Raw genomic sequence first — 288,358 nt, 5'->3', positions numbered from 1 at the left:
AAAGTGATCACACGCATGCCATACCCGGGGTTGACTAGCCTAGTGAAGTTTTTCGCTTCAAGATCGCCAGGTGGTTGAGCTTATATGCCAATAACTTAGCATCTCTCACAGCCTGAAAACCTTTGGGACGTTAAAAAAGTATAAACCAAATACTGTGGGGAAGATCGAAGCAGAAATACTCCGAAATGGTCCCATTTTAATGGTGCGAAGCGGAATAGATAGAGCCCTCTCACAAACATTGTATTCGCTTGTGGGAATTCTTGACCATACTAATCACAACGGGCACTTGTGGTGTGCGTACTATAGGCGCAATGTATAAATGTAAGAACACTGTTGCCGAAACACAAGAAAAACATTCCTCATTCTGTGTGCCGCTTTTGCTGTGTGTACAGACGCGCACAATTCAGATCACTAGCTTAAAAAATACCTTAACAGTAATGGCATTTGACGTACGGGTGCTGCCAATCCCGCCTTAACGGCCAATAAAAAGACGCTCTCGCTGTGCTCTAAGACCTCAAAGATGAGAAAAAAAAATAATTTTACGAAAATAGCTGATGCTAGACAAAAGCGGCCTGAAAATTAGCGGCAGTCTTTGGAAACTATATTTTGACAAGCCTCGCGAACTTGAAACCAGATGATCCCTTTTCGTCGTCGTGTTTAGCGGTCATTCGCCTGGCGCTCTAAGAGTTGGGCACGAAAACATTGAAACAGTGTGCCATGTTCACACAAATGCGACTGCTTGAGCTTGAATACCATGCTGTTTGCACATGCACTTAGCGGAGTGCGCGTTTTTTCTTTTCTTTTAGTTTTTCTTTACGAAATACGTTTTGTTGTGTCTTCGCGCTCAACACTAAAATGTGCACCTTAAAGTACTCGGGCACATGCTGTTGACGTAAGGAGCTGTGACAGATGAGTACAGTAATAATTCAGTGATATAAGCGAATTGGATGCAGCCTTATACCTCCCGGAATATCCGTCTTGAATCCCGCGGCGGTGGCTCAACGGTCAGGGCGCTCGGCGGTTGAACACAAAAACGCGGGTTCAACCCTGATCACGGCGACCGCTATTTAATGTAGGCGAAACGGACGGCCCCAATGCAGTTTGTAAAGTCAATGAACGGTATAAAATCTTCAGTTCGTCGACATTTTCGGCGCCCATCAATGTGGCATCTCTCATAGCATTATAGTTTAGGGACGTTAAATCCTACAGACAAGGCCAGAGGAACTATCCGCCCGTAGTCATGACTGACAAGAAAGAAGTCACATGCTAGAACTTTAAGAAAAGAAAGAGCTACCTGCAATGCGAAATTAAACTCGCTGATATTTTTGTATATGTGATAAGATTAACACGAAAATGAAATTTATATCAAAGCTCGTTTATTGCTGCGGATGAATAGCGGATGAAGATAAGGCATTGTTCAATCGCTTTTTTCTCCCCAATATAGGTTTACAAGTACAATGATGCATACTTAACAAATAACATCAAATATTTGCAGTATCGCGAAGTTTGTTTTATCTTCTTTGATTATTCTTGTCATACCAGCATCCCAGCCTTGCATAAACGCGCCGATCTTCAGGATCTATGTCTCCATCGTAAACTTGCAAGTTTATAACTTTTTTCGTAAACTGTATCATCCCTCAACGCTTCATAATGACTTCTTTTCTTTGCCTTCTTCCATTTCTGACCGCCGCGACTATCCATTTAATGTTAAGCGCTTGTCATGTCGTACATCTAACTATGCCCATTCATCATGACACGTACTATAACTGACTGGAACGCTCTGCTTTAACATGTTGCTACCGTCACTGATGCCGGTACTTTTTATAATCTATTAGCTGCCACCACCTCTCCTTAAATTTTTGGGTACATTTCTAACTTACTAGTGCATTAGGTTTCTGTGTTGTATTTCCGTTATTGATGATTCTTGTTTCATTTTCATGTCGTCTTTGTGAGACATTGTAAATTCTCGTTTTATTTTCATGCCGTCGTTTGTAAGAAATTGTAAAACTTGCATCAACGTTACTATCTGCTGTTCGGTTGATGTTTCTGTTTTTCCCCTTTACTTTTCAATGTATAACCTTCTGTTTTGTATTTTTGCAAATACATATGCTTTTATCTGTTTTGTTGTAGTTTCTTGAAATCGTGGCTTATTTACTTTTCTTTACATGTGTGTATTCCCCCCCCCCTTCCCCACCCCCATGTAATACCCTCGAACTGAGTTCCTTTAGGGGTATGTTGTATAAATAAAAAAAAAAAATAAAAAAATAATGTGCCCGGCAGTATTAAAACACGCCAACTCGGAGTTTTATTGTGGCTGTATTTTGTGTGAAGCGACCTTCTCGGATGCTTTCCACGTGGCCTGAGCCTGCCTTTCCAGTTCCTACCCTTCCCAATCCATCTCCCACTATTCTAGGGAGGCCTGGGAGGCGCCGCTGCACACCTTTCATGGCCTACAGTTCTAACGGAGAGTGGTAGCCAGGGCGCGAGTGGCGTTAGACGCCATTTGTGCTTTGGAATAGGAGCTAAACCTAGATTTGAAAGGACATGGGCCAATAGAGAATAGACCCAAGCATCGCCTTGTACGCAATAGTAAATAAATGTTAACCACCACTACCACCATAATTGTTGATTTTTAACTCACTGGAAGCCCTTAAAGTACAAGCACAACTTCGGTCTTAGCTTCGGTAGATCCTGCTATCTTTAAACTCAGTTTTATTTCTTGATTTCATCCTCTGTGTCTGCATCCTCAATGTAGGCAATTCAACTGTTCTTTTTTCTTCCTGTTCTCTTGAATGTTAACGCGGCCACTGCCGATCTCGGGCCACTATTCTCATACTGGCTCGTCGCAGAAAGTGCCACCTTTTTTGCCAACAGTGGTGAAGGCGTAATTAGCAAAAACAGACATTAAAGCGTAAGCAAGTAGACGAAACTTACCACCTATTGGCAGTGTGGTGTCTACAAAAGAAGGAAAAGCAGCGAAGCATGAATTTTCTGCCGCATAAGGCTGAATAGGTAACAGATTTAAAAATGAAACTCTCTTCCTCTTACAATCTGCGGCCTCGGCGTTATGTTTCGAGGACCTGATACAGCAAGGATCTAATTGAGCTGATACAGCTCAATTAGATCCTTGACGTCCTTCGTAACGACATTCTCGGGCGCCATGTATATGTTGAAACAAAAATATTTCCCGACTTAAATAGCACATGCAAGCCGCAGTTACGAAAGGCAATGCATTAGTTTCACGACGGTAAATCTCAGCGGTTAATTTCTAAATGCGTACACAAAATGTCTAGCAAACTTTCAAAGTAGGTAGAAGGTGTGGTAGTAAAGAATTGTGCGGCCGCCTAAGTTTGCCCTAAGAACGAAACGCGACAGCGTTATATAGTGCTAGGCTCCCTGCGCAAGAGATACTTGCTGGGCCCCCTGCGCGAGGGACATGTGCTCGTTCCCAGGAGTTCACCAATCAATTGTTCCTTCAAACAAAATTGTTTGGCTGTGGTGTGACACCCCTATCTACGAATCAGGACCTTCTCAACACGATGACGATGCTGGCTTGTTCACCGAAAGGAACTGTTCCTCAAAAATCATGGATTTATGACGAGCACTCCATGGACCGCTTAAAGATTTGGTGCTTCGAACCCGCACATGATACTAGAAATAGAGACGCAAATTAAACATCGCTTGGTGGAACAATCTGACTGCAAAAACATAACGTCCCATATTACCAGGTTCACTATTCAAGGACTATTTCTTTCTATGCCACGTACCCAACAAAAAGCGCGCCCTTTGGTAGGATGAAGAATGCCATAGTCGACAAAACGAAAATAATGGTACCAGTTAAACATCACACAGAGAAAAAGCTCAGAGTTCTCAATGAGCGCCTTAAAATTAAGTTTAACTGCTTCTAAGATTCTCCCTCACTTAATAATTGGTAATGCACATCAAGCAAGGAAGCGGTGCGCAATTTGACTGTGTGCCGGAAATACCGGCAGTGAGTGAGAGGACCACAAATATTTTAGTTAAGGAGAGAGCAAAAAGGAGATCATTACAACTTATCTTCTGAAGGGGTAATCGCATACTGTCGCAGCACCTGACATGCGCCGAAAAGATTTGCTCAGAGGTATCAACGCAAATGCATTGAAGATATATTTAGATTGCATTTTACTAGTTTACCGGACTGCCGCAGTGATTGTATGCATGCGCAGTGACAGGGGTGGGGAAATGTGTGGTCACTGCGCCGACATAGGTGGCTTCCAGTAAATCGGAATACATATACGCTGGAACGTCTCCGATATGCTAAATCGCTATAATGATATGCACGTACGTGCTATGGCGTGCGTAGCTATAGGGTACGACCAGATAAATGAAGATGGCTGCAAACTCATGGACCCTTGGTCGTATTTTTACATAACTGCAAGCAATTTGAGCTATTTTATTGTCATCCATACATAGCATATAAAGCAGCTAGAATTATCCTTGTGATACTATTGCACAACACTCTCATTAAACGTAGTCATGCATCTGACCTTTACTACATGCTCAATTTCATTTAGGTGAACGAATCACTTTCAAGACTTCAGTTAAGACTGTAGCTTTCAATGCATATAATCGTAGCCTTGGCCGGGCTTTACTGGATCAAGTTTTTAGCCTAGGAATCCCACAGATGGGTAGAGATACAACTTTAAAATGCGATACTTACTGATTAAGTCCAGGTCTAAGTTGTCAGTGGTAGTAACTGCAAAAAATAAATAACAAAAATCACGACTTGGCCTCACCTTTATTCTTCTCTTTCTGCTCTGCTGTTACTGATGTGGTCTGAATATTTCGTGCTGTCTCAACTTCCCTTCAATATTGGGAAAAGTTATGTGGAAATAAGTTATATTTTGGCAAAAGGACAGTTAGGCAGGTGGGCCAGTCATGGATATGAGTTTTGTACGAAATACACTAATATACTTTGGCATATGACCACAAAATTGAATTCCTTTCACACTGGTTCAGCCTACGCTTCAGGCTGCAGCTGCCCTGAAAATACGTCGTAAGGTTTACTCAATTTGCCAGTAGAGAACCCACTAGAATTGAATTACGCATGCTGAAATAGACCGGTGGTCTAATTAGAACATATACATTTGAAAGTGTAGCCGCTCTGAGCAGTGAGGTTTTGAGGAGTAGACTTAAGCTCCGCATGTTTGTGTTAGTCTCCGCAAGAAAGCTGCACGCACTCAGGTATGAGATCTTGAGTGTCTCAGACTAGCTGCACGCACTCACGGTCTCATAATTACTGAAGGTGTCGCGCAATTAAGACGTGGTTGCCGTGCTTTGACCAACACAAAGCGCTGCTACAATAAGCATCGATTCAAGTCCTAGCATTCAAGTTTTGAAGCAGCACCATGTGCCAAAATAGGCGTGACGACGTGTCGCGCATAAATACATAACTCTTGCCGGGAGGACGCCCTCTTTGGGATGCCAATGTGCTCTGTTAATGACGGCGGCGGCTTTACCACCTCAGTGCTCTGCATAGTACCGTACCGTAGCGTAGTATAGACTGAAAGGGTTAATTTCATTTATCTACATTTTATCACCGTAAGAGGGCAGCTTTGGCGCTATCATGAAACGTCGCATCATACATGAGGTATAGTGTAAATAAAAGCGACGGTTCTGTTAGAATGTTTCAAGAGAAGGAAATCGTAGCACAGGGTGGCAGAAAGTTAGTTGGGCGGATGAGATTAGGAGGTTATCAGGGATCAAATGGATGCAGCTGGCATAGGGCTAATTGGAGGGGTATTTAAGAGCCTTATGTCCTGCAGTGAAGGTAGTTTGGTTGATGATGATGATCAATGGGCAAATTGCTTCCAGCGGTCTATTTCGTTGCATACCCAAATGTCATTTATCCTACGCTGGCTGCCAAAGATTAGACGAAAGGTCAAGCCGAAGACACCGCTTGTTTCGAAGCGGCGACTTTCAGACCTACCGCCATCGACGACGCCCTCTTCTTCAGAATCAGAGAAGTAGGAGACTGCAAGGAATGAAAAGGAAAAAGCGCGCTGTATAGTGCGTGGTCAAATTCAACAACGGAATGTTTCAGTGTTGTACACAATCGAATAACGGTGCTGCAGACAGATATGCCAGTAGTCAAATTTTCACAATACGTTCAGAAAATGACACACTTTTCAATTACAGCTTAACTGCACTCTGTATCATTACGCTTGTGACAGTTGATATCCTGCATGCGCACACATTCAATTTCGCACCCGCGATCCCCATTTTAAAAGTACTACGATCATTAGGAGCGAACCTGCACAGCCTGATATATTAGGTGGAGCTTATGAAATACTTAACAAACTTTAACAAATGAACTTCATTGTAATCACGCCCACGATGAAAAATTCAAAACTACTTGCGACACAGGGGTGGTTCGTCCAGCTGCCTGCTCTGTGTTTAGAGCACGGATGGATGGATGGAAGTTGGGAGCAAAGCCATCGAAATGGGGCGGTGACAATCACCACAATGCTACAAACGCGTATATTGATTTGTGAGGTGCGCTTCCCTCAATTCCCTGAAGGTGTTCACCATTCCCAGCGCCATGAGGCGCTGGTTTGAGGTATTCACCGGAATATCGAGGGCCCGCTTAATGATTTTGCGGAGAATGACCTCGAGGGCATCCTCATCTTGCTTCTGCAGGTGGAGATATGGAGTCGAATAAAGGATTCGACTGGTTACGAAGGCGTTTGCCAGCCGCAAGGCATCCTTGCTTCGTAACCCCCCGCGTTTATTGGAAACCCGGCGGACCATGCGACCCACCTGGTCCCCCACCTTGCGGAGTTTAGCCAATGTGGTGTCTGGCTTGCGGTGTTGGTGAATGAAGAGTCCCAGTACTCGGACTTCTTGTGTTTCTGGAATTGGACCTGATTGAAGAGTAAGTTGAATTTTAGTAGTGCATTTTGGATAGGGGCGGATGTGCACAAATTCCGATTTCTGTGGGGAGCATTGAAGGCCGCAGCGGCTAGCATAGCGGTCTACTATAGTCGCCGCCTGCTGCAGGCTGGCCTCAATGTCTCCAAGTGAGCCCTGTGTAGCCCACAGGGTGATGTCGTCGGCGTACAGAGCATGCTGCACGCCCTCGACAGCACCCAGCTGGGCCGGCAGGCGCATCATAGCCAAATTGAATAGCAGGGGAGAAAGCACTGCGCCTTGCGGCGTTCCCCTGGTACCTAGGGGGAAGGGGCCGTGTTCGTTATCCTGAATGCGGATGTAAGATTGGCGGTCTGTGAGGAATTGGCGGATATATTGGAAGGCACGGTGGCCACAGTTGGTTTGACCTAAATGAGTGAGAATAATATCATGCGTTACATTGTCGAAAGCCCCCTTAAGATCCAGGGCGAGTACGACCCTGTCGTTATGAGGGCACTCGAGGGGGTCAAGGACTTCCCGATGTAGTTGAAGCAAGACATCCTGTGCGGATCTATGTGGGCGAAATCCGTACATGGTGTCCGCGAAGACATGTTGTGTCTCAAGGTACTCAGACAACCGGTCCCGCACCATTGTCTCCATAAGTTTGCCCACACAAGAGGTAAGAGAGATGGGGCGAAGGTTGTCCGTGTTTATTGCTTTGCCGGCCTTTGGTATCAATGTGACCACAGCGGTTTTCCAATCAATGGGGAGTGGCGTATCTCCTCGCCATATTGCATTGATGTATTCTAATAAAGTGGTATAAGCTGAGTCGGGAAGGTTAGCTAGTAATTTAACAATGATTTTGTCCCGGCCAGGTGCAGTACCACGTTTCATTTTGCCCAGGGCTGCCCGTAAGTCGTGGAGCTTAAACGGTAATCAAGCTCAGCGTTCTCAGAGCCTGCATAAGAGTACGCCTGCCCACGGGTGTCCTGTATGTTGCACAAATATCGGTCCCTGAGTTTGTGCGCGAGTTGTGTAGTATTACCAGAGAAGGTGTGGATTACACGCTGAAGATGTTATTGTGTTTCTCTACGGGTCTGAGTTGGATCAATGAGGGCGCGAAAGAGGCGCCATGTGTTTCGGCTGGACATTTGACGCGCTGCCGTGTTGCACTTATCCACCCAGTTAGAGTCGGCGAGCTGGGCCGCATACTCAGCCGCTCGCTGGGTGAGCTCCGCAATTCGAGCTTTAAGGTTTCTGTTATGTTTCTGCCGGCGCCATCGGCGGACGAGGGAGTGCCGAGCTTCCCAGAGGTGGAGTAGGTGGTTGTCCACATCCGATACCACCTCTGAAAGCTGAATGTGAGTTTCGATGGAGCGAAGGTGTGAAACCAAATGCTGGGACCATGAGGTGTACCCTTGCTCTGTAATGGATGTTGTGTTGTCGAAATTTTGTTTGAATTTCGTCCAATCTGGGAGACGGGCTTGTGTTGTGGGTTTAGAGAGTGGACGAGTTCTGATTGTGGTATTGATAATGCAGTGGTCGCTGCCGAGGGTTTCCTCGGTGTTGACCCAGTCTGCATGTTGGATGTTATAAGTAAAGGTGAGGTCCGGACAGGTGTCCCTTGTCATGGAGTTACCAAGTCGGGTTGGGTGGACGGGGTCAGTGTGAAGAGTGAGGCCCAGCGTGGACGCAAGCTCCACCAACCTGCGCCCTCGCTTTTCTTCACGGTGGTAGCCCCAAAGCCGACTGGGGGTGTTAAAGTCGCCTACAATCAGGAGGGGGTCTCGACCCGCGACTCTCAGCGCTCGGCTGAAGAGGTCTGCAAAAGAAATGTGTTGCAGTTTAGGAGGACAGTATACATTGAGAATGTGAAGTGGTGGGTCCTGCTTGCGGAGAGGGAGGAGAGTCACCATCACGTAGGAATATACAATTTGGAGGTCGATGTCGACAAGATTAGCTGTATAATTTTTGTGGACACAAAGACAAGTCGAGGGGTCTTGTTGGAATGTCGTATAGCTTGTGAGTGCGGCGCCCATCCCTGGCTCTTGGAGGGCTACCACGGCTAGTAAGCATTCAAAAGTTGCGAGGTAAAGACGGAAGTTGGCCCGCTTACAGCGAGCCCGGAAACCTCTGCAGTTCCACTGTGTTATTGTAAATAGGGAAACCGAGTTTGAAGGTGGAAAGCACCTACTTTTAGGGGGCCCCGCCATCATTAGGATTAAATATAAATTTGGAGGGAGCGACTACCTCAGAGCCAGCACCCAAAGGCTGGGCATGGAGCTCAGTCCCCGGGTGAGGGCAGCTTCCTCGGAGTCCGAGTCTATGACTCGACGGCTTGTTTTGGGAAATCGAGAGGACACAACCCGAAGGGGTCCCGATCGTCGGAGAAGGCGGGCATTTTCACTGACATGATTTGAAATCATAGCCGGAACAGTCTCCATGACCTTGGTCAGGACCTGCTCCATTGCTGCACTGATCATTGAGGTCAGTTTCATAGTCAGGCGGGCCTCCATCTCAGCAAGGACCGCCGGGAAGGCTGGTGATGATGCCACAGGCTCGCTCTCCATGTTCTCTGGGCTAGGAGGGCAGGGAGGATTAGAAGCCAATCTGCTTTCTAAAGCTTGAATTTTGGTAAGCAGCATCTCATTTTGGGCCCGGATGGCTGCCATCTGTTTTTGGAGCTCGATATCAACGTGAGAATGGGAGACGCAGTCGGGCCGCCGCCTTCTTGCCCGGCTCCACATCAAACATACGACACTTATGGAAGAACGGGCACGCATTCCAGCGCCGTGGAGATGCGCCCTCCGCGTACGCCCTCTTCCCGCCAAAATGGCACGCGAAGACCATGATGGCAGACGCCTGGCGCGGGCGGAAGCCCTGGCACGCCATTATGGTTCTAAACCCGGCGTTTTTTATGTGGACGCCTCTGGCCCGCACCATGGGGGGTGGTACACGGCCGCAGTCGTCCACGAGGCGAAAACAGTCAACGGTCTTAGCTTCAGGGCCCGCAACATAACTCATGCGGAGGAGGTCGCCATAGCATTGGCTGCTTCCCACTCTGACTCGAAATATATAATTTCCGACTCGCGAGGGGCCTGTCGGAATGTCAACAGGGCTGGACCCCTTATCTAGCCTACCGAATACTTCAACATAGCTCCTACATTGGGGACCCTGCTACCCGATATATTATTTGGGCTCCTGCTCATCAGGGGCTGGCTGGAAACGAGGCTGCCGACGCCGCCGCCCGCGCGCTCTCTCTCCGGGAAGTTTCCTCCTCCTCCCCCTCCGACCAGGACGCTGATCCTAATCCGGCTTATACATTGAAAGATATCGTAAATTACTACCAATCTAGCCACAGCCTTTACCCCCGCCCATGTAAAGGCCTTTCAAAGGCGGATGAGCGGCTCTTACTCCGCCTCTATACCAACACACTGCTGTGCCCGGCAGCTCTATAACACTTCGACCCTGCTTTCTCTGGCAGCTGCCCGCACTGTGGGGTGGTGTCTTCGGACATCTACCACATGGTGTGGGCCTGCCCCTCAAATCCGGCTATCCCCCCTCACCCCAACCCAACCCGGGAGGACTGGGAGGCGACCCTGCTCGGCTGCTCCGACCTGAAGGCCCAACGGGCCTTAGTCGGGCGAGCCCGAGCGGCGGCAGACGCCACTGGGGTCCCGAACTAGGGACCTCCACCTAGTGTTTGTGAGGGTTGGCCCCTTCAGGGTCAGCTCACGCATAACCTCCTGTATTTGTCCTATATAAATGTTTTCTACCACCACCACCACCACAATGCTAAGACTGTCTTTTTGTGTTTCTAATATTTCTTCATTAAGGTACATTTTAAATGTCAGTCAGTAAATTTGGGTGCCCGCCCTGCTGCTTAATCATCAGTACTCCAAACACTCCTTGTTAACCTCTACTGGTAGTTAACATACGTTTCCTTTGATATTTCCAAACCCTAATACCTCAAGGAGAGTGACTGTGCCCGCACTGATTGACGTGGGGTACTGCCGCATTCCGTATAACATGTTCAATTGTTTTTAGACGTCTGTAACATATGAACAGACTTCATAACCTTGGTTAAACTTTTTTTCATACATTCGTGTTGAAAGAAACTCTTACCTAGCTTCAATGAGAAGGCCGTTGCCTCTTGAGCCGCCATAGAATTCCTTAATTTGAATTTTTCGCTTTTTATATAGGTCTACAGTAGGCTTTAGCCTCTGTGGTTTCACCAGTTGTTTAATGTTCTTTATTACTCCACCCTGTCTTAAATTCCTACATACTTACTGGTTAGTTTTCTTGTCCTCCTCCGCCCCTGTGAGTACACGCCATTTCGGTACAAGAATTAAAATACCTTAGCTATGCATCTATTATGGTACAAATTGCTGAGGCGTTCTTCACGCAGTGTTTTTCTCTCAGTTTCCCGTGCTTTGAAAGATGCCCAGCCCGTATGACCTTGTACTGCCCCGCGCGTAGATTTTCCCGGAGCCTGAGGAGCTCATCTTCCCACAGCTTTCTGCTTTCTCTATAACCAAGACTGAACTTCTGCTCTTAAACATAAAACCGCTTTCCCGTGCAAATGCAAGCCCTGACACCATCATTGCTTTCGCAATACCTCTCAGTACTGCTTATCTTTTATGCTCCCAATTCCTGAGCTTTCAGCGTCGGAACAACCCGCTTGCCACCAGCAGATGGCACGCTTTCGGTATTTAAGTGCTCTATTCAAGTAGTCTTGAGGTGTCACGTAGTTACTTAGCATCAGTTCCTCCTGAAATTTCCTACGTACCTGCTCCGATGAGGCCGAGGATGAGGAGGAAGGAGAACAGCACGGCAGCCAGGTGTGCGCGCCACCACGGAGACTGCGTCGATTCACCGCTACACAGAGGAAGGTGTGCATTCCATTAAAAGGGTAGTATATCTATTCCATTAAAGGGGTAGTATATCTACACTCGTCAATAACATGGCATAACAACACCTCTCCATTTCTGGTTCAGTATGCGGGTTCACGTGTCTTTCGTTGCCCTTTGTTAGCTGCGCACATCAACAAAATTTTGGAATAGAAGCCGATAACTGTTTATGGTTTTGGTTTATTGTGTTTAACGGATTTGGCTTGTGGGTTCTAACGGCTCTGGAAATTACAACCTCCTGTGTGTGTGTGTGTGTTTTTTTAACGTGCACTCACATTTCATAGCCCATGAACGCCTCTCTGCTTCGCTTCCATTGAGAAGGGGTCGCAGCGACCGGGATTCGGCCCCACGTCATTGGGCGCTGATAACTTCAGCTGTCGTTGTTTATAATATTTTTTGCCGAAAAACCAAAATGGCGTGCCATACTGGATGATAATTTCAAAATCATTTTTACATAAAATGCCCCTCTGATATCAGATTCTGGAGATTGGAAAGAGAAACATAAGCGGGTGACCCTTCCATCAATCATTCTACAACAGCTCTTACAGGTCCGAAGTAAAAATGAGCAGTAATGTCTCATCACGTGCATGAAAGCGTTCCAGAGTATTCCAGACTAACTTTCAGAAAACAGAAATGCATACGTCTTGTAATACCGGAGTAATTACTCATGAAACCAACCAAAGCGCAGCCATTCGGCACAAAAGAAGGGTATACAGCTTCGTCCAGCTTTCTTTGCCTCTTTCCGGGGATCTAACCCTGCACCACCATATTTCCGGGGCAGTCGCTCTATCAAGCGAGCTAACCAGGACTGTCAGCTGATGAGGTGGTAGAGCGAGAGCGAATTGATATACAATTCAAAACGGAAGCGGTGTCGGTTTTGATGTCCCAATTGAAACTACTTTCTCCCAAAAAGAGAAACACTTTTTTGTTCCACCTCAACAATAGAATAAAATACAATTATTTCTAAATGACTTTAAATATGATTTTTATTTGCTTCACCGAAACATTGTGAACCTGTGGTGAAAAAAAAAAGCATGGTGTTCTCTTTTTAAGAGTTATGACTGGACATGCCAAATCCAGTATGTTGCCCGTTCAAGCTTGGTGGTGGTACTGCGATGTATATTTAATCAGATGTTGAGATCTGTAATGTAAGAGGCTCTGCTAACCTTGCTGTGCTCCTTCGAGGGCTTAAAGTTTCGAACAAACTAATGACCTGCAAAGGTCGGGTTTACAGCTCTGGTTTCCAGCATGGCTGGTAGGGCTAAAAAAAAAAAAAAGGCTACGCACATAACGGACTTTTGCCGCGCGAGGCGGACTTATTCTTGTCCGATGGAGGAACGAATCACTGCCACATCGGCGGGACTATTTGGGCCGTGACACCTTTTCCCACGCATTTCACCCCAGAAGAGCCGAGCACCAGGCCAGGGGAAAGCTTGAACCCATTGAAAAACCCGTGGGTAACCGGCGGCACCAGGGATCGAACCCGGTATCTCCCGAATGCGAGGCGGATGCTCTACCACAAGGCCACAAGCACTTTTTTTTCTTTATAGCCGGTCATCAGCAACACAAAACAAAACCAACAAAAACGCGCTACAAACAGAATGCTCACAGCAGAGCGGTTACCACAAGCATGACACTTAATACAGAAGCCGGCAGGCTCATACGAGTTGCCTTTGTCAAGTTAAAATTCCTTCAGCTCGCATAGTAGTTCGACTCTTGAAATCCAGTCTGGCACAGTGGTCTTCAATTTGTGCATTTCAACCAACGCGTGTATACTCTCGCGAAAGTAGAGCCTTGCAGGGCGGGCGTCAGGGTCACAGTGAAAACCCGCCATTCTGGACCGCAAGCTTTCAAAAAACGTTTGTACCGATAATGTTCCTGTATGTAACTTAAAAAAAAAACGTCTTTACCCCAGGAGAAACTGGCATTCTTTTGACACGCTTCGGTACGTCTTGACCTAGACGGCCGCTATACAAGGCTCTGTACACAGGAACAGAGAAGAAGTCGTCACAAACAGCTTTATACAGGTTCTTCTTTTTCACTGAACTTAAGTATTCTGTCGAGAAGCGAGCTGACAGAATTCGAACACTGCTGACAACCTCTTTGAAAAAACTAGAAAGACGCCCTGGCATGCTTTCCGTAGCAACAACGAAATTGGGCAACGCCCAAGCGAGCCTCACTTGGCACACAGTGCGCAAAAAGGGGTCGGTAACGTCGCGAAAGAAAATAAATCTGTTTACAAGCTGGCGCACAAATAAGTGAGCAAGCCCGAGACCTCCGTCTTTAATTGGCCGGAACAGGTTATCCCGACTACATCTTTCCCAGCTTGATGCCCATACAAACACAGCAAAGATTCGCTGTAGCTTTTGAACACTCAACCTAGAACAATGAAGTGCTTGCATGACGTACCACACCTTGGTAACAAAAAATAGATTACACACAGTGGCTCGTGCAAAGATAGACAGCGGCACTCCGTTCCACTTGTCAGCCTTCTCCCGTACCTCCTGAACTTGGGTGCGCCAAAATGGCTTGCTGTCTTCATAGAATTCTAGAGGTACGCCCAAATACTTCACGGGTGTTGTAACCCATGTAACGTTGGCAGAAAAGTCAGGCGTTGATGTCCACGCCCCGTGCCATAAGCCAAGACACTTTCCCCAGTTTACTGGACTTCCTGTGGTCGCACTAAAATCTTTCACAACTTCAACTGCGGCGCAAATACTTTCTTTGTTCGCACAAAACACTGCCACACCATCAACGAAGTTCACCTCTCAGAGATCACTGCAGTCCCATGGCAAGTCCGGATTTCCGGCCGTCTGACTTTGCGATGCTTGTGGCCTTGTGCCAAAAGTTTGGCACAAGGCCACAAGCATCGCAAATTCAGACGGCCGGAAATCCGGACTTGCCATGGGACTACAGTGATCTCTGGGAGGTGAACTTCATCAGTGACAGTGAACCTTTACTTCTTTCGACACGCTGGCTTAGAGCGTTTCGCACTTGAAACAAGGCTTTTCTGAGGATTCGCGTGTGCAGGACACGACTCGTTTTCAGTTTTGAACCCCGTGAAACACGCTAACTCGAATCACCTTTGCAGGCTGAAGATTTGAAACTATTTTGCCCCAGAAGGAGCGCAGCGGGGTTTGCGGAGCCTCTTCCAAGCGCACACCCCTGTGAGAGCCGGGCGCCAGGCCGGGGGACGCTTGTACCCATTTTTACCGGTGGGTGTCCGGCGGCGGGTTTCGAACGAACCACCTCCCGCCGCATATGAGAGTGAAACACTAATTATCAATAACAGCTAGGTGTGTTTTACCGCCCACCATCTGCATCCTTAAATGATTTTTGGTACCGCACGGAAAAGATGTTTGAACTAAGCTTCGAGTTAAAGCTACAGTATGTTTTAATCTCAATGCTACGTTAAATAGCTAAGCATATCTGCACTTACATACTTTTGCTGCAGTTGTATAGAAATGCCAACGAGAATTACTCCTACCTCTCAAAACACCTTAGACCTTTGCATCACAAGCTTTCTTCCTGACGCCGTCGAATCATATACATCGATTTGCAACCTACTTAGTTCGGCCTTAATACAAATAAAGATGAAATTTTTATCCGCTACTACTCAGATAAAAATACAAAAAGCTAAAAGCTCTGCTCTCAAATCTAAGCACGGTCTTAACGTAAAGAGATGCTAAGTCATACAAGAATTTTATTTCTTGCTTTATTTACGCGTACGAAACGTGGTTTCTACTCTAACGATGGGTAAAACAAACCAAGGAAGCCTTGGTTCACTCGTGAGCTGCATATAAGAACGAAAAAAAAAAAATCAGCTGCATGAAAATTTTCTAAATACCAAGTATGAAATTGACTTTTCTCTGTACAATAGTTCGAAACAAGTTGAACGCAAATATTAGAAGATCAAGATTTGAATATTTAATTGTCAAGATTATAGACATTACAGACAATTCACGTCCAATGTGGAAAGTATCAGGAAGATACTGTCGAAAAACTTGATAAAAGAAGGTCCTGTACAAACTGACGTTTTGGCTGATACGGAAGGTGGAAATTTATTTAATGATCACTTCATTGCAGTCAGGTCGTGTGGTGAGGAATCAGCTGATATACCAAATGAGCAGTTGATCCTATCACATTCTGTAAACACCATGATTCAGCACCAATCGTACGTGAAACACATTACTCAGGAATCACTTCAGCACTCAAAAATGATTGTGTACCAGGACCAGACGAAATTAAATCTAAACCGCTAAAGGCAATGCCAGAAATAATCAGTTCCCTTTCTCCAATATTTACGAACAAGATTACAGGAATGTTTCGTAATAAAATGAAACTGGACAAAGTAGCTGTTGCACACAAGGGTGGCCCCCGGAATGAATAAACAAATTATAGGCCCATATCAGTACTACCGGTATTTGTGAATGTAGCTATACAGATGAACAACAATAGACACCCTCAATTTCTAGGTGCGCAAAATACTACAGTCGATAAGCGGTTTGGATTTAGGAAAGACTGATCAGTTGAAACCGCACTCACTGGGAGAAAGGAAACTTTATAAACAACAAGCAGTAAAAGCCTACACCCTGAAAATGAACTTTGTGAAAGCATTTCACAGTGTTCAGCATGATCTACTTAGAAAACACTTACACTCTATGGCATCCGTGGCATGTCTTTGACTTTAATTGAAAAGTTTAACTTCAAGACAAGAATTTACCGACGTAAGTGAAGCATCGTCACATGTAAAAACAACAAAATATGGGGGACCCAAGGACCGGCGATGTGATTTTCATCTTATACCTGAATGATATTGTTGCACTTCTGTCACGTTCGCTTCTCCAAGAAATTAATAAGAGGGAGCAATTCCTGATTCTCTCACTGCTGTTGGGAAAGCATTGAGTCATCTCTGACTCCTAAAAACGCGTTGTCTTCATTGGTTATAGTGGAAGGTTCGACCGACGCTCGCTAAAGGTAATCAGCATCCGTGTGCTTCTTTCCAGATTTGTAAATAACTGCCATGTCGAATACTTGTAATCGAAGGCTCCAGAGCGCGGGTATCCCTGAAGGGTCCTTTAAGTTCGTCAGCCAACAGAGAGAGTGATGGTTGCTAACGACTTGAAAGGGGTGAGCGTAAACAAGTAAGGGCGGAACTTCATAACCGCCCATAGCACTGCAAGGCATTCTTTTTCGGTTGCCGAGTAGTTTGCTTCTTCTTTAGATAGGGTCCTACTGGCATAAGCAAACACTTTTTCCACACCATCATGGCGCTGCACCAACACAGCTCCTAAACCCACGTTTCTGGAATTCGTTGTCCCGTGTCAGTGAAGTTAATGGCCAGGCAATTCGTGAGAAGCCGGCAATAAACCGGCGGTAATAGGCGCAAAGACCCAGGAAGCGCCGCGACGTCTTTTCGTCCGTAGGTGTTGGGAACTTGGCGACTGCGGAGAGCACTTCAGGATCAGGCCGGACATCTTGGCTAACGACGTGATCTAACAATTGCAGCTCCTTATAAACGAAGTGTCATTTCTCGGGTTATAGTGTAAGGCCCGCAGATCGTACGGCCTGAAACACAGCTAGCAAACGGCGTAGATGCTCTTTAAATGTGACCGAAAACACGATCACGTCGTCAAGATAAACAAGGCATGTTTGCCACTTAAGTCCCGAAAGCACAGTGTCCATCAGCCTCTGAAATGTTGCTGGTGCCAAGCATAAACCTAACAGAAGGACCTTAAACTCAAACAATCCGTGGGAGTGACGAATGCCGTTTTCTCCCGCTGCCTCTCATCTACTTACATCTGAAAATATCCACTTTTCAAGTCAGTTGATGAGACGCAACGTGCATTTTGTAGGAGATCAAGGAAATCGTCGATAGAGGAAGAGGTTACACGTCTTCCTTGGTCACTTGGTTGAGCTTTCGATAGTCTATGCAAAATCGGAAGCTGCCGTCCTTCTTTTTAACGAATACCACAGGGGAAGCCCAAGGACTCTGTGACGGCTGGATAACGTCGTCTCTAAGCATTTCGGCCACCTAGGGCTGAATGGCTTAACGTTCTTGCGGAACCATACGGCAAGGATTTTGTCGAATCGGGCGAATCGAGTCATTCGTGATAATTAGACGTTTTGTCAAAGGTGTTTGGCCCATCCGCGATTCAGAAACAAAACAAAACAGTCTCGAAATTGGTCTATGAGATCCAAAAGGCGGTCCCGTTCTAAAGACAAATTTGGGCTCACATCGACGATGGCTACGGGCATATTGTACACTGATCCTTCCTGTTGCAGTAAGAAGCAGTGCTGCGCATTTGGGAGGCTGTCGAAAAAGGCCACAGTTTTGCCTTTCGGAATTTGCTGACGCTCGTTGCCGAAGTTTGTCAGCAGCACTTCGGTCTGTCCATCGGTCAAGTTGACTAGCTCCTGAGCTATAGAAACACCTCGGCTTAGTACCAGGGTGACTGCCCTTTCGGCGATTCCATCGCCGGTATGCACTACGTCGCACTTCACTTGAACAGGAGAGCATGATCGCGGAGGTAATGACACCGTCTCCTTGGCGACGCGTAAGGGCATCAGTGGTACTTCCGCATAACCAAGGTCTCCATGATTCTTGGTGAAGGCAACGACGCTATCTCGAATGCTGATTACAGCCCCATGAAGGCGCAGAAAGTCCATGCCCAAGATGAGGTCTTTGCAACGGTCAGGGAGAATAACGAAACTGCCAACAAACACTGCGTTTCCTATTCCTATCCGGGCAGTGCACTTCCCTGTCGGTGCCAGTAGCTGACCCCCAGCGCTTCTAATTACTGGCCCAGACCATTCAGTTTTTACTTTGCGCAGCGTGTCAGGGCTAATAATTGAAAAATACGCTCCAGTATCCACCAGAGCATGTACCTCAAGCCCGTCAATGGAAACGGCGAGGTCAGCACTAGCAACGTTATCTGGGTTGCTCGTCTCTTTAGGCATTTGCGGCGGAAGTGCGGCAAGGTCGGCGCTGTCAGCTTCGCCGTCACGGCTACTCATCTGGTGCGGCATTTTCGGCGGTAATGTAGGCAACATTTTCGGCAGTAGTGCTGCAATATTAATGTTAATAGCGGCGTCAGAAGCACGGGTTATTGTCGGCAAAAGCGGCGGTGGTGAAGGTTTTGACACTTTTCGACTGGTCGCAACCTCCCCTCGCGAGGTTGCGACTGCGAGCTTCCCCGACGAGGGCTAGGGGACCGCCGTACGCTAGCGTCAGCAATGCTACGACGCATGAACGCTGTGGCGATGGGGAGGAGCGGCGGTGAAGATTCGGTTTCCCTGCTGACCGGAGGGTCGTCCCCGATTTGGGCAGAGTAAGCATTGCAGTGGTGGCGAGCAGAAGCTGGTGGAAAGGCCTGCCCCTCTTCGCGGTAGCGGCAGTACCGATACACATGGCCAGGTTGTCCGCAGTAGAAACAGAGTGGTCGGCTGTCATAACTGCGCCACCTGTCAGTTCGGTGAGTTTGAGCGCCTGGAAGGCACCCACTGAGGCCTCTGGAAGAATCGCGTCTCTTGACGGCTCGCTGAACTCGGTGAGGCGTGGTCTGGAAGCGGGCGACGAAGGACTGCGGCACAGCTCTCGGGTTGCGGCTCGTGGTAAGGTGCAGAAATGTCGGCCGTGTAGCTGACCGGTTGTTGAGCGTGGTATGGTTGGGAAATAGCTGCCGCGTTGTCGACGGGGCTATGGAACGAAAAATGGTAGGGGTAATATTAAGAGATAGGAAGCGTGCAGAGTGGATCAGAGAAATAACTCAAGTTACCGACACTCTAGTGGAAATTAAGAAGAGGAAATGGGCATGGGCAGGAGATGTAGTGCGAAGAGAGGATAACCGATGGTCGCTTAGAGTAACAAACTGGATTCCAAGGGAAGGAAAGCGTAGCAGGGGGTGGCAGAAAGTTAGGTGGGCGGATAAGGTTAAGACGTTCGCAGGGGTCAAGTGGATGCAGCTAGCACAGAGCCGGGTTAAGTAGAGAAATATGGGAGAGGCCTTCGCCCTGCAGTGGGTATAGTCAGGCTGATGATGATGATAATGATGTAGACCCGTTGCATGACGCAGACGGTGGTAGGGAGCACCGAATTTCATTCCTCACAGCTTCTATGAGGGCCTCTGATGACCGAGGCTCATCATCATCATCATCAGCCTGACTATACCCACTGCAGGGCGAAGGCCTCTCCCATATTTCTTCAATTAACCCAGTTCTGTGCTAGCTGCATCCACTTAACCCCTGCGAACTTCTTAACCTAATCCGCCCCCCTAACTTTTAGCCGCCCTTTGCTACGCTTTCCTTCCCTGGAATCCAGTTTGTTACCCTAACCGACCATCGGTTATCCTCTCTTCGCACTACATGTCCTGCCCATGCCCATTTCTTCTTAATTTCCACTAGAATGTCAGTAACTTGAGTTATTTCTCTGACCCACTCTGCACGCTTCCTATCTCTTAACGTTACATCTACCATTTTTGAATCCATAGCCCTCTGCATTGTCCTCAACTTAAGTAGCACCCTCTTCGTTAGCCTCCACGTTTCAGCCCCATAGGTGAGTGCAGGTAATATGCAACTGTTGTACACTTTCCTCTTGAGCGATACCGGTAAGCTGCCACTCAATCTGCGAGTGCTTGCCAAATGCACTCCATCATTATCTCATTCTCCTTGTTATTTCTTTTTCATGGTCCGGATCTGCGGTTACTACCTGTCCTGAGTAGATATATTCGCCTACTACTTCCAGTATCCTGAGGCTTCGTAGCCATAATTCGCTGCAGCTACCCAAGGACAATTTCTCTAATGAGGTCTCGAAGAGTGGTCCTATCGGTTGCAGTCAGCACCGCCGCAGTCGTCAGAGCACAGTTGACGGGTCGGTTGTACTGGCGGCACCGGTCTTGGAGGGCTCGCTCTATAGCCGTAGCGTCCTTCGAACTCACTCACGGTTTTGGGTGGGTTGCGTAGCAAGCCGGCAAACACCTGCTCTTTGACACCGTGCATGAGATGCCATAGCTTCCTTGGCTCACTCATATCAGGATTGGCACGGCAAAAAAGGCGAGCCATGTCTTCCGCAAACATTGCCACGCTCTCATTCGGCTTTTGGACGCGCATTTCAAGCAGGCGCAGCGCATTCTCTCGTCGATCAGTTCTCGCAAAAGTGTCTACCAGCTGGCGGCGGATGTCATTCCATGTGGAAGCTGGCCTCTAGGTTTTTAAACCACGTTCTATCATTATTCTGAAGGGCAAAATAAACATGGCAATGCTTCTGGTCTGCACTCCACTGATTGATCTTAGCCACTCACTCAAACTGGTAGAAACAGTCCTCTACATCTTCAAACGCTTCGCCGCGAAAGCACTCAGGCACCTTGGTGTTCTGAAGAGCCACCGGCGTAGGGTTGGGATGTGCCATGGCTTGGGAGCCCTGACTATCTTGGGCGTTTGAAGAGTCGCTCGGTAGATGGCTGTACTCCGGAGCTAGGCCTAGAAGGCGGCGGCTAGCGTGATAGACAAGCGAATCGATGTCTGGGATGCGGTGTGGACTGCCGGAAGTAGTCTTATGCACACTCAGCACCTCCACTAGTCTCACGTCTCGATAGAACGCCAAGGAGGGCTTAAAGATAGGACGGTTTTAATTGTCGACCAGTACGAGTCTTGCGTTCAAGCTTTCTTCTCTTCCAGGTTCGCGCTTGTGCACCTAGTCGTCATCTTTGGCGTCGTCTTCTATGCGGCAATACTGTAATTATACGGAGCAGCGAAAGCTTACTGTTGTTCTACTGTGAAACAAATGCCTTTTTTATCCGGTATTGACTCCTGTATGCCTCAAAGAAAGGCTAACTATTGGTTGAAATGGTGGAATACGTGGTCGAAATTAAACACGCAGCAATTAGGTACAGGCACTACAATATACATTCTCTCTAGGATAAATGGTGCAAAAAGCTGCTGATAAACTAAACTTAAACATATAAATCCCTCGGCTAAAGCAGTGTTCACGAATTCGTTCTCTCAGTGTTCTGCATCAAGAAAGTATATTGGAGCTCACATGCAGATCAGCTTCGTATAGTCATCATTGTCGGGCTGTTGGCACTTTAAACAGATTGAGGTATTATATCCCGGTATCCATAAAGCGATAAATATAATATTCTTTAATACATCGCAGTACCTATTCCTTTCTTAAGCAAATGTTAACTTCTATGGTAAACAATGACATAAACAATATGGTAAACAACGACATAAGCAATTTCCAATTCTCGCCTTACTATACTAAAGCGAGGATTCCGGGCTATCGGGAACTTACCATTATCACACAGCTGGCGGCCATTACGTAGGTCTTGCGGTAAATTAGAATTGCGTACACTGCACATATACGAACTATTTCAAGATACTGCGCCAGTAAAAGATAAATCGCCCTCGAAACCATGTAACCTGCTAAAATTGGCACATACAAACTTTGCAAAGAGGAAACACCTCGTTTAGGGAAAACTGATCTTCAGAGGTTAGGGTGGCATTTCCTAAACAGTTCATCATTACCTGGCACCGTTCTTATCCCGACATACCAACTAGTTCCTCTTATACAGCTCCGATAAGGTCATGTCCACGCGAAAACCGCCTACAAAGCTATACAATACTTACGCATTAATGCCAATATTTTTTTTCTGTAAGACGTTCCCGTCACATAAACGCCATAATCGCGCGTTTTACGCGATGGCGTAGGAGTCTGTGTCGCAAAAAGTAGGCGTAGACTTTGGCGTGATTAGAACACGAAAATACACGCATGTTTTCATATCAAAATTATGATGCAACTTTACTTTGCACAGCATTCAGGATAGTATCATGCCGTTTGGCCAGCCATTTAGCATCTATTTGCTAGTCAAATTGGAGGCTAGTTAGCGATAGGCATTCGAACCCACGTACTTCAGGTTATATGACGTTAATTGTAAGTGTAATGTCCATCGAGAAGTGAGACACTTAGTGCGCCTTCAAAAAACAAACTTGAACAAAAATATACGAATCGCGGAAGGAAAGGTGGCGCTAAAGGCGCTATCGCGTTTGATTAAAAATAAGTTTGAGCGTCCTCCTAATTCTTGAAGTTGGCTTAGCCCAAAACAGCAAAGTAATGCAGGCAAAGCACGCTTTACAGGTTGCATCTCTGCCACGGGTTGTGGCTGCAGAGGTAGCGTGTGCTCTCGACCACCTCTCTCATCTTGTCCCAATGCCGCTCATTCTAGGCCAATATTTTCGCTAACTATTGCAATATTTATTTGCTACTGCCAATAGCCGCCGACATGTGGCCTTATCATCTTGCTTGTAACGCACAGGGAAGCTAGATAACGCCGCGATCATTTCGTTCTGTTCGTGGACACACTAAGCTGACGGAGGCACCTTTATCACTTTCTTTCGCAGCGCAAGATGCGCCAAGATTTACCTCGAATGATTGCAGCCAATCGCGCCTTCTTCCACATTGTTCCAAACTGTTCTAGTTGCTCTTGTTGGCTTTGTGTCGATTTTTTCTAGTGGACGTGCTTTACACCTAGCAGCGGACATTCATAGTTCAATGATCGCCGAGAACGCTTGATGCTTTTACCACCTCCGAGTTGCTTAGTTCTTTTGTAGGCAGAGCTAAGCCCCCCCCCCCCCCCCCTTATAAAGAAAGCTTCCGAGAGCACCGTAGAATCTACACTGGAAAAATGTAAATGCCTGAGCGTTGCTGCTACACGTGGTGAATTGCGCGCCCCCTGTATAGTTTTTGCTAGCAAGTCCAGGGCTCCTGCCGCACAGTGTTAATTTCTTTTCCTTGGCGCCCATCAGTTGTAGGGCTCCTGCAAGCGCAGGATTGGACGATAAACTGCCGCTCCTGTCGTGTGGCGTTCCTTGCCGCTCGTTTGTTGCTGTGCTTCCGTAAGTGTAAGATTGGCGCTACGGCTCCGCTCCTGTCGCGTGGCGTTCTCATAGGCACGTTACATTCTCATGCAACTTGCCTGCCACACCTTAGTCACGCCATATTTTCATGCAACTTGACTGTCACGTAATAATTTCATAGTAACGTGACATTTTATATTTTTATTAGGCTTGACTGTCACATGACTTTGTCACTTGATGCTCTCATAGTCTCGAGACATGCTCAATGATTGTTAACTAGTGTCATTTTTCAATGGCACAACCGATATGATTTATGGCCCAGGACCATGACTCTGTATTGTATAATAACTATCCTTATATCAATCACCCCACTGCTCTTCGGGTCATCACTGGTGACGTCGCGTCCGGCGACACATTTTTCGGACACATTTTAGTATCTATGTATAAGGGAATTCGTGTTATATCATATGAAGTTTTTCTTCAGATTTTTTGTAGCATGCGATTCTACCTTGCCACCTCAAATGTTTCCTCGAAGGTGTCCAGAGACAGTGACACGGGCGCAATGAAACTACATAGAAACCTTCAGTTGCCTCTTCCGGTGGGGTGAAGTCAGTTACAGCAATACAAATTACCGATTAACGTCGCATTTGTGAAGCGAGTTTCACTGCGACATGTAAAGTCACGGTCGCTATACGTGGCACAAGCCATAACTGCGCATGCGCCGTAACCATGGCAACCAGCTGCACCGCTCTACAGGTGTTCCGTCACTACGCTCGCTCGCTACATAGAGGAGGAGGAGGAGGAGGAGGAGGAGGAGGAGGAGGAGGAGGAGGAGGAGGAGAGTAACGCATTCCCTGCAGATGCGCACCGGCGAGGAGAGGAGAAGGGTAGTGTCCATACTGCGCATGCGCGCACAGCCGCGAAGAGCTGTCCGAAGGGAGCAGGAAAGCATCTGCTGACATCGCATGCGCAGGGCCTAAAAGTGGATTCTACAATTTTTTTTTTATATAAATTGTGGTGTTAGAGGGGTTATCAGTGCTAGACTCGCAGCTTTGGCTCTGCCACTAGGTTCAAGCCAAGATCAAACCCCAACAATATTTTTTGTCTCAATAGGGCGTCTGACGCTACCGGATTACAAATAGGGTAGGAAAAATTTGGCGTGCCTGCTCTCGTAACTACTACGAGCATAAGAAGCAATGAAACTAGCTAGCGACTTCGAGTTGCGGGAACGCTTTAAGGAGCCCCGTAAAACCTTTGTGTCAGTGTCGGGAAACATGTTGGAAATCTGGACATGACAGCTAGAGCAGAAACACACCGAGAGAAGAGAAACGACAAGTCACATGAGAGATAACTAGCGTGTGACCTGCCGTTTCTCTCCTGCCTGTGAGCTTCTAAGCTATTCGCACTGGCAGTTGCAGATCGTATGCGCCATAGCTAGTATCGCTCTTCACGACTGTACTTCATAATTTTGAAGCAAGAACGAAGAAAATGCCGGGAAGACAAGTTACCAGACGCTTACCCTTGAGGTGTTGTATATTTTTGAAAGTTTCAGTGCACAAAACACCCGAGGCGGTACAAGCGTTTTAAGGCGAAAGTCTTTCTAGGGGCATGAGGCGAAACTGCGCGCGGGAACTGCGCGTCGCATCTGTGCACTGATGTGTCACTCACAAATAGCGGACGCGTGAGGAGGGAGATTAAGGATGAAAACGATTGATGATGACAGGTAATGAATAAAAGTTATAGAGATAGAATTATTGACCAATGCTAATGACTAATAATGATTAATAATTACTAAAATGTCTTGTAATGACCAATGTGTCAAACTACAACTTGTAATTATCGCAACTGATTGGAAACGAGTAGGAAGGCTTAGCGATAAGTGGTAATGATTACAAAGAGCATGACCATCATGACTGCTAATGACTACGAAACGATGAATATGTAAAACGACGACTTGTAATGACCGCAACTGATTAGAAATGCGTAAAAATGGCTAGATATGAGTGGTAATGACAACAATGACTAGACATGGCTCATCATGACTACGAAAAGATCAATATGTCAACTATGACTTAAAATACCCTCAGCTGGTTGGAAATTAGTAAGTGAATAGGCATGAGTCAGCATGATTACGAAATGATCTAGATGTCAAGCGACTACTTGAAATGACTGCAACTTATTGGAAATGAGTAAAATGTTTAGGTATGAGTGGTAATGACTACAATGACAAGGCATTACTCATCATGACTGGGAAACTAGGGTTTCGATGACTAGGTTTTCGCCGTTCTCCTCTGAAAGACATCTAAGAGACACTAATTTTTTAAACTCCGAGTTCGGGCTATGTTGTGGCTTTCGCGTTCATATCACTGCAGTAGGGTTAGGGTTCTGGGTAGGCTACAGCGCGGACCTGCTTTTGAAAATGTTAAGAAACGTTACAATGTCGGTTGTAGTAAAAATTTAACAGTAGACGTCATCACATTTATCTTGGGCGCTGCAACAACATTCTGTTTGCATAATTATTCCGTGGTTCTGTTTCCAGTCCTCTACACGTCTGTCTGCCTGCAATCAGGCATCTATTTCAGCTACAATTATTCCGCACCAGCCGCCAGTGCCACCGAGATTGAATGGCTCACTGGGCGAGGACAGCGAAGAGTGCCTCAACTACTTTGAACGTATGACCATTGGGTGGAGAGGACAAAGGGGTGATCTGGTCTTAACCAATTCGTCATTTGTCATCCGTGTGCTGACGGTCATTTCAGTTCATTTTGCAACTCTTACAAAAGGACTAACTGCGTACCAACACCATCAGTTATTCTTTATTCAAAATGTGGAAAACAGTCGCCTCAGGACTGTGCGCCTTGTCACTGGCAATCACAAAGCATGCATTCACGTCAAAAGGAAACAGAACGCCGGTCAAATGATGTTGAAATGGTTAAACATTACCGAGAACCGAGGTACATCTGCTAGCCAAGAGAGTTGCGATGGGTATATGAACTGACGAAATGTGTACAGTCTTTGTCAAAAGTTTAGAGCCCATGAGGTCTACTTTTGAGCCACACCGCCTGGCTCAACACGTTCCCAGAGTTTCAAATTTCCTGAAGGTAAGAATTTTGCCTTACCCTCTCTAGTTGGAAGGACTTCCATGAATTTCATAAAAGCGCCACTGCGTGACCTAGATATAGATTTTCTGATTTAACAATGAGTGTACTTCCAATCGTAAGCCGTTAGATGTAAGTCTAGGTGTGCACCGTGAAGTGAGACATACTGCACCTTTCGTTTCCCCCAAAACCAAACCAATTGAACAATTTTAACACTTTGCCAAACTCTGTGATAGTTTTTTAACGTTTGAAGCCCCAAGCAAAACTATGCCAAGCAGTGCTTTCATATATATTGAACGACTTAAGTGGAATAAAACCCCGATTAATATTATAGTGCTTTTTAGAGCGCAGCTCCTATACGCCCGTTCCTGAATTTCGCGTCATCGTTGGCGTCAGCCGCGTCGGTCTCGTAACTAGCTTCGCCCCCTTTCATCCCCCCAGTTCGAGCCGGCGCTTCGTCAATCGAAGGCTCGCAGGAAGAGGGGGGGGGGGGGTGCACTCAGCGGCAAGCGATGGGGGCACGAGCGCGCACAGCAACCGGAGAACACGAGGAAAGGAAAGAGGGGGGGGGGGGGGGAGCTGCCGCTAGCGAGTCAAGACAACGTGACTGCGTAGAAGACTGTCGCCGCCATGCAGAAAGAGGAGGAGAGGGTCCCCCCCCCCCGCCTCTTCCTGCGTAGCGGCGAGGGTGCTCTCCGGTTGCCGAAATGGCGGCTCACTATCAGCGGATCACGGAGCGTTCATCCCGTTCTCACTCGCTTCACTCGCTAGCAGCGCCAGCGGCATCAGTCAGTCGCTGCTAGCTATTCGTCGCGCAACGTTCCTATGGGCCCACGCGCTGCTTCCCGCAACCTCCCGATAACTTAATTACTCTCTTCATTTCTCCGACCACAAAGCTTCTTTCATGACAGCCAAGAACTGTTAGTGGAGTGTTTCTTGAAGAAATACGTGTAAAAAACTTAAAAAGTTGTCTAATTGTACATACGTGTCTTCCTCGAAATCGTTGACTCAATCTATCTAAAAGGTGAAACAGGTGATAAGCTGCGCTCAAATTTCGCATTAGGAAGTAATGTGATCGTGGGTAAATTTTTCTAGCAGAAAGCCAGTAAAATTAACTGTTTTATGAGTTTCGATCAGGACCAAGAGCAGGAGGCCGTAGCGTCAGAGATTCTAAAATATGCAAAAAAGAAAAAAAGATCTTTACGAGCTGCAAAAGGACTTGTCTGTGGACCCCATTCACCGTCTGAACAGAAAACACGTCTGTCTGAAAAATGGCGCAAATCCCAGAGCGGCAAGAGGCGTCTTCATGTGACCAAGTTACCGCTATCTTAGAAAATATGAAAGAAATCGCACTCTCACGTCACAGCATTTGCAGCCGCAGGCCCCGCAATTACCTTCATGAAGAACGTTTATAGCTGGTTTGTACTTCATTAATAAGTAACACAACCCTGTACATACACTGAAATATTCTCCAAAGTACGAGTTAACTTCGTCAGAGTGTCAAAGCTGCGGATTTCAACATTGATATTGCAAATAATTTTGATTCCAATCTTGCTGCCCTGCACGAATTTTACATCATCATAAGGAATGCGAGAATTGTACTTTTATATGTACAAAGCCCACGAGCAACTAGCCGCTCATACACTTCCTTCGTAATGAAAACCAAGGTGGATTACTATACCCGTCGTAATAACGCGTTTTCGATCGGTCCCTTTCGATCTTGGCGCGATCTTGCAGAAGCCATTGAGACAGCAGTATATAGAGCACGACATTCGAGTTCTTCGTGAAATTGCAGGATCAGTGAGAGCGACGTGCCCAGGCTGACGCCGCTGAACGTCGTACAAGTACACTTCACGAGGTCACTGCACTGCAGATATTCGTTCATGCAACGCGAAGTTAAAGTTTTAGTTAAAAAATCGTTTTAATGAATGTACGCGAAGTCTTCAGGATGTCATATACTTCTCTGGCATATGGAAAGTGATCTCCGAAATAAATTATTTTAATTCGGCAATTAAAATACTGATTAAGCTGTAAGTCACAACACACTACGTGCACCAATATTCGGGAGTGAAGTGATGCCTGCAAGCAGGTTGAGCAGCAGCTTATACGCAGCGCATATGTCATTAGCGTCGCCTCACCAATACTGCTACTTGATCTCAATAACGGCGTCTGTTAGCGCATCATGTGTCAGTGCTGCAAGGAGTGAGATGAGTTCGATGTGTCTGTTCCCTCACAATGTGTGATATTTTAGGTCTAAAATGATGAAACCAGACGGCATGGCTCATTCTCTGTGGCTGCCTATGCTTTCCGTTTCTACTGAACCAAATATAACTGCCGAAAACTTTACGAAGAGAATGCGGAATCGCGCGCTGTTCTGGGCAACGGGTGCAGTTTAATGGCTTTACATGTTACAAAGCGCATGCACTCGACCAATATGACCAATCTAGGGCGTCGTCTGCTGCATAAGTAGCTGGACAGGCTCTCCAGAAATGAAAGGCACGTCTTTAGGCACGGTTTTATTCAACCGTATTGCACAGGTGATAACAGCTTTCCACTTGCGACTCTTAGGTAAGCAGGCAAAAAAGGTTATAGAATAATTTTCCATGCCTCGAATGCCTCTAGCACGCACACGCCCTCCAAACTGGCGCAGCAGATGACGCGCGAAGCATCGAACGGCAACAGTTGCAAACTGTACAGCGAGAATCAATATGAAAAGGAACACGGGAGCACGTGGCCTTTGCGCTTTGCAAAGCGCTGCCACTAGCAAAAGACGAGAATGAGTGGCACCAAGGGTATGCTCAGAAAGAGCAGCCGTCCAAGCTTACTTTGGATGCGTCTTCACCACTGATTCTTATCACCTGTCGTCGACAGCGCATTTGAAAGCACGGAGGCCACGCGCTCCCGTGTTCCCTTTCATTTTGCTTCTAGCTGTACATGTCTCTAGCATGAGAGCTGGTTATTAGAGCGACATTGGCTTCAGGGTTCCCTTTCATAAACTTTTCATTGTTCTTGAAACATGATTCAAGCAAACATGGCCACTGCCTGCGTTTCCTTGAGCGACAGTTCCAGCCCTTGGCGTAGAAAGGTTGTACCAGTGTGGAGATCCGATGTCCTTTGTTCTCTTCTCCTATTCTCATGACAGAGAAAACATAGACGATGATACTTTGTTGGGCGAGTTGGTACTTATTCATTATTGATATAAACAGCGCGAACACGAAAACATGTACTGCATGTTTTCGCATGCAGTACTGTGGCTTTCGTGTTTCTTGTCCCTTGTTTTCGTGTTCGCGCTGTTTATATCAATAATGAACATAGACGATGCACTTCCCCACTTCACCTCTTAACTGGTATAAAGAGGTCCCGACAACGCTCGATGCAATGCTGCCCGACGTCACTGACGAGGTCAATCTAAACTTCACTGCCTGTCTGAAGTGCGTAGGAGCCCGAATACTTATTCGGCTACGCCTTACATATAGGTGCCTTTTTGCCCTCCATTTCCTGCTTCTGAAGCGGTGCCCTAGCTTTCGGCAGCCATATCCTGCAGCCTTTACCGGTAAAGAACTTTGCTCTCTTTGTAAGCACTGACGTTGCAGACAGTAGAAGCTGACGCGACAAGCTCTATTCACAATGCCAGCAAAAGAGCTGAAGCATCGAGCCCTATCTACAACTATGGTAAGCTTGCTTTTCCCTCCAATTTCATTGGTTGCTCACTATATAGGAGCGCTACTCGGTCCAGCTATTGTAGTTTTGCGTATTTCACAAACTGAAGCTGTTACCGTATTAAACCAAAGTGATGGTTGGACCTTTAAAGTGAGTGATAAGCGAGCGCAGTGCAAACAAGCGTTTCAATCTTCTGGCCATTGTTTCCACATCTCCGCAATATAGTAAAACATAAGGAATACCCAGCCGCTATGATGCCGCCGACATTTCTATCAATCAATTTCTCCATTAGGGCGTTTTGACTTTTTTCTCGTTCGGAGCGCCTGGTGTTTTGAAACACCATGCAACACCTACAGGCGCACAAAATACCAGTACGCTGTTGCATATGAAGTCAACGGTAATCGAAATAAAGAAAGAACAGGAAAATGTTTTTGTTTTAATTTGTGACGTTGGAATATGAAGATTTAATGAAGTAATGCGACAGAGGCATGATCCACTACACAGTGGACGAAACACTGCGAGTTATATGCAAGACGCTTCTTCTTGCACCTGTACTTGGTCACGTGCTGGACGTGCTCCACTAAATTGGAGACAAAGCTGTAGAGCGAGCCCCCTATTTGTGCCCAAGAAACATTAAGTGACTGGAGCACTACAGTTGCGTGGAGGACAGGCAAAATGCTTCAGCGTTTGAAACATGCGCCAAGATAGGCCTGCGCGCTCATTCGCATTACGCATCAGGTTTTTTCTCTAAAGTAGCTCCTCAGAGCGATTATTTAGCGGCGCAGTATGTTCTCTCCCGACGCTCCTCTTTCTACATAATATTGCAGAATCCCTAAAGCAGCTGGAGATAAATTTACGCAAACTACACTCAATTTTCTTTCCTGTTTTTCGTGAGAACACGACGCGAACATGCTCTTGTGCCCTCGCAGAGAATGAAGAAGCCGAATAGTAGCCTCTCTTTTAGCATTTAAAGAGCATAATGCAGCTTTGACTCAACACACGTCAAGAGGGCACAACACATGCGGTCGAAAAGGACACTGCGGCCTACTCACCCGGTCCAGTATGCCCGGGGATACGGAACCATTCCCGTAGTAGTCACTGTAACCGTGTCCACACCGGAATCTTGAAAACGAGGAAAATGCGCGTTAGTGTTTTATTACGTCACTGACCCTCGGTGCGTAGCAGTGTGACGTGTACACGCTGGTCTGAGGTCGAGTTCACAGGGCTTGGTGAATAACTCGTCGAACGAAGCGGTCAACCAAGGTATGACCGCACAGAGCAATCCTTCGACTTTTCGAGTGACTTACTGCGACAGCTTCTAGTGAACTTGATACCATCTTTTCAGCGTATACAGCAACTCTAAAGAGCATCTAAAGGACAAGCACTTTGCCAACAACATGCCGATGTCGGGTCAATAGTTCGTGCTGTCTGGACAGTCAGCTCTCTCTCTCTCTTCATCGTCCAATGTGTTTCGCTACGGTTTTTATTCTTAAAAACTCGGCTTCGAATTAATACGTGGTGATGGTTTTACTCCAATATGACTAGAAAAGTCGTCTAGAATGGACCATTTGCGGAAATCTAAGTCATCTCCTCGGCATGGCTTGTTTTTCAACCAAAAGATCTTTTTCGTAGACGCCACTCTCGCATTATTTTAAAAAGAATGTTAACCCTTCTTAGACACTCAGAAATGTCTGCACGCGACTTCAACATGACTCAGGGAGAAGTGACCGAAGGATATGATAGTTGAATGCATTTCCTTAGAATTAAGCATAATAGAGGACGAAGGGGATGGTGATTGTCAAGAGCTTGCTCCTCAAGCATGACTGGTTTCGGCTTATCCATCACGCATTCTCCCTGCAATACATTCGAGTTAAAGTGTGAATGCGCTCTAAACAGACTCCTGCCTCTTTTGGTTTTAACAAAGACTGCAACAGCGTCGGGTGGAAAGAAGACCTTTTGGCTGAAAAACAGCCTGCAGAGAAGCTGACTTACAGATTTCCGCAAATGGTCCACTTTTCACAGGCTCTGCAGCGGCTCAAACGAAGACCCCGGCACAGCCGAGCGCATTTCTTGGTTTAGCGTTAACACGCTTACCTAGTTGCGCAGTGGACATGTCGGAATGGTCCGATAGATCGGACATTGTGAGCTGACTGCCGTGGCTCGTCGCCAAAAGCGGCAGCGCAGTTTGTTAGGACCTGAAATGGAACGCAGGCTGCCACGAGACACAAAGGAAGGACAACGATGCTGTTGATGACTATAGTGCTGGGGAAAAATGAAACAAAGAAAAGACAACGCGAAAAGTAATCAGATATTTCTAAAAGAATAACACAGGAGGCAGTGAAGACAGTAACAAAAAGCAAACCTTGAAAAATAATGGCACTGTACATAAGCAGTGTTCCTTTTTTGCTTAAATGAAGATAAATAGCACATTAGGTGGGAAATTTGCGTTGCAGCTGCAATACGTGTGGTGGACGTCACTGGAAACAATGAAGGTTATAACAGCAGACCCCAGACCCATAAAAAAATTAAAAGATGGCTTAGCTCTGCTATGCTTGGATATACGTAGCGAAAAGCAGTGACTACCTCGGGATCAGAAGAAGTTATTTCTCCAGACTTCTGCGCTGTTCGCCAGGAGCTAAAGTCTCCTTGGATTCCATGTCGAGCGTCTCCAAGTTCACCGGCGTTCTATAATTCGTTTACAGTAAAGGAAAGGCGCAGCATCTGTCACTCGCGGAAGGCAGGAAGCGCCGCCTGGCAGCGTTGGAGCGCACTCGTTCCCGTTTGGTCTTCATAGCTGACGGCAGATGGGTGACGTCACATCCTTGACGTCGCCCTAATTTAGTGACAACTATTTTAGTTTTTGGTACTTTGAAATTGCGCGCCAATCTTAGCATCTGTCACTCGCGGAATTCCACTGTCATCCTAACGGTAAACAAGCGGAATTCTGAAGAGCGTTTCACGACCCGGGGAAGAAACAGGTTGAGCAAGTCCTTATACAATTTTTTTCCTGGATACAGTACTAAGATACTCAACCAAAAAATGGGCACGCAAAATTTGTAATTCAAAAACAACTTCTCTTAAAAATCCAGTGACAGCGCGATTTCTGGCCGAATAACTACAAACATCAGAGTCCGATATCACGTTACCTAAGCGCCTCTGCATCATTGTTTGCAACAAGGGGTCTATTTTATCGCGCAAAAAAAAAAAAATCGTGATACAACTTGTCTCAAAAACAAGTTCGAAAGACCAAGGCCAACTATTTTCATGGGAAGAAACAAATTAGTGCGGCTAGTTCGCTCCCAATTTGAGCCCAAATACAAACTGCGAATACTCTATGCAGTTTCTGCACATTAAAGCGGGACATGCATAAAAATTGCCGCAAATATCAAAGTTTGGATATTAAAGACTATGCATCTAACATAAGCTTTCCAATAGACCCTGTCAGGTTTAGTTATGACAGAATTATTACCAAATTAACAATTTGAAAAATCTCCTCTTCTTGCGGGCCTGGTAACATTAACACCAAAGTCTTGAATAATACTAAAATGTACTCCGCAATTTTTTTTTACTGAAACTATGTGAACAATCGCTTCAAACAGGAGATATACCATATGAATGGAAACTGGCTAAAGTGATTCCACTCCATAAATCTGGCGACATACATTCACCCCTTAATTATCGCCCCATATCATTAACTTCCATTTCCTGTAAAATAATGGAGCATATAAGTTTTTTCAGTTAGCTAGTTTTCTTGAATCATTTTCGTTTTTCACACCTACACAACATGGTTTCAGGAAGCAGTTTTCCTGTGAAACACAATTATTTTCATTCAGCAACGAAATTAATTCGATTCTTGATGAAGGTTCAGAGGGCGACGCCATTTTTTTAGATTTTTGCAGGGCTTTCGATAAAGTGTCCCATAGTCTGCTGTTGTATAAGATTGCTCATCTTCATATCGATCCAAAAGTTCTAGCATGGATTCGTTGTTTTTTAACTAATCGCTCGCAGTTTGTCTACGTTAACGGTCTTCAATCCTCTTCTATGCCGTTTAAGTCTGGGGTACCAGAAGGATCGGTACTCGGACCTTTGTTATTCCTTGTGTACATTAATGATCTGCCTAACAATATAAAATCCTCAATAAAACTTTTTGCAGATGATTGCATACTGTACCGTGAAAACAAAAACACTAATGATGTCAACTCGTTGCAAGCAGATCTTAATTGTATTACTGACTGGTGCATTAGATGGAAAATAGTTTTAAACAAATCAAAATGCAAAGCCATGCGCTTTTCACGTCAAGGCGTCTCGCCACCAGCCTCTTACAGCATCAGCAGTGTTTCGTTAGCCCCGGTTACCTCGTATAAATACCTCGGTGTACATCTCCCATCAAACTTATCCTGGAACCAGCATATCACCTGCATTACTGGGAACGCTAACCGCATGTTCGGTTACATAAAAAGACAATTTTCTAATGCGCCCACTTCGGTCAAACTTCTTCTGTATAAAACACTGGTTCGTTCGAAGCTTGAATACGCCGTGTCGATATGGGACCCTCAAGCTAAGTCACTTATATCTGCTTTGGAAGCTGTTCAGAACCGTGCCGCTCATTTTATCCTTCACGACTATGACCGTACATCGTGTCACACAAATGAAAAGCACATTGTCGCTACCATTACTTTCTCTGCGCCGAAAAATTTCATGACTGTCTTTTTTTTTTAAGATCTACAATTTCAATCCTGTATTGAAAAACGCTTGCTCATTCCACCCACCTATGTTTCATCGCGAATTGACTATCCACGCAAAGTGGGCGTTCCACCTTGTCACACTACCGCTCGCCAAAATTCTTTCATTCCAACTACATCATCCGAGTAGAATCACTTGCCAGCAGATGTGGCACTCACCGACGATCTCGAGAATTTTAAGAAAAAGTTGAGTGCCTGCTTTTCTTGCTCATGACATGTGTGCCTTTTGGTTTAGTATTGCCACATGAACTCTGTGTCGCTGATTTGTAGTTTGTTTTTGTTGGTATTTTTTCTTTTCTCTTTTCTTTTTTTTTGCATGAATTGTTGAAATTTGTAATAACTCCGTGCAGTGAACAATATATGTAGTGCTGTAACCCATGATTGCATTCATTTTTTGTTATCTGTGCTTGCCACTCCCCTCAATAATGCCCGCAGGGCCATGATGGTATTTGAAATAAATAAATAAATAAATAAATAAATAAATAAATAAATAAATAAATAAATAAATAAATAAATAAATAAATAAATAAATAAATAAATAAATAAATAAATAAATAAATAAATAAATAAAAACCAAATTGCAGACATTTGCATGTGCGAACACTAAGAGGTCGCGCCCTTTCCACTCATCTGTTTTTTACTTAGTATTTTGTGTTGTGTCGTTCCACAACTCTCTGCGCCTGTTATAATGCTCTAATGGTACACCCAAGTACTTCGCTGGAACAGTCGTCCACCGCATATTAGCCAACATTGCCGGTGTATTGTCACATTCACCCTGTCTTTTCGCAGTAGTCACACGCAACTCGACCGACGCCTTTAACGCTTTCCCGATTTGCGCAAAAAACTGCGATATCGTACACTTAATCCAATACTTTTACCTGCGTAGACTGGACAGTGAACCAGTAAACACGTATATGATAACAGGAAGAGCTCAAGATAAATAGCAAAGAGCAGAGGCGAGAGCGGACAGCCTTGCTGTACTGAAGAACAGCCAGGTACACATTCTGATAACTGCTTATTCACAATGATACGTGCGACACAGTTTTCAAACGCCATACGCACACCTTGTGATATTGTTACGTGTGATATTGTAATAACTTTGTGGAGTGTGCGAGATAGTCCTGGAACCTTTCGAACATCATCGACAAAGCAGACGCTTGGCCGGGCTCCTTCCTGACCTCCGGGCCGGGCTCCCTCCTGTAACGCGACGCTTGCATAGATGACTTCAGGTCTCTTGACAACCTTCGTAAAAGCCACCAGCGCTAGACAGCAGACCAAATTCCACAGTTGCTTGCAGGTATCATCTCGCATCACGTTGGGCCCATCACTCAGGCCTGCCTCTGCCTGCTAAGAAAGACGACTGGTGCATAGCGCCCGTTCTCTTTTTCAACACTCCGACCCGATTAACATGACAATAAGAACCCCTTACTGTCGAACCTTTCTAGCTTAGTCGCTGGTGTGGGGTCGATGGCCTATTATTTCGGACGCCTCACTGTGTGCATTGTCCTTTTTGTTTCGCAGTGGCACTCTAACAAGCGCCTACCGGTCGCCTCTACGCGTCTGCCCCTAAAATCACACATGCGGCCATATTGCGCTCTTCATTAAAGGCGATAATTATCCATTTCAAGCAAAGACTCGAGTGCGCCTTCGGCGTCCTATTTGACTATTCGTGATCTAAGACTGCGGTGAAATGCCGCAGTCGAGCGACGAATGTTCCTTACGTACGGCGAAGACATTGCACAGATTTCTGAACCAATATTTACATGCTCAGGACGTTCTGTATGTTGGCGTAGCCCAAATTATCATAGTTTACAAATCGCGTGCTTGATAAAAATGATTTATTGCTGGGCACTCCCGTCTCCCACTCGCTTGAATTGCGCAACTACATGAAGAGACGTGCATGCTCATTCAACAGGCGACAATACCGCTCAACTCTTCCCAGAGGCAGAGCTAAGAATGAAACGTTTCTTTCGACAAAACAGAAACAGAAGGATATATCCACCATCAGATAGGTCCCTAATACCCTTAGAATGCAGCGCCTGGCGAAAAATTCAGGCCAATCATTTCTTTCCTCATGTTACTCTGCATAATGAGTTGACAGGGGACCCAGAGTCTTGCAACCTCTGCAACGTACCTCTGAGTCAAAATCACCTAATCTGGCAATACCCCGATTCTGATCCCCTTGATCAAATTACCAGAGAGTCCTACATCCGCAGCCCAAATGTGGATGAACAAAAAATCGTCCTACGCGTGGCGGAGGAGGCTTACTCCAAGACCTTTTCTGCGGCCACGGGGCAGGAGAACCGGCACGGAGACCCTCCCGGCCCCTGGGTGAGCCCCAGCCCCGAGGTCCATGTCGGTGTAAATAAAGTCTTCTCACTCACTTACTCGACTTCGTGAAGCGTCCTCTTTCTCTCTACCCCAAACGTCCTTTCCCTCGACTTCCAGAGGACGACTATAAAATCATCTATACATCAACAGGAGGCGTCGACATTGGTAAATACTCCGAAAGGACAGCCAAGCACGCTATCATCACAGCTGCAGGCATATCGACGCAAGATACCGACAAAGACTCGGCGAGAACGCATCAAATCAAGAACATCTTCACGATCTCCACCTCGAATCAGGACAACGCACTGAAGTACGTGCAAGTCAAGAACATCAGGATTGAAGACAAATAAATCATGTCCTCGTACATCGCCCCACCAGATCGTGCGGTGCAAGAAATAATATACAGAGCTTATGAGAGCGAATTTCCACGGGAAATGATCAAGAAACTGAGGAAAAGAAATCCAAATGTACCAATCGTCCAAGCCAGAAACATGCGTAAAACATCGAAATCAATATTGATTCATTGCGACTCGGAAGAATTACCGGAAAGCGGAGTACTTTTTCCAGTTATTCCATTCATACCCAAAGTCGACAGAAAAGCAATCGAGATTCAACTGCCAAGAGCAATACGAAATCACCGAGGGACCGTTCAGATTCGTTCCCACCTCTGAACCGGAACGGATCGTCAAGCAACAGAGGCCACAGCAAGAACAGCAGCAGCCACCGCGAAAGGACGCCTAGCCCAAGTATGATGGCTCCATAGCCCAAGGGCAAGCATCGTCAAATAGGTGAGCTGGGCAAACGCGGCCTCCCACAATCAGTCAAACCGAAACCTAGCGCAAGAGCTGCAGGTCTTTCATTCTAAATTTAATGAACTCTCAAAAAAAAAAAAAAGAGAGAGAGCATAATTGAGAAAGAAAATAAATAACTCAAAAAAGAAAATGACGATCTTAGGAACGCTATGCAACGGAAAGGAAACGCGTCTCAAAAGATTGCTGTCGCTACGCCACTCACAACACACACAAACACGTCAGAGGAAACGGTCACTTCAGTTCCCACTACTGAACAAGAGGGTCCAAACCCTAGAAAGGAACGAGCAGTAGCTGGTCAGCAGCTCACTCTCGAGGAAACTGTGGAGCAACCCACACTTCAGAGTTATCAGCGCCTTGAGAAACTAGAGGCAATAACAAACCAACATTTTGAAAACTTAGAAACTGTAACCAACCACCGCTTTGAAAAGCTAAATGTCATACTCGAGTCCATAATAACCATTATAATTCGCCATTATAGACATGCAACATACTGCAGGATATTCTTCTAAGAATTCCCAAAAAGTTCAGGGGCAAACACCAGAGCTACAGCAGTATCATGGCACCGCCTAATAATATAAGAGTATGGCAGTGAAACTGCCAATAGTTTCTTAAAAAGAAAGCCGAGTTATTTCTTCACGTGCTAACGACAGAGAAAAGGCCAACTATTATTTCACTACAGGAATGCAGGTGCGATCGACCGAAGCTGCCGGGCTATAGGGTCTTCAAACCGCTCCACATCCAAAAGGACCCGTATACCGCCACGCTAGTCCACAGACATTTAACAGTCATAAACCACGAGCTCGAAAATGTGAATCTGGACTGCATATTAGTAGGAATTATACCTTGGAAAAGAAACAAGGCGCCTTTATTCGTGCTTAATCTATACAGTAACCGAAGTGCTTGCTATCCGCCAATCAGAGTCATCATCAAGCCCTTAACATAGCCAAACACAACCCCTTAATCGTGATGGGAGACTTTAATGCTCCCCACGTAGAATGGGGGCACGCCAAGACCACAGCTAAGGTGAGATCCTTAATGAACCTCCTCCAGCAACGAGGTTTCACACAATATACAGATCCCCTACAGCCTACTATAATTGAAACATCGTCAATAGAGACACGTGCCCGGACATTACGGCTGGAAAAAACCTACCGAATGTTAGATTGTCCAATACTAGGCAAACTTTAGGAAGGGACCACTACATAACCGAATCGGAAATTGAGATTAGAAATTTCAAAGGCCCACCTAGAAAGCATAAGATTACAGATTGGGGCAAATAAGGAGAACATAGGAATAACTACGATTCGTATTCGATTAGTGACATCCAAGAATGAACGTCCAATCTTCTAAAGGACGTAGGTACAGTCACGACAGAAATAGAAAATGAGCTCGAGGTCAGGAACATTGACAATCGCTTATTCCACATGTGGGAAGCGAGGCACGGTATGAAAAAAATATGGGCTACGCAAAAGCACAACAAAAGACTTAGGGTCAAAATAGCAAACCTAAACAAGGAACTTCAAAGCCACGCCTACAAATTGGCTCAGCAACAGTATCATCAAATATGCGACAACTTTCATGGCAACATGGGTACGCGAGAGGCGCGGAATTTACTGCGACATGTTCTAGATCCCGAATCCAGCAAAGGAGTTAAGAAGCAGGAAATCCAAAGAATCATTCACGTTAATGACCTCACGAACGAGGAAATCATTTAATGCTCTTAAGAATCGTTATTTCAACACCTCTCGTGACAGAGAACCCCTACCGGAATATAAAGGCAATCCGAACCCTCACATCGACTCCGACGTAACGGAGGCAGACGTTCAAGCAGCAATTGATAAAATCCGCACTCCCTCGACACCCGGAGCGGATGTGATCATCAATAGTATGCTGAGAAACTTAGATGAAAACTCCATCACCCAACTTACCAAATTCGCCAACGAATGTTGGAATAAAGGATCATTACCGGAAATGTGGAAATAACACGCCAAGGTAACTTTTATTCTGAAACCAGGGAAAAAACTTCCGATAGAAAACCTGACACCGATCTCCCTCACCTCGTGCCTAGGTAAATTATTCGAACACGTAGCCTTGGCAAGGCTTCAGTCATACATGGACGAGTGGGATCTGTACCCTCACACTATGCTGGAATTCAGACCCTTTTTATCTACACAAGACACAATGCTAAGAACTAATCATGAAATATTGGCACCTGATATGAATAATAGGCTAACAGCCATATTAGCTCTCGACCTCACGAAAGCTTTTGATAACGTGACCCATAAAGCTATCATGGGTGCCCTATCCGACCTGCAGGTGCGTGTCAGGATGTATAATTACATCAAGGCCTTCTTAACAGCCAGGACAACAGAAATTCAATTACGATCTATTCATTCCAACGAATTCCCACTAGGAGACCGGGGCACACCGCAAGGCTCAGTACTGTTCCCATTTTTCTTTAATATCACTTTAATAAAATTGGCACGTAAATTAGAACAAATTCCAGATATAGAACACTCAATCTATGCCAACGATATTGCTTTATGGACAACCAAGGGTCACACCGTCACAATTGAGGACAGGCTGCAGCAAGCAGCAGATGCGGTAGTGGAGGAAACGAACAAAATTGGCTTGGAATGCTCATCTCAAAGATTGGAACTTTTAATCATTAAACCAAAAAGATATAAAAAAGACATCAACAAAAACATTAATACAGTAGAACCCGGATATATCGAACTCGAAGGGGATCACGAAATAATTCGATATACAAAAATCTGCTTGAAACGCCACTTCCGATCGTGAAAAATGATACGGTATTTGTCGCGTAGTCAACCCACTCGCAAAATGAACCCACTCCCCATTTTTCCCCCGGAGAATTTAGAAAAAAAAAGGCGTTCGGTGGTGCGTCCCTCCGTCACACCCACCTTCGCATCCGCAGCTCATTTATTGGCAGCGCGCCAAGATGCTGTGCAGCGATAACGTCACGACATGTTTATCTTTTGACTACTTTTCATAGGTCTTGCGGACGCAGGGGGCGAACTTGGCAGAGTGCCCGCGTGATGGCTTGATTGCACAAGCCTGGTTCGATTTATCGCGCCGCGCTTGGGGTGGGGCAGCGTAGTTCACTGCTACAAAATCATTGGCAAGCGTGATAGCTGCAAATTCCGTTTGGAGTGAACAATTCTAAAAGCAGGTGTCATGATCGCAGCCGACCGCGTGCTTTCATTGATTCATAGATGCAAGAATTAACGACACTCGCAAAAATATTTTGCCGCTTCTTAACGGGTCAGCAGTCTCCATAGCATACGGTGCGCCGCATGTTCAGCCTGACAAGAGCAACTCTCGCAAAAGAAAAAAACAAAATGCTGCTTCTTAACCTCCGCAGCCGCCATAGCATACGTTCAGCACGATGACAAGAATAAGCGACTCTCGCAAAAAAAAAAAGAAAAAAAAAATCTGCCGCTTTTTAGCGTCCGCGGCGCCGTAGCTTACGCGCGTTCAGTACGACACGAGACCACCACTGAAACGGTGGCGGGTGACGGCCTACAACAGATAAAAATTCGGTGGCGAGCCAGCCCCCGCCGCAAGCTGTGGTGACCGACCTGTCCCGGCCCCATCAGGGTAGTCTTGCCGGGACAGGTCGGTCACCGACGCTTGTGGCGGGGGCTGGCTTGCCACCGAATTTTATAGCGAAAGCTATACTACTTTCACTTTCAAGCCATTGCGGTGCGACGGCGGTGCATATGAAATGACCTTTCGCATGACCTCTGTGTGACGTCACGCCTGAAAGCTGGGTGACCAACTCGCGCCGTCCGTGAGAGACGGCGGTGCGTATGAACGGCGGCGTAACTCCCGCTCTCTCCGCCAGGAGCGCCACAGGTGTTATGACGTCACGTCTCAAAGCTGGGTTAAGCAGGAGACTGGTGCCATCACCGGATAAAAGTCTAAACAATAGGGAGGCAGTCGCATGGCGGCGCCTGCAAGCTGGGAACTTTGTAAACCCGGTCTGGGCATATTATGTCCAAATGGACGATAGGAGAAACGATAAATGCAAGCACTGTGGGGAGAGAGGGACCCTCGACCATATAATCTGGGAATGTACTAGCTCCCCAGGGGCTAAATCAAATATAAATTGTAGAGAAGCCTGGGAAGCCCTGCTGCGGAGCGAGGTCCCTGCTCCACAGCTACAAGCCATCCGCCTGGCGGAAGAAGTCGCGAAGAGCCAAGACCTCTTTGCTTGCTTCTGATCGCGGAGGTCTCATGCTCCCGTCCCTTATGCCTGCGTACCGGGGGCGGGGATTGGGGGGTCTCCTTATCTGGTGGAAAATAAAGTTGTTATCATCATCACCATCATCTGGGCGATCAACTCGCGCCGTCCGTGAGAGACGGCGGTGCGCATGAACGGGGGCCTAACTCCCGATCTCTCCTCCAGGAGCGCCACAGGTGTTGTGACGTTGTCACAAAAGTGGCCGCATTTATATTTCATAATATGGCAATTAACCATATGTAGTATATTCTAGAAGAGTTTATTGATATATTTCAGTGTATTCTGTGTGCCTCTGCCTTGTCGGTAATGTCAAGAGCACGCGTACGTGCACGTTCTCCTCGCGGGGTAGTTTCCGCGCAGTTAGAGAAACCCCCTCGCAGTGCGCGAGCGGAGGTGTCCTCCCAGCTTGTTTTGCAATGTGACCCCTAGCAGGGCCGAAGTTGTTGGCGTACGTGCATCCTTTTTTGGTTGTTTTGTTTGTGACTTACGTTTTTTCATCCGCAACATGGCGGCCATGCAGTGTGGAAGTTGCGGGGCCTACGTGCCCCTTCCTGCGTGTGCACTTGTGCGTGTTTGTTCTACGGACCCTGACTTGGGGAGGGAACTGTTGTGTGGGCGTGTCTTACACATTGTCAACCGAAGGCTAGAAAAGAAGCCGACTCGGACCCAACGGAGTGCGCCTCTCGCCTCCAAGCACTCCGGGCTCCCCGAACCGCCGCCGCATCGCACCACGAAGACTTCGCCCCAGGGCTCCGGAAGGACCATCGCCTTCGAGAGCTCCCCATCTGCGTCGTCTTTGTGAGTGGAGTGCCGCCGCGCTCGTCGGACAATATGCCCGTTTCCTAGTTTCTTCTGAACTTTCTCTACGCTCGTCTTATCTTGTTTTAAACATCTGTGTTCAATTTGCATGTATCTTGATAGTGAGAACTTTGACTGATGTATTTGAATTGCTAGTTTTTTTTTATGTATGCTACCTTAACTGTGTTGTTTTAAATGCCTGTAAATGCTTGCGTCGTATCATCCTGTGTATAATACTAAGAATATATAGTTGTTTTTCCATCATTGACTTCGTGGCTCTGTTCTCATTCACAACGCTGAACGTAACCGGCTAACGCTGGGCGTCAAAGTTCCAACTACCTTTGCCTCGGTTCGAGAAGGCGTCTCGCACCCCTTCCGGAGTCGTGACAAATTCTGGCGTCCGCGACAGGTACTTTGACGTAACAAGTAAGCGTTGTGGAAGGAGACCGAGCCTCGAATCATGAAGTGATCTCTAAGGGTGACATTTGAAAAATGTGCATTGCTGATAGATAGTTTTCGGTTTTTTGGTAGTTTTTATGCACTTGTGACATGGATCTAGAGAAATTAGTATCCATAGGTGGACAGTTAGGTCTCTCAGGAGTGGAACTGAGAAAATGGATAGAGGATGAGCAAGCTAGGCAGAGGGAGGAAAGGTCTCTCGCTAGACAAACCGCGGAACAGGAACGCGCGGCAGCAAAAGAGGCTGGTGAACTCGAAGCCAGGCTTCTTCAGCTAAGATTAGAGCTTCGCCAGGCGGGAGATGAGTCCGTGGTAAGGGCTGATGGTCGCGACGTAGTAGCGGAACCCAGTTTCCGACTTAACCCCAGCAGGTTGCTTGTTTCATTTGACGAGAGGAAGGACGACCTAGATGCCTACATCAGGCGGTTTGAGGGCATAGCCCGTAGCCAGAAGTGGCCTGAAGATCAATGGGCGACGGCATTAAGCACATGCCTAAGCGGGGAGGCGCTGAACGTTTTCGGGCGACTCACGCCGGAAGACGCCTCCGATTACAAGAAGGTGAAGGCGGCGCTCTTGAAGCTTTTCAGGTTTACAGTCGAGGGTTTCCGTGAGAAATTCCGGGGTGGCAAACCAGCCGACGGCGAGACAGCCGCACAATATGCAGCGCGTCTAAGCCATTACTTAGACCGCTGGGTGGAGCTGTCCGAAATCCCCCTAGAGTACAAGTCGCTGCGTGAGCTGTTCATTAAAGAGCAATTCCTGAGCAGTTGTCACGCCAGCATGTCGTTGTACTTAAAAGAACGGAACGCAGAAAAATTACAAGACATGATCAACCTCGCTGATCAATTCCTGGACGCGCAAGGCGGTGTCAACTTAGCAAGGGGAAGGAAAGAAAGCCGGGAGGAAGCGAACAAAGCAGGAGGCGCCGAAAAGAAGGCCGTCGAGAGGGGAGCGTTGAGATGTTATCTGTGCGGCCGGGCGGGACACAATGCCGCGCACTGCCGGAGCAGCGACTCCGCCAACCATGTCCCCCACTGCTTCAAATGTGGCCGAAGAGGGCATAGAGCGAATGTGTGTCGGCAAGGGGCGCCTGACAAAACCCAGGCAGCCTGTGTGTATTCCCCTCCGAGGGAAGTAGAAGAAAATATCTGCGACGGATACGTTCAGCTGAAGAATGGTAGCCGTATTCCCGTTGTCAGCGCGGTGCGAACGGCGCGACACAAGTTTTTAGTAGAAGGGTTGCCCGTGGTTGCGGGAAGTTTGGACGGGAAAACAATCACTGTGTTGCGTGACACCGGTTGCAACACCGTGATTATCCGGAGAGATTTGGTAGCTGAGGACCAGCTAACGGGGACGAGTAATCCCGTATACCTCGTCGACGGAACAGTCAAGATGCTCCCCGAAGCGCAGGTGCAGGTCCAGACCCCTTATTACAGCGGAAATCTTGTAGCACTGTGCATGCAGGATCCAATATATGACCTGATCCTGGGTAACATAGAGGGTGCCAGGGCTCCTGATGATCCCGTTGAAATAGTCGAAAATACTACTATTGAAACGGATCTGGTCGTTGAAACCACCGCTGCCGTAGTGACTCGTGCTCAGGCCGCAAAGAGGCCTCAGAAGTTCCAGAAACTTTGCACTCCGGACGCGGAAAGGCAATTAGGGGATGGAGAAAGCTATGCGGCCGATCAAGAGAAGGATCCATCATTGCAATCGTGTTTCACTCAAATCGGAAAGAAATTAAGGTGTCGGGGTGGTGAAAGCAGCATTTTGTTCAAGAAGGAAGGCGGTCTTTTGTACCGATGCTACACGCAGAAGGACGGACGGCAGGTGCGACAGCTAGTCGCTCCCGAACGACACCGAGAAACGGTGCTCAAGACGGCGCATGACGGCGTAATGACAGGACACCTGAGGGCAAAGAAAACAAAAGAGCGGATTTTAGAAGAGTTTTTCTGGCCTGGCATCTCGGCGGATGTTAAGAGATTTGTGGCAGCATGCGATGTCTGTCAGCGTACCACACCGAAGGGGAGAGTTCCACGCGTGCCCCTGGGAAGGGCTCCAGTTGTTGACACCCCCTTCAATCGGATTGCCATTGGCATCGTCGGTCCAGTCTACCACCTTCTAAACAGGGCAACTGAACAGCCGAGTTCTTCGCGTGCAACACATTGAGGGTGCCAGAACGTCGGGGCGGACTACCTTAGCCGACTGTAGTGTTCATAGGATTTTGCATGCATTATGGATTAATGGTTATGTTCCTCTATGTTACCTGAACTTCATTCTTGTTATGTGTTACTTATTGTATAGTGCATGTCCATGAGTTGTATCGGCCTGCGTGCCACGTTTTGTTTGTTTTTAGAATATTATTCTATAATATTCTGAAAGTGGGGGGCCGTGTCACAAAAGTGGCCGCATTTATATTTCATAATATGGCAATTAACCATATGTAGTATATTCTAGAAGAGTTTATTGATATATTTCAGTGTATTCTGTGTGCCTCTGCCTTGTCGGTAATGTCAAGAGCACGCGTACGTGCACGTTCTCCTCGCGGGGTAGTTTCCGCGCAGTTAGAGAAACCCCCTCGCAGTGCGCGAGCGGAGGTGTCCTCCCAGCTTGTTTTGCAATGTGACCCCTAGCAGGGCCGAAGTTGTTGGCGTACGTGCATCCTTTTTTGGTTGTTTTGTTTGTGACTTACGTTTTTTCATCCGCAACATGGCGGCCATGCAGTGTGGAAGTTGCGGGGCCTACGTGCCCCTTCCTGCGTGTGCACTTGTGCGTGTTTGTTCTACGGACCCTGACTTGGGGAGGGAACTGTTGTGTGGGCGTGTCTTACACATTGTCAACCGAAGGCTAGAAAAGAAGCCGACTCGGACCCAACGGAGTGCGCCTCTCGCCTCCAAGCACTCCGGGCTCCCCGAACCGCCGCCGCATCGCACCACGAAGACTTCGCCCCAGGGCTCCGGAAGGACCATCGCCTTCGAGAGCTCCCCATCTGCGTCGTCTTTGTGAGTGGAGTGCCGCCGCGCTCGTCGGACAATATGCCCGTTTCCTAGTTTCTTCTGAACTTTCTCTACGCTCGTCTTATCTTGTTTTAAACATCTGTGTTCAATTTGCATGTATCTTGATAGTGAGAACTTTGACTGATGTATTTGAATTGCTAGTTTTTTTTTATGTATGCTACCTTAACTGTGTTGTTTTAAATGCCTGTAAATGCTTGCGTCGTATCATCCTGTGTATAATACTAAGAATATATAGTTGTTTTTCCATCATTGACTTCGTGGCTCTGTTCTCATTCACAACGCTGAACGTAACCGGCTAACGCTGGGCGTCAAAGTTCCAACTACCTTTGCCTCGGTTCGAGAAGGCGTCTCGCACCCCTTCCGGAGCCGTGACAGACGTATACAGCTGTATGACAGTAGCATTGATAATGGCGGTGCATTTAGTTGATAATAATGATGAGAGCAAACGTAATGCACCGCATGCAGCACCAAAACTCCAGCTTTCGCATTTCTGCAGTGTAGATTCCACAGTGCTCTAACTTTTTATCTGTTGTACGCCGTCATTGCACCCCCACCGTTTCGGTAGTGGACGACATTGTTGCGGCGCGCGTCTTTCTCCCCCTCTTCCTTTCTTTCTTCTCTGTTCTCTCTTCTGCCTGCACGAGGCAGCGGAGATGGCTAAGCTACAGAGCCAGTAGCATGCCCGTGCATTTTCTCCTTTCTACAGCCACAACAACCAGGCGCAGAGCCTGTAGCAGAGCGTTCACAACGCACACTGTTATTGTTGTGGCTGTAGGAAAAAGGAAAAGAAAATGCACGGGCCTGCTACTGGCTCTGTAGCTGAGCCACCTCTGCTGCCTCGTGCAGACAGAAGAGAAAATAGAGAAGAAAGAAAAGAGGGAGATAAAGACACGCGCCGCAACAACAACCGTCGTCCACCACCAAAAGGGTGACGGGTGCAATGACGGCCTACAACATAAAAATTCTGTGGCAAGCTAGTCCCTGCCGCAAGCGGCGACGACCTACCTGTCCCAGTCCCACCAGGGGAGTTATTCTTGACGCACACTGGAGAAGCGTCTGCCGCGGGCCGAGCTGGCTTATCCGCGCACGCGTAGTGCGTGCAGCTGCGAACACAGGGAAAGAGAGAGGAAAAGGAGAGATAAAGCTCAGCAGAAGAGTGAGTATACCCTTGCGCTTCGCTCTATCGCGTATTTCCTCTTTCCCGAACACAGGTTAGAACCAGACCTCGGCGGCTGTGTTTCGATGGAGGCGAAACGAAGAGGCGCCTGTGTGCTGTGGGATGTAAGCGAAAGTAAAAGATCCCCAGGTGGTCGAAATTACTCCGTAGCCCTTCACTACGGCTCCTCTTTCTCTCTTTCCACTTTCACTCCCGCCGTTCTTCTTTCCCTTACGGCGCGGTTGAGGCGTTCACAGAAAACAAGTGAGACACCGCGCCTTTCCCTTCCTATAAATCAGTCAGTCTTAAATCAATCAATCACGTGCTAGCGCGCCCCACTGGTAAGACGCCCGACTACTGTATTTGAGTATCCTAGTTCGAACCTGAGCTCGGCGGCTGCGTTGTTTCGATGGAGGCGAAACGAAGAGGCGTCTGTGTGCTGTGCACGTTAAACATCCCCAGGTGGTCGAAATTACTCCGAAGCCCTCCACTATGGCTCCTCATTCTCTCTTTCTACTTCCACTCTACCTTCCTCTCTTCCCTCACAGCGCGGCTGAAGTGTCCACAGAAAACAAGTCTGTTTTTTTGTGGGGTTCAACATCTCGAAGCGAAGGGTGGCGTTCCATGCCCTACGGGGCTGGAACGGTAGGTCAACGCAACTTGCGGCGGGGGCTAGCCAGCCACTGATTTTTATCGGTTGTAGGCCGTCATTGCACCCGCCACCATTTCGGTGGTGGCGGACGACGGCTATTGTTGCGGTGCGCGTCTTTCTATCCCTCTTTTTTCTTTATTTTCTCTTCTGTCTGCACGAGGCAGCGGAGGTGGCTCAGGTACAAAGCGAGTAGCAGGCCCGTGCATTTTTTCCTTCTTCCTACAGCCATAACAACTCACTATGAGAGAAGCCTTAGTGGAGGACTCTGGAAATTTCAACCACATCGCACAGCACACGGACTGGGGCTAGGACAGGGACGCTTACGACGACCATTGTAGCGGCGCGCGTCTTTCTCTCCTTCCTTTTCTTCTCTATTTTCTCTTCTGTCTGTACGAGGCAGAGGAGATGGCTCAGCTAGAGCCAGTAGCCACACCCACCTTCCTCTCTTCCCCTACGGCTCAGTTCTGGTGTCTACAGAGCAAGTGTGACAGATACTGCGCCTTTCCCTTCCTGTGAACCAATTATTATTATTTTCCTTCTTCCTAAGCCACAACAACCACTCCGTTTCGCCTCCAGCTGCGCCGGGGTGGTGCAGTGGTGAGGCCCGACTACTGTGCCGGAGTACCCGGGTTCGAACCCGACCTCGGCGTACATTTCAATGGAGGCGGAGCGAAGAGGAGTCCGTGTGCTGTGCGATCCCCAGGTGGTCGAAATTACTCTGCAGCCCTCCACTACGACTCCTCTTTCTCTCTTTCCACTTTCCCTCCCACCTTCCTCTCTTCCCTTACGGTGCGGTTGATGTGTCCACAGGAAACAAGTGAGACAGTTACCGCGCCTTTCCCTTCCTATAATAAAAATAAATAAATCACTTTCGCCTCCATTGAAACGCAGCCGCTGGGGCCGGGATTCGATCCCGCTTCTTTGGATGCAATAGTCGAGCGCCGTAACCACTGCGCCACCCTGGCTTTTTTTATGCGAAGCATAATGCTGGAGGTAAACCACAGCCCTTCGTGACGGTTACACGCCGTGCAAAGAATGTGGAATGCTACGTCACACCACGTGATACGCTGACGTCACGACAGAGGAGAGACGGGGGGTCTGTTCAGGAGAATCGCACTAAAGGGTCGGGGCCTTAAGGAACGAAGCCTCCTGAAACTAATGCAGGCTTACATCACTAGCCGCATATGTTACGCCACACCATTCCTAAACATTAGATCAGACGAAAGGCAGAGAATAGACGCACTCATCAGACGATGCGCGAAGAGGGCTCTGGGACTACCCATCTCGACCTCGACTGAACGCCTCCTCGAAATGGGGGTGCACAACAATTGGACGGAACTAGCGGAGGCTGTGCGCATGGCGCAACTAGAAAGATTAAGCAGAACTACCACGGGCAGAACCATCCTCGGCTGGGTGGGACTGCAGTCAGATAGAGGAACAAGCCACAAAGTAGACATTCCACGAGAGTGTCGCGAATATATAATAGTGCCCCCCCCCCCTACCTAAAAACATGCACCCTACGTACAACAAGGAGAGGAGACAAAAGAGGGCCGAGACGCTCGCAAAGAAAGCGGGGAAAATGAAGCCGGGGGAGGTCGCCTACGTGGACGCGGCTAGCGGGAAGTCGGGGGCGGTGGTGGCTGTGGTCGTCAACGGCCGCGGCGTGCCCGCCGCCGCCGCGTCCGTTAGAAGCCGAAATGTAGACACGGCTGAAGTAGTTGCAATAGCGCTCGCTTGCGTTGGAACGGAAGCCAGCATAGTTATTAGTGACAGCAAAACAGCTGTCTGGAACTTTGGAAAAGGGAGGGTCTCGACGGAGGCAGCCAAAATTTTAGAGAAAAGAAAACTTGAAAGAAAGATTCGAATTATTTGGACCCCCGCGCACGAGTCCGTCCCCGGCAACGAGGCGGCGCACGAGCTAGCCCGAGCTCTCTACTTCCGGGCAGCCGTAGAGCCGCCTGATTGCGATGGGATGGACGAGAGGCTGCAAACTTATAAGGAAATTTTAGAACACTACAGACTTAGCAGAAGGTCCCTGCCACCACCGGACCGAACGCTAACTAACAAGGAGGCCGTCGCTTGGCGGCGCCTGCAAGCTGGGAATTTCTCAAGTCCCGTCTGGCTTTTCCACACGCAAGTGGAGGAAAAGGCGGACGATAGATGCGAAACCTGCGGAGAAAGGGGTACTCTTGATCACATAATCTGGCAATGCCTTGATTCCCCTGGCGCCAAGGAAAACATAAACAGTAGAGAAGCCTGGGAACTGCTACTGCGGAGCGAGTCCCCCGCCAACCAGCAGCAAGCTGTCCGCCTGGCGGCTGAAGCCACGAAGAAACACTGTCACTTCGCCTGACTTTAGTCGCGGAGGCCCCGGCCTCCGTCCCATAGGCCTGCGTGCCGGGGGCGGGGAGTAGGGGGCCTCCTACATCGGTGGAAAAATAAAGTTAGTAACAACAACAACAACAGACGGGGGACGACTCGCGCCGTCGGCTGCGGTTGCACGCCGTGCGGACCACGTGGTATGGTGACGTCACACCACGTGATACGCTGACGTCACGACAGAGGAGAGACGGGGGACCGGCTCGCGCCGTCGGCTGCACGCCGTGCGGACCACGTGGTATGGTGACGTCACTCACGTGATACGCTTGCGTCACGACAGAGGAGAGACGGGGACGGGCTCGCGCCGTCGGCTGCGGTTGCACGCTGTGCGGACCACGTGGTATAGCGCAGGTTTATATATAAAGGGGAGCCGAGTTTAGCAATCAATATGCTTCGCATCTGACCAGGCTTAACCAAGCTAAGCCTCAGCCATTTTTTTTCTTTATTACATGAATTGGTACAAATACACCAGTAAAAGATCGTGGTTGTCATGCCCCTTGGCTGACAACCGTGTCTAATGGACTCACAAGTTCACCCATCAGACTCAAGACCTCATCCGCAGCATCTTGCTGCTTCAAGATTTCTTTTAGTTTATACACTTGTTCAACAAAAAAATAACATACATATCGTGCATCCACATCACAATGTCTATAAGCCATCCTACTCCTCCAAATACTGTGAAGACCCAATAGCATAATGAGGTCATACTGAAAATTATCATTAACAGTTGTCAAGTACCTAATTCCGTGTGACGGTAATGGCAGGTCTTTTTTAAGGGTCCTTTGTAACACATCCCAGTAAAACACCGCATCCCAACAATCCAGGAACACGTGCTCAACTGTTTCAGGTTTCCTACATAGTAGACAGTTCGAGCCCCAAGGTACAAAAAGGCCCTTTTCTTCCACGCATGTTTTGACTGGGAGGGTTCCTGTATGCAATTTAAAAAAAGAATGTTTTTACGCCCGGTGCAACAGTCATGCTTTTAACTCGCTTGAGCCCGTCTTTCCCTGGGCCTTTAAAGTATAAGGTTCTGTACAATGGAGCTGGGAACAATTTTGAAACAAGATCCTTGTACAGCCGCTTAGGTGGTACCGTCGCTAAATACTCTACAGAGTACCGCACGCGCAAGAACCTGAACGACCACACCACTTCTCGCAGCAAGCGTGACACCATGTATCACCGAGCAGAGCATGAAGATACTATAAACTCTGGAATTGCACTGGATTGCATGATTTGCATAAAACCCCCGCGGGGTACAGAAAACAAGTGAACACTAGTGAGACAGGTACTGCGTCTTTCCCTTCCTATAAATCAATCAAGTTGAGCTGCTCACTTACTTCAAGCTACTTAAGTTAAGCACCTCAAGCTACTTAAGGACAACCCAGAGGGCTATGGAACGAAAAATGGTAGGGGTAACATTAAGAGATAGGAAGCGTGTAGAGTGGGTCAGAGAAATAACTCGTTACTGACATTCTAGTGGAAATCAAGAAGAAATGGGGCATGGGCAGGACATGTAGTGCGAAGAGAGGATAACCGATGGTCGCTTAGGGTAACAAACTGGATTCCAAGGAAAGGAAAGCGTAACAGGGGGTGGCAGAAAGTTAGGTGAGCGGATGAGGTAAAGAAGTTCGCAGGGGTCAAGTGGATGCAGCTAGCACAGAACCGGGTTAATTGGAGAAATGTGAGAGAGGCCATCGCTCTGCAGTGGGTATAGTCAGGCTGATGATGATGAAATCGATCAATCACGTGCTAGAGCGGCAGTGATCACCAAGATGCGAGCCCTTTTGGGGAAAGGGCGCTGTCCTAGACCAGCCATCGCGGAACTGTGCCCTCTCATTCTTTCTGCGCGTGGCTTGAAAACGTCAGGCGGCAAACGGCCGAGGTGATGCTATCGTCTTTGGGGGAGGCGCACCGTCTAATACGAGGTGGAGTTCGATATATCGAACGACCGGTGAAATTGAGTTCGATATACAACGCAGCTTTCCTGTACTTTTACGTGGATTTTTGAGGGGATATTCCGTGAGTTCGTTATAGCCAAAATTCGAAATATCCGGGTTAGACTGTATACATCAGTGGTTTCACCATTCCGAGTGTAGAAAAGTTACGTATACTGGCTATGTACATTCAATGAAATGGCAAAAACACAGATTTAATCCAAAAACTCCAAACGATAAGTAATCAAATATCTTGACATACGAATGTATCAAAGAAAGAGGAATGAAAGAAAATGAGACACTAAAACTTGTGCAAGCCTTCGTTCTCAGTCGCATTATATACTCCACTCCCTACTTATTCCTAGAGGCCAACGAAAGAGAAGCAGTCGACTCCATTATTCGGCAGTCCTTCAAAACGGTATTCGTTCTTTTTGTTAGTACAGCTACCGAAAAACTCATGCAACTGGGAATACATAATACACTAGAATAAATGACCGAACCGCACCTTACGGCGCACGAGCGGCTGACCGCAACATCAACTGGAAGACAGGTACCGCAAAAGGCCGATATACACTACGAGGGTAGACACTCCCAGGTAACGTCTGTTCCTTGTTCTATACATAAAATACTGGAAGTCCCTTCACTACCTAAAAGCATGCACCCGGAGTATCACCTGCCGCTTCTGGTAGCAAGAGCCCAATCATTAGAGAAACACTATTCTAATCTACCACAAACGACGTATGCCGACGTGGTAGAATACGGGGATAAGAGAGCCTATGCCCTGGCACTAGTCGATCACACGCATCGCTTACAAAATTCAGGAACGATAAAGCACGAACCCCAGAGGAGGCATAAGAGGCGGCTGTAGCTTCGGCGATTGTCACGACGAACTCCAAATTAATTTTTAGCAACTCGAAAACAGCGATTCGAAATTTCGCAAAAGGTAGAAATCATCAACCAGAAGCTGAAATTTTGGAGGCTTTTGATCATTCTAAAAATGCACGTTCGATTAAAATTGTGTGGGTCCCCGCTCACGCAGGTCATCCTGGGAATGAGGCGGCGCACCAGCGTGCTCGAGGATTCGTTGTAGACCGGGAGGTGCGTTACCCTGAACTAAAATCGGCTTGCGAGAGAGACCCCACGTACAGAGGAATAACAAACTGGTACAAAAACAAGACTGAAATATTCAGAACCCCAACCAACACTCAGCAAATTACAACAAACACTACTCAGAAAACTTCAGATAAATACGTGCTTTAATCCATATAAATTAGCACAATGGTATCCAGGCGAATACAGGCCCTCATGTTCCCTTTGCAGTGATCAGAGGGCAGATCAAGAATACATGTTTAAATGTGAAAACATGCAACCGTCAGAGGGCCTGCAGATTACCAATTCGGAACAGTGGGAGGCCGTATTGCTTAGCTCTGATCCAGGCCGGAAACACGCCATCATGGCCTGGGCCAAGGAGATCGTCGAGTGCCATCGAGCGGCGACCACCCCAGGGGAGGCTTGAGGAGAAACGTCCTCCCAAGAACAAAGAACACATCAATTTCTTCTCAATAAAGTTTTCTCCTCCTCCTCCTTCGGCTGTTCATGACCTTCGAGATCACCGCGACCAAGGTGTGGTCTCAGAGGCCATAAGCCATTAATGTTTTTTTTTTTTCATTTCTTGCCGCCGCCGCTAAATGACGCGGCACGCGAACGCGCGGGCGATTCGATTGGTTGAAAAATTATGTTTCTCCAAGTTTTCCTGCTGCGTTACACGTTTTTTTGCCATTAATGCAAAAAACCTGCTTCGTTATAACTGATATAGTGTCAAATTTTGAAATTTTGTTCTGTTCTACAGAAAGAACTCCCATAGAAATAAACCAGACCAACCAAACTGATTTTAGTTCGTTTTATCCGATAATTCACTATATCCGTGTTCGTTATAGCGAGGTTCGACTTACCACCAAGTTTGGTTTATGGGGTTTATTCCAAAGCAACAGGCTGAGGTGTGCAGTAGTGGAGGGGTCCGGAAATTTCGACCATTTGCGGTTCTTCAACATGCACTGGCACGACATAGCACATCGGTGCCTTGCTTTTCACCTCAATTGAAAAGCTGCTGCCACAGATGCGATTCAAGCCCGCATCCTTGAGTAGAGCAATCGGGCACCCTAACCACTGTGCCACTGCAGCGGGGTACCTCCTGACGGACACAGTGCTCTGTGAAACGATGCCTTAGCTCACAAACATTTTATTTATTCGCCGACCGATTATTCGGACCTGACGGGGACCACCGAAAAATCCGAATAAACAGGTGTCCGAAAAAACAATCAGAAAAAAAAAACAACCTTTATTTCTATGCACTTATTCAGGCCCCGCAATTGGCTGGAACAAATAATTAATACGCTGCTGGATGCTCATCCGTTTGCGAGCAGTCAGGTCGGGTTGAGTCTCGGAAAGGGTCGTGCTGTCACTGTAGGCAGCTGCAAGCATCGTCACCGCATGCACAAGGTCCGCGTGCGACGGCAGCGGAACAGGTGGTGCGTCGTCCTCTGACTCAGATTCGTCGTCAGGCGAGACAGCAGACACCTGATGAATTATCTCATCATCATCCAGCTCCGCGCATGTGAGTGCTGCACTGTCGGCATTTGAAAAGTTTTCAAAGGTGACTGCGTCTGGGATCACCCTGCCGCCACTGCGCAAGTCTTGCAGCACATGTTCGCCATCTGTGGGAAGCATGTCGGACGGGAGATCCTGGGCCGCGGCATCCGCTTCACCAACTCCAACAAATCCAGCATACCGAAAGCAGTTTCGGAGTGCGGCTGCCATCACTGCCTTCCAGGCGTCAGCAAGCATGCTGATCGCCGACAGCAAAGTTACAGCATACTGCTTGCCGGCGTCAATGCACAAAACCATGCGGCTCAGCAAGCGTGCTCTGTATAGCACCTTCAAATTTTTAGTCACACCCTGGTCTATGGTTTGAAGGACGCTCGTTGTGTTTGGTGGCAGGAATTCCAACTGCATGGATTCCAGGTCATCAATGTGGCCATGTGCACCGCAATTGTCCACAAAGAGTAACACCTTGCGATTTTGGGCCTTGAATTTCCGGTGCAGCTTGCGTACATAGGCAGCGAAAAGATTCTGCGTAATCCAAGCCTTCGAGTTGGCTTCATACCACACGGGCAATGTTTTTACCCCCTTGAAGCATCTCGGGCTCTTTGATTTCCCAATCACAAGAATAGGAAGCTTTTCGTTTCCCGACATGTTGCTGCCAACCATCACTGTGACCCGGTCTTTGCTATGCCTTCCACCGTGGCAGGGGTCGCCAGACACGGACAGTGTCTTCTCGGCTAACATCTTATAAAAAAGGCCTGTTTCATCACAATTGAAGACATCATCAGGTGAAAATCGGTCCAGCAGCGACTCCAGTCTGTCGGAGCAGTAATTTGTTAGAAGAGTCTGGTCCACGGCACCAATCTCACCGCACATCTTCTTGAAAGTGAGGTCGTACCCCTTCTTAAAATTATGGAGCCAGCCATCGCTAAACTTAAAGCCTTCGATGTTCATTCGCAGTGGGAGGGCCTCCGCCTTTTGTTTCAGAAGATCGCCCGACACTGGGATCCTCTTTACAACTGTCGCACACAGCCACATGTGGAGCGCTTCTTCGAGCTTCGGGTGGCTGCCCTCTCTGAAATTTTTTCTTTCCAGCACTGAAGAAGACTTCAATAATTCGTTCAAAATCTTCATTTTTTTTTTCATATAGTCCGAGACAGTCTGCTTCGAGATGCTGAACTCCCAGGCAACTTCGCTCTGCAGGCAGCCATTCTGCACTTGATGGATCACGGCGATCTTTTTTGCCATTGTCATTGTTGCATATTTGCCGCGCTTCTTAGCTGAATTCCCCTGCGCTGATTGCCCCGATGTTGGTGCCATTACCGTGTGCTTCGTTGGTCTCACTGCTAGGCGTACACAACACACAAGCAACACAAGTAGAATGAACACTGCATACTATAACTGCACCGCACGCCATCACAAAGAAGAAAGAAGAGATGACCGGGCCAGCGGCTACTGGATTTGACCTGGATTTGAATGGGCGAGACCGAAACTAGCCATTGTGCCGGAACACACAAAAACGATGATAACGAGCGGACTCCGCTCCTACCACCACCTCGTGGGGCGGTAAGGAGGCTCATTCCAAAACAGAAATGGCGCTTCATGCTTCAGTCAGCGTCGGTGTGGGTAGCTGCTGTCGATCGAGTTGGCTCGAGTAGGGTCCGAAAAATCAAATGAGAGGTTGCGAAGTGTCCGAAATTTCAGTATTTGTTATACATTACGGCCTATGGGAAGGGTGACGGTGCCGCGAAGCAATCCGAATAATCGAGTATGTCCGAATTTTTGGAGTCCGAAAAATCAGTCTGCGACAGTACTACAGTCCCATTAAAAATATTCCAGAAGAGGGGGAGAAAGTGCAGTATAGTCAAGAGACAACTTTGTTCTCGCCGGCGGACTGTTTACTACATGCACTTAGAGGGTAAGCCTAGAGCTCAGTATCGCACATTACATAGAACAGTGCAAACCTAAGCTTTTTTTTTTCTGTAGCTTACAAAATGTCTTACAACCCATATAGTCTTACACAACCCGAAAAATTTAGGCGTTCTGGATTTCAGTTCAGATGTGTCTTAACTGACGTGAAGTAGCCAAGTAGAGCTCAAGTTTGAATAAAAGTGCCACCACAATCAAAGGTAATCTAGAGTAGTTGCTTTTTATTGATATCTTGATTATTAAAAACTCAAAATTACAAAAACAACAAATCATAAATGCAGCGTGGGCTGATCCTGACAGCTCCTAGGCCGCCCTCAGGAGCCCCACCGCAGAGCCAGCCAGTACATCTAGGTCTCCCATGATGCTGCAGTCCACCAGGGTGAGGAAGGTCATGGTAACGTCTTTTGTGTATGGCAAGTCCGGAAGGAGCTGCACATAAGAAAGCCCAGACTGTGTTAAGTATGATTGCAAGACATGCACCTGTAGGCATTCCCAAGTGCCACCCCAACACAGAACACATCACAACAGATTGCTCTAAGAAAGGATGGCTAAATTGCACCAGCAGACGTTGTTGCAAATGCACCATGTCGAACACAAACATGTTTCAAAAAGCACTGCCAAGGGGTCTTCTGCTTTTGCAAGATTTTTGCATAATAATAATGAACATGAATATTTGTCATGCTGTAAGTGATGTAACTGGCTGAACTCACTTTGGAACAGATTTTAGAGCAGTGTTTCGGGAAACCAAAAATGACTGTTCATAGTGTACACATGATATTATGAACATTACCATGACACATACACAAAAGAAGCCAACAGTGACTAAAACTAAGGAGAGCCATAAATATAGCGCATCATTGATATCCGGAACATCATTACAGTAAAATCTCATTATTTTGGCCTTCAAGGAACCATAACAAATGTTCTAATGAACCGAAGTTCTAATTATTAAATGGCCTTCCAAAGAACTGGCGAAAACCATTTGCATCACAGTAATTTTATCGACAAACACATGCATGATGGTTCCCCGCATTTGAGATGAAAGCCAAGTGAGAACCATGGCCTTTTCTGCTATTGCCCAACGCTTTCCTTTGCACTCACTGTCAGGAATGTCCAAAAATTGCTTCAACTTCCGCTACATTTTCTGCTGTGTGACGCTGTAGCAGCGGTGCCTCTTTAGAAATGGCCCCTTTGTGTTTCGAGGATGCTTCAATTGCACGAACTGTGAATGGTGCCCAGTTTCCCCGTGCTGTCAAAGCATGTAAATGCGTAATGGCTTTGGCAGCAGCATACTTGGCAAAGAGACCGAAGCAAGAAACATGGTCACACAAGCTTGAACGCTAGCAAATTTGTAAACAGGCCCACCAACCGATACAGGTGACGGCATTATATATCCCATCAGTCCACACTGCCGGCTTGACCAGCCGCCCACCCCTCTACAACATCCACCTCATATTAATAAATGGAGGCAGCCTCCAGTCACTGGCTCGCCTTCAACAACAAAAGTATAAAGTAGAGAAGTAGAAAGTCAGCCGGACCGGCAAAAATCTTACCAGTGTCTTTACTATACCATTTGTTGGTGATGATGAGGCCCTGAAGATGCTGCCTGCTAATTAAATGGCTGCTTACTAAACACTCCTTGTTGCTTTATAAAAACTAAAACTAAAAATCTATCCATTGCTCTCTGATCATCTCTGCACAATTTTCTTCGTTTCAGTTATAAGATATTTTGTTTACATCTTGTTTACATTTTGTTTACAGCAGCAGGCTTTGAGTACTATGCCCTGCGCTCACTCTTTGCTATCAGCATGCAGAGAGAAATGATGCCGTCGCGTCCGTTTGTTATCAGTCATTATGCTCCCGATATAGAAAAAAAACATCCGGTGCCCTTGTTAGCACTACTAATGCTAGATTTTCTTGCGTATTTCCTCAATAAGTGATTTACAAGTTCCGATCAACTAGCAGTGTTCCACGAACCAGTTACTACTTTATTTAGACAGCTAAAACATGGGAACCTCAACGTAACGAAATTCGCAATGTAATGAAATTTTCGGCTGCAAGCAGGACTTCGGTAATAGAGGTTCAGCTGTAGAACGCACACTCCTTACAGATAATGCTAAGACAACCATGTGTATTTGACATGATAAAGTCTTATTCTTTTTGCCCGGGTGAATTATAATCGGGTTTAACTCTACGAAGTGCAGACCAAGCAGCTGACCCTGAGTGAACCATGCGAGAATTAAAAATTTTGTGCACGAGGTAAAAGAAAGCTGAGCAACATGCACAGACCTTTGGTGTGAGCAGGAGGTATTGAGCACTGTTCTTGGCAGCAGTTTTCATCATCATTTCAAACACCTTCCGCTCATTGTCAGAGTCCATTCCCTGAAAAGGAGCAAAATAAATATGAGTTCAGATTAAAGACTCCAACAAAGAAGGAATGAAGCATCTGCAGCATCTGGCATACTCCCAACAACCACTCCTATGAAGCTGTCGTAGCAAGGATGATAATTATAAAAAGTGACCGGTTTTTCAGAGCATAATTTGAAATGCCTGCTGGTCCCAACTTCTTTTTTGCCTGCTGCATTTCACAACTCTTTCCACAAAATATCACACCAACTAGGTCGGCTGTAAATGCTAATACAGTTAATTTGAGCTAGCTTGAAATTTCAAACTGGTGAGAAAACATCATGCCCTTCACAGAAACGCGTACGCATTCAATGCAAATATTTCAAACTCCGTAATCCAAAAGTGAGATTTTTATGGACAAAACTCGGTACAGCAAGATGGTGTAGAACTTGAAAGTTCAGTTTCTCAATCTAGCAAAGTGTCACTAATGTAATCAAAAGATTCGTCACTGTGAAGGGTGCCATCCTGAATTCGACCAGATACTGGCTTGGCTATGCTGGTAAATTTTCCTCACTCACTATTTCCACCTGAGCTAGTGGTGGAATGTACTTGTGGGTGCTCTCTTTTGTTGCGAAAGCAACACTACGCTAGGTCTGAGCAATTTCGCGGAGCCCCACAGAGCCCCAACTGCGTGTGTAAGGAGCGAATGACATTACACGGAGCACAACTGGAGAGACGCGTCAGAGCCGCCACCGATTCTTTCGCTGTGTGGGTGACTCAGAGGTGCCGCCGCCACGCCAGCTGCGCATGCTCCAGGAGGAAGTGACGCCACACGGTGCACAGCTGGCGCGCCGAGGCCACCACCGACTCCTCCTACCCTTCCTCTTCTATAATTTGCTTCTCATCGTTTGCCTCTTATCGGTGTTCATTGGAAGCCTACATATAATTATATTTGGTTTACAGGAAAGGAAAGGCACAGTATCTGTCACACTTTCTCTGGCAAGTTTGTTTGGATGGTACACCATCACTCCTGTCACGTGGTGTTCCATGGATGCGTTCAAGTCTCCTCCGGAATGCTGATGGCACCCCAGACTGCAACGCTTTGCTTGGCCCCAGCGGCTCTCATGCTCGGAGCGCCACCCCTCTCTATGGAAAGTGCGCCGCGTTCATCACACCTCTCCTTCTAGCCATCCTACCATGGTGGAGGGCTATGGAGTAATTTCGACCACTTGGGGATCTTTAATGTGCACAGACATTGCACAGCACACGGATGCCTCTCCGTTTCGCCTCCATCGAAACGCAGCCGCCGGCGGTCGGGTTCGAACCCGGGTACTCTGCCTAAAACGCGGTGAACTGTGATGCATTCAACAGAATGTTTGTTCAGTTCGATGCAACGCTCGGTCGCCTGCAGCCAAAGCCTTCACTCCACATTTGGTTCAGCAGTGTTGAAACCCTCAAATTTTTTTTCCCCATCAGTGGCCTACAAAGGGCCTAGCATTTCTGTCATGTACAGAGCCTGGTACACAGTCTGGTCCCAGTATAACCTGACCTTCGGAAATGGTGAGACAAGCGTCATGTTTGTAAACAAAGGTGACACAGCGACTGGCTGAGACGCGAGGGTGCTGCAAGCAAAGATGCAACATGCCTATACTGTGTCAAGTGATGCTGCTTTCCAAACCAACTACTGTGTGGGAATATTTCGGAGTGCGTGCATCGCTTCTGCTAAGAAATATTTTCGTTATTGCCTGGAGGGTAGCTCTGTACTTTTTGAGCCCATTTCCAAGATGGAATTGCCAGGCAGAGCCCTTTATTAGCTTCCTTTTTTCCTCCTTATAGTTGGCAGGAACAACGTGGCTATTGCAGGGGGTTTAATTAGATACAACCAGGGAAGTGTGTGGTGCTGGGAAATACTTATCGTCCACACTTCTCAACATCTGGACAGAATGCTAGTGCATGCAAAGAAAAGGACAATAAGGACAATGTCTCTGGATGACGTGAAGCAGTTTTGTCACGAAAACCTTGCGCCGTGCTTTCTGTTTTCTTCAAACATCTTCCCACTAGAGGAAGTGGAAAATTACTCAAAGCTTATGCATTGGAAAGGTAAATATTACTGGAAAGTCATACAGTATCTTTGAAAAAGAAGAATATCTCTGTTCTTTGAAACTTCACCGAGTGTGCTGCCAACCTGTTTCCCGCTTTATGACAATGACGCTTCAGGCCCCAGTCTCTCTTCTCAGGCAATACTTACATAATGGCTTTTTCTCAAGAATGCACTCGCTTTGCTCTCGTGGCTTTAGGAAAGCTGTAATAATGCGTATTTAGATGTTTTCCGTAAGCTTCTAAGAAAAACTGCACTCACTCTGCTGAGCTAGATGTACAAAATCATACTTTAACACTTCTATTCAAGTGCACAACTTATTCTGTTTATTTTGCGTCCCTCATAGCTAATGTCACTTTTATACGAACATCGATCATGAATCTCACGGGGTCACGAAAAAATTTGTATCATCTGAACATTCGTATCATCAAAACGAAAGAAAATAAGTACGCAAAAGCATGGGAAAGGCAGTCGTGCAGATCTGTTTACACTCGAGACAGTTTATTCTGGTCGCGTAGCACGGACACAGCTCGCCACTCGCGGCGCACACAATGCGTCAGGCAATTGCGACATCAGCGACGTGCGTTCCCCGTGCCTCGCAGTGCGAACAGCATGGCAGGAGACGGCGAAGTGTTAGCCGTGCAGCACCGCTCACTGCTCACGATGCATACAGTGCAGCTAGCGGTCGCGAAGTCTACAATGTGTGGCCCGCGCGCACCGCTGCATACTTTACGAAGCGTGGAAAACGACTGAGATGCCGGCGATCTACGGTCTGTCCGCTTCCACATACTTCTCGCTGCTCGTACAACACGACACCAGATAGCGAAATGTGTGCGAACTGCTCATGGCTTTTTATCACAGAGCCTGTGATGTGCAGTCCATGCACGCCCACTGCGTAGACCTCTGCCAGATGCTGCAGTTGCGACGTCTGCGGTTTGTGGGCCACACACTGCTGAGAGCTTTTTGGGACGTGAGCCCAACAGACAATAGTGACATCAGCGAGGTGCGGACCACGCATCACCCGTGATGCATACACAGTGCAGGTGGCGATCGCGGAGTCAATGATGTGCAAGCAGTGTGTTGTGCTCAAGGTTGCGGTCACAGTTCACGTGTTCGTATCATCCATAGTGGCGCAGGAGAGTGTTCAGAATATCCGAAATTTTGCACATACTCAACACACTTCGGCTGGGGGATTTTGAGAATTTGCATCGTCCCAAAATTCGTACCAACCGGATTCATATCACCGAGATTTTATTGTACAATATTTACTCTTGTTAAAGCAGAAACGCTTTTGGTATATTAGTGTGTAACTAAGTCCAATTCTGTACCACCTTCAATGAGAAAATTCTGATAACCTAGGGAATAACGCTGCAAGACTTTGATGAGATTCTAGAGGCGTTTACTCGTTTTCGAGGACTGCTGCTGAAAGAGTCACTTACTGAAGCTTGCGAAAGTAAAATTACAGAAAAACTTTGCATAATACTAATTAGCAAGTCTTATACAGTGCAGTCCACTTATAACGATATTGAAAAAACTAGAAAATCCTATCGTTAGAACCAATTATCGTTATATCTGGACTGACAAAAAAAGGAAATGAAAAAAAAAAAAAAGTGTCCACGCATGTATTTTCCCATGCATGTAGGCTTGCCTACTTACCAGCAATAGGTAAATCAGGTTGAACAATGCTAATCATTGCAGATGATTGAAAACAGATGATTAAGCACAACTAACATAAACATTGGGCTGTATCACCAACTGCCCTGGTTTAGTCTTGCTTTGGTAAGCTAAGCCATCGCCTTACAATCCGATGGCTCCCATTGTTGCCGTCGTCTTGCCTGGCTGCTGCTCTTGTTGTCGTGCATGGCGACAGTCTGTGCTTGACAAGTCAAACAAGCATGGTATAGCTTCCATGCTAACCTGAGAAAGTAGGCACATATTGATCTAACACACCTAGCTACACTGACATGACAAAGGTTTGTGAACTCGCACATGAGACGCAAATGTCGTCCTCTCCATGGGCTGCCTGGAGGCCGGGTGACAGAGTACAGCCACACATTAAAGACTAGTACAGTAAAAGCTCATTAATTCAAACTTCGCAGGACCGGAGAAAAAATTCAAATTATCTAATGTTCAAATTATCGAATGGTCTAATAAGACTGGCAAGACGCTTCCCTCCGTTTTACGCCGTCCTCGTCCACAACGCATTTCTTGGCAGTGCGCCAAGATGCTATGCAGCAATAACATCATGGCGTGTTTACCTTTTAACGTTAGCTCTAGCAAAGGAGGGGAAGCGAACTTGGCAGAGCGCCAGCGCTTGTCCAGTGTGAAAGCCTCGTTTTTAGTAGAAATAACGTTATCATACCATGGGTGATTGGGGCAGGGTCCTCTACTGCTACTCAATCATTGGAACGTGCGATTACAGCAAACACCTCTTGAAGCGAACGATGCTAAAAAGCCGGCGAAATGATCTCGGCTGACCGCGTGCTTTCGTTGACAACTGATGGGTGGAAGGATGAACGACTCGCAAAAAAAGAAAAAAGTTTTTCCCGCGTAATTTGTAGCACCCGTTCGAAGCCATAGCCTTCAAGGGCATTGGCTGGGACCGCACCGATGGTACTTATTTGTATTTGTGATTTAATGGGGGCTCGAATAAACGAGTATTTAGTTACGTGTTTTGGAGGTTCCGCAGAAGAGAGAGTAGGCAGCCGCCACCGCTGTCGCCAACCCCTACATTCCAGTGCTGCTGCGCCGGTCATGGTACCATTTAGGCTTTACCCACTTTTCCATGGTTTAACCTGGTTCCATCTTCTGCTCCTGTTTCATACATGCGCAGCCTCGAACTATGCCGCTCTTTCGAGGAAGTGTCTTTTTTTGGCCACGTGCTGTGTGCCAAGCCGCCCAGACGTGGCGGCAGTGCGTAGTTTGAATTATGATAGCGGAACCGACTCGCGTTCGAATTAACGGGTTTTTTCATAAACAAATCTTTATGGGGATTGGCCAGATCAAGTGGTGTAGTTCAAAATATCTAAAAATTCGAATTATCGAGGTTCGAATCAACGACCTTTCATTGTACCACCGATTCCAGTCTTTCGTGTAACTTTGTCCCAAGAGAAGAACATGATATCTGATGCACAAGAACAGAAACTGGCAGTTTAGCATGTGAAAAAACCCACTACCATCTTAAGGTGGTGTAGTGGTCAAGCGCAGTAGCCAGCGAACCTGGTCTGTTTGCCTCAGCCTTTTTCGAAACTCAGTGGGTGGGACTTGTTTCATTCTGTTGGCGCTCACAATGGTTGGCTTGATAGTCCCACTGCACATCGACTTTTATCGATAATGCGGGCAGTAATGCTACTGCACTGAAAGAGCAAGGTTCTGTGAAATTGTATGCAGGTTTGCCTTACAACCTCAGATGGCGTAGAAGATGATGCATTTAACTATGGCTATTGTATTTCTGCTGAACTCTGCCAACCCCATACAAGTTGCATGCCTGTTTTCACGTTCAAGCTACAATGCAAGCTCCATTCAAGGGCTCGAGCCTGCGATACAATTTTTGCTCATGCTCGCTTCAAAACAGCGATGAAATTTTGTTAGCTGAAAGTAAGGCAAAGTCTATAAAATTAATGCGAAGACAAAATTCACGGTATTCCAAGGGTAAGAAGTTATAGGAACAAGAAAACTTTGCTACACTGAGGTCAAGCTGTACTTGGTGGTTCCTCATTAAACTCTAAAATATAGACGCACTCCATTCCTTCTCAAATATTACCAAGCATGCAAAAGGCGCACCCAAAGCAGAGGTGGCAACAATGTTTAAAAGGAGACTGTGTGGTCTGAACTAATTTTGGCAATTTTTATTGTAAACGGATAAAAACAGCCCACCCAATGTGTTTTTGGTGCTGAACATAAATATGCAGTCTATATTTATCTACAACGTATTAATATTGAAATATTGATTGCTTTATTACTAAAAAAAATTGAGTCTAAAAAAAATTGAGAAAACAAGGAAGTAAGTTTCAAAACAAGGTCAGAGTTTGTTTATTGTAAATTGAAGCTTCTATTTCAGTGGATCTTATGCTAGAAGCCTCCAGGCACATAACCACAGCTAATCTCTCTAGCTCATTTTCGTTTCTATTACTCGCTCAAAGTTCTCAGCACATGCAGCACACATTCAAGCAGCTCATTTACGGTTGGGAAGCTTAGCTCGGTGAACGCAGTCTCATTTCCTGGCACTTCTTCGAAGCCCTTCTCCCCCCCAACAGAGATTGATAGTGGCGGGTAGCGGACATTGAACAAAGCCTTCACTGATCTTGCGCACAGAGATGAATGACTGTTTTTACGGCTTCGGAAAGAAGTGGCGGGTCGACAACACACTCTTTGGAGCCACGACGGGTGCAACAGCAGCATATGCCACCGATCCTTCCGCATGCACATTGCACTAACTTGTAGGGCTAATCGTCGCCAGTTATGGCAGGTCCGATGGGTCCTTGCGCATCCAAGGCCACTGTTTTCGTTTTTTTACCAAAGACATGAGCCGTTCGAAACTTTCATTTTCAACCAGACATCGCGGCAGAGAAACGCGGTAGCAGGGCTAAATGACGGATGACGCTCTTTTGTGCAGCAGATGATGCTTACTGGCACCCAATCAGGAGGCATGATTTGCCCCACGTGGTGCGAAAACACCAATAGTGTGCGAGATTTCGGTATTTTTTTGCAGTGGTCTACCTCTGCAGCGGACTGAGAACTATTTCCCGCCAAAAGCAGAAAGTAGAAGAGTGCAGCTTTTGAATTACACAAAAATTGCTGCGCTCTGCTGCACTGTTGCCGCAAAGTTGAATTCAATCAACCTTGAGATCTTTTTATGAGCGAAAATTGCAGCATTACTGTCTTAAGACTCTAATGATGCAAAAGCTACTATTCAGAGGACAATAATATTTCAAAAATTGGTTCGTCAGAACCTCTAGATTCCAAAAAAGTATTTCAGTAAAGGGTTTTTTTTTTTTTTATGGTTAAAGACCCAGATCTCCCCTAAGTACAGTAGTAGGTCACAAGAAAGAAAAGAATAAAACCACTGCGAACCTGGTTGATCTCATCCACCACGCGGAAGGGGACGGTCGTCTGCTCCTGCAGTGCCATCATGTAGAGAACAGTGGCCACTGACCGCTCTCCGCCACTCTGGTGGATCGTGCTCAGCTCTGCGAGGGGAGCCTCGTCCCGGAACTTTACCCGGATGCTGACTCCGTACTTGTCATACAGCTCAGGATCTGGGCCCCGGCTCAAGGACACCTGCCACGAGAAGAAGGCACTTTGTTCTTCTTTGGTCACATGAAATGCCAACTACAAAGGAGCCACTGAATTTTTGACACCATCCAGAACAATGCAGCGCTCATATGCGAGCAAATGCCATCCCAACAGAGTGAGCGCTATGCTGAGAGCCTTACCGTGCCCATCAATTGCTCGCAAACTGCGACTGTCGAAGCAGTGAGGTCAAAGCAGCATAGATGATGCGAGAACAGCAGGTGTGAGCAGATAGTGCATTTGCAGATTGAAGTGAATATGATGCAAATAACAATTTTCTTTCCAATCAAAGCAGACAGGTTTTGATTTCATTACAGCTCAGTAAAATGGGCCGAAACACATGGTTTGAAAATTTCATAAGGGGAACCGAAATATAAAACAATGAAAATAGAAATGTATTTCGAACCTGCGTTTGGTAATGCTCAAATAGCACCAATCCAAAGCGCACTAAGCATCGTAATGCATGCAATTCTGTACGTGACACAGGTTCTATACTATAAAAAAGTTGCAGACATTTTTTTCAGATGCCAAGGACTGTTCATACTTTCCATACTTGCAAGGCATCGAGTGAGGCATCTGAGAGAATTCAGTGCACAATCGTGGCCAAATTCTAAACCTGTAAGATCATGCATTTGTATCACAACTCTGGACGAGGCTATGGGCCATGTCATCCATTGTGCAAATGTGTAAAGATATCAGCAAAGACACTGTGCATGCACTGGAAGCATGCACGTGGCATGGTATGTATACTACTCAAAGGACACGGAACAATGATTTCTGCAATGGGTCACCGATTTCGCAACACCACACTAAACAACCTAGCTGCGCGTCATGCTACACCAGGTGAAGCTGGGGTAGCATGACGTGCAATCTTTGAGTGCAAAACGTCAAGCAAAGGCGGCCACGGTTCGCGGGCGGGGAGGTTTCCCGACCTTGATGATGAGCTGGCCGACTTCACGAGGCGTGTGGATCACATGCCAGTCACCACCGAGGTGCTCAAGGTGAAGGCCCTTGCGCGTAATCAAGATGAGATATTGTGGTCGGAGAGTGAGAAGGAAATGTCCGAGAGTGACAGTGAATAAGTTTGGGTGAATAAATATCCTGTTCCCACCTGAAAATATAGAAATGGTTACACATTGTTTTCGTTCGCGGAAATCACATTCACATTAGAAGCGGGGCTTGCAGTTTCTTTTTTTCGGTCCCTGAAATCAGGCGGATGCACGTTGGAATTGGGTAAATATGATAATGGCAACAACAACCCATCGTTTTCCAGATGCAGTGTACTGGAGAGCCCGTACAAACCAATGCCAATGCGGACAAGAGAGATGCTGCAACTCTCCAGAAGCACGGTGAATGGGTGTTTTGCAGTGTTGGCAGTTGAGGCATGAGCATACATATTTCAAAACAAAGCTGTAAATGCCACACCAGTTGTACCAGAGGCGAAGGCGTGTGTATGTCTTGAAAAGGCTCGCGTGACCGCATTGCAAGTCAGTGTGAAAACATGAGCAGATGTACGCCCGTAGGTGTCGAGGAATGACAAGGAGCCATTTTAATCCATCAGAAAGCAATTCCGGCAGTACAGCAGGTTGTCTAGTACAGTTGAATCCGGTACAACGAACGCCACTTCAACAAAATTTTTGCCCCAACGAAGTATTTTGTATTCCCCGTGAAACCCCCATAGGATTTAATGTATTAAATTTTCTCAAAAACGAAGTACTTTGCGAGCACATGTTCAAATTTTTTTTGTGAATTTTCGCGAGTGAGTGGCCCCTCTGTCTTGTCTTCCTTCAGTATGTGAGTGCTGTAAAGCGACTTTCTCGTTCCCGTTATTTATTTTTTTGCATCGCAGATCGCTGGTGGAGGGGGGCGCACTCATACCGCACAACCTCTTTGTGCACACCGCTCGCTTGCTTTTTTTTTTTTTTTTCAGATGCCCACGTGATTTTTGAACTGACATCACGCCCCGCTCATTGGCTAACTCCGTTCTCCGTGTAAAAAAATGAGTCCGCCCTTGCCTCTGCTGGGTTTCTTTTATTGATGCAGCTCTCAGTCATGGTGCTCGTGATTTCCTGCCAAGCAGAAAAGAAAGTCATGATCACGTGCGAGCGGTGTTGGTTGGCAAGCATTCGCGGCCTCCAAGAGAAGAGGGGCTGCTCGAAAGCGGTGTGTAAAATGCGTCAGCGCGTAAATATGACGTCATCTGCCAGCGTCTTCAGCGACGTCGTCTGCTAGGAATAGAGCGCTTTTCAGGCAGGCTGAGGACTTGACTGGTGGGTAGAGCTTCGTGCCCTGTCGGAGAAAAAAAAGAAAAATGCGAGGCGGGCTGAAAAACGCTGTAGGAAGAAGCCCATTCCGCATCACAGTTTTTCTTCTTTGTGTGTCCTTGTCGTTTGTGAGTGCATCGTTCAGCGTGGTCACGTCTCGTCTCTGCTAACTTCCTAGGATATCAACACCAGCGAAGAAGCGGAAGTTTCTTTCGCTAGAAAAAAAAAAAAGTGTATTATCGCTGAAGCAGAAAGTGGGAAGAAGGAGAATATTGCCGCAGATTTTGCCATAGTGCTGAATGCGTTGTCGTTGTAAAGAAAGCATCGGCAAGGCACTTGCGTCAGGCACTTCAGCTCAACACAAGAAGGTGACGCAGTCAACATACGAGCTTGGTAGGAAGGCTGTCTACGCCTGGTTCGTCGAAACGCGAGCTAAGAACAACCCGCTTAGCGGAAGCACTGTTCAGCAGAAGTCCCTCAATTATGCCTGTTTGCTAGGCCTAAGCCCGTTATACTTAGTGGCACGGGAAGAGGCACTTTATTTTTCTCTACTTTTGGCCTGCCTCACCAGAGTATATGCTTGCTAGGCCTGGCCGACTTTAAGGCCAGCACAGGCCGGCTCAAACGCTTCAAAGCGAGGCACGACATCGTGGGAAAAGTGGGAAAAGTTTTGTGCGGTGAAGCAAGTTTCGCGGACACTGGCGGCGCATCATCAGAATGGGTGGTAGACAACGTGGCTCATAGCATGAGCGGCTACGTGCCGTCCGATATTTACGTGGATGAGACGGGTCTCTTTTATGAGATGCTGCCAGCGAGGATGCTACATTTTAAAGGGCAGCGTTACCATGGTGGCAAGCACAGCAAGAAAAGGGTGACTGTGCTGCTGCGCACAAACATGGATGGATCGGACAAGTGTCCCTCGTTTGTTATTGGCAAAAGTACCAAACTGTGCTGCTTCAATAGAACCACAAGCCTTCCAGTCAAGTATGTCGCTAACGGCCTCTTGTGGATGACCCGTGCCATATTTGCAGGCTGGCTTATGGTATTTGACTGACATGAGCAAGCAGAACCGAAAGGTTTGTTTGCTCTTGGACAATTGTCTTGCTCACTGCATTGAAGACGCCAAACTGTTGTCAAGAGTCGAAGTGTGATTTTTCCCACTGAACTGCACTTCAATCATTCAGCCACTGGATCAAGGCATCATTCGAAGCGCGAAGTGCACTTATCGGGTTGATTTAGCAGATTCTCTTGAACCTCGAAACTGGCAGGGAGACAAAGGTGGACCTATTCATGGCTCTTCAGGTGATGGCTGCTGCGTAGAACGTGACCCGGTCCACCTTGATCTACAACTGCTTCCAGCACGCCGGGTTTGTTGACCAAGAGGTGACAAGCACAGCTACAGCGTGGAAGATGACGCTCCATTATCGTCGACTTCGGGGATCAGTATGGCCTGGAAATCCCTCCAGGATGCAGGAAACGTCCCTGGCGATACCGAGCTAGATGATTTCCTCAACGCTGACGCGGACGTGCTTGTCTACGAAGAGCTAAGTGATGAGGACATCATTAAAGGTGTTGGCGAGCTGGAAGAGCTGCTGTCCGATGCTGAAGACGACTCCGCCCAGGGTGAGCCTTGGCAACCTCGTCGCAGGTGATGGATGCCTTCGATGTTATTAGGAAGTTCCTGGGCTCTCACAATTACGACATTGCGATGGCTGTCTTAACATAGTGCGAGAGTCGCGTGATGCCGCTGCTGGCAGTGAAACGCAAGCAGACAAAGCTTACGGACTTTTGGAAATAAATTTTTGTTTTTGCTCAAGTTGTCTAAATTCTTCTCGACAACAAAATTTTTCGTACGCTCGCCGATTTCGTTGAAGCAGGATTCAACTGTATTTCAAAATATGAAGCTTGACGATGCAGGGTGTAGGATGGTGTAAACGCCGATGGGTCAGAGAGGAAGAACAGAAGAGCCCGAATCCAAGGATCTCTACACTGCTCAGAAGGCATGTCACTGATGACAGGGGACGGTGCAAGAATTTCGATTTAGCAGAGGCAATTCTGGCTGTGAGCAGACAGCGAAACAAGCTATTGGTTCCCTTCGGTACGGATGCCATATTTTTGGAGACGTAGCGCCTATCGAGCCAGGCGGCTGGAAGGAAGGAAGAAGCCAATAAAGGGCATAAATGTCATAACGACCTCGAAAGGACAACCGTATACGTAAGGGCGAAATTTGTCTGTGGCCCACATAGTGGTGAGGCACTCTTTTTCAGTTACAGAGTAGTTGTACTAAACTTTGGTAAGTGTGCGGCTGGAATACGCAACTACAATTCATCGAAGCCAGGTATGCGCCGGGTCAAGCACTGTACCAAGACCAGTACCACTGGTATCCCTGTGGCCTTCAGGCAGAGCCGCCGGGTCGAAATGGCGCAAAATAGGAAGGAACGTGACGAGACGACACAGGTTGTTATATGCGTCGTCACAAACAGGCGACCAAGCTGAAAAAGCAGTATTGCTGCCAAGCAGCTGAGTCAAAGGGCAACAATTGATGTGAAGTTGCGAATGAACAGCCTAAAATAAGAGGGGATTGAATATGAATTCGAGACCCATAATGAGGTGAGGCCAGCAGATATGGTGGGCAGGGCATAAGGTAAGGGCAGACAATGGCGACGAAGAAAAATCTTGGTGTGAACATGACACTTGCACAGTGAACAAAGTGAGAGGAGAGAGGCACAATCAGGGATGAGCACGCAGGAATATCGGTACTGCCGGCATCAAGAGCTTTGGCAGAAACAGAAGAATCGTAAAGTTCAGAGTCCGGCACGGGACTGGGCAGTGCAGAGAGCACTACTTGAGCCCGAGCACAGTCGAGGACCCTGTCGTGGAGCGATAAGAAATCCCAGCCCAAGATGATCACATGTGAACAGGAAAGCAAAATGTTGAACTTGATCTTATATAATATGTTTCGTATGAGAACTCAAACAGTAGACGCTGCTGACAACTGAATGAGATGCGCGCTTGCAGTCCATAACAAGAGGTCATAAAGGGGCGTCTTCACTTTTCTCAGAGTCGCAAAGTGCTGCATCCATCCCAGGGACCGCAGCATCGGTGTTGACAAGCGCCATCATTGAAACAACCTCTACAAAAGCTTCAATTAAATTAGCTCCAGATAAACAGATAAACGAGGCCTTTAACATTTCGACAACAGTGTAGTTCACCCCTCAGCAACAGCAGCAAATAGTTTTTGACTAGAGTGGCCGAGAAGCGAAGTTGCATCGGAGAAATGGAGCGTCAACGTGGAGAAGGTGAATGACAGCCAGAAGCAATATGGTCAGGAGACAGTGGATGACCTTGGTATGCCTCAGCAGCCAAAGACTTTGGAAGGTGATCAATAGACGCCCATGTATCAACAGCAGTTCCGCACCACATGACCTGGCAAGCCGCAGAAGTAGCAACTGGGATGATTTTCATTTGTGCACCAGGCGTTTGCCAGTTGAGCAAGTGGTTGGATAAAATCTGCAAGTTCTCAAATGGGACCAGGAGTCTGAACATAGGCAGGTGGTCGGGCAGCAATGGTCACATTTCAATGGGGACACGAGAGGTATGGGTGAGGGGCCTGATAAAGAGCTTCAGCCACCTCAAAATAACGGCTTGAGGGGCTAGTTGGTGCTGCATCGAGTGTAGAAGAGGAGGAGTGGTGAAGAGGAAGTGTTTTCAGATTCTTATTACAGTTGGTAGTGTGTGCGTGTGTTGTGCATCTTCTCTTGTGTTTGTGTTTGTTGCGCCACATTTCTGAATATGCTTCAGCCACCTGTTCTTGAATAACATGGAGCAGGTTGGGGACCACATGTGGTGAAGGCTGATGATGACTGGAAAGAAAAGATAGCTGTCAAGCAACTTTTTTCCAAATGAAGTTCTTAATCTGCGGCAGGAGCAGAGAATGCTCACCTGCATCTGTCAGGTCAGCAAGCGACTTTGTGTGCGTGCTGTACTTGCGAGTTAGAGCCCTTGAAACTCTGACACAGTGTGATGACTTCTGCGAAGATGCACGTCTCGCGCTAGCAACATCTGAAATGCGTCGTCATCGATTCCTTTGAGAATGTGCTCGATCTTATCGGCTTCTGGAATCTGCGCGTTCATGCGCTTGCAGAGGTTGACAACATACTGTGCAACTTGTTGCCGACCTGCTGAGGCCCCGCACGCAAGCGTTGTTCAGCGCTGAGTTTTCTGACCGCTGGATGGCCGAAAATTTTGGAGCAGTTGGGACTAAACACAGACTAGGATGCAATGTCTGCTTTATGGTTCCGGTACCACAGATCTGCTATGCCGGTAAGATAGAAAATCACGTTGTTGAGCTCTGTTTCCGTGTCTCATTTGTTACAAGCGCTCACCCGCTCATAGGATCTGAGCCAGTATTCAATGTCACGTTGGCTGGTGCAGCAAGAAATGGCAGGGTCTCGCCAACGAAAAGTGCCTGCACAAATGATGGTCGAGCCCATTTGTAAGCTTAGTGGTTGACGTCTTCTGGCATCGCAGGAGGTGGTAACGTGTAGCTGCGGAGTTCCAGGGCGTGAAGATAGATCACACCCTGTACCTCCACCAAATGTAAGGTGGGGGTCTATTTCTAGAAGATTGGTAACTGAAGTAGGCATAACAGCAGCACAAGGTCTGCTAGACCAGCTAGGCACGAGCATCAGGCGATAATCATGCGGCTCAAGCGTAAGCCAGTCTTCTTCTTTACAATGTTATGGAATTTAGCATGACATTGAGGTTAATTGTGATGGTGCTCAGCATGCAGCCATATTAATGCTGTCCCTTTGGTACCTTACAGCTGACAGGAAGTTGTTGAACAATCGCAAGTATTACTCTTGTCTACAGCTTACATATAATTGCACTTCCAATGCGTTCTTCATCCTTCCTGCTAGTCATAGCAAACCTCACATTAGGCTGTGCTGCCGCCTGCGGTGGAACCAGTCACATCAATAAATTATCACTTTGTGTTCATTTGCGGTCATCCGAGTTGCCAAGCTAACAGCAAGCAAGTTTTGTCACGCTTTTACTAAACACCACCGCATTAGGATCGCTTCTTTTTATTCCTGTAAAATCTAGAGCACTTATCAAGCTGTTGCCCCTCCATGACTCGCATGATAAATCTTAAATCATGTGCGTACATTGTCATACGTACCAAAGAAACAGCAGCAAAGGAATGCTATCTGGCGCATAACAACACAGTTTTCTTACAGTATATGAAGTTTGGCACCCCAAAGTGGCATTAGCTATGAGGTAGGCCATAGAGGAGGAGTGCTCCGGTAATTTCGACCACCTGGGTTCCTTTAACGTACGCTGACACTGCACACTATAGGAGCATTTCCCTTTAGCTTAGAACCTTGTTCTCAGTGAGAAAGCATAACTTACAGCTTCTTGGAGATGGTCATTGTGTGCTGAATTGCTTTTTTAGTTTGAACAAAGATTTCTAGAAAGACGGTGTTTATTACCATAGACCCTAGGCAAATGCATTACTGGGGACAAACGTTTCCAGAGTGCATCATCAGGAATGAAAGCCAATAGCCCTGTTGTTATCCGGTGTCCGGAGACCAGACTTAGTGTCTGAGAGTCAAAATCTCATGTTGTGAGACCAGCTCGTGAAATCAAGAGATCATCAAAGAATGTGGCATTTGTACACCAAATTTGTTTTTCTTGTGTCCTGGAAACTATTATTGCCAGTAGTGCGTAGACCTGAACAAAATTATTTTAACAGCATAATCTGCATCAAGTAACACTGTACGGCTGCATTTTCCCACATTTTATATTTCTGGTGTTTTGACCCTCCCACCAGCAGGCAACTTAAGAGGTGGTGTGGCTCCACACGCGAGAAGATACTAGCTAAAAAAAAAAAAAAAGACCGTAGACGTTAATGGGAACATATATTTAGTGTTGAAGTATTTTGAATTCTACAATAAAAAAGCTTAATTTCTGTGAAAGTGAGGATTTGTAACTCATATTTAGGATCTTATAAATGGATAATATTGATGTATAAATGCATGAAATACAGTTGTATTTACCTGGTGCTACACATAGATCATCTGGGCCCGCTTGCACGAAACGATCTTAAGACTGTCTTAGCTAAGCCCAGACTTAACTGGAGTCTAAAGGATTAGGCCGCTAGCATAGCCGCTTAAGACTGAAGTCAATACTGGGCTTCAGTCCTGACTTGAATAAGTCGCTTGTGCGATTACGACTCTAGGCCGTCTTAGTTAAGACACAAGGACGCCCGTTAACTAAGTCGAGAAATTAGGAAAATACAGGGATGCGCTGGCCCTGTCCTGGCGGTAAGATGTAAACATTCGGTCAATCTTGCACTGTGTAAAATCCGTGCCATTGCTTTTTGCGGCTTAAGATTGTGTTACGAGGATAAATGCCCCAAGTGGTTGCTGAGGGCGTTCAGGGAAGTCACTCTGGTGAACACGAGCCGAACCGAAGCGTGCGGCTTGTTTAAGTCTGGACCGTTTAAGTCTGGACTTAGCTCCAACTTTATCGTGCAAGCCGGCCCTGGTCTTCTATTAAGTCTGCTGAAAGTTTTCAAAATTCGTACGTGCACTTCATTGCTTGCATTGAGGCAGATGAAATGTGTGTTAACGGAGTTTGTAACACTATAGTCAAACTTGGATAATTCGAATTTTGGTTATACAGTCAAACCTTGATATAATGAACACACATATAACGAATTATTGAATATATCGAACTGTTCCGAAATATTTTGGTCAAACACATGTATTTTTAACTTCCCATAGTGAACGCGGTTCGGCATATAACAGATATTACGAACTTCTCGACGCCAAGCACTACCTCACTTTAATAGCAGGAGGCAGGTTTCGTTGCACTACAAGTGTGTTGTGCGGTGCAGCAAATGTTCAGGACTACCTCGCAGGCGCTGAAAGCGTCACAGATGCCACGACTGCATTGGGAGTTGACAGCCAAAGAAATCCATGGCCTACGAGATCACCCCCACGCGCGTTTGTGCGCGCGGAAGTGATCTCGGAGGTCATGAGCAATCATTCGTATCTCGCAATCGCTGACAGCGCCGCTTCAGCAGCGGCGGCAGTGGTGCGATCGAATGTTGCTTTTGCCCTTTTGGTTTTTGTGTTTTTCACATTTTAGTGTTAGCAACAGCGTGGCCGTCGTAGCGTTCGGTGGAGGCTGCGTCGGTCGTCAACACGCGTTGAGCGTGGTGCGCGGGTGTGCATAGTGCTGTGATGGCGATGAAAGTGAAAAAAAAAGAGCAGCACTGACGTTAAAGACCAAGCTCGATGACTCAATGAATGACTGAGAGGACTTTGTAAGCGACGCCGACATCGCGGTGACCATGGCTGTACTGACGGACGCCGAAATCACTGTGGAAGTTTCTGAACATCCTGCAGACAAAGCTCAGGCTGACGCTGCAGACGATGACAACATTCCGACTTCACAAGAAGCGCTTGCTGCATTAGATTTACTGCGCAGCCACTGCAGTGCTATTGAGAGCAGTGGGTTTGCCCTTGTTAAGTGTTTGCAAACTGCGGAACAGGGCATGATACGAAACGCGATCAACACAAATAAGCAGGCTGCGATAACGCAGTTCTTTGCGCGTAAATAAATGGACGTGACCCAGGTAGGCACCCTCCGAGTTGCTGTGCCTTCTCTGATTGAATTTTGGTGCTCTTGCATGTATTTTCTATGAAATTTTATATTACGAACTATGGATAGAGCAAACTATTTTTCGATTTTTTAACTGTTCGTTATAACGAGGTTTCACTGTATCGAACTCACGAAACATATCCTTGAAAATACCTTGTAAAAGTATAGGAAAGCTGCGTCATATATCGAACTTCAATTTCACCTGTAATTCGATATACTGAACTCGGCACCGTGCAGGTGTGCCTTCCCCAAAAACAATCGCGCTACCTTCAGCCGTTTACCGCGTGACACGTTCAAGCCACGCCGAAGGAATGAGAAGGAGTAGTTCGGCGACGGCTGGTCTAGAACAGCACCGCGCCCTTTCCCCAAAGGTGCCCGCATCTGCGGTGATCACTTGCATGAGCCAGCACAGGACGTTTGCGAGCCATGTGCGCGAAGAAACGAGAAGGAACCGATTTGGTAATGGCCGGTATATACGGAAGAGACGTGGCCAATGCAGCCATTGTGTGTTCTGAAGAGCGGAAATAACACGACAGAGCGAAGCACAAGGATGTGCCCATTCTTCTGCCGAGCTTTCTCTCTCTTTCCCTGTTTTTGTTCGCAACAGCACGCACTACGCATGCGTCGACAAGCCAGCTCAGCCCATGGCAGACAGAACGTTGGACATTTTCTCCAGTGTATATTGTGAACCCTCTGTGTGCTGTGTAACGCGCGTCTTATGTCGTCGTGGTGAATGTGCGGCGTAGCGTAGGCTATGGCGACTGTAGACATTAGGAAGCTGCAAATGTTTTTTTTTTTTTCTTTTGCGAGAGTCGTCCATCCTTGTCCTGCTGAACATGCGGCGTAGCGTAAGCTATGGCGGCTGCAGACGTTAAGAAGCGATAGTTTCTTTTTTTGCGAGAGTTGTCTATCCTTGCATTTATGAATAAACTAAAGCACACGATCAGCTAGCTGCGATCATGACACCGGCTTTTAGCACTGTGCGCTTCAAACGGCATTTGCAGCTATCACGCTTTCCAATGGTTTTGTGCGGCGTGATAAATCGAACCAGGCTTGTGCAATCAATCTATCACGAGCATTCTGCCAAGTTCGCTCCCCGCCACCACAGGAGCTAATATCAAAATTATAGTAAAAAAATAAAAACGCTGTGACGTTATCCCTGCGCAGCGTCTTGGTGCGCTGCCAATGAGCCGTGGATGTGACGGCCGAAACGGAGGGACGCGCCACCGACTAGCGCTTTGTTTTTTTTTACACATTCTCGGTGGCAAAAATGGAGGGTGGTTTATTATGCGAGTGAGTTGATTCCGCAACAAATACGGTATCATTTTTCATGATCGCACGCAGCGTCTCAAGTCTATTCCTGTATATCAAATTATCAAAATATCGAAATATTTCTCGATCCCCTTTGAGTTCGATATAGGTTCGACTGTATTTCCAGATTTCGCGTGGCAGAAAGTGATCACCTACTTTTCTCTGCTGAAGCGACTCTGTGAACCATATGAACTGCATGATATGCTGTGGGACTGCTTTAATAAGTTGCTATGATTTGCACCTTTGCTCCCCCTAGTTTTTTTAATTCGCAACAAAGGTTGCGCTCCAATGTCTTAGTGCCTATTTTTCTTTGTTCGATGCCTAAATTGGCTTATTTTACCTGCCTATTTTCGGCTCCTAAAACGTGCATCTCTCATTTAATTTTCAACCACCAAAGGGTGTAAGCAGTACGCTGTTCTGCTGTTGTTGGCTTTGAAGCTGGTCTCTGGTGACACCACAACTATGAAAGCAGACGCTCCTGGAGCACTTGCTTTGGGCATGACGATAGTTTTGCATTCCTATTGCCTTTGTCATTTCTGTGTTCCCAGTTTTCCATGCAGTAAGCATCGCACGATTTTCATTGCAATAAAACGTATTTCTTTTCGCATTGCTTAAAAGAAACATACCGAAATCTGTAGTCACCGAAAGCAGAGTTTGCGGACACAGTCGCTGCACTGTGTGCACAATGTGTACAATGCAGTCCACTTATAACGATATTGAGACAACTGGAAAATCCGATCGTTACAACCAGTTATTGTTATATCTGAACCGGCGAAAAAACAAAAAGAAAAAGCAAAAAAGCACACACCAACGTAGCTTCCCATGCATGTAGGCTTGCCTTCTTACCAGCGATAAGTAAATTAGGTTGAACAATGCTAATCATCGTAAAGAGTGCTAAACAATTTATAAAAGGATAGGATCAATAGCCATAAAATAACTTACGCACACTTAAAACAGTCAGAAATTTGCGCTCACTTGAGCAGCAGCTGAAGCTTGATAATCGCTGTGAGCATCGCTTATATTAGCGCGTACACTGGTAGTAGTAGTCCTTTTTGTGTGTTGGATGAACTGCAGGACATTCACAGCCTTGATGATTGTTAAAATAGTAGAGTGCGAATGCCTACATTTTTTTGCGAGGCTTCCAACCTTGAAACCCTGAAAGAAATGTCGAATCTGCAGTTTCATCTCGAGAGCTATCGTGTTGTCGTCCAGGGGCCATACCGTCATTGTGGTCGGCGCCATCTTCCACGGACACAAGATCGGTGATGGCGATACGGCCGCACCCTTTGCTCGGCGACAGGCAGTGATTACAATGATGATAGCGCTCATCCGTTTTTGCCGCATATGTCGAGTTTTCACGCCAATTTCTTCTTATATTATCTTATATTTTACAAACATTCAGGCAAATTTTGCAGTAACCGGGTGGCGATAAAGGTAATGTTGCACCTGATATACTACCATTAATCGACCATTATTTACGGTTTATTTTTAAATAGAGGCAATGGAAAAACAGATGTCCCAGAATTTGGCCGTTATAAGCAATAGCAGAACCTCACTATAGTAAACCCGGATATAGTAAAGTAAAACTGAAGTCCCAGTTCATCTTCCATAGATGACTGTAGATTTCCCCCCCTTTTACTAGAGACATTTTTGATAAAAATCAGTTAGTAAAGTGCGCCTGGCCGCGGCGATGCCTTTTCACAAAATGACATCGCCGCAAGCGCACTACTCAAAATCGCGAAGCAACTTAAAAAAAAAAAAAAAAGAAAAGAAAACACCGGCTCTTTTAAAGGGCTTTACCACTAGGCTTTTAGTATTCAGAAGCCAACTTTACGTAAGCCTCGGAGCCTTGAGGAAAAGCACACAGAGCATATGAAAAAAAAGAAAAGTAAAGCTGTCTGCAAGCATGGAAAGAAGGCGGTGCGGTCCGTTCAGAAAGTAAAGGAGTAAAAGTGCAGCGAGAAATAGGGAACGAAAGAAACGACCAAACATTCACTGCACTGTGCAACACGAGGCCGCAGTAGCAAGAACTGGAGGCGCGGCATGTGCAGTTTTGCAGCAATTGACTGCCGCGCGCATTTCTCACCTATTGCTTGCTTATTGATGGAAACAGCAGGAGATGACGCCGTGTTCATGCAATGTTTTGGCTTCCACATGAAATCAAACTCAATTATATTCGAAGCCACATTGCTCTCACGCTTAAGTACTTCCACAAGATGTAAAAAAGAAGAATCTTATAGCTGAAAAAATGTGACGAAGAGATGATAAGAGAGATGGAAACTATTTGAGAGTGTTTTTTTTCATAAGATGTGCTCAGTAAATAGCCATTTAGTTGCCGAACGGCAACTTCAGGACCATGATCACCAACCACCGATACAGTAGAATCGCGATGATACGAATTCCAAGGGAGCACGCAAAATATTCGTATCATCCCGAATTCGTATGATCCAAAACAAGTCAACTTCGACGTGGGAATGAATTGAAAATGAACGAAACTTTATTATGCCGAACTACTTGCAGCCGAAAAAGTCCGTAATGCTTGTCTGCACTTTTTTGCTGTTGATGTCGCGGACAAGCTCCGCCTGAAAGGCATAAAACCGTGCCACGGTTTCATCGTTCATGCTGCTGGCACTTACGGTGCGGTGCAGAACGTCCAAAGCGTGAAGAGGATTTGCCGTTGATGGCGGCTGATCACACTCGTCGTCAGCGTCACCATCGCTGTCAGACTCATTTTTGCAATCATTCGCTTCGTTGACCAAGTCTTCAATACACCTCAGCCCACAGGTCGCGACGTTGTCGTCCGTGGTAACGAAGTCCCGAGCCGAAGCTTCAGTTTCCAGATTGTCCCAGCCATCAATCGTGAGGTCTTCATCTGGCTCTTGACAATCTCCTGCCGAAGCCGCATCAAGAAGTCCGATGGCAAATCCGCACTTTCTAAAACGGTTCGAGATTGTGTCTGAAGTTACACTATCCCACGACATGGCTAGAAAGTGCAAAGCATCTAAGAGACTGATCCGCAAGTTTGCTTCTATACGGTCAATTTTCGCCAGCAGACGCCTCACTAGAAGTCCTTTGAAATGATGTTTCACATTTCTAATTATCCCAGCGTCCAGTGGCTGAAGATGGCTGGTAGTGTTCGCCGGCAGGAACCTGACTTTCACGTTATTGAATATCATTTCCTTTGGGTGGGCAGAGCACTGGTCCACGAAAAGCAAAATTTTCCGGTTTCTTGACGCCATTTTCCCATCAAGGCTTGTCAAGAACTTGCGGAAAAAATCTCCAGTCATCCACACCTTTCGGTTACCTTTGTAAAAGACAGGCAAACGCTCCGCCTATCGGAAACACCTCGGTTTCTTCGACTTACCGATGACGGTAAGCTGGAGTTTCTCGGATCCATCCGAGTCGCAGCAAAAGAGTACTGTTACTCTCTCCTTGCTTTTCTGGCCACCCTGGCATGCCTGGCCTTTTACGCACAAACTTCTTTCCGGTTGAAGGTTGAAAAAGAGGACCGCCTTGTCGGCATTAAATATGTCGCGTGGCGCGCACTCCGAAATCAGCGCCGGCAGTGTGTTCAGCCACTCATCTACAGCTGACTGGTCCACTTTCTTGCCTTCACCTGAGACCACCCGGTAGTCAAGTCCGTGCTGCTCCTTAAACCGGAGCAGCCATCCCCCAGATGCTTAGAAATTTTCAATTCCAAGCGAAAGCGCGACGGTGTCGGCTTTTTCACGTAGCACCTTGCCATCCACATTGACGCCGGCCGCTGTCACTTCGCGGAACCAAGTCAGCAGAACCTCTTCCAGCTTGACATGGGTCGCTGTTTTAGCCTGCTTCACGTTCGCACCGAAGTGCTGCACATTCTTCAAGATGGCATCTCGCTACCCATTAATGGTGCAGAGCGTCGACGGTGCCAACCCTAGCACTTTTGCTAAGTCGACACGCTTCTTCTTAGGGTTTTCGTCAACTCTCTTCAGCACTTCAAGCTTTTCCTTAAAAGAAAGGGCTTTACGTTTCTGCAACATTTCGGCAGCAGCAAACGCTTGCATCTTTCTAATGTTTGGGCCCTTCACGTCACAGCGAACGACAAAAAGAAGTGGCGAACGGAGAACTACTACGCCTTAAGGTGAACTATGCAGGGGCAGCCAGCGTCACAGGCCTCCTGGGAACAGCCGGCGAGACAACTTTTCGATAGACCAATGAGCTGCCAGCGAATGAGTGACGTACACGACTGGGCACGTGCCTCGCCTTGGCCGTCCTTGTCTAGTGCTCGTCGGTTTGCTACGAAAGGAAGGTGGGGGTAGGGTGGCTAGTGGGGTGAGGGGGGTTGGAGAGGAGAGGCAGCGGCCGCGGTGGGTACCCTCTCCCCCTGTGAGCTCTGAGCTGCTCGGTGGCTTTGTGCGTTTGTACAACGTTCGTATCATTCGCGGCAAGGGGGGGGGGGGGGGAGGAGTTAGCGGCGGCCGCGTCGGTTATGTTACCCTCTTGAGGCCAGCCGCGCCAGCCGCTCGCCTGTGCGACTGGTTTGCACGTTCGTATCAACCGCGGCGGGTTCAGAAATTTTTCGTATCACCCCGAATCTTAACGTATTCTATACAATGTAGTCCGTTCAAAGCATTCTTAAAATTTGTATCATCCCGAAATTCGTACCAGCCGTAATCGTATCATCGAGATTCTACTGTATAGTAAAGACACTGGTATAGTAAAGATTTTTGCCAGTCCCATTGACTTTACTACAAAAGGGTTCTACGTTATATCTGGTATCATTATACAGTGCAGTCCACTTATGACGATATTGAGAAAACCCGAAAATCCGATCGTTGTAACCGATTATTGTTATATCTGGACCGCCAAAAAAAAAAAAAAAGAAAAAGAAACAAAAAGGCACACCCACGTATTTTCCCATGCATGTAGGCTTGCCTACTTACAATGAGTAAATCGGGTTGAACAACTCTAATCACCGTAAAGAGCACTAAACACTTTATTACAGTATACATCAATAGTCATAAAATAACTTAAGCATACTTAAAGAAGTGGGAGATTCGCGCTCGCTTTAGCAGTAGCTGAAGCTTGACAATCCCTGTGAGCATCTCTGTACGCTGGCGACAGTCCCTTTTGCGTGCACAAAACCGATTAGCAACTGGATGAACTGAAGGACATCCCTAGCCTTGATGATCGCTAAAATCGTAGAGTGCGAAGTCCGTATTTTTTCACGAGGCTTCCAACCTTGAAACCCTGCCAAAAATCCCGATGAATCTGCCGCTTCATCTCGTGAGCTATCGCGGCGTCCGTCAGTGTGGTCGCCGCCATCTTCCACAGACGCAAAATCGCCGATGGCGATGACGATACGGCCGCAGCAGCACCCTTTGTGCGGCTGCAATTGCGATGATGATAGTGCTCATTTCCTTCCGTTTTCGACACATATTTCGAGTTTTCATGTCATTGTCTTCTTAATATTTTATCTTTTATTGAATATTCAATCAAATTTTCGTGATAAACACCTGCAAAGCGGCGATAAAGCTATTGTTGTATCTGATGTACCGCCGATAATCAATCGTTATATCTGGTTTAATTTTACATAGGTGCATGGGAAAAACGCTAAATCTCAAGAATTTGATCGTTATAAGCGATATATCGCTATGTCTGGTATCGTCATAAGTGGACTGCACTGTACTGAAACAACTACCACGGAAGAAGAGCAAGGCCCTGTTAATGGTGCTGCTACAGTTGAACCCCTTTATAAGAGACATGCACTGGGGAGCAGTTTTTATCTCTTACATGAGAGGTCCCTCATAAGCAGAGTATCACGTTCCCATTTTCTAACCAGACCTCCTTCCAGTACAGGCATCAATAACACGGAAAGTTGAGCTAGTTGGTACATATTTTTAGGGAATACCAGCGCGGAGACGAAGGACGAGGAAGAAGACAACACCTGTTGTCTTCTTCCTCGTCCTTCGTCTCTGCGCTGTTATTCCTTAAAAAAAGTACAGGCATCCTACGGCTAAAATACGCAATAAAGAGGGGTACACATTATTATAGCTTTCATTTACATATTGCATTTCCTTGGTGGACCTCCACACTGACCACACCTCGTAGCTTTCTTATATTTATTTGCTGCTCAAATAGTTGTAAATCTTGGTCTGCTTTATGGCTGCCTTGATGCTGTTCAACACAGCCTCTCCAAGCTTGAAAAATGAGGCCAGCCTCATGGCCAATGTGCCGAGGCTGTACATGTTGGCAAACTATGTTTGCGGCGACTGCAAAGTGCGATTGCGATGTGACATAGCACCTCATCTAGCGATTTGCAACTAAGCTATGTGTCTGGTAACACTACAAGAATTCGTCAAAAAAGCGCCACGAAATCGTAAAAGTAACCAGCTTACCACCGAGGTGCTAGAAACAGCCAAAACTATAAAACACCACTAGCAGAAATATCACTCAGAAATTTATGCTCGCTTGACAAAGGGTAACAGCGGCTGTGAGTAACAAGTCTGTGAGTGTCGCTACTCTGACGAAAAATAAATTAAAAGCAAACAAGGCATTTCTGAGTGGAGTTGAAACGCGTTGAACACCAAACAGAGAAGTTTATTTGTCTTGGCTAGAGCAGAACCACCTCTGTTTTTATGTCATTGTTTTGGTCTTGGCTTGGCTATGTCTCACTTTCTAGGCACACTTGCTTATATCAGCAGCACAAGCTGAGCACTTTCTTTGCATTTATCAGATAGATTTGTCGCTCATACTGAGATGCAACGTAATAAATTTTTGCTATATTCTTCAGACTAGTGGACACAACACTTAAGGTAATTTGTGATAGGAAGCTTCACTAATTGGAGAACCCAATGCGTGCTCCCAATAGGTTCTCTCAGATGCTCGCATATGTAGTCGCACTTGCGCTTTTCGTGGCAAGCCTGAAGAGCTTCTCTACATTCCATTCCCAATGCAGAGGTTTCTTTTAGTCATTTCATAGCTGACTGACCTGCTCTTTGCTTGCTGAAATTCTAATTAATAATTACAGCACAGGTGTGTCTCTCTTCTTTTGTTTTCACTGTGGCTGCTACTGAACCTGGCGGTGGATGGTGCCGCATCTAAGGTTAAAATGTCTGTTATACAAGCAAGACTGAGTTCCAAACTTTAAGGCTAATTTGTACTTTATAGCCACCCGTCTTCTATATTTGATGTCTGTTAAACAAAAGGTCTAATTAATGAAAGTCATAGGGCGGCCAACCATTTGGGTGTATGGTGTCTCTTATACCCGATTGTCTGTTACATCTATGTTTCTTATAATGGGGTTCAGCTGTATAAGGTAAAGGCTGATTTGGGTTCTGTAAAAAAACCTTGTTTGCAGAAGAGAAAGACAAAATAAAGATAATTTGAGTATGTCAGCACCAGGCAACTTACTCATGTAGTCTAGATTGTTAGGAATTTAGATAACTGATCACCAAGCTGGAAAAGAGAGAGAGAGAGTGCACCTCGCCCACGCAGCCCAGCTCCCGGAAGAAACGACTGAAGGATGTGTTGACCCGCTGCAGGAGCTGCTCGACGTCACGTTGCCAGCGGGTGCCCGTCTCGGCCATCTCAGCACGGGCCTGAACCAGTTGCCGCTCGCAGCTGGCCACCTCTTGCTCCAGTCGAGCGATGGTCACCTTGCGCTGCTGGTACTCCCGTTCCAACTGCACGAAACCCACGAGGTCAAACCAAATGGGCAGCACAAGCCATCCGCTGCCTTTCACAAGGGGGGATGGGGGGGGGGGAAGATCCACAACACCCGTGTTGCAGGTACGAAATGTATACAGTTAAACCTGGTTATAACGAAATTGCAAAATGTCTGCGACTTTTCATTCCATCCAGGTTTTCGCTACATGCAGTTTTTGTGTGAAGACCCAAAAAGAGAATGTGAAACGAAAACCAGATTAAGATTTGGTGTAAAGACCCAACTTCAACTACATATCCTGGGCGTCGGCGCTCAGCATCGGCGCTCTCAGCGCCGTGCCACGGTGGGCGTCACAAGCCGTGCGCATCTCCATGGGACTCGGCGTTGGCGCCACTGGTGCTCACTGCTGACGCTTGTACTTGCGCTGGTGAGTTGTTGCTCGACTTAACAAGCAGACATTGCCCAAACCAGTTTTAACATTCACTCAATGATTTCTGCTTTTTAAAGCGTTAAGAGATGTAATTTAGACATGGAACTTAATTACAGTTTACACATTCTACTTCTGCACAAATAAATGTGCACCTTCCACATTTTTCTCTACTTTTCAATACAATCTGCAACGTCATCGACGCAACATCAATTTGTCCCGTTTCCCGCGACCGTAGCTGAGACGAGTCTTTTGAGTTTTGTTCCTCCACGGCTGAGATAAACCGATTGGCTGCGAAGAGTTTTGCCATCACGGCCCCGTGTGACGATGGAAAGCGATGACAAAAAAAAAAAAAAAAGCCACGCGAAGACTCCGCGTGAGCGAAAATTCCCAATCCGGAGGTCGCGGCCACCCGTCCTCTCATTGGTGTACGGTACCTAGACGTGCGCCAATGAGAGACCTACGTGGGTGAGCAGCTTGGCGCCTGCGTGTACGCTGACGCCGAAATCTAGCACGGACAGATCTCGGCGCTCCGCTCGAGTTTGCTGGCGTCTCGTACCGTGCACATGCTCAAACCGGTTCCTGCATACGCCAACAGCGCCGACGCCCAGAATATATCGTTGGAGTTGGGCCTTAAGGGAGATCACCTTGGAGGTGTTTACAGTAAATCAAAATTATTTGACATCATAGAAGAGGATGTTTCACGATCGCGCTGATAGCGCAGCGGCAGCTTCCACCTCCTCAGCGGCTCGCGCAACGCGTCTAGGAGGGAACTATGAAATAGGATGGAAGAGGAATCAGTCTGGGGGAGAGCGGCCACGATGACGCTGCCACCCATGGAGGAAGGAAAAACTAGGAGGGAGCGCGCGGCAATATCCGTGAAGCCTAGTCATAAAAAATAAAAGGGAGTGAGTCAGCCCCTACGTATTAAACCACGTGATAGCGTGCGGTAATATCTACTACCGAATCGGCGGCGCGCAAGTAGCGCGCAGCACCCAGCAGCATGGAGGAAGTTTTTCCTTCCTTCATGCCCAGCAGCCCACACAGCAGACAGTCGCGCATCCGCGCCATGGCAGACACACGCACTAAAACGCACCGACATCAAAACATAGGGTCTAACTAGGAGAGCGAAAAAACGGTGCAGGGAGTGGCTTCATCGGCACTTGGCTTGCGAAGGTTGGCTGCGTGAAGTCATGCTCCCTCCTAGTTTTTTCTTCCTCCATGCTGCCGTCCCACGCAGCATGTCGCGTGTGCTTGCCCACCCCCGTTGTCCAAGAAAACCGACTCTGCCTCGCGTTGCCAGCCCGCTCCACTGTTCCCGCTATAGACGCGCAGGAGCTCGCGAGCAGCGCATGGCAGCGATGGACGCACGCTGCTCGCCCTGTGTCTTTTAGAGCGCAGCTCTTTGGCGCCCGTTCCTGCGCTTCGCGTCGCCGTTGTCCCTCGTAACCAGCTCCACAGCGGAAGCAGCACGTGCTCTCCCCCCACCTCTTTTTTTCATGGCAGCGACTGTGCGTGTTCTCAGATTGCTGCGCGTGCCCTCGCCACCACCGTTCGCAGCTGCGTGGCCAACCACTAAGGCCAACCACTGAAAATATGGCACGTCATCCATGCTTTTAGTTTTATGTATAATCAACTTCTGGCTGAGGTGAATTCTTGGAGCACTGCGGCATCTTGTTGCGCCCCATCATCAGCTGTATGTGCTTTGTCTCTGCTGTTCATGATGATGCAGAGAGATTCAGATGTGAAGCTTGTTGTGTTTTACACTGACACAATGGCCATCTTTTAATGCCCGCATTCAATTCGGAAGCATCAATCACAGCGCACCAAGATCTTCAGCCCTTTCACGTCGACGCAGGCAGCAGATACTGCTGTGTCAGCAAATATTGATTTGCCACTGATTTGCCACACAGCCATCGTCTGTGTGAGTGAGTTTGCTGATGGCGAAAATCCTTGGCTCTACTACTGCTGGCATGAAAATTGTCGTGGCCAAACAGAATGGCAAACTTTTTTTTTCAAGGTACAGCACTGCAGATAGGAACTTTCCGCTCCCTAACCAAAATAAGCCATGCAAAATGAGCCCTACCACATCTTAAAATGCGAGAACCTTCAGCCTTTTTCGTAGCACATGAGTGCCCTTCTTCAAGGAGTCGACGATGCCCTCCTTTGCTTCCCAAATTGCTGCAAGGGACTTCTAGGGTCTGTCGAATCTTGGGTGCAACCCTTGGCGGCCATGCCTAGGCTGTACCAAAACTGCATGACTGCGTGCATCAACGCTTGTGCCTTCAAGTCCCTTGATGATGACTTGCTCGAAGTGATGTCCATTGCAAGCAGAAAAATTGACAATCAGTGTCATTTTTTGCTTCCTTATACTCCGATTGCCAGCTGCGCCACGACAATCACGCTGCACCCGAATTCAAGGGAGCACTTCATTTTATGCCCTGTTAACTAACCTCCATGTAGCGAATTCCTCGATATTGCGAAGTTTTTCAATTCCCAAGGTAATAAACTGAACTTAACTGAACTGAACGCCGCCCCCATTGAAGTGCATGTATTTGAAAACTCCATGTAATGAACATATTGCAGCGGTTGACCTTGATATAATGAACTCGCGGCGCCGACTGCCTTTTAGCTAGTGCCAAGTCACTGCAAATTCGGCACAACCCTGCTTCAGTGAGTTCACAGCATACTTTTATTCAATTCCTCTGGATCCTCTCGAGCCAGCAACAAATATGTTATGCTGAATGTGTCAGAATGTACTTCGTTATGCAGCTGAACGCATATGGTGCTCAATGGATGAAAAATTTCGGGAACTGAAATACCCTGCGACCGCTAAGGTATCGCACTGTAGTTCATTGCAATGACGCTCAATTAGTACAGCCTAATTGAATAGATCTCTCTTTTCAAAAAAGAAACAAGAAAAAAAAGAATAAGAAAAAAAAAGAAAGAAGTTGACGAAAGGCAATGCAAGATCAGCGACTCTCTTGTTGAAGGACACCTTAACTGCACCATGAGGAATGGGGGTGAAGAAAAAAAGCAAAAGTGTTTGGAGATAAAAAGGCAGAAAAAGAGATGAAGAAAGAAAAAATAATGACCCCATATCAACTCTGACCACCTGGTGTTCTTTTGCTGTGTGCTGACACTGCCACAGAAACTGGGCAACCCTAATGTTTTGTGGTCAATATGTTCTCTCCTTGCTACTTCAAATGCTGATCGCACAGCTGTGCCGTCAAAAGTGAGCCCCTTCCGTCACCACAAAAGGAAGACTGCCGTGGTGAGACTTTGCATGTATGAAATGCCCACAGACAATGCCACCCATGTTAAGGAAACAGAGCAACCCAGGAGACTCAGTGTAGGGAACTCACCGACACATCCACAGGAAGCATGCAGCTGAGCGTCTGCTCTTCGGTAAGCAGCTGGTTGCTGATCTCCTCGACTGTATTCGGAAGCGCCTTGAACTCCTGCGAATTATCCAAAGGTGCCATCAACAATCGGCTAGACGTCTTTCTTTTTCCAATGGCGAAAACAGCAAGGACACCACACACACACACACACATAAAAGAAAGGCAGAGACAAGGGTAAGATGGGTGCTGCACTTACAACTAAACAGGATCAAAATTTTGGACATCCACAAGCAATAAATGACCCCGCACACCACACTAAAAGCGAAAGAAAACAGTGAAAAATTACAAAGAGTCGAATAAAAAGCAAAGGTGAAAGTGCAAGAAAGTAAGGCAAGAAAATGTGCATGAACTAATTGTTCTAAATGACCTGTCACTGCACCACAAAAAATTTCGACCAGCTTCACTTCACATCGAAGAAAAGAGCAATCAAAAGTGATGCTCTTTCTCTCACCCCAGAATATGTGCTGACATGCCACGTAAGAAAAGAATGAAAATTAGGAGGATGCTTAAGCCTTTCCTTCAGATTAGATATGATAGTGCCTTTAAAACCGCCTTTCATTCCACAAATATTTGGCATCGAGAGACCGGCACAGAGTTCGGCAAAGTGTCAAATGTCTTTAGTAAGTTTGATTTTTGGGGCTCACTTCTCGGTGGACGTGAACATTTATGTACAGCTGCAGGTATACAAACATACCAAAATTTTTTTTCCCAGATTTGAGGGCCAATTTTTGGGGTGCAACTTATACATGTGGCATACAAAAAAAACTAAAACATTTTTTTAAAAGTAAAAACAGAGCAATCAGTGAATACGCGGCTTTTGTTTTTCACCGGCTAAAGCCAAGGAGACTTTGCACGCATTGTTTCTCATTGCGGCATGCTCGCCAAATGCCACAGCATTGTGCATTTAACTGCTCTAGCCGGAGGATGGCTATGCAGTTTTCTTAATACCACAAGGAAACCGGGATCGCTTGCGGACGAAGTAATGACTACATATATCGGATGAAAAAACTTCGTGCCAACAAGAAGCAGCGATGTGTGCGAGGTAAGTTGCCTCTCTCATTTTCCTGATGTAGCACATCCCCCTGATGCTTCATTTTGCTCTTCATGTTCCTCCTTACTCTTTTTGCTTCATTAAACATGACTGACCTTCTATTTTGAATATTTTGCTTATTATTACTAGCCTCTCATTTAGGCTACTGGTCAGTAGCTAGCACTGCAGAATCTGCTTTATAGCGTGAAGGCCATGCGGGAGATGCATGTGCTTAATCGCACCAGCTGTAATCAGCAGTTAAAAACTGCACTTTAATACGCACTTGCATTTATGGGATCATGATGAAAAAGGTGTCCACATAAAGGTGTGCACAAAATATTTAATGCCCTCTGGTGACGCCACCATCCGAATTCGACCAAAATTGATGCCCAACCTAATCTGAGTGTGGCAAACTCATTGGTGACCCCCAAATATAGGTGGGACACCCCAGAAATGTTGCCCATCGGACCTCCGCAATTCGACTACTTTTAAATTTTACCAAAATTGGCGTCGCATATAATTCGAACATGGAAATCTTAGTGAAAAGTGAAGCAGCTAAAAGATCTTCTAATGAGAGTTCCAAATGCAGCAGTAAAAGCATTGGCATGCGTGTCACTGTTTCAAACATTAAATGAAGTGTTGAAATCTCATTACTTGTAAAGCAAGTGACTTTTATATTGTTACGGGGAAGATCCACAAGCAATAGCAGTCCGTAAAACTAGCATTGATGGCAGCTCAGATCTGTCCATCCTCAGCGTCATCATTTTTAGGCAGTCTGTCGCACTTCATCGTCCTCTGGAGCACGATCATATGACCCTCTTAAAACAGATATCGTTCATACGCATCAAGTCCCAGTGTGGGATAGACCGTAAAATTTTACAACCACAGTGTTCTTAATACCTAACGTGAGGATTTAGTTTTTCATGTCAAAATGAATTTTATTCACAAAAGAAACTTGACTTTTTTATTTTAACGTGCTTTTAATTTACTATAACATAAAACTGAAGTTGCTCAATGGGCAAGTATAATAACAATAATAATAAACGAAACTTCGGAACGTCCATAAGCGTTGAGGGACATTTATGCATGGCATTATATTTCTTTTTTACAGTATTGTTTGTTTTGATCTGTCACCTTCGAAAGTCTTTGTAAGCTCATGACTTCTGCGCTGCGCATCTCACTGCAGTGCACTTGCGTTCACATCAGGAAACTGAACACATCATCTTGCAGTGTACTTACAACTCACCTATTGTGTGTCGTGATAAATGCTAACAACGCTTTAAATGTGTTGCACTACTAAGTGTAAACACATCAACACATGCCTGTAGCAGTATTTAGTTGATTATGCTATGCAAAACATCCCATGCCCTTTCACAGGCAGTTTTTGTACAATGAAACTCGCAGAAGTGTCTGTTCTGGGGAAATATTTAAAAATGAGGTGCCTCAAAAAGGAACAAAAACTACAAAAATTTACATTCTCATCGCTTTGGTAACCACTTATGAGAATTCTTTTCACCACCGAGGCTGTACACTGTCCTAAAGAAGCACGCTAGCGTTCAAAGGTGCGGCTGGCCGGAAGGCACTAGGGTGAAAAATAGTACCACATTGGACTAAGGAAACTGACTTTTAGTCTAGTGTCACTGGAGCTCTTCGCTGTTCCTGCCAACGTTACTAGAACCAGCTTCAGTTCAAAAACTCAGGAGCGCGGAGCGGCAAGTGGCGCTACAGTCGAATCAAGCTTCACCGCGCCGGCGTATTTGCTGGTGGCTGCAGACGTTTCAGCCGCACACACACGAGTTCAAAGCGCTGACTTGACGCCGTGGAACCTAGCGGCCCCGGGAATGTGATGAATTTAGTAATCCTATTCCCTTAATTTTTCTTTTTTATAGTTTGCTAAGTTGAGTAATAGATTTCATTCATGTAGGCGGCGTGGTGTGCCAAGTTGCCACTGCATCTAATAACGGCAAGAGAAGTATATGAAATGAACTAGAGCCCTTGCAGGTCTTATTTTCCAACCCAGGTGCATTGCTTGAAGACCAAGGCCAACCCAGGCTCATTGCTCCAGGCCTGGGCCCGGCCAGGACCCACGCTCACGTGAAACAGGACTGAACCGGGCTCGCTCTACTGAGTTTCGGACTTGCCCAGGCAGTCAGTCTGAGCGGACTCCTAAATATTGTACAGCTATGGTGAAAAAAAGAAATGCTTAACGCTTAACGCTTTTTTATTCCATCATAAATGATTTATTCCTCATTTACGTACAATGGTACATAATTCCAAGCTACAAAAATTCCAAGCACGTAGAAGAAAACATTTCCAAACGACTGCATGAATTTTAATCGAAAGAGCACGAGCTACCAAAGCTCTTATCTGGGTTAGTTGATTGCTAGATTCAGATATAGTTGCTATCACACGAGGAACTGTCCACCTATTTTCTGTATGCATCTTCCACATGTGCAAGCCACTATGTCCGAAGCAAGACTGTGATAAACTTAATAATATTGTATGTGCTAAGAGCCGTAATCTTTCTGTTATCTGAATTGCTGAATTAGTGCTTGTAGGCATGCTATTCACAAATTTTTTTCCTTTGGTCATGACTGTATTTGTACTTTTGATGTAACCAACCCACTCCTTAGTCCTGAATAGGACTCATGGTATTTTTAATTATACTGCTTAAGGTGGCGGTTCAACGGCCGCAATCTTGGAAGTAGTTCAGATTTTGCCACCAGGCTACGCCACTAATCCATGACTGAGGAATTGAGTACCCAGCCACCCAGCCCTCTCGACTTGCGCTGCCTGAACGCTTTTCTTGTGTTGCTGCCCAGACTTTCAAAGATTTTTGTGGCTCTACAGCAGTGTCCAGGCAGAGAAGGGGAGGGCTTTTGTCCCCGTCCTGCACAGCATGGGCTGCCCCATTGAACTCCCCTCTTCACCCCACTCGAACAAATAGGCGCCCCGACAATGGGACAAGAGCCTTCCCTCTCTTGCCTATACTTCGTCGTCTCACAAGATGTTTGCAGCACAGCGAAAGGCACAGGCACCCCAGCCCATCCAACCAGGATCATGCGTACAATAGGCAATTGTGCCAAAATTATTAGTGCACGGGCGAGAGGCACTTAGGAGCACAATTGAAAGGGCTCCTCTGCCTTTCGCAGTGCTGCAGATATCTTGTGAGACGATGAGGGGGTTGGACTGGACTGCAGTAGGCTAGCTTGACTGAACACAAAACAGGGTGTCAACATGATTGCACATTGCAATCTTAGTACGAGTGAAAAGGAAAAGCGAATGGCATTATTTCTGCAGACTTCGTCAATGAACCTTAGTTGAACTCGGCGCCTGTCTTGTGTTCTTTTGATCCTCGTCTTTTGGGCTGTGCAATCGAGTGATCATTAGCGAGCTTTAGAATACGGCGAACCTATCCGTAAGTAGGATAAAGTAATAGCGGAGCGTGCGCACTATAATAGAGAATTGTGCTCCTACTGTCACCCGCGCTATTACCATGTCCCCCATAAGCGGTAGGGGTACCATATTCTAAACCTCCCTATTGCTGATGCCATAGATATAGTAGGGATCGGAACACTCCTTGACTGGAGTGGAAGCTGCCAGCTCTCGTGGTCAACAGAAATTTGCTTTATCAAACGTGATTACAAATATGATAATGTAGCCCTTGTTTATTTTTTGTTCATGCTTGTCCAATCTTGGAAACTAGAGCTGGTAAGTTACAATGTGCAAATAAGTGAATGATTGCCAATTTTTTCCTTTTGAAATGAATCGATATTTCGAAATAGATGTGAAATCCACCAAGAGGCTATGTATTGCGCAGGAGGCCGGCATGTATTCATGTTCTCTTCGGCACTGAGGAGGCGCATTCACACTGAACTATGTGGGAAATGGAGGAAGGGGAGAGGGGATTGTAAAGGAATGTTGCCAGAAGAAAGGACCTAGCGGGGACAGTTTTGTAGGCGCTTATGACGTCCACTTCCCCACTCCCAATTGGATGCTCCATAGAGTCCTCATTTTATTAATTCGTTCGCGCGCACGTACGTGTGTGTGTGCAATTAAATGAACAGCAATTTCAGGCAATTAGAATAAAATTTTAACAATCAGTCTCCTAGAAACATTTTTCTCCTGCAGAATTTCACTCGACACTGAAATCTGATGTGAAAAGTAGCATGCATGGAAGACGCTGACCTGTCCTGCTGTAGCTTCCCCGTGATGATGCATGCGCTTTCTGAACCAATGACTACTGTTCATTATTAGCTTGGAGCCTACTCTATTCTACTCATTTCACAGGGCACACACACGTATGCAACAAGTATACTTTAGTGTTGAGCCTGCCTTTCGGCTTCATGTGTTGGTAGTAAATAATTTCGTGATGTGGCACTTACTTCTACATTCACACATTTGCAACATAATAATCAGAGCCCAATTTTTACTCCATGCAAGAGTACCCATGCTTACCAAATGTTTTCCTGTAAATGCCAAACGATTTAGACGCATCGATCAGATCGCGTTCTGTCAGATTTGGCATGTGCTACAATTTGTGAATTTTTCCATACCAATGCAGTACAGTGGTTTTGCTTCATGTGGTCAAACGGAAGCACATTCTTTGTATGCTTCGAAATTCTCACATGCTTCTATGTCACTTTTGCTAACATGATCGGATACCTTTCAGAGCACAGGAAGTCGAGTTGCTTCAAAACAAGGTCAACAAATTGGGTGTTGAGACGGCGGGTGAGTGGACGTCTGGGTGACACGGTATCTACCTTACTCGAGATAAAGGCCCTATCCTTTTGGAAACGCTCTGCCTGCCGACAGGCTTTTAGAGCGTTAGCTCTGTTGCTCACTTGCGCGAGTGGCGCACTTTTCTAAGAATCGTAAACAGTGCCATCACCATAGCAACATCGCCGTCTTCATTGTGCCCGGGCCAACTAGACCGAACGCTCCACGCCCCCGGCCACAACGGCAAAGCGCGGTAGCGGGCGATGCTAGGTATAGCATTATAGCAAAATGAACGCCGAACCAGCTTCCCTGCAGAATGCATCAACGGTTTACCATAGACGTCGTAATGCTTCGGACAATCCGCGGTATATCCCCCTTCATGAAGCGGAATTAGCTGGAAAGAGGACGCGACATCATGCACGTACAAAAATAAATAAAATAAGTGCAAATAAAAGCATCAAACGGGAAACCAATTCAGTGTTTTCTCTCATAAAAAAAATATATATATAGGGCCACTGATCAAGTCAAAGTATTTGAAGAAGATATAAACGAATGATTTTTGTCTGGTTTCTCCATTGTGAACAACGAAGCTGTAGGGCTTTTGAAACGATAGTACGTTTTCATGAAACTTTGACTTGGTCAGTGACCCTGTATATTTTTTTATGCCATCACCTGATCAGACTGCATTTCGTCGAACTCTTGATTGCAGTGGTTTCTCTCATTGAGCTAAAGCTCGACATTCGGTTCAGCAGCGTTGAGCCTCATCATTTTTTTTTTTTAATTTTTAGTGAGGGGAATGACGGAAATGCAGTGGCAAAACCCAATTAAACCTTACATTTTCGTATTGGAGAAGCTTCACATGGCTGTTTCCTTCTTGCCCATTCACCGAAAACATCCCCGGCAGCTACTGCGGCACGTTACCTTTACCTTTGACAGGTGATGACAGTTACCTTTACTGTCATCACTGGAACACAACATTCGGAAAAAAAAAAAAAAAAAAAAACATGACTGAAACGCTAGTGATAATCTTGGCCCGCCCACTATATCATTTTTTCTCCTTTTCTTTGGAGCCTGCACTGCTTGCGCTATATAGGAACTTCAGTGGGAAGGTTGAAGAGGCATGCTTGTGCATGTTCAGGGTTTCAAGTTGTGCTTGGCAGACTGTCGAAACATTTTATCTGTACCAGTAAAGTGGCAGAGAGTACAAGTATGCGTGCAATTTCTCCTAGGGAAACGCTCTTTGAAATTATATTATATTAATTTATGCAGTGTTATAGTTCCGTGCCCTACTATTCATTTATCGTAGAAAGGGGAAGATATTTTTTCTTCTTGCCACTGAAAAAAAAAACAAAAGTCTAAATTCCACACCCTCACAATATATGCTAACACCACGAACATCTGAAGATAGCTTTGTGGCGGAGCTAAGACGAGGAATAACCAGCTTCGACAGCATTCGGGTTTGAACAGTTTTTTTTTTCGCTGCTTGCACTGAGATGCTTAGTGCCAAATTCTTCTTTGTCCAGCGCCGTGCCATTGTTTGTGATAAAAGCGCGGCGCGATGGGCGCTACAAGACTACAAAACAAAACCAGAAAAAAAATTTCAATGTCTCCGGCATGATTATATCTTGCTGAGTAAGTAGAGTAAGTAAGTAGCGCGAAAGCCTTAGCTGGCAACGTTTCGGCACACAAACAGTATGACACACTTAATTCGAGGCGATAAATAAATCTCAAAGTAAGCAAATGTACATTTGTCAAAAGACCATTTTCAAGTAGCGCTACTGCGCATGCGCGAAGCACCTGAGTGCGCGAAGCACCTGCACCTCAGTTCAACCCGACCACTCGACCCGACTCGCCAGTGTTTACCTCTCTCGCCTGATGGAAAGGAAAGGGCAGAGGGAAAACGTTGTAGAAGCACAATACCCTCTCGTAAATACCCCTCGATTCAGGGTGTTTGTGGCGCCATCCTTGTAATTTTTCTGAACTGCGACATTTTAGTGCACATGAAATTTCATAGATGACGCTACCTACTACATTTATCATACGCGGCTCTGTTATTCCACTATTAGTATTTGCTTTTTGTACACTTTGTAGTTGATAATTGTTACCGGTTAAATAAAAGAACGAAAGCCCGAACCTTTAAGTTATATTCGCCAAAAAAAAAAAAAAAACAAGCCATGGAGCATTTCAATCATGCTTAAAATATTTCATGAAGAGCTCGCACGCTTCAAGTGAACCACGAAAAAATGAGCTGAAATCAACCTGACCATACACATTCCTCGAGAGTCGTAGAACAAAACCGATGCTTATCCTCTGATAGCAAGGTGTAAAGTTTTTACACGCGAAATTTTAGCACAGATAAAAGCTTATTACTTGAACGTTTAGCATTTACTTTTAGCCATTTTACAAAAAACGCAGTTTGATCACAAATAACTTTTACACTAAATGAAGCAGACAGATCATATTTTCAGGAAAAAGCGAACTATGTACGACCTCCAACTGTGCAAAAAATCTCCGCAGCAGAATGCATATCTTGAAAGTTATTGTGTGTATAACTACCTGTTTTTTACACTTTTCACAGGCGCGTGGCTAATAAACTATGCGATACACAGTAATAAAAATGCTCAACTTTGTTCATTAACATCTAATCTGAAAAGATCTCGAACGGTTTTTTTATAGGTGCAAAAGATTTTGCACAATTTTGCTTTTCCTGAGACAAGTAGAGCTGAAAAGCCGTTTCTTACCTTTGTGTTTTCCTTTACAGCTTAAGCATCATTGCAGCTATTTATAAACCAAAGGCACCATTAGAAAGGAGAAAAAATAAACTTTACAAATATATTAAAGCCACATTTATAAACTAAACGAGTGAGGCGCAGTAGGCATATGAATATCACCAAAAAGGTTGTCTCTTCACCGCTGGAGTGGGACCGCCACCTTATGGTGGCGGTTCCACGGTCGCCATCTTGGAAGTAGTTCAGATTCTGCCACCAGGCTACGCCACTAATCCATGACTGAGGAATTGAGTACCCAGCCAACCAGCCCTCTAGACTTGCGCTGCCTGAAGGCTTTTCTTGTGTTGCTGCGTGGACTTTGAAAAGAGTTTGCGGCTCCACATCAGTGTCCAGGCAGAGAAGGGGAGGACTTTTGTCCCCATCCTGAGCAGCATGGGCTGCCCCATTGAACTCCCCTCTTCACCCCACCGCACCACTACTTCGAACAATACGCGCCCCGAAAATGGGAGAAGAGCCTTCCCTCTCTTGCGTATACTTCGTCTCACAAAATTTTTGCAGCACAGCGAAAGGCAGAGGCACCCCAGCTGGTCCAACCAGGATCACGCTTACAATAGGCAATTGTGCTCCTAAGCGCCTCTCGCCCCCCCCTCCCCCCCCCCCTATTGGCGGGGGTGACAGTAGGAGCACAATTCTCTATTAGTGCGCACAGGCTAGAGGCACTTAGGAGCACAATTGAAAGGGCTCCTCTGCCTTTCGCAGTGCTGCAGATATCTTGTGAGACGAAGTATAGTTTCCGCTGTAGAGCCAAGAACCCGATTGCTCCTACTGAGCGTGAGTGGGTTGGACTGGACTGCAGTAGCTAGCTTGACTGAATACAAATAAAACAGGGTGTCAACATGATTGCAGAGTGCAATCTTAGTACGAGCACGGCCGCTCAATGGAGGCGCACTTGGTGCAGCCCGTCGCGTCGCGCCTCAATGGCTGGGGAAGCGCGTATTAGAAGCTACAGTTTCCGCCGTTATTCTCCGCGGGGGCACCACCACTCCAGGACAAAGCGCCGCCGGCACGCCGGGCACGGACGAGCAGACGACGCGGAAGGAGCGCGCTGGCTGGGTTGGCGCGTGTTATCGTTTTGACTGCTCAGCATAACCGCGTGGTTCTGATAGTTCTGCATGCGTGTCATCGGTGCCTGTGTCAACAGCGTCCTAGGCAGCACCTTGCCAGGCAACTACTGTGTGCCGCTGTGCACCACGAAAGCAAGAAAAGATCGGTTACCATGAGTTCCCGTGCGATTCACAACGTCGAGCAGCATGGCTGAAAGACATATCTCGGGAGGGCTAGGATGGAAAAGGAAGCCGGTGGGAGCCGAGTGACAAGTCACTGGTATACTCACTGCACTTCACAGATGACGATTACAGGAAGAACATAAAACTGAAGATCCCGCTTCCTTCAGCTGTCCCCTCCGTGTTCCCGAACTGCCCACATTACAAGTTAAGTTACTCACGCTGGCTCATGTTGAGCCAAACAACCTTGAAAAAATTAATGTGCGCAGGTCAATAACTTTATTTTCCCCACTTGTTATAGCTACACTTCATTTCCTCCTGGACAACCCCCCGTGTTATCCTGAAGCATGTGTGTTTCAAGATAGCTGCGCCACGATCACTTTTATGACGATGATATCAAAATGGTATGCTTTGCCCAAAATTGTTAGAACTGATGCTTGGGCGAGTTGGTATGCCATTTTCTGAAGAACAGCGCGACTTTCTGAAAAAGCGCCTTTCCCTTCGTCGTAAGGGAAAGGCGCTTTCCAAGACAAATTCTGCAGTTGTTTGGGGGTTTCCAGCCATCGCAAGGTCACTGCTCACGAATCTGCCAGATCCTGAAATCTGAATGGAATAGACAAGCTCGGTTTTACCGGCACCGCATTTATCTCCACCTTCACAACGTTTAGGTCCCGGCCCAAGCAAGGAAGAAATGGAAAGAATACTCTGACCTGGCCAGCTCTACTGCTGACTTCCTTTGGCAGCAGACACTTCTTCAGCTCCGAGCCTCACAGCCGGAAAAGAAGCGCAAGGCGGAAAACGTCATCCACACCTCAGGGAACGTTTCACTGCCCACCGATATGCGTCGTGTCCTTTCCCAGGGACCGAAGTTCGCCACCGCACCCAGAAGGTCACGAGCAGAACTGCTGGGCATGGTGAGACAAGTATCCAGTTTGGCACCCGTGGCCGAATCAGACAGGTGTGTGTCCGAAGGGGTCGATGCATTGCTACGGTGTAAGGTTCATGTGAATTCTGTTCCTGTCCGGAGAACTGTGTCCTACTTGAAAGAACATTCGCTGCGTTTGCTTATGGCTGACAAAGAAGGAGGTTTCCTAGTGATCCCGTCGCATCTTTATGCAACTAAGGGTCGCGAAGCCGTTCTGTCGTGCTTTAGTGTTGAAAAGAAGGTCTCCTTGGCTAAAGTCAAGGCTAAAGCCAAGAAACTATGTGAAAAGCATAACCTTTATGCCTTGAAAAATTCTATCGACAAATGTAAACGACTCAGTCTGCAGCTATTCTTCAGTGCAAAGACGCACAAACCGGAATGTCCTTTCCGGGTTATAGTATCCGAAAACGGCACATGGCAAAAAACTGTAGCTGTATTTCTTAAGAAGATTTTAAATTCATTGACCATAGACGATCCATTTCTGGTGAAAAAGTCACAGAAGTCACAGGATGTAATCCAGGTTTTAGAAACCCAAAAGAACAAAAATCTCATGGCTTGCTCATTTGACGTCAAAGATCTTTATTATTCACTGCCGCATGACGAGCTGTTTTCGTGCATCGAAGAATGTATTGACAAGTACGGAGTTGTCGCCTTCCAAAACGAGGCAGGCCTCTCCGTCGCTGGCTTCTTAGAATTACAAGTGTATATAAAATCAACTTATGCGACATGAGATGGTGAACTTTACCTGCAGAAAAATAAGGAGTGTGCATTGGCTCATGTGTAGCGCCCGTGCTCAGTGATCTACTACTCGCAAAAAAAGACAGAATGCTCCAACGACTTTTAGAAGGATCGAAATGTTTGCAGTGTTTTCGGTTTGTTGATGACTTTCTTGTTTTGTTAAATACCGATGACAAAGAGTTTGATTCCGTCATGCACCAGGTTCAAGATATTTTTGTTCAGTGCCTTCACCCGCTCACGTTGACTCATGAAGTACCTCAAGATAATGAGATAAGATTTCTTGATCTCAGACTCAGCTTCCGGCCAAATCGCACCTGCTGGTCTTATGAACCACGTAGCAACAAGCCATTGCTTCCGTTTGTGTCGTCGCACTCTAAGCTCGTAAAACGCGCCGTGGCTAAGTCGTGCTATACAAATGCCTTAAACAAATCATGCCTTCATTCCGTAAAAGAAAGTTTCAACCGTCAAACCGATCGCCTTGTGAAGGCAGGATATCCCAAGCAACTGCTCGTGTCCGTTTCTGAATCGATGCTTGCGTGTTTAGGCAAAACCAAAAAGAAGGGAACGGCCGAATCCGCCAAAGAAAAACAAAAGACGACAGTCGTTCCCCACATCCACAAATTTTCCCACAGGCTAAAGAAGATAGGCCACCGAGCTAATGTCAGAGTTGTCTTCTCGGCTCCCAAAAAGCTTGGGAAATTGTGCAAGCTTGTTAACGCTGAATCTATACGAGAAAAGTGCACTATAAAACATGAGAATCAATTTGTTGCATGCAAAGATGGTGTTATCTACTCCATCCCACTATCTTGCGGCAAGCAGTACGTCGGCCAGACGGGCAGATGCCTTAATGAGCGCCTAAGAGAACACAATAAAATGTTTTCAACTCCGTTAAAGGGCATCTCGGCATCCATTGCAGAGATTGCGAAAGTAACGACTGCCAACCTTATTTCCAAAAAAAACAAAAGTGTTAAATAGGCATCGGGACAAGATAACCCGTGAAATTATTGAGGCCGCACAAATCGCATGGTCAAATGACGCCTGTGTCAGCAGCCCGTCCTTGGCGTTGTCAGCAAAGGAGCTTAGATATCTAGCTACAGGAAAGTGACGTGGTGGCATCACACGAGTTTTAAAGTGTTTAATCAAATGTGTATTGCTTCTGTGTTTTCTCTTGTTGTTTGGAGCCTGATATATATATTACCACGTTCCGAGCAATAAACTTCAGTTGCAAGTCAGCGCCTGTCCGTGTTGTCTTCCTTCCGTCCTTGTCCAAGTCGCGCTGTTCTTCAGAAAATTGCCCAACATCACATAAGTGAAGCCATGGAGACACCAAGAGGAGCCACTCTATTTGTCAGATGACGAGCGACTCTCTTGGTTAGAGTTGGGCTTTGCCATATCGAAGACATTCAGGTTCAAGGAGGCGCGTCGAAGCAAAGGCTAACCAAGGAAACGTACGAAGCAACAATCATGACAACCAGATCCACAGTGGCGCAAATTAAGTACCTTTTGATCACATCAAGTATCTTACAACAATGCCTTCTGTGTGCCTTACTAGTGCATTGCATTTAATCGAATCTTATTTTCAGCTTCCGATATGCCCTAAAGCAGGCTCTGAAAGCGGGTCTATAGTATCGCTTTTTAGCAGCCTAAGGCACAAAGGCGGGAACGACAAATTTGACGCAAAGGCTGCACTTTTCACCTCTGAGAAAATACTGAAGGTACCACTAGCAAAAAGATATATATATCGACTGAGATTATACACATTTTGCCGTGCTTTGTGCAGGTTGGCATCTTGCAGGCATCAGTGTGCAAATGCACCTATCAACAATAGGCAGCTATAAAACTTGGCATTCGTGATTATGAAAGTACCTTGCCAACTGCCATATCACGTCTGCTGCGAGAGAGTTTTCGAGTCTGCTTGGATTCGTTCATGTGTGGTGAGAACCAGCAGCTGACATAGAGTTAGCACCGATTGCATTCTTGGCTGGTTACCTTGCACGTCCATTTGAAGAGAAAGTATGAATAGTTTTACAGAATCTCATGAAACATTTTTATTTATTCTGTTTTCAGTGCCTGCCCGTGTTTTGATTATTTATATGTTACCAAAGTTTAAATAACTTCTAGTGCTTACTTTAGAGTGTCAATAATTTTATTTTATTAGTCCCCATCCATTTATTAGCTTTGTGACTTGTGATTCCTGCAAAACTCTGGACTTATCAAAATTCTTGATGATGGACGCCTATAAGGTATCTGAAAATCCCCATGCACATTTGTTAGCAAGGTGATGAAGTGCCCACAGGTCATAAGAAGCAGCAAGCTATGCAACATGTTAATTTCATCCCGTCTTCCTTATTTTGTGCAATTTCTGGAGTTGATTTGCGAGAGAGAAGACCGCTCACACTAAGGACCTAACCAAACTAACGCGACCACTGCTGACAAAACTGGACAGGCAACATCAACTAGACAGTGGAAAAAATCACGCTTGCAAATAATCCTTTTTCGTGAAAAGTTCTTCGCTTGTAAAATAAGCTTGCCTGTCTGCTGTGCATCACGCGGCTTCATAATCAAACGAGAAAAAAATTGCCTAAGCCTGCGGGCGTGTCGTTGAACTGGTTGTCTTGTGTTGTTTCTTTTGCAACAGTTTGTGTTAGCTAGTATGTTTTGGTGATGGTACCCACTTGAATATTATTTCCAGTGAAACCGGAGGAACATGCTGAACAATAGTGTTGAACGCTACGTCCTGAATTGTAAGTTTCCAGAAAAGTGCACGCTGAATAAATAGCCGCAGACCATGTCCCGATTTCAAGATTGCAATATCTAATACGTTATTACAGTGGTTGAAACGCAACTAAATGGGTGCGCGCTCAGCGAAGCACACGACTGCCTCGTTCTCGTTGTAAACGGAAGACCACGAATGACTTGGAAAAGCCTAGTGATGATGACTTGCCGCTATCACCTTATCAATAGCAAACTTGCACATAGCATCACATAATGTGTGAAACGCCGCTCATAATCCTAAATTGAGCAAGCGCCGACCACGCGGACGCCGAAACGAAAGCACAGCCACGGCCGCTGTGCGCAGCTCTCCGCCCGGACTCATCCCGGAGCGGTGGCGATGAGAACTAGGCGCAATACGGCTCTTCTGGGCGACGCGACGGGCCGCACCCAAGTGCGCCTCCATTGAGCGGCCGTGGTACGAGTGAAAAGGAAAAGCGAATGGCATTATTTCTGCAGACTTCGTCAATGAACCTTAGTTGAAGACGGTGCCTGTCTTCTGTTCTTTTGATCCTCCTCTTTAGGGCTGTGCAATCAAGTGATCATTAGCGAGCTTTAGAATACGGCGACCCATTAAGTAAGTGGGATAGAGTAATAGCGGAGCGTGCGCACTATAATAGAGAATTGTGCTCCTACTGTCACCCGCGCTATTACCCTGTCCCCCTAAGCGGTAGGGGTACCATATTCTAAACCCCCCTAGTTGATGCCATAGATATAATAGAGATCGGAACACTCCTTGACTGGAGTGGAAGCTGCCAGCTCTTGCGGTCAACAGAAATTTGCTTCATCAAACGTGATTACAAATATGATAATGTAGCTATAATTAGCTGAACTTCACTCAACAGTCGCCCTTGTTTATTTTTTGTTCGTGCTTGTCCAATCTTGGAAACTAGAGCTGGTAAGTTACAATGTGCAAATAAGTGAATGATTGCCCATTTTTTTCTTTTGAGATGAATCGATATTTCGAAATAGATAAAAATCCACCAAGAGGCTATGCATCGCGCAGGAGGCCGGCATGTATTCATGTTCTCTTCGGCACTGAGGAAGCGCATTCACACTAAACTATGTGGGAAATGGGGGAAGGGGAGAGGGAGTTGTAAAGGAAGGTTGCCAGAAGAAAGGACCTAACGGGGACAGTTTTGTAGGCGCGTATGGCGGCCACTTCCCCACTCCGAATTGGATGCTCCACAGAGTCCTCATTTTATTTATTCGCTCGCGTGTACGTACGCGCGCGCGCGCGTTTGTGTGTGCGTGCGTGTGTGTGTGTGCGCACACGCAATTAAAGGAACACAGTGTTTTCAGGCAATTAGAATAAAATTTTAACAATCAATCTCCTAGAAACATTTTTCTCCTACAGAATTTCACTCGACACTGAAATCTGATGTGAAAAGTAGCATGCTATGGAAGACGCTGACCTGTCCTGCTGCAGCTTCCCGTGATGATGCATGCGCTTTCTGAACCAATATATTGGGTGGACAACTGTTTATTATTAGCTTGGAGCCTGACCTTATTGTGCTCATTTCACAGGGCACACACACGTATGCAACAAGTATACTTTAGTATTGAGCCCGCCTTTCGGCTTTATGTGTTGGTAGTAAATAATTTCGTGATGTAGCACTTACTTGTACATTCACACATTTGCAATATAATAATCAGAGCCCAATTTTTAATCCATGCAAGAGCGCCCATGCTTACCAAATGTTTTCCTGCAAATGCCAAACGATTAGACGCATCGATCAGATTGCGTTCTGTCAGATTTGGCATGTGCTATAATTTGTGAATTTTTCCATACCAATGCAGTACAGTGGTTTTGCTTCATATGGTCAAATGGAAGCACATTCTTTGTATGCTTCGAAATTCTCACATGTTTCTATGTCACTTTTGCTAACATGATCGGGCACCTTTCAGAGCATAGGAAGTTGAGTTGCTTCAAAACAAGGCTCAAATATAAAGTCAACAAATTGGGCGTTGAGACGGCGGGTGAGTGGACGCCTGGGTGACACGGTATCTACCTTATTCGAGATAAGGGCCCCATTCTTTTGGAAACGCTCTGCCTGCCGACGGGCTTTTAGAGCGTTAGCTCTGTTGCTCACTTGCGCGAGTGGCGCCTTTTTCTAAGAATCGTAAACAGTGCCATCACCATAGCAACATCGCCGTCTTCGTTGTGCCCGGGCAAACTAGACCGAACGCTCCACGCCCCCGGCCACAGCGGCAAAGCGCAGTAGCGGGCGATGCTAGGCAGGTATAGCATTATAGCAAAAATGAACGCCGAACCAGCTTCCCTGCCGAATGCATCAACGGTTTACCGTAGACGCCGTAATGCTTCGAACAATCCGCGGTATATCCCCCTTCACGAAGCGGAATTAGCTAGGAAATTAAGAGGACGGGACATCATGCACGTACAAAAATAAATAAAATAAGTGCAAATAAAAGCATCAAACGGGAAACCAATTCAGTGTTTTCTCTCATAAAAAAAATATATATATAGGGCCACTGATCAAGTCAAAGTATTTGAAGAAGATATAAACGAATGATTTTTGTCTGGTTTCTCCATTGTGAACAACGAAGCTGTAGGGCTTCCGAAACGTTAGTACATTTTCATGAAACTTTGACTTGGTCAGTGACCCTGTATATTTTTTTATGCCACCACCTGATCAGACTGCATTTCGTCGAACTTTTGATTACAGTGGTTTCTCTCATTTGAGCTAAAGCTCGACATTCAGTTCAGCAGCGTTGAGCCTCATCGTTTTTTTTTTGTTTTCGATTTTTAGAGAAGGGAATGACAGAAACGCAGTGGCAAAACCCGATTCAACATTACATTTTCGTATTGAAGAAGCTTCACATGGCTGTTTCCTACTTGTCCATTCACCGAAAAAGTCCCCGGCAGCTACTGCGGCATGTTACCTTTACTATCATCACCGGAACACAACATTCGGAAAAAAAAAAAAAAAAAAAAAAAAGAAACATGACTGAAACGCTGGTGATTATCTTCGGCCGCCCACTACATCATTTTTTCTCCTTTTCTTTGGAGCCTGCACTGCTTGCGCTATATAGGAACTTCAGTAGGAAGGTTGAAGAGGCATGCTTGTGCATGTTCAGATTTTCAAGTTGCACTTGGCAGACTGTCGAAACATTTTATCTGTACCAGTAAAGTGGCAGAGAGTACAAGTATGCGTGCAATTTCTCCTAGGGAAACGCTCTTTGAAATTATATTATATTAATTTATGCAGTGTTATAGTTCCGTGCCCTACTATTCATTTTATCGTAGAAAGGAGAAGATATTTTTTCTTCTTGCCACTGAAAAAAAAAAGTCTAAATTCCACACCCTCACAATATATGCTAACACCGCGAACATCTGAAGATAGCTTTGTGGCGGAGCCAAGATGAGGAATAACCAGCTCCGACAGCGTTCAAGTTCGAACTGCTTTTTTTTTTTTTTTTTTCGCTGCTTGCACTGAGACACTTAGTGCCAAATTCTTCTGTGTCCAGCGCCGTGCCGTTGCGCCGTGCCGTTGTTTGTGATAAAAGCGCGGCGCGAGGGGCGCTCCAAGAGGGGCTTTATCCAAGACTACAAGCAGCTACGACCCTGCTAACCATTTTTTTTTTCGTCCCTCGGCTGCGGCGGCAAAGTCAAAGTTATTCACACTTTTGTAACATTTGTTTTTCCTGTCCTGCCTAAGATATGGAAAATAAACAAACAGCAATGCAGTTTGGCTGATACCAGTAAATAAACTACACTTTAGCAGCCGATGCATTCTTTATCATGTGTGCAGAGCGAAGCAGAATTTTAGTATTTCTTTTACCGTTTCTATCTTTGTTCTGAACTCGTAAAATCTTCATATCATGCAATAAATTTATACGGCACGTAACCTCTTATCCTCATTTGATAATTTGCATAGCATCAAGTTTTATTTTTCCTTTGAGGGTTTGCATGATACCGACCCTCTAACGGTGTAAGACTGACTCGATAATAAGAATGCAGAGATTTCGCGTTGTCTGGATGTACTAGCTACTAGGTTGAAATTATGACAGCACTGTTCTTTGAATTGCTCATTCCGCTTAGTCGTTTCTGAGGAAGGAAGGAGGCCTCCTTTGTTCGTCGGTTTCCCCATGTTAGCGGCTATTCGCTTCTCGAGCGAGGCAGCCCCATGAGCAGAAAGATGCCTGCTTTTGCCAAACACAAGCATATATCATGTGTTACTAAAAAAGCTAGAAACGATAACGAAAGCCACTACTTGTACTGGACAAGAAGCACGTTTCGTTCGCCAGGGAACAGTGTTCATTGTAGCCGGGGCGCACCTCAGCTGCACGCGCGAGAGCCTTAGCTGGCAACGTTTCGGCACACACAGTATGACACACTTAATTCGAGGCGATAAATAAATCTCAAAGCAAGCAAGTGTACATTTGTCAAGGGACCATTTTCAACTAGCGCTACTGCGCATGTGCGAAGCACCTGTACCTCAGTTCGACCCGACCACTCGACCCGACTCGCCAGTGCTAACCTCTCTCGCCCGATGGAAAGGAAAGGGCAGAGGGAAAACGTAGAAACACAATACCCTCTCGTAAATACCCCTCGATTCAGAGTGTTTGTGGCGCCATCCTCGTAATTTTTCTGAACTGCGACATTTTAGTGCACATACAATTTCATAGATGGCGCTACCTACTACATTTATTATGCGTGGCTCTGTTATTTAACTATTATTTGCTTTTTGTACACTTTGTAGTTGATAATTGTTAGCGGTTGAATAAAGGAACGAAAGCCCGAACCTTCAAGTTATATTCGCCAGAAACAAACAAGCCATGGAGCATTTCAATCATGCTTAAAATACTTCATGAAGAGCTCGTGCGCTTTAAGTGAACCACGAAAAAATTAGCTGAAATCACCCTGCACATTCCTCGAGAGTCGTAGAACAAAACCGATGCTTATCCTCTGACAGAAAGGTGTAAAGTTTTTACACGCGAAATTTTAGCACAGATAAAAGCTTATTACTTGAACAGTTTAGCATTTACTTTTAGCCATTTTACAAAAAACGCTAAGTTTGATCACAAATAACTTTTACACTAAATGAAGCAGACAGATCATATTTTCAGGAAAAAGCGAACTATGTACGACCTCCAACTGTGCAAAAAATCTCCGCAGCAGAATGCATATCTTGAATGTTATTGTATGTATATTTACCTGTTTTATACACTTTTCACAGGCACGTGGCTAATAAACTAATGCGATACACAGCAATAAAAATGCTTAACTTTGTTCATTAACATCTAATCTGAAAACACCTTGAACGGTTTTTTTCTAGGTGCAAAAGATTTTGCACAATTTTGCTTTTCCTGAGACAAGTAGAGCTGAAAAGCCGTTTCTTACCTGTGTTTTCCTTTACAGCTTAAACATCGTTGCAGCTATTTATAAACCAAATGCACCACTAGAAAGGAGAGGAAATAAACTTTACAAATATATTAAAGTTACATTTATAAACTAAACGAGTGAGGCGCAGTGGGCGTATGAATATCACCAAAAATGTCGTCTCTTCCCCGCTGGAGTGGGACCGCCACCTTAAATGCTTCGTAATCACAAATGAAGATTTAAGGTTTAAGAGCGATAGATTACAGGAATTTCATATATGGCTTCTTATTAGCAATTAGCTCTTAGGGCATGTTATTTGCTCAATCACACAGACTGTCCCCGGCAACTATGCCACAAGAATCTTGTTAGCAAGGGAAGGAGAAGAAAAAAAATCTACATTTGTGAAGAGTTCAATGCTGCACTCTGCATCCCTATGAAGATGAAAATCAAAACACGTTTATTGTGCATGTATTTGCATTTGATTACTCGAAGATTCCTACTGCTGTACGCGCCGCTTATTCAATGCCGTTTATCATAGCATAGAGATGTTTTTGTTGTTTTTTTTCTGCCAGGAGGCGCACAAACACAAAATCGAGAAGATACAAGAGTGCCTTCTGCTAGATCCGAGGGAGTGTGCTCACCAAGGAGGTTATACAGTTCTACGTAACCTCCTTGGTGCTCACTGATTGCCGAAAATTCCCACTTTAGTAGGCGCGTGCTCATATAAACGAGGCTTGTGTCATGCATTGCGCTTTTTCATTTTAACTTCTTTCTTTGTGTCGTTGAACAGGCGTGCGCGACCAAAGTAACTGGGCAAAACAATGCCTCTGATTAAAATCTGTCTACAAATGAGCTTTCTCTCATTCGGCGGTAACAGACGTACATTTAGTGGTTTATTCATAAACCATTTGAACGATTTTATTGCCGGGATTTCCTCATTTCCGCAAGAAGACTACACAGCTAGCTCTAGCCTGGCCTGGGTCTGCAACTTCAAGCCCTAGCCCGGCCTGGGCCTGGCGAAACCGCCATTTTCATGCCTGGCCCGAGCTCATGTAGTGCTCCAAAGCTGTATTAATCCTGCTTAAAAGTTCATTTTTAAAATGCGCGTACCGTATTTACTCGAATCTAACGCGCACCTTTTTTCCGATATATCGTGTCCAAAAATTGGGTGCGCGTTAGAATCGAGTACGACCCTAAATCTCCGACATCATATCGCCATCGGCATTTCAAAATGGCCGCCTGGTATGCACTTCGAGCCTACTAGCTGGTCTAGCTGTCTATGCCTAGCTGCAGTAGCGTCCTTCGTGTGCTTTGGTACATGTGCTTTGGTTAGCCTACCCGTTTTCTGCGATTGACCGACCAGTATGGACGTGCCGAAGATTCGTCGAGTTCATCATGATGCCGCATTTAAAAGGAAAGTCATCGTGTGTGCAGAGACGGACAGAAATCGGGCCGCATCACGCGCATTCGGAGTTCCGGAGACATGCGTGCGGGACTGGCGCAAGCAGAAGGAAAAGATTTTCGGCAGCAAGGCTACACGAAAAGGTTTCAGTAGACCGAAGCAGGGCCGGTTCACCGAAATAGAAGAGCGGCTCGCAGAATATGTTCTAGAGCAGCGAGCGGCGCAGCGGCCAGTGACGACGGACCTGCTCAAAGTCCGGGCGATGCAGCTAGCCCTACAAACGGGGCTAACGCGGAGCGACTTTAAAGCGAGCAGGTGCTGGCTGTCTAATTTTATGAAGAGAAAAGGCTTTTCTCTTCGAAGGCGGACAGGGATATGCCAGAAGTTACCTGAAGAGTACGAAGAAAAGCTGCACAGTTTTCAGCGGTTCGTTCTAAGTTTGCGCTGCAAGTACGGCTACCACCTCGGCCAGATTGGAAACGCCGATCAGACACCGCTGTACTTTGACATGCCTGCCACCACAACCGTTGAAAAGAAGGGGGCGAAGCAAGTGCGCGTGTTGTCTTCCGGCCACGAAAAAACACGCGTCACCGCAATGCTTTGTTGCACCGCGGATGGACACAAGCTGCCCCCGTATCTCATATTCAGGCGCAAGACGCTCCCGAAAGGAATCGTGTTTCCGAGTGGCGTGATTGTGCGCGCCAATGAAAAAGGTTGGATGACAACGGACTTGGTCGCCGACTGGATCGATAACGTCTGGCGCAAGAGACCCGGCGGCAGTTTGGGCCTGCGTGCGATGCTTGTGCTCGACGCTTTCAAGTGCCATTTCGACCAACGCATCAAGGACAAGCTCGCTGCGTGCAACACCGACCTTGTCGTGATACCATGTGGCATGACATCGCAGCTCCAGCCGCTCGATGTTTGCTTGAACAAGCCAGTGAAAGATAGGATTCGGGCGCTCTACACCGAATGGCTTGTGAGTGGCTGCCATGAATTCACTCCCAGCAACAGAATGAAGCGTGCCTCGCTGCAAGAGTTCACTGGATGGGCGAAAAATGCGTGGTGCACGATACCGTCTGCCATGGTCATCAAGGCCTTTAAAAAATGTGGCATATCGAATGCCATGGACGGCACCGAGGAGGAGATGCTTTGGTCCGTCAGCAGTGACAAGGAGTTGTCTGACAGCGACGACGAGTGAACCTTGTGCCGGCATAGTGACAATCTTGGCAAGATAAGCCGTTTCCTTTTGTGTGTGTGTTTTTTAGTGCACCGAGATTAAATCTTTGCTTTTCCAAACGAGACGAAGTTGTATTGCTGTATGAAAGCGTTAGGTGCGCGGTACTCTTTTTCGCGGAGAACGGGTGCGCGTTACAATCGGAGCTTTTTTTTTTTCGGGGGTGGGGGTCACGAAAAACGGGTGCGCGTTACAATCGAGGGCGCGTTAGATTCAAGTAAATACGGTATGTCCGTGAGTCTTTTTCGTGCTTAAGGTCCCTCTCCGTGATACCATGCACAGTCAGTAAATGAACGACTAAAGCGCACGCTCAAAGACCAGCTCTTCGCTGCCTGGGCCCGTTACAAACCGACAATTGTGAAAAAAACAAAAAAAAAAAAAAAACAAAAAACAAAAGGAGTGCGCGGTGTGAAGAACTTAGCGCGACCACTTGAAAAGAAAAAAAAGAAGATGTACGCAGCAGAGTCGCCTGCATTTGTCTACAGTTCCATCCCTATCCAAATTGTCATGCTTTCTGTTTACAGCAAAATGCAACGCCAACTTGCCTGGCAGCATGTTTAGTGCAATAAGTAGTGCAATCATACCTGATAAAAACTGTCCAAAGATATATGATTTGATGCTGTAATGAAACGTTCACATTTAATCACAATTTACTTGTTACAATATTCAGTACAGAAGTGCAGTTTAGTCATAAGGTATCTAACGATATATGATTTGATGCTGCAGCGTGATGACATATATATTTTAATCACGGATAACTAATTAATAACAACTAAACAAGTCCTACACTTAGTCCAGCGAAAGTATACTTTACAAAGCAATCCAACATTATACAGTTTCCGACCGATTTTTCGGACCTTCAAGGGGCCGAGATAGCGTCCGGAAAATCAGACAGTTGGAAAAAAACGAATTCACGCAAAAAAAGTCACTTTATATAGCGAGCGGCTTGAAAAAGTGACTCAATATGCCTCTGCGGGACACTATGTTGCTGTACTAGTAGTAAGTCGGCTTGCACGTCGGCAAGGGTGACATACAGTCGAACCCGGTTATATCGAACCCGGATATATCGAATTTTGGTTATATCGAACTCACGGAATATCCCCTTGAAAATCCCATGTAAAAGTATAGGAAAGCCGCGTCATATATCGAACTCAATTTCACCGGTCGTTCGATATATCGAACTCTGCTACACGCACTGGAAAGTGTGCCTTCCCCAAAGACTATCGCATCACCCTTGGCCATTTGCCGCGAGACGTTCTCAAGTTTCAAAGAATGGGCACACCCACATACATGGCTTGCAAACGTCATGTGTTGCCGCGCGGGAAACGATAACTGCAGATGCGCGCCCATTCCCCAAGGCGCGCGCATCTGCAGTTATCGTTTCCCGTGCGGCAACACATGACGTTTGCAAGCCATGTATGTGGGTGTGCCCATTCTTTTGCCGAGCTATCTCTCTCCTTCAGCACGAGCTATGAATGCGCCAAGCCAGCTCAGCCCGTTTTCAGACAGACGTCGGACGCTTTCTCCAGCGTGTGTTGCGAACCCTCTGAGCGTAGCGGCTGACGTGGCTATGGTATGGCGCCTGCGGACGTTAAGAAGCGGCAGCTCTCTCTGTTTTTCTTTTCTTTTTTCTTTTTTTTTTTTTTGCGAGAGTCATCCTTTCTTGTCGTTGTGCTGTACGCGCGACATAGGCGTAAGATATGGCGGCTGCGGACGTTAAGAAGCGGCAGGCTTTTTTTTTTTTTTTTTTTTTTGGCGGGAGCCGTTTATCTTTGCATGTATGAATCAACGGAAGCACGCGGTCTGCTGCTGCGATCATGACGCCCGCCCCAAGCGCGGCGTGATAAATCGAACCAGGCTTGTGCAATCAAGCCATCACGGGCACTCTGCCAAGTTCGCTCCCCGCCACCGGAGGAGCTATTAAAAGATAAAAGCGCCCTGACGTTATCGCTGCACAGCATCTTGGCACGCTGCCAAGAAATGAGCTGTGGATGCGACGACCGAAACGGAGTGACGCGCGCCATCCACATACAAGCGAAAACGCTCGCGATTTCTGCCGCAGCGACACAGAAACCTTGTATTGAGCTGTCGCGGTGGCTCGAGCGGCAAGAGGGACGCAGTTCCAACAAGTTTGAAATTTTTCGCTCTGTCGCTGCCGCTCGTCGCTCAGACCGCTCAATCGCTTGCATATGAGCGAGCTGGCCTTAACGCATTTTTTATTTTTTTTTTCAAATTATCGGGTGCAAAAGTGGAGGGTGGGTTCATTATGCGAGTGGGTTGATTACGCGACACATGCGGTATTGTTTTTGGCATCGTAAGTGCCGTCACAAGCCGATTTTTGTATATCGAATTATTGATATATCGAACTATTTCACGATCCCCTTCGAGTTCGATATATCCGGGTTCGACTGTACTCGCTGTGCCTCTGGCTCTTCACTGTCAGAGCCCGAGCCATCACTTTCAAGCACCTGGGGAACAATTTTGTCGTCGGTGAGTTCAGCAGTTCGATCTCGCTGTCAGCGTTAGCAAACTGCTCCAGCGTCACTTTCATGGGAACGGCTCGTGCAGCACGCAAGTGCTCGATGAGGTCAGCAGACGAAGACGGCCGATGGGATTCACTGGCGCTGTCATCGGATGACGACGGCACTTCATCTCTAATTGCGAAACCAGCATGGCGGAAGCGATTCTGCAGTGTGTCCTCAGGCATCGCCTTCCATGCATCGGAAATCATGCCGAGTGCAGGCAAATCGAGACTGTAGGTTTTGCCACTGTCCACACATAACACCATGCGGCTAAGCACGCGTCACCTATAGAGGTGCTTGAGTGTCCGCTAGTTGATGCGGTGATGTAAACAGCACAACATACAACACGTGAATGGTGACCACAGTGACTGACGACTATGCACGGTGGCAGCACCTTGGCAGCACGGCAGAGCTAGCACTAGCGGGACGATGCAGCAAGCGGTGCATGCTATAGAGGCTATACTAGGTATACGAGGTTCTGATCGAATGATATGACACGTGGGTTCAAGGTTGCAGAAAACCAAAATGGCAGCGGCCAGAAAAGCAAAATGGCACCGGCGTTGTTCGCGTTTTCAGTAGCTCTTGTGTCGCAAATCGAAAAAAAAAAAAGTCAGGAAAATCAAACGAGAAGGATTTCGCACGTCCGAAATTTCAGTCGGTGTTATACATTGACTCAATGGAGTATGTGGACGTGCCATGGCAAGGTCCGGATTTTCAGGCAGGTCCAGAAAATTGGGCGTCCGAAATATCAGTCGGCGACTGTATTATCTAATGATGTAGTGTTCAATGTAGAAACAATTAACTAATTAAAGAATAACAATAGAGAACTACAATTAGTTGAGTGCAATCATATCAACATATGCTACACAGCCCCTGGGGACACATTCTGTACACATATTTCGTACACGGTGGGTAAGAAACAGGTAAAGCTACCCATTAAAATTGCCCATTGATCAATGCCGTCCTAAGCCGATTTCTGTATATCGAATTATCGATACAGTCGAAACCCGCGATAGCGAAATCTCGAGAATACGAAATATTTCCGAGATCCCGGCAAATGCCCATAGGGGCCAATGTATTTCGTATCTCTCGGTAACGAAACATTTTTGTACCGCAATCCCACGATAACGAAATTTGCTGCAGCGTCGGTCCGCATACTGTCTCCCATATTATGAATAACAGCGTCAAAAAAAGTACTCAAATTGAGCAAACTGCAATAGCGCGCTTGCGTGGCTACAGCGAGAGCATTGGTGCCTGGCAACCTTGCAGCCGGAACAACTTTAAAAACTTTAGCCACCTTGAGCCGGTGCTAGCCACCATACCGGCGCAGCGCGTGTCCTCTGTGATCGGTTCCGCGGGGTTGTTTATCTCGGAGGCTATGTTCAGGGAAGGCAGCCTCGCAGCGACACCATCAGGGGGCGACACTAGATCATCAGCGCTGCACTTTTAGGCCTGCGAGTGGTGCACATGTGTTCGTTGTGTGTGGTGGCGGTGTGTATGAGCAGCAGTCCGCACGTTTGTGTTTGAGATGTCTCTGCCAGCCAAAAAACGAAGATTTTTGTCTCTGCAAGAAAAGGCTGCCATCATTGCTCAAGCAGAAAAAGGCAGGGAAAAAATGGATATCGCCGACGAGTACGGGATTGCGTGCAGCTCACTGTCGACAATTTTGATAAGCAAGGCAGCCATTCTCGGTGCGCTTGAGAATGGTGCTCGAGCACAGCATAAAACAGTGACAGCTGCGGTGTTCCCGGACGTTGACAAGGCAGTGTTTGCCTGGTTCCGTGAACAGCGCGCAAACAAAGTGCCTCTGTCTGGCAAACTGCTGCAACAGAAGGCTCTGGACTTTGCCTGCATGCTCGGGCATGACCAATTCAGAGCAGGCGCTGGCTGGCTGGGCCGCTTTAAAGCCCATCACGATATTGTGGCGGGCTGTTTTCTATCTATAAATTTTTCTATAAATTTTCTTTTTGCAGGCTGTTTTCTATCTTTTCTGTCTCATTTTCGCGGCAACGAAATTCTCGCGAAAGCGAATTTTTTTGCTGTCCCCGGCGATTTCGTTATTGCGGGTTTCGACTGTATATCGAACTATTTTGCGATACCCTTCGAGTTCAATATATCCGGGTTCGACTGTATCCCAATTGCCAAATGTGGCAGGGAAAAAATTGCAAAGCCTGCTCTCGAAGCTTTTTGACACATAGACAACTTGTCTTAATTAAAGCATGCACACACAGCTAGTTTCTCAAAAGCAGGCGTGTGGAGTTTGATTGTTGGCATAAATCGCACAAAGTATGCCAGAAAATATAGTCTTTCTTGTTGGTGAAAACCAGACAAACATCCCGCGCGTGGGCTGCTGCACCATAAGAATGGTTGCTTCCAAGATTTTGCATTGGCTCCTAACCGTTTTGCGACTATGAAGGTTGCAGCCACAGAAAAAAAAGAAAAGAATGGTCGCATTATTGCTTCAGACAAATTTTTACTTCGGAAATGCTGCCCTTCGCCCATCGCGCCCCAGCTTTTGCTGTCGCTTCAAGGAATCAGTCCGGAGCCGGTTTCGACTGCCGCGCCACTTACCCCAGAAAGCGTCTGGGCCTTGCCCGCGATGTACAACGGAGGCGGGGAGGTTTCAAACTGAAGCCGGTTCTAGTACCATTGGTTACCGCTACCAACGCGTGAGAGCTATCGGCACTGGAATCGCGTAAGCAATTAAGTGGCAGCAAAGGACGCATATTGCTTGCATCTTTTTTTTCCTTCATTATTTTTTGCTGCTGCTTAACATGAACTGTGTAGTTCGACACTCCAAAAGTGAGAGAAGAGAAGGCTACTGCGTTTTCCGCGTAAAGGTGCTGTCAATGCTGGAACACGCATTGTATCAACTGCAGTCGTTCATTGCAATAGTAGGCGTTCTTCTCCCATCGATTTGTGTTTCACTGCCATGAAACTCTTGCGCGATCCTACCGAATTGCCAAGTTCAGCGGCCACGACACAATCTTTACACGAGTTTTCGAATACCTGCGATTCAATAGGGGTGGTGTTGGGGGTGTCGATCAACTTAGCAACATCGAGGAATTCGCTACGTGGACCGTTTGTTACATAGAAGTAACTGTAGTGGCATTGTCTACATATGCCTATAAGAAGTGCAAAGGAAAGGGGGAGAGGCCAGAGTGCCTGCTAACAGAACCACAGGAGCAGCATGCAGCAGGAGTTCTGCCAAACGCAGTCCGGGGAACCCTACGCTAGGATGGAGATGCATGAAAACGTTGCTTGTCAGTGGCACACCCATTATTGTGGCCTTTGTCTATTGGTGAATATGCTTTTGTACCTTCTTGCACGTTCAGTGGTTCCTTTTTATTATGCGGCTTACTTTTTTCCAACATTTCATGAAGTGTTTGCGAAATGCGGCCCTGTTGCCCGTTGATGGGCCAAATTTTGATTATTTTGCTCAAAACCGTAGCACCCGTCCTTTAAATGTGCCAGCATGATTTTCAAATTTGAAAAGGCACATGCGAAGGACAGCAGGCAATAAGGGCAGCCACTGAAAGTGCCTCACCTTAACAATCTCCGGCGGTATTTGCTTGCACGTGGATGGGCTCTTGGTGGCCTCCTGGGCTTGGCGCCGCTTCTGCATCACCACACGCTGGGAAACAGACAGCTGCTGCTGGATCCCCTCCATCTCAGCCTGCAAAGGTGTCACAACCTCAACAAGTGGCAACAATACTTAAAAAAAAATAAAAAATAAAAATAAAAATAAAAAATAAAAAGAAAGAAAAGAAAAGAGAAGAAACGGCTCAGTGAATATGGTTTCAAAAACGTTGCTGAAATAGAAGTTCAGCGTCACAGCAACTTATGGTCGAAGATGTGGTGCAGGGAAATCACAGATAATACACCAGCACAAGAAAACACAAGTACTTTGTGCAGTCCATTGCAACTACGGTACTTTTGTTAAGGCTTTTTCTTTTCTTCTTCATCAACCTCCGTCCAAGGCAACTGGATCGTTGTTTGCAGTGCATAACAAAGGCAGCAAATCGAGCTACAGTCATCAAACAGCGCTACAAGAAAAACTAACGCAACAAAAATTTCCTTTGCAACAATTCTCCTGTCAGAAGGCCTTATGTGGTAATGCAGGTACTGCAGTCAGTTACTCACTACTGTCATTTTTTAATTTGTCCCATTTCCCGGCTCTTACGCTTTCTTACGGACCCGTGAAAAACATATCAGCGGGGTTTTACTGTAACTAGCGTTTCTTTTTTTGAATCCTCAGCAGCAGCGAGTAAGTATAGCACAGTAAAAGCTGGTTAATTTGAACTTCACGGAAGCGGGAAAAGTTCGAATTGTCGAATGGCCTAGAAAAAAACTGACAAGAACCGTTTGCATTACTAGGGAAAATACCGTATTTACTTGTGTAACGAACCCACTCGCATAATGAACCCACCCACCCACGATTTTTGCCTAAGAATCTGAAAAACAAAAAAAAAGAAGGCGTCAATCGTCAGCACTTCCCTCAGTTTCGCTGCGTCATGGTCCACAACGCCTTTCTTGGCAGTTCGCAGCGATAACATTGCGATGCGTTTACCTGTTAACGTTAGCTCCAGCAAGGATGGAGAGGGGAGGCGAACTTGGCAGAGTGCCAGCGCTTGTCCCGTTGCGAAAACTTAGTTTTCAGTACGTTCACTCTATCATGCCACGGGCGATTGGGGTGGGCGCCGTCTACTGCCACTCAATCATTAGAACACGATAGGAGCAAATGCCTTTACTCACTCTTCCACTTCCACTCACTCTTCCATGGTTTTACTTGGTTCCATTGGTTCCATCTTCTGTCCACGTTTTGGCCGTGCGCAGCCTCTAACTATGCTGCTCTTTCATGGAGATCTTAATTTTTTTTTTTTTTTCATCCACGTGGTGTGTGCCAAGCCGCCCAGACGCGGTGGTGCGTAGTTCGAATGATCCATAGCAGAACCAACTAAGAACTAAATTGCGCTTCGCTACAGTCTTTGTTCTGTTTTCAGAAACATGCTGAGTACACTTATTGGGATCCATGTTAGCAAGCGTGTACACAATACAGTGTTTGGGCAGCTGCTTATTGGCGCCGGCCCAGCAGCAGATGATGTGGTGGCCAGTGTCGCTCTGTGATGCCACCAAGCGTTTCAACATGGCAACTGCTGTCGGTGGGAGGAGCTTCACAACTTCAGCCACTTATTTCAAAATCAGGAATACGTCTGGTGCGCTCAAATTTCGGAAACAGAATAATAAGGTCCAGTATTATCTTCCACGCTACAAAAAACTGTAACATACTGGATGAAGTGGCATGAGCCCTTTAATAATGACGGTCAACTCTACATGCCCGGGGTCATCATAACACTGAGTGCCAATGATATCAGCAGTGCTTCTCCTAAGCCAGGGATGGTAAGTGGTTAAGACAATGTAGGCAAATGATTCCAATTCAGAGAGGCCCCAGTGAGACATCTGCATGGCACGTCCACGCAGAGGAAAAGGAAGAAACAACCTCAACAACCACCCCCCAACTCACCTGAAGGCAGGCATGCTGCCTCACAGCCATGCGGTGCGCGTCCTCTGCCCTCTCTCGGTTGGCAGCAGCCCACACCATGTCCAGGCGGTGTTCAGCACAGGCACGGCGATTCTCACAGCACAGCTGCGAATGCAACATATTAATCAATTATGGCACTTTTCACGGCCTTCCCACATAGCAAGATGAGCAAAAGAACACTGCGGACTTTTCCCTCCGAAAGACATGGCATGCTTAAGGAAACTAGAAGGCCCTTTCAATGTGGGACAAGGGATTCTTTCTAAGTGTCCAAACAGAGAACAACAAAAACTGGAGAAAAAAAGAAGGTTCCTCACTTCGCAGGTGTTGTAGAAAAACGACACCCAATAAGGAGCAACAGCTTGTTAGCTCCCACATAAGCACTGTCACATGGCTACAAAGGAAGCCTATGCAGCTTCATCGGAATGTTCACAGGTGAAACCATACCCATATTTCACTGAAATCAGTCAATTTCGTACTGGGATGACTATGAGCTTCATAAAAAAAAATCTTTACACCTCATGTACATGCTGTAAAAGAAAGCTTCAACAGAGCCAAACCTCAAGCATCGGTATGCACATGCAAAATGCACAAGGAAAAAGGAAACTAAAAAGGAAGAAAATTCATGCTAAACTGCAGTCTTTTTCAAAATTCTGCACAACATACAAGCTGCAACACCCTCATTCACGGAATTTAACAATCGTGAAAAATCACCTCGTGTGCAGGCTGGCTCACCGTACCTTCATTACATGCAAAAGAAAAAAAAAAAAAGTGTCACGCTTTCGAGAGCGAGAGTTGAAAATAAATTAATAAACCCTGTCTGCACTGCCCAGCCAAGCGCTTTACCAACTGTGCCACACCCCAGATCATGAAATGCTCTTTATAATTCCCCTTGTCTACCGTGAGGATGATAGCGAGATTCAGCGAGTGACAGATACTGCGCCTTTTTTTTCCTGTAAACGAATTATAGAACGCCGGTGAACTTTGATGCCTTTAATAAAATGCTGGTTGTGTTCGACAAGGGGCGAGTGATGTACCGTCACAACAGGTCATGACGTCACCAGGCGATTCATGCATATATGAAGCTGACCCTGCTGGCCATCCGATCCAGGCGTCCGTGCAACGCCTTTCATTTGCCGCTTCCTCGAATGCCTCACCACCCAGCAAACAGAAGCAGACTCAGATGTCTAGGAGGCGTTAGTACAGCAGGCATCAGCGGCATTTCAAACTGATTTACAGGATAGAAAAGGTGCAGTATCTGTCCCAATTCTCTGCGGACACATGTACCACCCCTGAAGGAAGGGAGGAAGGCGGGTGCGAAAGAAGAGAGGGAGATAGAGGTGCAGTAGTGGAGGGCTATGAGCCACCGCGCTGTAATGGCTTTCGCCTCATCGCACTTCAGTAGTCTAAAGTGCCCTCCAGAATTTTTTTCTAAATTCCTGTGCAACGTTTAAAACTGCAGTCGGGAGAAAAATGAACCATCATTCATCAAGCATCGCACTGCACTGCACTGCACTGTAGCCAATTCCAGAGGGCCCTCAATAAATAAGTGGCTTACAACCCATGGACATTTGGCAACTTTAAAACGAACTCGTGAGTGTGACAAGAGAGAGGAATAAACTTAAACTGAGGCCAGTGCAGCAAGCTGTGCAAAAGAAAATGATAGCGATAATACCAAGGGTAAGGAAGAAAGAAGCGTGCATTAACTCTTTCAGGGTCACCCCATAGAAAGCGGCCAAACGCAAATTTCCATGCAATGAGATATGCAGACGAATTTAGGGAGATGTTAGAGACATTTAGTATAGCGTACACAGACACACGCAGAGGAATAGCGCACGCCAAAAATATTGTGACGCGCACTGCGCATGCGCTATACGATACCCGGGACCGAGCTCTTTCGTACGATCGGCCAGCATACGCCGAGACTTGAGTTTATCGTGCCCAGCCCTCACGTACGATGGGAGATCAGCGTTGACAACATGGCGGCGTCCAGGCCGCCCGCTTCAGTGTGAATTTGTCTTTGTTACCGCGTTTTTGAGCGCTGACGCCTATAAACGGCACACGGGGTCTTCGCTTTGCCTCATGTAGCATTCAGCTCAAATATTTAGTGAATAATTTGCTTTGCTCTTTATATTGAACGGCGGCAGCGCAGTCCCTAAGCCTGCCAAGCTGCCGCAACACAGAAACTGGCTAAAATCCCGATGCGACTCGGCTAGTTTTGGCTTGGGAGTTAAAAAAAAAAGCCTGAATGTGTTCTGTAATTTTAAATCGAGATGTTGCCACCGTAGTTTGCGTTCGCGCTTTCGTACGGCCAACTAAAAGCGCCGATGCAACACACGGAGTAGCGTCCCATAATTTGCTGGCGTTTATCGAACGAAAGCGTTCATACGCTATACTAAAAGTCTCTGTTATTACAACTTTTGTTTCGATTTCCACATAGCTCACTTTTTTTATTTTGGCAGGCCGCGACACAGCAAAAATAGTTGTTCAGAACAGAACGCCTAGAAATATCACCGAAAATGGCTTCAAACTAGCTCCAGAATCTGCGCCGCCCCCTGCTGCGCTTTCCTTCTCTTGGAATCCAGTTTGTTGCCCTAAGCAACCATCGGTTATCCTTTCTTCGAGCTACATGTCCTGCCGATGCCCATTTCTTCTTCTTGATTTCCACTAGAATGTCAGTGACTTGAGTTATTTCTCTGACCCACTCTGCATGTTTCCTATCTCTTAACATTATCCCTACCGTTTTTCTTTCCATAGCCCTCTGCATTGTCCTCAACTTAAGTAGAACCCTCCTTGTTAGCTTCCACGTCTTAGCCCCATAGGTAAGTAAAAGTAAGATGCAACTATTGTATACTTTCCTCTTGAGTGAGAAGTATAATCCTGCAGAAAATGGTCCCAGCAGAGCTTGGCGACGGCAAACACAAATCCTCAGAGCACAGACAAACTATAATCTGCTTCGGATGCAGACTATCCAGCAAACTACCTCAAAGAAAGGTAAAGGTATTTTTACCAGGATGGCTGCTTCGAACTTTTTCCCCCTGAGACTCTCAAGAAAGAAGTCCTGACTGTGAGCAGTCATTTCCATGTAAAAGCTTTTCGTGGCAATTAACAGCTAATGGAGGCCCACCTTGAGTGTTTCGGTGTGGGCCTCCACTTGCGCTATTCTGCGGGAGCAGAGATCCTGCTGCTGGCACTTGGTCTTTCTCCGTTCCTCCTCCAGGTCAATGGCCGTGTTCTGCATAGTCTGCAATGAGGACAAAGACAGGAACAGTATAGACACCTCATTAATCGTTCCTTTGTCGTTTGAATTTACTACAATGCTAAAACCAAACTGCCTCATGAACAGGAATCGCAACAAGTGAAGAGTCAGTGATTATCTCGCTGTTTTATTTTTCAAGCCGCGCCATCTTTTTTTTGGCTGCTGAGACCGAAACAACGATGAAGAAAGAAAATTCAATTACAGGAAAACTTTGTTTATCCAAATCTCATTAATTCGGAAATTCAGTTAACTCGGACGGTCCAAGACTGTGTATAGTTCAATGGCGGCAAATGCTCACTATCTTGGAGGCCTTTACCCACACATCGGTTAACTTGGAGAACTCCGATGAGGGCTACCACCTTCCTGCTTTGCCGTGCGATACAGCATGGATGTGCATCCACAGCGAGCGGGCAACAGGAAACCTACATGAGGCAAGTAGGTCTGCGCACTGCTCAGCAAAAACGAAAAACAGCTACAAAAAAAATTACAAGAGTTCAACGCTGCTGAACCAAATATTGAGTGAAAGTATTAGCTGCGGGTGACTGAGCGTTCTTCTTCTCTTTTTCTTCTTCTTCAGCCCACATATATAGCCCCGGTTTAACCAAGCCGTATGAACATGCGTTAGTGCCCTATAGGCTTGATCTTTTGTCATGTTATTGATGTCACATGTGTCTTTTTTCTGTACGTCCTCGGTCAGGAAATAAAGAAAAAAAAAAAATAGTGCCCTATAGGGGTAATGTGAATGCCAGGGCCCTAGCAGGCTGATTCTGACATAACCGTCCCATGTGAAATGAGAGACCCAAGTTGGCAGCTCCTGCCAACTGAGCCGCGGCTCCGACAGCGCCCTGCCGATCGCTTGAGTTGGGAGCCCATTTCTCGCTTTTGTGTCACGTGAGTAAGACGTGGCTATCTCTGCGCTACGCCGACTGCTTGAGTTGGTAGCCCAGCTCTCACCCTAGTGTCACGTGGGTAAGACATACGTGGCTACCGCCACGCTAGGCTGAAGGCTCGAAACCTAGAGTAGTATTGCTTTCGCAATAAAAAAAGAAAAGAAAGCTGAAGGGCAAGAAATGCGATGATGATAGCGGATCACGTGAGCAGTTGCTACGTGGTGTGGATAACCGCACGCTTCAAAGAGAGATGCCATATCATCACCATCATCAGGGCGGCGAGGTTGTCACTGCTGTCCCGTGGCTGCGCTGGCTGCACGCCCCGCTGGCTGAGCGCCCTGCCGATCACTTGAGTTGGGAGCCCATTTCTCGCTTTTGTGTCACGTGAGTAAGACGTGGCTATCTCCGCGCTACGCCGACTGCTTGAGTTGGTAGCCCAGCTCTCACCCTAGTGTCACGTGGGTAAGACATACGTGGCTACCGCCACGTTAGGCTGAAGGCTCGAGACCTAGAGTAGTATTGCTTTCGCAATAAAAAAAGAAAAGAAAGCTGAAGGGCAAGAAATGCGATGATGATAGCGGATCACGTGAGCAGTTGCTACGTGGTGTGGATAACCGCACGCTTCAAAGAGAGATGCCATATCATCACCATCATCAGGGCGGCGAGGTTGTCACTGCTGTCCCGTGGCTGCGCTGGCTGCACGCCTGATTTCTTTGTCCCGATTGTTTGTGGTGCGATGGCATGCGAATCGTGCCAATAAGTGCCCGTTGCTCTGCTCGACTGTGTTTGGGGCCCGTTGTGACGACGATGTTGCTGTCGCTGGCATGTTGACCGTGATGACATGTTATCAGAAAAACTTGATGAAGATGAAATTATTCCGATGATGGAAGTCATGAGCAGCCGCTGCCGCGATGTCGCAGTACGCAACAGGCCGTTGAAGCGAGCTGTACTGGAGGAAGTTTGCATCGGATCACGTGACAGTGAGCGTGCACCTCTTGAAGGAACTGAAAAAAAAAATTTTTATTGTGCAAATTCTAATAAAAAAAAAAACAAACAAAAATAATGCAGTTTTTCATGAAATACTAAAGGTATGTGTATGCCCAGTACATTTTTTCATTGTTTTCGTGGTAAATTCGATAATCCGGAATTCAGTTAACTCGGACATTTTTTGCCAGTTTTCTGTGATCCGGATTAATGTGGTTTCACTGAATAAATTATTAAGTGGTCGTATGCAAAAACTACATGGTGGTCCATATACAGAAATATAATGCATAATTAAAGGGGTCCTGCAACACTTGTCCGCTATGCTTTAGGTGAATTATTAATGCCACGCAGATATCGAATCAAAAAGAATTACAGGAATCGGCGCAGCAGAACCAGAGTTATTAAGGAATGAATTTTCAAAATACAAGCAAACCGAAAACTGCCCTCAACTCAATTTTGCGTGCGACACCGATGGAAACAGCCTAAACGACCTCGTCACAACGTCATGGAAGATGGCTTCTCATGGTTTCCTGTTCGCTGTAACACTTATTTGTTAAAGTTGATGGTCTCTCTTCCATGGCTAAGACCACATGGGCGCCTCGCAGAACTAGAATGAGGAATAAAGACTAGGAGCACAATAGCTCGGGGCACATGGTGACAAACATGGTGACAAACATTCCTTTGTCACCATGCACCCCTAGCTATTGTGCTTTTTTCATGAGCCCGCTCCTAGACTGCTCCTTTCTCTCCATCCACAGGTGTCATTGAATTCTTTATTGCCTAAATTTGGCTGCATAGGCAATGGTAGCTGTGCACAAGTATATAGGTCGTGAAAGTACTAAAAGTCTGGGATGCAAAGTAGTAACCAGCGCCTCTGACTGTGCTTTTTGAGTCGCTTGCTTCACAGTGCCTTTGTGTAAAGTAAATATGTTGGATCAGCAGACTAAATATATAATATAACAACACGACATAACAAATTTTTCCTAATGAACACAATTTGCAGTGCATCTGCTATTTATTCAATTGTCAAACGTGCAACTATTGACGTCCTACCAGCTGCAATGAACCATCACTGCGTGCCGACACAGCCAGTAACATGATTTTGCTTCTTGAGCAAACTAAAATATTAAATATACTGAAATATGCGCATTATGAGCAGTAGTAATAGCATTGCCAGAACTCAACAACTGCAACAAACAAGCAAAACAATGCACTTAAATTATGCTGCAAGACCCCTTTAAAACCAAGAGAAAAAATGCCACTAAAGTTTGGTGTCTATACTCCTTCAACATCCCAAATCAACTTGTCCGGAAAGCCAGTGACTTCACCAGCATCCTCAAGGTAGTCAATGGGTAATAATTAATGATGGTAATGAGCTCTGATGGAATGATAAAAGAAGTCATTAAATAAAGATGGCGGTCAGTATTGGCAATGATGGCCTTAAACTCACGATGAGAGAGTAGACACCTTCAGCATACCAAGTACCATGTTACTGTTAACATTACGGCAGTACGGTAAAAGCTCGTTAATTCGAACTTCGCGGGACTGGGAAAGAAGTTCGAATTATCGAATGGTCTCGAAAAAATTGACAAAAATAATTTGCATTACGGTAAGTTTAGAGCACTTACTTGAGCAACGACCCCCCTTGCGTAATGAATCCTCCCACCCCCGATTTTCGCCGAAGATTTTGAAAAAAAGAATAAAATAAGATCTGTCGTTGCCGCTAAAGCTCCTCAATAAACTAAAAGTGCGCCATCTCCTCTTTTCTCCTCCAGCATCGCCGCTCCTCTCACGTTTCGACTGTGGCTCCATGTACGCAGTGCACGGATCGCGCACGTTCTCCGCAGCAGGCACCAGTAAAGGCGCTGGCACCGGGTCTCACCAGAGCATTTCAGTTTGCATTTTGTCGCAATGTGGTCTGGTTAAAATATTACTCGCTGCTGAAACATCTCATCCGCCCACCTAACTTTCTTCCTCCCCCTGCTACGCTTTCCTTCCCTGACAAAAATAATTTGCATTACGGTAAGTTCAGAGCACTTACTTGAGCAACGACCCCCCTTGCGTAATGAACCCTCCCACCCCCCGATTTTCGCCGAAGATTTTGAAAAAAAAAGAATAAAATAAGATCTGTCGTTGCCGCTAAAGCTCCTCAATAAACTAAAAGTGCGCCATCTCCTCTTTTCTCCTCCAGCATCGCCGCTCCTCTCACGTTTCGACTGTGGCTCCATCTACGCAGTGCCATCGGTTATCTTCTCTTCGCACTACATGTCCTGCCCATGCCCATTTCTTCTTCTTAATTTCCACTAGAATGTCAGTAACTTGAGTTATTTCTCTGACCCACTCTGCACGCTTCCTATCTCTTAATGTTACCCCTACCATTTTTCGTTCCATAGCCCTCTGGGTTGTCCTCAACTTAAGTAGAACCCTCTTGGTTAGCCTCCACGTTTCAGCCCCATAGGTGAGTACAGGTAAGGTGCAACTGTTGTATACTTTCCTCTTGAGCGATACTGGTAAGCTGCTAGTCATAATCTGCGAGTGCTTGCCAAATGCACTCCATCCCAATCTTATTCCTTTTGTTATTTCCTTTTGATGGTCCGGAACTGCGGTTACTACCTGTCCTAAGTAGACATATTTGTCTACTACTTCCAGTGCCTCGCTACCTAACGTAAACTGCTGTAAACCTAACGTAAACCTAACGTAAACCTCTCATGATAAGCTCCATGAAACCTTGGTGCTGTAAAGAAGAGGTTCCCATTAAGTGGGCAGATCACCGAGAAGGAGGAAGAGACAGTGATTTTGCGGACTAGCTGACTGCAAGTTAGGCCACCCCTGCTCCGGTCCTGCTCGCTACCAGTGCCCGCTACCAGTGCCTGGATCCCCACTTAACACTTGGTGGAGGTCGCGGGATTTCTCTTCCATTTATTCGCCCTGGAGCTCCGCAGCCGCCGAATTCCTACCTCAATGACCGACTCCAGCACTAACACCACTGGCCCCGCTACCTCGGCCCCTTCTATTCCATGCTCCGGGGTGCTTCGCCAGCAGGACCCGCCGGTCTTCAGCGGTACCGACGATAAAGACTTCGAGGACTGGCTTTCTTCGTATGAACGTGTAAGCACCCACAATAAGTGGGATGACATCCTAAAACTTAACAACGTGATCTTCTACCTGACCCAAGTGGCAAAGTTATGGTTCACAAATCACGAGGCTGACATTCCAACTTGGGCCTCGTTCAAATCCCGATTTGTTGATGTCTTCGGTCGACCTGCGGTCCGCAAGCTTCGCGCCGAACACCGTTTGCGCGAGCGAATGCAGCAGACAGGAGAAACCTTTACCAGTTACATCGAAGACGTTTTAGATTTGTGTCATCGTGTAAACGCATCAATGACTGAAGCCGAGAAGATTCGCCACATCATGATGGGCATCCACGAAGGCGTATTCAACATTCTAATGGCAAAAGAGCCCCGTACTGTAAGTGAAGTTGTCACGATGTGTCAAAGCTACGACGACTTTCGTCGGTAACGCATCGTCCCTCGACAACCTGAAGCCACGATCGCGGCTATGTCTGACGCCCCTGTCAGCTCCACACTAATTCAAGAAATTAAAGACTTCGTACGGGAAGAAGTTGCACGGCAATTATCGCTAATTTCAAACGTTCCGCATTCCAGCTCACACCTGGCTCCGACCGTACGCCAGGTTATTCAAGAACAAGTTGCCGACGCACTTCCGCCCCCTCGACAACCTACTCCTCATTCCATACCTCCGCTCATTCATACCGACGCTGTTCCGACGTCCGGACTCACTCCACTGTCCTATGCTGAGGTTGCCGCAAGACCACCCCCTCCTACGCCTTTGCCATCGTATGGTCCGCCTCAGCGCACATTTTTCACTCAGCGTCGTGCGCCACCTATTCTACGCCCTTGGCACACATCTGACAACCGGCCAATTTGCTTTGCATGTGGTCTCCCTGGCCATGTTGCACGCCTGTGCCGCCGTCGCCCGACATCGTACGCTTTCGATCAGAGCCCGGCTGCCTACGCACAGCCGCCGTCCCCACCCCGTGCGCCACCTCAGCCCTCGTCTCACTTTGACTTCTCGCACGACCACCACTCAACCTCTCCGCGTCGTCGCTCTACCTCGCCAATGCCAGAAAACCACTAGACGCAGTTCCGCAGGCAAGAACTGCGCTTTCGTCGACAAGTGAAAGTCCTGCTTCGTCACCTAATAATTTAATCGAACTTACCATTGAAAATGTTTGTACCCTTGCGCTTGTAGATACTGGTGCTGCTGTGTCGGTTATTAACGTTAGACTGTGCCGCTTGTTACGAAAAGTTGTTTTGCCGTATTCTGGGATTTCTTTGCGCACCGCCACTGCTCAGCACATCGCACCGCTCGGTACCTGCACGGCTCGAGTCACCATTCAGGACGTTTTCTATGTCATCAGTTTTATCGTTCTCCATGACTGCTCCCATGACATTATTTTAGGGTGGGACTTCTTGTGTCGCAATCGCACCGTAATTAATTGCGCTCGTGCCGAGGTAGAGCTTTCTCTGCTGAGCACCGCACCGACCGCCGTTAACGTTCTTGGGGAAGCAAAATGCCACATTGCGGATGCTGCTGATATCCCGCCTTTATCTGCCGCTATTGTGCCTATAAACTGTCCCTCTCTTCAAGACTGTACAGTGCTCTTCACCCCATCTTCCCTTTTTGTCTCGCGACGCTGTCTTCCCCTACCCTGCGCCGTCCTTAGTGTACGAAGCGGCCGCACCGAACTAGCCATTACTAACGATTCGTTATATCCACTCACGTTGCAATGTGGCGAGTGCGTTGGGCATGCCGACCCTGTTCGATCAGAAAATTTTGTTACCGTCCCGCCGCTTCTCTCCGCCTGTGCCGACACATTCTCCGACAGCATAAGTGCCCTTAGCCCACCTCGTTCCTCGTCTCCTTCATCGCCTCTTGCTGCCTTTGACAAAGCCATCGACAGTGCTCTCGCTCCAGATCAACGCGCCAAGCTCTTCGACTTGCTGAACCAATTCCGAACTTCCTTTGACATCCAGCAGCCATCTCGGACATCAACTGTTGCCCACCACATCTATACTGGTACGCATGCCCCGTTACGCTAACATCCTTATCGTGTATCAGCCTCAGAGCGCCGCATTATTGATGAGCAAGTCGATGAGATGCTCAGTAGAGGTGTTATTCAGCCCTCCAGTAGCCCTTGGGCGTCCCCGGTCGTTTTAGTCAAGAAGAAAGACGGGTCTATTCGATTCTGTGTGGACTACCACCGCCTTAATGCGATCACACGAAAGGACGTCTATCCGCTACCACGCATAGATGACGCGCTGGATACTTTGCATGGAGCAGAATTTTTCTCTTCAATCGATTTACGATCTGGCTACTGGCAAGTTCCAATGGCTGAAGACGATTGCCCCAAGACAGCGTTTGTCACCCCCGACGGGCTCTATGAGTTCAACGTCATGCCTTTTCGCCCGTGTAACGCGCCCGCCACCTTTGAATGCATGATGGACAATATTCTCCGCGGTTTGAAGTGGCACACATGTCTCTGTTACTTGGATGACATCGTCGTATTTTCATCCGACTTCGCGACCCACCTAACTCGTCTTGAAACTGTCTTGCAATGTCTTAGCGACGCTGGTCTGCAGCTCAATCTGAAAAAGTGCCATTTCGCCACTCGCCAACTTACTATTTTAGGGCATTCAGTGTCCAAGGATGGCATCCTTCCTGATCCATCTAAACTCCGCGCTGCCGCTGAGTTCCCGAAGCCAACATCTATCAAGCAACTATGCAGCTTCATAGGCTTATGCTCCTATTTTAGGCGTTTCGTCCGGAACTTTGCGACCATCATTGCTCCTCTGACGCGACTTCTTAGCGCCCACAAAGATCTTTCTGCCTGGTCGCCGGCTTGCGATACTGCTTTTACGAAATTGCGCACGATACTTAGCTTACCCCCCGTAATGCGCCATTTCGATCCGGCTGCTCCTACCGAAGTGCACACCGATGCCAGCGACGCCGGCCTCGGCGCTGTTCTTGCCCAACGAAAACCCGGTGTTGATGAATACGTTGTGGCGTACGCAAGTCGAACGCTGACCAAGGCCGAGACCAACTACAGTCGAACCCGGATATATCGAACTCGAAGGGGATTGCGAAAAAGTTCGATATATAGATAATTCGATATACAGAAATTGGCTTGTGACGGCACTTACGATGCGAAAAAACGATACCGTATTTGCCACGTAATCAACCCACTCGCATAATGAACCCTCTCTTCACTTTTGCGCCCGAGAATTTGAAAAAAAAAAAAAAAAAATGCTTTAAGGCCAGCTCGCTCGCATGCAAGCGATTGAGTGATCTTAGCGACGAGTGGCAGCGACAGAGCGAAAAATTTCCAACTTGTTGGAACTGCGTTCCGCTCGCCGCTCGAGCCACCGCGGCAGCTCAAAACAAGGTTTCTGTGTCGCTGCGGCAAAAAATCGCGAGCGTTCTCGCTTGCATGCCGATGGCGCGCGTCACTCCGTTTCGGTCGTCGCATCCACAGCTCATTTCTTGGCAGCGTGCCAAGATGTTGCGCAGCGATAACGTCAGGGCGCATTTATCTTTTTATAGCTCCTCCGGTGGCGGGGAGTGAACTTGGCAGAATGCCCGTGATGGCTTGATTGCACAAGTCCGGTTCGATTTATCACGCTGCGCTTGGGGCGGGCGTCATGATCGCAGCAGCTGATGGCGTGCTTCCCTTGATTCATACATGCAAAGATAAACGGCTCCCGCCAAAAAAAAAATCCTGCCGCTTTTTAACGTCCACAGCCGCCATATCTTACGCTACGTCGCGCGTACAGCACAACGATAAAAAAGAATGACTCTCGCAAAAAAAAAAAAAGAAAAAACAAACAACAGAGAGCTGTTGCTTCTTAACGTCCGTAGGCGCCATAGCCACGTCAGCCACCGCGCGCAGCGGGTTCGCAACACACGCTGGAGAAAGCGTCCCACGTCTGTCTGAAAACGGGCTGAGCTGGCTTGGCGCATGCGTAGCGCGTGCTGAAGGAGAGAGCTGGGCAAAAGAATGGGCACACCCACGCACATGGCTTGCAAACGTCATGTGTTGGCGCGCTGGAAACGTTAACTGCAGATGCGCGCGCCTTTGGCGAACGGGCGCGGCGCTGTCCAGAACTGTCCCTTCTCATTCCTTCCGTGCGTGGCTTGAAAACGTCACACGGCTAACGGCCAAAGGTGATGTGATCGACTTTGGGGAAGGCACACTTTCCAGTGCGTAGTGCGGAGTTCGATATATCGAATGACCGGCGAAATTGAGTTCGATATATGACGCGGCTTTCCTATACTTTTACATGGGATTGTCAAGGGGATATTCCGTAAGTTCGATATAACCAAAATTCTATATATCCGGGTTCGATATAACCGGGTTCGACTGTACTCGGTGACAGAAAAGGAATGCTCGGCAATTGTTTGGGTGCTTCAGAAATTTCGGCCATACTTGTATGGGCGCCCATTTGATGTTGTTACGGACCACCATGCTTTATGTTGGTTGTCTTCACTAAAAGACCCCACCGGCCGTCTCGCCCGCTGGTCGCTTAGACTACAAGAGTATGATATCCGAGTCATCTATCGTACAGGGCGTAAGCACTCCGACGCAGACGCTTTATCCCGCTCGCCAGTGTCGCCTGACGCTCCGTTGTCCCCTGCCTCCAGCTCCGCCTTGTCTTCTTTGTCCACCAACGATATGCCATCAGAACAGCGCAAGGATCAGTGGCTTACATCACTAATCGATCTTCTTACGAACTCGCCACTTTCACCGGCTCCTCGCGCCCTTCGTCGTCAAGCGCAGCATTTCGTCCTTCGTGACCATCTTCTCTGTCGACGCAACTATATGCCAGATGGCCGTAAATGGCTGCTCGTCGTACCTCGCCACCTCCGAAGTGATATCTGCGCATCTTACCACAACGATCCGCAGTGTGGCCATGTGGGTGTATTTAAGACTTATGAACGGTTGCGACAGCGCTTTTACTGGCGCGGTATGTATACCTTCGTCAGTAAGTATGTGCGTTCGTGCATCGATTGCCAACGTCGAAAGCCGCCTCCTCTCCATCAGCCGGCTCCACTACAGCACCTTCCGTGCCCATACCGACCATTCGATCGTGTTGGCATCGATTTGTATGGACCTCTACCTTACACACCTGCAGGAAATCGTTGGATAATCGTGGCTGTCGATCACCTTACTCGCTATGCGGAGACAGCAGCACTTCAGGATGCCACGGGACCCACTATCGCATTCTTTCTTTTTCATCATTTCATTCTGCGGCACGGTGCCCCCGAGAACTTCTAAGTGATCGAGGCAAATCTTTCCTATCCGAGGTTGTCGAAGCGCTCCTACGCCAATGTCAAACCATCCACCAGACATCCAGCGCGTACCACCCTCAAACCAACGGACTGACAGAGCGCTTCAATCGCACACTAGGTGACATGATGTCCAAGTACATCGCCTCCGATCATTCCGATTGGGACAAGATTCTCCCATTTATAACCTACGCCTACAACACCGCCGTTCAAGCAACTACCGGATTCTCGCCATTTTTTCTGCTGCACGGGCGTGAACCTTCGTCTACACTCGACACCATCCTTCCCTACCGTCCTGATATCTCAGAGTATACATCGCTTTCAGCAGCTGCCAGGTACGCTGAAGAATGTCGCAAACGGGCTCGCTCACTAACTTCGGACGAGCAAGCCCAGAAACAAGCGCACAGCGACAGCAGCCGCTCTGTCCACCAATTTTCTCCCGGTTCTCACGTGTGGCTCTGGGTCCCATCGACACCACCCGGTCTGAGCAGAAAGTTTATTTCCAAGTACCACGGACCCTACCTAGTGCTCCAACAGACTTCTCCAGTGAATTACCTAATTGAACCGCTCGCCGCATCCACTGACCTTCGCCGCCGTGGGCGTGAGATTGTTCACGTCGACCGTTTGAAGCCTTGCTACGATCCTGCATTCCTTTCGTCTCCTTGAGTCGCCAGGATGGCTCCTCTTTTCTGCGGGGGCCAGATTGTAAAGAAGAGGTTCCCATTAAGTGGGAAGATCACCGAGAAGGAGGAAGAGAAAGTGATTTTGCGGACTAGCTGACTGCAAGTTAGGCCACCCCTGCTCCGGTCCTGCTCGCTACCAGTGCCCGCTACCAGTGCCTGGATCCCCGCTTAACAGTGCTTCATCTTTAAAAATATCTCAACAAGAACGTTTTCCCCTGAATTCTCAAAACTGCCTTTCTGGCACACCATTTTGGAGACACAATACCTTCCTTTCTACATCAGCTACTGCTGTTATTCCTTTGCTGCCCATAAGATCTGCAGTAATACTAACATTAAACCATTGCTTTGTCGCGAACACTATCAAAATAAAGCATTCGGCTCTGTCACCAAAATGAGCCTTTTCTCTGTTATTTGACACACAGTAACTTTCATTCAGACCCTCCTAGAATGCTTCTTTATGTTTACTGCAGTCCTCAGTGAATCTAGATCGTTTAAAACAGAAAATTTCTCCATAAGCTCTGTTTACTAACCATGCTTACTCCAAACAAAAGACCAACTTTGCTTAATATGCAAACTAGCTAAAAAGGTTTGCAGTTTTAGAATTGGCGCATGAAAATGCACACTGAAAATATAATTTCAATCTGTCTAAAATAAAAGAAATGGGTCTAAGAGGGGTGTCCCTTAATAAACATGATTTGGAACATTTTTTCTCATTTTCCAAAACCCACATTATGGTACATTTCCAATATGGTGCAGGAAGATATCTCCGATCCAAGGTGGACTACACTTCATAACTCCTTTTAAGTTGGAACAATAATATTTCGGAGTGCGCATTAAGGGGGGACGCGACCTTTGAAAACCGAAAAATCGCGAAACAGTCGATTTTTGGAAGATTATATATTCCGGTAGTATGTCTTATAAACTACCATTTCTGTAATTATCAATGCCCAACTCGCCGTAGAAATACTCGAAATTAATTAGTTAACAAGCGGCGGCAGCCGCGGAGCAGCGAGCGAGCGCCGAAAATTCCCAAACTTCGCGCGCGCGCCATTCCTCTCCCGCCGAACTGAACGCCGCCATCTTGGTAGAGCACTGTAATCTTGGTCTTGTTTTGTTTGTGAATTCTTGCGCTTTCTTCTGCCACCCTCGGCGGCGGCGACGGCGGCGCGGTCGAGGCGTGGCTTGCTACCGATTGAGAGCCTCGTGGCGGCTTTCAAGTTTCCCGCGCTCGAATTCAAGGCTGCGATTGGGCAAAGCGCGCACTCCGCGAGAACGCGGGGGATCGGACGACTACTATTGGCTGCTGCGGCCACTGACGCGTCGGTCTCCGCCTCCCCGCGTCGTCTGCTACGGCTCTTTGCTTGCTGTCGTTGTTGGCTGTCTTTGTACTTCGTACTATAGTGAAAGTATTCTAGTTCACTATACTTCGTACGTTCTGTTCGCCTTTCGCCATTTCTGCGATCGCCGGATTTACGATCTCTCGTCGTGCCCTCTGACCGGTTTCGTGCAACGTGTTAAACGTCGCGTGGTCGCTCACGATGCCTCGAGGTGCGACACGCATTCAGTGCAAACTTGGCTAGATTTTTTTTTTATTTTTTTTTTATTTTCGGCGCTTATGCCACGGAAGATAACCCGGGAAGTTGCTTGTCGCGTTTGGGCCGCTCCTCGTTCCTCCGGCAAGATGCCGCGATAGATAAACCGGGAAACCGCTTGCTGCGTCTGAGCCGCCCATCATGCTAGGGCGAAATGTCGTGGGGGAATCGGGAATGCCAATTGTCGCGGCTTGCAGAGCACAGGATCGACGGATCTCAGCATGTGGAAAGTGGTCTGCGGCACCAAGGCGTTCGCTGTAGCCGATCGGCTAGTCGCACAGATGTTCGCTGTAGCCGAGATCGACGGAGCGCCAGAGCCCTAATGTATATTTTGACGGTCGCACCGGACTTGTTCGTGATAATTGCGAGTGTTCGTCTTAAGTGGGGCCGTTATAAGTGGGCTCGACTGTACCTGAATAAATTTTTTAGGGCTAGGCAAGCCCATATATTCAAAATATTATGTCTGGAATTTGTCATAATTAATTCGGTTAATCAACATAGGTCTAATTGATAACAAAAAATCCAATTCTATGCTATTTTTCAGCAAGAAAATTTAGAAAAAGAGCTTTGTCTTGCCCTGAGGAACCTATCTAGGAATCAGCATGACAAATTGCACAATGCCAGTGCCTTTCACAATTTCGCCAGGCTTGATATAAAGGACCTATTCGAACCAGTTTGATATGCTTCTGTAACTTGAGAACTAGCGTGCACAATTCTATGAAACTTGGTGGTTTTTCATTTGTTAATGTCATGAGCCTGTCTTTAAAATTTCATCATGATAACTTGAGAAACAAAAAAGTTATTGTTCTCTCAACCTTTGAGAGCAGTTTTCTCAGAATCAATTTTTTGCACGGTGTGGCTGCTAGGGAAAGTCATAGCTCAAGAACCGCTTATTGGATTTTCATGAGGTTTTTTTTGCTATATACCTAAGTAAAATTCTGAGGGCAAGACAATTCGTTTTTTTCAAAATATTTCATGTGTAATTAGGGGCAGTCAATTAAAATATTGTTAAATCAGGTGTAATTTTGAACACTAAATTTGGGGCTGTACTAATATTTTTCAGAGAGGAAATTTGGAAAAAGGGAATTGTCTTACCCTGGGGAAACTATCCAGGAATGACCATAACAAATTTCACACTGCTAGCACATTTTGCAAATTCTCCAGGCCCGCCCCTAGGGACCTATGTGAACTATCTTGATATACTCCTCTAACTTGAGAACCGATGAGCCCAGCTCCATGAAACTTGGTAGTTCTTCAAATGTCTGTACTATGAGCATACCCTGAGAATTTCATTCAAATACCTCAAGAAATAAAAAAGTTGGTGTTCAAGGGTAGCCTCCCCCCTTAAGAGTAAAACAAGATCTATCACCATGCAGTGCAATTTCAAAACAATACAATTTGTCCAAGCCATCGTGCTTGAACATTTCCTGGTAAAATTTTAACATGCCATAACTGCTGTTCAAACGGGCCAAAAACAGTCATGTCTGTGATAGGCATTCTAGGCCATTTCTGTATGCTAAACATTACTGCGGCCTTTACTGTTACATAATTTAATTGCCTGCATGCTTCAAACAGTGATTACACAATACCTTAAGAAAAGCTTATTTAACAAAAACAGAGAAAGCATATATGAAATTAGCACATTTCGATACATAAGCTAGGAAAGTTTCATAGAACTGTATCAAGAAATTAAAAATATACATGTCTAGATAGCTTGGTTTCATTTCGTTTATGGGGTTTAATGTCCCAAAGCAACTAAGGCTATGAGAGATGCCGTAGTGGAGAGCTCCGGAAATTTCGGCCTCATGGTGTTCTTTAACATGCACTGACAACGCACAGGACACGGGCATCTTGCTTTTCGCCTCCACTGAAAAGCGACTGCCGTGGCCAGGATTCGACCCCGCATCCTTGGACGCAGTAGTCAAGTGCCCTAAGTGGATCACCATGGTGGGAAAGTTCTAAAATGGGTGTCCACCCTTAAATGTACGCGTGCTATGGAGAAAGTCAGAAGAAAAGTTAGGTAAGGGTCCCCAAGGCTTATTTCATTGCGCAAAACAGTAACACTGCAGCTTCTAGGTGCAGGTGAAGCGGCTTCAGTGCACAGACCGAGAACAAGCCCATGACTAGCATGGGGACACGCGCGGAAGCAAGGGAAGCACGCACTGGAGCTGCAGCTCACATGTCTGGCTTCCGTGCACAGCCGATGGCCACCGTCAATGCGAGCTGGACTTTCTTTTAGCCCCTTAGAGCCTCCTAATCATCCACACAACTGCCAGTCTGCACACCAGAAGGGCGTGCGAAGCAACTTTGTGTGCAGTTCAGGACCGAGAATAAATATGTGAACAATAGCTTGTCGAGTAGGCCCAACCTCAACAAGGCACCATTTCAGGAGCCTGTTGCGATAGAAAAATGGATCCCAACTTGACGACTTTCAGCAGTTTACTCTCGGCATTTGCTCAGCTAATTAAACCACATTCGCCTTTCATTCCGACTTCTGTTCTGCTCTGTCCTTTCGAGTTTTCACACGAGACTAGATGTAATGAAAACCTGCAAGAAAAAAAAAAAAAAAGATAACTAGGGCCATTTATTCCCTTATATCCACACTTAGCTGTAATACGAAACCCAAACTGAGCCAAAGAAAAAGAGAAAAAAGTAGAACTGGTAGGTACCTCGACAATCCACAACAATACATGAGTGATTTAATCAGTAAACAGTGGATGATAAGAGAAGGATCCACTGGGAGACTCACTCACTTGCAAGGCAGACCGTTTCTCATCACGCAGGACAGTAAGTTGTCGCAGACGCCCAGCATTCTCCTGGAGCCGCTTCTGCAAAACAGAATAGGAAATGACCCAGTTTTACACAGTCATCCTCCATGGCATGTCACAAAGTATTAGCTAGCAACACTATCCCAGTGCACACTATGGAGACCCTGGTGGCCCAATTTAGTATTTCCGAGCTACCAACGTGCAGGTTTAGGATGGTAAAACTGAGATGCCGTAATGTCCGTCAACAGTCAAATCTCATTACACTATGAACGCTACATTAACAAATTCAAAAAATATACCCAGCAGGCTTCCATAGTTTTAATGTAAAAATATTTCAGAACTATGAATTCCATTATAGCGCAGACTTCAGAACACTAACATACATAACTCCTTTTTTTTTCCTCAATTATCAACAAACATCAGTTCAGCTAAATTTAACAGTGCAGCAACCCTCGCGTAAAACATAAACCGCCGTTTCTGTGTGTATGGTTTGCCGTCTGTAGGTATCGTCATCAAAATATCTAGTGGCAAATCCTAGCACCATCGCAGAGCCATGGTCTAATACGCAGTAGCCAGGAGGCCTAGCTGCCTGCCATTTTTCTTTGTGTTGTGTGCCATTCGCTGGTCGGTTGTTGGTGCCATTCACGCATGCCGGCATGTATTTTTTTGATACTGATGATCCTACTGCGAAGTTCTTGTGAGATTCGACAATGAATACAGCCGGCTATGGCGCCAAGAAGAAATGCACATAGTGCCGGCTGCAAGAAAAGTAAGCATATTGGAAAAAAGCATCATCATCATCATGTCTGACTATACCCACTGCAGGGCGAAGACCTCTCCCATATTCCTCCAATCAACCCGGCCCTGTGTTAGCTGCATTCCCTTGACCCCTGCGAACATCTTAACCTCATTCGCCCACTTAACTTTCTGCCGCTCCCTGCTAGGCTTTCCATCGGTTATCCTCTCTATGCACAACATGTCCTGCCCATGCCCATTTCTTCTTTTTGATTTCCACTAGAATATCAGCAACTTGAATTATTTCTCTAACCCACTCTACACATTTCTTATCTGTTAACATTACCCCTACCATTTTTCATTCCATAGCTCTCTGCACTGTCCTCCACTTCAAAGCAGGCGAAAAGCAAATCGGCTCCTGCAGACAGCATGACACATCAACTGCCGTGATCATTTTGAAAGATCGAGACAGGATTGTTAAACTTCACTGAACACTGAAAATGAGGCCATCTGTTGTTCTAATGTGCATGAACAACGTGCCCACGTTCAACACTCGATGCTGTGATCCACATTACTTGTCCGATGAGGTGTTGCACAAAGCGGAAGGTAGAGAGCAGGTTTTAATCGGGAGTGTGTGCTGCGCACGGCAGTGAAATCAATAGCCGATTCCTACGAATAAAGCAGCTCTGAGGTTAGCGCAACATTTTCATTTGAGATTTTGCTTGTCTGCATATATGCCTACTGCCAAGCTATAAGCAGATCAATCAAGGGGAAATGAGGGTGCTCGTTATAATACATGAAGGAAAGAAGCCAACAGTCGGCGAGGCCAAGGAAAGCGTTGGGGATGGTACTTTATGTCTTTTTTTTTTTTAATGTTTTCTTGGATAATCACAGAAATTAGTAATGTATTCTGTTTAGGGGAAGATAATTAGAACACAAAGTAGAAGAAAAAACAACGTGCCGATGGTGGGATCCGAACCCACGACCTCCGAATAACGCGTCCGGTGCTCTTCCAACTGAGCTACATCGGCCGCTGTCCCCCCTGCTACTTTCTTGGGTATTTATGTTGTCTGTATACGAACCTTGAGAGTGTTCACCAGCGCCACCCTCAGCCATAGCAGCGGACGTGGGACGTCCTTTGTTACCGCCAGCGTCACGTAGAACGTGATCAAGAGCGAGGGCGAAAGCTGTGCTAGAACCCTCTTACGCTACCTATGGCTTCAAGACTGCCAGAACCGAGACCCCCGTAAGCTACAAGCAGATCAATCAAGGGGAAATGAGGGTGCTCGTTATAATACATGAAGGAAAGAAGCCAACAGTCGGCGAGGCCAAGGAAAGCGTTGGGGATGGTACTTTATGTCTTTTTTTTTTTTTTAATGTTTTCTTGGATAATCACAGAAATTAGTAATGTATTCTGTTTAGGGGAAGATAATTAGAACACAAAGTAGAAGAAAAAACAACGTGCCGATGGTGGGATCCGAACCCACGACCTCCGAATAACGCGTCCGGTGCTCTTCCAACTGAGCTACATCGGCCGCTGTCCCCCCTGCTACTTTCTTGGGTATTTATGTTGTCTGTATACGAACCTTGAGAGTGTTCACCAGCGCCACCCTCAGCCATAGCGGCGGACGTGGGACGTCCTTTGTTACCGCCAGCGTCACGTAGAACGTGATCAAGAGCGAGGGCGAAAGCTGTGCTAGAACCCTCTTACGCTACCTATGGCTTCAAGACTGCCAGAACCGAGACCCCCGTAAGCTACAAGCAGATCAATCAAGGGGAAATGAGGGTGCTCGTTATAATACATGAAGGAAAGAAGCCAACAGTCGGCGAGGCCAAGGAAAGCGTTGGGGATGGTACTTTATGTCTTTTTTTTTTTTTTTAATGTTTTCTTGGATAATCACAGAAATTAGTAATGTATTCTGTTTAGGGGAAAGATAATTAGAACACAAAGTAGAAGAAAAAACAACGCGCCGATGGTGGGATCCGAACCCACGACCTCCGAATAACGCGTCCGGTGCTCTTCCAACTGAGCTACATCGGCCGCTGTCCCCCCTGCTACTTTCTTGGGTATTTATGTTGTCTGTATACGAACCTTGAGAGTGTTCACCAGCGCCACCTTCAGCCATAGCGGCGGACGTGGGACGTCCTTTGTTACCGCCAGCGTCACGTAGAACGTGATCAAGAGCGAGGGCGAAAGCTGTGCTAGAACCCTCTTGGCCTCGCCGACTGTTGGCTTCTTTCCTTCATGTATTATAACGAGCACCCTCATTTCCCCTTGATTGATCTGCTTGTAGCTTACGGGGGTCTCGGTTCTGGCAGTCTTGAAGCCATAGGTAGCGTAAGAGGGTTCTAGCACAGCTTTCGCCCTCGCTCTTGATCATGTTCTACGTGACGCTGACGGTAACAAAGGACGTCCCACGTCCGCCGCTATGGCTGAGGGTGGCGCTGGTGAACACTCTCAAGGTTCGTATACAGACAACATAAATACCCAAGAAAGTAGCAGGGGGGACAGCGGCCGATGTAGCTCAGTTGGAAGAGCACCGGACGCGTTATTCGGAGGTCGTGGGTTCGGATCCCACCATCGGCACGTTGTTTTTTCTTCTACTTTGTGTTCTAATTATCTTTCCCCTAAACAGAATACATTACTAATTTCTGTGATTATCCAAGAAAACATTAAAAAAAAAAAAAAAAGACAAAGTACCATCCCAAACACTTTCCTTGGCCTCGCCGACTGTTGGCTTCTTTCCTTCATGTATTATAACGAGCACCCTCATTTCCCCTTGATTGATCTGCTTGTAGCTTACGGGGGTCTCGGTTCTGGCAGTCTTGAAGCCATAGGTAGCGTAAGAGGGTTCTAGCACAGCTTTCGCCCTCGCTCTTGATCACGTTCTACGTGACGCTGGCGGTAACAAAGGACGTCCCACGTCCGCCGCTATGGCTGAGGGTGGCGCTGGTGAACACTCTCAAGGTTCGTATACAGACAACATAAATACCCAAGAAAGTAGCAGGGGGGACAGCGGCCGATGTAGCTCAGTTGGAAGAGCACCGGACGCGTTATTCGGAGGTCGTGGGTTCGGATCCCACCATCGGCACGTTGTTTTTTCTTCTACTTTGTGTTCTAATTATCTTCCCCTAAACAGAATACATTACTAATTTCTGTGATTATCCAAGAAAACATTAAAAAAAAAAAAAAAGACATAAAGTACCATCCCCAACGCTTTCCTTGGCCTCGCCGACTGTTGGCTTCTTTCCTTCATGTATTATAACGAGCACCCTCATTTCCCCTTGATTGATCTGCTTGTAGCTTACGGGGGTCTCGGTTCTGGCAGTCTTGAAGCCATAGGTAGCGTAAGAGGGTTCTAGCACAGCTTTCGCCCTCGCTCTTGATCACGTTCTACGTGACGCTGGCGGTAACAAAGGACGTCCCACGTCCGCCGCTATGGCTGAGGGTGGCGCTGGTGAACACTCTCAAGGTTCGTATACAGACAACATAAATACCCAAGAAAGTAGCAGGGGGGACAGCGGCCGATGTAGCTCAGTTGGAAGAGCACCGGACGCGTTATTCGGAGGTCGTGGGTTCGGATCCCACCATCGGCACGTTGTTTTTTCTTCTACTTTGTGTTCTAATTATCTTCCCCTAAACAGAATACATTACTAATTTCTGTGATTATCCAAGAAAACATTAAAAAAAAAAAAAAAGACAAAGTACCATCTTAAACACTTTCCTTGGCCTCGCCGACTGTTGGCTTCTTTCCTTCATGTATTATAACGAGCACCCTCATTTCCCCTTGATTGATCTGCTTGTAGCTTACGGGGGTCTCGGTTCTGGCAGTCTTGAAGCCATAGGTAGCGTAAGAGGGTTCTAGCACAGCTTTCGCCCTCGCTCTTGATCACGTTCTACGTGACGCTGACGGTAACAAAGGACGTCCCACGTCCGCCGCTATGGCTGAGGGTGGCGCTGGTGAACACTCTCAAGGTTCGTATACAGACAACATAAATACCCAAGAAAGTAGCAGGGGGGACAGCGGCCGATGTAGCTCAGTTGGAAGAGCACCGGACGCGTTATTCGGAGGTCGTGGGTTCGGATCCCACCATCGGCACGTTGTTTTTTCTTCTACTTTGTGTTCTAATTATCTTTCCCCTAAACAGAATACATTACTAATTTCTGTGATTATCCAAGAAAACATTAAAAAAAAAAAAAGACATAAAGTACCATCCCCAATGCTTTCCTTGGCCTCGCCGACTGTTGGCTTCTTTCCTTACTGCCAAGCTATGTCATTTTCATACCCAGGTTTGACCACTGGCTTATAACCACAAGTTTTCATTGCAACAACATTTCAAAATAACAAATGGTTTCTGGCAGCTGCGTGTGATGCGTTATGTCGGGAGTTTATGGTAGTGAAATAAAGGATCCACAGTGAAAACTGCGGTGGGGATGTTGGACAAATCAGGTGCCCCATCACCAAACTATCTGCGGCAACCACCCCCTTGCTAGAAGCAATCGAGAAAGACGAATGCACCAACACTAGTTTATCAGCAGCCAGTGAGCAAGGAAGGATAAAGTCCGTGGGTAATGCACACAGCGAAACCAAATGTAATAAACAGCTACGTAGTGAATTCCTCAATACAGTCGTGCCCCGTTAATATGGACGACCCGAATTATGGACAGTTTTTCTGGGGACGAAACTTTGTCAATGTATTTATGTCTCGTTAATATGGAAACTCGCTGTCTGGACCATGGACAGGGGAAGAATGCACACAGCCCACTTGGGCCCATACATTTTTGTCTCGTTAATATGGACAGCGTTTGAAAAAAGCAGAGGAGTCCTAACGCAAGTGCGCAAGAGCAGTAAGGAACGTATACAGCAAACAGGGTCAACTAAGTAAGAAAGACCCCGAAAGGAGTGAACTGGGAGATTTCTGGGTGCAGCGGAAGCGTCACAACGAGAGGCCGCAGTTGAAAACAGCAACATGTGGTTGCAATAAATTCTGCAAGATATGAACAGAGAGGCTGGTAAAAGCTTAAGAAAGAAATAACAGGAAGGAAGACAAGCCCCTAAAGTTGCGGCGGGAATGTCTGTTCCATGAAGCCGCTAACACTTTTCTGTCCAAGTTAAGACACACTGACGAAGTAGAGCAACAAAAGAAAGGCGGCGAGCACGCAACTGGGATCGGGCGTCCCGTCCTGGACGCCCTTTCTTCTCATGCTCCTGGTTTTCGTCACTGTTGCGCTGCTGAACTGCCACATTTTGCACCCCAGGCGGTCCACATGTCGGCTTCGCTTTGAGTCAACGATGAGGCCTTGACAAGGTCTGAGCTTTTCGTAGTAGGCTAGCCATCGTTCTAAATTGTACTTCAGCTTGCAGTGTTTGTTGCATAGGAACACATAGGCACCAGGAAGGGGCTGTTTGATAGCCCTCTGCATAGCAGCCTGCCAACTTGACTCCTTTGCTTCCTTACAGATAGAGTATAAGGCCAAAAAGAGAGAACCAGAAGAACGGAAAGGCAGAAAGGGTTTCTAGACAAAAAAAAAAAAAAAAGTACAAAGAATCAGGAGCCTGTAACCCTCCACTTTAGCCTTACTTTTGGCATGGCGGGAATTAAACGCAAAAGAACAGAGCTGAATGTAGGCGCGAAGCGGGAAATCTGTGAATACAAGTGGCAAAAGCCATCTCAGTCAATTCAAGCCGTGAGGGACTGGGCCCAAGTTTAACTAGGCCTCAGCCTCGCCAGGTCGACGGTAGCATCGATACTACAGGAGCGTCAACCACAGTCCGGCAGCGCCCAGCACAGTTCCAAGAAATGGAGTCAGCCTTGTTAATGTGGTTTGGGAATGTGCAAGCAAATGGTGCTGTCATGAGCGACTAAATACTTCAAGAGAAGACTCGCTGCTTCGGCAACATTATGGGCACGCACTGTTCCTTCTCCTCCGTCTTGATAGGTTTTAGCTGTGATGACTTACGGAATGTTTTGTACAGTAAAACAGGGTGATGCTTACTGAGAAAAATTATTCTACGCCCTGCCTAGGCATTACTGACTGCAGCTACTCAAGAGGATAGCTGACAAGGTTTGAACAGACATGGCATTTCGAGTCGACGGACTCATGGAGAAGGGGGTAGCATCGACAGTTCGGGTGTTTTTAATCACACATTGAATTACAAAAGCAGTCTTTAATTACTATTTTTTCGTAAAAAAAATACTTTTCGTTTTTATTCATGACTTGTTATTATGGATGACTCACTTAATGGACAGTTTTGGTCGAAAAACAAAAGTGTCCATATTAACGAGGCACAACTGTATTACAAGGTTTCTCAATTCCCCAATGCTGCCCTCATTGAAGCATAAATATTTGAGACGATCTCGAGGTAACAAACTCGCTATGCACACTCTCTGTCTGCCACTGCTGGGTTACATGAAATTCGTGAACATGCAATAGTTTCATGAAAACACAAACTAACACGAGAAGAGCGTCAACAATCGCAACAAGCAATCACTGCAGACGCAACATGTCATGCTCCAACACTGTCGGCACAGTAAACTAGAATAAACAGTGTAGCGGATCAAAATATGGGTATTTGTGTGCTAGTGAGGCATCAGTAAGTCTTTCTGGAATGGATTCTTTAGATATTCGAATAAGAATTGCACGTAAATAGTTTCCCACTTGAAATTTCGTAGGTGGCTGGTGCTGCTCTTGAGTTGGTATAGTTTTTTTTTTTGTGTATTTATTGAAGCCTCTGAATAAACCCCAGTAGCGAGTGAGCACTGTGTCCCCTCCTGTGTCCTCATTTGGTAGCACTTCAGCGTTTTCATACTGGCGTGGTATCCCCTACAGATTGCGCTTTTTCACATAGCTCAAACATTTTTTGCACTAAACGTTTATACTGATATAATGCACAAGTCCTTCATAAAAAAACAAACAAAAGCAAAAAACAAACATTTTTCATGTGTTATCTGCGTAAAAAAACACCAATGTTTTGGCTAAGTTAAGTTTATGGGGTTTAACATCCAAAAGCGACTTAGGCTAGGAGAGACGGTATAGTGGAAGACAGAGAACTTAGACCTCCAAAGGTTCTTTAACGTACACTGATATCGCACAGCACATGAGTGTTTTGTTTTTCACCTTTATCGAAAAGCAGCCGCCGCAGCTAGGATTCGATCCTGCATCCTTGGGCACAATATATATGTAGTCATGTGCTCTGATCACTGCACCACCGCGGCGGGATGCCAAATATTTTGCTCCATTTTTTCATTGTGGTAACAAATCTTCTGCATAATTCTTTTTACTAATATCGTTTTAAAATATCCCCTTCAATAAACATGCTGATGACTCTAATACCCCCCCCTTAAAAAAAGAATTTCATCTAAGATTTTTCTACCACAGACCCTAGTATCAAGCACGCTTTGTTAAATGCAAAAAAATATCAGCTACACAACCAAAAACTACCATTCTTCTAGTCGTGGGCAGGACAGTGCTAATGTGGCAGCTGCTCCTTTGCTGGTTGTGCTTTAAGAATGGGACACCTAAACCTAATGCTACAAGGCAGTGAAAAAATTAGGACACAAAAAAGAAAGGAGCATGGCGATCAGCTCCAGTGCTACCTTTAAAGGCACAGCCTCCATGCAAGTCCCATCCAGCCACTGCTTTGTTTTATCGCTGTGAAAGCCCCCATATACAGTACAACCTCGATAATTCGAACTCGGTTAATTCGAAATCTCGGATAATTTGAAGGTTTTCTGCGGTCCCGTATTTTCCAATGTAAATTTGGCCGGATAATTCAAACAGGCGGCCTGCGCCAGCCCGGTTAATTCGAAAATTTGGACTGCTATGCGGCAATGCCTGATCCATGTTTCACCGCAAACCCGGCGAAACGACGGCCCTATGGAGCCGCGAGGCAAAGCCACAGAGTAATGGTGATGATTTATAGGCGAAGCGCCCCAGCCGGAGCACTCTCCGCACAAAAATCGGTCCACAGTGCGCCTCGCGCACCGCCGAAACACGCGCCTGCAGAGGAGAAGACGTGCTTCACTGCAAGACGGCGGGCATACCGGTTTTTATCACGTGACCTCGCCCCCACTCCATCCCTTGGTGTGCTTCGCCCACTCTTCCCCCGTGCCGCCGACGCTGCAAGTACGCCACCACCACCGCCGCGCCGGTCTTGCCTGCGCCATTTCTTTGTGTTGTGCGCTGTGGTTAGGGGTCGGCTACTGTGACGTTTTTTTGGGCGGGACTGTGCAGAAGTGCTAGCTTTGTGACCGTAGCAGTGCAGAAATGCCAAAGTACAAGACTTTAACGCTGCAGCAGAAGTTCTGCTTGATCCAGGAAGCAGGCAAGAGCGCTTGTTCGAAGACCGAGTTGGCCAAAAGGCATGGCGTGCCCCTCCCGACGTTGTCCACAATATTGAGCAACAAGTCAAAAATACTAGAGGCTTACGGCAAGACCTATTCTTTGAAGCGGTCACGAGTGCGGGCTCCCACGTATCAAGATGTGGAAGCTGCTCTGCTTCGCTGGCTGAAGAAAGCAAACGCTGCCCACCTTCCCGTCAGTGGAACGCTACTGCGGGAGAAGGCCAACGACCTAGCTCTACAACTTGGGCACGAGGAATTTAAGTGCAGCAATGGATGGTTTTGCTGTTTTAAAGAACGCAATAATTTAACCTTTCTCACCGTCTGTGGTGAGAGCGGCAGCACTAACGAGAGCGCTGTCGAGGATTGGAGAAACCACACATTGGCGCCGCTGCTTAGCGAGTACGGTGCAGACGACGTTTACAACCTTGACGAGGCTGCACTTTTTTATAAGATGCTGCCAACAAAAACATTCGCAGTGAAGAACACCGCCATCAAGGGTAGGAAACGAACATGCGCAATGACAGCGACGATAGCGACGACGACACCGACGAGCCTCCCCGAGCACCTGCTCTTGGTGAAGTTATCGGATCGCTGAACGTTATCCGCAGTTTTGTTGAGTGCCGCGGTGGAAGTTCAGAGATGTTTCGTCTATTTGACCAACTCGAGAGCATGACCTTAGGAGCCGCAAACTACCGGACGCGGCAAACCAGCATCTCTGATTACTTTCAGTAGTAATTCAAGATATGCCGAATAAAGGTAACACGTTCCTGCAACAAATTTTTTTGCCTAAGTCTTATTTCTTGGTGTGTTCGGTTAATTCGAAAACCCGCTTAATTTGAAGATTTCTCGCGGTCCCGATGACTTCGAATTAACGAGGTTGTACTGTAATACGAAGTATTTTTCCCCAATTTTATCAAGTGACATTTCCACCTCTGTGCAATGTAGATCCGAATAAATTTTGGCCCAAATTTGCAGTTCCAGCCTCGTTATAAGACAAGAGTGCAGCGCAAGATGGCCAGCAGCTCGTGCACTGCCGTCCCGCATGCGAGCTGGAAACGGCCTACTAGTTTTAGGACAACAGGTAGTCCGGGTGGCTTCTGCGATTGCTGGGGCTAACGTGAGCTGCTCTTCTACTCATGGTGCGTGAAATTCTGCAACCAAGAGAGAAGGGGAGCAACCATACAACTGCAAAATGTAGTGCAAATCAATGCTCCGGGGACCTTTCCACCCTTGCAACATACGATGATGAGAACTTTCTTTTTGCTTTTTTGCTATCCCATAATTTCACCTCGTATTAAATGTGGGTTCGTATAATCTGGGTTTTTATGGTACCACCGAGCAAGGCCCTGTGTGGACCAGGAGCGGCTACCCCACACAGAAGCACTCAGTGCAACATAATTTCAGCTCACATAGATAAGAAACATGAAACAAAACACCAATTTTAAACAAGAGCTTACTTACTTTTGCCTTACGAAGTTCTTCAAGCTGCTGTTGCAAGGACCTCTCTTCCGAGTCCAACTTTCTCACTTCCACCATCTTGGCAGCAATCTCCTCTGACAGGACCTGCAGGAGTTGAATAAATGAAGAAAGATTAATCCAGGCCTATTTTGAAAGGAATGCAATGCAAGTTAGCAACACAGAAAAGCTGCAGCTTCTGCTGCACAACTTGCAAGGCACGACCCTCTTGGAAGCGACCAGTCAGTGTGCATGACGATGGCAAAGCAACACTGCCACTACCATGTAGCAGCTGAATTAGAATGCACACAACTAGAAACTGTCTCTTCCTTCTCTGAACAAGAAAATACAGTAGAACCTCGGTGACATGAATCTCACGAGGCCCTGAAAAAATTCATATCATCCGAACATTCGTATCCTCAAAACGAAAGAAAGTAAGTATGCAGTAGCATAGGAAAGGCAGTCGCGTAGATGTGTTTACGCCCGAGATGATTTATTATGGCCGCATAGTGCGGTCACAGCTCACCCCTCACGGTACACACAGCGTGACAGGAATTCGCGACGTCAGCGGCGTGCGGGCCGCATGCCTCCGCAAACTTGTCGCTGCGCATACAGCACGACAAGAGATGACGGCACGCTGGCCATGTGGCACCATAGACTGCTCGCGATGCATACAGCACGACTACCAGTCGCGAAGTCTACGATATGCGTGGCAGTCCGCCCACCTCAGTGTACTTCTCGCAGCGCAAGCAACACGACAGGAGATGGCGACATGCGAGCTGCATGGTGGCACAAACTGCTCACGATCCCGAAGCCAGCGAACGCCCACGGCTTACGGTGCTGCCAGCTGCTGCGGTTGCGACGTCTGTGGTTTGTGGGCCACGCGCCGCTGAAAGCTTCTCGCGACGTCGGCGAGCTGCAGACCATGCGTCACCTTAAACTGCTCGTGATGCGTACATACAGTGCGGCTGACGATCGCAGAGTCTACAATGTGCAGGCAGTGCATAGTGCTCAAGGTTGCGGCCGCATTTCGGGCATTCATGTCATCCGTAGCGGCAGGGGAGAGTGTTCAGAACATCGGAAATTTTCCACATTGTACACAATGCACTGTGCCCAGGGAGTTTCGCCCATTTGTATCGTCCCGAAATTCATACCAACCGGATTCGTATCACTGAGATTTTAGTATCCTGTATTCTCGCAATCCTAAGCAACCCCCCACACTCAAGTTCGAAAAAAAAGAATGGAAAAAATTTTGCATGCGAATCCAAGCACCCCCTTTTGCTTTTGCGAGGAGGAACGCATAAACAAGGCTTCCAGCGTGCTTGCTCACTCAGTCGACTTGGAGAAGTTGGAGACACGAGGTGGTGCGGTGTCCGCGGCATGATCTTCACTGCTTGTGTTGCTGAGTTCCAACGCTACACTGCAGCTGGTGGCGCCAGGTGGCAAAAGCCAGCCGAAACCGACCCATTTCCAATTACTCTATCAGCGTGTTGTCATGTTGACCTGGACTCAACGGCCATTCCGTGGATATCAGCAGGTTTCGCAAGCATCGCAGGTCCGCACTGCTTTGTTTGGTATCAACTGTGTGGCATCCCTAATGGAAGCCAGAACGAGTTTAAGAGGGCTGTCACAGCTCGAACTTCAAGTGCACTGTAATCGTGTTTGTGGAAGATGTTTGACACATTTGTTCGCGAATTAAATTGTGATTTCGCATGCCTGTCTCATCAAGATATCAACACGAAAAAATTAGGAGACAAAATCTTTAAGCTTAAGACTAATCCGACTGCGACCACTATCAATGACAGTGACGAAGCAGATGAAGCGTTGGGCCACAGACCCACAGTGTGCGAGACAACCGGAAATCACCGGAGACGGAAATCGGGAGTAAAAAGAAAGGAGGGGTGAGGGTGGGCATCGCATTGGGGTGGAGTGTAGTGATGTGTACCGCGATGGCACTGTGCATCGTCAATTAGTTGCGGTTTCGAGTCTGTTTTCAGTTCCGTTTACACAGTCGGAAAATTTGAGTTCTGATTTCACATTGCTTTAATACAAAACCAATCAATTCCGTAAAGTTTGTTCCATTTAAGCGGCAGTCCCGTTTAACTGATTTCCGTTTATTAAGATTCTATTGTATATCGAAGGATTGGTGAAACTGGAGTTCGATATGCAACGCGGCTTTCCTATACTTTTATATGGGATATTCAAGGGGATACAGTAATCCCTCGTTATAACGAAATCGCTTTATTCGAAATATCGTTTTATTCGAAATATCTTCCGGTCCCGACCCAAGTGCATGCATTTTAAGCCGCATTACTCGAAGTGCACGAAGAGCTTGACCCGCTTACAGCGAAGTGGCGAGCGGAGGCGTCGCCGAGCGGCAGCGTCGCTTTTGCGCATACAGCGGTAACAGCCACTGGCGATGTGTCATGCGACGCCAACGCCTGTCATTGCCGCTAGCGCATACCGCTGAGCACGGAGCGGGTATCTAAAAACCCAAAAACGGAGCAACAGCAACCAGCAGCAATGCTTTGGCAGTCCTCAGCCGTCGCGCGGCCTGTCAACTCCGGTCGGAATCGTATCGTTGGTATCCCCCGTGATAGAATCTGCACAAAATTGATGTTTTTCTCATGATTTGCGATGCCAGAAAAGCGCGGTCTCTTGGATGCTGAAGTGGCCAAAAGACCACGTTGGCATGGGGTGCGTTCGGTGAGCAAATTTTTACCGCTAGAAAGAGCTCTTCTGGCGCTAGCACAAAAGAAAGAAAAAAGTCCGTCGTTAGCTTTGTTGCTCTTTTGACGGTGGAAACCGACGGATAGCTTTGTGAAAACACACGAATTCGAGCGTCGCAGGCCGCGAGGCCAGCGAGGCAGCGGCATTTGCGGCGCTACCGCGCTACCCAGCGTCATGCGCACCTCCCCCCAGCTCCCGAAGTGGACTCGCCTAAATTGACGGACAGCTTTCCGAAAACATCGGCGGCGAGGCAGCGTCAGCGGAATAAGCGGCGCTACCGCGCTACCCATGCGCTACCCAGCGTCCCGCGCTAGGGTGCCTCGATGCGCGCCAAGCGCGCGCGCATGGGGAGGCGGGAGACCGCGCGCATCAAGGCACCCTCTCCCGCGCACCTCCCCCCCACCTCCCGAAGTGGCTTCGCCTTCCCTCACCGAGACAGGCATCTGCGAAGTGCGCATGCACGTCGACTGTGCGATCCGTTTGAACTGCCTGCTGCCAGTTTTGAATGCTGTCGCTGTTCCTGCCTCCTCCTGACCTCGCGAGGCCTTCCGTGCTTCATACTTCTCGGAACTCCGGTCGCCTTTCTTCCGTCTGCACACGCGAAGCCCGCCATTGCAACCGTCATCCCCAGTGTGCTCCGACGAGGACAGCGAGATGACCTGAAGGCATGACCACATTTTGAAGCTTCTGCCGTCTTCGCCCGCCGTTTTCGCGCCGACGGCGCATGCATTTGGATCCGTGCTGCAGGCCACGTGGTTGCGTGTTATTCGGAATGCTACGTTAGCCTTGCCTCGCGTGTGTTCTTGTGGTCTACAGTGACAAATGGCTCCGTCAGTCTCCAGGCGAAAATGTCTGACTTTGGAGCAGAAAGTTCTGCTGATAAAAGAAGTGGAAAAAGGCCGCCGGCAGAAAACTGACATCGCGAAGGAATTTGGCATACCGCCGTCAACTTTATCAAATGTGTTGAAAAATAAGGACGCTGTGCTTGATGGCTTTGAAAAGAGCTTCTCGTCAAAGAGAAAGAGGAATCGTGATTCAAAATATCCGGAAGTGGAGGGTGCACTTCTACAGTGGTTGAAGAATGCCAGGAGCGCAAATCTCCCTGTAAATGGACCTGCACTTACTGCAAAAGCTGAAGCTCTCGCCCTCCAAATGGGGCATAAGGATTTCAAATGCAGCAATGGCTGGCTTGAGCGCTTCAAAAAACGACACGGCGTGACCTCGAAGACGATCGTTGGCGAAAGCGCAGCCGTGAGCCGTGACACTGTAGACGTATGGCGCCAACATCGGCTCCAAGCTCTACTTGAAAAATATGAAGACAAAGACATCTACAACCTTGATGAGGCAGCATTTTTCTACAAAATGCTACCGAATCGCACGTTCACGACCCCTGGCGCATCCTCATCCGGAGGAAAACAGAGCAAGGAGCGTGTCACAGTGCTTTTTGGTGCTAATGCAACAGGCGAGGACAAGCTTCCCTTGTTGATACTGGGAAAGGCGGAGAAACCGCGGTGCTTCCGAAATGCAACTGTTTCAAATGAATGCGTCTACAGAAGCGATAAGCGAGCTTGGATGACTGCTGCAATTTTTGAAGACTACGTGCGCCTAATGGATAGACGGTCCGGCGCAAAGAATCGGCAAGTGCTCTTCATCATTGACAATTGTCCGAGCCATGGGAAGATCGACCACCTCAAGGCGATCACTTTGGAATTTTTGCCTGCCAACACTACCGCGGTATTGCAACCGATGGATCAGGGCATCATTGAGACCACCCGGAAGCTGTACCGCAAGGCTCTTTTGCAGCGCATGCTCACAGCGTATGATGCCAGCAAGAGTTACAGCATTGATTTGCTTGGTGCGATCCATTTGCTAAACTTTTCATGGAAAGAACTTGCACCTTCGAAGATCGCCAACTGCTTTGCGCACGCCGGCTTTTCCCGTGCCGCCATCACCGACCCTGACGATGACCAGCCTGACGATGACCAAACTTGCAGCGATTTGTACGAGGCTGTACATAAAATTGCTGGCGAAGAGGTAGACGGTGACTTCGACACATTCGCGTTGGCTGACGCGGCTGCTCCCGTGGTCGCTCCAGCGACGGACGCGGAAATAATTGACGCTGTTGGTGGCCCCGACGAGGACGAAGAGCCAGCAGACGAAGAGCCACGTGAAGTACCAACTATGGTGCAGACACGGGAGTACCTACGCCAGCAACGAAATGAGGTTGAATGTATGGGCGGCGACCACGGCCTCGTGCAGAGCTTGTTCAAATTAGAGCAGGGGTTGCTTGCGCCCGGTAAGAACTTCAAGCAACCAAAGCTCACTGCTTTTTTTTGCACATGAATAAAGTTTTGATTCACTGAAAATATTTATTTTGACTTGCTTGCAGTTTTGGTGCAATTAAAGCCCGACTGGTCAAGACTTTGGTCAAGTGGTCGCGTATATCGAAATACCGCTTATAACGAATTTTTTCGCTGTCCCGTTGATTTCGTTATAATGAGGGATTACTGTATTTCGTGAGTTCGACATAACCAAAATTCGAAATATCCGAGTTCGATATATCCAGGTTTAACTGTACCATATTTTCGAGTATACAAGCCGCCTTTTCTACTTTATTTTTCACTGGTGCGACCTCACATACGCTGAAAAATAATGTAAACTCTTTTAACACTGCAGGAACTACATCTGAAAGAGAAATAAACGCGTAAAAGAGAAAAGAAAAACTAAGTGAAGGATTTGGCTTCAAACACCGCCACCTTCAAGCTGAAAGTCGTAGCTTCTGCCGAAGAACATGGCAAGCAGGCGGCTGGACGCAAATTCGAAGTCAACGAGAAGTATGTGCGTCGGTGGTGCAAGCAAAAAGAACAACTCGCTGGTATGAACCACAACTGCAAAGCATTCCGTAGGAAGCAGTGCAAGTTTCCTGAACTTGAAAAGGAACGACGACCAGAAAGAACAGCTATGCAGTATCAACGATGATAATCCATGTGAAAGACATTGCCATTGCTCGCCACATGGACAAGTTTTAAGGGGGGACCCGGGTCTTTTCAGCCGAAAATCGGTCCAAGCTGAAAACGACCTACTGGTTTTAGAACAAACTGACGACTATGTGGCTTCAGCGATTACTGGGGCGAACGCGAGCTGCCCTTCTCACAGTGAGTGAAATTCTCTGAACTAGCATGTCAGCGCGAAAGGGGAGCGAATCGACGCCGGCACATGAAGGTGCGTGGCTCTATTCGTGACACCTAGAACGAGGTGGCACAGGACATGGAAGCGAGACTCGTGTACCTTGCGAGGCAGCCGCGCATTGTAGTGCAAATAAATACTTTTACCGATCTTTCCTTGCTCCCATTATACGTGGATGAAGACTTTTTTCCGTCTTTGCTATCCTAAAATTATGCCTCGTATTATATGCAGGTTCGTATTATAAGCAGGTTTTTACGGTATTCTGCTAGCATTCCCACAGAGCTCACTCACCTGCTTGCGTTGTTCCAGCTCCTCCAGAGCAGCAGCATCCACGGACATGGTCAGCAGACTAGGTGGCCTATGGTAAAATCATTAATTTATGTAAAATAATAGTATGTGCATGCTGGCATTGCATAAACACAGTACAAAGAAATGACAAGGTTTGAACCTGCAATGGCTGCAGCTGCTGTAAAACCTTCCCGACTCAAACTCAGTCAATTCAAACTGCCGCATAGTTCAAAGAATTTCCGCGGTTTTGTAATCTCTAACGTATCGGATAATCTGAAGTGGCGGCATGAACCAGCCAGACTGGTTCGACGATTTGGCTGCTACTTGGGAAGGCTTGGTTCTGCTTTCACCACGCACCGATGACGCAGAAAAAAAGGGGGCCTGCCAGAGCCACAGTGCTCAATATGCAAAGTATTATATGCTTGCAGAGGAGAAGACATGTTCCACTGCAACGCATCTGTGAGTATATGTTCAAAACTAAAACCCTCTCTGAGCTGTATCAAGGCACAGCAGGACAGTTCATGCGCTTGCCCTCCTCTTCAGCGTGGCCATAATAAATGCAGCGGCTAGCGGAGGCATTGAAGCATCTAGTTCTAGCAGCACCAGTGCTTCTCCGGGTTAAGCCAATGTTGAAAGATATCTTTTCAAAGCACAAAAACTGGAGCGGAAGAGCCATAGCTACAGCTTCCCATAACAAAGCCATTTCACAAAAGCAATCTTTTTTTTTTTTTCAGGAGATGACGTGGGACTGTGCTTGTGGCACTGCCTCCACAAAGCGAAGTGCAAAATTCCTGCTTACCCCAGCTCCGAGGACATGGTCAAAGACCGGGAAGGGTCGTATTGCGACACCTTGACTGTGTACTGAAAAGGAAAAAAAGGCAGCCATCAGGAAACATCAGGAGTCAGACTCGCAGAGAAGTGAAGGCCAGAAACCAAAGTCCCCCCCCCCCCCCTTTTTTTTCAATAGAGAAAAAGTGAGCGAAAAAAAAAAAAGAGTAAAATTTTTCTAATGCTATTCTAGTTTGTTTTTGTTGCTTATTTTCAGTTTCAAATTTTTTTTTGTTTTAGAACCCCTACAGCATGCCTCAACTAAAGACTGGAAAGCAATTGCCATCATCTGCTTGTAGGTTTCTGTGGGGTTTATCATCCCAGGCTATGAGGAAGGCCTTAGTGCAGAATCCAGAAAATTTCAATTACATGGTACTCTTTGATGGGCAACTCCGGCGGTTTTCTGACAGTATTGAGATAATGGTTGATTTATATTGCTAAAGGTTTGGCCATCACAGTACGCAATTTCATTCTTTACAACAAGAAAGCAATATTTTTAAATAGGCAGAAAAAAACATTAATCAAAACTGAAACTCCAGGGTGGGGCCCAGAGACCAGTGCTTTGCGTGACGTCATATGATGACGACACTGGTGTGTGGCTGAACCGCACGCACCCTGCTGCCGTTCTTTCAAGGTATGCGAATGTCAATTGCTGTCACATATGGCACCATAAGGAACATATTGTCAGTTTCTATGTCGGCGAGTTGTACTCGATGTCATCGAGCAGTGGCAGCCAGGACTCGTCATTCAGTTGCAATTGAGAAAAAAAATGAAACCACAAGCAATTCATGGCCAACGAGGGCAGAACAAATGAGCGTTCTTGAATGCGGTTAATCCAAATTTTCGTTCTTGCCTCACTACAAGTGAGACTATCGTCCCACACAGAAAACTTAAAGGGACACTAAAGAGAGAAAGGAAGTGGGCTTGCATCGATAGAATGCCAGTTCCTGATTACAAAAAGACCACTCTTACTGAAAACAGAGCTGTTATAAGGTAGTAAAGAAGAATAACAGAAATACAGGTATCGCCACCACAGCCAAACGGCCGAGGCTCGCAACTACAAATCACGTGACGTGCTAGGGATCCCGGAGGCTGACAAATGCGAATTACGTTGCATGTTTGAATGCGGTAGTACGTTTTTTCTCAAACATGATAACACGCTTTTATCATACGTAAACAACGGCGAAAAGGCAACGTAAGCGTTGCAAGGCAAATACAAAAATATACTTGGAGGCGCCACAGGCGCCCACTTCAGTTTTGGTTATGTTTCGGCTCAGGCATTTCGTGCGCACTCGGATAGTTTGTTTGAACCTGCAGTGCCTGAATTACGAGCTTGGAGCAGCAGATGCGCCTTGATGGTTCCCATTTGAGCATTCGGAGGCACGAGCGAGCGAAATCCGCTACCGCCGACACACTCCTTCGTTCACACTTCTGCGCCAACATATCGCCGCCGTTGCCGCTTCGACTGCGACCTGACCGCTTGACTGCAGCTACGTACGCCACGAAAAGCATACATATGCTAAGTACCGAAGGAAAAACGCATTATCATTCAATTGTTCACTAAATCATGGCACATCTGACCAACATATACTGCGTCAACAAGACCTTCAACGTGCTATTTGCAGGCGTCGTAAACAAAAGGGGCATACTTGCCGCTCATACCAAGGAGAGCATCGATATATTGCGCTCGTCGTACGGCGAAAAAAAAGGGCCTCGGGTAAAAAGTAAAAACTAAAAATAACGAAGCACCAGAAATACATTACAAAAGGTTAAAAAAAAAATCGATTTGAAAAAAAAAAAAAAATCCGCCAGAAGCGGTAAGATTCGAACTCGCTCCTGCTTGCTCCGTAGCGTTCGGCGCTAACAGCTCGGCTACGCCGCGTATAGCTTCCGTGATGGCCGAATCTCCCCACTCTCACTCCGTATCCTGACCACTATCCCTCCTGGCCACATGGTCGACCTCGTGTGGACCCCGGGACACGAGTTGGTGGCTGGCAAGAACAGAGCTCACGCTCTAGCCCGCGAACATACTTACCGGGCAACGCCGACCTCCTCCTCCTCTGAACCGGATCTCACCCCAATCCCGGTCCCACCCACATACTCCTACACACTCGCTTACTTCCGAGCCTCTCGGCTTCTGTACCCCCCTCCGCATTCTCGCCTCACGTGCCAAGATTCTACTGACTGGCGAAACCTCCAGGCAAATACATTCCCATGCCTTGCGCGTCTTCACCTTTTTTACCCCACTCGCTACACTCGCACCTGCCCTTTCTGCACCAGCCCCGCCACCCTCGCACATGTCACATGGGCCTGCACCTCGAACCCCAACCTCCCTCCTCTTCCCCCCGACATCAGCGGAACCTGGGAAGAGCAGCTCTGCAACTCCAGCCTGCCCGCCCAGCAGAGGCTCATAGTGCGGGCACGGCTGGTTGCACGCTCAACTGGTGCCCTGGACTGAGGGCGCCACCCAGGACTGCCGTCATATCTACTCCCCCTTTTGAATAAATAAATGTGTTGAACGAACGAACCGCAAGAACCTCGGAAATATTTTAAGTTTTTATGTCATGGCCCCATTTACAATAATGTGTTGCTGCTGCCGGTCTAAAAATTACTACTTCTTGATCATCGGCGCATGCTGCCTGCTCTCACGTCTTGCAACTAATGTTCTGGATGCCTATGCGCACTATAGTGTGCACTGGATCCATTTTAACATGTGGAATTTCACAGCGCTGGCAAATGTAGTGGCACTGGCACTTCGGTCATGTTCTGCTACCGTGGACGTAATTTTCGCTGAACACGGAGCTGTAGCACAAACCTTGAAGGAAAAAGGTGCGACGAAGCTTCAAAACTGACAAGCGCAGCAGCGAGGACACTATTTTGCTGGTAACTAAATCTTATTTGTATGTAAACATGTCAGGAAGCGTTGCGATGACCGAGGGCTCGGTTTGTTTATACACAGTGCAAGAAGGAGCGCAAAAGCTTGAGAAACATGTAAAGTATTGTGCATTACAAGCGCTCTGTTTTTTTTCCTTCCTTTATGGGCCCATCGCTCGGTAAATTACTCTCTTCATCGTTTTATTTATTTCGGCTGAGGCCGTCATTGCGAGTACGCTGTTGCCAAGTTGGCCCTTGAGAGATGCGACGCCGCGGGCCGCGCCGGCTCGCTAGCTATCACGGAGTCTCCGCTTACGTCATAGTGTGCGTCACTCAACTCCAACTACGTAGTTGGAGGCCACAGTTTGAATTCGACCGGTGGGAACAAGAAAAAACCTCAACTTCTTATCGCAATATCTCAGCAATTATTCGATTTCTTGCTGCCGGATATGCGGCGACAGTGTCACCAAATGTAGTTTATTAAATTTTCATACCATCTTTGGCTGTCTTTAGTGTCCCTTTAATGTCATTTCCACCGAACAGCATTTGTTCAATTTAATGCCATTTTTTTTACGTGCTGCTGCAAGACCAAAACTAATGCCTCTTGCAAATAAGAGCAATTGCAATAGACAAAAATTGGAGCAAACAAAAATTTTGGTGCGCCTTTATTATGCTGTGAAAATGATTGTGCTGTGAATGAAAGCAGCTTTCAGATACATATCCATGTCTTGCATGCCATGTAACCAACCCATTGATCACAACTTGCGATTACGAAGTTCAGCAGTGGTATCTGCGCTAATTGTTCACGGAAGGTGCGCGTCCGAGCCTGAGTGCAAAACTTTAGAGCACACGAGCTGGCCAGCTTTTATTACATACACTTTACACACTAAAGCAAAGCAAGTTTCAAGAGCAACACATCATATAGGCGTTGTCTAGTACACCATCCAAAGGATACAGTTAAACCTCTATGTAACGAACCTCCATGTAGCGAATTCTTCAATATTACGAAGTTTTTCAATTCCCCAATGCCAACCCCATTGAATTGCATGTACTTGAAAACTCCATATAACGAACATTTTGTGGCAGTTGACCTTAATATAACAAACTCACGGCGCTGACTGTCTCTTAGCTAGTGCCGAGTCGCTGGAAATTTGGCACAACCTCGCACGTTCCAGGACGATAAAACGCGAACTGAAGTGAAAGGAATGCTTATTATAGCAAGAGTGACCGCAGTTGATACAGCGCTTCATGTTTCAGTGCTAACGCCGCATCTCTTTGGCAGACGCAGCAGTCTCCGCTCCTTTTGCTGTAGTAGTACTTTTCCCCCAACTTTACTCATTTTGTACTTTCAAAATCTGCAATAAAGTAATTTGACCATCTGGGAAAGTTTTTTTTTTTAAATTTGACCCTCATAGGGTTAAGCAAGCCCAAGCGGAACAACGCAGTCGCTGAGCAGGAACGCCTAACAGTAGTCTTCGGCATCCAGTGGATTCGGTCATACTTACCCAGCCGCCCATTCAGTATTGTAACCGGCCACCATTCTTTTGCTGGCTTGGGAACGTTCGCGATCCCAACGTCGTCTCACGCGATGGGCCCTTTGCCTCCAGAAGTATACTTTAGAGGTGGTGTATAAGAGCGGACAACGCCATGCCGACGCAGACTGTCTATCACGTCTTTGCCTAGCCACCACTGAGTGCTACCCCGACAACTTCAAAGGTTACATTTCGGTTGTGGTTGCAGAGTTTCCGCATCTTCAAGTGTTTAAATCGGAACAGCAAATGGATCCGGGCCACATGCCTCTCTACAACGCCCCGCAGACCCGACGAGGTACCAGCCGTTTTTGTGTACGCGATGGTATCTTGTGGAAGAATTATTTTTCATTGGGCCCGCGTTTACTACTTGTAGTTCCCCAAAGCTTCTGTTCATCTGTTTTGTGCATACTGCACGATGACGACACGTCTAGTCACCTCGGATCGGCTTGGACGCTCCGCCGCTCCCAAGAATGCTTTTACAGTTGAATCCCGCCACAACGAATACCTCGATAACGAAGAATTTATTCCCCATCGGTATCCCATAGGAATTAATGGTCAAAATTTTTTTAGAACAACGAATCATTTTTGTGGCACGTTTCCGCTTCAACAGAAATTTCGTGAGCAAAATAGGAACCAAAACACGTTTTATTGGCTTGACAAAAGTCCAAGTCAAATCCAAGGCCACAGTCAGCACGTAATCACATGATTGTATTTTCACAAGTTCCACCAGTTTGGCCTTGTTGTGTGGTCGCGTCACTAACTGCCTGTGTCTACGAAGACAACCAGCTTTCATCCGCGGAACACAATGTCAACGCAAGTGAAAAAGTGCAAAATCTTTTCGCTCGAGTAGAAAGCACAAATCATCGCCCAAGCAGAAAGCGGAATGAAGAAAGCAGCCATCACTACGACTACGGCATTGCTGCAAGTTTGCTATCCACGATAGTGGGAAACAAAGAAAACAAAGAAGGCACTTGCTCCAGGCACGTCCTCGGGCAAAAAGGTTATGCAGCCACTCTATGAAGAGCTGGACAAAGCAGTGTATTCTTGGTTTGTTGAAGAACGAGCCAAGAACTTTCCTCTAAATGGAAGCATCGTCCAGAAGAAAGCTGTGAACTATGATTACCTACTCGGCATTGGCGATTTTGAAGGCAGCATTAACTAGCTAAATAGTTTCAAGGCCCGCCATAATTGTTGGAAAAGGTGCTGTGTGGCGAATCGATGTGGGCAGACATTGACGGATATACTGCTTGGAAGGCGAGCAATGTGGCCGGCATTTTAAGCGACTACGCGCTGGCAAACGTCTACAACGCCGATGAGACTGGGCTGTTCTACGAGATGTTGCCGGCCGGGACGCTCGACTTCAAGGGGCTGTGCTGTCACGGTGGCAAACACAGTAAAAAGCATGTCACAGTGCTGCTTTACACGAACATGGATGGCTTGGATAAGCATCCATTGTTAGTTATCGGGAGAAGTGTCAAGCTGCACTGTTTCAAGGGAAGCCGTAGCCTACCTGTGCAGTACGTTGTGAACAAAAAGTCATGGATAACCTATGCTATATTCACCAATTGGGTGGTGGCATTCGACCGTGACATGAAGCGGCAAGGCCGGAAAGTTTGTTTGCTTCTAGACAACTGTCCAGCGTATCACTCCAATGAAGTCAAGCTGACTAACACAGAGCACAGGTTTTTTTCCTCCGAATTGCACTTTTGTTCTACACCCTCTCGACCAGGGTGTGATTCTTAGCCTGAAGCACACTTACCGCACTGCGGGCATAAGTGGGACGAAGGGGATGTGTTCACATGTAGGAGTGCGGATTTTGGAGGCCAAGTGGTGTGTGTGTGTGGGGGTGAGGACCTAGGAGGCCGAGTGGGCAGTTGCTGGGAAGCGAACGAGATGGCGCAGATGCATGGAGGTGGGTGGTGAAGAGGGGAGATGGGGAGAACTGCGCGGGAAGGACCGAGTCAGGATAAAGGTGCGTTGGAAGCACAACGGTGAGTCTGTGGTCAAACGTAACAGATGCGATTGACCACTGACAGATATGTGGCCAGTTACACACAATGTCAACGCTACAAACACCTTACAGTTGCTCCTGTTGGGCTGTTGCACCCTGTGCCACTTCCCAGTGTGCCTTTTGAGCAAGTCAGCATCAACCTGCTGGGTCCATTTCTAAAGTCTCGCTTTGGCAACCGCTGGATACTCCTTTGCGCCGATCATCTTTCCCGATTTCGCAAAACGGTGGCTATCTCATAAGCTACAGTCAGTCAAGCCTCGCTGTTTCTGCTCTGCTCAGTGATCTTATGCCATGAACTACTGCGAGTTATACATAGTAAGTGACCGAGGCCGTCAGTTCACGTCGATTTTGTCAAAGAGCTTCTGAGTCAATGTGCAAAGAATTTTTGCCACTCCACACCCTACCACCCGCAAAAGAACGGCTTGACAGGGCCCATAAACAGGACGTTGACGAATACGCTTTGATTGTTTGTAGCCACGGATCACAAGAACTGGGACACCATCCCGTTTTTTATTACATATGTTTTTAATACAGTGAATGAAGGTTGAAGCGGTGGCGTAGCAGTAGAACATCCACCTCGCATGCAAGAGGACCGCGGTTCGAATCCCGGTGTCGCGCAATTCTTTCACCGGATAAAAACAAATAAAAAACTCCGCGTGTCGATGGAATCGCATAAATAGGTTTGGGGTGCGACCTGATGCCGGTGAACACCTCCGGCAACGCACTCCCTCACCAGAACAGGAGCTGGCCACCTTGGTGCAGTAATTGGCCGCAACCTCTCATGATTAGTCCTATCAAACCCCCGCCCTCAGTCACCAATGGCTGCGGAACAACTGACCACGGCGGCGGTCAGACATGCGACGCAGCAGTGGGTGCTAAGAATTCCTGGCTCCGCTGGACAGGCCGCCATTGGAAACTGACCATGGCGACGTTTAACGCTAGAACCCTAGCTAGTAAAGCTAGTTTAGCAGTGCTGTTAGAGGAACTAGAGGGTATGAAATGGGATGTCATAGGGCTTAGTGAGGTTAGGAGGCCGAATGAGGCGTATACTGTACTGAAGGATGGGCATGTACTGTGTTACCAAGGTTAACCGGAGAAGCGAGAACTAGGAGCAGGATTCCTTGCCAGAGCGTATATAGCGGGCAATATAGATAAATTCTATAGTATTAAAGAGAGGGTAGCTGGCATCGTAATTAGGCTTAATAAGCGCTATAAAATGAAGGTTGTACAGGCCTATGCACCTACATGTAGTTATGATGACCAGGCAGTTGAAAGCTTCTATGAAGATGTAGAATCGGCAATGTGAAAAGTAAAGACACAGTATACTGTACTAAAGGGCGACTTCAATGCCAATGTAGGGAAAAAGCAGGCAGGAGACCAGGCAGTAGGTGACTATGGCATTGGCTCTAGAAATAGCAGGGTGGAGTTACTAGTTCAGTTTGCAGAGCGCAATAACTTAAGAATCATGAATAGCTTCTTCAGCAAATGGAAGAACCGGAAATGAACATGGAAAAGTCCTAACGGGGAAACTAAAAAAGAAATTGACTTCATACTGTGTTCAACCCCCGCCATTATGCAAGATGTAGAGGTAATCGGGAAAGTGCGATGCAGTGACTACAGAATGGTGAGGTCTCGAATTAGTCTAAATCTGAAGAAGGAACGTAACAGAGTAGTAAGAAAGAAGTCAATCAACCAATTAGCGGTGAGGGGGAGGGCACAAGAGTTCAGGCTGTCGCTATAGAATAGATATTCAGCTCTAACTGAGGATGGTGACATTACCCTAGAAGAAATAAACAATAATTTCAGAGATATCATTACTGAGTGCACTGTAGAAGTAGGCAGTCGGATAGTTAGAGAGGATACCAGTAAGCTGTCTAAGGAGACGAAAGATTTGATTAAGAAACGCCAGGGTATGAGAGCTTCCAATCCAACAGACCAGATAGAATTAATGTCAGCCAGGTTATAACAGGCACTCACATCGGCTACGACGAGTCCTTTGCGTAGGGAGAACCCATAAAGTCGTGCTCGGCAAGTGGCATGGATGACATGGCTGAGCAATGCGTTGATGACAGAAGAATTTGAAAAATTAGACAAAATGTGAGTGCCTTCATTGGTTCAGTGACACCTTCATGGGCCCATGTCAAGAGACTGTGCAAACTAGTTTGCTCGGAGCTTTAGAGGCAAGTCCACCTGTACCAGGACTGGCTTCGGGCGGTTTGCCATTCAGTGGATCCTGAATGGCTTGCTGTTAGGAAGTATCGTGCATTTATATGTCTTGCTGGCCAGCTTACGAAGGCTGGGTGGAATGTTGTGTTAAAGGATCTGTGCCGCTCTAGTAAAAATGTGAGTTCTACTGAAAATGTGAAAGTTAAGGTTAGCGCCTGTCCTTGCGTTCTCTTCTTCTCTGTGGATTGTCTTCTGTTTGCGCTCTTTAGTTCCGTAGAAAATCATGAACCAACTAGGCCCAACCAAAGTTTTATTGTTATAAGTGGGTCTGACTGTAATGGGCTTAACACACTGGCTTTCTGTATGCTTTGCACCTACGATACATCAGTAGTGCGGAAGGAGTCTGACTTTGGACTCCAATCTATTCAAATGTATGCTATGCAAAACGCGACCGCATTCTGCACAGCTTAACTTTGAGAAGACACTCACCAGGTTGTCTTTGGTGAAGAACCGGTTGATCCCCAGGCTGCGCACTTGGGCCAGGCAGTTCTCGGTGGCCGCACTGCCCACAGGGATGTCGTGCACTCGGTGCCGCTTGCAGAGGTAGCGCATCACAGCCTCAGGAGCGGTGAACAGGGAGCGGACGTAAGCTCGGAAGCCGTACTGGCTGCACTCAACAAACAGAAATAATCAGCGGCACTAACCAATCTGAACAACACACCAGTCAGTGATCATATTTTATGCCAAGTGTGCCAGATCGTCGCCTGCTGCAAAGCAGCTGTGTAACGAAAAGAAAAAGCTGCAGGTAAGTTGTCTGGTAGGAGCATGCTTTCTTGGAGGAAAGACCTTTGCTCTCGTAATTTTTTTGCTTTAAATTCATTGTATGAGGTCTTCTTCGCACTATAGACATGCCTACAACAACTATATCACAAAAATTCAAAACTGAAAATATACAACCATTAAAATTTGTTGAGTACTTGTAATAGCACAGTTGAACCACGATACAGTCGAACCCGGATATATCAAACTTGAAGGGGATAGCGAATTAGTTTGATATATCGATAATTCGATACGAAAGCTCTCAAGAACGAAATTCGCGCGGCAACAAAAAATTCTTGCGGCCCAAGCGAACTTCCATAGAGTTCAATGCATTTCCCCCCTCTCAACAGCGAAGAGTTTTTAAAAAGTAGTCCTGCATTAACGAAAGTTTGAGGTAGTGATCTGCAACATTTTTTCGGCACGTCAGCCAGTTGGGAACAGAGAAGTGGCAAAACTGCAGCAGCACACTCATCCAACAAGTCAGGCCCGTTCATTTCTGTTAACAAGCACCGGTGCAGCCATTGCTGTTTACCTTCTGTCGGTTCGATGATGAGGACAGCAATGAGTGCAGTGAAAGCGGGTTTTTGCTAGCCTGTCTATTGACAACTATGCACGCCTGTGACATTTTTTGACGCCACCGCTGCCAGAGCAACAAACCCTTCCTTTTTCTTTTCGCTGCCACACCGACCACATTATCTCGCTGTCTCTGCTTTATGCATGCCGATTTCGCCCATGACTTGCGTGCGTCGTGTTTTTTTTTTGGCCTGTCGGAAACACGTTGCCTCCTATTAAAAAGCGGAAGTTTTTGATGCAGCAAGAAAAATCTGCAATCATCGTCACAGCTGCAAAAGGCAGAAAGAAGTCGGGTTTTAAGGAGGAATTCAGTATCCCACGCAGCTCATTTCCTACGATTCTGAAAGCCAAGAACAGCATCATGGCGGCACTTCAGAACGGCACGCATGGGCACAACAAGACAGTGGCAACGCCGGTCTACGCAGATGTCGACAAAGCTGTATATCAGTGGTTTCTCGACGAGAGAGCGAACAAGATGCCTTTGTCCTTGTCCCGCCTTTATTACGCTGTTCCCCAGTATGAAAACAAAACAAATCTGCTTCTTCTTAACGTCCGCAGTCACCATAGCTTACGCTACGCCGCATGTTCAGCATGACACAAGACGCTCATTGCATATCACCCACCGCGAGCAAAGGGTTCACAACATACACTGGAGAAAGCATCTGACATTCTGTCTGCCATGTGCTGAGCTGGCGTAGTGCGTACTGCATGCTGCTGCGAATGAAGACTGGGAAAGAGAGAGGAAGGGGAGATAAAGCTCGCCAGAAGAATGGGCACACCCTAGTGCTTCACTCTATCACGTTGTTTCCTCTCTCCTGAACACCACGGCTGCATTAGTTGCATCTGCAAACGTCTTGCAAATGTCACGTGCTGGCACACGGCAAACCATGACCACAGATGCGCGCCTTCGGGGAAAGGGCACAGCGCTGCTCTAGACCAGTCGTCGCCGAACTGCTCTCTCTCATTCCTTCCTCGCGTGGCTTGAAAACGGCACGCAGCAAACTGCCGAGGGTGATGCGATCGTCTTTGGGGAAAGCACACCTTCCAGTGCACGGTGCAGAGTTCGATATATCGAGCGACCGGTAAAATAGTATTTTGATATACTACACAGCTTTCCTATACCTTTAGATGGGATTTTCCAGGGAATATTCCGTGAGTTCAATAAACCAATATTTGAATGATCCGGCTCTGACTATATCCCAAAGTCATATTTTTCAGTTAAAAGCTTCGTTATATCGCAAGCTTCCCTGCATCAAGGTCTTCCAGGGGCGCAAATGATATTACACATCACTGAAACCTTCCTTGGTCCACTTTATTGTGCCTTCATGCATTCGCTAGGCTGATACAGGAGACTTTAGAAGAAACACCAAGCAAAGCAAGCGGCGAGAGTAGTACAATTAAGTGTCATCAAAATATCGCACAAGCCAGGTTTCTTGCAGAGCCGAGCAGCTCCCCACTGACATTGTGCATTAAGATACAACTTTCAAAGTATTTTCTGGCCAAATTATGGATCTCGAAACCTTGACTGAAAATTATCTTGAGCTCCACATGTTGATGCAACTGCAACAAAGCAGGCGCTGTCACTGAATATGACACCAAGAGGTGCTACGGTTGAGGGACACCCCTCTTAGAACCATTTCTCTTATTTATGGGCAGATTTTCACCAAATTTGCACCATTTGTGCATTTTCTTGTGCTTATTCCAAAATTTGTAAACTGTTTTAACCTACAGCAGGTAGCTTTAAATATGTTAAGGAAGACTGATATTTTGTTTGGAGGAAGCATGGTTAGTAAGCATGAGATCTTGAGAAGATTTTGATCGATAGAAGACCTACAATCACAGAGTACTGCAATAAAACATACCGTATTTGCACGATTCTAAAGCGCACCTTTTTTTTGCGAAAATAAGCATTCAAAAATACATGCGCGTTACAATCTACTCAAAATGCAGAAAAAGCTCTAAACCAAAACGAAGCAGCTCAATGAACGATAGCCAGCCGCATCGCCACCGTATCAGCAAGCCGTTTTGAGCGGATCCATTCATGAGCGAAGCCAGCGTTTCGATCGCCATTTTTCGCAAACTTTCCGTTTCGCTGGTGTACCCGGAAGCTGCGTTGGATTAGTGCATTCACCCACAGCACGGTGACAAGACGGAAAGGCAACGACGCTTTCCTTACTAGGCATCGTTTAAGCGGAAAGTAATCCTGTTAGCAGAAAAAGAGGGGAACCGGGCAGCGTCCCGTGCATTAGATGTCCCGGAGACATGCGGTGAAAAAGAGCTGTCTTCCGACTTTGACGGCGAGTAGACTATGATATTCCCATCTCGTGGTTGTGTTCGTGCGTTCCAATTTGTGTTCTTGAGTTCAATTAAATGTTTAGGCAACTTTCAGACGCTTGTTGACTGCGTCATTGAGTGTGCGCGGTAGAATCTGTGCCAAGTTATTTTTGTGGTTTCCGGGCCTTAAATATTACTGCGCGTTACAATCAGCGGCGCGTTAGAATCGAGCAAATATGGTAAATGAGCATTCTAGGATGATTTAGAAGAGATATGTAGCTTGTGAAACTTGCCAAAAAAAAAAGCTCATTTTGGTGACTCGGACAAATGATTTATTTTGATAATTTTTGCAAACAAACAGTGGTTAAAAAGCAGTGCTATTGCAGAACTTATGAGTTTATCTTTCTGGCAAAAAAAGAATTACAGTTGTGCCTCAATATAACGAACCTCAATGTAACGAAATTTGTGATGTAACGAATTTTTGTAATTTCGCAATCTCTGCCCCCTTGAAAGTCATGTATTCATTTTTCAGACTCAACAAAGTAATTTTACGCCGCACTTTCGATTTATTGAAGTCCTCGCGCATTGCATGCATGTACAAACAGCCGCCTTGACAATTGGATGAGAATTAAAACTTCAGCCCTGACACACTGCATTTTGCATCTGCATCTGCTCTTTTACGCGCCAATTTTGCCGGCAGTCTGGAAGAATCTGCAAGCAAAACAAAATTATGATAACAGGGGCATATCGCCGTGCCATCCGTCGTGTGCATACAAAACTTGCAATGCAGAAGTTATCACTGGAACTATCATATTTACTCACGTAATGGACTCTCCCTTTTTTTTTTTCAAGAAAAATCAACGAGAGTTTGAAGGGAGGGTCGAATGTGCGGGAAAAGTTGACTTTTTTTTTTTTTTTTACGGGTCATTCATTCCAGCCATCAATTATCAAAGAAAGAATGTGGTCAGCTGCGATCATGACACCAGCTTTTAGCCTCGTTTGCTTCACAAGGCGCTTGCTGCTGTCACACGTTCCAATGATTTTGTGGTAGCAGACACCGCCCACCCCACTCGCTACCTGATAAAGCGAACACTAGCGCAACAGGACCAGCTGAGCAAGCCACAGCAGGCACTCCTCTCAAGGCCGCTGGCACTCTGCCAATTTCGCCCCCCCCCCCCACTACCCCTCATCCCACCAATGAAGCTAACGCCAAGAGACACACCATGATGTTAGCACCTTGGCGCACTGCCAAGAAATTGTGGTTCACACAGTCCTCCTTTTTGGACATCAATGAGCCGTAGACCTTGGTTTCTTTGATTGCAGCAAACGAATGTCACCATCACACAAGGTGGTTGTGTACTGCAATCCATGTAGCTGGAGATGCCTTTGAAAAAGTATGAGGCCAACCTCCATCTCCATGTGACCAGCTTTACTGCCACTATTTTTCTGACACTTATGTGCTGCCCGCCACTCTGAGTAGCCCTCAGAATTGGGCTTGGGTCCAACCTTGCATCCTAAACAAAGGTTTGAAAGCACAATGTAATCCAGTACGTAACCTGTAAATAACTCGGTTACTGCACCAACGCCTACGTGTGAGGAGTGACCATGAGTCGGCCAAGTGCCGTCAAAGCACGCTGCTAAGTTGCCTCTATGATCAAAACATAGCTGTTTGTACAGAGTGGTCACTTTTTGTGCGCACTGGCTCATAGCGACCTCAGCCGCTTGCATGAAACTCTGCTTCAAATGGCGCTGAAATGTTCTGTGATGCATCCCACGGCGGGACAATCCCATTGCCACAAATATATCATTTATGGCTGTTTGGCCATTTTCCGTTCATATCATTGTCCTTGAAGCCAGGAGGTTAAATTAAAATGGATTGCATGTCATTGAGCCATCCACTCGGGGCGAGCTCCATTGGGCCCGGTATTTCCACAATTGTTGCACACGACTGTTAGCTTCGCCGCGAAGACGTAATCGCAATTGCCCCTCACTACCTGCACTGGCTCGTGAGTCGAGGTTTACGATCACTAAAGAGAGGAGCGCTGAGCAGACAGTGGCATCGTAGCTGCACTTCTTGCCTCTGCAAAAGGCTCAATCTTCCGTGTCGTTGCCAGTATCAACAAAAGTCACTGAAGCGCTGCCTTTTCGCAGGCGCACACATCGCACACTTCTCTGTCACCCATAATAAGGGTGTCCATCCTCACACGGCCGCTGTCGATCGTGGAAGCGATCTTGCGCACCCCTCAGTCGCCGATGGCACCGCTGGTTATCTTGGCACAGCCGAGGTCAACACTGCTCATGTTATCAGAAGTCATCTCACGCACTTCTGTAATAACAACATCAATGTTTAGAAGGCTGCAGTCATCGCATACGCTGTCGGGAGAAGTGTCTTCAGTCATGGCGGTGTTATATGGCGATTTTGGAGCCGAGTTCTTGATAGCATGCTCCTGCAATGCGGCAGCAGCCCCATTACGCTTCCTGCCCCTACCCTTCTCCCCTGAACGACCAAAATGATGCCTAGATCAAAACTTATTCACACCGCTGGGCATGGCGAACTGCACGATACAAAAGTAATGCCTCTTCAAAATGGCGGCCAGTGCGAACCATGAGCTTCCCCAGCCAATCAAACGCCACCATTTTGGTCACATGTTTCAAGTAACCAATGGAAGCACACACTGTGCATCATTTTTGTTGTTGCTTGTTTCGCTTCCACTTAGAGCTCAGGGTTGCTTATCAAAAAAAATAAAAGGCCGGAAACGCGGGCTTTCAAACGAGACCAAAATGGCGCCAGTAGAACGTAGTTCCTGGGCAGCAGGCGGTTGCAAAAGGAACAATTTACGCCTCACTTTGAAGGTCCACGTGTGCGTAGTTACTGCTATTAACGGTTATAATTCATGAAACACATATGATCTTGAGGCCAAAATTTGCTGATCAGTGCAGAAGAGTCTTGGGAACACGAAAATGAAGAGACTGAAGATGCGATTTTCGGGCCGATTTTCGGGTTTAAAGGGCCGTGTTGACCCTTAAATTGAGAGCAAAAACACATGCATTTCAATGAAACCAAGGAATTGAAATGAAAAAGTTTGTTGCTCATGAACTTCCTTAAATTGAGGCTCGACCGTATTTCCAATAGCCCGGACAGTTTTATACGAGTGAGTCAACACATAAATATGTTTCTGCTGAAAGCCACATCCCTTCTTACTGTACTGCCTAGCCTAGCAAGTGGCCTCCTCCCACCTGATCTGGGAAAGCGGCCGTCGTGGCTGGAAGGTATCCAGGCTCTCAGGTGGCACCACCACCCCGTTCACGGACAGGTGGCGGTTGTCCCTCACATTGTTCAGGAAGATGTTCAGATCGCCTGGCTGCTCTGCCACAAAGGCCAGCAGGTCCTTGTTGGGAATCTGGGACTCCACATACTTGGCATCACTCGGGTCCAGCACGTCAATCTGCACAGCGGCCCCAAATGTCGGCTACAAATGGGCTCTCGGAAATAATGACCACTCAAGCTGCAAAAATGAATACATGACACGGCACAACAGCACTATGGAATGACAACGATATATGTCATCAGTGGATGTAGCATTTCTAATGAGCTTCCAGTGTGTCTGATGAGCATAGTGTCTGTTTTGTGTGGAAAAAAAGTGTCATATTTTCTTGCTATGTACTTCACAAAAAGGAGTTTTCTTTTTTCGTTTTACAAACTGATATGGCATCGTTTTGTCCATGGTTCTGAACTCCCCATTGGCACAAACTACCCCAAGTGGATTAATTAGAAAGTTAATTAAGACATCTTAGTTATTTAGAAATGTAATGAAAATCTTTTACTGTTAACTGCAGCTGCGTTGGATGAGTAACAACTTTTTGTTTTATTTAGAACTTACTATTTTTAAAAATTTTGAAGGTTCAAATACTTGAAATGTTGAATCAAATATGAATATGAAATATAAATTTTTCAAATATCAAATACCTGGTCAGTAAAAAATATGAAAAACCAAAAATAGCAAACACTGTTCATGTTATTATTTTTTTTTTTTCAGAATTAATATGGTATCCGCCAATAAAATTAAATTAAAACTGCACAGAAGTGGGCCTCTTTGATTATCCCCTTTTGGCAGCCCGCAGGTCGCCCGAGCGCCAAGCCAGCCATTCGTTTTTTTCTCTCACCACTTCAGAAAATTTCGACTGCTGACAGAACGTGTTCGTTCTTTTCTGGCTGGGCGGTTTCGAGCTGCCCGCTGGCTGCCAGACTCGCCACGACGATTTTGTTCTGACAAAGCCGGGCTGCACTCAGGCACCTAGCTGACAACTGAAAGGTTTTTGAAATGGAAGCGGGGAGCGTGCGCCGCCATTTCCACATGGACTTAGAAGGATGGCGCCATTTTTACATGGGCGATACTTCATGCGACATATTGTTCAATCTTCGAGGGCAGCGCAGGAGCACATCCCCACTCACGCCTTTTCAACTGTCGCCGTTTAGTTATTTTGAGTGTGCGTGGCAACATATCTCCCCTTGCCATTTACAGGCGTCGCGCAGTACTGCGCACTCAGTGAATTTGGATTTGCATAACATATTTCATCTGTCAGGTCCATAGTCTCAGTTTATTTTAGGATGCCGTCGAAACTGCTGGAAACTGTTTGCACTACAGTAATTTTATCTGATGAAAACCTGCCCAATGGTTGTCTGTACTTCAGATAAAATCCAGGAGAAAACTATCTTTTCCCAGTTTCGTCAAGTGCTCAGCTTTGCACGCACTGTCAAGAAAGCCCTCTTCAATAAAGAGAAGGTTCCTAATTCACAAAACAGCCCTGTCACGTTTTCAGTTGCTTCCGTGCATCACTCACGAGGTCAGGCATTGCGGTGAAGCATGCAGTGCAGTTAAAATGCAGTCAATTTGAAAATTTGTGGCATGTTCGGTAATTTAGAATATATTTGAAAAATTGTGATTATCATGTTAAAACAGCGCTAGAATACGGACAGATAGTAAGAAACAAACACACATTGCGCTCAGTCTCTTGCACGTCTCTTTCTATATGTCCATGTTCTAGCGCTGTTTTAACATAAAGTTCAACCAACTCGCTCAACAGGCCACCCCGAATATCAGTTTTCCAAATACGAATCAAATAAAAAGCATTTTCAATTCATATTCAAAATTTCAAATATTCCCACACTCCTAGTTCAAACGCAGGCTTGGGGAGGAGCAGGACTCGGATATGGGAGCGGCATTCACCACTAGCTGCGATAGTAAGTCCCTCTGCATGCCATACAATGGGGCCCCATTAACTTGCCAGGCCTTGCTTAGCCTGGACACTTTGAACACTGTGCTCCAACAGCTTCAGGCATTTACTCCAACTGCACAAACAATAACTGCCTGTGTCTTTTCTCTGCATTCTTCCCACTAAGCCAGGGAGCGACACGCTGCCACAAACAATGTCCTCCTACTCTTGGCCTTGACCTCCTCACCTGTGTCATGATGGGCGGGTACACCTTTCCCTTGAAGAGGCCTTCATTCTGCCTCAACCAGATGGCCGCCTCGTAGGCATCCTTGCTGCGACGCCTGAGCAACTCCATGCGTTGGTTGGAGACGTCTTGCAGCCGCTTCATCTGCTGAACCACCACTACAAGAAACGCAGCAGAGTCATCTCGCAAGAGCAAAACATGGACGTAACAGAAGCACTCGCCCTCCCTTGTCTCCCCACGTTTCATGTCTATAAAGGGCCTGGTTACTGGTGATCAAGGTGGAACAGCATAATTCTTGCAGCTAACAAATCTTCGGCACTTTCAGCGCTGCATTCAAACTTGTGCCAATGGAAACACGATCCCAGTTAAGCGTTCTCATGGCAGTGGAGCGAGTGTGCCTTATTATCCGACACTAGAGCACTGCACGAGCTCGCCGACCAAAGCACGAGCTTGGCACATGCCCCCAGCTTGAATCCCAAGCCCAGCCTGGGCCCGTTAAATTATTGGTCTACTGCCCCCGGCTTGGCCCGCAAAGATCGGGGTGAGGCCCAGCCTGTGCCTAACCCCTGCCCGTTCCTCACATTAATGCACAAGGCAAATTGCTCACTGAGAACAAGCAGATTCCTGCTACAGAAATAAAGAACTGGCTCATAACAAAAGCTTGAATCGCATTAATACTTGAAGAATGTCCTTTTTTTTTTGCACAAAAAGAAGCGAACTACATAGTAAACGCAGCAGTCTCCACTGCTTTCACTTTTGGAACATGGCACTACAATAGTTCATACTTAAAAGCAACAAAAAATAACAGAACGAATAAATAAAGACATGGGGCAAACAGCGTGTGCTTGCGGAGTCCCGCGCCGAAGCTGCTGCCGCAGTCGCGCAGCGCCCTCAGCGTGATAGGGTTACGTTTCACTGCTTCTATACCCTCAAATAGCACTGATTTACTGTGAACACTTTAAAGATGGCTTCCCTTGGATACAGTTCTTAGTTCTGCATTGTCTTTTTGAGTCTTCACGCAGAAATTGCATATCAGAAAAACCTGGATGTAACGAAAAATTGCGGACATTTTACTATTTCATTACACCCAGGTTTAACTGTAAATGAAAGCTAGAAAATAAAGATTTACTCGACAATGAGGCTACAGAAAAATACAAATATGCCTCATAAAACCTTAATATTTTGTGTAGATACAGTCGAACCTGGATATATTGAGCTCGAAGGGGATCGCGGAATAGTTCGATATATCAATAATTCGATATATAAAAATCGGCTTGAGACGCCACTTGGGACCGTTAAAAATGATACGGTATTTGCCGCGTAATCAACCATCGCAAAATGAACCCCCCCCTACCCTTTTGCCCCCGCAAATATGAAAAAAAAAAAGCGTTCGGAGGCGCGTCCCTCCGTTTCGACCATCGCATCCACAGCTCATTTATCGGCAGCGCGCCGAGATGCTACGCAGTGATAACATCACGCCGTGTTTATCTTTTGATCCAGCGGTGACAGAGAGCGAACTTGGCAGAGTGTCCGTGATGGCTTGATTACGCAAGCCTGGTTCGATTTATTACGCCGCGCTTGGGGCGGGCGTAGTCGACTACCACAAAATCATTGGAAGCGTGATAGCTGCAAGTGTCGTTTGAAGAAAACAATGCGAAAAGTCGGTGTCATGATCGCAGCTGACCGCGTGCTTTCGCTGATTTGTAGAGGTAAGAATGAACGACTCTCGCAAAAAAAAAAAAACAAAAAAAAAAAAAAGCCTGCCACTTTTAAATGTCTGGAGCCGCCATGGCTTACGCTGCACCGCCTGTTCAGCACGACAAGTAAGGACAACTCTAGCAGAAGAAAAAGAAAACAAGATTGCAGCTTTTTAACGCCCGCAGCCGTCACAGCATATGCAACGCCGCACGTTCATCACGACGACAAGAATGAACGGCTCCCGCAAAAAAAAAAACTGCCGCTTTTGCGTTTGCAGCTGTGCACGTGCAGCCCGACGCATCATGGATGCGAATTGCACATCAGCCGCCGCGCACAGAGCATTCACAACACACATGGAGAAAGCGTCTGCCATGGGCTGAGCTGGCTTGTCCGCGCATGCGTAGTGAATGCTGCTGTGAACAAAGACCGGGAAAGAGAGAGGAGAGGAGAGATAAAGCTCGGCAGAAGAGTGGACACATCCTTGCGCTTCGCTCTCGCGTTTTTCCCCTCTCCTGAGCACCACTGCTGCATTGGCTCCCTCTCGTTCCTTCACGCACATGGTTTGCAAACGTCACGTGCTGGCGCACGGTAGCGATCACCGCAGATTGGCTCCCTCTCGTTCCTTCACGCACATGGTTTGCAAACGTCACGTGCTGGCGCACGGTAGCGATCACCGCAGATGCGGGCACCTTTGGGGAAAGGGCACGGCGCTGCTCTAGACCAGCCGTCGCCAAAACGCGCCCTCTCATTCCTTCTGCGCGTGGCTTGAAAACGTCACGTGGCAAACCCCGTCAGGGTGGTGCAGTGGTAAGACGGCCGACTATTGTGCCGGAGTACCCGGGTTCGAACCCGACCTCGGCGGCTGCGTTTCGATGGAGGCGAAACGAAGAGGCGTCCGTGTGCTGTGCGATGTCAGCGCACGTTAAAAGATCCCCAGGTGGTCGAAATTACTCCGTAGCCCTCCACCACGGCTCCTCTTTCTCTCTTTCTGCTTTCCAAAGAGCAAGTGTGACAGATACTATACCTTTCCTATACCAGTGGCATCGGCGAGCGTCTGCTCGTGCAGTACCAGGTGCCCGCCATACATTGAAAGTGATCCGTAAAGATTTATCAAGTTGTTAAAAACTTCCACATCCACTTTTGGTTGTGGAGCCTTTTATGCGCATGGAGACTGTGGCAGTATTTTTATACTCCGGGACATAGCACAGCTTGTTCGGTGTTGCAAAATGCATTCACCCATGCAAAAAGCTCATTGCATGCAACACGACTTGCAGCTCATTAAGTCCGTTATTAGCTGCCACAAATGCAGAACACATCTCGAAGAGACAACACATTAATTTCCTCAATTCCAAAGCTGCCATGACTGCGAAATGCACATTTCTAGTAGCGGTAGTCGGAAACTGCCGCCGATCGAAGCTTGCACCGGTGCTGTTCCAGCAGTATAAAGCGAAGCAACGCAGTTGCTTAATTTTGGGTGACAGAAGGTCGAGCGAATACTTTCATGCGCTCACAGCGTAAACGCCCCACCCAGCGAGCATGCTTTAAAAACTGAGTCGGCAGCGTAGCTCTGCTTGAAATGCACATAACCTATGAAATCTAGGTTCACAGCAACGCGACGAGCAGAGATAACTCTTGCTAAGTTGTAACACATCACTTGCAAGTCAGCAGAGGTGACAGCGCTAGCTAAAAGAACAGAGAAGTCACGATTTACTTACCTCACGCATGTGTGGCTCTTTGCTTCGCTCGATTGCCAAAAAATAAAAACGCTTTCATGGAATTGTACGTTTTAATTCCTTTACCTGTTGCAAAGCTTAGGGGGGACGAGGGTCTTAAAACTAACTTTTTTATTTACGGGCAGAACCTCATGAAACTTTGCATACAGATGTGTTTTTGTAATCATAATTGTAATCATAACTGAGCTGGCGGTTTTAGATGAAAAGTTATTCTACTAAGTCTAGAGTGTAATTAGATACTTTCTGACGCACTATTAATGAACTTTCTCGTTCCATTTCGTTGCTTTTAATTACATCAATTGATAGCCAGAGAGTTCCCATACCCGATGACCATTCTTCGTTTTTTTTCTAAAGACAAGTCATCGTGATATACTGTCAGCAGAAAAACGTTGCAGTATTTGACACTGAAATTCGTTAAGCTAATTGCAAGTTGCTATTTATGCATGCTCTAAACAAAACAATTAGAAATGCCATCGGGTACCTCATTCCTTTCCAAAGAAAATGGTACTAATGTTATTTTTGTGAACCAAAAGGAAGTTATCAAAACCCTGCGTAAGGCTGAGGAGACTGACCAAAAATATAAAACTGAGAAAACTGTATTTGAAATTTGACCATATGTTATAAGATAAACCGCTGAGACCTGAAGTGTGATATTTGCCACCAGAAATCCCATATTCTTCCCATTTCTGAAACTGTCTTTGGATTCTGAGTATGCCAACTAAAAGTGAAGATATCGCAGACAATCCAAGGCCAAAACAGCATATGCCATTAGGAATTCAAAGAAGGCACTGGTCCTAAAACAATTTTTTATTATTAAATATATTGTAACGAAATTCGGCATATATATATATATTTTCCTGCTGTTTCCAAAAATATAATTTGTTTCGCTATATCTCAATTAGTTCTCATACTATGGAAACATAACTGATGCTTAATTAGGTAATTTCTTATGGTTCGTAAGACTCTTTCCCTCGATATTATTTGGCTCTGATTAAAATGCAGCTGTAGCCAGAGACCTGCCATGTGCAGCTATGCTATCTATGTTGTCATTGGGGTGCATTATCATATAAAAATGTCCAATTATGCCGGTGCCCCATAACTTTAAAATTTATTTAGCTGACATTATACCTCTGTCACACGAGCAGATTTAATGTCATTCGAATCGAACGTCATTCGATGCGTCGAATGTTATTCGATTTATTTCGGTACTACACGGTAAAATATAATGTCATTCGCAAATGGTGGCAATTGCGATCAGCTATAAAAAAATACTGCATTTAAGGAACATCAGTGCACATAAAAATCATCTGAAATCACTGTGTAACATTTTAAAGCTGATAAAAAAATTTCTGTACGATAATTCAAGCGAAAAACATTACTTTTGGCTGTGCTGTAGCACTTTAGCCATAAAAATCCAAGTCAAGTATCGAGTCACCCAGAAATTCGCTAAATGTAAACAAACAATATGGCTGAACACAGTGGAGTGCAGATCCACAGTGCGGAGACGCACGGAGACACGTAGAGCATGCGATTGATGTCCAAACTACGAGAAGCTCAGTCACAACTTTAAATAGTTCCGAGATAAACATATGGGGAGATGCGGTCACCAAGGAATAGAGCCCGAAATGATTGCGAGTCGCTGCCATGACTGGACCATTGCTGTGACCGAGAGTAATGCCATTCCGCGAGAGCGTGCAGTGCGAATAATTTTACACCTAAATTAACAGGTTTTAAAACAAAACTCTAGAAATATAATTTTTAAATTGCACTGTGCATAAAATATGTTGTTGCGTTACTTGTTTCTGCTGCGTATCTGGCTCGCATCGTATCGTATTCGGTTCGCGATCAAAAGCGAATGAGTTCCCCAAACTCATTCGATGGAGAATGTCATTCGAACTTAGTGACATGAAATTTTCTCGTGTAGCAGGAGAATAATGACATTAGATGCTAATGTTATTCGATACGAATGACATTAAAGTTGCTCGTGTGACAGGGGTATTATTGTCCCAAAAATATGATATTGTCACGTAGGGGTGACAAGGTCGACGACAAAAATGAAGGGCTGATGATTGCACTGAAGAAACTCTTTATTCAGCTGACTTGCGCCCGCAAAAGAACTAAGCAACTCGGCAGCGGCGATAGCAACAAACGTGCTCGTCGTTCGTCGGACAAAGAATGCTCGTCACACTCGTCAACGCTCAATTTAAAGGCTGCACAGAACAATCTAGATAACGTCGCAAACAACTACCAGCACGGGCTGGAACATTGTGGAAAGACACACGAGTGGCGGAATCTTCGAGATAGATCTCGGTGCTTCTTGCGCTACAACGAAACTGATAAAGGTGTGACTCGCGACATCGAGCATTAACAAACAAAGATTACGGAACTGATACGCGATCCAGAATCAGAGTGATAAGCCGGTATGCCGGCGGCTGTTGAAAAGCAGCAAATACGGTTTTGAAGGTTTCGCGGCAATATGTTCAATTTAGCAACATAAAAATAGCATACCTCCACAGTTCAATTCTTCCTGAATTCAATGGTACAGTACTTATTAAAATTGTTTCACAAGAACATAATTAAAAGTTGTGTAAGGCTAGCCATGTTGGCAAAAAATATGAAGTTCAGAAAAATCGCATTTGAAGTTGTGACACTGACTGCAGAAAATTTTGGCAGAACAAAACAAAAAGTGTCTTATTCCACCAAAGCAAACAATTTTTAAGAACTGTTGAAAATGTACATAATGAAATTGCAAAAAATATTTTCATTAAGTTATGGGCAGACTTTTTTCTTTTTTTTTTTTTTAACTGAGAGCGCAAGGCAAGGGTGCCCAGCTGTAAGGACAGTATTTTGAGCCCTGAAAACACTTGCTTGGAGGAACTAGCGCGCGGTCCGGAGCCAATGTCATTAGAAATGATACAGACGCAGGTGCGCACAACTGCCAGGAAGCTGGGAATCACCGCAAAGGATTTCCGCGCTAGCTCCGGTTGGACGACGCGCTTTATGTGACAGAACGGACTTTCCCTGAGGCGGAGGACGTCGTTGTGCCAGCGGCTTCCATCCGCGTATGAAAGCAAAGTGATAGATTTCCATCACTTCGTCACTAGGCTTCACGAAAAAAGCGGTTACCTCATGTCACAAATTGGAAACACCGATCAAACTCCATTGACGTTCGACATGCCCCGAAATACAACTGAACGAGAAGGGTGCTCGGAGCGTCCTCGTGAAGACGTCTAGCGCATGAAAGCAGCGATGCACAATCATGCTTGTTGTGAAGGCCAACGAGCGGAAGCTGCCACCATACGTCATCCCCAAACGGAGGACTATTCTGAAGGAAAACTTTCCCCGTGGCATCCATATACGTGCACAAATGAAAGGATGAATGACTGCAGACCTGATGGTCGACTGGATTAAAACTGTTTGGGGACGAAGACCAGGAGCACTTCTGCTTCCCTCGCTTCTGGGTTTGGAAAGTTTCAGGGGTCACCTTGTGGACAGCGTGCGTGCTAAGCTTAAGGAGTTGCGCAAGGACATTGCAGTGATTCCTGGGGGTCTGACTTTGCTGTTGTAGCCTCTCGACGTGTCGCTGAAGAAACCGTTCAAGGACAATGTTCGAAGACTTTATGCAGATTTGATATGCATGATTTGACGCCGAGTCGAAAGATCAGAAGGCCATCCGTGGAAATGCTTTGCTCGTGGACCGCAGAAGCATGGAGCAGTATCCTCGACGAGGTAGTGACCAAGAGCTTCAAGAAGACAGGCATATGAACGCGTTGGATAGAACAGAAGATGACTTTCTGTGAGATTGTGAAGATGCTCCCAGTGATGACACTGCCGTTTCCGATGATGAGTCATGCAGTAACGAAAGCAAGGATGGTGAGGATTCAGACTCGGATTAGAGTACTGAACGAGAAAAATAAATGGGCGTTCTGCAGTTCATGTGATGCTTTTACAATATGCGTGTTTATTGTGAAGGTAAGCCTTACGCAACATTTATTTTTGGTTTTAATCGAGATATCTGTTCTAAGACGTCTGACCTGCAACTTGTTTGCGTTTTCAGTGGCCAAAAAGTTTTTGAGGAAAATTTACCCCACGTAATGATCACACCCCGAAATTTGCGTCAAATAGGGTAGTACACGGCGGCATCAACACAAAGTGTACCATGATCCAAGATGCAATTTGAACCCGCGGTGTCGTCATCGGGCAGCGTGGCTGATGTTCCCTACAACAAGTCTGGTACCGTTAATGCTTGTCCCCAAGGCACCCTTGTGGCCGGCGGTTCTGTTTTTGTTCCATGCCCGTTTTTTGTGGCTTCCAAAGGCTCGTTACACGCACGGTTACAATCTACTGTTTTCTGGCATCTCAACTGCAAGAAAAAACACGGCACAAAGCGGTGCGTCGAGAAACATGAGCGCAAAAGCAGATGCGCAGGAAGCGGCAGCCACGACGACGAATGCAAAACAGAAAGAAAAAAAAATGCCAGTCACGCCAGCCAATGAGAAATGCGGAACGGCGCGCTAGAGCCAATCCCAGATATCGCAAATGACCTTCGGAAAACTGCTGCTTGCCGCCGCTCTGCCTGAGCAACGCCATTTTGAGATAGCGCAAATAGTGCAGGAAGAAAACGTCTTCTAACCAAGCCCAAGATGGTGGTGAACGACCGGCTGCAACGCCTGCAGCGCGTGCGGGAATTTCGAACAAATTTCCTCTTTTCGGGGAGCATTTCGTGACTGCTGTGATGTTTTGAAAGCATATTTTATTGCATTTCCTGACCAAATTCAGCGCTAACAATTTGCATGCCAGTGCTTGAAAGAATATACGTTTCGAAAATGAGTTTTCTCACAATCAATCAATCTTTTGACCATATTCAATCATTCTAAGACCCGCGTCTCCCCTTAACAGTGCAATAATGATAAAAATGTGGAAATTGGCCCTCTATGCAAAGGCCTAAGCCTGACACGGGCCTGGGCACGTAACTTCAAACCCAAGCCCGACACGGAACTGCAACATTAGACATGGGCCCAGCCCAGGCCAGGTGAAGAAGCCTGTGAGCCAGGCCAAGCCCGGGCTTTCAGGCCACCCTGAGCCTGTGTAGTGTTCCACCTGACACCCTTCCTGAAAGGCTATGATGGCTATACAGTAGAACCCGGTTGTATCGAACCCGGATATATCGAATTTTGGTTATATCGAACTCGCGGAATATCCCCTTGAAAATCCCATATAAAAGTATAGGAAAGCCGCGTCATATATCGAACTCAATTTCACCGGTCGTTCGATATATCGAACTCCGCACGACACACTGGAAAGTGGGCCTTCCCCAAAGACAATCGCATCACCCTTGGCCGTTCGCCGCGTGACGTTTTCAAGCCCCGCGCGGAAGGAATGAGGGGACAGTTCGGCGACGGCTGCTCTGGGCAGCGCCGCGCCCATTCCCCAAAGGCGCGCACATCTGCAGTCATCGTTTCCCGCGCGCCAGCACATGACATTTGCAAGCCATGTGCGTGCGTATGCCCATTCTTTTGCCGAGCTATCTCTTTCCTTCAGCACGCGCTACGCATGCGCCAAGCCAGCTCAGCCCGTTTTCAGACAGACGTCGGACGCTTTAGCGTGTGCTGCAAACCCCCTGCGCACTGCGGCTGACGTGGCTCTCTCTCTCTCTCTTTTTTTTTTTGCGAGAGTCATTCATTTTTATCATGTGTGCTGTATGGGCGGCGTAGCGTAAGATATGGCGGCTGCGGACGTTAAGAAGCGGCAGGGCATGTTTTTTTTTTTTTTTTTTTGCGGGAGTCGTTTATCCTTGCATGTATGAATCAACGAAAGCGCACGGTCAGCTGCTGCGTTCATGATGCCCACTCCAAGCGCGGCGTGATAAATCGAACCAGGCTTGTGTAATCAAGCCATCAGGGGCACTCTGCCAAGTTCGCTCCCTGTCACCGCAGGAGCTATCAAAAGATAAACGCGCCCTGACGTTATCGCTGTGCAGCATCTTGGCACGCTGCCAAGAAATGAGCTGTGGATGAGAGGACCGAAACGGAGTGACGCGCGCCATCGATATGCAAGCGAAAACGCTCGCGATTTAAACCTTGTTTTGAGCTGCCACGGTGGCTCGAGCGGTGAGAGGAACGCAGTTCCAAGTTTGAAAATTTTCGCTCTGTCGCTGCCGCATTGTCGCCGAGATCGCTCAATCGCTCGCATGTGAGCGAGCTGGCCTTAACGCTTTTTTTTTTTTTTTTTTCAAATTCTCAGGTGCAAAAGTAGAGGGTGGGTATATTATGCGAGTGGGTTGATTACGCGACAAATGCGGTATCGTTTTTTCGCATTGTAAGTGCCGTCACAAGCCGATTTCTGTATATAGAATTATCGATATATCGAACTATTTCGCAATCCCCTTCGAGTTCGATATATCTGGGTTCGACTGTACAACCCGTAGAGATATTTTTCAGTAGTTTCATGTATGCCTCTTCTACATCCCAGGTATGCAAGTCTGCGTAAGTCCAATGTATTGACAGAGTCCAGTGTCTTCTCGCAATCTATTATAGCTATATGGAGGGCCTAGTTATATCCTGCACACTTCTCTGACTGATGGCATAAATGTATTCTACTGTCAAGATTTCTTTCGAAAGCTAGCCCGTTCCCCTCGCTGACTGATATCTAACAATGCTCTGCTTCTATTTAGTCATTTACGAAGTGTGTGCAAATATTTTAAATGCAAACAGTTTGCAAACAGCACTCATTAGTGGAATCAAATTGCACTACACCCTACCCGAAGTACTTGAACTTCCTAAAATGAAAAAGATGACAAAACTTCTGGTTCGTTCGAACATCTGGTGTTTTTGAGCAGTACCAGTACTACCATATAAACTGTATTATAGGTCCAGTGGGAATATAGGTCAACCCTTTTACTGCGAAGTAAAAAAAAACAAGAAAAATGAACCAAGAAAAAAAAAGTGGAGAAGTGCATAGTCCCTGCATCACTGGAGCTACGATTTCACTCCATACTTTCAGCAGCTTTTCGGAAGACAACTCTTTGCAGTTGGCCACCTCCCAGAGTGTGTCATCTAGTTCCTTCCAGCGTGCTGCTTACGCAGCATTTCTTGAAAGGTTGCATGCGAACAGCTGATCTTGTCCATGGCACCGCATGCCAAACCGCTTAAGGGGGGACACGGGTCTTGCAAACCAAAAAATCGCGAAAAAATCACTTTTTAGAAAATGTGATTTGCGAAATCAGTAGCTCTTTATCTACCTATCTGCTAAGTTTTTCATCTCTAGGGTCAGTATTTTAGTCACAATGCCAATTTATATAATCGATGTCGCCCAAATTTAGGCCGAAAACCACCCCCGAAACAACCATTTTCCGCGAGGCGTAGCTCCCATTTTGTGCGCGGCACCGTAGCCATCTTGGTCTCATTCGAAAGAGCCGCCTTTCGTCTTCAAATTGCCGCCTCTGCTGTTTACATTCGCCCATTGGTCGCATAAAAAATAGCAAAAAAGAAAACGTGGCATTTGCAATCCCATTGGCTTTCGGGGTGCACGTGACGATAAGGCGTCCCCGCATTGGTGGAGCTGGCTGACGGCGTCTGCTCGGCGTGCCCGAGCCGCGGGGAGACGGCGGAGACGTGACGCCGGCCGCGCTTGGTTCCGAACCGCGAGGTGCGTTCATGGCAAGAATTTGTGAAAAAAGTGAAAAAAATAGTTGAATAATCATCTCAAGTGATGCCCTGCCCCGGCTGTGCGCGCTCAGGCCGACGGAAATCGTGCGCCGAACGATCGTGTGTACGAGCCTGAAGTAGGCCTAGCGTGTTCCCCAGCACGGCGGACTGCTACTGCCAGCGGTCGCACCCGCCGCGACAGTGATAACGCAGGCCGCAGATGAGCAGAAAGATAAGCTCAAAACAGGAAAAGCTTGAACTCGCACCAACTCCAGCAACGAAGCGGTAGACGGATTGTGTTCGTAACGATGACGGCAGCGCGGCGGACAGTCCGCTTGGCGATGCGGAGTTCACGATCGTCAGATCTAAACAGTTTGCCGAGATTGGCGAAGCGTAAAACACACGGCGGCAATATTGGCATTTAAAAAAGTGAGCGGGGATAAGGAATCGCCGTCAAACTTATTCTCCAATGCGTAAACTGCGGGACACGTCGTCTTCGTAGAGCTCGCCGCGCGTTTGCGCCGATCGGACCTCGTTCATAGCCCTTAGGGAATTCACTTGCTTCCAGTGCAATGCAGAGCACTGGGAAGCAGCAAACAGCTCCAAATTGCATTTCTTTTCCGCAATAAACGTTCCTCACCGCGGTCTTGATGCGAGGACGTAGCAAAACGACGTAAAAAAAAAAAAAAAACAACAAAAAAGTGACAATTGAATGTGCTGCAACTGCAAATCAAAATGAAAGAGGCGACACTTGGACGTTGGAAAGCAAAGAGACTACATTCCTGGAGGTTTATAGCCATTTTAAATTGTAAACGTGTGCATTGCACCAGTGAATGTCTGAGAGCAGAGAGGAAGCGTGCTTCCTCTGCAGCTTTTCAGACTGCAGCAAAACGAAAGCAGAAGGGCAAGCCCAATGCAGATTACTGTCCAGGAGCCTTCTAGGCCACAGTGGCCTGCATTTCTAGTTTTTGTTTGATTAAATTAGTGTTTGACATTGCAATTCGTTTTTTCCATTTTTCTCAAAATGAAAATTTTGCCTACCCTTCTATTTTGCGGGTGGCATTGCGGCTCTCCTACTAGTTAGATTGTAATGATTTTTTTTTTTACTGGCTCGTGAGTGTTAAAGGAACACAATAAAGCTATTATACAAGGTCTCAACTGCATGAAAAATTTTTAAACATAAGAAGATGTAGAAAGGGGGTGGTTGCACTTGTGAAGCTGAAACTTAAAACTTCCATAACTTTGGCTTGTAGTAAGGCAGGAGCACAAAACTTAATTTATTGTATTCCTTAGACATTCAGGAACAGATCCATGTGCATTTTAGCAGTTTCCCTTCAGTAGATATTTTTACAAGCTTCCCGCAAGTCTGGAACAGCAAAGTTGCTATAACTACTCAGCAAATTTATGTAGAAGAAAACTAACAACATATTTGAAACTAGCACAAGAATTTACATAAACCCTGCAAATTTCATACTGACAGGACGAATATTAAGAAAATTTTGCTCAAGACCCATGTCCCCCCTTAAGTATCACTGAGAGAGCGGCCATGTTGCCATTCGCTTCGGCGAACATCACTTCCTCCACATGCTGTTATTCATTGCTAAAGAGGCATTTTATACTCTCATAGGTTGAACGAAAGAGCACACGCGATGATAAATGCGCTTGGGACGGAAAAAAAAAATGCCAGCAACTGCAGGATGTTGATACGATTTTGGCTGCCCGTTCATGAGCAGGCACGCCACTTGTTGCCAGACTGTGCCTAAAATTCTGCTAAATTCTGCTAAATCTAAAATATTGTTATAAGAGACGAGCGAGTGACTTCAGCTTTTTCTTTTTTATTTTTTTTTTTAGAAAAAAATCTCGACCTACATTCCTGGTTATATGATACTTGCCACATCAGTTAACTTGCTCGTTCCTTATAGAACCGACTGCCAGTAAGAGGCGGAAACACGTGTGGCAATGCTAAGCCTTGCCTAAAACCAGTGCTGTAGCAGAAGCTTTTCCAGCAAGTCAAGTGCTTAACAAATGAGTGTTATGCTTGTGGCAACAACCGGCGCACGCAGAAACGGAAGTGCTCTATCCTGCGGCGCATCACTTACTCGTGTCATGTTGTGGCTGCTCTCACCCACAAGCACCCTGTGCCTGAGGCTCCTCCCTCCCTTGGACCCAGACCGATCGTGAATGCCCAGTGGCTGAATAGTATCCCTGGCGAGGTGGCCACTGACCTGTGCTCTCGCGCTGCCGGTCCCCGATGACAGCATCCACCTCAGCCCGATCCCGGCGAATGTGATTAATGGCAAGGTTGCACTGCTGCAGGTCAACTTGCACTCTTTCGACCTGCGGACAAGCATTACACAGCTATTTCAGAGCAGCAAAACTTGTTTCTGACTAATGATGACTCTGCACAAATTTTATGCTCTGCGAAAAATTCTTCTATCGCCCTTTGTGGCCACGGTCATGCCGATCTTTGCTCGGCAGCCGAAGATGTGTTTGTTGCTGACAAAGATGAATTTGAAAATTCTTCCAAACGCTCGACTCATTTGTGGCATCAAGACAAAATGGGATGCCCTGATTATTTCCTAGGGTATTACTGCATTATTGCATAGGGTCGCTGTGCTACAACGAGAACAGCAGCTGCTCTCAGCGCAAGTTATACTGTGATGACAAGCACATCAGTTGCCTAACCGAAATAAAATCTATATTAAACGATGCGACGATTAAAGCAAGAAGGTGTTCCCACGTGTAAAACCGAACCCCGTCCAATTAGTAAGGAACCTTATCGGCAACCAAACTGGTAAAATTCCATATTCATGCAATTCTAACGAGCCTTCAATTGTAACAGTAACAAAATTTTCATGCCTTAATCGAACTCTTTCCCACTCTGAACAACCACATTTTACTGTCATCGCTCTAATGTCATGGTGAAAGCCTCAAACACTGCCTCAATCATCCTTCTGTCTGAGAGATTTGTCTGGCCTGTTCGCCCACAAAATGGAAGTCCCCGTCTTTTCGCAAAGTTTGTAATCATGCACCTATGACTTTCAGACTCATCCACATTAGGCAGCCGAGATCCCTCTGAACTGAATCAAACGCCCTCTACTTGGGGCAGGCATTAAATATTGTTGGCATCGCATCAGCTTTCTGGAAAGCTTATATGAAGGGCAAGCTCGTTCAAGACGTCATTCACAGTGATTATGAATATGCGTCCAATGCCGCTGTTTTTGAAGTGTTTTTCAGAGACCACTGCTTTCGACAACAGCCTTCCATCAGCCTACTTGAGGCCTCTTCCCACTCTGCAAGTCATGCAGCGGTTTCGCTGGGACCGCGGTTTTTGCTGCCTGAGCAAATATCCAACTTTCCTTGCAAGGCCAATTTACCTTGGGCGTTCTTGCTAAGTGGTATTAGGATCAGGAATCACCACTACGGCATGCACGCACCAAAGATACGACACTCAGCAGAGAAATGATGCATATCAACGAAATCATGCAGTCGTGCACACAGCAACGCCAACTGCACTAAGCACGACTGTCTGCTGCAGATGAGAAGGCCATTCCCTTTCGCAAAGGGAGATCACCGAGTTTCAGATCAGGCCAAGAGGAAAAAAATGTGTCTCTCTAAGCACACCTTTACATGAAGAATGGGCAGGAAAGAATATCTGACCTCACTCTTGTCCGGCACCAGGTCAGCCATTTCCTGTTCAATGTGCACAATGGACTCAGCATCTGCCTTCATCCTAATGGGGAAAAAATAAATTAACGCCGTTTACACTTGTGCAGAGTTCCACATCTTCAAGAACAACTAATTAGCAACGTAACGCTTATTTGGCGGTAGTCAAATTTCAATATAACGAATCTTGCGGGACCGCAAAAAATTGTTCGTTATTTTGAAACGTTGTAGTGAAAAATCTGCGATTATAAGCCAATGATCAAATCTAGGTATGAAAATGATGTACCTTGACAGTAGGCACATGTGTAGACAAGCAGAATCTCAAATGAAAATGTTGCACTAACTTCAAAGCTGATTTAGTTGAAGAAATCAATTATTTTCTTCTGCCACGTGGAGCAAACACGACCAGGCACTACATTACACCCCCTACAGCACATACACCTTCTATTCTGTGCAACACCTCGTCGAGTGCGTGACTGCACCGAGCAATGAAAGTACGAACTGTGCAAAAAACATCAGAGTTCTATATGGCCACATCTTCAGTGCTCTCTGAAGTTTGAAAAACTTTTCTCTGTTTTTCAAAATGATCACGGTGGTCAATGGGGCTATGAGGCCGATTTGCTTTTTCTCTACATCGATTTCTGGCAGTGAAAGCTGCCTTCCTATCTTCTTGGCACTTCGCTGGCAGCAATCATTGTCAGATCTCGCACAAATTTCGCACAATATACCACAAAAAAAAAACGCAGAACACAGGAATTAAAATGGCAGGCAGCTAGGCCTGCTAGCTACTGCATATTGAACCACAGCTTTGTGGTGGCGGTAAGAGCTAGCACTAAATATGCTGATGATAGCTACAGCCCAAGGGCCTTACACACAGAAATAGTGGTTTCTGTTTCACGCGAGAGTTGTGAGCTGCAACACTGCTAATTTTAGCGAAGTTCGTAATACTGATGTTCCTGCATTATAGTAGAAGAAAAAATAAGATATTTACATTATTCTGAAATACATGCTATTTTGGAATTCGTAATTCTGAAATAGTTTTACACTGAAAACATAGGAAATCTGCTGGGGACTCTTAAAAAATCCGTTAGTTTGAAAAAATTTGTTAATGTGGTGTTCGTAGTAATGAGATTTCACTGTAGTATACTATTCTAAACCACCAAGATTAAGGGAATCGGTTTGTGTATTACTCATCTGTTGGCGCGGCTATGTAAAGAGCAAAATACATAAGATTACGATAGAAATTAGAAGATCTTGCCACATATAGTACGAAAAGGGAACAATATCCAAGAAACGAGGATTTATAATGCTCATTTGACATGTGAAGGTTGTGTCAGACCAACTGAAGAGACCTCCTGTAGCGAAATGCTGTTAACATGCCTGACTTTTTTTATGAGCAGTGTTCATTTTTCTTTAGGAATTCCTCGTTTTATTAGATTGCGCGCTTTTTCCGGTGTGCCCTTTGACACACACAAAAAAAAAACTCCTTTGACACTCTCTATGATGTGCTTTTACCACTTTTTTCTTACACGGTACCACAGTGTTTTGAATTCCTCGTACGAGCAGTGCCGTCACTGCCACTACCTAAAATGCCAACTATACAAACAGCCAAGGCAAAATTCCATCCGAGCGACTCCATTTAAATGCAAGATTGCATCGGCCACTGGTGTGAAGGATGAGTTAACTGTGACAGTGATGCCTGCTCGCATCTATATTGCATCGAAAAAAAAAAAGGGTTTTCATCTGAATACTGACCTCCAAAGCATTTTAGAAAATCAAGTCTGAATTCCACTAAATCCGAAATATTGGTCGTGAATACCTACATGCTCCTACAAAGTGTTTGGCGGTTTCCAATGTCCAAAATATTGTGTAAGTCTCAATTATTAGAATGCGAAAAATCGGTTGGTGGCTGTACGGCTAGGCTCATCCGCTAACATGTTTTATACATAGAATTATTGATATACTTTGTTTTGTGATCCTCTGTAAGCCCGATATATCTCAGATCGACTGCACTGAAATCACCAGTTGATTCCAGCCTGCAGGAACTCAGTATTGTTAGAACCAGCGAGGAATCTTGATCTTTTTAGACCCACCTTGAGGCCCTGGCCTCTTGGTCCTGAATCCGACGCCGTAACTCACGCTTGGCAGATGAGACCTGGAAAAGGAAAAAAAAGAGCACAGGACTAAAATGTGATTTGATGCACAAGAGAAACACTCTTCGCCATTCACTGAGCCTCAGTGGAGGCCACAGCTTCAACTTAACACCAATGCACTAAACACTGCTTAGCAATGGGCATTACACAGAAATTGATGGTAAACACCCTTCAGGGAGGCACTCCAGTTCACTGCAGCGAAACATTGGTAAAAAAAAAAAAAAAGGGCAATGCTCAGCTATGCTTAGCTCAGCTATGCAAAGATATATGTAACGAGAGGTATGTTTCCCTGGCTGAACTTGTTGTGGTCCTGTATGTTTAGCAATGAGAGTCAGATCCTCTTCTGTTGGTTCCCATCGATTGTTCTATAGGCCCCATCTCGGCGGCTATGCTCCGTCTATTATGCTCGGCAGTCTGGCATCACTATTTGGCAAGCCGTTCCTCTCTCTGTTGGGCGTGCCCCCTGCTCTCTTCGCCTTCTTACTCTCACTCTCTTTGCTGCTCCTATGCGCCACTTTTTACGCTCTACCGGCAGCTTCATTTCGATGAAGACGAAACAGAGAGATATCCGCATGCTGTGCGACGTCAGTGCACGTTAATGGTTCTCAGGTGGTCAAATTACTCCGTAGCCCTCCACTACAGCTCTTTCTCTCTTTCCACTTTCCATAAAGCACGTGTGACAGATACTGCACCTTTCCTTTCCTGTAAACCAATTTATTATTATCATTATTATTATTATTACTGCGCTCTGCACCTTGGCATCTCCGCTTGGCAAGGCATTCTCCTCTGTTCGGGCGTCTAGGCCGCTCTGTATCTTGGCATCTCCTTATGGCAAGGCGTTCTTCTCTTCGTTCGGATACCTTCGCTGCGTCGGCAGTGGAGTCGGCCGCGAGCCCTGATGTCATGCGCAGCGCACCTCTTGCTCCTCTACGGTTCCCGCGCATTAGTGGCCTGTCTTCAACACGAAATGATTGGCCTGGTAGCGTAGTGTAGCTCTTGCTACAAACAATCGCTTTCAATCTCTTCATTTTTGCTCTCCTGACATTTTTCCACAGCTGCCGGTGCATTATCCAGCAGTTGTGGCAGAAGTGCCTTTCGAAATGGCCGGAATCGAACTCCCGTTTTCGAAATCAGCAGTCCAGCGCACTACCACTGAGACACCGCGACAGAGGTTTAATAGCAAGAAAAAAAAAAAAGTACTCAGAGAACTCTACCGTGGATGCAGAAGGCACAGAGTGGCTTGTTCAAACTGAATTTTGCTATGCAGCAGTCTGCAGTCGTGTTTCAGTAGTTGCTGTATTCCAAACAGAAACGGGAATATACGATTTTTGAGCGCTTGCATCAAGTTGTATTGACGGCAGCAACCTGTTTTGCTTTGACACGGCGCCTAACGATAGCAACGCTTCGTGTGAGACATTGGTTGTCTAAGAATCTCAAGCTCCAAAGACAGCGACTTTCCAGCGCGACATACTCGATATGGACAAGTACATATTTTTTTTAATGGAGCGTGGGACAATAGCCTGTTCATATTCCTTTGCAGGAGGCAGATAGGTAAGTAAAGGCGCACAGGAACCGCGAAGCAAACAAAAAGCACTCTGGTACACGCCGCCGCACACGCACACGCAAATCACTGCGGGCTCGCATGCGACACGAACACGCATCCACACTGGGTAGGTTTCGCTGCTCTGCCGCTAGGTGGCGACTCTGCTCGATCTAGAGGCCAATAATAGATTCACTTTTAAGGCATACAACTTTGAATATGAAGCTGTAGGTTGTAACACACAATGGTATTTCTCCAGAAAAAGATCTTAGAAAAAAAATTTAATATAACTAGAGGAAATGCACTTGTCAATGAAACAAAAAAAATATTTAAAACTTTTCGAGATATACAAAATGCAGAGCATTCTATTGGCCACTCCCTGTGAAAAAATGCAAGTTCAGTATTGAATAGCGTTCTTGATGCATAATAATAACTTTTCGCATACATTAAGGATTGTGTGACTCCGAAAGACTACACTGCCGCTTGTTCCAAGCTTCTGGTTCAATACAAGGCAGCCTTCAAGCAAGTCCAAGGATCGGAGTTCTCCACAGTGGAAGCATTTATGGCTGCTTTTCGGCTGGACTGCCCTGCTGCCATGGAGAGATTTGGCATGCCACAGGCATGCCGAAATGAATGCCTGGTGGGATTCTTGGGCAGAACGACACTCTGTTGAGCAGGAAGTAAGGTATCAGGCCCAAATAAAGTTGACCAATAACACAAACAAAAAATCCAGAGCGGTCCCAGACACATGCAAAACAGGCCAACAAAGAAAGCGAAGCTTCATCGTCATTGGGGTCAAAACTGAATTCTGACAATAAAGTGGCATCTTAAGGGGGGACACGGCTCTTTGGCACCGAAAATCGGCCTGAAAATCGGATTTTCAATTTTTTCATTTTCGTATTCCTCGCACCATTCCGCATCTGCACGCAAATTTTCATCCTTATACCCCGCGTATTTATGAAGTTATAGCGATTAAAAAATGCAGTACCACACCCACTGCCCTTTAAATTGTGGACAAACGACACCCAATTTCGATCGCCCGGCGCATGAGAACTACGCGCTCCACCGCGGCGATTTTGGTCTCGTTCGAAAGCGCGCGCTTTCGGCTTATTTTTTCTTTCGGAAAGCAACCCTGTGCGCTCCGCCTTCCCCATAAAAAACAAACAAAAAGATAGCATGCAGCGCGCGCTACTATTGGCCGGTTAAGGCACGTGATCAAAATGGCGTCGTTTGGTTGGTTCCGGCAAGCTAGCCCTGAAATGCGGACTCCCAGTGACGCCATTTTGTCTTTCTGCCGACCACGCTAGTGCAACGCGAGAGTCATGCCAGGCGCGAAGAAGTACTGCTCTTTGCACAAGTTCGGGCGAAAGCAACCAAAGAAACGCGTTAAGAATGCGACTTCGTTGCATACTGTGCAAGAAGCAAGTGCCAGTGCTGCGGGATTGTGTGACGATCACGTTGCGGGCGGCGACGCTTCTCCGATTCCGCTGGACAACGGCGCCGTTCTTCGTGCCGACTGCAGTCGTGTACGTATTGATACCGCGCCTGTCACTAACAGTGACATAACTCAAGTGAGTGCCCGTGAGCAGGCTACGCTTGATAGACTGGTATCGACGCCGGCGACGGCACGAAAGACCGCGCTGTTCGCCGATGCAAGTGGTGCGTCCGCAGAGTCAGATGCGGACGGAACAGCCTCCTATGCGGTAATTGACCTCAGCATTGTGAATATCCTTCTGGATGCCGTGCGGTGCAAAACATGTCGTGGATGCGTGCGTTTAATTACCAGCGACCGGAGCTATGGCCTCGCCGTAAAACTGATCGTGCTGTGCGACAACTGCGGTGAGATTGCGGCCGAGTGGAACTCGCGGAGGGTTGACGGCGAGAAAAGGTGCAATCCTTTTGAGCTGAATATTCTGGCTAGTCGAGCAATGCTGTCGACCGGTAACGGCCAGACAGCAATGAACGATATCTTTTCGGCGATGGGGTTGTCGCGGCGCGGGATGCACAACAAGACGTTTCAACGGCATCTGAAGAACACACTGCAACCCGCTGCTACCCGAGCCGCCACGACCGCTATGGCACAAGCCGCGCAGGCAGTGGCGAAGGTCTACGATGACTTGTGTTTTGGGCATAGGGGGAACATTGCCGTGTGCTACGACGACACATGGATGACGCGCGGACACTCATCACATATAGGCGTCGGTGCCGTGGGGGAACTCTTCACTGGTTACGTGCTTGATTATGTGGTGTTGTCAAACTTTTGTCTGGGCTGCGAAATTGGTCCCAAGCCAAACACTGACGGCTACGAACTTTGGAAATCACGCCACCAGTGCCAAAAAAACACCAACTCCAAGGCTGGTCAAATGGAAGTAGAGGCTGGCAAAATTCTGTTTGAAAGATCTCTGCAGCGCCACAACATGCGCTACACAACCATGCTATGCGATGGGGACAGTCGCACGTTCAGTGCTCTTAAAGATGCTGCAATCTATGGCTACATTGAAATAGTCAAAGAGGACTGCATAAATCACGTGCACAAGCGTATGGGAGCAGCTTTGCGCAACCTCTTGCAGAGACACAAGGGTGCAGGGAAGCAAAGTCTTGGTGGCAGAGGAAGGCTGACAGCTGATCTAGTTGACAAGCTGGCAATATATTATGGCCGAGCACTTCGATCAAATGTAGGTGATGTGGATGCCATGCAGCGAGCTGTGATGGCGACATATTACCACATCACATCTACTGATGACTGCCCCAAACACAGTTTGTGTCCTACCGGTGAGAAGTCATGGTGCCGCCACAACGCTGCAAAGGCAAAAGAGGAGCCTGCACCAAAGCACAATTACAGTCTGCCAAGAGATGTGGCTGATGCTCTTTTGCCTGTTTATAGTCGTTTATCAGAGAAGAGCCTGCTGCAGAGGTGCATTCGGGGGAAGACCCAGAACTCGAACGAAAGCTTCCACTCGGTCATCTGGACCTTGATCCACAAAGAGCGGCACTCATCACTGTTTGCTGTGGAAGCAGCCACAGCAGAAGCTGTGCTGCGCTTCAATGCCGGCTGCAAGCATACAGCAGCAGCAATTCTGCAAGAATGCAGTACAAATGTGACAGCAACTGGGTCCAGGAGAGCTGAAGAAAAGGACTTGCACCGTAGCGTACGTTCTGCAAAGAAGCGGGCGGCCTCGCTTGGCGTTGCTAAAACAGAAAAAAGAAAACACCGCGACAGCATGCACCCCGACTATGCTCCTGGTGCATTTTAATAGCATGAGGTCTTTGGGGTTGCCCTTCCTGATTAAATGCCGTGAGGCTTGAGTGCTTCCGACAATCCCCCAATTTTGGTAGTGTTGCATTTTTTAAAGATCAATATCTCTGGTCCTGTTCTTGCTATTGCTTTAAAAATTTTTTTTCTAGAAAGGGAATCCTGCGAGTCTCATGAAACCAAGGTAAATGCAGTGACGACAAAAGAAAATTTGCTGAGAAGGTTATGTTGTCTTCGGTACCCAAATGGAATTTTCCTTTCAAGCGTTTCCTATTGCGTAACTTTGGCTCAAATTGGCATAGGCCATTAATTTTCGCTTCAGATCACTTTCCACCTGTTTCTGATCTTGTTGACATATCAACCATTGACATAATTTACACCTACATGCTGTGAAGTGTTTTTCCTCGTTTTCTCAAAACTGCAATTTTGAGGGTGCTGCAATTTTGGAGGAGAGATATCTCTTAGTCTATTTGTGCTATAGCTCTCATTCTTGTCTTGTTAGAAAGAGAAAACCTTCGACAGTGCCGTAGGACAAAAATATGTACAGTTATTATGCGGCAACATTTACCGAATTAATTATCAATCTTAGGTGCCAACCTGGGCTTTTATTCATAAAAGTTTGACTTATTGTAACTTTGGTTCAAATTCTTCTACCACGTTAATTCATGACTAGCGGCACTCTATGATCCTTCTAGATCACTCTGGCAGGGCTATTCTCCTCATGCCATAAAGTGTTTAGTAATTAACTCACCTCCAAACGAAGAACATGAATTAGGGATTATTTTGAAAGCTATTTCATCTACAAGAAAACTAATCAGATATTTGAAATCAGCATGCAAAAGTACATTAATGGTGCAAGTTTCAGTCAGATCCACCCATAAATAAGGAAAAAAGTTTTAAGAGGGGTGTCCCCCCTTAAGAGTCGCTGCTGCGTGGGTCATCGAGAAAATCGGTCTTAGATAGTGCGGAGTCATCATATTTGCGACGTATCGAAGCGAGCGTCGTTGACGTGGATGCTGCCATTCTCACATGCAACTCCGACGCTGCCGCGTGTTCGGAGCGTGTTGAAAAACAGCCGCCTCGCAGGAAAAAATGTAAACAGCAACTAAATAGAAGCTTCGGTTATCTGACTACACGCTAGACAGCATAGCGTGTCCGTGAGCGATGCCAAAAGGTTTAAAATTTGCGCCCGAAGTCATCGTTAAAGGGCCAGAGCCAGAGTCAAAGAGCCAAAGGTCCAGAGCCGGTGTTCCGGACTGGTCCCCATTGTTATCGAGGTCGAAATTGAAATCTGACCAAAGGAGGCACAATATTCAGAGTCGCCGCTGCTTGGGTCATCGATAAAATCAATCAGAGACAGTGCAGAGTCATCAAATTTGCAACGTGTCGAAGCCTGAGTTTTATCAGTTTTCTCATTGCCCCTATGTAAAAATACAGTCGACAACCAATTTTTCGGACTCTCAACGGACCATGAAAATGTCCGAAAAATCGGGCAGTCAGAAAAAACAAGTGTAAACCAAAAACTCTCAATTTACTGCCTATTTTCTGCACCACGCTCTGCTTCCGTGCTAACAGGTCCGCCTGAATTTCACTTGCATCAGCTCAGCTTGCGTCGGCCGATGCTCACAGCGCGCGCAGCTTCTGCCACTATTGGGCCCGGGTCTTCCACACATTGTGTTGTCGTCGTCGCCACTGTCAATTGGAGCCACTTCCGCCACCACTGAGGCAACAATGGCTTCATCCGACATGTCTGGCGAAGTTTCCACTTCGCTGTCAACGTCCCTGAATTCAGAGAAGGTAATGCCTTCTGAAGAACCTTCCCTCTCAAGTACTTCGGTCAGCAGGTTCTCACATGTTTGGTCCGGGACGCCGGTGATAGCGCTTGCGTCGTCTGCGTCACACGCGCACACTTCGAGAAAACTTGCGTGCTTAAAACAGTTCTGCACGGTAGCAGACTCGACCTGCCGCCATGAGTTTTCCAGCAGGTGAATCACACCCAGCAGGTCAATGGCGTACGCCTTTCCGCATTCCAGTGCAAGCAGCATCCTGCGCAGTAGGTTCTTCCTGTAGAGCTGCTTGACAGCCATAATGATGCCCTGAACCAAGGGCTGGGCAATCGCTGTGGTGCTTGGTGGCAAAAACACCAGTCTCAGCACCTTGAGGCCATCCACCGCAATGTGCGCCAATGTGTTGTCAAGGATAACAACAGCATTTCTTCCTTTCGCCTCAAACGTCGGTCAAAGAAGCGAACATACTCTTCAAAAAGCTTCCCAGTCATCCATGCCTTGATGTTATTCCTATACAGGACTCCTGATGGCAGTGGAGCACCTTTAAAGCACCTTGACTTGGCTGACTTGCCAATGACTCTCGCTTCCAGACATATTGCATGCGAATGCAACTGAAATGTGGTCCTTGGCATGCTTGCAGCCGGTGCACGATTCTCACTTGAACGCAAGCATTCTATTCGGCAGCAGCTTGAAGAAAAGCGCGGACTCATAGAGGTTAAATATGTCGTCAGGCGCTTAGTCTTCCAAAATTTGTCCAAGCTGGCCATTCCTCCAATCTTCTGCACCTTCAGTGTCAGCCGCGGCACCTTCTCCAGCTACGGTCTTTGTGCTTATTCCATGCCTTGCTTTGAATCTGGCTAGCCAGCCATTGCTGCACACGAAGTTGTCATGGTTGAGCTGTGAGGCCAAAACCAGGGCTTTCTTAACAAGATTTGGTTTGGTTCGGTTTATTGGGTTTAACGTCCCAAAGCAACTCAGGCTACGAGAGACGCCGTAGTGGAAGACTCCGGAAATTTCGACCACCTGGAGTTCTTTAACGTGCACTGACATCGCACAGCACACGGGCACCTTGCTTTTCGCCTCCATCGAAAAGCGGCCGCCGAGGCCAGGATTCGATCCCGCGCCCTTGGGAACACTAGTCGAGCGCCGTAACCACTGCGCCACCCCGGCGGGGTTTCTCAACAAGAAGAGGTTCGCTAACCGGTAGGTTTTTCGACCGAGCTGTTTTTAGCCATCGCACCAGCACCTCCTCCACATCCGGAAATGTTGATCCTCATACTCGACATCTCATTGCAGTCGCGGCAGCACTGCCGAGTAGCTTTTCTCTGGCATTCCGAATGCCACACACAGTAGTTAGCGGCAAGTCTCTCTCACGTGCCAGCCCAGATTTTTTTGCCCCTCTCTCGATGGCACGGACAATTTCCACCTTGTCATTTATACTAAGCACCCAATGTTTCTGTCCAAGCTTCGGCATGATGCAGACGAATGGAGAACTTGCGACGCACACCGCTCGAAGTCACCTCGTCACACGTGCAAAAGAAAGTGAACTAAGGCCTAGGCGTGTAAGGGGGCAAGGAGCAAGAAGGGGTGGTCGCTCGGACTGGTCCAAAATAGGGCCTGCTACGGGGAGGACGGAGTATATGGATGACTTCGTGATCGGCTCCGGCGGCACGGCGCTCGAAGGCCACAGCTAGTTAACGGCTTGGACTGGCGCGCTCGCAGCAAGATGGCGCTAGTTGTATCATCATCATCATCATCACAGCTGCATTTGGTAAACTTGGCTCCGATCTGTCATTGGCTTGTAGCTTGCTATCGCATCAGTCACATTTATGGAGGTTTGTCACCACGCTAGTCCAACAGTATTTTGTGTGGCGGTACTACCACCGTGAACTGCACGATGAAAAGTGAAAATGGTACGTGCTAACTGATACGTCCGCAATACGCTGGTACGGTTTATGCGGATGCGAAATGCATTATATTGAATAGGCGTCGAGTCGAGGACTTGACTTTACTACTTTTAAAACGAAACTACTGTTAAAGCGGGTACGTTTTAATGAGGTTTTACTGTATCGAGCTCCATACCACACATTGGAAAGTGGGCATTCGCCAAAAACGATCGCATCACCCTCAACTGTTCGCCACGCGCGTAAGGAATGAGCAAGAACAGTTCGGCGACGGCTGTGGACCGTCGCTATGGCAGCGATGGTGGCTGCGGACGTTAAGAAGCAACAAATTTGTATTTTGTTTTTTGCTTTCTTTTTTTTGCGAGAGTCGTCCATCCTTGTTGCCGTGCTGAGCGCGGGGCGTAGCGTAAGCTATAGTGGCTGACAACTTAAGTGGCAGATATGTTCTTTTTTTTTTGTGAGAGTCGTCCATCCTTGCATCTATGAATCAACGAAAGCATCAGGTCAGCTGCAATCATGACAATGGTTTTTAGCATTATTTGCTTCAAACGGCATTTGCAGCTATCATGCTTTCCAATGATTTTGTGGCAGCAGACTCCTCACCCCCAAGCACCAACGTAACAAGAATAAACTCAGTTTCACAGCTCCTCATACCGCCCAGCAGTGGAGTGTGTCCCCGGTGGCCGTCGCGAGAACTAGCGGCGCTGCAGTCAACTCTTTCTCCTTGCCGGGCGCGTTGCCTGCTGCCCGCGGCGCAGAGGCGTGGAGCGGCCGGAACACACGCGGCTTTGCATGCTGCCATTGCACTCTACGTGGCTGCACTAAAATTATAACTGCATTATGACATCTTTAGCATTGAAGCCATGCATTACCTTGAAGAACCCGTTTGTGTGATGCAAAATTTATATATAGTATTCAAAATTATATTTCAATCAACATTTTTGTTTTCTGAGCTCGCTCGGTCGCTGCCGCTGTTTGGGCTGCTACTCCTTTAAGTAGCTCGAAGGCCGCTGATGGCTGCTTTCCTCGCTAAGGACCTTTCTTGGAAAAGTCTTGAGGCTTCCCCGGGTAGCCGTGCATCAACTGTCTTTGGAGCAAAGAACCGTTATTCCCAAGGCCTTAAATGTGGCCATGTGACGGGGGTATTAAACAAGTTTGTCTTGAAGGGATCCCACTAACTTTTTTGTCACTGTTTAGCTTCATGTTGCATTTATACTTGGACATAATGAATCATCCCCGTAGCAAACTCCTCAAAGTTATACCTCACGCCACACCCATAGAAGTGTCCACATCTACGAATGGCAGGAAAAGAAGGCGTCGCAAAGTTTTATTTTGAAGCAGTAAGCTAGTAACGCGAGGCACCTTAGTTTTGTAGCCCGAAATTCAGCACAGCTGTACAAAACTTTCTCGACGACAGAACATGAACCGCTGTTGCAGGAATGTCTGACTGTAATGAGAAAATGCAGCTGAGCACCCACCTGCTCTTCGAGTTCAACCAGCCTCTTCGAGGATGCCTCCAGCTTCCGCATCTGGGCAGCTGCAGCTTCCCCCTGCACAGAGGAACAGCGGTCAATCTCCAGAGGAGCCCGAGCTCTCCTCCTCACACAATGAGGCATGGGCAGGAAGAAAAAAGTGAAAAGAGCTCCTAGATCACATCAGTTGGGAAACACCACCTTTTAAAACTGACATCCTTTAATAGCCCCTTTTCGGACGCTTGCAAATAATGGTGCCATCTAGAAGTGGCAAATAAAAACAATCGCTTAATGTCCCCACAATCTTCTGAAAAGCGTTTCATCTCTTGCTTCTTTCCTCTCCTCACATTTCTGCTGGACAGTTATCTGTATAACTTCTCAATACTGTGCCTGTTTAAGTGCCAACAATGTACAAAAAGATGCTAAGCTCAACCAAGCCAATGCATTTGAATTCAACAAGATAGCCTCCATGGTAATCAAAAATTAGCCTGCTGTGTCTGCGGTTTTCACACGTCTATTTAATGCAAAAACTCAAGCTTCTAGACATACAGTTGAATCCCGCTATAACGAAATTCACGGTGCACGAAAAAAAATTCGTTCTCGCGGAACTTCGTTATCGCAAAAATTTGACGTGAAACGCAGAAAGAATTGCCCAAGCAGCAGCAAAGGCGTTTAATGCCAAAAATCTGTAAGCTTGGTTTGCTTACGCTTCACGGCGAGCAACGCCGTCACGCGATTTTCGCACTCGGTCAGCAAACCCATTGCAACATCGTCGTCTCGGACAGCAACGAAATTCCTGATGACATCAAAAGCGTCCATCACCTGTACGGCGGTTGCCGCAGCCGGCGCTTCCTGTACGTCGTCGTCTTCTTCATCGGAAGAGTCCTTATCATTCCGGGCAGCTTTTATGATCTGCTCATCACTCACATCTTCGTGAACAACAACACAAGCGTCAGCGCCGATGTATTCGTCGAGCTCGAGATTAGGCGGCACGGTTCCTATTTCTCCCAGCGTTTTCCAGGCGGCCGCGATCCCCGGAGCCGGTGACGCCTCTTCGTCGTCGTCTGTAACGCCTGGTGTTAGGCCAGCAGAGTGTACGGGTCGACCTTCGGCAAATCCGGCGTGCCTGAAGCAGTTCACAATTACTGAGCGCCCCAGTGTGCTCCAAGCAGCAGACATAATCTGCAGTGCCACGTACAAGTCCACCTTCGTGTCTCGGCCGGTTTCAGTGTTAAAAAGCAGCCGCTGAATTAACCTCCCGCGGTAAGCGCGCTTCAGGCTAAGAATCACGCCCTGATCGAGAGGCTGTAAGACAGACGTGCAATTGGGAGGGAAAAACCTCAGCTCCGTGTTAGTGAGCTTGACTTCGTCGGAGTGATGCGCTGAACAATTGTCCAAAAGCAAGCAAACTTTACGGCCCTGCCGCTTCATGTCGCGGTCGAATGCCATCATCCACTCGGTGAAAATAGCGCGGGTCATCCATGACTTGTTGTTCGCCTTGTACTGCACAGGTAGGCTACGAGTTCCCTTAAAACAGCGCGGCTTGGCACTTTTGCCTATGACTAACGGCGGACGCTTGTCCGAGCCATCCATGTTTGTGCAAAGCAGCACTGTGATGCGTTTTTTTGCTGTGTTTGCCGCCGTGACAGCGCTGCCCCTTGAAGTCGAGCGTCCTAGCCGGCAACATCTCGTAGAATAGCCCGGTCTCGTCGGCGTTGTAAATGTCTGCAGGCGCGAAGTTGCTTAAAATTCCGGCCATGTTACTCGCCTTCCAAGCAGCTGCTCCGTCCACGTCTGCTGACATTGACTCGCCGCACAACACTTTTCCAACGATGTTATGGCGGGCCTTGAAACGGTTTAGCCAGCCAATGCTGGCTTTAAAATCATCAATGCCAAGTAGGCATGCATAGTTCAAGGCTTTCTGCTGGACGATGCTTCCGGACAGGGGGACGTTGCTGGCTCGTGCTTCCACAAACCATGCATGCACTGCTTTGTCCAACTCTTCATGGAGGGACCGCGTCACCTTTTTGTGCTTCGAGGATGTGCCTGAAGCAAGTGCCATTCTCATGCTGTCCTTATTGCCTAGAATCGTTGACAGCGAACTTGCAGGAATTCCGAAGTCTTCAGCAATTGCCGCTTTCTTCCTTCCGCTTTCTGCTTGGGCGATTATTTGAGCTTTTTGCTCAAGGAAAAGAGTTTTGCGTTTTTTCACTTGCGTTGCCATCGTGTCCTGCGGATGAAAACTCGTCGTTGTCGAAGAGAAAGGCAGCGAGTGAACAACGCGACCACGACACAAAGCCAAAATGGCGGAACTGCAATCACGTGATTTCATGCTTAATGTGGCTTTGGATTTGACTTGGACTTCTCGCCAATAAAACTAGTTTCGGTTTCGATTTTGAACGCGAAAATTTCGTTGAAGCGGAAACGCTCTGCAAAAATGGTTCGTTGTGCAGAGAAATTTAGGCCATTAATTCTTATAGGATACTCGCGGGGAATAAAAAATTATTCGTTGTCGCGGAAATTTCGTTGTGGCGGTATTCGTTGTGGCGGGATTCAACTGTATACAGAGTTCAAAAAGTTGGTTGTGAACAGCGTAAAAGTGGAGAGACCCTGTGAAGCACTAGATTGAGTCTTTTACTGCATGAAAAGAAGCACGTGACAATACTGTTTGGTTAAGGTCACAAAAAGGTAACCTCTATCTAATAAGCATTCGCTTCACTTCAATTTCTGGATTAAAAGGGGTCAAACTGTCATTCGAAAGGGTTCAGTCCTGAATGCGACTGCATTATTCTCGGACACCCACACTTTTAGGCATGCACTTCTCATGCATGCATGAAAAGACAGCAATGATGGGTGGGTTAGGCAGCCTTTGGTATCCACAGTGAGTGACCACACCATTTGAAATGACAAAGGAACTATTAGCACACTGAAAAGTAAAGGCACACGACGGAGACATTTGGGCTCTTGTTCTGAGTGTGTGCTGCCTTTCTCTTCCCTCCCCTCCTCTTGTTTTCTAAATCCCAGAAGAGTCATGAGTAAAATCAGTGAGAATTGATGCCTTGTCCGTTGTTTATTCCGCCCTTTAAGTGCGGCAATGCAGTTTTATCTGCTGTATTTTTCATCTGAGGCTGTCTGGTTGTCCACTGTGAACCAAAACCGACACCATCGAGAGCTTACGTTGTTAGCCTCAGGTCTGTTACATACTAGCGACACCCTGAAAAGAATGTACGGTTAGGGCGTGATTTTGGTCTCACCAGCTGCTTGTCGGTGGCACTGAGCTGGGCCATGTCGCGGCTGGCCGCATCCACACAGCGCTTGAGTTGTGCCACCTCATAGTCCTGCTTCTGCACTGCGCCCTCGGCCTCCTGCAGCTTCTTCTTTTCCTCCAGGAAGGCACGCCGGGCCTCTTCGTACTCCTGCACAACAATGCGAGCCAAAAATGTGCAATGCAGACAGTTGAGCTCATCGCTCATTGTTGGCCCACCTTTAGAAAGGACAGCTCCTTCCCATGACACACTTTGCTAACATTCAACAACCGGCAGCTAGAAAAAACCAAACAAAGCCACTCACTTACAATGCCCTTCTATTAGGGGCCTGCGAACACTCAAATAACAGACTATGAATCAAATAACAAGTTCTCGAACTATTTAATTTGCTAATCGAATACCTAGAGTTCAGATGACCGATTATTCGATATGCTGTTTTGCGACAGGCTCGACGCCAGTGCAAAGAAGACGAGATACCCGACATTCCTTCCTCTAATCTCTGTTTTCCAGTGTAGTGATTGGTCCTTCGTTGATGGACGCACATTTCGGTTCTAAAGCCTCGGCACAAATGGAAATATACTGTTAATGACCCAATCCTCACAGCACTGTCGTGATGCAACTGAGTCACAAATTGCCCCAAAAATCCCACCCATCACGTGGCTGGAACAATGCTGGGTAGCATCGGTCATGAAGGACAGGGACCATAGAAATATTACACAACAGGATTGCACAAAAGCCCGCCACAACAATGGGAAAATTGTAGCAAACTAAATAAAAGAAAATAATGTTAGTGACGATGATGATAAATGCATATGCTGCCACCTGTAGAGTTCAAGAAGTTCCCCACTACTGTCTCTCCCCATGCCAGCACTAGCTTGATGCAAGGGGTGAGGCCCAGAATCCAGTGCAACCCATCCAACTTCGCTATTGTTCTGTAGTAACGTGCTGCATATGTTTGGTTTTGCTGAACAAAGTTCAATATTCAAACTATTCAATATTCGATTCGAGAGTTACTGTTCAGCGTTCAAACACACCTACTGTTATGTATAAGCTTTAAAGCTCAAGAGAAAAAAAGACTGCTGGTGCCTTGCGAACTTAATGCTATTCCTGTGCACAGAAGAGAGGCATTATAAGGGGATGGCAACCTTAATGGGCCCATGAAAATCTATTTATTAAAATTATAAAATGTGCATGAGCAATAGATATCCCATCAATCCTCTCTACAGCGCAAAAATATTTAAGCTACCTTTATTAGCACCGATCATATGGGCATAGAAAATGATACGCCTGCTGTCCTCCTTCAATTCAACCCACACCAGCACGCAAGAAAAAGAAAAGAAAACAAGCTGCAACCGCACCTCCCTCCACACGCCGCACCACCCGCGTAACTTGGGAGCGTCTCATAAGCGGGCATGCTCAGCAGCCTCACTGACGTCAGTGTGGAGATTTGCGCGTAGAGATGTGTTGCTGCTGATGGTTGCGAACAGTTGTCAGGAGCACTTTTTAAAAATTATTTGCAAATTATCGGCTCCCCGTAGCTTTCAAATCTGACTCGAATACTCATAAGGACCGCCTCTATGGATTTCTTGCATTAGAATTTTACCGCAACTAGCATTTCAGGGCCCCTTTCAAGAGAGATGTGGGGCAAAAATCACAATTTTCATCAAAAAATGTGCTTGTAAATTTTTGTTATTCTGAACTGTGCACATATTTTGAAGAAACATTTACCGAGTTTAGTTGCCACGTACATAGCAGAAAAATTAACATTTTTTTTTGCAAGATAAGCTGCACTCACCACTGAAACGCCTATGAATGCTAATTTCAAGATACAGCCACACTGCAGGGAAAAACTGAACGCGGTGTGTTTCCTCAAATTAGAATGCTTCGTTTTCGCATTTTCTAGCCAAAAAGGACCCGCTATCGAGAGTACAGCAGACAGCCAAAAAGAGAAACAGAAAGGAAAGGCAAACTGTTAGCCGTGGCAACAGAAGACTGGCTGGTAAACCGAAATAGAAACTTGAATTGACTAAAATGAAGCACATAACCTTCGACCGTTATTTTCGCACCACTGGGAGTCTAGCTAACCAAAGTGATCGACAAGCTAGAGATAGAATATGTAACCTAGACAAAGGGACACGCCCAGCAAGCAACCAAGGAAAGCATTTACCATGCGCAGACAAGGGCGCAGGACAGCTCTAAAGCTGAAAAAAAAAAAAAAAAAAAGTAAGAAACTCGAAGCAATTGCCACCAAGCAGTGTCATGTTGAGAAAGGCGGCCGAACGTTTGCACCAGGACACTTTGATTTATTAATTTAGGCTGTAAATTTGAATAGCATGTTCTGAAACCTTTGAACTCATTTTTTCTCACTTCGCACTTTTTCGCAAGAGCACAACTGTTTGGAAAATATCATTTCCAAATAATTTTGCCAAAAGCTACTTTCAAGGTGGTTGACTAAAATTTTGTTGGGAAGATAAGGAACTTTTCGGATTCCTAGGTATTCTCTAAGATAAAAATAAGTATCAAATATATGACATGTAGCGGCAACAAAAAAAAATAAATTTCGTTTTTAAAGTAGAGTGAAACTTCAATTGAACAATCTTCAAGGGACCTTAGGAAGAAGTTTGTTAAAGTGAAAGTTCACTTAACTGAAATGAGCACGTGGAAACTTGTTTCCATTAGCTTCAAGAAACATCCGATGTTCAAATCATATCTCAACTCAATTTCAATTTGTCCCTGAGCTCATTTGCAAGCGAAGAATGCAATGAGCTTTCGCAGTACTTTTGAACTTAGGACTGCACTAGTGTTAAACTCAGTCACTGTGTACATGTTCTCGTGACCCTTGTCCGGCCCAAATGTCTGGTGAGCAGCAAAGGCCTTCATTTTTCCTTCGAACAGATCATTGCTTCCGCAGATCTCACGCATATCAAAGTTAACCAGCATGCATACGTACGCCATTTTTGGTGCTAAAAGGCTTAGTATGGCTGAAGCTCTGGCTATGGCTGGCTACAACTGGCTAGGAATGTGGAGCCAATCACGCGTGCAAACCTAGCTATGGATTCCGCTGGCTACAAGCTTCTTTAAATAACCAGTTCCATCTAAAGCTCAATAACGGCCAGTTAGCATCACGCGGTAATAAAACAAGTTTTTCATCGTACCAATATTCAACAAAAAATATGGTTAGTGCTTGTTGAAGTGCTCAGTATGACTTGGGTGACACAGGATGACGCCGCGCAAAATGTTCGTAGAACTGAAATGAGGAATACTGAAATTCGTTAAAGTGAACGGCGTCTGCATAGCGTTCAGTAGAGCTTCAACGAGAGAATTTAATAAAGTTCGTACAACTGAATACTTCGTTTAAGTGACGACGTTCATTAAAGTGGTATTCCACTGTATTAAGATCTATATAAATAATGTCCTAAAGAGCCCGCAGTGGTCGTTATCCTGCACAATGAACTACAAATAATACAAATAAGATAAGTCATTTCAGAAAATTTTATCGAAATCGGTGCAACAGCTCAAAAGTTGACACCCTTTAGCCCCGCATCCCCCCTTAAGGCTAGCTTTTCTTATTTTGAGGCCAAACTTAATGCAACTGTTCAGCCTTGTTCAGTTTAATGCGCTGATGTAAATTTTACCAATGCTTCCTCACTAGGACACTTCGTTATGGAGATATTAAGCAGTTACATTCATCAGCAAGCAGAATAGAAAAAAGAACACTCATAAAAAGCAATTATTAACGTGCAGCTAAATAATTACGAAGTACAAGAACTATGATTGGGAGTAACTTTGAGATTCAGCCAGTAAAAACTTGGGGGCACATTTAATGAACCTTAACAGTGAAATGTTACTTTATAAGAGCCACTTAATAATGCTGTTTGGCTGATGTTTCAGCCTTGTAGATGGAGCCACAACCTTGTAGAACACTGCCATTGCAACTGCCAACTGCCAGATCATCTGCCAACTCTGCGACGAAATTCCCTGATTTGGCAAGAGGTTGAAGATGTCACAAGATCACATGACCTGGTTAACGAGCACTAAGTGGTTGGCGGGGTGTGCGGTGTCATGAGACTGCATGACACCTATCAAAAAACCAGGAAATTTGGGGCACGCGACAGCATACGCTTTTCCTGGCAATGTGAACTGCTACCAGCCAGAGCATCTGCCAACTCGGCCATTAATTCCAGTCGGGCGAGAGGCAGATGATCACAAGGTCACGTGATCTGTCAGAGCACCGACTGCCCAGTGGGGTGGTGACATGATTGCCGAAGACCACATGAGCTCTCTCAACCAATCAGAGAATTTTGTGACAATAACATGCCTAGTGTACTAATAGTTCCACGTAGCGCTACCCTGGACGAAGATGCCGTCGTCATAAGCCAACATGAGGCAAGTGCGAGGAGACGCGAGCATACGAGGCAGAGTGCCAGCGGCCTGGAGAGGAGTGCTTGAGGTGGCCTGCTCGGCTGGTCCCGTTGCGCTAGTCTGGTTTTCAGTACGTTTGCTTTATCTGTTTTATCACGCAGAGATAGGGTGGGCCCTGTCTGCTACCAAGAAATCATTGGGGCGTGTGACAGCACCTTTTGAAGGAAACGATGCTAATACCCGGCGCCATGATTGCGGCTGACCGGATGCTTTCTTTAATGACTGATGGCTGGGATGAACGACTCGTAAAAAAAAAAAGGTAAGAAAGAATCTCAACTTTTCTTACGTATTGAACCCTCTCCTCAAACCCACGTGAATTTTTCTTGAAAAAAAAACAAAACAAAGTGGGTTCATTACGCGAGTAAATTTGGTATTTTCGGTTAGCGCTTTTTCATTCTGATTGGCCGGTTGCGCCATGGCATAATGCGTCCTAAAACTACAGCACCGCGGGTTTTGCATGCACATGACAGATTTTGTTTCACTTGCAAATTTGAGACTACTGGCAAAATTGGCGTGTAAAAGGGCAGATATAAAATGCGATGTGTCAGGGCTGAAGACTTAGCTCTCCTCCGATTGTCAAGGTGGATGCTTGTAGATGCATGCGATGCGCGAGGATTTCGTTAAATCAAGAGTGCGGTATAGAACTACTTCGTTAAATCGCGGAAAAGAATACATGGTTTTCAATGAGGCAGAGATCGGGAAAATAAAAAAATTTGTTAGATTGCGAATTTCGTTATACTGAGATTCGTTACATTGAGGTTCCACTGTACATTGACTTTATGGAGCCCGTGGGGCCATGGCAGAGATCAAATAATCAGGCAGGTCCGAAAAATTACCCGTCCGAAAAATCTATCGGCGACTGTATTCGAAACATTTTAATATTCGCATAACCCGAGAAACCAACTAAAATCTCTTGTTTATTTTAAGTTTGGGATTCATCATAATCGAGTTAACGAAAGTCAACTTAAGTTCCGTAGTATAGAGGTAGATCAGCCCATAAGCTGCATAACATGTGTGATGGCTCACAAGGAGCTTCAATCTGCACCGCCTTTTTTTCGAGAGAGAGTGGTTTTTGCAATCATGTCCTTTCAATCGCCAAACATGTGCTCAATACCAACTTCACAACCACTTGTACAGCCCTTCCAACTGCTGAGCATCAACTTTACACTCGAGCAGTGCGTGCACGCAGCACGCTGCTATACTATGCAGAGGGAGATGTTAGGCCTCTGTGCGACACTCACCAGCCATGCCAGCTTCTGTTGCAGAAGCTTGATGCGCAGCTGCACCTCCTTGTAGGCCTGCAGGCTACGCATGTCAGGCCCCAGCTGCTCCACCTTCTGGCACTCCTGGTTGAGCTGCGACTGCTGTGCCCGCAGGGAGGCATCCTGCTCGCTCACGCCTTGCTGCATCAACACACAAGACACGCACACTTTCTCACACTTGTCTTTTCATTTCTTGCCTCATGCACTGTGCGACCCCATCCCTTTGAAGAACACCGCGAGAGACACTACCAGAGCCCTGTGGAACTATCATGAATCATGATCACACGTAGCATCTTCTGCAGTGTTTAAAGTCATTCTCAACGCTTAAAGGCCCACTGTCCACCCTCCGATCGAAAATATTTTCTTCCCCGGTGACTGTGAGACTTCGCCCCTGGAACGCAAGGCCGCAAAATGTTTTTGAAAAGAATAACTAATAACGCAGTTACAGCCACCGCAATCACCCGATTCTATCCTGCCTCTCTCCTTCCGTTCCCTCGCAAAGGTTTTTCACTCTCCTGCCCGAGGTCGTCTAGCCTCCGCAATACAAATTCCCCTTCCTCCTCCGCGTTTAGCAGGAGGTGGGGCGTGGCTCTCCGCGAGCGCGAAAAAAAAAAAAACGATCGAGGGAGCGCGCGCCGCTGGATTCAGTCTGGCCATGGCGAGGGAAAAGCGCGCTGCGAGCGGTAGACACCCATCCTTCTCCCGTCAGTCAGCGAGACGGACCAATGGACGTCGTTCCCGGTATGTACGTCATTATCGGGGCCCGTCGGGCCAGCGCAGGAAGCGGTGAAGCTGGCTTCTCAAAGGAGAGCATGAGGGAGCTTTGAATTGTATTTTCGATGCTTTGCGGCGCACGTGTCGCTGTAGAATTTTGCACAGACTATCTCCGGTACCTGATCGAAACACTGGGCTCCTTTTCTTAAAAGGACCTTCCCTGGACAGTGGCCCTTTAAGGACCCATTTTCAAAAAACCTTCAGAAGGGGTCTCAACCTGACAAACCACTGAGCGGATGTGGTGCCATTGGCACCTTAAAGCTGTTTCAGACTGTGGACACTGATACATCACTCAAGTTTAGCGCTGGCTTGATTGCCTATGCTTGGCTAGCTGTCACAGTCATGAGGTATCTGGTGGTGCGGGCAATTATCTCTGAAGCAAACCCCAAACCATCTCCACAAAGCCTGCGCAGACACGAGATGAACCTCAAAACAGCTACCATCTCCAAGGGGTGCAACCAGAGCTCTCACTTCTGCGGGAGTCTTCAACAGCAGCCATGGTTTTGTCCATGGTGTCCACGTTCAGTGCATAATTGCAGGAAGGACCCCGACACACATGCCACACAACCACCTTTGCCTTTTGCCTCCACTGAAACGCCGTCACAGTGGTGGCTGGGTCACACAAATGCAAGACACATGCTGTTCACTCTGGATGGTCTAGTGCAAGTGTGGCTCAAAAACCATGAGAGTTCTTTGTCAATCTAGAACTCATTCAAGAGGGCACTACCAAAAAAAAAATATAGACACCATTTATTTTTCTAGTGTGTTTCCTTCTGTCAAAAAATGCATCAGACATTAGTACATAGAATGATGACCCACCCCTTAGTATTCCCTTTAAGACTGCTCAATTTCGACGGCACTGTTCAGATTTGGACAACCAAACAATGGCCGTCACGTGTCAGATGGGGCATAAAAAAGATTGCAATCTCTCCAGCAGCTTCAATTACCATAAAAACCCACGTATAATATAGAACCACATATGATACGAGGTGTCATTTCGGGATAGCAAAAACGAAAAAAGAAGTTTTCATCTATGTATAATGCGGGTGAGGAAAGATTAGCAAAAGTTGCCCCATGAATCGTACTCCACACTTCTGTGTCTACTGCCATCCTGCAACAAGTGTCGAGTAGTGCCCCAAACCTTCATGTCACGACTCGCAGCACCATCTCATAGCTAGTGCTGAATTACTGGCAATTTGGCAGCACCCCGCAAGTGCCAGGATGATAAAACACGAACAGAAGTAAGAGGAACATCCACGATGGCAACAAGCGACCATAGACGATACAACCCATGCTGTTTCAGCGCCAACGGTGCATCTACATGGCTAACATAGCAGTCTCCGCTGCTTTCACTTTTGGAACGTGGCACTGCAATAGTTCATGCTTAAAAGCAGTGAAAAGTAAAAGAACAAAGAAAAAAAGACACGGGCGAGCAATGTGCGTCCATCGCTGCCATTCGATTGCTCGCGGGTTCTTTCACGTCGGAAGCGGGAACAGAGGAGCACGATGGCAACATGAGGCAAAATCGGTGTCCTGAGGCAACGATGGTGTGCAAACAAGAAGATGCTTGAAGACACAGGCACCACCTCGCTCGCCCGGGGCAAGAATGTGCGCGCTTCCCCCAGAACGATTCCTCCTCCATCCCCCTATCCCTGCTCCCTCGTGAACGCATCGTGCGAGCCACGGTCAAGGAGAAGGCTGCCGCCGCAGCTGAGCCATGCTCGCAGAATGATTGTGATTGTTTCACCGCTTCTATAACCTCAAATAATTCTGATTTACTGTATACACTTTCAAGGTGGTTTCCCTTGAAATCAGTTCTTAATCTGGTTTTCATACTCACTGTCCTTTCAAGTCTTCACGCAAAAACTGTATATAGTGAAAACTTGGGTGTAAAGAAGAATTGTGGAGATTTTACAATTTCACTATAGCCATGTTTAACTGTAGCTTAATCACTAGCCTATTAAGTTACATTCCTGTCATCTCCTGCATATCCATCAACATGCTGTCATAAGCTACCTAATATATGAAAGGCCACGCAATGTATAAAACTTCACCTATTAAACTGCCCCTATAAAGCTGCATGGACATGCTTGCGAGGCCTAAGAGCACTGCAAAAGCCCACATATAATACAAGGTGTTTTTTCAGATCGATTTTACCGAGCCAAAGTTACACCTCATATTATATGTGAATCCAAACTATTTTCAGCCTAAATTTGCAGCTCCAGTCTCGTCATTAGCGCTATCAGCATCAAGCTTCCAACAAGAGAAGGTGCTATTTAGCGGTGGCTTTGGTTGACTGTTTTGATGGTTTTGATTTCGACGCCATTACAACAGACACCGACCTCACAACAAACAATCATGGTGAGCACAACGCACACGTGACCGGAAGCAGGCCAAGTATACTTCGCACAATGGTGGAAGTGCGAAAACAGCACTTCGTATTTTGCATCGGTCTCCCATGGATGGGCCTCTCCAGCCATGCTGGCCGATCCCTACAGTACAATCGCAGACAGTTGAGCAGCATTCCCAAGGAGCTTGTTGGTTGTTCTGTCAAGAAATGTGCGATACTGAACGTGTGACGTACCAAACAGTTTCTCGTTAGAATGGATGATGGCCATCGCTAAAGCCCCGAATCCAAGAACACTTCCTGGACGCATTGCATACACCACGTGCCCATGCGCGGTGCTAGACGCGAGCAGGTGCGAACATGGCGCGCACTAGCCAGCAACTCTGCTGCCGTCCCGCGCCTGAGATGGACATAGCGTACCTGTCTACAACAACCTCAAAATCATATGGCTTCTACAACCGCGGGGCGTGCATGAGCTGCGATCAAGCGTGCCGGCATGAGAGGGGGAGCAAACCAACAACAGCACACGTAGGTGTGCTTGGCTGTATTTGATGCCGAACGCAGGGCGACATTGGACGCGCGAGTGCAGAACTTATTTTCCTCACGGGCTGGCTGCGAAATGCAGTGCAAATAAATGCTTTTGGTAAACTTTTTGTTTTTACCTCGCATTACACACAAAAGAACTTTTTTCCTCATTTTATACCATCATCATCATCATCAGCCTGATTATACCCACTGCAGGGCGAAGGCCTCTCCCATATTTCTCCACTTAACCCGGTTCTGTGCTAGCTGCATCCACTTGACCCCTGCAAACTTAATCTCATCCGCCCACCTAACTTTCTGCCGCCCCCTGCTACGCTTTCCTTCCCTTGAAATCCAGTTTGTTACCCTCAGCGACCACTTTATACCAGCTCACATTATATGCAGGTTTTATGGTAGTTTCTTATTCCTCATTGCCCTGGAAAGTTGGAATCCCACAAAATCTCCCTTTTTTTCTGTTCTTTCAAACAAACAAAAACAGAAATAAAAAGAGGGAGCCCAGACCAGCAAAAACATTAGGAGAAAAAGCTCAAAATAAGAAAAAAGCTTGAAGGAAAAGAAAGAAAGTAAGGACAAAATAAGAAGAAATTCCGAGTCCCAAAAAGGTCCCCTGGCAAATGCAGGGCTGAAGAAAGACTCTTGAAAGAGAAAAGCGGAAAATAAATAGAAAGAGCAACGAACAGCAGTTATACAATTAAACAGAATGCTGAAAACAGCAAGGAATATGCGGGGAGAGAGATTGAACTTACGATACACTGACACACAAAACATTGCAGTAAGATATATAAGAGGGATGGGCCAGGACAAACAAAATGGTTGGAAAATCGAGTATGCTATTCACACTATGGCACTGTGAGAATAGAACCACAAAGAAGCAAAAAAAAATAAAAAGGCTACAACGAAGAGAGAAAGAAATAAATAAAAACAAATAGAAAGCACCAACCAGTCAAGACACAAAATACTAAGGCAAGGAACATATGCTTTGGCGCATTAAAACAAACACACTCCCCACACCGACAAAATTACATCAGTGGCACCACACGCTACACAGCCCTCCGTATAGGCACTGTGACCGTATCGTAGGCATGTACCACATAAAATAGGAATGCTAGGACACACCCTAGGTAGATCCAATCCCCAACCTCTCTAGAGAGCAATTGGGAGGAAATTCTGTGCAGCGATGGCCCACAGTACCAGCGACGGGTGGTGAACAGGACTGAAGGTGCACTGAAGGCCAATGAACTGCCCGAGTAAGAGGTCCACCCATCATGGCTCTAATAGCTCTTGGTACTTGGTAAAGAGCTTTATCCATCCAGCAAGTCCATCCAGTGGGAGGAAAAAAGAAAGAGCGCACAGCCGAGACAAAATAAAAAAAATAATAAAAAAGAAAATATGACAGAACCTGGACAGATGGAGGACACATCAATCACTCCACCGAGTTTAGGCCATACCCGAAGTGACGCGACAAGCAGTCTCTGCCATGACGCGCTCTCATGATGTGATACAACCCACTGGCCAATCAGTGCCTGATCCCAGCCAACAAGAACCTCCCAAAGATGGCATGCTCGTGATTTTTTCATCGACAACGTTTTCTGAAGAACAGGGCCCTTAATTCAAATGCGTCAATATACACGTGCGTATCAATGTACGTAGGGTACAGCTGAAGTAGGAACCACGGAGCCTCACCCCAAGGAGGCCCTCACGCATGCGCGGCCTGCTCACCTGGAGCTCCCTGAGCCGCTGGTGCATGTGGACCAGTTGGACGGTGCCCACTGCATGCTCGGTGCTCTCAAGCAGCTCCTGTTGGCTCATGCGAACAAAGGCGGCCACCCGGTCCTGGGGCAAGAACTGGCACAGGTTGCTCACCTGGATGTTGAGCGAGGCCACTTTCGCCTCCACCTGTGCGCACACATGCCAAGTTATGGAATGCACAAGGAGAGGCAAAGAAGAAACAAAATGCACCAGATATGCAGGGCGTGCAACATTCGAGTAAACATTTACCATTCCCACTACACAAGATGACACAAGAGCTTCACTAATATCCACCCAACCGTGAGAAATACATACAAGTGTGTAAGCTCACGGACCCCCGTCAACTGTACGGGAACATATTGCGAAATTGCCGACTCTCCGCTCTACACTCGGGATGCGTTAAAAAAGCCACAGGGTTTTTAGTTCGTTCAGCATTGGTGACCACTGGATAATCAATAACCTGCACAACTATTACTGACTGTTATATTTGAGTGCCTGAGAAGTTTTAAAATTTACTTTCCTTCGCTGTTTAGAAATAATACACTCTGAAGGGCTAGTTGGTTCATATTAACTGAACGAGTAAAACTGTGCGAAAAAGATGGGACGTAAGAAACACATAGGCACAAACAAGGTGCCTTGTTTGTGCCTGTGTGTTTCTTACGTCCCATCTTTTTCGCGCTGTTTAGAAAGCATACACAAACAAATGTTGTTAAAAGTATAGTATTTCTAAGTTCAACACACTCTGCAGAAAGCATGGGGAAATTAGTGACAACTTCGCGATAAACTTATATTGGAAGTTAACAATGTATAACAGAATATCAAGCAAGCCGAACACTTTCGCTGCCGCTGAGCAATTTTTTGTTTTAGGAATAATAGTTGGAAGAAAAATAAAGCCACAAGAATGAATTATTTCTCTGTAAATTGATATGGAATTTGCTAACGTAATACCTTATATTTCGGTTAAGGTAATTGTAACTAGAACAAATCATTATTTACTGTAGACTGTACAAGACTAGCCGCAGTACAGAGTAACCTGCGCATAAAGTATGCAGTTATGGAAGCACACCGTTGGCCTAAAAGCATTTATTTTTTTTTTAAATAGTAATTTGTACAGGTGGGTGGCTTTCTCCCAAGCCTTTTCAGCTATTCTAGTTCTTCCTTGCCGTTATTTCAGTTTCTTTCTTCAAACTACACACTTTTTCGATCGAAACAAGGCACACGTTTAACTGCCTTCAATCCAGTAGTCGGGCTGCTTTTGCTGTGCCACTGTCACGCAGCAATTCTTGGGACACTGGGTCATGCTTTCAATGTGGTCGTCTTTCTGCGCACAATACTCACCGATTTCTGCGTCGTCGCGACACCATTCAATTTCCAGGCAGATTTGTTTGGGAAGATTGTTCTTTCAATGACGTAGTTTGCTCCATCATCATTGCACCTGTGAACAATATAGAAGGTAGCTGACAACTCTAAATTCCCAGAACAGCCCACTTCATGGAACACAGACCTGACGAGAGGAGCAAGGTTGTGGACACAATGAGGTAAATTACGAGTGGTATGAATTGCGTTACCCCAGTCACGGCAATAGTGAGCAGTTGTACACTACTTGATTTGTCAGGCCCTTGTCTCACCACAGACTCCCTCAAGAAAACAATCTTTGATGTCATAGCACAGTTGGCTGACAATAAATCTGCCCAAGAGAGAGTCAAACAAATGTTTGAAATTTTCAACGCTCTAAAAGCGTTTTTCTTTTTATATACATTCAATACCAGTCGACTGCGAAGTTCTAAAAGAGCAATTCTTTTAACACATTTGATACTAGCAGGACTAAAACTTCAGTCAAAGCAAACCAGCAGGTCGAATTATTCCAAGTAATCTCAAGTGCATATAAACATGATTACAGAGTGCCATGCCCACGCAAAATGTGACTTTCTATGACCAAGCATGGCCTAGAACAATCGAAGCTAGTTAGTGGACACTGTTCATTCAAGTAGGCATTCTCAAGGAATTGATTGCTGGCACACATACCCATCATAAGCAGCCCCTTGAAAGTTATGGGCCTTGAAAGTTATGATGATGCCTTATATCAACAGAATGCAACGGAGTAGCATCTACAGTGTCAAGAAAAAAGTCTTTGTGTTGCAGGAAAAAATATCATTTTAATATAGATTATTTGGTCACATCTTTAGCATACACGATCCCAGGAACACGTGTCCCCACTTTACGGAAGAAGCCAGACCACTCAGCCGTAAATTATTCGTTTTTGGACAAAAACATGCCTACTGCCTATGCGTGACATAATAAAGCCAGACTCACAACTCAATTTCGATGCGGGCCTTGCTAGCCCCCATCCGGATGTAGGCGGCCATGCTGGCGGCACGAGCCAGGTGCTGCGGAGTGCCGCACAGACCAAGGCAAAGGCCGCACACCAAAGATGACTTGCCTGTCCCATTGGTGCCTACTACAACATTCAGGTTGGGGCCCGGCCGCACCTCCACGTACCGGTACGCCCTGCACACATCGCCACCTTAGAACTTCACAACCCTTGAAACTGCCACTAAAGCAGTAAAACAACCTCTATGGCAGAAATAGCAAGCTCGGAGATTATGGAGTTACACATTCGTGCATAGGGAGCTGTCGAGGGCCCATTGCCCAGTTCAGCCACCTGTCCCAAAACATGCAGCAATAACACCGATGGCAAGTACACCTGAACTACAGAAACAGTATTTCCGTTCGAGCATCTTCATTTCGATTGTAGGCGAGGATGCTCCAGCGGCTGGCTAACACTCCTCAGTGCTTCTGTTTGAATGAGATACGCTTCTGCCATTTTCCACTTGTATTGTTCTTTTAGACCAAAGAGGACAAGCGGCTGCATTCCATTTTGTGTGTATGGACAAGAAATCCATTTGCCTGCAAGAATGCAAATAATGACTGCATAGGCGCTTCATATAATAAAAATGTGATTCAAACGAAGGGGCCTTATCCACGAAAGGAATGCAACTGCTCCAAAAATTTGATGCTTAGCGAGACCAAGTGCACTTGGATGAAGCATTGGCATAAACATATTGAGGAGAGTATGGTATGTTGCACAATGTTGTTCACAGCCAGCTCCACCTACACACTTTACCTAGTATCCGTAGGATGCAATATCTGCACCAGGAGAGAACATTCTTTCTCAATCATTGGAGACATTAAAGAGACGAAGCAAAGTCATCAAGCACAAGCACACACATAATTCTCACAAGGAACATATATATGCGCATGTAACTCCTGCGTGCTTAAGAAAACTTGGACGTCCCAACCGGGTACAAAACATTTACCAGACTGCCACATACGTACTTCAGTTATTAAAGTTTCCTGGTTGGTTTGTTTGGTTTAATGGTCCAAAGCGACTCAGGCTATGAGAGATGCCAAAGTGGAGGACTCCGGAAATTTCGACCACCTGCGGTTCTCTTAACATGCACTGCCATCACACACACACGAGCGTCTTGCTTTTCACCTCCATCGAAAAGTGGCCGCTGTGGCCGGGATTCGATCCCACATCCTTGGGCGCAGTAGTCAAGTGCTGTAACTACTGCACCACCCCGGCGGGTAATTAAAGTTTGCCACCCTGTAGCTACATGTAGGTTATGAGAAAGCCAAAGTAGCACTTTACTTATTTTCACAGCTTGGTGCTTTCCAGCACACACTGTGCTCATAGCCCATGGATGGTGGTGATGAAAAGCATTTAATTAGAAAATGAGTGTGCAGGCCCAAGAACACTAGCTGACATATTACTGAATGAACCCACACCAACTACACTACACGTTTCACTGACTTTACCATTCGTGCTTCTCACAGACACCATGCATACGTGTGTTGCATTTTTTGTCCAGTGTCCCATTCTACTAGGGCTGTCAGTAAAGGAAGAAAAGCATATTCAAGTGGAGCAACAAATGTCCTCCAGTGAGCAGATCAACAGATTAGCAACCACTGAAGAAAACCTCAGGAGGGCAGCTACAGTGCAGTAATGATTTAAGCAGCCCCAGACTGATAGAAAAAAAAAATAATAACCATTAGGTACCATTTTTTGTGATGGCAAAGAAAGAGTGCAAGTCAGCATATAACGACGATCATCGCTCTGCATATAACAAAGAATTTTTCACGGGCTAGTGGGTTGCTTGATTGATGGAGACATAGAAAGAATATAATTGACAGAACAGGGTTGCAGCTGTCATCGAAGTAACAAGCTGAGCCCCTGTCCTGTAGCTTGTCCTTTGTCACTTGAACGCATACTCGTTCCCAACAATCACCACTGGTGTATTTGGTGTGCCTGCTCGTTAAGCATATGAGATCGTGCAGGCACGGCGATATGCGCAACTCCAACCCCGCGTGCTGCTCGTTTCGTCGGAGAATCGAAGAGGCGGAACGCCTAGCGTAAACTGATTCGGTGTGGTGTGCATAGGTAGACGTCATGCAGCACCGTAGCAGCACATTTTACATGTCCGAACGTAACTGAATCTCTGCAGCAGAGCAGGCGGACATTGCATACAATGTCTTATAGACAGGTACTTACATGAAATCTTCCAACGCAAGTCGAATGACCGCGCCTCTCGAGTACTGCATTGCTTCTTCAATAGCGAATAACACAGACACGCACACCACGACCTGCTCACACACACACAAAGGCCTAAAAAGTTGTACGAACGGTACGAACAGGCTTCTACATCCAAAACAGCCACGTCCAGCAAACTGACATGCAGCAACCAGAACAAGCAACGAGGAACGTGGTAACGTTGTGCTAGCTTGAAGTATATTTAGTCCTTCTATAAACTATTAACGCTTATATTACTAGAAACTTAGCAGTCCCAGCCGTCAAACTGCGCGGAGAGAACTTTGGCGCGCCAAGCGAAAAAATCACCAGGGGCCTTAACAAGACAGATGCAAGGCTTAAGTGGATGGAGTATAGAAGCGTCTCCTTTGAAGCAGGGTAGTAGCAGTAGCTATCATGCTTCCGTGACGTCAGTGGAGATGTGGCGGCGCTGGCGACAGCAGTGACTTTCGTGGTGTAGGCAAAGGCATGGGCCGTCTGCATTGGATGCGCTGCGCTTGCTGCGCTTTCGAGCATAACCTATATTCATGCAAGCTGTGATGTGTTTGGTTGCGCCACGAGGCACAAGAAAGAAAATGCTACCTATTTTCGCTGTTTCTTGCAGTCAGATAATGACGAGAGCGAATGACAGAGACGTTGAGCGCAACAATTGTAGACCTTTCGGCGACGGAATGCCTTGGCAGCTAACGTGCGTTGCACTACTGCACTGAAACGCGATCAGTTCGTTTGCAACTCTTGTCTTGATTGCTTTTCGACCACATGACGAATAGCGCAATAACAAAAGCCAGCAGATTGTGCACGTTTTTGTGACGTTTTGATATATTCGAACGCAGCTACCCAGGCAACACACCAACTCCCAGGGACGTCCCGTTTAAATCCCTACATCCCACATCATAACAGGGTAATCCGCAGGACGTCCCTGCGAGCTCCCTTCTGGGCTATGTTCTAACATAGCCGCCTTTATACTCTCTGTGCCTGTCAACGGCGCCGCGCGAACAATAGAGCGGCGCCGTCGGGTAAAGTTGCGCGGCGCTGCCGCTCCTCTCGCTTAGGGCGCCACTGACGTAGGGGTCGAGGCGCACGGATACGAACGTCGGCGCGGGGCGGGAGCGCTGTTATTCGCTAGTTGGATAATTGTTCCTAAGCATGAATTGTGCATATTAAGCATATTTACTTGTTAGGCCGACATCCACTAAACATAACAAGTGAGCATGATACTTGTTAGGCAATAACACCAACGCTATATGACCAGGCCGCAGAAAGTCAGGGGCACTTCCGTCCCGTCTAATTCTCCCAAGCGGGGGCGAAAGGAGGAAAGAAAAAGCTGGGAGGAGGATTTCTCCCTTGCGCCTAAATTTTCCCCTCGCACTAACGGCGCCGCCGACTGCACTGCGTGGCTTGCTTCGTCCTCGCGAGAACCGCTGCAACCGTTACGACTCCGCTCGTTTTGAATTAGAACCGTCGTCTGCGTCGGTCGTCTGCGTAGCCTAGCGCTGTGAATTCTCTGCGTGTTGGATTATCGGCCAAAGTCGCGATTTTTCGTCGCGGTTCTTTTAAGGTCTATTCACACTTGCGACTAGATGAGGTCGCGCGTCTACCAGTCGCGCGACCAGAGGAGAGGAGCTCGCCACTACCGATGTTCACACTTGCGACTGTCGCCTTCTCGTTCGTCAGGCACAGTTGGGGCGAACGTCGGTAGCGGCCGCTTGCCAGACACTTCAACTTTTTCAGGCGAGCCCGTGCGCATGCCGCGCTCTCGTGTTTCCAGGAGAACGCCAACGACGAATAGACTGTGTCAATCACCGTGGTGTCAATATAAAATGTTGCGCTTGCGTGAAAAACCCATTTCTCAAAAGTTCATGGTACCTACCGGATAGTCCGAATATCTTTTCAATCTCCTCCAAGGCCATATCCTTCTCCCTGCCTTTGAATTCCGGGTTCAGTTTGTTGAAAAGGTAGGGGTATTCTTTCATTGCATTGAGAAGGTGCCCGATCGAGTACTCTGGGACCTCGCTGATTGGTGAAATGGTTTGCGACTAGTAGTCGCGCGACTGAAAATTCGAGCAGTGCCCGATCGGCCCGCGGCAGTCGCTTTTCGACCGATGCGACCATTTGCGAGTGTCGCTTTTCGACCAAAACGGTCGCGCGACCGCTGCTAGTCGCAAGTGTGAACAGGCCTTTACTCTGTGCATCTCATTCCTGCTGGCTCTTCGCCCCTTCGTGAGACGAGAGACTTGTCTGCGTGCACCTCCAGTTCCGTAGACCCATCTCGTCTGCTGATTGTGCTGGCCATTACAGTCGGCGATATCCGCTGTGTTTCGTGCTGTTAAACTTGTGACCTTCATTTACTGTGGAGAGACGTAAGTGCGTTTCGAAGAAGTCGGTTCTTCCAGGAAGGGTAGTGTAAATTTTTAATCATGCATTTTGGGTATGCATAGCACAGTGACATCCCAAGCAACCACCGACGTCCGTTGTACGTCCGAGCTAGAGCCGAACGTCCTTTGCCGAAATTGTACGTCCGTCGGACATACGTACAACCTCCGGTTTCGGACATCCGTATTCGTACGTCCGTCGGAGGTACAGACTACGTCCGTTTTTGTATATCCGTATGAGAGACGAGGTGTATGTCCTGTGTACGTACGGACTACGTCCGTTTTTGTATATCCGCATGAGAGACGAGGTGTACGTCCGATGTAGGTACGGACGAGTATGTTTCCAGGACATATATTTCCTCGCTGACAAAATTCTTTTTCAACATTCACACTTGTCTTCAATGCTCGAGATGTGTCCTGCCTAGTCAAAAAAAAAACGGGGCCAATTGGGACCTGCAAATGGTCACATCCGGACCCAATATTGGACACCACCTCTCCAATGGATTAGTCCAGTTGGATTAACCAAATGGTTCTGAAAATACCAATTGGGCATTCCAAATAGTTTTAATTGCGTGCAAAATTCTATTCGGATTTTCCAAATGGTACTCAAAATTCCAATAGGAAATCCAATTAGGTTTGCAACTTCCATTCGGCCCCTGAGATAGCGAAACGTATTATATACCAAATGATTAGCTGGTTGGCCTAAAAAACTCTGGCACATACACAGTATGGGGCGATTGTCATTAATTTCTCAGCTTTCATGCCACAATTCGTTGTATCCGTTGGTAGCGGCGGTCGTGATCTTCAATAGTTACTCTAGTTGAGCCTGAACGTATGTACTACATGTACCACCTGCGCGGCTTCGCCATCCACGATGGTCCACGACCACGTCTTGGCGAACGAAAGCGCCGGATTACCTTGCACTGTGGGTCTTTACAAAAAGTTTTTTTTTTTTTTTTGCTGTTTGAAATCCCCGCCAGTCCCCGCCGGCCGGCGGCCGTGCTGTTTGTTTGAAGGTTGCGTATTCCATCGCAGTGTGTGTGTGTTGGAGGGGAGGAGGGGAGATGGTAGGTTTCGCTTGATTATCCTTACAAGAAAGGGTTCCTGTTTAAAGAAATTAACAATACTCAGTAAAAATATAGTGTTAACTTATTAGGGCCAATTCAATTCTGCGCAATGTTTCTGCCGTAGTTTCGTATCACGTGTTTCTGTGCCGCATAGAGTTCCTTACACTAACTAGAGGGAAAGCTGAGGGCGCTGCACTTCAGCCACCATGGGCGCGCTAAGAATCATGGGCCGGTTAGCTACTTGTTGCGGGACAGTCGGTTTTTCTCGGGTACGTGGAGTGGCGTTACTGCAATGTTTCTTTTTTGTTATCATCATCATCTGAAGGTGCGTACATAGACCGCGAAAGCCATAGTAGCGAAGGCGCAAAAGCGGACGTCGCCAATAAATGGTTTCTGTTTCCCGAAATGCCACTAAAAAGTTCCTTAAGTGATGGCACAATGATAAATATTTTCATAACATTTTTTTATTTCAAAGTGTGCCTATTAAGTGCGAAATATTGGTATTTGTGCTGCTCAAAACTAAGCCAATAGGAGAAAGAGCCATCGCTTATATTGGATAAATCTCACACTGGCATTCTGTTTCTCTCTCTTTTTGCAATTTATAGTCACAATATTCAATCTTAGGACATTATTTACAGTAGAACAACGTTTATCTCTGCATTAGTTTTGGCCAAAAGTTGTAGTTCTGCACTCGGTAGCTCACCGGCCCATGATGCTTTGAGCGCCCATGGTGGCTGATCTGGCCGTCTGGAAACTCCATGTAAACTCCCATAGACGGCAGCACAGCTTTCCCTCTAGGTAAGAGTAAGAAACTCTATGCTGTGCCGCCATTGCCGGCTGTCGTCCTGCCGCCGCGGCTCCCGGCAGCAGTTTTTTTTTTTTCGTTCTGTGCGGGTGCACGCAACTATGCTCGAATGCCTTCACCCATCTTTGTGCGCTGCAAGGAAAACGATTGCGCAGTTGTGCCAGTTCCTAGTGTGAAAGGATTACCCCCTTGGAGCAACAGTGGCTCACGACGACAACACATCAGGACGGACGACTCCGGCGAAAGCGACCGCGTTTGAAAGTGAGTACTGCGATCGAGCTTCGTGAAAATCTGCGCAGCGAAAATTGTATGAATATGTAACAGCGCAGTGAACCTACTGACATATTTCAACGCGATAGCATTAAGGAGCTAGTTACACCGAAAACCGGGAGTAATCGGCGTGGTGGCGTCCGTGTATGTCGATTGAGTTGGCTCTCCCTCTCCTCTACGCAACTAGGAAATTGCTGGAGGTGCTATCGCGTTCCACTCTTGCAATCTTGCGAGGCTTATAACCAACCTCCTTGTCTTCGTCAACCAAGGCGCTGGGTAAACAGTCGGTCTTCAAAGATTTTTTTTTTAATATGCTTGCCTTCGCAAGTGGCATGCTCTGCATTTTTCAATGCAAGTTGCAGGTTGCGAGGGCACAGTCTGCGCTGCAGTGCATTACAGTGATAAAATGCATAACTGCTCCTGTATAATGCGATAATCGCCCAAGCTCGCAAGCTTGAAAGTTGTGCACCACTACAAAAAAAAATCATTTCAGATAGCGAGTGGCCTTTTCTGTGCTTGAAATTATTGAAGCGCGTTATCAGCTTATTTTAATTTAGGTATGGCCTGTATGATACTGCCTTATGAACTGTTTAGCTGATTTAGCTTTATCCTTGAAGCATTGCAGATGAATCTATGTGATATTCGAAAGATAGCGGGTGCGATATAACTGGCGTGAACTAAGGGAAAGGAGGACAGAACCTCGCTGATATTTGAGACTGCTTGTAACAAGTGCTGTAGGGCAGGTACAATATGAGAAATACTCAATTTTCTTGTTATTATCCTCCAGAAAACCTCGAGTCAAGGATTATGCTGTGCATGAGCTACAGACTATTTACTAACCTGTTCTTTTTTCTCTTTTTGCAGAAAGCTGGTCGCTTCCACTTCATCACGGAAGATGGATGTGCGCTTCAAGTTTTACGTCATATTGAGGAATTAGACATTTTACAATAAAATATGTCTGTTGTACTTTAAGCTGCTTTTCTATTTTATTGCCTCGTGGGAGCGAAAAAAGCATGCATGCAGCATATATGCGAATATGCGAGAAAGATCCGGGAACAGACGTCCGAAATGGACGTCCATTGGCCAGACAAACATGTCCATTTGGACGCCCATCGGACGGCCGACGGACGTCCACTGGCTGTTCGCGGACGTCCATCGGCCATCCGGAACATCCGAAACGGATGGCCATTGGCCGTCCGATGGATGTTGGTGGTTGCTTGGGATGTGATTACTTGCATCAAATACCAACCACTAGGCAACTAGAACGCAGCTATTTGCTCATGTCTCTACATTGCTTGGATGGTATGGAATGCGCAGAATGAATATGTGCATCATTTATTTAATTTCATATCAACTGTACACATGGTGACAGAAGCAGTGCCGGAAAACTGGGTTCTTTTGTAGTGATAAAGCAAGCATGCAAGATTAAAATGTTAGCGCAGAACACAGAACACTACTATAAACTGTTAGCTATGTAAAGTGCATGTGTGTGAGGGTTACCTTGTCGCATCTTTTCATTTTCTGTTTCACGTGCAGCTAATAAAAAAGAGAAACGATATCTGCTGTTCTCTGTGCTATTTCTTGCTGCGGTCGGGTACGCTTGCTCGCGAGCGCCTGCGCCCTCGAGAGCGCTATGCTTGTGGTTTTTCTTTCCATCACACTGTTCTTGCCGCGAGCCGGTCGCGCCGCGGCAGAACGATAAAGTTAAGTTAAATTGGTTCACAGGAAGGGAAAGGCGCAGTAACTGTCACACTTGCTCTGTGGACACCCGAACCGCGCCGTAGGGGAAGGGAGGAAGGTGGGAATGAAAGTGGAAAGAGAGAAAGAGGAGCCGTAGTGGAGGGCTACGGAATAATTTCGACCACCTGGGGATCTTTAACGTGCGCTGACATCGCACAGCACACGGACGCCACTTCGTTTCGCCTCCATCGAAACGCAGCCGCCGCGGTCGGGTTCGAACCCGGGAACTCCGGCACAGTAGTCGGGCGTCTTACCACTGCACCACCCCGGCGGGGCACAGAACGATGATGCGGTAGAAAATCCACGGACAGAGCGTTTTCCCGGGCGCGGGCGCACGCGAGCGCGAGACCCGCGCTTCTTGAACCAACCTACCGACACCCCCTTCAGCGCACCGTTTTTTTAAATCAGTCCGCAATACGGCCTCCCCCGTCAAGTCCATTTTTTACGCGCCCCCTCCCGCTATGATCCTGTAATGGGGAGTTTGGCGCTAGCGTCTGCAATTCGTGGCCGCTGGGATGTATAGGGAGTTTCACACCCCTGATATGACATTTTATGTCAGGCAGTTTCAAGAAATTGCGCCTGGCTCGAAAACCTGCATGACTACTCCGCTAGCGCCAATGTTAATAGAAAAATTACAATGGTAGTCTACACTGCAATAAAACAAAATTTAAGAAGAAAGGCACCAGCATTTATTTACACAAATCACAACATCAATTGTGCTACAAGAGTACCATGTAGGAGTGGTGTGAATAATAGTTGCCCCAAGTAGGGAAAAATGTTCACGGTGACTGCTGTCACTGATAGCACTTTAGAAGCCAGCTTGATTTACAAAGGATTGGAACAACTGCATCGTAGTATGCCATTGAGATCTGTAAGGAGAACAATTTTGGTATCAGCTGTTACTTTTAATGATTCTGCGCGTCGTACAAACGTTTTTTTTTACTTGAAAAACAAGAAAAGACAAATATACGCGTTGCATTTTTCTGTTTCGATCACTCCAAAATAATCGTCACAATAGGCAGAGCTTGTGTTTTTATTTTTTCACAGAATTGCGCAGTTAGCGAGACAAAAAAATACTGCGCTGGAGCAGATGTAACATACACCACACAGACGACCTAACCAGGGCGGAAGTTAGCATCGCAGTCCAGAAAATACACGTGCACATTTAATATTATTATTACCTTACTGACGCGTAATAAACAGACTTCTGGTGCTGTCATTATTTTTCACAGGCCTTAATGCGGTTGAGTACGAGTTTTGCGGTTTCCGATGCTAGAGAGGGACAAATAATGATTTAGTTTACAAGAAAACTAATATAGGCTTTGCACAATTCGGTTTAACTCACTTTAAAGTAGTCATCTTCACAATATATAAATCTTGTGTTTCTATTTTATCCCAAAATTTCGTAATTATCGTATACTGCAAAAAAAAACTTCGCAGGAGCACATCTAACACACTACGCAGACGAGCTAGGCAGGGAAGCAATTAGCATTGCAGTCGAGAAAGCACAGATGCACGCCTAACATTACTATTGCAGTATTGACGCTAACAAACACAGTGTTTGGTGCCGTCACTATTTTTTACAAGCCTTAAAGCAGCTGAACAGCTATCGCCGGAAGAACAAAGCAAAGCTGGCAATTACCAGTTGGTGCAATGCTGTATGCCTGCAGCACCCGAAGGCGGAGAAAAGCAGAAGCATACCTTGCACACGGCAAATAGTCGACGAAACAGCGAGAAAGCTGCAGCGCGTGACTATCCGGGCCGCTTTGCAACACGGCGCACCCGGCACTCGCCTGGCGAGGGTGACCCTACGTCGCTGTCGCCATCTCTCGGCAGCCAGCGGCGTAACTTGTCAACGGAGGAGGAGCGGCGGCGACAGCCGCGGAGTGCGGAGTTGCCAGGCACAGAGTGTATAAAGGAGGCTATGGTTCTAACCTCCGAGGCAGGACCTCCGTGGGACGTTCCATTTACTTGTCCTTTTATAAAACCATGCTAAATAGATTCCAGGGCAGTTGTAAGGGATCATGCACCCTGTCGCATGAAAGCGAGTGAGCAAGAACCGCTAAATTCGCTTGAAATGTCAAAAACAAGACATGCTGGTCATCATGGTCATCACTATAAATAGAAATTGGCGCCGTCCCTGCTACGATAATCGACAGCTGCTAACTAAATTTCATTTCCGCTGTTCTAAGAGTCTATATGTGCGTGTGGGGGGGGGGGGCTGCAACTGATTCTTCATTGTGGTTTTTCAGAGCATATGAACAGCGAATGTAAGCTCATAACTGCATTAGCGGATACATGGGAATTGGTTCCTTTGGAAAATATATTAAAGGCGGTCCCGAAATATGCTGCATTACATGCAGCCTACCTAAATATGAGAGGTAAGGTTCCATGTGAATCGTGTTCTCAAAAAGGGCATACAGTTGCGACATTTAAACGTGGCGCTCAACTATAACGGGATACAACTTCGTGGCGCCCAACTTCTCCAAAGAACACAAACCAGCTCTAACTAATGGCTTTATTTTTATTGTCGACAAAGAAATGAAGAGGCTCAATTAACAGAATGTGGCATGTGACTTTGGTTGACAGCACTACTAACAAAACCTATAACTATTCAAGACATTATTTTTTATAGCTTTGCACCTATCCAGTCTATTGCTTGCACATATCAGGACACCCTTGTTGTTGGAGTATATATCGAAGTGCTTGAGAAGTGCGGCGATTTCAAAATTGTGACTCCTCTATTCTTTGCGAAATGTGAGTATGTGCGTAAGTTCTGGGGTGTAATTTCGCAAAAGCCGCAGTTTTCGCTTTGTGTTTATTGTGTATAGTATGCGACACCCAGTATATATGCATATGCAGAAAACATGTATAGCACAGGCATATGCAGCATGCAGTGTTCAACGCCCCGAATATTGCTTTGCACATAGGCGTTCATCGAGTACGTAAAATGTTTTTTTAGCCAAATATTATTTATGTTTAGAATCATTAGGTCAACACAAAATAATTATATCTGGAAATGTTGAGAATGATCAACTTGAGTATAGTGGCCTTTCCCGTTAAATTCAACTCTGCCCCCAATTCTTCCCAAATCATCCCTGCCCTAATTGTCCCAATACAAATTAAGGATGGCAACTTGAGTCTGCTCATAACACCAACATGAGCTGAAATTTATTTTGAGAACTGGAAACAAACAATTTTTGAAAAAAAAAGAAAATTGCATGCTTCTTATGAGGCCCCTGCAGGACAGGGCCTAGAATAACAAGCAGAGATAAATCTCCTAAACAATGTCTCAATAAGCTCCTAAAATCCCCAAACATGTCCCACCTTGGTATTGTTTGGGACGTCCTAAGGAAGTTACTTCTTGTTTCATTTGGGATGTTTTGGAAATTTTTGCGGGACTTCTCCGGACTTCCCTAGGACATCCGAATCTCCCATAATCGGAATCCCTGGGATGCCCCTGGGACGTATGTATGCTGTATGCAGCAGTCTCGGACTACTTGCTGACAGGTCTCGGCTTCCGCTCTGACAGGAAGCAGCGTGATGGTAGCATGACCTCAATGATCTTGCGAGCTCCCTCCAACGTTTGCTTTTGCCGCTCTTAGCAGACGATGCCAACCATCAGTCACCACGACTCAGTTCTTTCGCAATGACGCCGCGCGCACGTTTATCTTCTGGCGTACGTTTAATACCAAAGATAGATAACATAGGCGCGAAACAATCGGTGCTCTTCGCGAACGGAGTGTGACATGCCTGAAGGGAAGCATTTCGCAGACCTCATGTTTGGCTGGGTTTTCTTGCCGTCGCTGCTCACAAAGTTTTTCCAAAGGCCTAGCGCTCGAAAGCAGAAGAAATCGTTTGCAAAGCAATTTGCAAGACGCGTTAGCTGGTCCAGAAGAAAGCGGTTCGCTTGCAACGCTTTCAGAAACTGCGCGCTGAAAAGATTGAGAAAAAGACAAGGTCAATTAAACAGATATGTGAAGAACTTCTGGGCAGCACGAAAAAGCTTTTCCTGCTCGGGACTCTGAACGCTTCCGTGTGTAGTGAAATTCAAGACTTAAAGCGAAGACGTAACTTTCAAACCGTCTTACAGCTGTTTACAGAGATTGTGTTCTTGTTTAGCGCAGCTTTCCGGCGTTCGATTTTCCTCGGGCAGCCCAGAAGCCCCGCCCACCAGTAAAGCTCCTGGCCGGCGGCCATTTTGAGTTAGACCCCGAGCGCGTACTTTTCGTGTTCCGTACGATATCGTGCTCTAAACAATGACACAATCTCTCTAAACCGCTGTAAAACGTTTGATGTTGCGCCTTCGCTTTTAGCCTTGAATTTCACTACACACGGAAGCGTGAGCCCCGAGCACGAGAAACACGGACGCCGCGCCTGCGTCCGTGTTCGTCCGTGTTTCTTCCTTCCGTGTTTCGTTCTGTCTTTTGCGCTGTTTTCTTTTTGAACTTTTTTTCCTCTATACTATTTTCCCGCTGCTTTGATGACCGGATGGGGGAGAGTACCGAAGAGGAGGCGGGCGGCAATTCACATATGTTGGCGCCTTCAAGGCCGGATTATTCAGGGTTCAAAGGATTCAAATGAACCGGTAATTGCTTCCAGTGGCCCCGAAGAGCTGGAAAAAAATGGTACATTTTGCCCGATATTTCCCGTCAATTTCGAATGCTTCAAAAGCTGTTCGATCCCGCCATACACTCAATCAAAAGCCCGCTTCATATTTCGCCAGTGAAAGCAGAAATCTTTCTACTCACCCAAATGCTAAAAAAAAAAAATGTTTAGCGAGCTCTAACTGGTTTCAATTGGTTTTCGCTGGTCCAATTGCTTGTACTAAGTTCGCATTAACCGGTTCCATATGTGCCTACCAGCTGAAAATCATCTGGTCGTAGTAGGTGGTGAAGTGTATTCAAAGGTTTGGCTGGCTTTTAGTTGGGAGCCAGTTCGTACCATCTGTAAACCAACTGATCTCCGTCGGTACTGCTGTTGAGGTCAGTTCGGTTTTATTAACCTGATCATAAGGCATTAAAGCTCTGACAAATCAATGCATTATTGGTTAGACATTACAGGTGCTAATTGCTGACAGCCGTCTTAGTAATTTGTCGCTACTTTAAGAGGAGGCACTAGATTCTTGACGGGTCAACGCTGAATACATATCTCATCAAGAACTCCCGGCAAACGGCTCGAAAACACTTATCGAAACATAAATGCCATTATTTACTTACTTAAATGTGGTATGAAAAACAAACACCCATGTTATACGAAATACGCCTGTTTTAAAGGTTGAGCTCCTGTGAAACATAATTTCTTTATTGAAATGTCTAAAGATACATCCGACGTATCCATTCGATTCTCGTAAAGATACGGCGGACGTCGATATACAGGCTCATGGCTATATGCACGTCGAACGCACATATGTCCGCATTCCGCTTGCTACGGGTGCGTGAATCTTATATCCTCTATGATATCAGCTAGCCGCGACTCTCGATGAGATGCTACGAAGAGTTCGCCCATTCTAACATAGATCAAGGTCTTGTCTTCACTCAGGATTGTGTATGGTAAGCATCGCTTGTCACGCACATAGATGCAGTCGATGCGACGTAGTAGCGCACCAGCTCCACCATCTGGCATCGAGATACGCACATTCACGTGCAGCTTTCGCTTCGCACTAAACTATCACCTCGATCTGCCCGTAATGCAAGCGAGCTATTTCTAGCATTTACACTGTCTTGGATCCCGCATAGACCTCCGAAGATCGAGCGCCGGCGCAACACACACCTCGCCGTGCAGAACATTCGCAATATGCGCGTTTCTCCCATGCAGACAAAGAAAATAGGATGTTTCTAGTTAAATCCTTCCTTTAGATTCTTCCTCAGAGCCATGGCAAAAGACACGCAGAATTATACTAGAAGCCTACGCTGCTATATCGTTGAGCTGCACGTCGACTCCTCGGGGCAAATACCCGCTGCACCGCAATACATGAATGCACAACCGGAAAGCCGGAAGCGCGAATGATCCGCTTCCCTACGAACTGCAATGTTCTTTGGTACTAGCCTTGGTACAACAGGCAGCCGACCTGTTGGACGCTTAATTTGAGTCCTATATAAAGTGCATTACTACTACTACTTTAGGGGAAGACAAGACAAGTGCTTAGCCTTCATCGTTTTCTCGTCGTTGAATTTTGCGAACATACATGCTCGAGGTTAGCGTGACCCGACTGAACGGCCTAGCTTTGAAACGAGTGGGAGATATGCATGCGTCGCTGGATTTCGGTACGCGGTAGAAAATTTGCGCTGCACATTTCGTTTCAGAAGCTGACTTGGAACTTTGCAGAGGGTGCCATGCAAGCGATCGTTGCTACAACCACGCATCCATGTTCCGCGTGCACGGCTGGCCTACCCTGAGGCGCATAAGTTCTCCACTGTGGAAGTGATCGAATAGAGGACAGAGTTTCATAATATTCACAACTCAGTGTTTCAGGTGGGGTCAGTAGCTTTAAGTTCGAACAGTTCGCCTTTCAAATCCGCGGCCAGCGCTGGACCGGCGGAGCGACTTTTCACGCTACATCGCTGCCTTGCTAGAAAGCCTACCTAGGCGGCGTTTGGCATTCAGCTGTTTTTTGTGGGCCTTGTAATGGAAAGCAACGCCTTCAGAAACGCGCTAAATGTTAAAAAATGTCGTATCTTTAACACTCGTCACTCCAGGCTGTCTTAAAGAAACAAAGCAGGCGGACGCTGCAAAACAGTTGGGTACTCCAGTCGAAACCAAACACCTACGCGTATTTAGAGATCTGTAGAATCGTCTTCATGGTTCTTAAAATTACAGCATATTCGTTCCTTTATTTATGATAAAGTGGACTTCGACAATAGTACAAAGCCTGAACATTTAGGAAGGTGCTGTGCCAGGCAACTAATATTTTACAGAAGCCTGAACCATTTCACCTGTAGTAATGCGCAGCCCGTTATACTTAGCGGCACGGGCAGATGCCCTTTATTTTCCTTTACTTTTGTCTGCCTCACCATAGAATATGTAGTAATGCGCATCTCGGCGGTGTGGACTGGGCACTTAATTTTCTGTACACTCAAATATGCGAAAACTGTAGCATGTGCATTCCCAACAACTCTGTGCAAGGCCAGGCTAAAGTATTACCGTTTAATTTTTTTTTGAAGCTTCAAAATGAACGAATGTAAACAATAGGAATGTAAACAAATATCATTTTCCGAGTTTTGAGCTCTGTAGTGCAGTCTGATAAAAAATTGTCGATTACTTATTATCGTCTGACTGTTGCACAGCGCATGCAAATAAATTCCCACGAAGCTCTCTTTACGCGACGTTCTTGGACTTACCACTGTCCCTAAAAACACTGACATGCACGTGGAACATCGGCGATCATAAATGGACACGCTGATGTCCGTCCGGACATCGGCGCACTCATTACAGCACTCTCGTAGTCTCGCACGGCGGTCTTGCGGGACGTAGTCTGTTCATCACAGCATCTCACGGAAAGCGCGAACCGGCGTTTACACCTCCAGTCGTACAGCAAACAAAAATGACGTGAAGCTTGGGCTAGAGACACGTGGTGGTACCCAGATTTTTCAGCGCCGCTTGTACCTATGTATATAGAACTTGCAGCACCGCAAAGCACATTTAAACTTCAATACGAGCAGAAAGCGACGCGTTACGTGACGCATCTCATCATAGATGATAGTGAGAAAACTTTGAAGAATCAAAACTACATAACTACGAGGACCAAATGAGCGGGCGTGCAGGCCGCGGGCTGGCCGTCAACACCGCTATTACATGCGCTTGCGCTCTTGTCGTGCTTGCCACGCTGCCGCGGTCCAACTCACGTAATCCTATCATCATACCCTAACGTAGTCTAGGCACTATTCTTGCCACTGCACTATTCTTCGTAATTTCACATTTCACGTATGCATGTACATCTCGCACACTATAGTGTACTAGAATACTCTCACTATATCGCACACCTCGTATCAACTTCGATCTGGCTACATTTGGCTATCGCTACCAAGTTGTTGCTACAACCTACAACCACTACAACCAAACATAGGGGGGTCTCGGATCTGTCCGCCGTCCGGCTTTTCCAATGTATCCCAAGGCCCATGTACCTTGCATATCCCGGTGAAAAATGTATCAGGTCCGTTGGAGGCAAACCTGAATCCCACCGATATTTCCCAGATCCGTCCGGCTTTTCCGATGTACCCCGGAGAAAAACACATCGGGCCCATTCCTGATCGCGTCCGTCCGCCGTACCTCTGAAAAATATTTCCCGGATCCGTCCGACATATCCCGAAGAAAAACGCGCCGGGTCCGTCGGACGTACCTTTAAGACCATTGATCGGGTTCGTCCGACGTACCTTTAGCCACAGCCTTTCCTTATTGAGTAAGCTTTTAATGTTTCTGAAAAAAGATGAGTAGAATATTTAAGCTTTGCGTGTAGACGTGATAGCGTACGGTTCAAATGTTTACCATACTTTAACGAAAAGTGCATTTACGTGAACGAAGATTGGTATGAGGAGCCATTAACGTAAGTCCAAACCCTATTTTTTTCCGACTGTCGTCTACGGCGGCGGGGGCTTCTCGGTAGAACGAGTTGTATGCGCTATACACACCTGGGGCTGAAACGTACTAACGAAAGGGTTCTACCTAATTTGAGGACAACGCAGAGGGCTATGGAACAAGAAATGGTATATGGGTGTAAAGTTTAGAAATATGAAGCGTGCAGAGTGGGTCAGAGAAATAAGTAAAATAAACGACATTCGAGTGCAAATCAAGAAGGAATGGGCATGGGCACGGCATGTAGTGCGAAGAGAGGATAGCCGATGGTCACGTAGGGGTAACAAATTGAATTCCAAGGGAAGGAAAGCGTAGCAGGGGGCGGCAGAAAGTGGGAGAGGCATTTGCCCTGCAGTGGGTATAGTCTGGCTAACAAAGATAATGATACGCAAAGTTTTTTCCTTTGGCTTTAAAAGTGGAAATCACGCAAAATTCAAATATAATCTATTTTTAAATGTGGAGAAGCTGTGTAAATGTCAATATATATTACTGGTTATTTGAGCGTGTTAAAAGTAATTTTATGCTAGTTCAGTAACGATGTCTTTTTTCTACGGGGGCAACCATTTCGAAAAGATTTAGCTTTCCCCGTTATGACCGTAATTGGAGTAATAAAGATTATTTCCTGCCCTCTATGTCACTATACTATCATCTAATAGTTCATAAAACTATTCGATTATTTGTAGCTTTACGGTAGAAATTTGCTAACAGCTTAGCAGCAAGGCCCATCTCTACTTCGTTTCTACCTTTGCATTTTGGGCTCTCTGGGCGCTGCCATATTGTTCACTGGACAGTCGTGTGCACCCCGCGCAAGCACTGTGGAAGCTGCAGCGAAATCGGTTTCCGAGTGTCCAGAGAGGAGGAATTTCGACAGCTCCCTTGCCCGATGTAAAGGTCTGAATTAGCCAAGAAAATAACTACTCAAGAAGTTTATTTTTTTGCGAATGCGCGTTCTGATATTCAGGGCCAGTTTGGGCTTGTCAGTTTTTACAGAGTACCTGAGTCTAGTTGCCGGTCTTTTCATGTGCTCGGAGCGAAAATATATGCTCAGGCGATGTTCATAAGGAAGTCCGCACATTCTTTGAGTAAATATGGCTTGTGCTCTCTTTAGAAAATTCTAAAACGCTTAGTCTCAAACATGACAACAGGGGGCGGGGCAGGGGGTTGCGGGGTTATAGGGGCCCTCCTCATTTTTTTTTTAACTGGGCCCTCAACACTGTTAATCCGGCCCTGCTTATAGTTTATTGAGGGGTTTTAGGAGTAGGCGCATCCTTGCCCTCTGCACTCTTTCCTGTTGTGCCCCGGTGATCGAGAATGGATCAGAAACAATATGAAGCCAAGCACGTGTATGGAGTGCGCGAGGAACTTCCCAGTGCAGAGGGGCCCTCGGACATCTTCACAATATGTGCGGCCCAAACGAAAAGCGTCTTCTACGATGTCAGCTTGGAGGTGAGTTTTATTCCCTATTGCCAAAATCGGCAGCATCAAGCGGCGATTCTTCAGGTGAAACGTCAGTCGTTTTATCATGCGGATTTATCCACTGCTAAAGATGAATCTGCTACGTAGCAGGGGGCGGCAGAAAGTTAGGTGGGCGGATGAGATTAAGAAGTTCGCAGGGGTCAAGTGGATGCAGCTAGCACAGAACTGGGTTAAGTGGAGAAATATGGGAGAGGCCTTCGCCCTGCAGTGGGTATAGTCAGGTTGGTGGTGATGATGATGATAATGAAAGATGAATCACGTACCTGAGCCCTGAATTATGAGCAGTCGGATTTCTTTTTTTTTTTTTTTTTCACAAAACAACGCGAAAAATCTTTCTTCCTCTAGCGCTAAAAATTATAGTCAGCGACAGGTACCTTTCCTATATTTTCAGTTTTGTGCCAGACGAAACTCCATCACCTGGTCCATAACATGCTGGACATATAGTTTGGTACACAGCCAGGGTGTTGATTTATGCTCCTCCTCTCGATCGTCTATGAGGAAATGGGCTCTGCATATGCGCGTGTAACGTGCACGCTGCCAGAGGTTGCCATCCGGACTGAAAGACAGCACGAAATATTAAAGCGAATTTAAGCAGACGCTCCAGAAAGCGAAAGCTAAAATACGAAACCCGAGTCTCCTCACCTTGCAACGTACTACTCGCACTACTCGGGCCTAGCTGTCTCCTTTCATTCTCGTTTGATTTCCAGGGAAAGCGATAAACTTGATTTTTGGCTGCTTCCTCGCGGTGTTCTTCTTCTTCTTATTATTATTAGGGAGCCATGAACTCATGGCGAGCCGGAAAGTGAGCGCCGAGAGCTGCTAGAAACTTTCATTACGAATTCGATAAAAAAAAAAAAAAACAGCTTCCGCTGGGCAGGAAAGCGCTGCGCTCTCTGCAAGACGGACCGTGTCTGAAGACCTGCCAGGCGCTGGTTCCAAGCATGTATGTATAGCACTGCTATACAGCTGGGTCCAAAAGCAAAAAAAAAAAAAAAAAAAAAAAAAAGAAAAAAAAACTATCCCGTTTTTTATTTTTTTTTTTCTTCTCGCGTGGCGCACGCTCGATACAAGTAAGCAATCGGTCGTATTTGACAGAGAACTAGCGTATAGTTCTGAGAAAAAAAAATTACAAGGGTTCAACGCTGTTGAACCAAAGATTGAGCGAAAATATTAGCTGCGGGCCTGACCGAGCGTTCTTCTCTTTTTCTTCTTCCTCAGCCCACATATAAAGCCCCGCTTTAACCAAGCCGTATGAACGTGCCTTACCGCTTGAGGTGGGAAGCCCATCTCTGGCTTTTGTGTCACGTGGGGTGTGACGTCAAGCGCTGCGACCGCGCTACGCCGACCGCTTGAGTTGGTAGCCCGCTCTCACCCTAGTGTCATCTGGGGCGTGACGTCACAGTGTCACGTGGGTAAGACATGGCTGCCGGCCGTGCTACGCTGAAGGCTCGAAATCTAGAGTAGTATTGCTTTCACAATAAAAGGATGTAGGCTTTTCTGGAGGTCATCCTAAAGTCAAGCTTTTGCCCAGCTTATGAGAAAGCTCACTGCCGCACCGTTCTTGGCACACTCTGATGTGTCAGCTCCTACAGAAGTCCGTCCTGATGTCAGTGGCCATGGCATCGGAGCCATCCTTTCCCAGTGCCAGCCTCCTGTCGCCTTCAGAGAAGAACTACTCCATTACCGAACGAGAGTGCTTGGCCCTGGTCTGGGCTGTTAGAAAATTTCGACCCTACCTATATGGCAAGCCATTCACAGTTGTCACAGATCATCACGCACTGTGCTGGCTTCCTTCTCTAAAGGATCATATTGGTCGGCTCGGGCGTTGGGCGTTACGACTCCAAGAATATGACTACGCTGTGCCCTACAAGTCCGGTTGGTTCACATGTCGCCTGCCTCTCTCGTTACCCTACTGTCCAGACTGATACTCCCACGAGCGCATGGGACATCGACCTGTTCTCTGTTACCGTTCATAACCATTGGCGAAGAACAGCGTCCGGATACGGAGCTTCCCTCCATCTGATCGCCTAACGCCCGCCCAAACCAACCCTTCACTGAACCGCTTTGCTCTCGTTGACGGCATTTTATACCGCCGGAATCATCAACCCACTGGTCCTGACCTTCTCGTAGTAGTCACTAAGCACTTACAAACTGTCGTTCTCAACGAACTCCATGATCTCCCGACTGCTGGCTGTTGTGTCGTGGTTTCGGTCGGCAAGTCCGCCGTCACGGCGTGCCCCAACATGCTCCAGCGTGGCGTTCGTGGCGGCCGCCGATCACCACATTTTTGGCGAACGAGGATCCACGTACATCGGGCTATAGACGCAAGTGAGGATATTTTATTCACTTCTCCCCCATTACGCCTACTACTTCTACTACTTAACCTTCAAGCACCATTTTTGCACTTCGTAATTGCTTTTCGACGCAAGCTGAAACGCCGTCTGCCTGACACGCAACGCTACTGCGGTGTCTTCTGACCTGTTGTCCCGAAGCCCTGTTTCCACCTGCTGCCTTTTCAAAATGAACAGGGTGATTCTTCCACCAACCTTCTTGTCATGTCCCGGCCTACCATCTATTGCTTGGCTTAAACGGCGATTTGTTTTCCAGGCTTACGTCGACGCTGCCAAGACCGCTACGACGGACCACAAGAAAGCGCTTCTGCTCAACTCGCTTGGGGTAGAATGCATCAGAATTTATTGCAGTCTCGTTGCGGAAGCGACGCTGGCTGGAATTCCGGCGTAGGGACAGGTGAATCCAAGGCACCGGACGTATATAGGCAGGGCCAGATTAACAGTGATGGGGGCCCGGTTAAAAAAATTAAGAGGGGCCCTATAACACCCCCCCCCCCCCCACACACACACACACTATTCTAGGACTGGCATACTGCGTAAAAGGAATCCATCACGAATTTTCACAGAAGATTTAAGAACCGATGTTTACTCGTTCTTCCCAGATCACTGCAGAAAAAAAAGGCCCGTAACAAAATCTTGTTCTCTGCAATTAAGGGATTTTTGGTTACTGGTGCAAGTAAAAGTATTAAGCAATTGTCAAGACCCTGTCCATTCCTAATACCCCTAAACAATATGAAAGTAGGAACGGATTCAAGATAAAGTAGGAAAGAAAGTAGGAACGGATTCAAGATTACGAGGGAAATTATTTAAACGGTGACGACGCTGTGAACTACATTCAAACAGCTATAGCCGAGTCATTTAAGAGCGACGATAGGTATTTTCCGCCAATCAAGGAGCAACACAAGATAGCCGAATACAAAGCAGATTAGAACGGACTAATATAAACTGGAAAAAGGTGGAAAAAATACTCCTGAAAGCACATATACGGTAAAAGATGAAATTCCGATCAAACTGATTAATAAGTTTAGTCCGAGAAGTAAAGAAACGTTGTTTAAAGGCCGATTACCATAACATCTGTTACATGCAGGTTGGTCATTCATGTTGTGAAATTAAAGATGCAATCATGGGTAGAAAGTGTGAAGATACTCGGAGTACTCCAGAACGGGTTAAAATGATAGGCGTTCAGATGATATAGCCTGTTCGTGCTTACCCAGTGCATCGAAATATCTAGAGTGGAAAATAGACATTTGTATTTGGCCTTCCTAGACATAAACGGTGCGTACGACAACGTAAAACCTTATGGAACCTATTAAAAGAAGAAGGTATCGGTCATGAGATAACAGATTTCCTACAGAAAGTATACCCGGATATTAAAGTAGAAATTACATGGGAAGGGATAAGAAGTACGGAAGCTTTCAAGTATGCAAATGATTAAGACAAGGTTATCCTCTATGACCGCTGCTCTTCATGCTTTGTACAATAAATATGGAACAGAGGATACAAGTACATAACCTAAGTTTTAACCGGTCATATAGATTAGGCGGAAAGGTGGTAGAGCAGCGCCTCCCAGGTTTAATGTATGCAGACGATATTGTGCTGTTAGCAGATAACCAGGAAGACTTGCAAACTCTAGTTAAGTATTGCGGAAACAAAAAAGGCCGCTCTAGACTTCAGTTTCAGCGCAGTTAGGTCGGGTCTGATGCTTTTCAATGGCTAAACTAATCAGGTTCTTAAACTACAATGACCTAAAATACCCAGAGCGGCAGAATATAAATATCTCGGGGTATATCTAAACGAAGGATTGGCATACATTGAAAAGCATGAGCAATCACTTAGGGCAAAAGGGCGAAGAAATGCCGGGATAATGAATCATAGGGCATTCGGGGATAAAACAGGCATAAAGTGCTGAGGGACATTTGGGAAGGGATTATGGTGCCAGGGCTTACTTTCGGAAATGCGGTTATGTGTTTAAAAGCAGAGGTACATTCGACATTAGAAATAAATCAGAGAGCTGTCGGATATTGGCACTTGGTGCCCACGTAAGAACTACAAATGAGGCGGTACAGGGAGATATGGGCTGGGCATATTTCAAAGTACGGGAAGCTCAGAGCAAAATATTATGTGAGGAACGCCTGAGGAAATTGGATATAGTTACAGGTGCGCAGCTAAAGTATTTAAATACCTATACCTAAAAAGCGTTGATTCACAATGGAGGCATATAACTAGGAAACCAACCAGTAAATATGCTGGTCACAAGGACGAAGGAATAAAGAGCGTTAAGCAACAGGTGAAAAACACAAATGGTAAAAAATTGGATAAATTCTATGGAAAAGAAACAGAGTGTAGAACTATACCGAAAGTGGAAAGGCAGATCAGGAAGGAAGCTTCCTTTGATAACTCAAGAGGCAGTGACATACGTACTTTTTGAAGCTAGATCAGGGTGCCTTAGATTGATTGATTTATAAACTTTATTGGGGAAAATATGGGTTAGGGTTAGTGAGTTAGGAAAGAGTAGTAGTCGGTAGCCCTCTGTCCAGGAGTCCGTTGGCCTCAGGGTGCTGTGCGTCCGAGGTGCCTTAGAACAAGCAGCTACAAAATAAAAAAATAACAGTATTGATATAATAAATCAGCCAACCTGGGAAGGCTAGGAGGCGGCCCTGTCCAGCTCGGATCTCGAGGAACAACGAGCTCTCGTCGAAAGAGCACGGGCAGCGGCTTTTACCAACGGTGTCCCGGACTAGGGACCCGCCCAGCTTTCCCTTTATCTAAGCCAATGTCAATAAATGTTTTCATCATCATCATCTGAAGATGACACGTGTTCAGTATGTGGCAAATTCACAAAAACAACCAAACTCGAATGTTATGGTATCCATCCGGAAGTCGATGCAGGCGCAGTCGCTCTTCCTGAGGCCCTGGGGTTACCAGTGGTCGCGTGAATGAACCTGCGGTGGAAGCTAGCAAAAAACGATTGGAAGATTGGTGCCTTAAAAGCAAAAAAGTAAATAATGTTCGTAATGTAGAAACAAAAATTCAATAAATGAAATGATGGTATAATTAACCAATTTAAGACAATAATTAAGATAGAAGAAAAAACCAGCATGATAGCAACTGCTACCATCCCGTTGTACTACCGGTGCAGACGACGCGGTTTCCTCGCTCCAGAAGACGGCAATCTGTTGGTGTTGTGCGTGCGTGTTTTAAATCTGCTTCTGCGCGTCTTTCGCGTTGGCCAAGGCGCAGCGGTTTATTTCCGGTGTAGGTGTTTGCACAAGCGAGTCGTTCCGCACTTATAGCTCTTGGTTGACGATTGCACCGAGTCTTTTTCGCGTTTTGTACGCGCGTTCTGTTCCCGCTTGTATCCCTTCTTTTTTCACTTTGTCACCAATAATGAAGCGAGTTGCAGACTGTTGTTTCCCCAGTGCCTCTCACTAAACTGCATGCTAAAATCCCTAAGAGAAAGTGGCGATGCACAGAGAAGACTTGCTTTGTTGGCAAACGGGGCTACCGCTAGAACAAGGAGCGTATTTTCATGTTTACGGCGCCATTTGATGCAATGTACGCATTCTGCAAAATGGGAACGAGCATCGATAGAAATGACGGAATTTAAGCGTTAATTCCTTTAGTTTGAGAAAAACATTTTTAGAGCACGCAGTTATATTCACAAGGGTGAAACTTGGGGGCGTCGTCGAATAGGGTGTCAAACCCATACAACGTCACATGGAAGATATTCTGCAGTCCGCCGGCGCAGGATATAGCGTTCTGCATCTCGGCTTTGCTTCTGCTGGATTCGCAGCCGTGAAAGTTGGCGGGCCTCTTCGGCACGCTGTAGAAAAGAGGTGACCTCGCCATTTTTACTGTCGTCCATGTGGGGTATCATGGCGTTGAGCGTGGTAGTCACTGCTCATCCGTAAACTAGGATGAATTGAGTTATGTTGGTCGTTTCCTGAACGGCGGTATTATACGCAAATGTTACGTAAGGTGATATATTTCGTCCCACGTCTTGTGATGGACGTCCACATACATAGACAACGTGTGTTGGTTTTGTTCAGACATTCCGTCAGGCCGTCTGTTTGGGTGTGGTGCAAGGTCGTCTGGCGATGGTTGGTGTGACTAGGAATAAGGATATGCTGGATGAGCTTTGCAGGAAATGCAGCTGCGCTGTCTGTAATCAGAACCTCTGGTGCGACATGTCTCAGGATAATTTGAACAACGAAAAATTTCGCAACTTCAGTGGTAACACAAGGAAGAGCAGCGATTTCCACGCAGCGGGTGAGGTAGTCAGTAGAACTTTGGTCAGTAGCTGCTATAATGTATTTGTTCCTACAGATGGAGGTTGCGAACGGTCCGAGTAAGTCCATCTCGATTTGCTGGAATGGGCTTTAAAATACCGGTTGGCTTCAAAGGCGGAAACCTTCGACGCTCGCAGTTACGCAAGTTCGAGCATAATGCGTCACAGCACTTGACAAATGACACCAGTAGTTATGGATGGCGTCCGAGTGACTCCCAAGTGGCCGGATGTGGGTTCGTCGTGGCAGGCTTGAAAAATTTCTTCCCGTAAACTTTTTGGTACAAGTAGGTATTAACGAATGTTGGCGGTAAAATTCTTTTTGACTAGAACGCCGTCACGTAGACAAAGGGAAGACAAAGTGCGATTAACAGTTTTAGGGATCATGCTCCTGGCACCTTGAAAAAAGTCCGTTACCTGGCGAATCTCAGGATCGTTGCGTTGGTTATCGGCAAAGTTGGCTGAACTGATTGCATAGAGAAATGAGTAGCCGTCACCACTTGCGTCCGAAGCTGGTTGCACAGCGGCACGGTACAGGCAATCTGCGTCTAAATACTTACGATCTGGCTTGTAGGCTACAGTGACGTCATACTGTTGAAGTCGTAGGCTCCATCGTGCGAGGTGTGCAGAAGGGTCAAAGGGTTGGCAGCTAATAAAGCGCGTGATGGTCGGTCACCACTTTGAAGGGTCTGCCGTGTAGGCATGGTCGAAATTTCAAAATAGACCACACTATGGTGAGGATTTTTTTTTCAGTGGCAGGGTAATTTGCCTCGGCTTTGATCAAAGCACGACTACCGATCAGGTGTTGTTGGCTGTTCTATATCTGTACTATGACAGCGCTCAAACCGGCATTGCTAGCATCGGTGTGCAGTTCGGTATCTGCGCTTGCATCGAAATGTGCCAGAACTGGAGATGACTTAAGGCGAAGTTGAAGCTCTTGAAACGCCTCCATTTGCGGCGCTCCCCATGCGAAAGACATATCCGCCTTAGCAAGTAAGAAGTGTAAAGGGGCGGCTATTTTGGAGAAGTTTTTCATGAAACGCCGGTAATACGCACATAATCCAAGAAAGCTGCGAACTTCTTTCCTCTCAGCGGTGTCGGAAAATTGGCTATGGTAACTGTTTTTTCAGGATCCGGTAGAACACCTGCCTGGTTCACAAGATGGCCTAAAACTTCAGCTCTTTGTAAGCGAAATGGCATTTCTCGTCTTGCAGAGTGAGGCCCGACGATTGGATGGCTTCTAGTACCGCGTCTAGCGACGAAGGCGCCCTTCGAAATTCAGGTCAAATGTAATCACGCCGTCCAAGTATACAATACAAGTAGTCCACTTCAGATCTGCAAGAACGCTGTCCACGAGTCTCTGAAAGATTGCGGGAGCGGAGAAAAGGCCGAAGGGCGTGACTCTGAACTCTTATAGCCCGTCGGGTGTAAAGAAAGTCGTCTTTTCGCAGTCCCTCTCATCGGTATCTGCCTGTATCCAGACTTGAGATCCATGGAGAAGTACCTTGTGTTGCACTGGCGATCTAAGGCGTCGTCGATTGTGGGCAAGAAGCAAACATCTTGATTTCGTAACGTTGTTCATTCGAGGATAGTCAACGAAGAAAAGGAGCGTGCCGTCTTTTGTCTTTACAAGTACCACTGGTGCAGCCGAGGGGCTTCGGGAAGGTCGAATGACATTATTATCGAGCATTTCTTTGACGTATATTTTGACGGCAGTATGTTCTGCGGAAGCTAGATCAGCAGTAACGACGGTTTACTCTAGGCTGTGGGTTGCTCAGGAGGCTTGTAAGGCATCGTCAGAGATCACTACGTATTAGGTTATTTACCCTTCAGGCACATACTCCAGGGATGGACCCAGACGAAAAGCTACAGTTAAGCAGCTTGAGGGGGTCTGGGGCCCTACAAAACAATATATAGCTATAGGAGAAGCAAAAAAAAAAAAAAAGAAACGTACAGAGACAACGCAATCTCACACACAACTGTATGCCTCGAAAATACACCAATAAAATAGAGTATTGGACTCTTTAGAAGCCAACTGTCGAGGTTATAGAGTTACAAATGAAGAGCTACTCATATTAATAAAGTAGAACTTGAAATACTTCAGATATGAAGAGATTAAATATTATTTCACACTTTTGGTACTTGTTGAGTATATGTGCCGTTAGGAACTGCAATAGTTGCTTGCCATAATTAATTCCAGTGCGTGGAAGAGACTCGTTATCACAGCCTCGCTTTATGCTACCCGGTTTAGGCGTTACTTCGGCATAAGAGCTGAGAAAATTCGAGACTATAGACTGAGAAAATACACAACAGTGCAGCAAATGATAATAATACTGGCAATCAAGACTAATAGCTTGTTAACGCAAAATATTTGTGTGTACTCACTGTAATGTGATGAAGCAATGAGCCGAATTGTCTTCTGCATAACCGGTAATTTGTTAAGGATACGTTTGGACGTTCTTGACAATAATAAATGGCTGAAATTGAGGTACAGTTGTAGGATAGCGGATGAAGTAACAGTTTTAAACAAGGGGGTGAATTCGTATCGAAAGTATGTGAAAGAGCCGGCTGACATTGATAGTTTTTTTTTTTCATAATGTGATTCACATGATGGTTTCGTCTCATACACGCGTTAAAAGCTACACAGAAGTGTTCCGGAGGATTGAACACATTCAGTCTCATCATTTCCGAGTAAGCGTTTGGTTCTTCAGTCAGCGAAAAATTAACAAAAAAAAAAAACGCCATATATTTATTGGTGTTACCTTTTAAGCTATTTGATTTGGACCCTTCGCAAAACAATTCGCGAACGGTATTGGCTTCGTTAAGTAAGTATTCCATAGAAGAGCCACTAAGGCAAAGGATGTTATCGCCAGCATACAGGATGTATATTATGCCTTGTGGTATACTGATTCTATCATTAAAATAAACGTTAAAGAGTGAGACCTATGGAGGATACCGCGAGGAACTCCACAACACGCCAGCAGCATGCCAGCATGCCAACACTCCGAACCAGAAACGCCACTTCAGATACCGCAGCTGGCCAGAAGTCAGAAACAGTGGTACAAATGAGAGGCAAGTGTCTATATGCCTTTAGGCCAGGGGCTGAGGTAAATTTGCAGCTCGTGTTCACCGCCTACACCTCACAAACGGTTGTGTAGATAACGCTTTCGGCGAAGAAAGCGGCAGGGTAACAATTTCCTTCAAATTCTGCGAGAACAAGCACTACTCAGAAATGCATATACCATATACGACCTGCGCACAGATATATTCTTTACTCCCATGACCAACCAAAACACAAGCTTCACTTCTGCACGTACCAATCTGTCTGCTATGCTAATCCTAGTTTAGACAGCAAATCCAGAGCTCTAGATACTGCAATATTAATTAGGCATTCTTAGATTAAGCCTACAAACTAAACAAAGGAATGATACATGCTAAGGGCCTGTGAGCAAAAAGGCTACAAAAATTAAGAAGCAAACATCTGCAGCTCTCATACAGACGGATTTCTTGTGTTCGTGAGACGCGCTAACAACTTTATCATATAATATTGCCAGGCATTTTTGAGCTACTTGTTTTCGTTGACATAGAACAACACAACCACAGGAAAAAATAAACCACTGCGTAAAAATCAATAAACTGGACGCTGGTGCTCAGTCAGAAGCACGCAAATTTCAGCGGTCAAGTGTTTATGTAGACAGCATAGTATCTGGATTTTGCTTGTTGCTAAAAGGCAGTGTTGACTGTTTGATGCTCTTCTTGGATTAGTGCAGTTGTCAGTCAAAGAAACACTGTCCGGGACAGCCGTGTCGGTAGGTCACAGTCTTTGCTGTCCCAGCTTAGCACCTGCTTTGAGGAATTATTTACCAGCAGAATGCTTCTCTTGTCAGAGAACTTCCGCCAGTTCACGTCCCTGCGATAGGCAATGCAAATACTGTAAGCGCGTTACGCATGAATGATTTGAGTAAACAGTCGCTCAGCCAACCGGTAACCGTCGCCTCCTCATTAATACGCACTACTAAATTTACTAACAAAAGGGAAATGAAGGGTTCGTAATGACAGGAAACTGGATTTTAGACAAATGTCTATTATTTAAGTGCATCGTAGGCGCACCATTTTTACAAATGAGCACGAATTAGGTGTTGAGGATATGTATACCAGCTTTATGGTTCCTATAAATTCCTATTTTGAAGGTTCGTGCCTATACATGCCAAATTTCGGCATTCGTGCCTACAAATGCACTATTTTGGCCAAGGTCGTCCTTAAACAGCACGCCAACCAAGCAAGCACAAAAAAGGCGAAACAATTATTTTGCTACTTCTACTATTTTATCGTTTCAGCTTGTAGAATGTAGCTGGTAAAGTGATAACCGACCTAAATGTGCTGCATTTCATAAAGTATGTGAATTTTGATACACGTTAGTCCGCGCAATTCTCAGTTGGTTTCAGCTGTGACTAGGAATGGTTGCATAAAGCGGCTAGAACTAACTTAACTAGTTAAGAGTTTGACCGCCAAATCTTTCCTTCTGCTCTAAATTGCATCAAAAGGTAATCGGTGGCCGTCTCGTATAAGCATGCCACACTGAAAAACTCAGTCATGTGTCCATACAAATGCTCCAAATAGCGATACTGTCTTCAGCCAACCGTGCGCAAAGAGGGTGCACACGTAATATACTATTTTATTGGAATCATTACAGTTACCCAAAAATTGTGGAGCGCACCCACGCTGCCCTTTGTCATGATTTATTTCAAAACGTGTCGCTAACTGAAAGGAAGTGCTGACGTTTTTGTTTTAAATTTGCATATTGCGTGATAGTGTATTGGGCTCATTTTACAGAAACGCAGTCACTGTGCACTAATTTAAGAGGAATGTTTCAAGCCGGAAAGAGGTTGAACAAAATATGCGCCTGATTTTGTATAAAATTTTGACGCAACATATTATTGTGCAGCGTTTAGGATGATGTCATACCACTTCGCCTTCCATTTATTATGCATCTATTAGTCAAGTTACCGACTAGTTTACAATTGGGATTCCAACTGATGACATATGTATGTGTATATACCTTTAAATGTATGCCAGTTATTGTTATTGTAGGTGTCCACAGGGAAGTAAGACTAATGATGCGCACTACTTTCCCTGAAAGCCGCAGAAAGAAAAACTGTAAAAAACGCGGAATGAGACAGTGGTGTAAAATGCTCCATAGCGCCTACTGTGAAAACGAAGTTTAAATGTGCTCATAATATTTGCCCTCATACTAAGGTGTACCAAAAAAGAACTTGCCTTTTCACTCCAGGGAATATTTTTACCTATTAACATTGAATTTTTATACCTTTGTTCACATATCTCTATCATCGATTATTTCTCGTCCAGACAAGTATTATCAGTGCCAGCATACACACGAAAAATAAAATTGCATGACTCCAAGGAAATATATATAGCCGTTAAAAATCGTCCTTCAGAGAAGCCTTTAAGAATGATACAAAATCGTTAAGCTTTGTACTCTGACTTATTGAAATGTCTTAGATGCTGGAAACATTGCGGGGCAAAAAAATTTCAACATGTGGTATTTAAGCAGTTCGTTCAGAAGTATTGCAGTAGAACCTACAACTAAATTTAAGCTTAGAAGAACTGCGTCTAGCCTATGTGAGAAAAAATGCTTGGAAGAATACAAGATGAGCGCGGCGGCTATTGTTTATGGGCCGCTGTAGATGGAACAACAGATGTAAGGGACGGTTTGTTATTCGCAATCAGCTGCAGTAAAGCCTCGGGGCCTTTAAAAAACAAGTTCTTACTCGTGGGATCCTTTGGACAAGACCAATAGGGAAATTAATGTCTACCTTTTTAATCAACCTTTGAAAGTTTTCTGCTCAAATGACATGGAACGCAGCAAGAATTTCCTTTTACATGGGTGCCATGACATTTATGAAACAAAAAACGCACTTCTGCTAAACCCGCTTTGTCCGAAGATACCCATGCTGTCTGTCTATCTTCACCTTATTTGTTATTTGTCAGTAGCTCCGAAACTATTCCAAGGATGTTAACTGGTGTAGTTAAGTCTGTGTTCTGAAAGCGCTTTCTAGGGTGCGCACGTTTAAAGAGCACTTGCCTGAAGCGGATTTCCTGACTGGGGGCTAACATCCCACCTTTAGTAACATGACGGCAAGACTTTGGATGCTACAAGTGCTACGTTTCAGACGTAGATACCTTCAAGACAGTTTCTTAGGTGACGACAGCATGTTTCTATGAAATTTGGGCTCAGTTAGCTCTCTGAGGAGAACCTCATAGGAGACAATGTACTTGTGCGACAACTTCACTTTTCGCATGACCATGATAAACTAGAATTGGGGGGTGCGGGGTGTAATCCGCATAGCATTGGGTGAATTGAAAAGGTACAGAAAATAATCGCCGATTTTTCACGCAGGAAAACAGCTAAAAAGGTTGTTTTCAATGCTCAAGCAGACATCAAGAGTAATGGCTGGCTAGAATTTTCTAGTAATTTCAATTGACCTTATTTATGCTTTTCTATATATATATATATATATATATATATATATATATATATATATATATATATATGATCTCCTATAAAAGCGTTCTATTCTTCTTTTTTTTTTTTTTTTGTCGCAGAACAGGTCATTTGACGTTAAACCTAGAAAACCTCGACTTTTATTTAACACCTCAAGGGTCCTCATCAGCTGAATTTGCATCTCATTGTTTATTTCCAAGTACTTCAAATATGTTTTAAAGGTTCGTGCCACTATTTGCAACGATTTCTCGCGATAGTGACAATCCCATTCGCTTTGCCGAATCATGTGAATTGTTCGGTATGTGGCTGGACAGTTTTTAGAAATTTGCTTCTAAGGCTCGCGTCTTTCTGAGTCCCAAATTTATGCCCACCTTATTTTTATCATCTTGAGGCAGATCGTTTGAGCCGAACTTCAAATCTTAAGAATGTGCACTTTTGTTAAAGTCTTAATGCCTATTTTACTGCGTTTTGGTGCCTAAAATAGAATTTTACAAATATATTTTTGGCACCTAAAACGTGCATATTTAGTGGCTAAAAATCCGGTCCCTAGCGATGGCATAAGCACACACCAGGCCAACAGCCACCAAAAGGAAAGTGTTAGCTGCTGGCCTCCTCCATATTCTTTTCATAGTGGTACTTTCTTCACATTAAACTAGGTGGTGTGTCCTCGCAAAACCAGCATTGCTGAAAGAATTGCTCTCAGTGCTACGTATAACTCGTATCCGGAATCCGGGAGCGCACAAAATTGCGGAGAGGGCCTTACAGCTTTAGAGCTGTCCCACTCGTGCGAGGTGGGAAAGCCCGCATGGAGAATCATTTGAGCTCAACTCATACTGACATCCACGCGTTCTAGTGAAGTTTGGTACCTGCAATAAGTTATACGCTAAAATGTATGAAGTGTTTGCTAATAATAATGCTTGTTCTGTGGTATTTTGCTGTGTATTATTTTAAATGTTCTTTAGAAGCGGGAGCCGACTATTCATACATCGGTGACTGATGTAAAAGCTGCTAAATACATGTCCTCGCATCGCCCGCCTTGCATCTCTTCATCGCTATTTCTAAACATAGTTCATGGTTCAAATTCCATATTCGAGGGCTAGTAAACACGTGTGAATAGCTGTAACCTGTTCGACAGCTTTTAATGGCGCAGTAGAGAAGCGTTGGTAGCTTAGGACACCACGTACCCAAAAAAGTGTTTTTGAGGAAACGGCTGGGCCGCAACGTGTCGAACGAGCTGAAACGTCGGCACTTAAAATGGTTTGACAACAGCTTCTTCATTTTCTAAAGTGAGGGTGGTAGAGGCTGTCCTGAAGATAGAGTGTATAGCAGAAAGTGAAGAGAGACAGCCCCAAACGGGTCGATCTGCCATGCCTTAGTTTGGGAAGAAAATCTGGGGTAAGGTATATTGGCTACATCGCGCATTTCTAGCATCACCCTGATGATTTCCAGATTCATCTGACTTCCTTTAACAGTTTTTATCTTTTTGAGTGTCATGCTGGTTTGCAGAAGAAAGTATATCGCAGTTACAGTGAAATAACCGCAACAAAAGTCATCGTCATGACCCTCATAGGTGCACCTATAGGGATATAGTAATAAAGGACAACGCAATAATACAGGCCTGTAACTTCGGTGCATCTACCATTTGCCTCACAATGCCTCAGGCCGCTAGATAAATGCGCCATTTTTTGTTGCTGACATGCGGCAAAGCTGAAGAGTGAGGAGTAATACGCGAGATATTTACACAAGAGCATGAAAATCTCGTAGGAGAGGGAACTTGTCGATCAGCCGGCCTTGTCAAGTCCCAATTTGTTGGATGGTCTTGGGTTTCGCCGATTTGTTTGGGGAGAAGAAAGTACCAAAATACCCGTGAAGAGGATTCCTACCAGTGGCGGCGGAAGAAGATGACAATTTGCTCGGCTGCTACATTACGCCGCTGCTATTATGCCAGAGCATGCCATCGGCCGGGTATACAATAGCGTGATTTTACCGTCTTCATCAATTGCTAACAGTGCGCAATTAGCCCAAAATCAAAAGCACGCGATCACCAGCACGTGTCACCTCCAGTTAGAACCCGCAGCCAGTTCAGGGGCAACAAAAAAACCTAGGGTGACTTGATGCCTCGATCGAGGCACTCTTAAAAAAAACACCCGCATGGAAGCGCCATCTGATATGCATGAGGCAAACCGCAAAGGGCTACCTAAGGTTTTGCTCAAGAATTGGAACTGTCATCGTTGTTAATGAGCTCGACTGAAATTTTAATGCTGTGGTCTCGTCAACGGATAATGGTAACTAAACGACCAACACATTTTCTTATATATCACGTTCAGCCGTAGCCTACAAACACTAGACTGTCCACCACTTCGCCCCCCCCCCCCCTCCCCCACCAACTTTCCAGTGGGTACACTTATCTCAGACCTGCAAGGCCAGCAACGACTGATAGAGTGACCATACTGGACAGATGATATTGTCTGATGAGAAATCTGTTATCTCCTCACCGCTTCCCAGATATTGGCTTCGAAGAAATGTTTTCCGTATCAAGTTCCTCCTCCTTTCTCGTTGGTTCCGTATTCGCAATGAATAAGCTTACCCTGTTTTGACAAACGCGATGAGGTCGGCCATCATCACGGCGGGCTCCAAAAGCTTGTGGGTACCATGGGACTGGTAAACGTGGACGGAGGCTCCCCTTTCAGATGCTTCGCGAGCCAGCTCAAACATGGGGCATCGCAACACCATCTCTGAAACCAGTTCCCTAAAACTGTGTACGCTGGTGTCGTTGTTGGTGTTCAGGTATTGCTGCACTTCCTGCGGCAGCTCCTGTTGCGACTGGTTCCCTGAGAAGAACTGTAGGAGGTGGCTGAACAATTTTTGCGGGTCGTCAGGCACCCTCACCTCTTCCTCGAAAATGCGGTCGAAGAAAACGCGTCCGTCAACGCTGTTGTAACCACACAGTATATCGGTGCCAGTCAGAGTTTTCGGTAGTTGATCGAATATGCGATCGCATGCACCAATGGGAGGTCGATCGCATCTGGGGGCAAAAAGCAGCCATGGCTGTTTTGCAGTTGCTTCGTAAATTCTTGTAAGGCGGGCCTGCCTGAGGCAATCGACAGAAGAGGCTTCACTCGCACATTCAAGCGACGTCTTAATCTCGGTCATTGACCTCAACCCAGTGCGCGGAAGCAGCGACATTGGAGTGGCTCCTTGCAGTACGAGGCGTGTGAATACTCTCTTCTTGCCCTGCGCCTCTGCGAAGAGGTCCATAGACGCTAAGTACGCGCCAGAGATGAGTCCGAGTCCCACAATAAGCGATGGGTCCCCTTGGAATGCTTTAATATGCCCGCTAATCCATGTCAGGCCGAGGAAGACGTCTTCAATTCCAGCGGCTGCAGACGCACCTGCGGAACTGGCGTCAAAGAACCCGAGAACGCCTAGCCTATGGTTGATGGCGACCACGAGCATGTCTCCTCCGAGAGCGAGCGTCTCCCAAACGGTGTCAAGTTCGCCTCCGTAGTCAAACTGGAACCAGTCGGAAGCCAGGACCACCAATACTGGCTTGAGCGCAGAGGCGACAGGGCATGAGAGTGGTGCCCAGATGGACAGGGTTAAGCACTCCTCAGTTAGCTTCCGGGTGGTCAGATTGCCCTGCGAGTAGAGCATATACTGTTGCCAGCCAATTGAGACTGTACTTTCGTTATATCACGATCAGGCGATTTGTAAATGTAGGTTCGGACGTTAAGTGGCTATGGTAGTCAACATTGTGTATGTTATCTTTAGAACCGTCATTTAGGACCGTGAATTTACGTTTTGAGGACGATGAAGACAGTCCATAAACTATTTCTATATCTGGGTAGCTACATGTCACTAATGGTTACGTTCGGATATCTAGGAGGACTTGTTAAACCTGCCAGAGCAGTTGCGCATCGCCCGATGTCGGAGGCCATGCGTGAGTATTATGAATGCCTCCAAACGAGTGGAGTGCGTCATGATGGTAAAACGCCGATACTGAATTTAGAGAGCGCGGCTGCGTGTGTGGTGCTCAAGTGTGACATGTTCATAAAGTAACTCACCGACGGTAAGTACGGCGTACCTTTTAGAGTTTATTGCAAATTAGAAGAGTACTCGAAATCGTCGATATGCTCAATTCAATTCAAATAGTTATGACTTTTCACTCTTTCATTCCTTCTTAGCTAGAATCGACTACAATTAACTCGATCGGCTATTCCAAACTTTAGAACATTGGTACACGCCTACTCGTCACCTTTGCAAGGATCGTGTAAGCACAAGCGGCTCTTAAGTAAAACAGCCGCGCAAGGCATTCCGTCTTCGGGATGTTGCCTACGCTTGTATTGATTCGACTTGGCTGCCAGTTGGCATGTACGGTGCAGTGTCTTCACTGATGAAAATATAGATCCACTGCTGCTAAGTTATGATGGCCACATGGAGGACATGCATTAAATATGCAACGTCTAGTTATCCAAAAAAGCATGAGAATCCTACCGGAGCGTCAAAATATAAGAGCAATGACGCATACTCGTTATCCCCATGATCCTGACTATGCCCACTGCTGCGTAAGGGCTTTTCCCATATCTCACAAAATAACTTTGAGGAAAATGTTGCGAATCTTGTCCCGGCAAGATTCCTAATATCTTCCGCCCACCTAGCTTTATGCGTCTCCTTGCTACGATAGTCTCATCTAGGAATTCCGTCAGTTACACTTCGGTTACGTTGCTTCAGCATTACATCCCTTGTGCACTCCAATTTCTTCTTGATTTCGGCAAAAGAATCCTTAGGGGAATTAGGTATTCACAGCTCTTTGCAATGAAAGCCGCTTCGGCATAGCAGCGAATAACATCGAAAAAGGGTTTTCGTCGTTTCCCACGTCTGTCTTTCTCATGAGGTATGGTTATTCGTCGTCTAACGGTAACAGGACCACCCGCCGCACAACGGCCGTCCGGGTGTCTGGCTGGTAATCAGCGATATGGTGTCTAGGCGACAGGGAGGGCTAAGCCATTTCGTGGGCTATGTCAGTAGCCTGGGTCAGCACATAATAAGTACTACTATAAGAGAATAGAAGGCTCACGGAGACGCATCCAGGAGATCAGAGAAGTAATAGTGACGCCAGAACATACGACATTTGGTGGTGGCGCGGTCGTAGGCAGACATCGGTTAAGTGTGAGAGGCGTTCAACTGACTACAAGCTGCATCGGTTGCTTATAATTAATAATGACGTCATGGGCATAGACAGTGGCAAGATGCAAGGTGACGTACCGACCAAATAGGATAGGAAGAAGGGGGTAATTTATTGGATCATGCCGTAGAGAATTTTATGTGGTCTGCATGGTAAGGCGAGTGCCGATCTTGGTGTTCGAGTGTCTGCCATTGAGAGTGCACAGGCCGTAATCAGGTGATCAGATCAACAAGTATAGATTTATCTGAAGCTAACATACCGTCGAAGAAACGGTAACATACTCTGGAACTGCCACCAGGTGATGCGGTGGAATGCGGTGGGTGGTGAACGCTTACAAGGTTCGTATACAGACAACATTAATACCCAAGAAAGTAGCAGGTGGGACAGCGGCCGATGTAGCTCAGTTGGAAGACCACCGGACGCGATATTCGGAGGTCGTGGGTTCGGTTCCCATCATCGGCACTTTGTTTTTTCTTCTACTTTGCGTTTAATTACCTTTCCCCTGAACAGATCACATTACTAATTTGTAACAAATTAAAAAAAGACAAATTACAATCCCCAATGCTTTCCTTGGCCTCGCCGACTGTTGGCTTCTTTCCTTCACCTTGCGGTTACGAAATTTAAAGCATGACAGGGACGTCCGAGTTCCAAGTAACTTTGAAAAAAAAAAATGGCGTGCAGGTTGCCAGATATTAGATGAACTGAATATGTCGTGAAAAGATTTCTTGGTCAGCGCTATTTAATCATTGGACGGTTTGATACCTCTCCTAGGTGCAACCTCTCTCAGAACCTAACGCGTTTTTTGCGCACCTATTGCAATAATTAGGTGCTGAAGTGTATTTCTTGCAAGCGACTTAATATGGCTAACTGTATATTTGCCTGATCTCTTCATAAATTTTTCCCAGATATTCTCTGATATTGTAGTACATCGCAACCTTGCGCAGATTCTACCTATTATCAAAACGACGCGTTACCAATACTCGACTATTTTCTTGCTAATTCCGTTGTCAGCAGAAACGCACAAGTTCAGAACTTGAAGTTCTTGAATGCATATCAAACCACAATGATGTGCACTTTACATTGAAAATTATTTCTTCTTCACCAACTAAAGAATAAGAAACAGTGGTTCCTGTTTTTTCAACACAAAGCTGTTTTTTTTTTGCATTTTCATTTTTAAGTACAATAAACGCACTATTGATGATATCTGGGGCTCTTTGTAGACCTGATTCTCATATTTGCCTACGCGTTTCCCCGTTCCTAGAAAAGTGCTGCAGCAACAAGAAAATAAGTACGAACGTAAGCCGAAAACGGCGACCAAGCCCCGTAAGCCAAACTGTTTCCACGAGTGAGATGTCACTCATCTTAGGTATAAACAACATTTAGCGACTAGCTTAACGATGCTGATGGTACATATGAAAAATAACACTGGAAACGTTTTGTATCGTCCTTGTGCAAATTCTGCCCAACATCACTGCCAAAACGAAGCATCGCCCCACCTGCATCGGCGATACCTTTCGCAAATGATGACGAAGGAATTGGAAATGCACCCAAAGCAGTGTTTCTGCTCAGTGTCTACACGTGATGATGGCATGAGCCTACACTTCCCAAGTTATGGGTAAATTCCACTGCCGAGTTACATCACAACCACTCGCGTTAGCACTCTAGACGCCGAATATTTGTATGGAGCTTATGGAATATCAAATTCGTTTCTTCTCAGATATGCTTAATGGTGTTTCAAGTGTTTACCCTTATTATTTGATAACACAGTATCGTGCACAAGATTTCCAACCGAAAGACCGTACGCAAAATCATCCTGTATAAAAAAGATTGCAACAAAGTGCCGCGGGATAACATCCACAGTAAAAGGCGTTTTCCAGCGAGGTTTGGCGATCACAACTAAGTTGCTATAATGATTTCAAGACTTAGCACAGTTGTAAATTGCCAGTCAAACTGACTTTTCGCGCACACTGATTTAGGTTACTTTCTTGTCCCCCTCCCCCCCCCCCCCTCCTCCTTCTTCAGTGAATGCCGAGTGCTGTAAATGAATATGGTTTTGACTTCAAATTCCTCGCTTGCATAGCATCTCTCACTCTCAATTATCGCTGGCGCTAAAACGCATTCCAAAAAACACATTAATTAGGAGAGCTCACATATAACTTTCTATAGAGAGAGCATGCAGACAAAATGATGCAATTTGGACGCTGCGCAAATGTGAACGAAGACATTGAATAAACACTGTTAGTGGCGCCCTTCTGTCTAACCTTGGTTGTGTAAAAAAAGCCCGCCCGGCGTGGCCCAGAAACTTGAGCTGTTGGACTCGAGAAAACTTCATCAATAACCGAAGTGACGGCCTTCTCGTAAGCCTTCAATTTGTGAGCTACTAGGTACTTATGCCACACAGTCCCGACGATTTTTCTACGAGTACAAGAATTCCCTTGGCGTGGTGCTGATTTACCAGCGCGGAATGCTTGGAAGGTGACCTAAGAATAACACACAGCTCCGTCAGTACATGCGAGGAAGTCCGAAGGAAATTAACCAGGTTCGTTTTTACCCCTACACAGTTGCCTCATGTGTTCACCATCTCTTATAAAAGCCCCACAACCGGGCAAGCTTCCACCAGCGCTACAGCAAGATGCAAATTTTATTTATTCACTGGGTAACAACAAATTAGGAAGAAATACCAGATTGTGCATTCTGCTGGATTACCAGCAATTCACACGTTCGTATCGCACCGAAAATGTCTGAAAGTTCTAGTGCATAACCGACTTATCTAACAACTCCCGTTTCTCGCGCATCATTTTGTAAATCAACGCGTTACTGCTGAAATTTTTAATTACCAGTGGTGTCACATTTCTTCTGAACATGCTTTTCACTTGACTTAATTTTTTCGTCGAATAAGAGCGATGAAAACATTTTTCAGCGCAATTCCTTGTGAGGGTTTACTGCACAATACTCTTACTAAATAGTTTTCTATTCCTGTTAGATTGTTGAAAATACTCTTCCTCTTTATTTATAATATGCTGTAAGAAATTATTCATTCCTTTGAAAATATTCTTCGGCTAGTGTTTCACAAAGACAAATTAGTCATATGCGCAGACTCATTCTATCAGATACAAGGCAAAATAAATTTACTGTGCTATTGTACCTAAAGATTTCGATTTATAGCTGCTGCTTGAGGTTCGTTGCTCGTCTCTGCCGCCTGTTGTGCACTACGCAAGATGGGTATGGTGTAATCATCTTGAATGCTTCAATAATCTCACACAGAAATTAATGTGCCGCATTGTCTGCTCCAGGAAACCTGGCGACACATTGCTCTCGTAAAACGGACGATCAACAGGGCTTGAGGGGCATCCATTGTGTGCCGAGGTTAACCGAAACCAAGGTGCTGGTAGGTGCAAAAGACAGCTTTAAAAGACAGATAAACGAAGCATTCAAGATGATTTCGGGGGAACAAGGGGAATTCGTGAGTGTTCCGTCGGTGGCGCTCAACAGCAAGGAGGTGATACTTCTCCGTTTGGAGAATGTCACAAGACGATGTGACAATCAGTTAGACCTAATTTGTCATTGTTTTCGTTTTATTTTAATTTAATTATTTCATTATGAATTTCTTCGCATTTTTTCTGAATATTTTATTTACTTCTTCTTCATATTGTAACCCCACGTTTTTTGTGATGCATTCTTCTTCTGCGTCCTCCCTTGCTGGTTTAGGCTCCCCCTCTCCGTTAACAACATATTCAGAGATATTACAGCATTTGCGCCTTGAAAGGCATACATTCCCGGAGCCCGCTAAGGGTCTTAGTAAATCAAAAGAGTGTCACCTTCGAAGGTTACAAACTATGTCATTTAATAATCGAGCAACACTTCACGCCATTGAGCCCGAAGCCTTTTCGGCATAGTGCGAATTTTGTGGCCAGATGGCAAACTTATAGCATATGGTATCGGCTTTCAACAAAATACCAGTATTGATATAATAAATCAGCCAACGTGGGAAGACTGGGAGGCTCCAGCTCGGACCTCGAGGAACAACGAGCCCTCGTCGAATGAGCACGGACAGCGGCTTTTACCAACGATGTCCCGGACTAGGGACCCGACCAGCATTCCCTTAATCTAAGCTGATGTCCATAAATGTTTTCATCGTCATCATCATCATCATCATCATCATCATCATCGTCGTCGTCGTCGTCGTCGTCGTCGTCATCCTCATCATCCTCATCATCATCACCTGCTCCTATGTAAGCTTGCGTGCAACCGCTGCCCCATGTAGTGAAATAAGTACTCCGTGCCGAATGAAACGCGAATAATAATAATTGGTTCACAAGGAAGGAAATGTGCAGTATCTCACACTCGTTTTGTGAACACCTGCACCGCGCAAGGTAAGGGAGGAAGATGGGACTGAATGTGGAGAGAAAGAGGAACCGTAATGGAGGGATACAGAGTAATTTCGACCACCTGGGGATCATTAACTTGTACTGACATCGCAGAACACGCAGACGCCTATCTGATTTCATCATCATCATCACCAACCTGACTATACCCATTGCAGGGCGAAGGCCTCTCCCATATTTCTCCACTTAACCTGGTTCTGTGCTAGCTGCATCCACTTGACCCCTGCGAACTTCTTAACCTCATCCGCCCACCTAACTTTCTGCCGCCCCCTGCTACGCTTTCCTTCCATTGGAATCCAGTTTTTTACCCTCAGCGACCATCAGTTATCCTCTCTTTGTACTACATGTCCTGCCCATGCCCATTTCTTCTTCTTAATTTAGAATGTCGGTAACTTGAGTTATTTCTCTGGCCCACTCTGCACGCTTCCTACTTCTTAATGTTACCCCTATCATTTTTCGTTCCATCCGATTTGCCTAAATCGAAACGCAGCCGCCGATATTTGGGATCGAACCCGGAAACTCTGGCACAGTATCCGGCCGTTTTGCCCCTGCACCACCGTGGCAGGGCAAAGTTTTTGTCAATATCGTTGTCCGGGTTACCCTTCAAGCCAACGCTGGATGTATTTTCCAACAGTACGCAGTCCAATGGGCCCGGTTTTGAGCCATTAAGTTCTACTCGTTTTGCATGACCAGCATTTCGACTATATCTCTTCCTAACCCCTCCGTGATTATTCATGCCTGCTAACGGTGTCCCCCAACCAGACCGAAAATCTAACTTTGGTTCTGAAAAATTCTCCGTATCGTGGCTCTCGCGTCAGGCATTTTCAGAAATTGGCATTTTCTGGCATTTTCAGAGGGGAAAGAGAGGCCATGGCGGGAACTTGATTGGCAAAGAGCGAGGGCGCACCTGTGGGCAGCGCGGTCCGTGCCGGTAGGCGTAGAAGATGCCGCCTTCTCCGATGCTGGTCACGGGCTGCGCAGGTTTGAACCGCTGCGCGCCGCTCACGTTGATGCCGTACGGTATGCCGAAGAACTTGCGAAGCACGCCGTCCGCGGTGCCGTGCACAGTGACGCCAAGGGACTCGAGATGCACCTGCGGCTCGCCCTGCTCGGCCTCGCATGAGCGGTTAGACTTGGGCGTCGTGCCTATGGACTCCGCGGGGGACCGCCGAATCACTATCCATACAATCACCACCGAGCCAATCACCAGAAGGACTCCGAGGACGGCGAGCACACTGCAGAAAAGTGTTACTTCACATATGCATCCCCACAGCCGCATCTCGATAGGAAACAACTACTCTGCTAACATTTAACAACCTCTGCTCCTGGCCGGAACAATAAAATGTACCAGACCCGCATGACTCGTCCACATAGGCCAAAGCATCTTTGATCACAACCATTCATCAAGCACTGACAGTATTAGAAAATCAGTGCAATGAATGAAGACGGCCCACCGTAATGGATGAGTGGTCAATGGGATGATCCCGATCACGGTGACCACGTTTCAATAGAGGCGAAATGCAAGGCGCCATGGTATAGTGTGGATCGTCATTGCACACTGAATACTCTCAAATGGTCGATATTCTTTGGAGTCCTTAAATATGGCGTCCCTCGTAATTGCAGCAGATGCAGCATTATGAAAATAAATGTTTTAACATCCATCCATCTTTATTTTCTCCTCTGTCCACATGAGGCAGTGGACGTTGCTCAGCTACAGAGCCAGTAGTAGGCCCGTGCATTGGTTTTTATTTCTTGCTAAAATCGCCGCAACATTCACATACGGCACGGTTGAGTTATTAGCGCGAAGCAACGTTTGCACGATGTGTGAAAATACTACTACTTTCCATTCTTGTAAGCAAATTTGCAATTTAAACTGTTTACGGGGGCCCATGTGCTGTTATTTGTCAGTGCTCGTTTAAGAACGCTCTTTGGTCGAAATTTCTGGAGCCCTCCACTACAGCGTCTCTCAGGGCCCGGATATCTGCCCCACTGCTCATGGGCAACTACACAAAAGTGGAAAAATGTTAAACGACTTTACTTGCCGCGGAACCTTTGAAAAAGTTATTTCATAATATTGTGCCGCACAGCTTTGGGTTGGAACTTGGAGGCGTCGGCGAACAGAAAAAACGCTCGCCGAGACATTGACTATGTATCCACATGCTATCCTTTCTTAATATTTCGTTTGGTTTCGTTTGTAGGCTTAAACATCCCAGTGCGACTAAGGCTATACGAGACGCCACAGTGAACGTCTGTAGAAATTACTACCACTTGGTGTTGTTTAGTGTGTACTGATAACTCACAGCCCACGGATGCCACTCCGTTTCGCCTCCATCAATACAAAGCCGCCAGCGGTCGGGTTAGCGACCCAGATAATTCGGTACAGTTGCAGGGCGTCGCAAACACTGCGCCACCGCGGCGGGCTTATCCTGGCATTTGTTGACAAATTGAGACCACTCGGTTCCAATATGGGATCTGTTATTTTTCAATGGAACCAGTTATTTCTTTTTTTCCATCTGGAGTGCGTTCAGTTTAAGGTACCAGCTCAGTCTCTATGTGTATCTCTATGAACCAGTAAAACGGCGGTGGCCGCCGTGCTTGTGCACGCCAGTAAAAGAGGTGAGAAAAGAGGCCAACTTACGGAACGCATGTTTTCCACCAGGTGTGGTGATGCATTCCGTAGAGCGACAGAGTGGACATTAGTTCACGTAAGGAGCTTTTTCTGCGCAGCGTGGACACAGAAGTTGGAGACACGACCTCTTCCTTCTCTGGGCTGTCAGGGGATGGCGGAATCGCCACCTCAGGCTTCGACGGCTCGAGAACGACGGCATCTGGAGCTGAAGGTTGTTCCCGCGCTGCAGACTTGCTCGGCGGAACTTTCTCGCTTCTAGGTACAGACCCTTTCCTTGTTTTAGGGGCCTTCTTGGTCTTGCCTTCAGCCCGCTTGGGCATGACGCTGGTGGTTCGAACGACGAAATTCTTCTTCTTCCACGGGTTCGCACGAGAAGGAGACCAATCTGCTTCCTTTTTCAGCTGATCAGTGGTCGTTCAACTGAACTCTAACAAATCTGGTCGGTTATATTGTTCACTTCGTGAAACGCAGCTTGAAAGAACAAGAACAAGAAAGAACATACAATACAGTACGGGCACTACAATAGTCTCATCGTTCACGTCAGCGCTCAACCCTTGCGTATTTTTTCATATCTTGGTTATTTCGCGCTGCATTTTCCGCTGATAGCTATGAACAAACTAGCACTGATTACAATCCTCATTGAACGCTGTGCACCGTCTGCTCGCTACCGCTCCAACTTCTTTACAGAAGCTTTCGACTACCTCTTCACCATCATTAGATATAAGCGTGCATCACCTCCAATTTTACCTCTTAACGATGTCTTCCACACTCCTTAATCTTATACAGGTCATCAGCATTTGCAGGTATATTCTTATCGATACGGATCCTCGCACCAAGTTCCCACTCTCCACTACGCCATGGAGCACTGCTGGAGATACTTGGGAACATTTCTGGAATGCAGCAGTAACTATCCTGGTATTGACGTTGACACAATCACTACGATGCAGACCTCGGATAGCGATAGCTGTACAACAGTATTGGTCTAGCGATACCGCTAATCGCTAGTGAGCATGGGCGCGCAAATGGACCTGATGGTCAGGTGTGCTTACTGCTGGCCTGCATCCATTATGAAAATGGAGGTGTCGGCGCGGGCCATTATTTAAAGAGGGCAGATCATTTTAGCATGATACCGTTAAGCGTTCCGTGTCGCAGAAAAGCCGATGTCAGCTTTGGGGTAGTGAAGCGAAAATCATAAGAAAGTAAGAAACAGAAAGGCTTTGTGGAAACCCGTAGTGTCGAACACGGTTCCGTCGCAGTACCAGGTGAGCACGCAACCACTCCGACACAGAACCGCATTGCTTCTTTCCGAAAAAGATAAACGTAATGTATGCTTTGCCTTATTACTGTCAGCTAAAGCTTCGGCGCGTCATTAGAAAATAATCACGGAAGTAATAGTTAGGCGAGTAGCAGAGAACAGATCTGCTTTGCTTACCTGTGATGCGGTGCTAACTGGAAAATTCCTTTGATCTCACGGCGAGCCGCCGCCCGATTCAAAGCCTTATACGTCCGTCCATCAACAAATCATTGGGATTTAAACGCTATAGCGTTGAACTCTTAAAGGTGAAGCTTAAGCGTCTTTCATTTTTTAAACTATAAGGAAATATTTAAGACGTGTTGCTTTTAAACGCGGTAGGGCTAGAGAACCCGTTATTGACTACGGCGCTAACTCTGTGAGGGAGGGATAACGGACATCCCTCTGACCAGCTGTAGTTGGCAGGTGACATGGTCGCGCGTGATTGGTCGGCTGGTTGTGTGACGTCACGAAACCATAAGCGCGGCCGAATTGTCAGGAACTACCAACTCTGATTCCTCATAATATGGGTGAGTGAGATATAGAATTTAACTTTCCATGGTCCTTGATCCGGAGCCAGACAAGATACTCCTAGATGACGCATGCACATTCGTACTGCTTTGTTACAACCTTGCTTTTTATCTGTGTCGCATACTGCTGCACGCAATGTGGTCAGTAATAAATGAATGCTAATTAGTATGTGTGAGATAACAGAGACACAACTAAAGGGACACAACAGGGAAACAACTAGCGAGAAATAAAATTTGTTTACGTGAATAAGGATCCGCGAAGGAAGCCAGTAACACTGGCGCATCATAGTCGTAAAAGCGGAGCTTAAAGGGGGATGACAGCTAACATTTGAGCATGAACTGATTAATGCATTTCACTCCCCACACCTTAAGTTATAATTCCTCGAAATGTGAGCGCATTCGGTGCGATATATACTTTTAAAATGAATTTTTTATTGCTTTGAAACCAGCTTCCTGGTCTGGCAGCCATTCGCTGCAGACGTCACGACATATCATCCCAATGTCGTCTGCTATTCGCGGTGTCGGCTGCACTCTTACATGCATGCCAAAACATTTCATTTGCATATTCTCTTTTTTCTTTGAGAATCATTCAGTAGAGGGGACCTAATCATCGCAGGGTGGCGCTGCGGGCGCCAGTGATCAGCGCCCTCTCCGGTCGATACTATGTAATTGGTAGGGCAGAGTGAATAGCTCGTCTGTAGGCTTATGTGACTTTGCGGCTTCTGCACGCAGAAGCAACTCGCTTTGCGCGCGCTCGCGTTGTCGCTCGCGTTGTTGAAAGCTGTTTGGGCGCGCGCGCACGTCATGACCGCAGTTTACTCGTTTTGCGCGCTTTTGGCGCGCTTGGATTTCCGTGCTGAAAAAAAGCTGTCTTCGCGTGCGCGCGCTGCGGCTTCTACTTTTTAAGCTCGCGCTTGGACGAAGTGGTGCTTGAAGCGAGTGGGCAGCCTTGTACACGCTTCTGTGGTTTTAAGAAAATAGCCGACAGCGGTGGCTATTTTCGCAGCGCAAATGTCAAAACGTGAGAGCTGTTAGTCAGCAATGTGCATTCTGTTCAGCAGATTGTAGAAGACAACGCTGTTATCGTGAAGGCCAAGTGTGTGTCGCAGGTCAGCGGCCACATCGTGTACGACGTGGGATTTGAGACAAGTATTTCATTTTTATTATACACATTTCATTAAGGCCCGTATTTGTAAAGCACATGCAACCATTCGATGCACTGTTTGTTTTAATTGAAGGCTTGCAGATGTAATCTAGTTGATGCCTATAAACGTAATAAAAGATGCGTGAGTTCGTTCGCATCTTAGGCGCGCTTTTTGGTATATGCCAATATATTAATTTTCATGCCGAATGTCGTGAAACTGCATATTTAGAACATTTTATACATAGCTTCCACCTGAATAGAATGTACATTCACATGTATACAAAGAAACATCAACCCTTCTGCTGCAAACGAGATATTGTCGTTTTTTAAATTTTGTGAATCGCATTCAGCTCCTAATAACTGGTCCCTCAAGTGACTGAGTAATTTCAATTCCACAGAGTGAATGAGACTGTTCTGGACAATATCTAGAAAAACACATTTTCGCTGAATGGTTATTACTTCATTGTTCCTATAACTTTTAAGTTGATATATAACTGTTTTATTCAATCACTCGCCCCGCCGCGGTGTCTCACGCGTTAGGGACTACTGGTCATGGCGAAGCGGGTTTGATCCCGGCCGCCGCTCGCTGGAGGCGAACTGCAAGGAGGTCTTTAGAAATATACGTGCCTGTTAAATAACCCCGGAGGGAGGGGGGGGGGGGGGTGATTTTTACAGGTCTCCAATACAGCGCCGGCCTTGTCGCGCGGAGGTGTACGTTAAACCCTACAAAACTAAACGAACATGAGGCCCATAGATGCGCTTGTCCTGTAGTCTCAGTGACCTCTCTTGTGGGCACTTTTTACAGTGAGTCGCCGACGTTCCCGCACCAGGTTATCAATAGCAATTTGGATGGTTCTGCAAGCGTGCTGGCTCAGTTAAGGCCGCTATAAACGACCTTTTGTGGAGGCTACAAACCGCGCCTTCCTAGCATAGCGCTCCCGTGGAACGAGGCTGCTGATGGCTCTACTTGTGCGGAGCTCACGCACCCTGTCACGAAGACCACACCGGGAACGAGGCGGCACGTGCTACGGCTACAGCGAGAGAAGAGCCACAAACGTCCCAAAGTAAAAAAAAAAAAAGAATACCTGGCCAACGGAAGCAGAGCAGTCACAGCCAGAGAAACAAATGGCCGGCGAGAGCAAAGCGGACGATCGTCATTCGAGATCGAGCTCCGCCAAAGTATGTGCAAATCTGGCAGCTCAGAGAGAAATACCAACAAAAGACGAAGCCAGCGCAGAGTCCGTGCGCCGCGGCGCCGGCAATGGCGAGCACAACGTAAGCCGTTCCGTAAGCCACATCGAGAAAGACGACTTTAATAAGCACATATAAAATCATTTCTTAAGCCTCGGCGCCAATCTCCTCATGCGTAGTGTGGACCCAGGCCCATTTTAAGTAACCGCTGTGCCACGCTACCAGACGCAATAAATAAACTTATGACAGTAACACGCTGCGCCACACACATCATGAAACACCTGCAATAACTTTCCAAATAGCAAACTGCCACATTTCCTGACACGCAATATTACTGAATTACAACAGGAAACTGCCCGCCTGTATGGCTGGCACTCATCATGCATTAAAGTGCAAGGACTGCGGACAGCACTGATCCATGCTTGCCGCCTCTGTTGCTCGTACCATCTGCTTGGGAAATGATAGAACTTCACGTGCGGTTCTCGCGACCCTTGGTGTTCAAGGTACTCTTGTGATAGCCAGCAACACAACAATACACTTCCCCACATTCCGAACGTCGCGGAACTACTCCAGCCATGTTTTAAACTCCGCTATGACACCTGTTGGCACGCCTGCGAAGCCACGAAGGCGGGCCGGCGCGAGCACTCACAAAGAGAGGTAACGCGAGCAACGCGAGCAGCACACAAAGATACCAAAGCACGTTCGGTCAAGCGCCGCATCAGCGTCGCGCCTGGCCAATGCTGCAAAATTTTGCCGCTTGCGGAGGAGCGCGCGCTGCAGTTGCGAAGCCAAACTTGAGGTTGGATTGCCTAAAATATAGGGTGATTTTGCGACTTTGTTTGGGCTTCTGTATAGAGATTGTAAAGGAGGCTGAAATCGATGAGCTCACGGTCTATTATTTAAGCATACAATAAGGACACATTATTCGTACGTTACGAGAGAAAGCTTGCTTTAGCAACAAGCACTTGTGCATGTAGACCATTTTATCATGGCCGCTGCCATTTTGTGCAGGTGGCGCAACCTAACAGCTGCGTTTAGAACAATTCCGTGCTGATATGTGCAATCGCGTCGAAGGAAAAGAAGACAAGTAGCGCACATCGGCATTTCGGAGCGTTCGCATTCAGTTTGCGTTTCGAAAGCACCTGACGGAAAGAAAACAGTTAGCCCTAGCAGTGAAGGAATTCGGACAGCAATGACCAAAATACATGAGCCTGATTGGGTCGGCAAGAGGACTACAAGCCTGAATAAATTATAAAGTGTGTGGCTGTTACGCCATATACAATCAAAGTATTCCGACGACTGTAACTGTCAAAGTAATCTATTCTACGTGGCATCGCTACAATTTCATCGTGAAGCAAACCAACTGACCGCTCAATTTCTTCGACCTTTCGCGCCGTTTGCACTAGTGATCCAACAATTGCTTCAGTCGAGCTCAATCTCTTGTTGGTGATTTCCAGGTGATTTCATCTCTGCCGATGAAACTAACTGGCTCTCAAGAATCGCGACCAATTGATCTTTTACCGTGGGAACAGGATTCATTTCAACGTCTCCACTCAAGATGAGTTGAATTGAGCATAGACTAACAGCATCGCGAAACACATTCACATAAAACTCATGGGCAAGGCAGCACTAGAAAGCACCAAGCATTACTCTTGAATTCAAATGTGGTACGTTTAGTACTAACCTGCAGAGAGGGGATGAACAAGTTCAGATGCGATTGCGTCGTTCGGCTGCAGCCTTGCCCACTTGCGCAGGAATGTTGGGGTATAGTGCTCGATGGTTTCGTTGCTGTCAGTGTTGTTGAGCCGATAATACGTCATCATCATCCTGACTATACCCACTGCAGGGCGAAGGCCTCTCCCATATTTCTCCACTTAACCCGGTTCTGTGCTAGTTGCGTCCACTTGACTTCTGCGAACTTTTAATCTCATCCACCCACCTAACTTTCTGCCGCCCCCTGCTACGTTTTTCTACCCTTGGAATCCAGTTTGTTGCCATCAGCGACCATCGGTTATCCTCTCTTCGCACTACATGTCCTGCCCATGTCTATTTCTTCTTCTTAATTTCCACTAGAATCTCGGTAACTTGAATTATTTCTCTGACCCACTGTGCACGCTTCCTATCTCTTAATGTTACCCCTACCATTTTTCGTTCCATAGCCCTCTGGGTTGTCCTCAACTTAAGTAGAACTCTCTTGGTTAGCAATAATACGTAAGGGCGGAAAAAGTTCGAAAGTGGCCCCGATGTTCTCGTTGTTACCTCCACTGTCAATGTCGCAGAGGTTCTCTGTAGGCACTTGTGTTGTCACAAACCAGCATGAGTATCCGGCAACATCTTCAAATGCGACCGGAACAAATTGCGCTGCAAGGACTTACACAGGGATGATGAACAAATTTAGATGCGGCTGCATCGTTCGGCTACTCCTTGCCCACTGGTGTCCATGGAGAGGTCATGAGGTTCCCATAGAGGTGTCTATAGAGACGCCCTCATCCTCTGTAGTTCTTGGCTTCTTTTGTGGAGCCGCAGCCGTTGCAGCTGTGCTACCATCTGAAGAATGTTGACGCCTGCTGTCATCACCTTCATCCGCGCGAAGGTTTTTCATGCGAACGTTCACCGCGCAGAACGCTCTATCTGTGAAACTGGGACCAAGGAGATGTGCCTGGTTGTAGCTTTGACCTTCGCCATGTCCGCACTGCGTTGGCGTTATTTAAAAGCCACCTATCGTCTGATACAGATGTAGTAGCCGACTGCATGATTACATCTTCCCTGCTGTGCTGACTTGCAGGAGGCGTGTCCTAAAGAGATGCCTCTGTGCTCAGCTGCTCGGCCGAAGATGAGTGAAGATCCTATGCGTCTAAGCACTCAGAGAGAGAGGACGTCTTGCGTTTAGATAGTTTCTCATCCGGCTCCTCAAATGACACGTCCGTCAACTCCTCCCCTTTACCTTGACGGAAGGGGCTGGGGAAATATGCAAGTGGACATCACACTTGTTGGAAGTCATCGTGACCAAGACTGCGGCTTGGGTGGAACTCGCAGCTGCAGCGCTCGCATATGAATGGGGCAGGGCGCAGCAAGATGTTACATGGTGGCCTCGGCGTTGTAGGTTTCCATCTCGTGCCCGTAGGCGGATCATCACCCGCAATTGGTCACCCTGCAGGCAGCGCCCATATGGCCCTCCTGTCTGTATCACGGACGCACCCGATTCATATGCCGCGGTATTTAAGCATGACCTGTTGTTTCGTGACGAAGAGGAAGTTCGATGGCTCTTGTGCCATGTCCACCTTCACAAGTCGACACCCGTTGCGGAGATGGTTCGTTCCCTAGAGCACGGGCTCCTTGATTGCCCGGCATTTCTTTATTGCGCCAGGGCATCGCCGCTGACGTATGACGGCCGCCTGAATACCGCGTAAAACACCACTGGTGCAGAGAGCTGCACCAACTGTACATGACGATTTCCAACCGGCAGAGCTCCCGCGGTAACAACTTTCGTGGCTTCAGCCATAGTCTACACAGCAGCGAGGAGCTTGGTTCCGCCGAGCTGCTGCAAATAATGTAGCCGTAGCCCCCCCCCCCCCCCCCCGACACCTTACTTGAAGGCATAAATTAGGTCTGCCGGAGCTGGCTACGGCGACTCAAAAGGAAAGTACTGGGTCTTCGAAGGCCTACTGGATGGTCCATCTACCCGGCATCAAGATGCCAGACAGGTAGCCCGGCCTTGTACCACCGGGGATGACTGCAGGCGGGATCCGGGCTGCCGGACTTCAAGAGGGTATCCGCCAAGGAAACCTGGGCCTGGACACTAGGCCAGACAACAGGGCAAAATGGAGGGCAGCAGGACCTCGAGGACCGAACAGCAGTAGGCCACTAGGAGCAGGAACCACTGTCAAATTAAGGGAATGCGGTTGTCGCTGCTGCTCCTCTGACTTTACGCCGACGCCACCTGTCGTCACTCCTATGACCGATGACAATAGCATCTCAATGTCCTTTGACTTCCGCCGACGTCGTTACAGGAGTTCGGCCGCCAACTTATTTGACCGTCAGTGCCTGTACAAACGCCAGCACCCTATTTTCGAGCGCCTCCAAGATCACGAAATTCGTGGCGCATGACAGACAACCGGCCAATTTGCGACACTTGCGGGCTGGCTGGGCCTATTTCCCGCCAATGCCGAAACCATCTCACAGTGTCAGCACCACCTACCCAATGTTCTGGATACTGGTATTCGCCACCTCAGCATTCCGCGCCTACTGAGCCTCCAGCAAGCCGTCGTTTCTCACCAGACACTTCAGCAAAGCGCACAATGGGCGGAATTGGGTATGGGCAGCGCCAATCCACAGACCCGCAACTAATGAACGAACGAAGGGTCAACGGCGAGTTCTGAGCAGGAGCACAGTTCGAGCCGCAGTAGTAAGCCCACCATGTGGTTGGGATTCGAAGCCGTAGGCTGCTTTCCCGAACTATGGACCCTCAGAAGCCGAGCACCAGGCCGGGTAATGACTGGTACACATTTCAGAAAACCGGTGGGTGTCCGGCCAGCAGAGGGAGTCAAACCCACCGCCTTTTGAAGGCGAGGAGGATGCTTTACCTTGATGCCATGGCTGTGCATGGTCCCCGTCGAACTTTCCAAATCATCATATATAAACAGCTAACCTTATTGAAACTAAGTTTGGTCGAGGGTGTTTCTATCATGGCTCTATATTGAACTGGTGCTGCGATTTCAGCAATGGACGCAAAACTTTATAGCCTTTGAAAGTTAGGAGGTCGACTGCAGGACTTTCGTTGCGAACGGCAGCGCTTGAAAATCAAGCTCTTAGCAGCGGCACTGCTCAAGTAGTGATTCAGAATTGTCTATACAATTTAGGCCATCGTGCTGCCAAGTTGCTTACACGCTATTATTTTAGGGTGGGGATAGAGCGCTTGCGCTGAAGTGGGATGTTTTGCGCTGCCCGAGCCCGTGTCAGACAACACTTGTTCTAGTCTATGCGCTAAACACTCGTTGCCGAAAACATCGACATTCTTCGCTCTTCTTCTCTGGTTGTGAATATAACTTGTGACTCTGTGTGCGATCAAACAGTCCTCTTTACGCCATAATATACAATTCTGCGCCAAAAGTGCCTTCCATTTCCCTATGCTGTACTCACTTTTTCCGCTGGCCCCTGTGCGCTTTGGGTCTCTACTCGGTTCAACTACCCCACTGCTTTACGCCACGTTGAATGTCCCGGGAGCCTACAGCCCATCGCATTTCTTCTCCGCGAAGAGACTGACAACGGGCCTTGCCTCGCCTCGCCATGACTGCGCTCAGCCCTCCACTTTCTCTACTAACTCCCTCCTCCATAGACCTGTTTCGCCACTCCATCGATGTCAGTCTTCCTGAGCTTCAGCGAGCGCAATGACGTCTCCTCTTTCAACAGTTCAGCTCCTCATTCGACTCCTAACAAACCTCTCTGGGCAAAGTTCAACTGACAGTCATCGGATCGACACTGGAGCCCACGAACCACTCCGGCAGAGGCCCCGCCAGGTTACTGAAGAGAAAGTCGACCAAATGCTCCAGAATGACGTCACTCGACCCCCAAGCAGCCCTTGGGCTTCGCCTGTTGTGATCATTAAAGAGAAGGATGGCTCCATCCTCTTCTGCGTAATTACTGCCGATTTATTAGAATTATACGAAGAAAGACGTCTATCCTTTCCTGCGCATAGACGACGCACTGGACTGTTTGGAAGGGGTTGAATTCTTTTTCCCCCTAGATCTACGTTCCGGATACTGGCAGGTCCCTATGGAAGCGGCCGACCACTCTAAAATCACCTTTGTTACTCCCGACGGCCTGTACCAATTTACTGTTATGCCTTTCGGCCTTTGCAATGCTCTTGATTTCAGAGAATGATGGACATCATTTACGTGGACTGAACTGGAAAACCTGCCTGTGCTATCTCGATGGCATCGTCATCTTTTCTCCTAATTTCGCACTCATCTCTACCGCCTGAAGCACGTCTTGACCTGCCTTCCTGATGCCAGCTTGCAGCTCAACTTAATATGCCCGTCTCATTCACTATTTTAGGGCACGTTGTCTGCAAGGAAGGGGCTTCTCCAGACCCGGCCAATCTTTTTGCCGTCACTGCCTTTCCCAAGCCGAGATCCATCAAGGACCTGCGCAGCATCCCAGGCTTGTGCTCTTATTTTCGTTCGTTCATTCGAAACTTCGTCTGAGTTGCTGTGCCTTCACCACAGCTTCGGTCAGGCAGTTCTGATTTTTCGCTCTGGTCACCGTCATGCGACGATGTCTTCAATACGTTGCGCCGCATCCTCACGACACCGCCCGTCCTACGTCACTTTGACTCGACGGCCCCTTCTGATGTACACACTGGCGCCAGTGGAGTCGGTCCTGGCTCTGTAATCGCTCAGCGGAAATCTGGATTTGCTGAATACGTCTTCATCTATGCAAGCCGTACACTCATGAAGGCGGAGTCAAATTACTTCGCCACTGAAAAAGAGTGCTTGGCAATAGTCTGGACTCTAACCAAATTCCACCCTTACCTATATCGCCGCCCTTTGGAAGTTGTGATGAACCACCATACGTAGTGCTGGCTTTCCTCCTTGAAAGACTTATCCGGCCGTCTTGCCAGGTGGGCTCTTCGTCTACAGGAATTTGATGCCGACGTAGTCTACAGTTCTGGACGCAAGCATCAAGACACCGATACTCTTTCTCGCAGCTCCCTTCCAGCTGACGTCTCTCTCCAGCCTTTTCACCTCGGACGCCTCGCTAACTTCACTTCAGATCTGTGACATGCGTTCTGCCCAGCGAAGAGACCCTTGGGCCGCTTCTCTTATCGATCTGATCCATCGGCATCATTCTCGACTTATTTGGGATCCTTATAGGTTGTTGAATGTCAGTGTGCTCATGATTATTTTCAATGTATTTTTGTGGACACCTGCAAAGATCCCGCAAGATGCCGACTACAAGAATACACCAGTGAGCTTCTTTGCCTCTGCGTGGTCAAAGTATACCGAACTTACACCAAGAGATTATTAGAACTGCAATGAAACTATCAAATTTACTCATAGCTGTCTACTTGAAAATGGATGCTATTAAAATCAAACCTCTGGGCTTGTTGGCGTGGCAACCAATGGCGCTCTTAAGATACACAAACGGTTGCTTCTGCATCCTACACAAGGACACTGAAATGTTTTCAAACATCTGATTTCCACTGAAGAACCACTGCAAGTTGGGCACCTTAACGTTTCCGAGCTGAGAAAGACTGAGAGTGAATGGCAATAATGCATTTTAGGCATTCTCTTAGAATGTGGTTCTCATTGCTTATTTTTAGTGTCTTCTTAAAGCAAATGCACCCTGGAAGATTTTTAATCTGCCCACTCCGCAGTTCGAAGAAAACCAGTGGCACTGGCTCTATTCTTATAGAAATATCTACTGCAATCTTGGAAGCTTCGGTAATTAACTGCGAGTGGTGAAAATAGATCTCGAGTAAAATGGCTACCCAACGATTGTGTTTTAGCACGATGACAAGACAGGCTGAATTATGCAAGCACCTAGGTAGCTCACAATAAAACGTAAAAATGTGCTCCATTTTTCTGAAGGACAAATATTGGCTATGTTGTCATGACTTTTTGGAAATCATTATGTGCTTATATTGTCAACTGTGGCAACTGCACTTACTGACATGCATGGAGCACATCGGCGAAAAAGAGAAAGATTGCACAAAGTGCACGTGAACTTTGGCTGCCGCTTGGCCTGGCTCCAGCTCCTTCAACTGCCTCCTGCTTCGAAAGCGCTAGACCTGTCCTCATTGGCGTGCGCACAAGAAAGGCAGGGGGGGGGGGGGGTCCCTAATCCTCTCTGGGGGGCGCCATGTCTGCCCCGTGGCTTTAGTCTGTCGGACCTGTGCCATCCGTTGTAAATGTGTAAGTTAACGGCCATGCAGGTTTCATTTTTTTGACGATACTGGCGGCCGAGGACGTGTGATTTTGCATTACAAGAGCTGCTCACTTGCCACCTTTACCTTCAGAAAGCCGACAGATGACTCAACGAATCGTTGTGAGAGCGCGTTGTCGCCTACTTTTCAACTATGTGTCCATTGTGAAGCTTGTTTAAATTTAAGCACACACTAGTCTTTCTATGTTTCACTATATCTTGTCAAAATAAGTGTTTGATAACAATTCCTTCTCTTTGTGTAGTATTTTGGCCGTAGGAACTTTGGTGAATGTACATGCCTATGCTGTCCTTGGTCCTGTTCTTCTCGACTGCCGCCTCAGTACACCTTATATGAAGAGATATATGAAAACACAAGCTTTAGCAAATTGGTTAAGCTGAAAGTTCTGCCTCATGCAAGTTCCCAAGTCTCATTTACAGGATTCTATGCAATGGCGGGCCTTTGTCAATACCAGCATAATGCAGCCTTTCAACGAGGTTACAAAAGGGATTTGTAACAATCAGAAGGAATGCTTCAGCAAGATTGCACCTAATTATTCGGAGAATAGAAAAGAGATTTAACAAGACTCAAGGCCCACTATAGCGCATCCATGGAAAAGGCCAAAACGCCTTACCTCATCGCTCTGCAAAACCTTTCGATACAGAGGCTCCAAAAAGCGCAAAGAGCAAAGGTGACAGGGCCACCCTTGATGAACAAGAAGAGATAACTTTTATACGTCTCTTTAATTCACTATTTATGATCAAGTTTGAGGTGCAATTCATTAAGCCGATTTTACTCCTTCGCATATCACCAAACGCAAATCTACATCTTTCAGCAAAAGGAAAAGCGTTTCTAGCGGCACTCTATCAAAGGCTTTCGCAAAACCAATCTGAAGCATGGCAACCCTGAGGAAATCACTGTCACAAAGATCTAATACGCTTCTATGAATATTTGTGTAAATAGTGCTCTCCTTTATCCTGCATGTCTGATGGGGCCCGAATAAATTCTTAATTACTGAGTGGAGTCATCTTGCGAACATCTTCAGAACTTTGTAGCCGACATTTGTCAACGTGATGGGCCTATAACCTGTAACAGTGCACAGGTTAGCATCTTCCTTGCCTTTGGGTATTAAAATCGTGTGTGCAGGATTGCACGACGGCGGCAGAGACTTCCGCTCAGAGGATTCTGCGAATACCCTTTTATGGCTATAGCCATGTCATTCTTGAACTCCGTGTAGAAAGTGTCCCTCAGACCATCCGGACCCGGTGATTTGCGGGATTTAAATCTTTTATGGCTTTTTCCACTTCACTAACGCTCACCCCTCTTTCTTCAAAGTTGGCGTAACAGAGAGGAAATTATTTGCAATCCTGGCTTATCCGTTGTTTGATGGCCGAAGAGTTGCATACAGGCTTTTTCAAAAGTAGTTTTGATACTGCCTTGGTTCCGTGCTATCGCGCCATTATCCTCACCCTCTAATATCTCTCTGGACCTAGCATAGGCTTTTTAATCAGATAAAGCCCGTTTTTTTTTTTACTTCTACTTCTAGTAGATTTTCTGAGTGGGCGCGAAGTTCATAACTGCACTGCTTCCTTCCGAATAAAGGCATTGCCATATGACTGTCAGCTAATGTTTAGAAGCGCCATTAAAAAATTAAAACAGAAGTAACATTGAAGCGAGTAGAATAAACATTTCCGCTGAATATGTGATTTGTGTATCGGATGGTGAAATGTGTGAACGGAAAGGGGTGAACATTAGCTTAGCAAGATAGGCTGTAGTCTTCTCGGAAAATGTCTGCGACAAGAAGCGCGAAACGCCGATTTTCCCATTTCATAAAGTTGCAAGATTGGACCACTGCTGCTTGCGCACTATAATTGCACAATACATCCCTTATTACTCATTCAATGTATGCAGCTCTTACTTTAGAAATGCTATAAAAAGTGATCTACGCTGTCTCAGTTGCCTTATAAAAAAAAAGCAAACACTGGTTCAGGAGCGACGCGCTGCAAAAAAAAAAAAAAAAAAAAGGAATTTTGAGCCCAATATTCTATATGATGAAATACGATGTTGCCACTGTAACTTTTTCTGCATTATGCATGTTATATTCTCCATCTGAGACAAAATGTGTGTGTCTAGAATAGTGTTACTTTTTTTGCATGAATTGAATATCGAAGAAACGAAAAATGAGCAACTGATTCCAAATTAAAAGTTGGATTTTTATTAAAATCTACATTACACCATAATTATCAGGGACTAAAGGCAATGTCAATTTGAAGCAACATCAAAGGAATTTTGTATTATATGTTTAACATGACAAATAATAATGTAAAACTGAGCGCATGTCCTGAAAGTAGGTTTTCAGTGCTTCATTTTCGAACGATGTAATTAGGTGTTGCCACTGAAGCGTTTTCCTGAATTGTGCCAGTCCAGTTGCGTATTTCCGATAAACGTTGCAGCTCTAGATTAGTAGACGCGTTCTCTGCTTCTCCTCAAAATGCGGTCAAATGAAAAACATCAAACAATAAACATCTTTGAATTCAATTAAAGAATAAACAACATGAGACTAAATATCGAATTGAGCCTGTTTATAATTTAGAGAATTGTTTAATTAGCCTGCCTCAGAGTAGGAGAAACCCTCAGAAGTTTTATTCAGTGTTGACTGCACGTGGACACAATTTACGTAGGATAGTTATCAAAGTTTTTTGTGGTTTTGTGACCAACATTTAAGCTTGTGTTGCGCTATAATGTGTCATGAACAGCTCGTTTAACGGTTGCCATGCACAAATCACGTAAGCACGAGGGCTGCTTTACGCATCGACCTGACTTAAGAATCAGTTGTTGGAATCTTTATTTTTTTAAGGTCGATCATTCTGAGAGAAGTTCACGTGTGTCGTTGCCTTGACCAGCGAGCAGGCAGTCGGGGAGAAAAGATAATACGCAAAGTAATAAACCTGCAAAACTGGTAAAAACAAGAAATGAGAGTAGGAGGATAAAAGCAAAAAGTATGTTCACCTAACGAGGCATATAAACAATAAATGCCTACATTACACTACATACAGTAATACACGAGTATATAAGCTCGACATAAGAAGGAAAAGTCAAGCAAAGAGTCCATACGCGGGGATCGTGGCGAAAGTTCCCGGTCAGGTGCTACCGACAGGGAGCTGGCTAAAAGGCTGCCAGCCAGGTGCAATGAACCGCGCCCGCGATGTCGGTAATTATGCCCTAACGTGGCAGCAGATGAATCACGCAACCGGCTCCAAATTCTGTTTCCCGCATACTGTGCTGGCATCATTTACAGGACTCTCGAAGGTCCGAGCGCATACGTTCAGTGAAGGAGTGGGAGACGAGAGAGACTGATCGCTGTAAATGCCTTCACCGGTTTCATCAGATTCCAGCTTGAGTGTAAAGCACTCAGCTAACTCGTGGATCGCCAGAACACTTCCCCTCATTAAAGTTGATGGCGCTGGTCTCTGACAATATGAGCTTTGGGGTTCGTACTGTACGCGTGTAACTTATATCGCTCGTAACCACTTTTATTTATTTATTTGTACCCTCAGGGCGCACAAGAAGCGGTATAGAAGGGAGGGGCTTTTACACATCATTACATATATGAAATACAAACAAGGTGAAAAACATGATTGCATCGGCAAATCGAGACAAATGAGTACAATGGCAACTGAACAAAATAGATAAACAAAAACAGATAACTTACAGTACACGGAAGAAAAGAAAGTAAGGAACAAAAACTAAAAAAAAAAAAATGAAGGGTAGAAAAAAGGTATTCCGGCACTTGCCTTTTTTCATGATATTGCATGAAACAAGTGTATTCCATATTATACCTTATAAGCATTCAGAAGGATTAGTATATTGCGCGAGATAAAAAGTGACTGCACTCAGCAAAGACTGAACCGAATTCTGGTGCCTACACATTAAAGAGGAGCCCTCAGCAATTCTTGGGTGAAAACGGCGTTTTCCAATTATTGTTTTTTCACGAGAAAAATACAGCATATCTCGTAATCCTGCCTTTGTATCGACACATGTCCCCATCACATAAAAGCATTTCATTGAAAACAATTTGAAGTCATAGAAAATAAAATCAGGGAGTTATGAAAACAGAGGACCAGCTCGGAGCACATGGCCCTGCTCGCGACATCATCCCCCTCCAGGGGATCAATAGCTGTCCACATGCGAGCATTTGGGAGGTAGCTATGCGCTGTTGAAGCCTGCTAAAGCAAACTCCGGGCCATCGAGCGCGTGACTCAGGTCGCCAGAGCCTAAGCACGCCTGGCCAGCTAACGCGGAGGTCCCTGCCTAGGGCTTCCTCCGCTTCAAATAAAAGTTTATCCTACTCCTTTGAAAGTGCAGCACTCTGGCGGCATTTGTGGAAACGCAACCGCCTCAGCCGGTATAGGACCTATCATCTAGTATGAGCGGTCGAGCTGCCTAGGCATTGAAACACCGATTCCTGACACTCAAACATGAGATAACAGATTAATGAAAGTGGAACGGCTAAATGCGCCAGCGTGCACAATACGAATGCATTATGTGCTGCCTTATGTGATCTGGAGCAGCTTCCACAGAGCGAGAACTGTCGAGCGTCACGCTCTACTATCTGATCTCTAGGTGTCCCCTCGTTAAGACGTAACTGAAACACACGCACACAACCTGTTGTGGACTTGTAGGCGCCACGGTGTTGGACAGATTGTACCCAGACTGACTGCCTTGAGATGAGACGGTGGTGCCGTTCCAAGCCCAGTTGCATAGAGAACTGCGCATTAGCTAACGCTAAAGGTTCCGTGTACATCTATACCTGGACTGACGTGGGTTCCCCGGCCAGCTGCATGGGCGTCCGGCGTTGGTGGGCGGGAAAACTTCGGCTCGGTGCAGTTCCTTGTGCAGTTGGTCACAGAGCTTATTTCGGGTTCTCTTGAGCCCCCCCCCCCTCCCCCCCCCCCCTTCAGAAATGTTAATTGCTACCTTATTGCATGCAACGAGACATCGTGTTCTGCAGACGACCAACAATATCAGTTTAAGAACGGCGGAAGCGTTGATTCAAAGTCGCTCGTTCGTCCTCTAGAATGAGCGCTTTTTATACTGTTTTAGCGCAATATTTTCATCAGATATGTGTATGCATTTTAAAATAAGACAAAAAGGCTTGCTTGTCGTCACATGCCTGATGTAAAGTTAAATAAGTGTAGAAATATGTGTGCTCGCGTGTGAACGCTAGAAATGGCCGGAGTATCGTCAGCAATGGTGTGCAGTTTTGAGAGCGTTTTTTTCTACTTACATTTGCTGGTTTCTCGCGCATTTATCCTTCCCTATTTTCAAGATGACATCTAGGAAACGTGAGTTACAGCACTGGAAATGATTTGTTAACTACAACGTTACAGCCTATACAATAGAGCCCACCACCTAATCGACCATAAGACTCTCCGAAGTTATGGGAACACCCATTTGAGGTACACGATTCTGAGCGGTGACAGATGAGTCGGCACCACATGACGCACAGAACTGGTTTTCGAAAGGAATCGTAATATGTGCGAGGAACCGAAACTGAGGACCTATAAGTCTAAATTCTGTAGCATTCGAGATAGCGTTCTTAATAGTACGCCTCCGGCGGTCGAGGTATATTTTTGTTGTTGGAGTGTTCTGCCGTTTGAGAGGTACTTGTAAAGCATTCTAATTGTCTGATGCCTATCGACCGCATTGTTAAGGCAGGGCGGCACACTCGACAGTATGTCAGGCTCGAAGCTTGTGCGATTGACATTGACACTAGCTGAAAGAGACCCTGCTAAGGGCATGTCTCGCTTCCGAATCAGGCACCTATCATGCAGTTTGAAAAAGGAAGCCTGAAATAAATGTTGTACATTATGGAACTGCCTTATGCAAGGCAGAAAACAGCTGCATATGAATGGTGCCTACGAATACAGAGTGAAACGATAAAAACTATCAGTAAAGTTTTATTTCCATGCCTTTCTATAGGTCGCGCTTCCCTCTGGTGCATACCAACAGGGTTCACTTACACAAGCACGTCTCGCTCAGTTTCAAAAGTACATGTCTTTAAATTATGTCTCGATTCATCCCAACATATTTTAGGGTGTAGTCGCCTTTCTTCGTGAAGCGGTGGTATTATAGTTGCGCTTTCAAATTGCGAAAATTCTTTTGAACGTTCATTAACATCTTTTTCAAACCAGCGTCATCCCATTCGCGGCACCGAAGTGACCACTGCCGCCGCTAAAGCAGAGCCAGTGGTGGGTGAGCGGATTCTCACCAGCGGCCGTTTCCTGCTGACTGGCTTGCCATTATGCGGTCGTTTTCCCAGAGGTTGCGGGGTACGGCACGTCTCAGGTTGCATCTTTAAGAGAGCCGCGATTAAGCGTAGCAGTCAGGCGCTGCAAAATATTGATTAATATATCTTTTCTCGAACACATCACTCCGCTGCAGCAAGTTTATTTGCGATGTCGCAGAGATGAAATCGATGCCTTAGGTACGGAATTCACCTGGGAATCCACGTTATTTGTAAACCCTCAGCATGCAGTCGTGCTTATGCAGCCCTTTTAGTAACTATAGAGGCGATAAACGTATTTGAACAATTATTGGCAATACTTGTGAGTTTTTAGTTCGAGCAAATTTCTAATACACGTTCCCACTCTCCGACAATGGGAGGCCGTGTTGGTCGGCTCAGACCAAGGATTTAAAACCCGGGTCATTAAATAGAACTCGGGAATTCTCTCAGCTCTGGACATTACACGATATGATTAAACCGAAGAGAAACTCAAAAAAAAAAATGGCAGAGGGACGCTGATTTCTCACCGAGACACGCAAGATTTGTTAACCGTCCAATCAGGGCCAAGAAGGCAGCGTACGCTTCACCCTCACCTGGCCTACTAACTGCGTGCGTGACGTACAGTGAATCAAAGAAGCAGCCCCTGGCTGTAAGCACAGCATACCAGCTCATACACTGCAAGCGAGCAAACATGCACGCACTGGCGCGAAGATGAAATAGCTCTTATGTGCACTGCAGTATCTCTCCACCTGATAAGGAAAATCAGATGGCGCGGATATACCGTTTTAACTGTTCTTTACAGGGCTCCGTTTTCCCTGACTTATTTTGGCACCGGTTTTAAATTCTTTCGAAGTTTTGTAATCTGCGCATCATTCAAGGATTTGGAATGTAAAACAATTATTTCGCTATAAAAGGCAAAATGCCGATGATCTGTGCTAGGTGAATCCACGGCTGACAGTGACTTGAGTCCTATTCAGTGACCCGCGTTCAAACTTTGCGCGTGAAGTGTTCTTCCTTAAGCTCGTTTAAGATGTCGTGCACTCCCAAGCCCAGGAGTATCTCGGTGGAGGTGGAGTTCGATAGCCCTTACGCTGATTTTCCATCGTCAGCCGGACTATACCCACTGCAGGGCGTAGACCTTTTCCATATTCCTCCAATTAACCCAGTGCTGTGCTAGCTGCATACACTTGACCCCTGTGAGCCTAATCTCACCCGCCCATCTAATTTTCTGCCTCGCCCTGATACGCTTTACATCCCTTGGAATCCAGTTTGTTACCCCAACCGACCATCGGTTGTCCTAAGCACAGCAGGCCTTGCCCATGCTCATTTCTTCTTGATTTCTGCTAGATTACTATTTGCTCGAGTTATTTCTCTCACCCACTCTGCGCGATTCCTATCTCTTAACGTTAGACCTACCATTTTTCGTTTCATAGCCCTTTGTGTTGTCCTCAACTTAAGTAGAACATTTTTCGTTAGATGTTTCAGCCCCAAATGTAACTGTTCTATAATTTCCTCTTAAGGGATACCGGTAAGCTACTAGTCAAAATCTGCTCATACTTACCAAATGCGCTCTACTCTATTCTTATTCTTCTAGTTATTTCCGTTTAGTGCTCTGGGTCTGCGGTTACTATCGGTTCAAAGTAGACATATTCGCCTACCACCTTCAGTGCTTCGATACCTTTGTGAACTGCTGTACCTTCCCGAGGCTGTTGAACATTACCTTTGCCTTTTGCATATTGATTTTCAAGCCTAACCTTCTGCTATTCATGTCAAGGTCATCAATAATTATTGGCAGTTCATCCTCACTAAACCATTTCAGCAGCGAATCGCAGATTGCTTAGGTATTCTTCATCAAACCTTATCCCTAACTGCTCTCATTCCAAGTGTCTGAATACTTCCTCTAAGCAAGCTGTGAATAGTTTTGAGGAGATCGCATTTCCTTTGCCTAACACTTGTCTTTATGGAAATTTTGTTTCTTTTTGCATAGCTATGGTTGCTGTATAGCCACTATCGATATCTTCCGGTACTTTCTCATACGGGTCGTGTACACCCTGATTTCGCAATGTCTGTGCGACTGCTGAGGTTTCCACTGAGTCAAATGCATTTTCGTAATCAATGACTACTATGTACAGGTTATATTCAGAGCCCTTTTTTATCACATGGTTTATGGTATGGATATGACCTATACTAGAGTACCCTTTTCGAAAGCCTGCTTAGTTGTTTACTTGATTGAAGTCTAAGATCGTCCTGATTGTGTTGGCGGTTACCTTAGTAAACACCTCATATGTAACAGATAGTGCACTGATTGGTCTGTAATTTCTCAAGTCTTTACCGTCCCTCTCGTATGAATTAAGATAATGTTAGAGTTCTTTTGCTTGATTGAAGTCCTTGATTGTCCTGATTCTTTTAGCAGCTACCTTAGTAAACACCTTATATGTAACATATATTAAGCTGATTTGTCTCTAATTTGGCAAGTATTCACGGTCCTCTTTCTTATGAATTAGGAAATGTTACATTCTTTCATGACTCTTGTAGCATCGATGACAGAAGGCATTGCGTACATAGGGTGGCCAGTTTTCCTAAGACTATATTCCCTGTCCTTCTATAAATCAGTAGTTAACGAATCCTCCCCAGCTACCTCCCCCCTTTTCATAGTTTCTAAAGCTTTCGTAACCTGATCCTTCGCCACTGGCGGGACGTCTCGCTGCTTTTCACCATTGCCTATCTGGTTACTATGCGGATTCCGCTACTGTATACAGGAGTATACAACTCCTCGGCTGCTTTGACTATCCTGTCCATATTCATGGTGACATTTTCCGTCTTGACCCTTATCGAATAGATCAAATTTTTGCTTGAGGAAATTGAGCTCAATTTTCTCTTCATCACTTTAAGGCTACCACGTTATAAAAAGCATGCTCGATTTTCCCCATGTTGTACTTCCTTGTGTCGGCCATGTTACGTTATTTATTTGCTTTGATATCTCTGCCACTTCTATCCGGTCTGTCGAGTTGGAAGCTTTCGGATTTTGGCATTCTTAATTCAAATCTGTCTCTAGAAAGCTTACCGGTATCCTCTCTATCTTACCGCCTACTCTACAGTGCGCTAAGTAATGATATCTCCGACATTATTGTTCATTGCTTCTAGGCTAAGGTCGTCATCTGCAGTTAGAGTTGATTTTCTGTTTTGCAGCGAGATCCTGAATTCCTCTGTCCTCCTATCACCGCTGATTCTTTGTTTCATTTGTTTCTTATTAGTCTGTTTCGTTCCCTCTTCAGATCTAGGTTAATTCGAGACCTTACCATGCGGTCTCAAATCGCACCTCTACAATTACCTGCACATCCTGCATAATGCTGGGATTAGAACAGAGTATGAAGTCAGTTCAAATTTTTGTCTCCCTGTTATGGCCTTTCTATGTCCTCTTCCGGTTCTTCTGTTTGCTAAAGAAGGTATACATGATTCTTAAGTTTTGTTTTTTGCGCTCTGCAACCTCAACTAGCAACTCTCCTTGCTATTCCTAGAACCAGTGCCTTAGCCACCCGCTGCCTGGTCTCCACCCTGCGTTTTCCCTACCTTGGCATGAAGTCACTCATCAGTACAGTATACTGCGTCTTCACTTTCCCCACAGCCAATTCTACATCTTCGGTGAAGCTTTAGATGTCTGGTCATCATGACTACATGTAGGTGCGTAGGCCTGTACAACCTTCACATTATACTACCTAATAAGCCTAATTACGATGCCATCCTCTCATTGATGCTACAGAGATCCTCTATATCAGAAGCTATATCTTTATTGACAAGGAGCCCTACTCTTAGTTCTCGTCTCTCCGGTAAACCCCGATAACACAATACATGTCCACCCTTCAGTATAGTATATGCACATTTCGCCTTCTAACCTCACTAAGCCCTATCACATCCCATTTCATACCCTCTAATTCCTCTAACAGTAGTGCTAAACTAGCCTCATTTGATGGGGTTCTAGCGTTAAACGTTGTCAGGGTCAGTTTCCAATGGCGGCATGTCAGGAGCTAGAGATACTTAGCACCCTCCTCTGCATTGCAGGCTGACCACGCCGTGGTTGTTCCTTCGCAGCCGCTTGGGACTGAGGGTCATGAGTTTGTTGAGGTTGTGGCCAATTATTACACCAGCTTGGACAAATCCTGTTCTGGTGAAGGAGTGCGTTTCCAGAGGGGTTCACCGGATAGGTCGCACCCCAAACCTATGTATGCAATTCCATTGCCACGAAGATTGTTGTTTTTTTTTTACTATTTTTAATCCGGTGAGGATTTGCGCGTCCTCGGGATAAAAACCACTATCCTATTGCACGCGAGGCGGATGTTGTACCTCTACGCCACCGCTGCACCATTTGTATGCCAGTTTAATTATAGCCGCCTCTGACTTTTTCAGTACTAATTTTAGGTATGCGATTGCGTAGGCATGCCTGCTTAGTAGAAATCCTTGTACTATTTTGCAGAGTTTCTTTTTCCTTCACTCCCTAACTTTGGTTGAGAAGTGTCTCCTTGTTCTTGTTGTACTGAAGGAAGAGTCCCAGGATTCTTACAGTTTGTTCTTCCATTATAGGAAGCCCTTTCACCCAGATCTTAGGTGAAGAGGGAGGTTTATATTTTCCCTTGAGGGACTCTTGGTTTTTCTTTGATTACGATTAATTCGGACTTGGAGGGCGAGCAAGTTAACCCTTCTTTATCGCCAGGTCCTTTTATTTCAACAGCTTGCTGCAGAGTACCTGTATCTGATCATCGCTGCCATTTGTGGTCCATAAAGGTCTCTCTCTATCCTAATTTAGGTGGAAATTTGATTAGTGAGAGGCTAAAAAGGAAGGGTTATAGGACTGAGCCCCGAGACATTCCTTGACCTTCTACTGAGATAGTCTGATCTGATCCCTCCCGTTGCTAGCTCTGCCATTCTATAACTCAGGAACGCAATTAATATTTGAAACTTCTTTCATCTAGGTTGATGTCCGAGATTCTTTAAGATAGCATCGTGCATGACAATATCGCAACCCTTGTTTAAAGCCAAGCCTAATATACCTCCAGTTCATCTGCCACGTTCCGGGTCTATGATGTCTTCCTTGAGTGGCAGCATAACATTTGGGTGGAATATTTAGCTCTGAAGCCTAGCATTGTGTTTGGAAGTATATTATTGCCCCGTCGTACCCTTGTCGTGTCGGCTTAGAAATATATGTTTTTTTTTTCCTATGCAGGATATCAAAGGTAGTGGGCGTCAACTCTCTGCACACAACCTTTTTACTAAAGTTGAATGGAATGTAATATTTGCATGTTTGCATTCTTGTGGATTATTTCCGTCCGTCCAGTATTCGTTCAAGAGATCAGTGAGTCCTTTCAGTAACCCCACGTCCAAGTTACTGCGTGCTTTGTTAGTAACAGCGTCAGGCCCGGTTGCGAAAGTGGTGCATAGATGCTCCATGGAAAACAGTGATCACGATGTTTAAGTCCTCATTTCGTGTTCCCGATAGTCTGACAGTGGTCTTTCTGGGGAGTGCTCGTAGTTCCGTTAGGAACTACTCTATGTATACCTTGCTACTGATGCCCTAATTTCATCAGTTGACTCCGTTCAGTTGATTTGACCTGTGGGGTGTCAAGAAGGTGCCTTAGGATATACCAAATCGTCTCGCGCCCAAGCTGAGCATTCACGTGGTCGCAAATTTGCTCTCTTTGCGGGTATTGATCTAGAGTATAGGTTTCAATACGTCTCTGTAATTGTGTATAATACGTTTCAATACGTCTCTGTAATCTTTTTGAAGAATTCAAGTGCGTTTGTTTCTCTTCACGCGGTTTCGCAAACTGGTATGCACTTCTCATATGTGCAATAGCCCAGAGTCAGCGACATGTCTTTCTTTTCCGTGTCCGAAATGGCCATGGTTGTTGTAGTTAAAATTCCTTTTTTTGACTCCACTCGGTCCCAATGATTTTCAATTACAGGGTCTGTGTTTTCTTCTTTGTCTTTGCTAATTTTTTGAGCTTGTCCCAATTCGTACTTTTTATTTTGTTAAAGACTGATTCGTGCCTTGTCTCAACGACAGTAGATATGATGCAGTGGTTTCTAGTTAGGCTGTCTCTTGTGATAGTGCACTTTCCATATAGTACGTTTCAACATAGGGTTCTATCTGGCGAGGTGTCAGTACATATGCTGTTGCCTAGTCTCGTACTATCTTGGGAGTTACTCAAAACAATTTTCAGGATTTAAGACAGCCTGCCATATTCTGTTGCCTTTGGGGCTAACTCTAGTTTGTCTTCATTCCGGATTTGGTGACAAATTCCTCTATATTATGCGCTGACCTTAAGTGAGTAGTCTCAAATTCCTGATAAATAACTCCGCTACATGTGCACCTTCGTTTCGGGGTTGGCTGTCTGCATCCAGCAGAAACAAATTATCTTCTCGTTCCTTGGGTACACTCTCTAGGAGGATGTAGCTTTCTCTTCGAATTTTGCACATCGTGTTGCATCGCCGTAATATTTCGATGCAATAATACGGCTGTGGACCCACCCGTATCTGTGCTGGCATCGTATCCTTGCGGTAGCTATGCCTTCTAACCCGGTAATTTTACAGCGCCAATAGCTTCTTGTATTGCAGCTATGTCATGTGGTAGTTGTTGAGTTTCAATATGAAATTCCAGATTCCCCCTTTAATGCAGGAGTTCGACAAATAGCCATTTCAACGGGGTGATATACATAAAAGTCAAAATATTCGGATTAATGCCACATCACCAAAGGGCGGATTGCCACAAACTAAAGATATCAGGCGAGTTGCATGGCACTGCAGTAAATCGAGTGACATGAGAATCGAACTTGAGAATTTCGGATTGCGAAACGCGCATGCTGTCCGCGGGCTGCGACGCCAAAAGCAAAGCATAAAAATTGCGGGTATGCACTTGGGTCTCCCTGCGGAAATGCAAATGCATTGCGCCTTCTTGATACGCGGCATCTCTAGACAAGACTAGGACGTCCCTGTAGCAGCGGATGTCGATATTGCAACAGATGTCAATATAGCTCGTGAGGGAATGCTCTGTCTACAGATCACGTCCACAGTTCCTGTACTGCCCACTGATTAGGCGAGAAATGCTTTCGCATTTAATGCTGAGATAAAGCGAGCATGTCAACACGAAGGCAAATGCGCGCACGGGCTGCGTCCTCCTTTATGACGGACAAAGCCATTCAGTGCGTCAACACTGCGCATTGTTGTCAGCGCAACATAAAAAATCGGACTATCATAGCTTACCATGTAATGGCCTACAAACGTAGCAGAAGCCGCTTACCTTGCTCATTTAGGCGCAAAAATGACGTGCCTCGTGTTTAGAGGTAGTATCGTGGTCTATCCGCACTCCAAGGCGGACTACACATATTCTAGAGAAGTGAACAGTAGCACGCTGGTGGTAGCGACATTGACAAGAAATACTTCTGCAGCAGCAAGTGCGCTGCAAGTAGGAAACGTGAGCTCATTATGCTAACTCAATTCAGAAAATTGGCCAGAGGCCAACTGTCCGAGCTGGGTATGCGGGAATGTTCTTTAGCGCAGGAAAGTTCGCCAGAGGTCAGCTTCCCTCCGCAAAAGGATAAGCGCTTCTTGTTTCGTCATGAATGACACCATTTTTTACTGCGAGGCGACCGTGGTTCATGCTTCGCTGAAAGGCGAGCTTTTGGGCTAAGGAGCACCAATGTCCATGCGTCGCTTTGCCGCTTTGCCCATGCACAAAAAATCTTTTCTAAGTTCAAATTTGCTTTTCCATCTGTAAGAAACTCAGTTTGTATTGAAACAAGTGGTCTTCAAGTAGCTCACATGCTATGTAGTCGACCATTCGTCCCTTTTTTTGTGCGTTTCGAGCGTCGTAAAATTTTGACCCCATTTGCCAAATTCATACACTAGCAAATATAATTCAAAGTGCCCCAAATTTGCCGCGAAATTAAGAGCGAACCACGGTGGTTACGCAGACTGAAAATTATGCCTTCCTGACAAAACGAAAAGCGAACACCGATGCACGATGCTGGCAAACAATAAAGCTTTCCATGCAGCATTTAAAGTGCCAGTGGCGAGCAGTGATGGTAGCAGAGCGTCTTTACTGATGTTCCCGATCAGGGGCACATGAAGTCACCGCGATTAGCAAGCCGCGTGTGCCGACGAAGCTTTGTTTTCTATTGCGCATCTTGTAATAGAGCACGCTGTCATTGGGGTTTGCCCAGCTTGGCCACAGCACACGTTCTCTGTCTTAGATTTGATGCACATGAACAAACGCCATGCACAATCGCGCGAACCCTTCCCTTCTTTGCGATGCTTTTAGGTATAATATATATTATTTATTATAAAAGCGAACAGAACAAGGGTTAAGGAGGGAGCCTCAGTTCACAAGCCAAACCAATGTTTCGACAAGGAGACGTGTCTCCATTTGGGAGAAAACATTTTAAGTTGTGATCAATTATACTACATCTGCTCAATACTCTCATAACATGCCTTCTGTTTGTAAGAGAAAAATTTTTCGTGTTGTTTGGACGTCACAATCGTGA

At 46.4% G+C, this 288,358-nt stretch overlaps 3 protein-coding genes across 4 annotated transcripts; 1 reads left to right on the top strand and 2 right to left on the bottom strand.

Annotated features, from left to right (window-relative positions):
• The first annotated feature begins 43,238 nt into the window (after positions 1-43,238).
• On the top strand, positions 43,239-45,987 carry LOC146192236 (uncharacterized). The gene has a single exon (XM_084600436.1). It carries the CDS (start codon positions 43,909-43,911, stop codon positions 45,985-45,987), a length of 2,079 nt encoding a protein of 692 aa, XP_084456562.1. The 5' UTR covers positions 43,239-43,908.
• An 11,693-nt stretch (positions 45,988-57,680) lies between these two features.
• On the bottom strand, positions 57,681-220,152 carry SMC5 (structural maintenance of chromosomes 5). Of its 2 annotated transcripts, none has more exons than XM_084602401.1 (25): positions 219,767-220,152; positions 217,528-217,722; positions 216,553-216,649; positions 215,185-215,361; positions 209,781-209,942; positions 204,106-204,267; positions 200,858-200,929; positions 190,836-190,897; positions 188,737-188,809; positions 187,302-187,413; positions 174,003-174,157; positions 171,779-171,987; positions 165,365-165,542; positions 156,264-156,325; positions 155,468-155,534; positions 149,267-149,368; positions 138,710-138,784; positions 123,309-123,425; positions 120,167-120,289; positions 118,190-118,318; positions 89,906-90,001; positions 85,932-86,132; positions 67,004-67,210; positions 59,776-59,868; positions 57,681-57,915 (listed from the first exon to the last, which is right to left on the bottom strand). In XM_084602401.1, exons 1-25 carry the CDS (start codon positions 219,814-219,816, stop codon positions 57,790-57,792), a joined length of 3,102 nt encoding a protein of 1,033 aa, XP_084458527.1. In that variant the 5' UTR covers positions 219,817-220,152; the 3' UTR covers positions 57,681-57,789. The 2 variants fall into 2 exon arrangements, with proteins under 2 accessions (XP_084458527.1, XP_084458528.1); XM_084602402.1 differs by having other exon boundaries at positions 219,908-220,152.
• A 31,693-nt stretch (positions 220,153-251,845) lies between these two features.
• On the bottom strand, positions 251,846-261,781 carry LOC146192234 (acetylcholinesterase-1-like). The gene is made up of 3 exons (XM_084600435.1): positions 261,471-261,781; positions 259,740-260,067; positions 251,846-252,901 (listed from the first exon to the last, which is right to left on the bottom strand). Exons 1-3 carry the CDS (start codon positions 261,779-261,781, stop codon positions 251,846-251,848), a joined length of 1,695 nt encoding a protein of 564 aa, XP_084456561.1.
• Positions 261,782-288,358: the final 26,577 nt, after the last annotated feature.

Source organism: Amblyomma maculatum, chromosome 4 (genome assembly GCF_055883805.1).
Source record: "Amblyomma maculatum isolate TAMU_Amacu chromosome 4, ASM5588380v1, whole genome shotgun sequence".
In the NCBI taxonomy this organism is placed as follows: domain Eukaryota; kingdom Metazoa; phylum Arthropoda; class Arachnida; order Ixodida; family Ixodidae; genus Amblyomma; species Amblyomma maculatum.
This window is presented reverse-complemented; position numbering and strand designations above follow the sequence as displayed.

Bases quoted from the DNA above. Each gene is read 5' to 3' on its own strand.
- LOC146192236 (XM_084600436.1), top strand. From the start codon at position 43,909: ATGGATCTAGAGAAATTAGTATCCATAGGTGGACAGTTAGGTCTCTCA.
- SMC5 (XM_084602401.1), bottom strand. From the start codon at position 219,816: ATGCAGTACTCGAGAGGCGCGGTCATTCGACTTGCGTTGGAAGATTTC. The intron at 216,650-217,527 runs GTGAGTCTGGCT...TATTGTTCACAG, and splicing joins GCCCGCATCGAAATTGAGTT to GTGCAATGATGATGGAGCAA. The intron at 67,211-85,931 runs GTGCACTCTCTC...TTCTCGTGGCAG, and splicing joins AGCTGGGCTGCGTGGGCGAG to GTGTCCTTGAGCCGGGGCCC.
- LOC146192234 (XM_084600435.1), bottom strand. From the start codon at position 261,781: ATGCCCAAGCGGGCTGAAGGCAAGACCAAGAAGGCCCCTAAAACAAGG. The intron at 260,068-261,470 runs GTAAGTTGGCCT...ACTTTTCTGCAG, and splicing joins TGGTGGAAAACATGCGTTCC to TGTGCTCGCCGTCCTCGGAG. The intron at 252,902-259,739 runs GTGCGCCCTCGC...CTCTACTCGCAG, and splicing joins ACGGACCGCGCTGCCCACAG to GGCAATCTGACCACCCGGAA.